Source organism: Carcharodon carcharias, chromosome 2, assembly GCF_017639515.1.
Source record: "Carcharodon carcharias isolate sCarCar2 chromosome 2, sCarCar2.pri, whole genome shotgun sequence".
In the NCBI taxonomy this organism is placed as follows: Eukaryota; Metazoa; Chordata; class Chondrichthyes; order Lamniformes; family Lamnidae; genus Carcharodon; species Carcharodon carcharias.
The window spans coordinates 185,950,759-186,239,116 of NC_054468.1; the positions used below are offsets into that span (position 1 = coordinate 185,950,759).

At 42.7% G+C, this 288,358-nt stretch overlaps 1 protein-coding gene across 4 annotated transcripts; it reads left to right on the forward strand.

Annotated features, from left to right (window-relative positions):
• Positions 1 to 103,947: 103,947 nt before the first annotated feature.
• prox1a (prospero homeobox 1a) lies at positions 103,948 to 226,628 on the forward strand. 4 transcript variants are annotated; one of them, XM_041214766.1, is made up of 6 exons: positions 103,948 to 104,155; positions 109,168 to 110,947; positions 121,627 to 121,734; positions 135,739 to 135,933; positions 169,574 to 169,645; positions 219,285 to 226,628. In XM_041214766.1, the coding sequence occupies exons 2-6, from the start codon at positions 109,235 to 109,237 to the stop codon at positions 219,471 to 219,473; spliced, it is 2,277 nt and encodes a 758-aa protein (XP_041070700.1). In that variant the 5' UTR covers positions 103,948 to 104,155; positions 109,168 to 109,234; the 3' UTR covers positions 219,474 to 226,628. The 4 variants fall into 4 exon arrangements, with proteins under 4 accessions (XP_041070700.1, XP_041070707.1, XP_041070715.1 ...); XM_041214773.1 differs by having other exon boundaries at positions 219,288 to 226,628; XM_041214781.1 differs by lacking the exon at positions 169,574 to 169,645.
• Positions 226,629 to 288,358: the final 61,730 nt, after the last annotated feature.

Below are 288,358 nucleotides of genomic sequence, written 5' to 3' on the forward strand. Positions count from 1 at the left end.
TTGGCTCCATATGAACAGGGAGGTGGGAAAGGTGCAGGGGAGCCTGGTACCAAACAAAGAACCCAGCAAGGCAATGGATGTGAATGTATGAAGCAAGTTTAAAATACATTTTTTGCTTGAGTGTCATGGTTCATCTTTTTCCCCATGGGCAAGCAACAACAGTACAATATTACAGTGTGGCATGATTTCCAGAAGGCTGAAGGTTATCAATTGTACCCAAAGGGCCCTTTGTGCTCCATTTGAGTTCTATGACCCATACGAACAGTAAAGAATTACGCTCTCTTGATATTCAGCACATTTATGGTTATCGGCTATCAGGTAAGTAAAGGTTCATTTTTCCTTGCGGCTATCACAATGGCTTCATTTTAAGGCACTAATATTTGCCCCTTAGAAGCAAGTCAGAGTAACTTCTTGTACATCAGGACTATCTTTTGCAGCCATGGCTCATGATACAACTGCAGTTTCTCACAGGTGAGCTAAATGCAAATATGATGAAATTTATACCTTCACCAGAGTTACTGTACACACCTTTCGCATGTGCAGCACTTCAGGTGCCAGATTGGTCTGGGGGCATCCTGGAACACAGTTTGTTGAGGGTGTCTAAGATTGCTGCTTTCTACAACATGTTGCAGGACTTTACCATTCAATGAGGCATATGTTGAGGACATCAAGGTCCCAAGTTTACTAGGAGGAGCCAGAGCAATAAGATGAGTTGGCCAGCAATGAGAAAAACTCATACAGCTCTCATACAGGAGATCATTTCCTGACTTTCAAATGGACCTCCTGCATCAGCAGTCATGTCTACGATCTTCCCTATCCACTCTGCACATTTATCTTTAGATATAATTCCTTCTTTTTATGTGCAACTCTGTAAATACCTTGATGGCCTGCTCCTAAATCTAGTCAAGAATATCCTCAGCACAAACAACTGTGGTGCAATCATACTTTTAATATCCATACATTATGTTTGCACTTATTGTTTCTTACCACTGTGCTTCCCCTTGGTATTAATATATGAAACATGTCTTCTTAATTTGTATCTGGAGCCTAATCTATATTGTACCTCAGTGCAAAAATGTATGAAGTTACATTGCTGCTGCATATAAATAGGGGTCTCGTAGGATTAAGGTGGCTTTCACTTCATGACAGCTAAGCCCTGACATTGAACTACTGCAGGCTGCAGCACTTCCACTACTGAAATGGGCCTGTTTGCCTTTCAACATTTGTGCTGGCAACAGACAATACTAGCAGGGAAGTCTGCCCTAATAGACAGCAAAATCCTTTGTTATAATTCAGCCAGGCCCTTGCTGCTTGTCACTGCTTTACGACCACTGATCAGTACTAAAGCACACCTAATGTTCAAATGAGATAGTACAACTTTACCTCAGCATTCTGTTCACCAAGACTGTTGAAATCAGAATGGAAGGATGAGGATTGACACGTGGAATTGTGATATAGTAGCCGTCATTGAGATGTGGTTGAGGGGCAGGATTGGCAGCTCAACATTCCGGGATATAGAATCTTCAGGCGAGACAGAAGAGGGGGTAAAAGAGGAGGAGGCATTGCATTATTAATTAAGGAGTCAGTTACTGCAGTAAGGAGAGATGATATCTTGGAGGGGGCATCAAATGAAGCTTTGTGGGTAGAGCTTAGGAATAAAAAAGGGGCAGCCACTTATTAGGTGTTTATTATAGACCCCCAGATAGTCAGCAGGAAATTGAGGAGCAAATATGTGCACAATTCGTGGAGGTGTGTAAAACAACAACAATAGCGTAATTACATTAGGCAATTTCAACTTTCCCAACATTAATTGGGATAGACATATATAGTGTTAAGGGCTTGGATAGAGTGGATTTCTTGAAATGTGTACAGGACAACTTTTTAGGTAAATATGTGGAGGGTCCAACAAGGGATGGCACAGTGCTGGACCTAATTCTGAGGAATGAAGCCGGACAGGTGGCTGAGGTGGTGGTAGGGGAGTACTTTAGTGATAGCGACCACAACATGGTACAATTTAAGCTTGTTATGGACAAAGAAATAGACAAGTTGCAAAAAAATGTTTTGGATTGGGGAGAGCGGAAATGTAGTAAAATCAGACTGGATCTGGCAAAGGTAGACTGAGAACAGTTACTTGTGGGGAAATCTACAGAGGAGCAGTGTGGTGGGTGTTCAAAAAGGAAATGGGGAGGGTACGGGCTCAACATGTTCCCTCTAGAGTGATAGGAAAGAGTAACAAGCCCAGAGAACCATGGATTACCAGAGATATTCAGGATACAATGAGAAGGAAAAGAGAGGCTTTTAGCAGGTACAAGGGAAGCAAATCAGCAGAGGCATTAGTGGAGTACAGAAAGTGCAGGGTGGGGCTTAGGAAAGCAATTAGGAGAGCAAAGAGGGGATATGAGAAAGCTCTGGCTGGTAAAAGTAGGGAAAATCCCAAGATATTCTATAAGTATACCAATGGGAAGAGGATAACCAGGGAAAGAGTAGGGCCTATAAGGGACCAAGGGGGCAATCTATTGGTGGAGCCAGAGGACATTGCTAGAGTGTTGAACGAGTACTTCACATCCATCTTCACCCAAGAGAATGAGGATGAAGGTACGAACTCGGGGAGAGAGACTGCGAGGTTCTTGAGCAAATTGATATAGGGAGTGACAAGGTATTGGAGGTGTTAGCAGGCTTAAAAGTGGACAAACCTCCAGCTCTGGATGATTTGTGCCCCAGACTGCTGAGGGAGACAAGGGTGGAGATCGCAGGGGCTCTGACCCAAATTTTTAATTCCTCTCTGGCCATGGGGGAGGTTCCAGAGGACTGGAGAACAGTGGTTCTGCTATTTAAGAAGGGTTGTAGAGATAAGCCAGGGAACTACAGGTCAGTGAGTCTCATGTCAGTGGTAGGGAAACTCTTGAAGAAAGTTCTGAAGGAGAGAATCTATCTTCACTTGGAGTGGCAAGATTTGATCAGAGATAGTCAGCATGGCTTTTTCAGAGGGAGGTCATGCCTAACAAATTTGATTGAATTTTTTGAGGAGGTGACCAGGTGTGTAGATGAAGGTAACTTGAGTTGTTTTCGTTGGAGCAGAGAAGACTGAGGGGTGACCTGATCGAGGTGTACAAGATTATGAGGGGCATGGACAGGGTGGATAGGAAGCAGCTGTTCCCCTTCGTTTAAGGGTCAGTCACGAGGGGACATAAGTTCAAGGTGAGGGGCAGGAGGTTTAGGGGGGATGTGAGGAATAACCTTTTTACCCAGAGGGTGGTGACGGTCTAGAATGCACTGCTCGGGAGGGTGGAGTAGGCGGGTTGCCTCACATCCTTTAAAAAGTACGTGGATGAGCACTTGGCACGTCATAAAATTCAAGGCTATGGGTCAAGTGCTGGTGAATGGGATTAGGTAGGTAGGTCAGCTGTTTCTCACGTGCTGGTGCAGACTCGATGGGCCGAAGGGCCTCTTCTGCTCTGTGTGATTCTGTGATTCTGATTCTGTGAAAGCTTATTCCGCTCAGACACCTCCAGTCTCTCTGCAGTAGTCTGAGCATCCAAAGAAACCCTAATTACCGTTAAGATCTCCGGCACATGAGGGCACTTCAATTAATGGCCCTGAGGAACTACATGCTCCATGTTGGTGTGCAGCATTGCAAAGCTATTAAATTGGTAGTGATGCAAATCCAGATTGTGGATTTCTTCAGCCAAGTTATCATCTCTGGCACAACTTAATGCAACTGCCACCAAGGTTTGCTTCTCAGGAAATATCCTTCTTTTAAAAGCAGAAACTGAGATCTATATTCAACACATCCCCACCACCCAACACACCCCCTAAAAAGGGCCTGTGAAATCCACTTCCATAGGCAGGTCAACCAAAACACAATACTAGGTGGCCCTCAGGACAGCTCAGCCACCACTAGCTGCTCCTGCTAATTCAGGCTGCATCTCACACATGGCACATTCCTCTTTAGCTCCTTAGCTAAAGCCACTCAATGAATCTATGTAAATACATCAATGTGTATAGCTGGGCCAAATATAACGGGGTTTAGCTCCTCTTCCTATGCAAATCTAAAGAAAGAGAAAGGGAAGAAAGGTTACAATAGTATATTAATGAGCAGACTTTGCACCTAAGTTACAGTAGAAGAAGCAGCATTACACAATTGCCCTAGATCTTTTTAAATGAATAGCTCAAGTCTAGTTTTAAAAGTGAGTGAGCTAGTTGCTTGAAAAGATGGCCAGTAAAGGGTAATGGGCAGTGAGGAAAAGAAGGTGATTAAATCAGGTGGCTGGAGAAAAACAACAGTCGAGATTTCATGGACTGAATGGGTCCTTTTCTGTTTGGTAACATTTTGTTCTAGGCATTCCATTGCATAATGTCTGTTTTTCAGACACTGGCAAAAACCTTAACCTTGCAATATGATGTTCATGCAGTATACACTCATTATGAAGATGAGCCACCTGGCATATTTGTAAAATAACAAAAACCAGCTCAGATCTGGTGCCTGAAACAGGTGTTAGACCGTTTGCATGTGCTAATAAGGAAACTTAGGCCTGGACTCTCCATCGTGGCGAAAATGGCGGAAGAGGCCCGAATCTGGAAGTCCTGCTCTCCCACCCCCCCCCCCCCCACCCCCTCCAAAACATGGTATCTATCATTTTTGCCCAGGTGTGAATGGGCTAGGTCAGGATTCATGCATGCGCATTTCATTGTGGCAGCTGCCCATAGAAATCAGCAGCTGCCTCTATTCATGTGTGATTTTGATGTGAGAGGTATCTGAAAGGCGATGTCCACAAATTAGATGTAGTAGGAGCAGGTCTGAATTTTGTGAATTCATTTGGATAGCTAGGATACACTTTTGGAGAGGTAAGGTACCCCTTTTTATATGGTCCCAGAACACCTTTGGGGAGGTCAGGTGCCTTTTGGGGAGGTCAGGTGCCCTTTGGGAAAGGTCAGATGCCCTTTAGGATTGCTAAAGGTAGGGATGAATCAGTGTAAAATGCGCATAAACTCACTGGGACTGTCAACCTCATGGAAACTGTCAAAAACCATCATCAAAAATGTCAACAGGAGCTGTTAAAAAAACTGTCAAACATGTGAAGATGAACTGTAAGAGGGAGCTGTCAAGGCATTTAAAACTCCTACCCTTTAAATCTTTGAAAAAAAACCTGTCTTGAGTATTAAAAAAGATTGCTTGCTATTTCACTCTGTCTGTTGACATAAGCCTTGGGGCTATCATCACTGGGTTAGTGCTGCATGACTAATTAAACAATCATCCATTCTCATAGTAAGGTACCTGTCATTTCACTGTTTGATTGTCAGCTCCAAGTGGTTATGGACTCTTTGAAGTGGTACTATAAATTCCAGTGCTTGTTTTTATCAGAGATTATGCAAGTGAATGAGCTGTTTGTTGTTATAAGGAATAATGTAGTTGAAGGAATGTAAATAAAGTAAATAATTTTTAATGAATTAGAGGTTTTTTAAAAATTAAATCTGTACTGGACACTTAGAACTTTAGACTTTCTCTTGTTGGAGATGATCATTGCTTGGCACTTGTGTGGTGCAAATGTTGCTTACCATGTCTACCCAAACCTGGATATTATCCATGTCTTGCTGCATTGGACATGGATGCTTCAGTATCTGAGGAGTCGCAAATGGTGCTGAACATGGTGAAATCATCAGCAAACATCTCCGCTTCTGACTTTATGATGGGAGGAAGGTCATTGATGAAGCAGCTAAAAGATGATTGGGCCTAAAACACCTCCCTGAGGAATGCCTGCAGTAATGTCCTGGAACTGAGATGATTGGCCTCCAATAACCACAACCAACTTCCTTTGTTCTAGGTATGAAGCCAATCAACAGAGAGTTTTTCCCCTATTCTCATTGAACCCAATTTTGCTAGGGCTCCTTGATGCCATACTCAGTCAAGTACTGTCTTGATGTCAAGGGGAGTCACACTCACCTCACCTCTGGAGTTCAGCAGAGTTCATGTTTGAACCAAGGCTGTAACAAGGTCAGGAGCTGAATGACCCTTGTAGAACCCAAACTGAGCATCAGTGAGCAGGTTATTGCTGAGCAAGTGCCACTTGATAACACTGTCGATGACCCCTTCCATCAGTTTACTGATGATCAAGAGTAGACTGATAGTCTGGTGATGGGCTGGGTTGGATTTGTCCTGATTTTTGTGTACAGGACATACCTGGGCACTTTCCCTCATTGCCGGGTAGATGCCAGTGTTGTAGTTGTACTGGAACAGCTTGGCTAGGAGCACAGCAAGTTCTGAAACACCAGTTTTCAGTGCTATTGCCGGAATTTGTCAGGGCGCATAGCCTTTGCAGCATCCAGTGCCTTCAGCCCTTTCTTGATATCATGTGGATGAATCAAATTGGCTGAAGATTGGCATTCGTGATGCTGGGGACCTCCAGAGGAGGCAGAGATGGATCATCCACCTGGTACTTCTGGCTGAAGATTGTTGCATTGATGTGCTGGGCTCCCCCATCATTGAGGATGAGGATATTTGTGGACCCTCCTCCTCCAATGAATTGTTTAATTGTCTAACACCATTCACAACTGGACGTGGCAGGACTTCAGAGCTTAGATCTAATCCATTGTTTGTGGGATCACTTAGCTCTGTCTATCGCTTGCTGCTTATGCTGTTTGGTATACAAGTAGTCTTGTGTTATAGCTTCACCAGGTTGACCCCTCATTTTTATGTACACCTGGTGCTGCTCCTGGCATGCCTTGTGCACTCTTCATTGAACCAGGGTTGATTGCCTGGCTTGGTAGTAATGGTAGAGAGGGAGATAAGCCGAGCCATGAGGTTACATATTGTGGTTGAGTACAATTCTGCTGCTGATGATGATGGCCCAAAGCACCTCATGGTTGCCCAGTCTTGAGTTTCTAGATCTGTTCAAAATCTGTCCCATTTAGTAGTGGGGATGTTCGCCTCAACATGAAGTGGGGTATCCTCAATGTGCAGATGGGACTTCGTCTCGCACCAAGTCCTCTCCATTCATCATTCCATTACTAATTACTGGTTACCAAAGCTTCAATTTTAAGATGATCATTCTTGCATTCAAATCCATCCATGGCTGTCACCCTCCCAATCTATGTAACATTCTCCTGCCCTACAACCCTCCAAGAACTCTGTTTCCTCTAACTCTGGCTTTATAAATCCATCACTTCCTTTGCCCACTATTGGAGGCTATGCCTTCAGTCATTTAGGCCCTGAGCTCTTGAATTCCCTCTCTAAGCTTCCCGGACTTTCATCTGCCTCCTTCCTTTAAGACACACCTAAATACCTTCCCCCTTTGATAAAGCTTTTGGTCATCTTTCCTAATACCTCTTATATGTAGCTCGGTGTCAAATCTGATAACACGCCTGTAGAGCACCTTTTCTAAGTTAAAGGTGTTGTATGAACGCAAGGTGAGTAGCATGCTGCATTACTTTTGATTAGACACACTAATATTATATTAATATATTTTATATTTATTATTGCTAGACTTTTCCTATTATTGACAGAACTAAATTGTAGAATTAATCTGTTTTCACTCAAAGGAGCAAAGGAAGTTAGAAATAGCAATAATATGCGTACCATGTTTCTATGCATTCTCTCAATAAAATTTAGTTTACTTATGACGACTCCACCTGATAAGGCACGATTCGACACAGAATGGTTGTCAAAATAGTCAAAACAAAATTATGAGCAGGCACACAGTTATATGATGCTGGAAAGAGGTTGAATGGTTCAAGCAGATGAATGGCATATCCAGCCCATTCATCTGTTAATTTCCTATTCCTCTGCCCTTTCCACATTAGCAGGGAGTAGTCAGAATGGAAAACGTTATCCTTAAAGACCTCATTTATCAAAAGTCTAGAGCTGTTACTTGTTACAAACAAAAACTTGGAAGCAAGACACACTTATAATTTGGCCACCATTTGGAACTACTTATTCATCCTTACCAACATTACTATTAACAGGATGTTATGATTTATTTAACAGTTAAAGCGGGTGGGAAGGCAAGGTGGATAGTGCCCTAATGGTGGTCCTCCCCTGATTTATTACAGCAGTGCCTTAATTTCTCCCCAGGGATATGAACAGAAATTCCTGCAATACTAATGTACAGTGTGAAAAAGTATAGAAGTGGATAGCAAGAATTTTTTAAGCTCTTCAGTTGTTTCTAGACATTCCTGTCACACTGAAAATTGTAATAAACACTCAATTGTCAAATTTGTTCAGTTGTAATCAACCTGTGATAGACCAATGCAACAAAACAAGAAGAAATTTATTCCATTTTTTTTCATGTTAATTAGTCACAGCACTGTTTTGTGGCAGAATCCATGTTTAGTCTATTGTTGATGAATCTTATCTTGTTTTTACCATGAAATACAGGCCTAGGACCTTTTTTTTTTGCTTGACACTAAGGCAAATCAGAAGTATGTAGTATACACACCATAGATGGCATATCACTAACTATCTAATCCTGGGGTTTTTGTTGCACAGAATGATTTGATCGGGTTACCTTCCCTCATAAAACTCCCACTAAACACACATGTAAAATCTGTAATTTAGCATACCATTCCTTGATTTAAGGATAAACCAATGATACTTAGGGACTATTTTCTGCCCACATCCCTCTTAATCTATAATCCTATGATTCTAATTAGGACCTCAGGAGTCCCACTGTTCTGCTTTAGACCTCTGTTTTACAATCCATTCTAGGGTACAAAAAAAGGAATAATCAAGGCTAACCTGTGAGGGCACAGCACATTAAAGCCAAGTGACACACAGATATTTCATTATCCGTAACAACTAAAGCACACTGGATCACAAGGCCTGGTATGTACTGTAGGAAGGGATGCAGTTGCAGTGCCTAGAGGCACTATAAACTTCTTAAACAGATCTGATGGTTAAGGATATAAGCTATGGCTCAGTGTTAGCAATCTCACCTCTGAGTTAGAAAATTGTCTGACACCACCATGCAATAGTGAGAGAGGATTGCACTGTCAGAGGTGCCCTCTTTTGGATTGGAGGTTAAACTGAGGCCCTGTCTGCCCTCCTAGGTGGATGTAAAACATTCCATTGCACTATTTCAAAGAACAGGGAGGTTATCTTCAGTGCCCTGGACAAAAATATCCCACAACCAATATCACAACAGGTCATCCAATACCACATTGGTGTTTGTGGGACTTTGATGTGTGGAAATTGGATGTCATGTTTTCTACATTACAACAGTACTGAACTTCAAAAGTACTTCATTGGCTGTAAAGAGCTTTTAGAGATTCTGAGACTGTGAAAGTCATTATATAAATGCAAGTTCTCTTTCTATAATTATATGTTTAGATTCAGGTGCTACATAATCAATACAATAGAAGTCCAATGATTCCTTCCCATGCCAGTGATGGTGACCATATTAGCGACTTGTGTTCAATTCTTTTAGACAACCTCCTGAGTCACTGAATTTAGCCAGTTAATCTGTATTTCACATGTTCTCACTGACATTTTCACTTCAATCTGAAAAATGACTTGATTTACTTTGTTTTTCCTACTTTTGGCAATCCTTTCCATTTGCTTTATTAATATGGCTTTCCCTTAGATTTGTGTGTCATGTTATTAGATGGAGCTCAGAAAACGCCAACAGAATAAAATGGCTGCTTTGAAGTTTACCACCAGGCAGAACTTAGTGAAACCACAGTGGTGCTACAAACAGTAAGAACAATATTTCATCCACATTAAAAACACTGCATAAAACTCCACAGAATGGCAAGATAAGGCTTCATCTGGTGTAACTTCAAAAGAAGAAATGGGGAAAAATGAATTACAAAATATTTACCAATAAAATGTTAATTTTTTTGTTTAAAATACTCGAAGGGCAGGATTTTCCACTCAGCATGCGGGCGTGCGCCCGACACACCCGAGCATAAAATAGCGCATGTTGACATCGGGTGAGCGTCCCATCAACATCGCACACGCATGCAATATTTCAGTCAGCAGGCACATGCGAGAGTCGGCAGCGCCCGCCACCCCCCCCCCACCACACCCCCCCACCACACCCCCCTCGATAAATAAGGGGCCGTTTAAGAACATTAAAGTATTAATTAACTGTCATTTTTCGCTGCCCATCCAACCTTAGGGTTGGCGAGCGGGCAAATCGGCCTGGCGGCCTTTGGATTTTTTAGGAAACCTCATCCACGGGCGGGATGAAGTTTCCAACATTAATTTTAAAAATAAAAATGTTTTGACATAATTTTTATTATGGGCAGAATTTCAGATTCGGCATGCGGGCCCAGGCCCATCACGCCAGAACGTAAAATGACACGCAATGACACAGGGCATGCATCCCAACATCACTGCACACCCTTGCGATATTTCGGTAGACAAGCATGCTATGAGGATGGAGGTGTGCCCGCCATTAATTAACAGGCCAGTTAAGGCCCTTGAGGCTCCAATTGTCTTTGATTTTACGCAGCCCATGGGATTTTCAGGGCATTGCACAAGTGCAGTAGGCAGGTGCGTAGGCCACATTTTCAAAAACCTCATCCACAGGTGGGATAAGAGGGGTGAGTGGGCTCGCTAATGCGAGTTGTGAGTATTTTGGATTATAACTTACTGCTGCTTGCTTGTGTGAATAGGACAACTTCATTTTGCTTCAGAGCTCCTTTGACAGAAATAAGAGGCTTCAGTTCAGGACTCCAGAGGAGTCATAACACTTGGAGCCTTCCAGGTATCAGACAGCCATTACCCTGGGAATAGGGATTGTGGTCTCCGCTGGAGGCACTTCCTCTGAGGAGGAAGAGAGGGCCAGAAGCTGGAGGGAGGCCAGGTGTCCCTATTCAGCCTCCTATGGGAGGACAGGTGCAGGCACAAGGGGCGCGTGGCAAACAGGAAGTCCAGGGCTGCAGAAAATGCCACTACCCTGTGTGGGTGGACACCCCATGCCAGTGGCACTGAGGGTCACAGTGGCCCTCAACTTCTATGCCTCCAGCTCTTTCCAGGGGTCGGTAGGTGACATTTGTAGAGTCTCCCAATCAGCTGTCCACACTTGTGTCAAGCTAGTGACAGACGCTCTGTTCAGGCGTGCATTGACTTTCACTCACTCCCACATAGCTGAGGCCAGCCAGACAGAGTGAGCCAGAGGCTTTGCCACAACTGGTGGCTTCCCCCACATCTAGGGGGCAATCAACTGTACACATGTGGCCATCAAGGCGCCAGTGGGTCAGTCGGGTGCTTTCATCAACAGGAAGGGATTCCACTCTATGAATGTACAAATAGTGTGTGAGCTTAGGATGCAGATTCTGAAAGTCTGTGCAAGGCACTCAGGCAGCTCCCACGACACTTACATCTTCAGCCACGCCCAGGTGCTGAGGCTCTTCAGCGCTCCAGCCCAGCTGGATGGATGGCTGCTGGGCGAAAAGGGCTATCCTCTCAAAAGATGGCTCATGACGCCTCTCCGCCATCCAAGAACATAGGCCGAGCAGTGGTACAATCGGAGCTATGCCTCCACAAGAGCTGTAGCAGAGGAAGCTATCGCTCTTCTCAAGATGTACTTCCGATGCCTGGACCATTCAGGGGGCGCACTGCAATACCCCCCAGATTGTGTGTCACTGATAGTGGTTGCATGTTGCGCTTTCCACAATCTGGCACTGGAGAGGGGGTACACAGTTAAGGAAAAAGCTGTTGACACAGATGCCCTGGCAGCAGATGATGAGTCCAGTAGTGAGTCCGAGGACGAGTACATTCAGGAGATTGCTGAAGGGATAGACGCTGACCTGGGCAACCTCCAGGGAGGCAGAGACAGCGGGAGGCTTTGATCCAATGCTTGGTCAGTTAGCCTGCCAAAGATGAACCACCACCACTTGCGAGGGCTGCAGGCTCCATACTCGATACTGGATAGAAACATTTGCTTGGTGAACAACATGCACTATGTGCCATTTCAATAAAGCTCATTGACAAACAAGTCACTCATAACATCATGGGTTACCCTGCACCTGCAGAACTAATGAAACACCCAGAGGCTTGTACAACACAAACACATTTAAAGGCGTGGTGCCTGGCATACATAAAACAAATTAAACGGAAAGGTGTTCTCCATCACACCTACTAATAACTTACTTAAAAGAGGGGGAAAAAAATATCACCAGTGATAAGCCCGTGTTGTGCTTAAGGTGCTTTAAGTTTTCACTTGCAGGTGCTGCGTCTAGGTGCTCCCCCATCACTGGCACCGGCATTGGAGACAGCCTGCTCACTCTGCTGTCTTGTTGGCCTTGATGACTTTGGCGGGCATCCTCTAGCCCATGGAGCTTGTGCTGGCCCCGTCTGGGAGGGAGTGGCCAGTGGCACAGCTGGCATCTCCCCAGTTACCGTAGCGTCATCGGATGCCACGGTCACTGGCAGAGGAGCGGAGGTGCTGCCATCATCTGGAGCACCCTGAGAGGAGCCCGCAGAGACGCCAGTCAGCTCATGTGCCAACGTGAGGTCGCTTTGGACCTCCCTGCTCACCATTTATGGATGGGCACCTAGCTGGGATACTGGGTACCCAATCCATCTCCCACTCTGTCACTGACCACCCTGAGGTCAATGCTGCTGTGAGGGCTTGCAGGTCCAAGCGCATCCCCAGGAAACCCTGATTATTCTCCTGGAGGAGCCTCTCCATGAGAGTCGCCACTCTCTCCATGGAGGTGGCAGTGCGCTCGATCATGAGGATCATCGCATTGCTCATGTTCCGCATGGACTCCTCCATCACGGAGACCATGGCACACATTCCCTCATATGCACACCCTGCTCAACCTCTGCTGCCTCAGGGATGACTCCAGAGGCACATCATCAGCCGTCAACTGAGCATGTTCCTGGTCCCCACCAGTCCTCCGACTGCCAGTGTCCTGGGCACTCTCTGCCTCTGCCTGCACCTCAAGCGAGTGTGAAGTGCTCTCACCACTGTGCACCAAGATACTATTTGCCGATCTGATGCCCACTGAGGTGCTGGTATCTGCGTTGGTGCATGCCTGGCTGAGAAGGTGTGACACTGGTGCGATTATATCATCTGTGTCCTCTGGGATGAGCAGCGGGCCTTGGGACTCCTGACCCCGACAGGCTTCTGGTGAGCCTGAAAGGAAGAACAAGGACATGTCATTATTTGAAGTTGTTACACTGTTCCTGAGCATGCCTGGCACCCGGATCAGGGAGCCCTCCTTTTTCCATTATCAATGGGGATTCCTTGTTCGAGACTCACATCAATATAAATACAACAGTGGAATTGTTGCTATGACTGACATTCTGACCTCAGTGCACTGCACTCTTACCTCCCTGTGGCACCCCAACCTCACCACGGCCGGTTGAGCATGGCGCCTCTCCTGCTCGTATCTGGACAAGATTAGAAGGTGGGCTGGTCCTCCGCCCGTCCGCAACCTCACTGTATTGTTGTGGGATGTCTTCTCCTGAGAGGAAAGAGGAGCATTGATTCGTCCACCCTGTACCTGCATTGCCATTGCAGCCTGGTCACCCTCACCTGAGGAAAATCTCTCAGGGCTCAGCCGATTCGTGATCCTGGAGCTGCAAGACACTCATTCCAAGCATTCAGAGCTCAATCCCTTGCCCAGATGCTGCCTCGTTGACATTTGCCACTCACTCACACTCTAAAAACTCTGAGGTTCAGGTGCAGGGGGGGTGGTGGTTGTGCTCCTAACTGCTGTCTCCTAACTGCTGTGCCAAGTGACCCATGCCAACATGGTACTCACCCTTCCCGATCACAGGAGGTCATTGAACTGCTTATGACACTACACCATGTGTGCCGCACCACATCATGGGAGCTCACCCTGGATGCCATCAATTCCCAGGCATGTTTGGTGAGGTGGGGGGGCCTCCTCCTCTCGCCCCTGGGGGCAAATACATCCTGGCATGCTGCCACCTCCTCCAGGAGGGCAGCGAGACACTCGTTGGAAAACCGCTGGGCCAACTTTCCCTCCCGCCTGCCGTGTTCAGCACTGACGTTCTCCATACTGAGTCAATGGGAGCCCTCGCATGGCTGCCACAGCCGCTTTTGAATCAGCTGCCGGATCACCATTGGACCAGCCGACATTGAACTCCCGCCCCCACCCACGTCTACTCGCTGATGCCGGAGTCGCATATTATGCTGGGAGGGCCTTCATTGACCCGCCCGTGTAAAATGACGGTGCGGAGCCAATCGCAGGCAGTGGTCGGGTTCCCAGCCACCCTTGCCCGCTCCCGCCATGCCCACCCGACCAATGTAAAATCCTGGCCTATGTTTCTGTTCTTTTGAGTGAGCCCTATGTGCGGACATTTTTTTCCAATTTTCAAAATCTTTCATTTTGAATTTTAAATTCTTCAGCTACTGCCATCAGGTAGCTTTCGGGGAGAACTCTCCCGCACATGTGCAGACTTTTGCGCTCACCCTCCTCCTGCCCCACCCCAGAGGTGCCGAGCTTCTCAGCGCGCCTTTCACGTTGGCTGACCATTAATTAGCCAGCCAGGGTGAGATCGCGGTTGGGGGCCAATTGGGGGCGGCGAGCTACTTCCCGGTTGTACCCAGGCCCGCCTGCCGTGCTCGCCCAATGACCCGAAAATCCTGCCCACAGTGTATTCCATCTCAAAGTTCAAAAATGAATGAGTTTTACCTTTCAAGTGCTAAATTACTCCTGAACAGCAAGTTTAAAACTGTTTTGTTAATCAATCAACCTAGAGAAATAAAGGAGCAGATATTTCTCTAACAACTTGTGCCTGAGTAAACCACCTATTTTCTCATTGCAAGCCCAACTGTGTCTAAGGGCGGAATTTTCCATGCCCCCTGGCATCGGGCGTGCTTGGTGGCATGAGCGGACAATATGGCGAGAAGGCCAGAAATCGGTTTCACGATGTCGTGAAACCAGTTTGTGATCATTCGCTCAGTTCGTCAATGGCGGGCCACGTTTCCCACCATTGGACATCGGGAACTTCATTATAGTATATCTGCATAGCTCGTCGGTCTCACCCCCGCACCTGGATCGTCCGCCCACGTGCTTCACAACTGCATGAGTGACGTGCATCTGGTGAGCTGCACTTCGCTAGGTACTTCGAGGTTTGTTTGCCTATCTTGCTTCGGGCAATGCTCGCAGCCATTAGTGCCAGGCTTTGCAGGCAGCAACACATCACTTTTAGAGGGGCTCATGAGCAGGTGTCTACCTACCAGACCAGCCATAAGGCGGGGGTGGCTTTCAACAGCTGCAGGGCTAGGACTTGCTTGGGGAAGGCGAAGAAGCGATCTCAGGCAAGGGAAGAGGCTGTACTGAGGAAGGGGGACACAAGCTGATCTGTGGAAGTGGTCTCAAGATGGTGAGGGCTGAGGAGGCAGTCTCCAGAGCAGATAAGGCCAGATGGAGATGTGAGGGTGTGTGTGAGAGAGTGAGCGGTGATGTCCCTTGAGCTGGCAGTGAGTGAGATGCCAGTGAATGTGTGATGGGCTTGAATGTGTGAGTTTAGAGTGATGGGATGGTTGCCTTACCCTGGCAGCACGGATGGGATCATTCATCCTCTTTCTGCAATGGATGGCCAACCTCTTCTGTGTACTGATCGCCACTGCCATCGCCTACCAAGCCAGAGTGGTAATGTTACTGCCCCTTCTGCAGCCAGAGGAGTAGAGGACATCACAATGGGCTTCCACGGCATCCAAAAAGTGCTCGAGGGATGGGTCACTAAACCTGGGGGCTGCAGTCTTCTTGCCCTTCAGAGCCTTGTCTTATTGCAGCAGTCCTGGGCTGGAAGCACTGAGAGATGTGCACGCGGCTGTTCTTTAAATGTGATGCCTGGTGTGATGAAGCGGGATCCCCCCTGCCATGGAAACGGCGCAGTTCCAGGGAATGCATAATTAATGCAGCAGCCTGGGACAATCCAGCATGAGAAGCTGCCATTGCAGCCAATGGGTAAAACGTCATTTTGCCCGCCCACTACTGCACTTAGTGCAAATCTTCGACGATTCCACCCTTTTTTTTGGCTCCTTGCATTATAATGGATCTTAAGTACACTTTTGTATGCAAGAATGCACTCTGCATGTTTAACTCTACCTGGAAAGAACAAATGCAGGATACAGGCCCCACACATTTCCATTTATTCCTCACAAGTTTTTATAACAAACTAAAAAACAGAGTTGTATAGGTTCTAAGTCTGCTATTACTGATGTCCAATTTGAAGTAAACCTGTTTAACAAAAATACTGTCCACACACATTCCATGATTACAATGTCTCATAAAGCACAACTTATTTGGTTTTCTACCAAAAGCAGTTATGAAACTAAAATCTGTCCAGGACTGAAGAAAGGTCCTCAGCCTTTGACCTAATTTCATGGAGTTACAGGAGGAATTCTGTGCCAAAAGCTGTCACAGCCACAAGCCTTCTGTTAGTGCCTGCAACAGAAGAATTTGTTCAAGCCCAAAACACCTATGCTTTGGAGGGACAACATTGAGGAAAATCTGAACTGATAGCTATAGATATGTTCAATTTTTTAATAATGTTATACAACAAATAAAGTGATTTTTAAGTATAACATAAAAATACCAAATTAAATGTGCACATTTGTAGGCTTGAATTATATATCGCCACTCATAAATATCTAAGCCAGCTGTCTCATTTTTACCACTGCAATTGAAAATTGCTCTTCTTTTAACCTGTACCAAATACACTAAAGCCCATGATAATATGTATTGTGTAAAAAATACCTAAATATAGCTGTGGATCATCGTGGGTGTGAATGGAAAAGAAAAGGAGTTATGAGCTGAGCTCCTGCTGCTGCGTCATTTTATTACCCATAATTATGTTATTATGTGTACTGCCCACTTAAGCTATATCTGGAAATCCCTCAAAAAGACAGTAGATGATTAATGGCATGTCATCTTTAATTTGCACAAAAATATAAAAACAAGTAACTTTCTTGCAAACATACTCAGGATGTAAAAAGTGTAAGCTTTTTTTCAAAAAGTTTAAGAAACCGTTAGAAAGAGAGGACAAAAGAAACGTTTGTATTCTGAGATTGTAAAGCCATTGTAGCACCGAACTTTCCCCATTTCAATGTAGCAAATAATGAAAATCTAAATATTTCCACAATTTGAATCCTCAGTAGTCCAATTGTCAAATTGTCACACAGAGCTCATGGTCAACTTTCGCAATTACATGCGAACATTTCTGAGCTGTTTCCATCCCTGGAACATACTAAAGACAGTCTGATCTTTTATAGTAGTCAGATGGAAAATGTAATAAAACTAAACTATATGGTAAATGATTCTATGATAGTGGGCTCAGACAGTTCCTTCAAATCTTGACTTTAAACACAACATCAACTGATGAGATGAAAATTCCTCCTTAATGGCCATCAAGGATCCTAAATGAAGTGAGTGTTGGAAAATTTAACTTAGTTTGACAGTGGTGCAATTGAGCATGAGCAAGCTTTACTATCTTGATCACAACACTCTTGGATTAGGAGAAAGAATTTGCATAGGCATGCATAAAATACTTGCAGAGAGCTTATGCATTCAAATGCTGATTATATCTTTAATGTTAGGGAAGAGGGAACAGTCCCATCGCCTCTTTACTAAGCACTTTTACACTTGGGGCTTCTGGAGTACGTATCTCAGAACAGTGACATCCATACGGCAGCTCCCCACGTTTACATTGTGAAAACTGGCTCCTTTATTTTAATGGCAGAACTGTAGATCAGCACTTTCACCAGTCTATAATTATGCAATCAGTTTAAGGGAACCAGTTTTAGTCATGTAAATTTGAGCAGCTGGCTCCTGGATATTGAGCCAACCGACAGAAGCACAAAATGTGAATCAGTTTACTAAGATAAAATTCTGAGTGGCATCCTTCAGGGATAAATTTTAGGGCCCCTAACACTTCTAATTTACATGAACAGCTTGTATCCAGAAGATCATGCAAACTGGTTGAATTTAGAGGTAATACTAAGCTAGCAGGTAATTAAATTTAAAGAGCCGCCAAAGATATTGAAAATGGGTTGGGCAGGATTCGTAAACAAACAGACCAGTGTTAAATAAAAATTTGATGTGCACAAGCATAAAGCTTTGCATGTGCAAAGAAACAAATAGGAGTCGATTTTAATTTTTTAGCAGCCAACTGCCTACCCATTCCGTGGGCAAATAAACTGGAGATATTCTGAAGCCCAGGCCTTATTTAAATAGAACTGGTGAGCTGTGTTGTATGTTGTATGCCTGCTTAGTAGGGCTCACAAAGAGGTTCCAAGTCTTGTATGGCTGAACATTAAGTGTTTATTAATAACACATAACTATTGTAATGACCGGGATGAGAAGAGTGTACGAATTATCAAGCACCACTATTCCGCAGGTCATATCATTAATTTAAATGCTTAATTTTCATTCTCACCAAAATGGCCAATTGTGTACCTATACTTTAGTGCCCCTAAGAAAAGAGACTTGGAACAGGTTCTTTCAAAAAACTCTGAATGATTAACTTATTTTAAAACAAAACTTCTTTTAACAAGTTGCAATTACTGGTTAACACACAATTGTAATTGGAAAGTCTAACTATCTATTTCTTCCTAAAGAATTCCCTCAGCACATGCAAAGACACACACACAGACAACGAAAGGACAAACAGATAGAGTCTCTCTGCAAAGATGGGCTTTAGAGGGTGGGTGCTTTAAAATAAAGGATAAAGTTCACAGGGTCTCAACGCTGTCGACCTGGAGTTTTCTCATGTGCAGAAAGGCCGCTGGTCCCGACGGATGTCTGAAAGTTCAGGTCCAAGTGCAGACTAGTTACATTCAGATGAAAGTTCTCTGGCTACAGGTTGATAGCCATACACAATTATAGGCAAGGTAGAGAGGGGGAGCCAGCTCAATTGGCCTTCCTTCCTCAGCTTGCTCCCCAACAAGACTGCCTTCAAAACAAGCAGGTTCACAACTTAAGTTTTTTTTCCCTCTCGCTCATGTAATTTCCAGCATGTTACCAATCTTCCTTTTCAGTTTTTTTCTGCATCAATTAAAGTCATTGCAGTTCAAAACAAATAACCAGATCTTCCTCAAGTACCATATAGGTCAGGTGATTTCTTAGAAGAGGCCTGCTTGCTGGCAATTCCAAGATGAACTTATGGCCTTCTTTTAAAAAAAATCCCAAGTTAGCATTCAGATCATGCCAAGTCCTTCCATTTTGTAAAAGGAAAATTCAGGCTTGAGAGATATGATTCTAACATGCCTCCGCCCTTAAATATACGGAAAAAGACATACAACAAGTAAACAGAATTCAAACATGCACTCACTCAGCCATTCACTCTTTCTACATGATCTGTACAGTTTTCTGGCCTTCTTGCTTTCTAGACAATTATAAAAAAAATTACATTCTTGATAATGCTTCAGCAATTATATTATCTTTTCCAGCAATATGAAAAAATTTTAAGTTATAAGGTTGTATTAGCAAGCTCCATCGGAACAGTCTGTCATTCTGAGTCTTAAATTTTCCCACAAAGGCCAAAGGGTTGTGGTCAGTATATACTAATGCTTCTTTACAGCCATGATGGATATATACCTCAAAATCTTTAAGAGCCAGTAACAATCCCAGGGTTTCCTCTTCTACCATAGAGTATCTTTTTTGACGTTGATTTAATTTTTTAGAAAAGTTCCCTATTGGCTTCTCTATGCCCAATTCATCTTCTTGCAATAAGACTGCACCCACCCCCAAGTCACTAGCATCAATTAGTAGCTCGAAGGGTTTAGCAAAATTAGAGGTGGCTAATACTGGTTCATTAGTCAGAATTGCCTTCAGCTTCTCAAAAGCTGTCAGGCACTCTCTTGACCACAGCATCTTTGCTTTCTTTTGCAATAAATCCATTAGTGGAGCCACTATTGTGCTGAAGTTTGGCACAAATTTACAGTAGAAATCGCACATCCCTGAAAATTTCATGATTTCCTGTTTCACTTCAGGAACAGCGAATTCCATCAAAGCCTGTACCTTCGCTCTCCTTGGCAAGACTTGTCCCTGCCCTACGAAATGCTCCAAATAAGTTACTTGCACTTTTGCAAAATAACTTTCTACAAGGTTCATTACTAGATCTGCCGACTGTAATTGTTTGAATAAGGATTCCAGTTATTTTAAATGGTCTTTCCACGTGTTGCTATAAACCAAAACATCATCCAAATAAACAACACAATTAGGAACATTAGTGATCACCTGATTTATTAGTCTTTGGAAAATGACTGGAACGTTTTTTAGTCTGATTGGCATTACTCGGCATTGGTATCGCCTATTTGGCATGACAAAAGCCAATATCTCCTAAGCTTGCTATGTTAAAGGTACTTGCCAATATTCTTTCAACAAATCTACCTTAGTTAGGAACATGGCACTGCCAACCTTGTCAATGCAATCTTCTAAACCAGGGATTGGATAGGAATCCATTTTAGTTACCGCATTAACCTTTCTATAGTCTATGCAGAATCTGGTTGACCCGTCAAGCTTAGGCACTAACACTACTGGAGAACACTAACTGCTTTGACTAGGCTCAATTAGGATAACATATACTGAATTTCTGCTTTCACTTATTTTTCTGAACTTAAGTGATAAGGATGTTGTTTTATTGGAGAAAATTCCTCTACATCCATGTCATGTGTGGTTAAAGTTGTAGACCCTGGTTTGTCTCTCTAGATCCCTTAAAATTCTGCAAGTAGCTTCACTGGATCCCCTTGTTGTCTTACCTCTAAGTATGAAAATATGGAACCTAACTGTCCTAACATTTCAGTGCTCACTAACTGGATAGTAGGAGGTTCAATTTGTGGTCTAAGTCTCCTTCTATCTTACTCTCACTGTCTCTTTCATCATCCACTATGCTTACAACCTGATATACCCGCTCTTGCCTATCTTCCTCCGTTTGATGGTATCATTTTAACATATTGATATGACACAGGCAATTCCATTTCCTACAATCTGATGTATTTATCAAATAATTTACTTTACTAACCCTCTTAATTATTGTGTATGGACCACTGAACCATGCTTTCAGAGGTTGCCCCTCTAATGACAATAATACTAACACTTCCCCTGGTTGTAATGTTTGGGTCACAGCTTGCTTACCTGTCCATTCTTTCATCTTTGTTTGAGAAACTTTAAGATGTTCTTGAGCCACTTTGCAGGTTCCCATGAGCCATTCCTGGGACACGGATACATAATCTGACATAGAGGATTCATCCTTCTCTCCTTAAAATCTTTCTTTGATTAATTTCAGAGGATCTTTTATCTCATGGCTATAAATTAATTCAAAAGAGCTAAAACCAGGAGGTTCATTTGGTGAACCTCAGGTAGCAAATAAAAGAAAATCCAGTCCTTTGTCCCAATCATGGGCATATTCATGACAATATGCTTTAATCTTTGTTTTGAGTTGGATGGTGCCTCTCTAAAGCTCCCTGTGTTTGTGAATGATGTGCTGTGGACTTTAACTGTTTTATACCCAAGCTACTCATTTATGTTCTGAAAAATTTTAGGCATAAAATTGGAATCTTGTTCCAACTAGATCTCTACCAGTAATCCATATCAAGTGAAAAATTGGGTTAGCTTCTCTACCACTTCTTTAGCTGTAATTGTCCTTAAAGGAATGGTATGATTGCGTGCTGTGGTTTTCCTACCATCTGGCATGTTTTACAAAACTGCACCACGTCCTTATGAAGACCTGGCCTGTAAAACTGCCGGTTTATCCGAGCTTCAGTTTTCCATATCCCTACATGTCATGCCATAGGAATTTCATGTGCTATCCATAATATCTCTATACAATATTTGGGCATTACCATTACCTGATGAACAAGCATCAACTCCTCATCTGCAGGTCTATGAGGAGATTACCACTTCCTCATTAGAATTCCATTTTTAATGTAATAACATTCTGGAACTTCCTCAGCTTCAGCTGCAACCTTCTGGTATTCAACATGGGTTCTATCTAATGGAGGAAGTAACTTCTAAAATTCTTCCAGGAGAATTATTTCCCTAAGAGCTTCATATGTTGTCTCTGCCTTTAATGCCTGTATTCAATGGTCAAAATTACTCTGCTTTACCCTCTCCAATTCATATAAGTCTGTCCAGGCTGTTTCCTTATATTCTGAAATTTCTGCCTTATGCCTCAGGGAATAACTCATATGCACTCAGAATAGCCTTTTTTGCTGCATCATAATCCACAGAAACCTCTTCTGACAGCAATGCATAAACCTCATGTGCTCTACCCACCAACCCACTCTGTAAAAACAATGTCCAGGTTCCTTTTGGCCATTTCATTTGTTTAGCTACCTTTTCAAACAACATAAAGAATGCTTCTACACCCCTTTCCTCAAGCTTTGGTGGTGGGGGGGCGCCTGCACAAATTTAAATATCTCTCCACTTGGCCTTGGGCCAGAATATAGCTGTCGGCATGCAGGGGCGAGCCTGACACACCGACAGTAAAATGATGCAAGATAATGTCAGGCGTGCATCCCGACATCAACTCACATCATTCTGATATTGCGTTTGGCGGGCTCGGGCCGGAAGTGGCTGCGCGCCTGCCGAACTGTCAAAGACCTTAAGGATGTTATTAATATCATTAAAACCACTGCCTGGGAGGGCAGGCGAAGAGCCCAAGTGGCTTTCGTGTTTCTCAGGAAATCTCATCCACAGGCGGAATGAGGTTTCCTGAAGGCTTAATTAAATCAATAAATATATTTTGCTAAATTGACAAATATGTCCCAGCTCATGTGACACTGTAACATGAGGGGGCATGCCTAAATAATTTCTCTATTTATTATTAAAAAGTTTCAATATGTACTTAATCTCCCTGAGGCAGCTCTGTGCCTCAGGGAGATTGCTGCACTCTTTCATGCTCATGCTCGGAAGAGCGCAGGCCCTGACTCTCCCTCCTCCCCCCGCCCACACAGGTAGCACTGAGCACTACGGAACGTGTTTTATGGTGGGCGGGCCTTAATTGGCCCACCCACGTAAAATGGCAGCGCGCAGCTGATCGCGGGCAGTGATTGACTCCGCGCCCACCCTACCTGCTCCCATCTGGTCCGCCCGACATAGATAAGATGCAGCCCTTGGGTTGGAGGTTTTTTTTTTATCATCAGAACCTTCCTCAGCATCTGAGGCCTCTTTTTTAAAGTCCAGCCTTTTAAGCTGGTATTGCCTTTCTGTTCTTTCTCTCTCTCCTCCATTGCTAACTTTTCCCTCTGGAGGTCAAGTTCACTTATCTTAATCTCGCTCCATTCCTCTCTCCTGCCTTTCTGCTTGCTCCCTTTGAAATGCTCTTTCTTTTTCCTTTTCCTCTCTTTTCCCTTTTCCTCTCCTTATTTTTCCTTGCTTTTTTCTTTTGCTTCCAATTCAAGTTTTTTTCAGTTTGTTTTCATGTTTAAGTTGTTTCATTCACAACTGGATCTTAGCTAACTCAATTGACTTACTCCCTGGAGAATGTGGTCTCTCTGGTATCCCTTCTAATTTCAAATGCTGCACTATTACCTCAACTATTCTGCTTTCCTCGCCCCATGGGTAATTCTAATTCCAACTTATCTGAGTCTTGGTTACTTTTTGTAAACCAGTCAGGATTACATTTTCCATCTGTAGAAAAGCCAAATTCCAACACCATTTTAATTCAACAGTGTACAAGAAGCCTCATCTCCATCCTTTTATCCCTTACCAATTATTATTTTGTGTCCAATCACCCGCTGTCTGCGTTTCAAAACCCGGACAAGCCCCCAGTTTATGTTATGATCAAAATGGGAGGAGTGCACAAATTATCAAGCCCCACTACTCCACAGGCTGCACCATTAACTTAAATGCTTAATTTTCTCACTGAAATGGTCTATTGTGTATCAATAACTCTAGTACCCAGAAGAAGAGACCAGGCTTCTTTCAAAAAACTCAGAATGATTAATTTATTTTAAAAACAAAATTTTTCTTTTAACAAGCTGCAAATACTGGTTAAGAAACAGTTGTAATCGGGAAGTCTAAGTATCTATGTCTTCCTAAAGAACACCCCTAGTACACACCCAGTGACTCTCACACATACAATCAAAGGACAAACAGATAGAGTCTCTCTGCAGAGATGGGCTTTGGAAGATGGGTGCTCTAAAATAAAGGATAAAGTCTACAGGGTCTCGATGCTGTCGACCTGATGTTCCCTCGTGTGAAGACAGGCCACTGATCCCGCTAGATGTCTGGAAGTTCTCTCCAGCTGGTCTCAGCTTTGCAGGTCCAAATACAGGCTAGTTACACTCAAATAAGGGTTCTTTAGCTACAGGTTGATAGCTACACACAAATTTCGGCAAGGTAGAGAGAGGGAGCCAGCTCAGTTGGCCTTCCTTCCTCAGCTTGTTCCCTAATAAGATTGCCTTCCAAGCAAGCAGATTCACAACTTAAGTTTATTTTCCTCTCAGCCATGTGATTTACAGCAAGTTTCCGATCTTCCTTTTCAGTTTTTTCTCTATCAATTAAAGTGACAGCAGTTCAAAACAAACAACCAGATCTTCCTCAAGTTCCATAAAGGTCAGATGATTTCTTAGAAGAGGTCTGCTTGCTGACAGTTCCAAGGTGAACTTATGACCTTTTAAAAATGTCGCAAGTCAGCATCTAAATGTCCAGATAATGCCAAATGCCATGTTCTTCCATTTTGTAAAAGAAATGTTCAGTCTTGAGAGATGTGATTCTAACACTATGTAAATATATACAGGATATAGCCCAAGCTATGAGCTAACTCCATGCTTGCTTTTACATAGGTCTCTGTCCAGCCCACTACTCTCTCTCTCTCTCTCTAGTCTCAGGTCATGCGGCTCTTGACATCACACTGTGGGCAGTACTGTTTCGCAGTCCCACATTAATCCTTGCTGTGCCAGATACCCTTATACTACGCCTCCCCTAAGTCTTTACCCAACATATTTACATTACAATTATACTACTCCTTCTCCCCCCCCACCCCCTCAAGTGTCTGACTTTATAAATTCAGATGGTCTGTGGGCTTGACGATTCTTTTAGATCTTATTCTGGTCACATTTGAAAGAGTGGTAGACTCCGTTGATTTGGGCAACCTTTGTTGATTTGAGGTTTGATTTATAGTTAGTGTTTCTGGCAATTGGTTGTCTTCTTCTGATATGCCTTTTCGACTCCTTGGATTTGAACTTCTCCTTGTCAGCTTGGGGATTACTGGCTTGTCCTGTTCTTTTTGGAGAGAATGTTCACTCCGTTCATTTCTGGTACAAGCTCATTTTTTTCTTTTTCTGTGTGTTCCACTGTGAGCTTTGTGGGAGCTAAAGTGTCTCTCCCTGTTGTTTGGATGTTCCTCATCAGTGAGCTCACCTTGTAGTCTGGTTTTTATCATGACACTGTGTTCTTCCATGTGTCTCCATGCCTCATCGAGGTGTGCTCTGATGAGTTGATGGTCATTAGTTGCTTAATCCAGCATCATCTTGCAGCTTTGTGCGTCACCTGGAGATTGCAGTGTCTGTGCAGTGCTGTTTACAGCTAGCATGACAGCAACCGTTGCAGCCTGAGGTGGGCTCATTCTTCTATTGCTGGGCATTTCCCATGTGTCTTCCACTCAAGGTACAGTGGAAATTATCTGAGGGTTTGGCTGGTCTGACCAAAGAGGAGCTTCTGATATCCACAAATAAATGAGACAATCCGAATCTGTGAAGAGTGAAAACAATTCAGAGCTGAAGTCCCAGGCAAGAGTCTCTTTACTGGTGGGCCTCTCGGGAACCTGCAGTTCCGTGTAGTTGGTGACAGAGGTTGTCTTGACATCTTCTGCCATTTTAAGAAGATTAAGGGCAACACAGGCATCTTTGCTCAAGAGAAAAAAAGATTGGTTTGAGATGATGTACAGAACTTCAAATATCTGCTTGTCACCATGCCTTAGTTGTTCTAGGATCTTGCCTATGACCAGAAATTGGATTCCTCCAGGCCCATAGAGTGGTGTGTATGTCAATTGTGGCCAGAGATCTCTCGGTCATGGTTCCTTATCTGAGAGGACTGCAACACTGGCTCCTTTGCTCCATTTGAAGTTGGTGAGGTGACCATTTACTGAGATGTTGACATTCTAAAAAGAGAATCCAGGATCCTTGACCTGACCCAAGAAGCATGGTTGGGCCCCTTCCTGGTGTGGTCCCTCAATCTCATGGATTGTCTTACGATCCTCTGCCCATCTGGGTGTTTTAGCTTTGCATAGCTGTCCAAAGTATCCTAAGTGGTTGCAGTTGAAATGCACTGAGATTGCCAGACATTACTCTTGCTTGTGAGGTTGTTTGGCTCACAGCTCTGACGTAGTTGTCCACCCTTTTGTGGTCCATTTGAGTATTGCCTTCCTTGGCCTGGAGTCTCTCTGCCTCTTTCGTTGCTTTACTAGCCAACAATTGGGGTTGCTTTGTACCATGGCTTGCTTTCACCACATAAAATGAATTGGTGCTGTTGGCAGATTTCAGACTGTCTATTTGGATGATCTTTACTAGAGTCAGATCTTCCTTGGCTTTTAGTATGTATGAAAGGGCATCATCAGCCACTCTGACAACAATTCTGCCCCTTATGAGTTCTGACTTAAGGTCACCATAGTCACAGCCTTCAGCTAATCTGTATAATTTGTTTATAGAAGGGTCAATCAGTTCTCCAGGCTGTTGGGCACGTTTGTTGGATTTTGCTCTCTCTAAAATGTTGTTGCTTCTTAGATTAAAATATGTATCAAATAATTTTAGAACTTCATAAAATTTATCTGAGGATTTGTCTTCTCCTTACTAAATAGTGTACTCACTTTTTCACATCCTGTCTTTCTATCTAATCCTGAGCTATCATATATCTTTTCATGAATCTTTTCTGCCAAATTCCCCAATTTTGTGTTTGGTATGGCCCTTGGATCAGTCCAAATTGGTCGGATAATGTTGGTTTGTTGTCCATGATTGCTTTGAATTTCAGGTGAGTACAGGTTTGAATGCTGTGCAGGTTTTAAAGAAGGCACCACAGTAACTGTTTTTTCAAAGAGTCTTCCCATACTGATCACATTTTGGCAGGCTGCCATGGTGATGGTGGTCCCAACCTCTTCTGCTTGGTCCTTCGACTCTGCACACTGTGGGCGCTTACATTGATCTCTCCACGAGATCTTGTGGAATCACCAGCTGAACAGTGGAGTTTTTACTTCTGCCTTTCTGCTTCCAATTCTACAATGGAGCTTCTTTCAGGTGACCTCCCTCTGTGTCTTCCCTTCAGGCCTTCAGGCAGGTCAGAATGCTGCTGCCTTAGTTTTCCAGCTTTTGAATTTTTGCTCCAGTTTCTCTGAGGTTCTGAGTTTTTCCAGGAGCTGCCATCATATTGCATGTTATATGCCTGTTCCATAGGTCTCATAAAGAGGTTTAGAGTCCTGTATGGTTGAACATTAAGGTCGGGATTTTCCAGCCCCATCATGGCGGGACCTGCCACAAGAGATTTGACAGCCCAGTTGATCCCAGCGGCAGGCAGACCAGAAAATCCACCTGTGTTTATTGTACATATGTACATATGTACATATGCACAGGGTATAGCCCAAGCTATGAGCTAGCTCCATGCTTGCTTCTACACAGGTCTCTGTCCAGCCCACCACTCTCTCTAGTCTCAGGTCATGTGTCCCTTTACATCACACTTTAGGCTGTATTGTTTCCCAGTCCTCGCTTTGCCAGATACCCTTATACTACAAATGTCCACTCCAACACAGATATGATGCTACAGCTTGCTGAAAATGGGAAGGTGCAATATTGGCCAGCATGAAGGCTCACCTTCCAGCAGCAGGCTAAAGTGCTGGGGGTGGGGTTGGTGGTGGCATCCTAATTGCCCTGGGTGTCAGTGGCCCAGGCTATTTTGGTGCTCATCCTGAATGAAGTATGGAGCTCAGTTTCATGCCATTCTAGGTCAAACTTTGGCTTGATATCAAGGGCAATCTCTCTCACTTCATATCTTGAATTCAGCCCTGTTCATATTTTACCCAAGGTTGTAATGAGGTCTGGAACCAAGTATTCTTACCAAAACCCAAACTGCACTTCAGTGAGCAGGTTACTGGAATATGTTCTTTTCCCTTGAGAGAAATTAAGGTAACTGAGGAGAAGCTATGACTTATTTATGAAGGTGATACTTTCTTCAATGAGATTATTGGGCATATGGCCAAATGAATTTTGTACATTGGTTGTTTTAGGATGTGCCCTCTGCATGGCCTTCTTCACAACTGCTAATTCCATGAGTGCTAATTCTTTATGCAGAAAGGTTTTGTGGTTCTGGTCATTGTTGCCTTCCTTCTCTGACTGTTCCATGGCAAAGCTTTTTTTCAGGATAAATCTGGTCACAGATTAGCTGCGCATTCATTGATTGGAATTTCTTTCTTTTCATGAGAAGATAGGGCCCCTGAAGATCACTTAGGTACCATGAATATTATCAAGCAGTTTGGGGAATTCAGAAATACAACTTAAGTTTAGGACTCTTTCTATTGTTTTTCATGGGAAATAGATGAATTGACTGGCCTGTCAAATAAGGCATTTAAATCTTTGTAATAACTTCAGTTCTGCAAGTTGAGTGATCTGGCAATATACTTCCTCCTGTTTCTTGGTTGGAGACAGTGGTATAAAAGTATTACTTTGACAGTTACCAATAGAGGAATTCCTGCCTTGGAAGTGGTTTCCAGGCCTGGCTTTTGGGGTGTGCACACTTCTGTGTTGGCCTCTCTCTGACATTGTAACTTCTACTTTGTAGGTTTCTCCAGACATATCCAGGTGCACTCATCTGACTCCTTTAAAATGCACTTTTAAACTTCCTCCTCCTACACAACTCCCAGACACAAAGGGATGCTCTGTGAGCTATCACATGTACCCAAATTGACAATACAATTTAATTTTGTTGTATTATTAAAAGCACGAAAGATACTTCAATCTTATGTCACATAAGGTCATTTTAACTTTGGGTAATTTTCAGAAATGTTAGTGCATAAAGAACCAGAAATTGCATAGGACCATTTAGGTGCAGAGTAACTGTTCTTTTGCATGTAAATGTATTCTACACAAAATAATTTCTTTTACATGGTAGTGTATTGTGAATGCTATTTTTTAAATACATTTACAATGTCACTGCACATAATAACCAGAGCAATTCTTTCCCCTGAGTGTCAGGTTTGGTGGAATCTTAATAGAGGCATCTTGGTTATTACTGCAATTTTACACAAAGGTCATAACCGTGACAATTGTACGGATAGGTCGAGGAATACATCAGATTTATGGTAATAATCAGCAAAGTGAAAGTATTTCCAATCACATAATCACACTGCAATAAAAACTAGATATCACATGGTCACATTTATCTGCTTTATCTCAAAAATTAGATTTTAGATGAATAAATTTAGACCATTTAATCTGGTTTATTTAATTATATGAAGTAAAATGCAATCACATCTCTTCACTCTTATTTCAACCATTGCTTCTGCTTTAAAGCCAATGGCTCAGTGGGGTTAGTCCTGACCGTTACATAAATTGTATCAGGGAATGTGTGTACGCATACATTGAGAATAGTTTAAGCATACCCCCTTGTTTACAAAGATGTAGTTAATAGCAATTCAATTTTAAAAAGCTGCATTTAAGTGTATTATCTGAACAAATTAGATCAGCTTTGTACTTCTATTAAACATCGGATGGCAAAGCATATAGTATGGTACAACAGAAGACCAGAGTGGGGGTTAAGATGGTACTATTCATCTTGCAGTTCATCAATGCTAGTGCAACTCGCTCACTTTTATTGTTTTACAGCGTTATCTAGAGAAATGATTGGTGACCAATAAAATATGTCACAAAATTTGGTTACATAATACGCATATTTTCAGTGTTGCAGTTGCCATTTCAGGTCCAAGATGGCATCTGCACAGTGCACATGCACATCTGGTGCAAGCCACGTCCGCAGACACCATTTTGGGTAGTTCTTCAGTACAGGGCTGGGAGTGTACACCAAGAGTATGCAGAATAATTAGATCATGATGCCAGTTACCATTTAATGTTGAATTTTCTGTGACTGTAAAGGTGACATTGGCTATGAATATTTTACATCAGACTGGAGCAGGTGACACCTCTGGCATCTCCCAGTTCACTATCCATTATTGTATAAGGAAAGTCACTGACACTCTGTATGCAAAGAGAGGGGCATGCATTGCATTGTCTCTTTCCAAAGAGAAGCGGGCAGATAAGCACAAGGTACTGCCCAAATGCCAGGCCTCCCCATGGTGCAGGAGGGTTTCATTGGCTATACACATGTTGCTTTAAATATATAAATTCAGAGATATACCGCAACCACAAAAGGTTCCACTCCCTGACGGACTGCTGGTGTGCAACCAAACTTAGTGCATCATGCAGGTCAGTGCCCGGTATCCTGGTTGCAGTCTTAACCAGCATTTGAGCTACCATGAGAAACCAGAAGATAGTTACTTGGGTGACAAGAACTATTTGCTGACCACTTGGCTCATGACTCTGGTGAGCAACCCACATACATGTGGGTGACATGCACATAACATGAGCTAAGCTGTCACGTGAAATGCCATCGAGAAGACCAATGGGTGCTTAAGTATTGCTCCCACTGTCTGGGCGGCCCTGAAGCAGCCCTGCAGTATTCTGCAGCTCTGCAGCGTGTGTCATGATTGGTTGTGGTTTGCTGCATCCTATACAACCTCACCATCCTGAATGCGCCATGAGGTATACCATGAGCAGCTGAGTAGGAGAGACAAGAGGAAGAGCATAAAAACAAAATACTGTGGATGCTGGAAATCTGAAACCAGAGTTAACATTTTGCTTCCATATGACTCTGTGAACATCTATAGCTCTGAAGAAGAGTCATACGAACTCGAAACGTTAACTCTGTTTTTCTCTCCACAGATGCTGTTAGGCCTGCTGAGTTTTTCCAGCATTTTCTGTTTTTGTTGAAGAGGAAGAGCATAATGGGAAGAAAAGGCTAAAGGCAAAATACTGCAGATGCTGGAAATCTGAAACAAAAACAAAAAGCACTGGAAAGACTCAACACTTCAGAACTGTTCTGAAGAAGAGTCATACGGACTCAAATCCCATGAAACCATTCTCGGTTGTCGTAAAAACCCATCTGCTTCACTAATTTCCTTTAGGGAAGGGAATCTGCTGTGCTTACCTGGTCTGGCCTACATGTGACTTCAGACCCACAGCAATGTGGTTGACTCTTAAATACCCTCTGAACAAGGGCAATTAGGGATGGGCAATCAATGCTGGTCAGTGGCGCCCCCACATCCCATGAATGAATTAAAAAAAAGCAAGATGATGCTCACAGAGCTAATGGTATCAAAATCTCTGTACTTTACAAAGCCTAGAGAAATATAGAAATTGCAGGGATAAAATTAGAAAAGTAAAGAGAGGGCATGGAAAATGTTGGCAAGTAAAACCCAAAGATGTTTTACAAATAAAGAGCCAACTAAAGACCAAAAAGGTAACATGCATAGAGGCAGAAGGTATGGACATGTTTCTTAATCAATACTTTGAGTCTGTATTCTATAAACTGAGAGGGACATTAAGGAAGGAAGAAGAAGAGTGCAAAATGTTGGATGAGATGAACATAGTGGGCAAGGCAATGTTAAGGTGTTTGGCATCTTTGAAAGTGGATGAATCATTAGGCCTGGATGAAATGCATCCCAAGCTGCCAAGAGAATTGAGCGAAGAAATAATGGAAGCTCGACCATCATTTTCCAATCCTCTCTGGCTACAGGGGTGGTGCCAGAGGATTGGAACACTGCTAATAATGTACCGTTGTTTAGAAAGGAAGGAAGAGGTAACTCAAGTAATTACTGGCCAGCCAACCTTAGATTGATGGCAAATTATTGGCAAAAATTCTGAGAAACAATATGAAATCATCATTAGATTAATCAAGGACAATCATCATGGATTTGTTAAGGGAAGGCCATGTCTGACTAAATTTTTGAGGAAGTAACAAGGAGGATCCAAAATTGATTCAGTGGCAGGAAGCAAAGGGTTATTGTCAACAAGTGTTTTTATGACAGAAAGTCTACTTGCAGTGGGGTTCCACAGGACTCAGCCCTGGATTCCTTGCTGTTCATGGCATATAGCAATAATTTAGACATGATTGAGAAGTTTGCAGGTGATATGGAAATTAGCCATATGATTGATAGAGAGGATGAAAAGCTATAAATTGCAGGAAGATATCAATGGAGTTCTCAGATAGGCAGAAAAGCAAATGGAATTCAAGCTGAAAAGTGTCAGGTAAAGGCTTTTGGGCAGGACAAACAAGGCAAGGGAATACACATTAACTGTTAAGATACTAAATGTAGAGGAACAGGGAAACCTTGTAGTGTGTGTCCATAGATCCCTGAAAGTAGTAGGACAGGTAGATGAGGTGGTCAAGAAGACATACAGAATAATTTCCTCTATTGGCTGAGTCCTAGAATATAAGGGTGGGGAGGGTATGTTAGAGCAGTAAAAAACACTAGTTAGACTAGATAGAGTACTGGGTACAGTTCTGGTCACTGCATTGCAGGAAGGATGTGATCATACTGGAGATGGTACAGAGATGATTTACAAGGATGTTGCCAGGAATGGAGAACTTTAGCTATGAGAAAAAATTGGATAGGCTGGGATTGTTTTCTTTTCAGAGAGGTCTGAAGGGAGATTTAAATGACGTACATAAAATTATGATGAGCCTAGACAGAGTGGATAGGAAGGATCCATTTCCATTAGCCAAGAGGTCAATAACCAGGGGACATAGGTTTATAGTAATTGTTAAAAAGATCAGTGAGCAGTTGAGTAATTTTTTCACTAAGAAGGTAGTGGGGATCGGGAACTCATTGCCTGAAAGGTTGGTAGATGCAGAAACCTTCATCGCATTTTAAAAAATATATGGATATTCACTCGAGATGCTGTAACATACAGTGCTATGGACCATGACTTGGAAAATGGGATTAGACTGGATAGCTTTTTTTTAGCCATATGGGCATAATAAGTGGAATGTTTCTATGTTTGTAACCTTGGAGCCTGGTCCCTGCCATGTTGTAACTGTTATGACAGCTGAGAAGGGGTGAACTGGCTCTCCTCTATTCAACCTCTTCAGTTGGCCACAACAAAGGTTTAAGTTTCTTTTTCACAAGAATATGCCTTTTTCAACTGTCATGACCATGGATTACAGCACCAAATTACTTATGGGCATGTTGAAGTTTTAATGAAGACATGAATTTTTAAAGAACATATAAGCAAAGACACTGAGCAAAAGATGGCTGAGAATGTAAAATAACTGCTTTCTGGAAAATTCTTATGCGGATTATACTTGACCAACTAGTCCTAAGAGAACATGGAATGTTACACCCATAAAGGTGTCAAGGTCTACTTCAGATGGAGACACTTGAAAGGAAGAGAGACGAATGGCAAAAGACTGAACTTTAATCACCTATGGTGGCGGAGACAATGAAGACTGATTGCCACATCTCAGCAAATAACTAAAAACATCCCCTGAAGTTATATCTCAGAATGTGGAAATGGTCTGAGTTGAAATAAAACAGATTTTGGGTGAAAGACATGTTTGTTTTTCTCTTCCAGGAACACACAAGGAAATGGGTTAAAAAACTAGTTGCAGACTGATCTGTGTGTGCTAGTGTGTCAGTGTGCTGTGAGAGTGACAGCAAAAGTAGATCAACTAGGCACCCCGGCAGCTTGCAGGCAAACGTTCCTTTTCTCTCTCTCTCTGTTGCTGGAAGCAAGTCAGCAAAGCCACAATCAAAAAGGAAATAGGACAGCATCTTCAGCCAACCTGCAGAACCATTTGTCTCCAAACCAACTGCTAAATTGCCAAAGTCAGCTCTGCTGGAATCACCAACTTAACAGCAGCAACTTTTCACCATCTACATCTCACAGACAAGCCAAAGACTGATTCGTATATCTTCTTTTAACTTTTATTTAGACTCAACTTCTCACTTCTGATCTGTGTGTATGTGTGTTGCATTTTAATTATGTTTTTCTCAGGTTTTTAGTGATTAATAAACTTACTCTTTCTTTGACTCAAGAAAGCCTGGTTAAATTGGCTCCTTCTAAAACATAAATACATTTGGGCTGGGAAAATGTACCCATGGGGGAAGGAGTCCCTCTTAAATTATCCTTGTTATAACCAACCAAGGCGGTTGAATAAAGAACCGGAGCCAGCTCATTCCCCCTCACCCAGAAGCATAACAAAATTGGGGTCCCATTCAGGAATTTAACAAATTGGGGAACCCCACCCAGGGACTGGTTGTAACAAAAAGCAGAATGTAATAAAATTATTTAAGCCGTGTGCAATAAGGAGCCAATCAAACAAGGTTTTCTAAAAGAGCAAATTTATTAACTGCTAAACCTGAGAAAAATAATAAAAACATATCAAGCGTCTGGCCCTCATGCAGCTAATCGGGCACATGCGTGTGCACACACACACACACACACACAAACACACACACACACACACACACATATCAGAAATGAGGGGAGTTGGAGTCCTGGTGGCGTAGATTTTTAAAATGCTGCAGCAGATTTGGGTTAGCCGGTTTCTTGGATGCAGTCAGATGTAAAAGGCGTGGCAATTATTATGAGAACTCAGTTTGTCGGTAGGTTTCTGGCATAGTTGGCTTCCTGAACCAGGCAACACATTTATTGCCAAAGAGAGAGAGAGACCAAGAGTAGCCTTCAGCCTGTTCCCTCAGCTGAAGGCTTTCTTGACACCATCCATGTCAATTGCAATCTCTCTCTCTAGCAACCTTGTCTTGAAATATTTCATCCATTGTGTATTTCCAAGAGATTTTGGGTGTGTCTGTCTGTGGCAGCCATTGTTTCAATATCCACACTTTGCACTTTTAATATCCCTTCCTTGGACAGTTACGAGTTTCGATGAGTATCTGAATTATAGGAAATGTCTCTCTCTTTACATTCCCCTGAGGGTGGCTTGTTTCTCACCTTCACCTTGGAATGTGGCCTTGCATTTTTAAGCAGTTGGCTCTGTCTTAAGTCAAATTGTAAAATTTCCAGTCAGTTGAAATCTGAAAAATCATATTTTCAAAAATAAAGGGATATGGTCTCGTGACATGCCACTCTCCCCAGGGTAAATTCACTTTTACAGTGGCTTCCAGAATCTAGCTTTAGTTAAAATGCAGCGCTCCTTTAAGAGGGGCTGTCTCTAAGTAGTGCAGGCTACCTTGAACTTGTGCTTACCTCTCAAAGATTTTGTGCCCCTTTCTCAGGTGTGCAGCCACTCAACAGTGCACTTGGTGCTGACTTCACACTGCAGTTATGCAAGTTCATGGAAAATCATATAAAGCTGGAGCCTAAACAAGCAGTAAGAAGCGCAGCAGGGAGAAAGCTCACCTTTGAAGTCAATGGGAAGCGAAAGAATAGGAATGGGGAGGAAGGAAGAAAATGCCTCCAGTGATTGGGTATGTCTGCTTCTGAAAGGATGAGAAAGGAAGAAGTCCGCCTTTGTGAATGTTTAAGAGGGAGGAAAGAGTACTTCCATGGAGGTAATGATTCTTGTATGATATGATTAGCATAGTTTTGAAACCCTAAGACGAAAGGAATTTAAGTAGGAGATGGCACAATGAGTCAAGATTAACAAAGAGGATACAGGGAGAAGACATAGTGTACTATAAGGCTTTCTTAGAGCTTTGGAGGAATAAGGAAGGAAAAGGTAATAAGGTTAGTGACCCTAATAGTAGTGATAGACAAGAAGATTATGATGGAGTAGTATTTTTTTTTCACCTGTCTAGTAATGCAAAAGAGATGCCAATAAATCCTCTCAGATGTGGAAACAATTTTTTAGTGTTGGGTGAACTTGGTCTATGTAGGAAGTTAGGAGTCACTTAGAAGAAACGTTTGGCACAAAAGGAGGAAACTATACTGATTAGAAGCAGCTTCAGTATTAGGGAAGATGTTAGAGTTTCATTTGTGATTCAAGGAGATGGATACAACAAGAATATCAGTAATTAAAAATACCAAAAATGGATAAATCACTTATTTTGCATTGCCTCTATTCAATGTAATAACCTCCTTAATATGCAAGATTTTCAGCATTATCACAAACAATACATTGAAACATTCAAATTTGTTTTTATATTCACTCTTGGGCTACTGATATCACTACAAAAGCCAGCATTTATTGCTCATCCCAGATTGCCCTTGAGAAGTTGGTGGTGAGCCTTTTCCTTGAACCATTGTATTCCATGTGGAACATGTTACATACCTAAACTGGGAACTGCCACACAATCTGGGAGGTACCACAACATACACTTGAGATGGTGCAGTTGGCATATGAGGAACTGCAAACAGACGGTGAGACATCCAGGATGAGGTACTCTTCTGCTGTTTCAGATTTTGTCAATGAGTTGGCAGTCATAATTATTCTAACAATGATCCACCCAATGTTTTCTTTCAGGTAATGTGTTCACTGTGGATTAGCACACAATGAAGAAATCATGACTGCTTCATGAATAATAACTAACGCTTTGCATCATGATGGCTCTGTGGTCAGATATCATGTGGATAGTAACAGAATGAAAACATTTCCTCCCATTATTGCCATATGTGGATATGAAGAATTGTGATGCCCACATGTTCCCCATGTATATGCCCTTATTTCACATTGACAGGTGACATTGATCATGATAAGGTTTAGCTTAGCTATGGAAAAGGACAATAGCAATCAAGGGTAAAAAATGTTTAATTGGGAGAGGGACAATTTAAATGGGGTGACATTGGACCTGGCCCAGGGAAAATGGAATCAAAGACTGACAGGCAAAATGAAACAATGGGCTGCCTTTAAGGAGGAGATGGTTTGGGTATAGTTAAGGTATATTCCCACAAGTGGGAAAGATAGGGAAAAAAAAGTTACTGCTCCCTGAATGGTGAAAGAGATGGAAAGTAAGAAGAAGCAGAGATTGGATGCATATGACAGATATCCGGTTGTTAACACAAGTCAGAAACAAGCTGAATATAAGAAGTTCAGAAGGCAAATGAAAAAAATGAAATAAGAGCAGCAAAGAGAGAGTACGGGAAGAGACTGGCAAGAGAGTCAACATAAAATAACCAAAGGTGTCATGAGGAAAATCCGTTTTACACCATGAATAATTAGGATCTGGAATGCACTGCATGAGGTTATGGCGGTGGCAGATTCAACTGCGGCTTTTGAAAGGGATTTGAATATTTATCTGAAGAGAAAAGACTTGCAGGGAAAAGGCAGGCAAGCTGAGTTTCTCTGATAGAGATGGCAAAGATACAACGGGCTGAGTGGCCTTCTTTCATGCTGCAACTATTCCATGGGCAGAATTTTTCATCCTGCAGGTGGACACGCGCCTGATCTGAACGGGAGTGAAATAGTGTGCGATGACATCGGGCAAGTGTCCTGATGTCACCGCGCACTCGCGATCTTTCGGTTGTCGGGCGCGCGTGAGAGGCAGCAGTGAGTCTACCAACAATTAAGAAGCCTTTAAGGACCTTAAGCACTTAATTAACTTGTATTTTTCGCTGCTCACTCAACTGTTCGGTTGGCGTGCAGGCGCATAGGCCAGGCGGCCTTTGCATTTTTTACGAAACATCATCCATGGGCAGGGTGAGGTTTGCAACAGTCATTAAAAAAAACAATTAAAATTTTTTTACATGTCCCTTTTCATGTGACTGAGTCGCATGTGGGGACATGTTTATATCACTTGTGAAATGTTTATTTTTGTATCTAAAATTCTTCAGCTCGCTGAGGCCACTTTGTGCCTTCAGGGAACTTTCAGTGCACGCTCCCCCGCAGATGCACAAACTTCAGCGCTCGTGCTCCTCCCGCCCCCACCCTGGCAGTATTGGGGCCCCTAGCGTGCATTTCACACTGGCTGGCCGTTAATTGGCCAGCCAGCGTGAAATCGCGGTCGGAGCCCAATCGCGAGTGGTGGTCCGTCTTGCAGCCGTTCCTGGGCTCGCCAGATGCCCCCGCCCAACGAGGGGGAATTCCTGCCCTATGACGGTATGATTTTATGAAAAATTATTGTGTGCTATATCAGTCATGTTCAGAAGCATTTCAAGTCATTGTATACGTTCTTTCATTCAAACCAATTCATTCTGTGAGAGACGTTAAGAAATCTATATCTTACAAAAAAAGAAAGAACTGCATTTATATAGCACCTTTCATGACTACTGAACATCTAAAAGCACTCTACAGCCAATTAAATACTTTTGAAGTGTAGACCGTGTAAAGCAAGAAAAGCAGCTATCAATTTGGACACAGCAATCTCCCACATAAACAGCTATGTGATAATGATCAGATAATCTGTCTTTGTGATGCTGATTGAGGGATAAATATTATCCAATGCATCAGGGGTAATCCCTCTGTTCTTCTTTGAAATACTGTCATGGAGATCATTTATATTCACCCAACAGGATAGACAGGGTCTCAGTTTAACATCTCCTCTGAAGGACAGCACCTTCAACAGCACAGCACTCCCTCAGCACTGCACAGGGGTGTCAGTCTAAATTCTTGTGTTCAAATTCTGATGGGTGGGTTTCAACCCAGCACTTTCTAACCCAGAAGCAAGAGCTCTACTAACTGAGCCACAGATCTATGCATAGGCGTTGCACCAGGGACGTTACCCACTCCATTTAGTTTGTAAGTGAACTATGTTTCCTGGTATTTTGTTTTGATTTGGTTCAGTTCCCCTCTCCATTAAAATGTGGAAATACTGGAATCACTACAATAAAGTACATGACTATTTCTAACACTGCCATATGAAATGTGGTTTGAACTTAATTTAACTCCACACCCAAATAGGAACTCACTCACATGATTACAAATTTTGAGATTATATCCTGCACAAGTCAAAGATCCCTGGTTATCAGTGAAAGGAAGTCTGCACAAACACATTAACAAAAATCCATTTTTTTCTTTGCCTCTCTCCAAAATTGGAGGCATTGCAATTGTTTTGTTCTTGCTCAGAGCTATATGCTGTAATAATCGCTTCCTATAGCAATCAGAGCAATTGACGCCACCATGCAGACAGCCAATTTACTGTGTACATAGAAGAGATCTAAAATTATTGCTAATTCTCTTTCCTCTGAATGTATCTTCTTTCATAATATAATAAGCTGTGAATATTGTACTCTGTGTAGGTTTAAATTCAACCTTCGTAAGTTCATTTATTGAAACTTTATTTAGAAAAATTGCAATAAAGTGCAAATAAAACACATCACCATATAAGTATTGAACAGAATCTTACTAAATGCTAGCAAGTTTGTTGCCCTTAAATCACTGTAAAATTGCACCTGCAGTATCATATATCATAGCTTTGAAAGAATCATACATATACTGATCAAAGGATGAAAGTCCAATTAAAATAACAGAAGCCGTGTCATGTGCTGGAATGATTGGAATACACACACACACTCACAAACACACAAACTCACACACATATATAAAGTGGAGAATTTTCTCTCCATGTTGGGCGGGCCGGTTGGGAGCAGGCGCAGAGCCGATCGTGCCCGTGATCGATTGCGCGCTACCATTTTACGTGGGCCACCATGTTATTTGGCCCACCCAGCATGACACGCACCCAGTAGCTCTCAGAGCTACCTGTGCGGGCGGGAGGAGGAGGGAGACTCAGGGCCTGCGCTCTTTCAGGCATGCACGCGAAAGAGTGCAGAAATCTCCCTGAGGCATGGAGCTACCTCAAGGAGGTTAAAGTTGAATTTTAAAGTTCAGTATAAAAAAAGTTAAAAATCATTTACACATGTCCCCTCAAGTGACAGCGTCACATGAGCTGGGACATGTTTATCAAATGTTCAATAAATATTTATTAATTTAATAAACCATTCATGAAACCTCATCCCGCCCGTGGATGAGGTTTCATGAAAAATGCGAAGGCCGCCTGGGCTCTTCACCTGCCCGCCAACCTTAAGGTTGGAAGGGCAGCCCTGTCAAATTGTTTAATTATTTTATTAATGGTCTTAATGGGCCTTTGACAGTTCGGCAGGCACACAGCCGACTCCAGTGCGCACCAGCCGAACGAAAGATCGGAATGACACATGGAGACGTCGGGACACATGCCCAACGTCACTGCGCATCATTTTACACATCGGCGTGCAGGGCCCACTCCCACATATTGAACAGAAAATGCTGGCCGTAGAATTTGAGACATCTTAAATAGGTCAGGCCATTGGTCAGAAAATGTTATCTGCATGCCTGTTAAATTTATGTCAAACAAAAACAACCAGTAAAATGCTTTATTTGAGAGGGCTATAATTTTTTCATAAAACAAATTATGCACTAATTTTCTCACAGATGCAGAAAAAACACAATAGGCTGAATTTTCTGGCTGGCAGGGGAGTGGAGCGGGAGCGGGAGCGGGCAGGTGCAGAATATCTAAGCAAGAATTTTCTGGCTGGCGGGGGGCCGGATCAGGAGTCAATTAAGGCCTGCCCAGCGTGAATTGCAGCTCCCGAGGGCAGCGGGAGTAGGTGGGCGGTGGCAGGACTGCTATGACCATCGGGTCCAATGGCGACCCGGCGGCCTGTTTTAAAAAGTTGCTGCAGCCTTTCCAAGGCTGTGAATCACGGCCAGTGGAAGGGCTCCCCAGAGCGCTGCTGGTGAGCAGGCCAGGCAGGAGGGTAGGGCAGGGGGGCACTGTGCCCCTCGTTTTTCTGATTATTGCCTTGTTGCCCTCCTCGAGGAGGTGGCAGCATGGCGGGAGGTCCTCATTCTGAGGGACAGGAGGAGGAGGCCCCCCCCACATGACCAAATGTGTCTGGGAGGAGGTGGCGGAGGTGGTGAGCTCTCGCGATGTGGTGCGGTGCACCTGGATCCAGTGTCGCAAGCACTTCAATGACCTATTGTGCTCAGGAAGGGTGAATACCATGTTGGCATTGGTCACTTAACCCAATAAGTAGACTCCCCAACCCCTCCAACCCTGGTCACCCACCCCCCCAAGCCAAATCTGAGTGTAGTGACTGCATTGAATCATTGACAGTTTGCGTCTTTCGCTGGGTGGGCCAGCAGATATTGCCCATGCCGAGGTTACCCTGAGAGGGTGGTGAAGAGATGGGTTCTGCACCCGCAGCAAGTGGCACATTGTGACCCATGTTACAGATTTAGGGGCAACCTGGAGGAGCTGCACCTAGGCGCTGCATTTGAACTCCAGGACATGTCCAAGTCAGGGTGATGACATGCTGGGAGGGGAGCTTCAAGGTGGCATGGCAACAAACCATCTGCTATCCTCTGTGCTCCACACGCTTGCGCCTCCTTGCTTTGGAAGGTTAGACCGTGTGGTGCCTGATGTGATGTAGGCAGCAATTGGCCAAGGGGATGGGAGATGTGGGGACAGGTCTAGCATCTTTGTGTGAGTGTTCGGCAGCAGCGGGGTGAGGAGACACTGGAGCCCTGCAATGTACCACTCTGGCTGGAGTGGGCTGTCCGCAAAGAGAGTCCAGGTACAAGTAGCACTAATCAATACTTTTCTCTCCTTTTCAGGAGAAGAATGCACATAATGCCACCGAGCGGGTGAGGAATGGCAGCGACCTGGCACAGTTAACGATTCTCAGCCATTTCGAGCAGGAAGCCCTAGATTTGGAGAGGTACCATGCACGCAGGTCCACCGGTGTCGATGAGGCTGGGGTGCCACGGGCAGGTATGTTTGCCCAGCAGTGAGGTTGCCATTGTTCTCCCAACAGCCATGGCAGTGCTGAATGTTCAGTGATTGAAGTTTGCAAAACAAAAACAAAAATACCTGGAAAAACTCAGCAGGTCTGGCAGCATCTGCAGAGAGGAACACAGTTAACGTTAACAGAAGTCTGTTGAAGGGTCATACGGACTTGAAACGTTAACTGTATTCCTCTCCGCAGATGCTGCCAGACCTGCTGAGTTTTTCCAGGTATTTTTGTTTTTGTTTTGGATTTCCAGCATCGGCAGTTTTTTGCTTTTATCTTATTGAAGTTTGCAACATGGCTTGACCATTGCTTATGGAAGGATGAGCGTATAATGATCCAGGGGACAGGGATACGCATTAACATGGTCTCCACGTTAACTGATCCAATGTCCTTGTACTTCCTTTCAGCATCAGTGGAGCAGAGCTAGGAGGAGGAGCAGCAGAAGCCCCCTCTCACACCTGAGGGCCCAGAAGTCTCACCAGTGTTATACCATCTCAGCCAAGCAGGCGCCAGCGCAGATACAAGCACCTTGGTGGGAATTAGAACATAAGCTAGTGTCCCGGGGCACAGCGGTGAGGGCACGTCACACTTGCTTGAGGAGCTGGCAGAGACAGAGAGTGCCCATAGCACCAGTAGTTGGAGGACTGCAGGGGACCAGGCACATGCTCAGTCAATGTCTGATGATGTGACTCTGGAGTTGTCCATGATGCAGTAAGTGCTGCAGGATCATCTGGGAGAGATACATGAGGCTATGCTTGGCTCAGTGTCCGTGGTGGAGGAGCCTACACAGACTATCGCTGAAGCAATGAGCCTCATGTCCGAATGCCATGCGTCCTCCGTGGAAAAAGTGGTGACTCTCATGGGGAGCCTCCTCCAGGAGACCCATCAGGGCTTCCTGGGGATGTGCTCAGACCAGCAAGCCCACAAATCGGCATTGAACTCAGCTGGCCAGTGCCAGTGTGGGAGATGGTCTGGGCACCAAGTTTCCCAGCTCGGTGCCCATCCATCCATGGTGAGCAGGGAGGTCTGAAGCGACCTCATGTCGGTGCAGCAGCTGCCTATTGTCTCTGTGGGCTCCTCTCAGGGTGCTCTGGATGAGGACGGCAGCTCCTCCGCCCCTCTGCCAGTGACCATTGCATCCGGTGAAGCTGCAACAACTGGAGAGATGCCAACTGTGGAACTGGCAGCACCCTCCCAGGTGGGGCCAGCACAAGCTCCACATGCAAGAGGACAACCGCCCAGGTCATCGAGACCAACATGACAGCAGAGTCAGCAGGCTAACTCAGATGCCACTCCAAGAGAGGGGTCAGCACCAAGACATAGCATTTAAAAACATAAACATAAGGCACCTTAGACACACCACGGGTTTATCACTGGTGCTTTTGTGTTGGCCCGCAATGAGGTTTTTATGAGTTGGTGTGATTTTTAACACCTTTCTCATTTTATTTCATTAACTTGCTTTAGTTGCAAAAATAAATTCAGATGTGTCACCATGGCTGAGGTTGCCTCTTTTGCTCTGCAAGTGGATGGTTTCCAGAAAAGTAGTGAGTGTTTTGTGGGACATTCAGCTTTATTAATGAGGACCTTAGTTAATGTTCCTAACCAGGCAGATTTTGCACTTAGGTCTCGAGTATGAAGCATACAGCCCAGGCTTGTCCTGGAGGTCCATATGTGGTGTGCTAGCTGAAGGTTCATTAGATTAAAGCCTCCCAGGTGTCCCTGCCTCCCTGGAGTATGCCCGGGTCAGTGTCTACCCCCTCAGCATTTCCCTGTGCATGCTCATCCTCGGACTCACTGCTGGACTCATCGTGTGCAGCCGCAGCCACTGCTTCGACGTCTTTATCGTCCACAGCGTTCCTCCTTTCCAAGATTGTGGAGAGCGCAGCATGCAACCACTATCACCGAGACACAATCTGGGGGGTATTACAGTGCACCCCCTGAACAGTCCAGGCATCAGAAGCGCATCTTGAGAAGACCAATGGCTCTCTCCACCACAGCCTTTTGTGGAGGTGTGGCTCCTATTGTACCACTGCTCAGCTTCTAATATTGGATGGAGGAAAGGCGTCATGAGCCACCTTCTGAGTTCTTGTCACCCAGCAGCCATCCATCCAGCTGGGCTGGAGCACTGAAGGGCCCTGGTACCTGGGAGTATCTGAGGATGTAGGGGCATGGGAGCTGCCTAGGTACCTTGCACAGACTTGTAGAATCAGCATCCTGTGATCACACACTATCTGCACGTTCATGGAGTGGAAGCCCTTCCTGTTGACGAAGGCACCAGGCTCACCTGCTGGCGCCTTGATGGCCACGTGTGCAGTCTATTGCACCCTGGACGCGGGGGAAGGCAGCAATGGCCACAAAGCCTCTGGTTCACTGCATCTGGTTTACCTGATCCCAACAGTAGTGGATGAAGGTCAATGCACAACTGAACAGAGCATCTGTAACCTGCTTGTCACAAGTGTGGACAGCTGATTGGGAGACACCGCAAAGATCACCCACCGAGCCCTGGAAGGAGCCAGAGGCTTAGAAGCTGAGGGCAACTGTGACCTTCAGAGCCACTGGCATGGGGTGTCCACCCACACTGATAAGAGAGATCTCAGGCCCAATCATCTGACAGATATAGTTGACTGTGTTCCTTGAGAGACAGATCCTCCTTCGGCACTGCACCTCAGTCATATTGAGGTAGCTGCTTCACCACCTGTATACCCTGGCAGCGTCTTCTGTGGCCCCTTCCGCCTTGGACTACCTCATGGCCCTGAACCCCTTGTGCCTGGGCCTGACCTCCCAAAGGTGGCTCCCCTGGAGGCTGCATGTGCACTCCTGGCCTCCTCCCCCTTCTAGCCCTCCCTTCCTCCTCAGAGGAGGTGCCTCCAGTGGAGAGTTCAGCTCCCATTCCCAGGCCAAGGGAAGCTTCCTGAAACATGCAGGCCCCAAAAAAGATTCCTCACTGCAGAGTGCTGACCTAAAGGTTGTGAGTCCAGGCCAAGCAGCTGGTATGCGTTTTGAAGTATTGCAGATCACACAGGCAAGTATCAGTAACTTTGAAACATCAATATTTGACAGAGCACACTCGCCACCCCACTGAGCCCTCTTATCCTGCCCGTGGATGAGGTTTATACAAATGTATCCTACCCGCCTGCTCGTTGCACCCGTGCGCTGACCTGAAGATTGCCCGGGCAGCGAAAAATCGAGGTCGATTGGAGCATCAAGGGTCTTAAATGGCCCGTTAATTATTGGCGGGCGCACATCGGAGATCATCGTGCACCCGCCCAATGAAATATTGCAATGGCGGCGGTGACTTCGGGATGCTTGCCGACGTCACCACGCGTCATTTTAGGCACGTGTGTGCGGGGCCCGCCCCAGCATATCAATGGGAAAATTCTTCTCAATGTGATTACAAATTAATATCAAACTATTTTCAATGATTCATTGATTTTAAACACTAGGTACCTTTAAAGCAATTGAATAATGATTTGACATTAAAGATAAAGGAATTATGGAAAAGTGAATACCACACTTTCTGCATACTAAGACTCATGACTATTATTAGTACAAGTTTCGCTAAGCAGGTTTTGTTTTCCTTTACCTTTCAAGCACATTGGGTGGAATTTAGTTATCCCGACATGGGTCCCAACAGTGGACCTGGAAGTTGGAGGCAAGTCCGCACACAGTGGAATGGCTGACTGATAAATGCAGAGGGGGCGGCGCCTGCTAATTATGCAGCAGGGTGGGTAGGAAGTTATCTAACCCACTGTCAGCTGATGGTATCGAGGGGTGGGCACCATTTTTAAGTGGCATCCAGACATGCCTGCAGCATCGGCATTTCAGAGGCTGGCAGGAATCCTACTTCTGACCAACCTCTGACCTGCAAAGGTGGAGCAATTAAAATTGGGGATGCATGCCCAAGAGGCCTGAATTGGAGTGCAGATACCTCAGAGGGTTGTAGAGCTGGAGAAGAGTGCAGAGACAGAGAAGCATGAGGGCATGGTACATTCTGAAAACAATGAAAATTTTAAAATTGAATCATTGCTTAACTGGGAGCCACTGTAGATCACTGAACACAAGAGTGATGGCTGCATGGGATTTGGTACAAATTAGGACACAGACAGGAGAGTTTTGAATAACTCTGTTTGCTATGTGTAGAACATGAGTGGCTGGCCAGAGATCCATTGCAATAGTCAAGTCTAGAGGTAACAAAGGCATGGATGAGGATTTCAGCAACAAATGAGCTAAGGTAGGGGCAAAGTCAAGTGATGTTACGGAGATGTTAATGGACAATCTTAATAATGGCACTGCTATGTTGGAAGTTCATCTTGGGGTCAAATATTACACCAAGGTTGCAAACAATTTGGTTCAGTCCCAAGACAGTTGCCAGGGAAAGGAATGGAGTCAGTTGGAACGGAGTTTGTGATGAGGACCAAAGGCAATGGCTTTGGTCTTCCCAATATTTAGTCGGAAGAAATTTATACTTATTTAGTGTTGGATGTCAGAAGAGCAGTCTGAACATTTAGAGACAGTGAAGTGGTCAAGAGAGGTGGTAGTGAGGTAGAGCTGGGACTCATCAGCATACATGTGAAAACTAATGCATTGTTTTAGATGATGGCACCAATTTCACATTTAGCTGAGAAATGCGAAGGGGCCAAGGATAAATCCTTGGGGGAACACCAGAGGTAATTGTGTGGATGTTGGAAAAAAAACCACTGCAGGTAATTCTTTAGCCACACCTGGATAAACAACAATGAAACCAAGCGACGAGATGCCATCCAGCTGGATGACGGTGGAGAGGAGGAAGATCTGGTCAACCTGTTGCAAACAGGCACCAAAGCATCCAATATTGCAAGGCATGAGAAGTCCGTGATATTGATAAGGACAAAAAAAGGTGACCTGGACCCATACCTGAAATAAACATTAAACCCTTTGCATACTCAAATAAGGGGGCCAAAAGATAGCTTAAATCTTTCTTCACAAAATTGAAGGCAGCCAGCTGATTTCAAGAAAACATGGTCTACATGAGCTACTGTCAAAAAAGATAAGTTCATTAAGAAATATTTACCTGGATGTGCCAAAGACCATTGATGACTTTCATCTGGTCTCCTCTTAATCACCTCACCCCTTCACAGAACCCACCTGAAATGTATTGGCAGTGAAGCAACCATTTGAAATCAGATGCTAGTTCATTGACAAACTGCCTGGGACACCCAGCATGCAGCTGCAGCTATCTGGTCTATTTAAAAGAAGGCCAAACCCCAATGTTGGCTGTACCTTGGGACTTGCCATTTTAGCAGTGATTGCGACCAGCGTCCAGTTCATGCCAGCTTGCCGCATGAACCAATTTCTAGGCCACTGGCTCTGTCTACCACAAACTCCATACCAAAATCACATTTTATCTATCACCTTCTGACTCACCAGGTCAACGATTTGATTAGCTGGTATCAATGTGCTTCATATTCAACAATAACCCCAAACAGGGTAGTGTATCAAAGGTAACAAAGGCATGGATGAGGGTTTCAGCAACAAATGAGCTAAGGTAGGGGCAAAGTCAAGTGATGTTACGGAGACGTTAATGGACAATCTTAGTAATGGCACTGCTATGTTGGAAGTTCATCTTGGGATCAAATATTACACTAAGGTTGCAAACAATTTGGTTCAGTCCCAAGACAGTTTCCAGGGAAAGGAATTTGTGTTAATTTGTAGTTCATGGAGGATAATAGATTTGATTCCCCACCTATTCAACCCCACCTCATGCAAAAGAGAATCAGGGTATCATCGATGGTCAGGAGTTGAAAGAGCCAGGAGTTTAAAGCGCACAAGAAGGGGCGAGACTGAGAGCAGAGTCGGAGAGTTAAAAGAGCATGAGTAGTTGTAGCATACATAGGAATTATTCAAAATTAAGATAATAATTAAAATAAATTAGTAAATACTGTAGTAAACACTTTATATAAAGTATAAGGTACGTCAGTGCAGCTCGGCCATGTGAAATGTGCATCTTGCAACATGGGGGAAATCATGCAAGCACAAAGTGCCCTCAATGACTACAAATGCAGGAAGTGTTACCAGCTGCAAAAACTTGAGCTCCAAGTTGCGGAGCTTGAGTGGCAGCTAGAGTCATTGTCGTGCATCCACAAGGCTAAGGATTATGTGGGTAGTACGTTTAGAGAGGTGGGCACACTGCAGCTAAGAAGTACATGGGCAGAGAGGGACCACTAGAGTATTTAAGAGAAACAGGCAGGTAGTGCAGGAATTCCGTGCAGGAATCCCCTGAGGCTATCTCGTTCTCTAACTGCTTTTCCATTTTGGATCTGGTGAGCGGGGTGGTTCCTCAGAGGACTGTAGCAAAAGCCTGATATATATTTATGACCTAGACTGTAGTTTGCAGGGCATGATTTCAAAATTTGCAGATGATGTGAAGATTGGAAAAATTATCACCTGTGATGGGGATAGTCTTGAACTTCAAAAGGGCATAGACATGTTGGTGGGTTGGGTAGACAACTGGCAGATGAAGTTTAGTGCATATAAGTGACAGGTGATTCATTTTGGCAGGAAAGGTATGATGAGACAATACAAAATAAAGGGAGAGCTTCTAAAGGAGGTGCACGAACAGAGGGACCTTGGTGTATATGTACATAGGTCATTGAAGATGGCAGGGCATGTTGAGAGAGCATTTAATAAAGCATATAGTAACTTAGGCTTTATTAATAGGGGCATTGAGTACAAGAGTAAGGAGGTCATGTTGAACTTGTATAAGACACTAGTTAGGCCTCACCTGGAGTACTGTGTCCAGTTCTGGGTGCCATACTTGAGGAAGGATGTGAAGATATTGGAGATATTATAGAAGAAATTCACAAGAATGATTCCTGGGATGAAGAACTATAATTATGAGGGTGGATTGGAGAAGTTGGGACTGTTTTCTTTGGAGAAAAGAAGGATGAAAGGAGACTTGATATAGGTATTCAAGATCCTGAGGGGTATGGACAGGGTAAATAGTGAGAAACAGTTCTCCCTCAAGAGAACATCAAGAATGAAAGGGCACAGATTCAAAATAATTGACAAAGGAATAAATGTGATGTGAGAAAAAGCTTTTTCACCAAGAGGGTGGTTGGAATCTGGAACAAATTTCCTGAAAGGGTGGTGGAGGCAGGTTCGATTGAGGTATTCAAAAGGGAATTGGATTATTACTGAAAAGAGAGAATATGTAAGGTTACGTGGATAAGGCAAGAGAGTGGGATTAGGTGGAATGCTCTTTCAGAGAGCCAGTGCAGACTCGATAGGCCAAATGGCCTCCTTCTCCACTGTAAAGATATTGTGAGCCATGCTTGCCAGCATTTAGTCAACAAAGACAGTAGTGAAGGTCTAGAAAGAGGATGTCCACTCTATGATGTTACAATCCTGTCAATTTAAAGATCCTATCAGTTTAAAGAAGAAATCTGAACACCCAGTAACTGACTGGGAAGAAATATACCACAAGATTTCAGTTTTTAACGAAATGTATAAAGAGAAATTAAACAAAATAAACATGAATAACTAAACACTAAAGCTTATAAAGACTTGTGCTATAAACTCAGTTCTATTTCTATTCCCTCCAAGAGTTCCCTTATCTTACAAAATCTTTAAGGGTCTTTCACTTTTCCTGAGGCCAAATCAAAAGGTATATCATCACTCTGTAATTCACTCTGATTCTGCTTCAGTATTTCACTATTCTCTAAGATACAAGATTTCATGAGGTCCTTCCATTAGCTTTTGGTTAAGCAACCCTCGAATTGCTTTACTGACCTCATGACTCTGGATTCCTCTGGACCTCTCTGCGACTCCTACGCAGTGGTTTAAAACATCAGAAAACACCTCAGTTTCAAATAAACCACTGCTTTGGTTTCAAAATGCAACCAAGCTGATTACTTCCAAAACTCCAGCTGCAACAAGGTTAACTGCCTTTCACTGAGAGGATTACTGTAGATTTCTTCCTTTAGCTTCCAACTAAATACAGCTTCCAAGTCATTTTTCCCCTTTGCAACTTTATCTTATAATGAATACCAGTTCCCAACTGCAAAGTAAGTCATGAACAATGTATCTAGCATTTACTTTACTTCAGCTGTAGGTCTGACTTTATCACTCGACTTTCAAGCAGCTACAAGCTATATAAGACCCAAAGCTGACAGTCTCTTAGCTGTTTCTCTCAAGTAGTCTTGCCTGCTGGCTATGCCCTAACTGAATTTGCAGAGATAACAAAAGATCTTAATAATTCCACCCATCTCCAGGCAATATGACACACACAGCCTGTTCCCAGTGGCACAGTGACAGCAGTGTGTACCATCTACAGGATGCACTGCAGGAACTCACCAAGCTTCCTTAAGCAGCACCTTCCAAACCCACAACCACTATCATCTAGAAGAACAAGGGCAGCCGACACATGGGAACACCACCACCTGGAAGTTTCCCTCCAAGACACTCACCATCCTGACTTGGAAATATATTGCTGTTCCTTCAATGTTCACTCCCTCCCTAACAGCACTGTGGGTGTAGCTACACTGCATGGACTGCAGCGATTCAACAAGCTCACCACCACCTTCTCAAGAGCAATTAGGGATGGGCAATAAATGCTGGCCTAGCCAGTGACGCCAACATCCCATGAATGAATAAAAAAAAACTACCTTTTAATTCCAAAGCTCTCCTTAATTCTGAGAAACCACATGAATAATTTACCCTTTACTGGAATAACTGCAAATATGCCTCCTTTAGCTAAGTAAGCCCACCTGGCATTTTATTATCTTACCTTCCTAGATGTTAAGTCAACATGACCCAAACCTTTTAAGAGTAATAAACTCCAAACTTGTTTGAATTGCATTTGCTCCAGATTATTATCAGTTTCTCAATCAGAATTTTCATTTTATCTTAAATTTAATAATTTAACCTCCAAACCAAAAGTTATATTCTAAAACATATGACAATAACAATCAACACCAGAGCTGAGCGACCTAGCAGACGCAGATTATAAAGAAAACAGAGGTGTACAACTTTCATTAAGACAGGTGGGGTAAATACCCTTGGCAAAAAAAAACAAAAAGCCTGGGGTTACTCATCCCATTACCATTCTTCATGCCACATACTAATGTTTTTCAAACATTTTTCCTCTCCAAACTCATCTTCTCAATTTCCTTGTTCCTATTAAGCGCTCTCCACAGTGATTGGTATTCTAGAAGCTAAAGTACCAATTCCCCCCTTCTGTTCGCAATATACCATATATAAATTATGATAAAGGCAAACTAAAGTGTAGATTAATAACCTGAAAGAGCTTCAAATACCACTGGCAAAGTTGAAGAGTGCAAACACTAGTTACCTACTAGGACCATTAGGCAAATATTAAGCCCTCTCCTATCAAATTTGTTTAAAACAGATCTCAGCTGGCAAAATGCAATTGTGTACCAGAACAATTGAATCACAATTTTAAATAGAATTTCTACTCTCAACTTCCTGTATTTTTTTTATTGCAATCTTAACCTGGTTAATGCTGAAAGTGCCAAATAGAGTGGAAGAGGTAAATCCAAAGGCAAGCCAACCCGTTCTGCTTTCATACACTCATTAACAACTGGTTAAAGAATGGTACTGCCTGGAATAAAATTGTTTAGCTACTCAGTATGTCTTGGAATAGTACATGATCTTTATACCTAAATAAAAATACAGAATGAACAAAGAAAAAACTAGTTATTAATAATTTTTGCCCAGTAATGAGGATTTTCTGGTCCTTATTTCTTGATAAAACAGGATTGCTTTCCTTCATTAATACATCTCTGAAAACAAAATCCAAGTTACATCTCTGCCACTGCTGACTACCTTCTGCGTAAATAAGATAACAAATATAAGAACATAAGAATTAGAGTAAGCCAGATAGCCCTTCAAGCCTGCTCCATCTTTCAATATGATCATGGTTGATCAACTCCACTGTCCCGCATGTACCCCATAGCCCTTAATTTCCCCTATTGTTTAAAAATATGTCTATCTCAGTCTTGAATGACACAGCTTCCACAGCTCTCTGGAGTACAGAATTCTAAAGATTCATGACCTTCTGAGAGAAAAAAATCATCCTCATCTAAATCTTAAATTGACAATCCATTATTCTGAAACTATTCCCCAAGTTCTAGATTCCCCCACAAGGAGAAATATTCACTCTGCATCTACCTTGTGAAGTCCCATCAGAATTTTATGTGTTTCAATAAGACCACCTCTCAATCTTCTAAACTCCAATGGGTATAGACCCAACCTACTTAGCTTTTCATCATGAAGCAAGACATTCATCCCAGCAATCAACCTAGTGAAGTTTCTCTGAACTGTCTCCAAAATAATTATACCTCCCCTTAAATAAGTAGACTAAAACTGAACACAGTACCCTAGGTGTGCTCTCACCAAAGCCCTGTACAGTTGTAGCAAGATTTCCATATTTTTATACCCCATCCTCCTTTGCAATAAAGGCCAATATTCCATTTGTCTTCCTAATTAATAGTATTAAACTGCATTTTGTGTTTAATCTATGAGGACACCTAGATCCCTTTGTGCTCTAGTATTCTGTAGTCCCTCTCTTTAAATCTTTTGCTTTTCTACTCTTTCTACCAAAGTAGATAACCTCACATTTCCTTACAATATAATCCATCTGCCAAATTTTTTGCCCACTCACTTAACCACACAACTAACCTCTCCACCATCTTTGAATCATCAACAAATTTGGCTACAATAGACTTGGGCCAAAATTTTTCCTTTGATGAGTGGGCGGGCCCACTGCCTCAGAGGCGGGCGGGTGGGCGGTGGGGGGGGGGGGGGGGTGCGGGGGGGCGGGGGGTGGATTCCCCATCTGTCAAAGTGCGCTCTTTCCCGCACGCACGCGAAAGAGCACACTGCTCCCTGAGACCAAGTGCTGTCTCAGGGAGATTATTGACAGTCCAAAAAACCTTAAAAATAGAAAAATATAAAAATTATTAACATGTCCCCCTCATGTGACAATGTCACACAAGATGGGACATGTTAATAAGGAGCACATGAACTTTATTAAGGTTTCTAAAACGGACATGAAACCTTATCTCACCAGTGGATGAGGTTTCATATATTATCAGAAGCCTGCTGGGGCTCCTGGCCTGTCCACCAACCTTAAGGTTGGACGGGCAGGGTCCTTAATTATCTTAACATGGAAGAAGACTACTGAACAGAGTCACAGGAGTCAGCTGATGAACTTTCAATGAAAGAATAAAACATTTGTCAGACAAGAAAAGATCAACTATATTACAATACTCCTTTGCCCACAACCATGCCTTTACAGATATACACAAATTTGTAAGGATAACACAAGCTACAAAAGCAATCTTGTACTCTCATGTTCATCATAAGTTCACAGTGCAAATAAACCATGTGGTCAGGCACACCACACTCTGAAAAAAGTGACAGATGCCACCCCAAATAGATGCTATGGGTCCCTCATCAACTCACCTCAGATCCTTGTCATACTGTGAGCCAACCAGTCTCACTGAATTTCATCTTTCACATGAGGATTTCCAATCACCACTCTCAAAGAACCCGCTTTGGAATCTTCTCCCAAACGATGCTTTCTCTCAGATGCCTTCCACAAGGTTCCACCTCCAGGGTTTCGAACTCCCCTTCTGATGTTCCTCTTCCCTAGATTGCCATGTGCATTCAAGCTTCACATTCCACGGACTCTCTCAGAAACTCAGCTGTGCCAACAGAATACCACTGCTTCACATGCCCATAGTAAAGACGTACAGACTTTCAGCTATCTCCTTGGATCTTCTGGTTTCTCACAAGCCTATTTTGCTTTAAGTCTATGTCCTGTAGCTCTCTCTCACTAAATTTGAAGCCTTCCTCTCTGCTCTTTGCTTTCACTTCCACTGAACAGGGTCTTGTTCCAGATTCCTGACTTTCTTCTTTGATTTAACTTAAAGGGCTTCTTGGGGTCATTCTGTTTTTCACTTAGGACCTGCTCGCTGCAGTTCCCTCTCCCAGAAGACTGCTGACAACTTGGTATCACCCTTGAGATCCAGAACTCACTCAACATTCACTGCTACTTTAACTTTAGAGCAACTCATCTAGTATCCTTAGACTTACTTTTCTCAGCAATCTGCTAGCATGTCCAGCTAGAGTGAGATTTAAACTGCTTCCTTCATCTTACAGCATAATGACCAAAGGACCTCAAACTGTTTTTCTATTTCTCTCTGTCTCTGTGGGTCCTTATCTCTGGACCCCTGTTGCTAAGCAACAGCACATTTTTTCCTACTTTATGTTTGTTTAAAATTCCCTTCAAGAGTCATAAAACTTCATTAGAATGCTGGCATCTTTTGGAGTGAAACCAAAACTCAAGTTTCTACCTTTCTCAACACGTCAATATAGAAACACAAGTTAAACTTATTTAAAGCTAAAACTCATCCCTAACACCCGCAGATACAAATTTAATTTACTTAAACTATCTCTAGTTCTTAACACTCATTAGATAAATGCACTGTGTGGTGTGATAATGAAACATAACAACTAGAATAATCCCAAAATCAAGCTTTGGGCCATGCATAAATTTTATATCAGCAAAAGTAATGGGCCTGTAATATTAGTCTCAGTGTGCACGGACTAAGAAGGGGGTGGAAAATAAATTCTTTTGTTGGTGTCTTTTCCGGGGACTCTTCTGAAATATATCTGGGTATAGATAGCAAACAAAGGCAATAATGTGCTCAGCTGCAATACACCACCATATCTGAATAGCACAATGACACTCAATTGTTATAAACTTTGGTTGAAGGCATACCTGGAGGGTTGACGATGTTCTAACATATGACATCCAACCATATGACTGGGTCATGTGATATCAGATCACATGATATCTGATCACAGGACTTCTACAAAACTACTTGGAATTACCAAATAAGGCAAACTGAGGGTAGGGAAAAGAGAAAACAATTTTCTCCATCTCTACCCACCCCTACCCACAAGCCGGCAGCCAACATCTCTTTCCTCAACTAAAATTTCATAGAATCCGTCTCTGCCTGAGCCCCCAGCATCCATCTATCCTCTCCGCTTCTGTTCCACACTCCATCTCTCCCTCAAATACCCACACTTCATCTCTCTCCAGCAGGTACCCATTGTCCATTCTCCTTCTTCTAATGTTCCATCTCTTCCCTGAGTCCCCATTGTTCATCTCTCTCCCGAAGCCTCTATTCCCTAGTCTTTATCTCTCCCCTAAAGCCACATTCCCCATCTCTCTTTCCAAGACCATATTCCCCACTCTCCATTGCTCCCCCCAAAGCTCCCATTCTACAGCATCCATCTCTTTCCCAGAGCTCCCATTCCCCAGTCTCCATCACTTTCCCTGAGCTCCCACTCCCCAATCTCCAACCGTGTCTCTGAGCTCCCATTCCCCAATCTCCATCTCTCTGCTTGAGCCCCCATTCCCCAGTCTCCATCACTCACCCTGAGCCCCCATTCCCCAGTCTCCATCACTCACCCTGAGCCCCCATTCCCCAGTCTCCATCACTTTCCCTGAGCTCCCACTCCCCAATCTCCAACCGTGTCTCTGAGCTCCCATTCCCCAATCTCCATCTCTCTGCTTGAGCCCCCATTCCCCAATCTCCATCTCTCTGCTTGAGCCCCCATTCCCCAATCTCCATCTCTCTGCTTGAGCCCCCATTCCCCAGTCTCCATCTCTCTTCCTGAGCTCCCATTCCCCAGTCTCCATCGCTCGTCCTGTGCTCCCATTCCCCAGTGTCCATCACTCACCCTGATCTCCCATTCCCCAGTGTCCATCACTCACCCTGAGCTCCCATTCCCCAGTGTCCATCACTCACCCTGAGCTCCCATTCCCCAGTGTCCATCACTTTCCCTGATCTCCCATTCCCCAGTCTCCATCACTCACCCTGATCTCCCATTCCCCAGTCTCCATCTCTCTCCCTGAGCCCCCATTCCCCAGTCTCCATCACTTTCCCTGAGCTCCCACTCCCCAATCTCCAACCGTGTCTCTGAGCTCCCATTCCCCAATCTCCATCTCTCTGCTTGAGCCCCCATTCCCCAATCTCCATCTCTCTGCTTGAGCCCCCATTCCCCAATCTCCATCTCTCTGCTTGAGCCCCCATTCCCCAGTCTCCATCTCTCTTCCTGAGCTCCCATTCCCCAGTCTCCATCGCTCGTCCTGTGCTCCCATTCCCCAGTGTCCATCACTCACCCTGATCTCCCATTCCCCAGTGTCCATCACTCACCCTGAGCTCCCATTCCCCAGTGTCCATCACTTTCCCTGATCTCCCATTCCCCAGTCTCCATCACTCACCCTGATCTCCCATTCCCCAGTCTCCATCTCTCTCCCTGAGCTCCCATTCCCCAGTGTCCATCACTCACCCTGAGCTCCCATTCCCCAGTGTCCATCACTCACCCTGAGCTCCCATTCCCCAGTCTCCATCTCTCTCCCTAAGCCCCCATTCCCCAGTCTCCAGCTTTCTTCCTGATCTCTCATTCCCCAGTCTCCATCACTCGCCATGAGCTACAATTCCCCAGGCTCCATCATTCGCCCTGAGCTCCCATTCCCCAGTCTCCATCACTCACCCTGATCTCCCATTCCCCAGTCTCCATCTCTCTCCCTGAGTCCCCATTCCCCTGTCTCCATCACTCACCCTGAGCTCCCATTCCCCAGGCTCTATCTCTCTGTTTGAGCTCCCATAGCCCAGTCTCCATCACTCATCCTGAGCCCCCGTTCCCCAATCTCCATCCTTCTTCCTGAGCTCCCATTCCAGTTTCCATCTCTCTGCCTGAGCGCCCATTCCCCAGTCTCCATCTCTCTCCCTGAACTCCCATTCCCCAGTCTCCATCTTTCTTCCTGAGCTCCCTTTCTCCAGTCTCCATCTCTTGTCCTGAGCTCATGTTCCCCAGTCTCCATCTCTCCCCCTGAACTCCCATTCCCCAGTCTACATCTTTCTTCCTGAGCTCCCTTTCTCCAGTCTACATCTCTCCCCCTGAGCTCATGTTCCCCAGTCTCCATCTCTCTCCCTGAACTCCCATTCCCCAGTCTCCATCTCTCTCCCTGAACTCCCATTCCCCAGTGTCCATCTCTCTCCCTGAACTCCCATTCCCCAGTCTCCATCTCTCTCCCTGAACTCCCATTCCCCAGTCTCCATCACTTTCCCTGAGCTCCCAATCCCCAATCTCCAACCGTGTCTCTGAGCTCCCATTCCCCAATCTCCATCTCTCTGCTTGAGCCCCCCTTCCCCAGTCTCCATCTCCCTGCCTGAGCCCCCATTCCCCAGTCTCCATCACTCGCCCTGAGCTCCCATTCCCCAGTCTCCATCACTTTCCCTGAGCTCCCATTCCCCAGTCTCCATCTCTCTCCCTGAGATCCCATTCTCCAGTCTCCATCTCTCTTCCTGAGATCCCATTCCCCAGTCTCCATCACTCATCCTGAGCTCCCATTCCCCAGTCTCCATCTCTCCTCCCTGAGCCCCCATTCCCCAGTCTTCATCACTCGCCCTGAACTCCCATTCCCCAGTCTCCTGCGGTCTGTCCGCAAGAATGACCCAAACCTCCCTGTCGCTTGCCATTTTAACACTCCACCCTGCTCTCTTGCCCACATGTCTGTCCTTGGCTTGCTGCATTGTTCCAGTGAAGCCCAACGCAAACTGGAGGAACAACACCTCATCTTCCGACTAGGCACTTTACAGCCACCCGGACTGAATATCGAATTCAACAACTTTAGGTCGTGAGCTCCCTCCCCCATCCCCACCCCCTTTCTGTTTCCCCCTTCCTTTTTTTTCCAATAAATTATAAAGATTTTCCTTTTCCCACCTATTTCCATTATTTAAAAAAAAAACCCCACTAGAGCTATACCTTGAGTGCCCTACTATCCATTCTTAATTAGCACATTCGTTTAGATAATATCACCAACTTTAACTTTAACACCTATGTGTTCTATTGTACTATTGTCGTTGACATCTTTTGATGATCTGCTTCTATCACTGCTTGTTTGTCCCTACAACCACACCCCCCCCCCCACCCCCACCTCTCTCTCTCTCTATCTCTCCGCCCCCCCACACACACACATCTTAAACCAGCTTATATTTCAACTCTTTCTTGGACTCAAACTCAAGTTCTGTCGAAGGGTCATGAGGACTCGAAGCGTCAACTCTTTTCTTCTCCGCCGATGCTGCCAGACCTGCTGAGTTTTTCCAGGTAATTCTGTTTTTGTTTTGGATTTCCAGCATCCGCAGTTTTGTTTTTACCCCAGTCTCCATCACTCGCCTTGAGCTCCCATTCCCCAGTCTCCATCTCTCTCCCTGAGATCCCATTCCCCAGTTTCCATCACCCGTCCTGTACTCCCATTCCCCAGTCTCCATCTCTCTGCCCAAGCCCCCATTCCCCAGTCTCCATCTCTCTTCCTGAGATCCCATTCCCCAGTCCCCACCACTCGCCCTGAACTCCCATTCCCCAGTGTCCATCACTCACCCTAAGCTCCCATTCCCCATTCTCCATCTCTCTGCCTGAGCCCCCATTCACCAGTGTCAATCACTCGCCCTGAGCTCCCATTCCCCAGTGTCCATCACTCACCCTAAGCTCCCATTCCCCAGTCTCCATCTCTCTACCTGAGCCCCCATTCCCCAGTCTTCATCTCTCTACCTGAGCCCCCATTCACCAGTGTCCATCACTCGCCCTGAGCTCCCATTCCCCAGTGTCCATCACTCACCCTGAGCCCCCATTCCCCAGTCTCCATCTCTCTGCCTGAGCCCCCATTCACCAGTGTCAATCACTCGCCCTGAGCTCCCATTCCCCAGTGTCCATCACTCACCCTGAGCTCCCATTCCCCAGTCTCCATCTCTCTACCTGAGCTCCCATTCCCCAGTCTCCATCTCTCTACCTGAGCCCCCATTCCCCAGTCTTCATCTCTCTACCTGAGCCCCCATTCCCCAGTCTTCATCTCTCTACCTGAGCCCCCATTTCCCAGTCTTCATCACTCGTCCTGAGCTCCCATTCCCCAGTCTTCATCTCTCTACCTGAGCCCCCATTCCCCAGTCTTCATCTCTCTACCTGAGCCCCCATTCCCCAGTCTTCATCTCTCTACCTGAGCCCCCATTCCCCAGTCTTCATCACTCGTCCTGAGCTCCCATTCTCCAGTCTCCATCACTCGTCCTGAACTCCCATTCTCCAGTCTTCATCACTCGTCCTGAACTCCCATTCCGTAGTCTCCATCTCTCTCCCTGAGCTCCAATTCCCCAGTCTACATCTCTCTTCCTGAGCCCCTATTCCCTAGTCTCCATCACTCTCCCTGAGCTCCCATTCCAAGTCTTCATCTATTTCCAAATATTGTAATGTCAGCCTCCCACTATGTGATTAATGAGGTTTCACTTTGTTCTGACTCCTGGTGCTAGGTTAAAATTAAGTCAGATTTTTTGTGCCTCATCTGAGTGTCTGTTTTGCATGTGGGCACACTGCAGTGGGATGTTTTACTTGTTCATTTCCTGAGTTGCTGGCGGTAGCACTCATGATAGCGATTCCAGGAAACTCCCAGCCATTCCAAGAAGGTTGAAAAACAGACACTTGGTCAAGACACAGGGCACCAGGGGATTGCCATTAGCTATGGAATCATACTCCAGCATTAGTCACCACTTCATGTCAAGAATTGTGAAAAAAGTGAAAATGTCACATCAAAGTGTACTAGAGCACCACTTCCGTTGCATCTGAATCACTCTGCACATCAGTATCACCCAACTTACAATGTTGCACATGTAAGTTCAATTTTTAAAAATATACCTGGTGGTTCATTTCTTCAAATGCCTTATTAAATAAAATGATGCATTGTAATTAGATGGATGGAATTTCACTTCTTCTGATTGTTATTTTTGTCTCATCACACTGTTCCCTTAGAGAATAGAGTGAAATAGTAGAAGGATTCAGACTGATTAACAGTCTGACAGGTTGTGATATGAAAGCTCCTTCCAGGGTGACTTCTATTGGTCAGCTGACCTTTTAACTGACTCAAAAGCTGTTACTTGTGATCAGTTTCTCTTGGGGAAAAGAACAGTTTCAATCATTTACCATTCAGAATTTTATGCACATCACACACCCAAATTGTAATTCCACCCTTCTTCTTCCTCTGGATCTTCGACATCTAACTAGAATGAGCCTGGTCAATAACATTAAGACACTGTCAGTACTGTTTGTTCAGTGATTAAATATCCCAAAGAAACCCAAAGCAAAAAATTGCACATGTACGCCAACCAATCCTGAAAAAGTGCTGTATTAGTAGAGCCAAAGGCCCAAATTTTCACGAAGATGGAAGAGCTCCAGGCCTTGGCCAAAATGGCACCAGAGCCTCCAATTCAGAAATCTAGCCCTCTCATTCAGCACCCACCATTTTCACCAGGGAGGAACAGGGGGCGAGATGTATTTTGCATGTGCACAGTTCACAGAGCCAGCAGCATATTTAAAAGTGCCGCTGCCTTCATTCAGAAACAATTTTCATCACTGAGGTTTGTGAAACTTGACTCGTGGGATTTATGAATTTGAGGAAAGGGTCTAAACCTACCGGAGTTCTTTGGAGAAGTCAGGTACCCTCTTGGAGTGCTTTAAAAATTTTTATCAAGTGCCACAAAACTTTAACAAGTTCAAATGCATTTGGCTGACACCCAATGGAATTGGAGGGTGTGGCCTATGGCCTTGGAAGGGCAGATATTTTTGTCCTTTTTGACTTGAGCACCCAGGTGGGAGGAAGGGAAGAGTGTGCCACTGAAGGGAAGATATGTGCATCATGACAAAGAAGCTGCAAAATCGGATGGCACCTTCACACATTTGTGCCATAGAGGTGCATGAGCAGAAGCAACATGCGGCCAGAGGGATGGGACAAGACCAGGGGTTAGAGGCAATGCAAGAGGCAGGTGAGGGAGGAGGAGGAGGAAAAAGCCAACCAGGTTTTAGCCCAGAGGTCATATGTCAAAATGACAGAAGGCCGATTCAGAAGGCTCAGGTTCACCCAGGAATTGGTTACTGACATATGTGCCATGGTGCAGCAAGATCAGCTATCAATCCACATGCCTGTTGGTAGTACTCAGGATCACAGTGGCTCTGAATTTTTATGCTGCCAGATTTTTCCAGGGGTCAGCCGGAGACCTCTGCCACATCTCACAATCAGTTGCACACAGTGCATCAAGGCATTCACAAATGCCCTCTTTGCTCGGGTTGGTCGTGGGGGGGGGGGGCATGTACACTTCCCAATGAATGTGCAGGCTTCCCTCAAGTACAGGGCGCTCTTGACTGCACTCAGATCGCCATAAGGGCACCAAGTCATCAACGTGAAACCTTCATAGTCAGGAAATCCTTCCACTCCCTGAATGCGCAGGTGGTGTGTGTCCACACTAAGATGACCCCGCACTAATATGCATGGTACCCTGGAAGCTGCCACAACTCATTTATCAGCTTTTTAATACATGGACATTGGTCCATAGTTGGCTTCTGGGGGACAAGGAGCCACCATTAAGGAGATGGCTAATGAACTCCTTTAGGTGCCTGTAAATAGAGCCCGAAAAGCACAACAGCAACAGCCACATGCTGATCTGCAATACAATACAGCAGGTTATTAGCATTTTGAAGATACGCTTTAGGTGCCTTGACGATTCTGGAGGAGCTCTACAGTATTCCCCTACAAGTGTCTCCAGAATAGTCAACGCGTGCTGCAGGCTACACACTATGGCACAACGGAGGGGCCTACAACCAGATGGGGGAGAAATTAGGCCTATAGCACTAACATCTGAGGATGAAGATGATGAGGTAGGTGAGGAACAGGAGGAGGAGGCCCCTGTCCTGGTTCATGGATCTGGCACAGAGGAGGAGGAAGAAGGCAGCAATGGGAGACCAGCTGAGGGGCAGGCACATGTAGCCATGGCTGATTCTTTACAGGAGAGGGTCATCTCTGGAAACCTGCTAATCCAGAGTATGCTCATCTGGGCTCTTGAAAGGTCACAAATTACATCAGCCAGTCCCTGGTGAGCAGCTTCCACGTAATAAACTTTTAACATGGAAGCCACACCCTCAGGGAAATGCCTATCCCCAACATGAGAGAAAATCAACAGCACATATAGTGCCTAAACATGGCTGGAAACATAACCCTGACTTCAACATAGTGCACTAATACACCTTGAGAAGTTCGTCACAATCTATTCATATATATGTTAGAGGCTATCAGTGAGCTACTAAGAATGCCACCCTGTGCGTACTCAGACCATGCCCAATATGCCAAGTGTGCCAGTAGGAAGCAGGACTTCACACCTACAACCTTCAGATATGATTGTATCTGCTAACAGTACTGCAGCTATTGCATATTGTGCAGGGTGATGCCACACAGGTGTTAGAATAATTCCTTCTACTACCTTCCACATTATCCATCTACCAGCGGCAAGCAGTGTCGGGAGGGCGTGACATCTGCAATATGCAATGCTACCAAACACCTCCACTCCCCGTGAAACCACAGCCTCTGCCATCTCAAAGACAAAGGCTTCAAATGTAGCGAGGAAACCACAGAAGCATTCTTCCCTGGGGCATACATGGCACCTTGACATACAGTATATCCACTTAAGAGACTGTGTAACACTCATGTACGGATGACAGCCTTCAACACAGCACTCATGCTTGAAGAGCACCTAATAAACTGGATTTGATATTTGAGTCTGACCATTGATCCTCTCTTAAAGACAAGAAATGCTGCAAGGAAGATCTCCAATTCGCAACCCTTGGTGCACGGCTACCTTATCTGAAGGTCTGGAAAAAGACTGCTGGACATGCATAGGCACACCATTGCTCCTGATGGCATCAATGAGAGATAGATTTCAGCAAGCAGTCTTTAGTGTCCTGGTAAGAACTGCCTTCATTCTATAAACATTCTCATTAAGGGTGAGTGTCCAAAATAAGACTGAATCATTTTTTGTAATAGTGATTTATATCTACAATGGGCTGAATAATAGTCACATGTCAATGGAGGCTTCTGCACTCAGAATTCAGCGGCAGCCTGACTTCCAGGCCACCGTCACAGCCAGTGACTCCAGACCCACAGCAATGTAGTTGACTCTTAAATGTCCTCTGAAATGGCCTAGCAAGCCGCTCAGTTGTAACAAACTGCTACAAAGTCACAAAAAGGGAATGAAACCGGACGGACCACCCGGCATCGACCTAGGCACTGGAAACGACACGGCAAGCTCAGCCCTGTCGACCCCGTAGAGTCCCCCTTATTAACATCTGGGGGCTAGTGCCTAAATTGGGAGAGCTGTCTCACAGACTGGTCAAGCAACAGCCTGACATAGGGATCCTCACGGAATCATATCTAACAGGTAATGTCCCAGACACCACCATCACTATCCCTGGGTATGTCCTGTCCCACCGACATGACAGGCCCAGCAGAGATGGCATCACAGGGGTGTACAGTTGGGAGGGAGTTGTCCTGGCAGTCCTCAACGTCGACTCCGGACTCCATGAGGTCTCATGGCATCAGGTCAAACATGGGCAAGGAAACCTCCTGCTGATTACTGCATACCATCCTCCCTCTGCTGATGAATCAGTATTCCTTCATGTTGAACACCACTTGGAGGAAGCACTGAGGGTGGCAAGGGCACAGAATGTATTCTGTGTGGAGGACTTCAATGTCCATCACCAAGAGTGGGCTCAGTAGCACCACTACTGACCTAGTGGTCAGTCCTAAGTCCTGACCAAGTCCTAAATGACACAGTTGCTAGACTGGGTCTGTGGCAGGTAGTGAGGGAACCAACAAGAGGGAGAAACATACTTGACCTCATCCTCACAAAACTGCCTGCTGCAGATGCATCCATCCATGACAATATATGTATGAGTGCCCACCGCACAGTCACTGTGGGGATTAAGTCCCGCCTTCACATTGCAGATATTCTCCATCGTGTTGTGTGGCAATACCACTGTGCTAAGTGGGATAGATCTGGAACAGATTTAGCAACTCAAGACTGGGCATCCATGTTGCGCTGTGGGACATCAGCAGCAGCAGAATTGTACTCAAACACAATCTGTAATGTCATGAGATAAAAACAAAAAAACTGCGGATGCTGGAAATCCAAAACAAAAACAGAATTACCTGGAAAAACTCAGCAGGTCTGGCAGCATCGGCGGAGAAGAAAAGAGTTGACGTTTCGAGTCCTCATGACCCTTCGACAAGTTCTGTCGAAGGGTCATGAGGACTCGAAACGTCAACTCTTTTCTTCTCCGCCGATGCTGCCAGACCTGCTGAGTTTTTCCAGGTAATTCTGTTTTTGTTCTGTAATGTCATGGCCTAGCATATCCCCCAGTCTACCATGACAAGCCAGGAGATCAACCCTGATTCAATGGAGAGTGCAGGAGGGCATGTCAGGAGCAACACCAGGCATACCTAAAAATGGGGTACCAACCTGGTGTAGCCATAACACAAGACAGCTTGTGTGTCAAACAGCATAAGCAGCAAGTGATAGACAGGGCTAAGCGATTCCACAACCAACGGATCAGATCTAAGCTCTGCAGTCTTGCCACATCCAGTCATGAATGGCAGTAGACAATTAAACTGGAGGAGGAGGCTCTACAAATATCCCCATCATCAATGATGGAAGAGCCCAGCACATCAGTGCAAAAGATAAGGCTGAAGCATTTGCAACAATGTTCAGCCAGAAGTGCCGAGTGGGTAATCCATCTCGGCCTCCTCCGGAGGTTCCCAGCATCACAGATGCCAGTCTTCAGCCAATTTGATCTACTCAATGTGATATCAAGAAACGGCTGAAGGCACTGGATAACGCAAAGGCTATGGGCTTTGACAACATTCCGGCAATAGTACTGAATTGTGCTCCAGAGCTTGCAGCACCCCTAACCAAGCAGTTCCAAAGCAGCTACGACATTGGCATCTACCCGGCTATGTGGAAAATTGCTCAGGTGTATCCTGTACACAAAAAGCAGGACAAATCCAACCCAGCCAAATACTGCCCCATCAGTCTACTCTCGATCATCAGTAAAGTAATGAAAGAGGTCATCAACAGTGCTATCAAGCAGCAAAAATGGAAATGGAAGTTGCGATTAGAATAGTTAGGTACTTGTTTGACCGGTGCAGACTCAATGGGCCTCGAAGGGCTTTTTTCTGTGCTGTAGACCTCTATGACTCTATGACTCTATGGCACTTGTTTAGCAATAACCTGCTCACTACCACCCAGTTTGGGTTCCGCCAGGGCCACTCAGCTCATGACCTCATTACAGCCTTGGACAAAAGAGCTGAACTCCCGAGGTGAGTTGAGATTAACTACCTTTGACATCAAGGCAGCATTTGACTGAGTATAGCATCAAGGAGCCCTAGCAAAACTGGAGTCAATGGTAATCAGGGGGAAAACTCTCTGCTGGTTGGAGTCATACCTAACACAAAGGGAGGTGGTTATAGGAGGTCAGTCATCTCAGCTCCAGGCCATCACTGCATGAGTTCCTCAGGGTAGTGTCCTCAGCCCAACTATCTTCAGCTGCTTCATCAATGCCCTTCATTCCATCATAAGGTCAGAAGTGGGGATGTTCATTGATGATTGTACCACTCGCGACTGCTCAGATACTGAAGCAGTCCATGTCCAAATGTAGCAAGACCTGGACAATATCCAGGCTTGGGCTGACAAGTGGCAAGTAACATTCGCGCCACATAAGTGCCAGGCAATGATCATCTCCAACAAGAGAGAATCCAACCATTGTCCCTTGATGTTCAATGGCATTACCATCACTGAATTGCCCACTATCAACACTCTGGGTGTCACCATTGACCAGAAACTAAACTGGACTTGCCATATAAATACTGTGGCTACAAGAGGAGATTAGAGGTTAGGAATCCTGCAACAAGCAACTCACCTCCTAATTCCCCAAAGCCCATCCATCATCTACAAGGCACAAGTCAGGAGTGTGATGGCATACTCCCCACTTGCCTGGACAAATGCAGCTCCAACAACGCTCAAGAAGCTTGACAGCACCCAGGGCTAAGCAGCCTGCATGATTGGTACCACATCCAAAAACATTTAATCCCTCCACCACCAACGCACAGTAGCAGCAGTGTGTACCATTTATAAGATGCACTATAGTAATTCACTAAGGCTCCTTTGACAGCACCTTCCAAACCCACAACCACTACCATCTAGAAAGTCAAGGGCAGCAAATAGATGGGAACACTACCACCTGGAAGTTTCCTTCCAAGTCACTCACCATCCTGACTTGGAAATATATCATTGTTCCTTCACTGTCACAGGATCAAAATCCTGGTACTCCCTCCCTAACAGAGCTGTACCTACACCACATGGACTGCAGTGGATCAAGAAGGCAGCTCACCACTATCTTTTCAAGGGCAACTAGGGATGGGAAATAAATGCTGACCCAGCCAGAGAAGCCCACATCTGATGAATGAAAAAAAGGGTGGAATATCTGATCTCGGAGGCTGCAGGCATTGACCTGGAACAAGGTCACGGCCAGCACTTTAAAGGGCCCCCTGGCAGGGGACAGTGTCGGGGACCCATTGGATTGGCAATCTAGTTGATTTATGCATTTTCCATCTTGTAAGGCAAGCACATTTAAAGTCTCTCACCTTTTGGCATTGAGGAGTTGAGCATTTGTTACATGTTTCCATACATAGATGGTTGCAACATCAGAGCAAAGGGAGAAGCATACTAGAAGGGCCAAACCAGCCTCTAGATTCAGTGAGGCCTCCCATGGAGCCCTCCAACATAACTGCCATGAGCAGCTCATGCCAACCGTTGGCAAGAGGAGGAGGCCCAGTCAGACATGTGCTGCATGGGAGGAGGTTGCCAAGGAGGTCAATAGTGTTGGTTTAGCAATAAGGACTTGGTCCAAGTGCCAGAAAAAGCTTAATGGCCTTATGAGGTCAGCAAGGATGAGTATGGCCTCAGTCTGAGCAATCTCGTCCCAATGTGCTACAGGTCTCACCAGCGAATGCTTTTTCAGGAGAAACAAGCCTACAACACCCGCGAGAAAGCCCATACCGACAGGGGTCTTTTCTTTTATTCACTCATGGGACGTACGCGTTGCTGGCTAGGCCAGCATTTATTGCCCATTCCTAAGTGCCCTTGAGAAGGCAGTGATGAGCTGCCTTCTTGAACCGCTGCATTCCCTGTGGTGTAGTTGCATCCACAGTACTGTTAGGGAGGGAGTTCCAGGATTTTGAGCCAGCGAAAGTGAAGGAACAGCAATATATTTCCAAGTCAGGATGGTGAGTGGCTTGGTGGGGAGCTTCCAGGTGGTAGTGTACCCATGTGTCTGCTGCCCTTGTCTTTCCAGATGGTAGTGGTCATGGGTTTGGAAGGTGCTGTCTAAGGAGGCTTGGTGAGTTCCTGCAGTGCATCCTGTAGATAGTACACACTGCTACCGCTGTGCGTCAGTGGTGGAGGGAGTAAATATTTGTGGATAGGGTGCCAATCAAATGGGTTGTTTTATCTGTGTGGTGTCAAGCTTCTTGAGTGTTGTTGGAGCTGCACTCATCCAGGCAAATGGAAAGTATTCCATCACACTCCTGACTTGTGCCTTGTAGATGGTGGACAGGCTTTGTGGAGTCAGGAGGTGAGTTACTCACCACAAGATTTCTAACCTCTGACCTGCTCTTATAGCCACAGTATTTATATGGCAAGTCCAGTTCAGTTTCTGGTCAATGGTAACCCTCAGGATATTGATAGTGGGGGATTCAGCGATGGCAATGCCATTGAATGTCAAGGTACAATGGTTATTTTCTCTCTTGTTGGAGATGGTCATTACCTGGTACTTGTGTGGCGCAAATTTTACTTGCTATTTGTCAGCCCAAGCCTGGATGTTGTCCAGGTCTTGTTGCAATTGGACATAGGCTGTTTCAGTATCTGAGGAGTAGTGAATGGTGCTGAATACTGAAGTCCTGACTCCTTTTGAAGGGCAAGTGCTGGCCATGGTGTCATGGCCATCCATTCAGCCATAGCCAGGGCCATCTGCAGGAGCTTCACCTTGGTCCCTCAACTCTACAACTCTTTCATCCTCAGAGGATTAGCTCCCATCTGGCATTCCCTCAGCTGCCAGGGCATCTCCTTTTTGGATGGCGATGTTATAGAGTGTACAGCAAACCATGAGCATCAGGGACAGACATGAGGGGGAGTGCTGTAATGCTCCTCCAGATCTGTCTAGGCATTGGTATTTCATCTTTAGGAGACCAATGGTCTGCTCCACTTTAGCCCTGGTGCTGCCATGTCTCTCTTTGTACCTCCTCTCTGCGTCAGACCTGGGCACCCTCACAGGCGTCATTAGACTTCTTTTCAGTGGATAGCCCTTGTCACCTGTTAGCCAGTGAAAAGGTCTGGAATCTGTGAGTTCCTAAGGATATATGAGTCGTGATTGCTGCCCAGGTACCTGGCACACACCTGCATGATCTGCCGATTATGGTCGCACACCAGCTGGACACAGCGAGTGGAACCCCTTTCTGTTTATGAAGGTGCATGGCTGTCCAGCAGGAGCCTTGATGGCAATGTGCATGCATTCCCCTCTGGGGAAACATGCAATTGCTGCAAATCCTTGGGTTCTATCCATTTGACTCATGGTATCCTGCGTGAAGAAGGTGTAATTCCCAGCCCATCAGAACACGGCATCTGTATAGACCTTCATGCAATCATGTGCAGCAGGCTATGTAATACCACAAAGGTCTCCACAGGCTGCCTGGAATGAACCTGTTGCGAAGAGGTTCAGTGCAACTGTCACCTTCAATGAGACAGGTATCGGGCGGCCCCCTACGCAGTTGGATAAGATCTCCCCTGCAAACATCTCACAAAGTGATGCTACTGTGGCTCTTGAAAGCTTGAGGCTTCTCCTGCATTGAGTTTCAGTCAATTGCAGGTAGCTAAATCTCTGCCTTTATACTCTTGGGCAGCATAAGATCGACTGTGCCTCTGCTGAGGGTTTCTGAATTCCTCCTGGCGCTGCTCTGTCCCCTTCCTGAAAAACCAAAGCATTCTAAGCCTTCCTGTGTTCCCTTCATCCTCTCACTCTTCTCCTCCTCCTCATCCTTCTAGACTCTTCACAGGAGATTGCCTCTCCAACTGAGACCATAATATCTATTTGTCTTCGAGACGTTACACCGTTGGGAAATGAGCAGGGAAAAAATCACTCCGAAGAGCCCTCTGAATCAGAGGAGAGTCCTCCAACACAAACAATTACCAAATAGATAGTCTGCTTATTCACATGAGCAGTCCCTGCAGTCACTGAAGTGTTAACTGCAAAGCTGAGACTCTGGTCTCAGCTGCACTTCTAAATCCCACCCAAACAAGCTTGGCCATTAAAAAAGATTCCCCACATGGCATGATTCTCACCCTGAAGGCGTATTATTGCCTTCAGAGCACATTATTGCTGTCAGTTGTGTCGTTAACGATCTTAATTAGTTTTTCAATTGACATTTAAATAACGCAGGTGGGTTTCTGACTTTTTGCCCTGCCCACATAACGTATTATCACAAGCTGGTGTGATGACATTGGAAACACTGTCCAACGTCATCACTCCCCATACTACACTCATACTGCGGGGAACGATCCTGATATGGAAGCATATTATTCAGGCCAAAGCATGTAATTGTGATATGTACAAAGTGATATCAGGTTAAACCATAGTGAACCCATCAGTGATCAAGGTGACACAGCACCCTGCACTCACGAACTTTCCAACAAAGTGCCCCCTATGTTGCCTCAGAGGTGGAGGCAGGGTCCTCAATTCCTGTGCTATATGGCATTGAGGAGTGTGGTGGCTGGCCTTGTCATGCAGCGGACCTGCTTCAGACTGTGGCTTCTGCATTCCTGCAGGAACAGCTGTTGTCTGGAATTTTCCTGCCCCGGCAAGACAGCTCCCACCACAGTGGATGCTGCAAGCCATTCAAAATCCATTGGCTTCAGTGGGATCAAACAATCCTGCCAATGGAAGTGGCTGGAAAATTCCAGCTGTTGTCACTGGGACAAGTAGAGCAGGCCTGGGCTGTGGCGGAGGGGTTAGGTAGTTTGAAGGAGATGTGGGTGTTGAGGTGTTCTCAGAACCTTCACCCTCCTCACTTACCTCCACAGCTCTATGCTGGCCTTCAGGTGGGTGAGCTGGAGCTGGCTGCTGAGGTGCAGCAGTTGTCTATTCCAGCAACCGTTGTGCCACCAGTGCAAATATCCTGGTAAGGAAACAGCTCCTCATATATTCCATGGATATCAGTGCTCATAATTTAAGCAGACTGCTCCACGCTACTGAGTCAGCCTTGTATGTTTGCAGAGGGCCACACTGTTCTTGCATCCACTCCAAGTGATGCTGCATGCGTCTCTCCATGAGATTAGCTATTTTCTCGTGGTTGGAGTGGTTAAGCCCCTGAGACAAGGTGGAGCTCATCACCACCGTGGACTCCTCCACTCGCAGTGCATGAACTTGCATTGTCCCAGGGAATTTCGTGAATTGTTCACACATCAGAAGCTGATTGTCCAAATCCTGTGCCCCATAAGGTGACTCCTGAGGCCCTATTTCCTTGCCTACTGGAGCATCTTTGTGACTTTTCTTCCTCCTATAACGGCACTGTGCACAAATGTCTTTGACTTAGACACCTCCTCCTGCACACTGGCATAGTACCCTTCACCACATGTCACCGATTCTAAATGTGCATTCAATCCCTCCAATATATTAGTTTTTGCATTGGCAGGGAGTGGGCTAGTCAGATGTGATGCTGCCTTCTTGGGCAACTTTTCCTCCTCCTGATGCCTGAGGGGGTGAGGTGACCCAGGATAAGCAAGGGGTGCTGGGGCCTATGTAAGACACAAAACGAGGTAATGGGATGTAGCCCTTTACATTGTGAGAGCATACTCTGACGCACACCATTGCCTTTAGCCTCTAAAATAATTGCGGTGCCCTTATCATGCAAACCCAACCTTCGCACCCCCTCTCAAACCAACATCCCCTTCTGTTCAGTGAACTAACAAGATCACCTCCCCATTAGCACATGTTCCAAGTGTGCCTCTACCATCGCCTTTAGCACCTGGTATAGGCGATTCTCCATCCCTGACAACAAGCCAGGTGGATACCCTGACTACCTCAATGGCTGCCTCCTCCACATTCCTGCTCGTCCGTAGTTTTATGGCCATGCTCCTAGTCTTGACCATCTCCCTGGTATTATGGGCCTTCTTGTCCTGCAGATACAACATAAAGAGTGATGTTAGCCTAATTTATAGTGCAATCAGAGACAAACCTCTTAAATGTATCAGTGCACCACAGTGTACATTCACATCTCTACTGTGTGCACCCACAGGAGCGGCTTGGTCTCCATGCTATAGGAGAGGCATATGTCAGATCTCCCACCATAGGTGCAGCATTCAAACGTGAACTATCACTTGGGCCTCTGTGTGCTTGTGCCGAACAACTCACCCTTCCGGAGCACAGTAGATCATGGAATCCCTTCCTACATTGAATCATGATCAGCCATGGTTCCCGCTGCACTCATAGCAGAGGCTATCTCCTGCCATATCCTCTTGGCCGCTGTGGGCAGGTTCCACCAGCTACCGGAATATAAAATGCTGTGCTGTCTCTGGGCTTCCTTGACCAGAATCTGCAGGTCTTGGTCACTGAAGCCCTCCTGCTTCTGGACCCGCTTGGTCTTCTTTGTGACATTCTGCTATTAGGAATGGAAAAAGAAATGGCACTAAAGGCTTCCAGTTTCGAATGGTCTCATACACATATATCTGTTTACATACATGAACCATGTCCTCTATCTCATCAATGCCTAAAGTTGGGTGGGGGTTGCTACAAAAAGGGTAGAGATAAGCCACCTCTGACTGACCTAGTGGGGAGCACGGGGCAGTGGGAACAGGGCTGGACAAATGCAAGGTAGCCCGGCTTTTGTTCCTTTCACTCCCAGATAGCATGTTGGCCTGTTGGCCTGCTTCCTCAGAGTCACACTCTTCTGCCACGATATGTGCAGCTGTGAGGGTCCTCGTCAAGGCATAATTGCATAGCCGCACCCTGCAAATTGGGTGGAAAGGGGGTAGGTGGAAGAGCAAACGATTGTGACAAATGTGGTGTGTTTGTTATAGCAACTTGAGTCAATACAGAATATAATGAACAGCTGATGCTGCCATCTCCATGGCTGTGTCTTGTGAAGCTTTTCTCGCCTTAACTTGGAAGAATATGAAGAGACAGCAATAACGACTATATTTTCCTATGGAAAGCCCATTATGGGCCATCTCTTCCAGTGTCAGCAAGCAGCTGCACAACTATTACAGTTAGAACTCACCTGACTTGATTGACATCTCCAAGCTACGCCTACACTTGCATCCACTTCCTGCTTCACAGCTGGAACTCCTTACTGACCCTCCTTTTAAATCCTGACCAACTCGGTAACACACGCTGGGCCCGCCTCCACAGTTCCACTATTTCCGGGATCAGCGAGCATGACACCATCATGCCCCCAGCCCACTGATGCAAAAATCCAGCCATTCGGGGAAGTTTCTCCTGAGTCAGTTTTGGGGAGTTGGGAATTTTCCCGAATCTGCACATTTGACTCAGGAGCAAAATTTCAGGCCTAACTGACAAAGACGTTAACAGTACTATCTCTGAGGATGCCATTTTGATTTACTTCTGGCAACATAAAGCATCAGTTTGTGCCTTTAAATGAATATTAGTTACTGAATTTGAACCAATTTTCAACTTTCACATCAATTGCCAGAATTTGGATCAAAGGCAAGACAAATTGACACGATTCTGTATAAATGCTGAGCCTGTTTCCTCTGCAGACTCTGCAGACCACAAATAAATTATTTAATAAAAACAAAAATATATTTTTCAACACACAACTCAAATGAAAAGTAACTTCCATACCTGTCATTGACCATCCACTGCTCCACTGATAACCATCTTAAAAGCGTAGAAAACTGTAGGGATAGATGATCAATGTAATAGCAATACTGGACCTGCCCTCACAGTCTGAGATATGGTAAAAGGCACAGAACGTGGTTCCCAAACTCATTCCCCATGTAATATGTATCCCAGCAACAATTGTCGAGTTGTTCAGCTAATCTAGAGACAGGGCGAAAGAAATTCAAATCTGTTGGATTGGCAAATTTGATTCCCCAATTTAAGCTATTTTTTTCAACTAAGAAAAATATCCCTGGAGGAATAACTGCACATGAAAGTTACATTTTGAATAAAATAGGATCTAAAGACCCAGTAACGATTTCTTGGTGAAAGTTTAATTCAATTTAGCAACAAATTCATACCACTTTATGAAAAAAAGAATCATCCTCTTCAGATTTTTAGAAGATAAGTAAAATTACTTTTGGAATTATTATTCTAGCCAGATTCTATCTTACTACAAATAGCAATTATAATCAAGCTACTTTTAAATGACTATTGAAGCATTGTTTAACAATAGAAGAACTAGAAAACAGGACTTTCTCTGATAAAGCAGAATTTCATTATGAAGTTAAAGTAAAAAAGAAAAGAAAACATGCTCACAAAGTAATTCTAACATGAAGCTTCACACTAGCAGTTTTTCATTTTCTTTCAACGCTAATGCATTCAAGTTTAGAGTTTAGATAAGGCAAAATAAAAGCATGTAGGACATGAGTATCTCACAGTTCCAGGTGTATACAAAAGCTGTAAGCTACTCCTTCCCTATTTAAGCAAATTTTCTAATCCTATGAAAATTCTCTTCACACCATCTTTAGGAATCCTTTTATATGGGGGAGGCGATGGTGTAGTGATAATGTCATTGGACTAGTAATCCAGAGGTCCAGGTTAATATTCTGTGATATAGGCTTAAATCCCACCATAGCAGCTTGTGGAATATGCTTTCAATTATAAAAGTGGGCCAGGAGTTTTAGGACGGTGGGGTTTCCCTTCCTGCTATCTGAGGAGTTGGCAGTGAACACATCCATGCCGACACTGCCTGCCCTGCAGTCATTTAATGCTCCAACAAGGGTAAGTTAGCTGGAGGCAGCATTTCTGCCCCTCACTTGGGAGGAAGTCTTGCCTCAGAGAGTTGACGAGTAACTTGACTAACCAGCAGCTCTCAAGTCATTGCAGTAGACAGGACTGGGACTGCACGCAATCCCCAGAGTCTAAGTCCAGGGCCAGGTAAATGTGGGCGTCTCAGTACGGGATGGGAGGTGAGGCCTAGGGAGGTGGGGTGTTGGTGGAGGGGTCAGACCTTATGGGGGGGTACCTGATGTTAAAAGGAGGCTGTTGATGGAGGCACCCCACCCTTCCACCCCAGGCCTGAACAGCGTCACTTTTCAAACTTGCCTCCTTCCCCTGAACTCCTCCGCCAGCCTGAAAATTGAGGCTGGATGGAAACAGCCTTCAAGTGGTCAATAATTGGCCACTTAAGGGCCTCAATAGGGGCGTGGGTGAGTAGGCTGGCCTAGGCCTTGCCCGTCCCAGGGTAAAATTGCTGAGAGGTTGGGGCGGGCAGAAGCCTGTTGGGAAGGCTATCCAAAAAATGTTACGGCCATCCACCACCTACAAACCTGCCAGCAGGAGAGTGTAAAATTCTGTCCTTGGAATTAAAAGCTAATCTATTAATGACCATAAATCAATTGTCATAAAAACCCATCTGGTTCACTAATGTCCTTTAGGGAAGGAAATCTACTGTTCTTACCTGGTCTGGCCTACATGTGACTCCAGACCCACAGCAACGCGGTTGATTCTTAAATGCCCTCTGAAATGGCCTAGCAAGTCACTCAGTTGTATCAAACTGCTACAAAGCCTTACAAAAAAAGGAATGAAATCATATAGACAACAAACCACATCAGCCTAACACCGGAAACGACAAAAGCAAACACAGCTCTGTTGACCCTGCAAAGTCCTCCTTACTAACATTTGGGGGCTTATGCCAAAATTGGGAGAGCTTTCCCACAGGCTAGTCAAGTAATGGCCTGATATGGTTGTACTCACCAAATCATACACTACAATGTCCCAGATACCACCATCACCGTCCCTGGGTATGTCATGCCCAGCAGGACAGATCCATCGGAGGTGATGGCACAGTGGTATACAGTCATGAGGGAGCTGCCCTGGGAATCCTCAACATTCACTCTGGATCCCATGACGACTCATGGCATCAGGTCAAACATAAGCAAGGAAACCACCTACTGCACCTGGTTCCCACCTGATAAAGCAGTGCTCCATGTTGAACAATACTTAGAAGAAGCACTGAGGGTGGCTAGGACACAGAATGTACTCTGGGTGGGGACTCAATGTCTATCACAAGAGTAGCTCAGTAGCATCACTACTGATCAAGCTAGCCAAGTCCTAAAGGACGTAGCTGCAAGACTGGGTCTGCAGCAGTGGTGAGGGAACCAATAAGAAGGAAAAATCTACTTGACCTCATCCTCATCGATTTACAGATGCAGATGCATCTGTCCATAACAGTATTGGTAAGAGTGACCACAACACAGTTCTTGTGGAGGTGAAGTCCTGTCTTCACATTGGAGATACCCTTTATTGTGTTGTGTGGCACTACCACTGTGCTAAATGGGATAGATTTCGAATGGATCTAGCAATTCAAAACTGGGCATCCAAGAGCTGCTGTGGGCCATCAGCAGCAGCAGAACTGTAAACAACCACAATCTGCAACCTCATAGCCCGCCATTTCCCCACTCTACCTTTACCAGCAATCCAGGGGATCAACCTTGGTTCAATGAAAACTGCAGGAGGGCATGCCAGGAGCAGCAGGAGGTGTCAAACTGATGAAGCTTCAACACAGGACTACTTGCATGCCAAATAGTGGAAGCTGCATATAATAGAGAGAGCTAAGTGATTCTGCAACCATTGGATCAGATCTAAGGTCTGCAGTCCTGCCACATCCAGTCATAAATGACTCTCGTCTTGAATGACCTCCATCACAAGGTCAGAAATGGGGAAATATTCATTAATGATTGCACAATGTTCAGCATCATTTGCAACTTTGCAGATACTGAAGCAGTCCACGTCCATACACAGCAAGACCTGGGCAACATTCAGGCTTAGGCTGATAAGTAGCAAGTAACATTCGTACCACAAATGTGCCAGGCAATGACCATCTCCAACAAGCAAGAATCTAACCATCACCCCTTGACATTCAATGGCATAATCATCACTGAATTCCCCACTATCAACATCCCGGGAGTTACCATTGACCAGAAACTGAACTGGATCAGCCATTTAAACACTATGGCTACAAGAGCAGGTCAAAGGCTGGAAATTCTGCAGAGAGCAACTCACTTTCTGACTCCCCAGACCTGTCCACCATCTGCAAGACACAAGTCAGGAGTGTGATAGAATGCTTTCTATTTGCCTGGAAGAGGTTTGACACCAGCCAGGACAAAACAGTCCACGTGATTGGCACCCCATCCACCACCAACACGTACTGCCAATAGTGTGTACCATCTACAAGAGGCAGTGGAACAACTCACCAAGGATCCTTGGACAGCATCTGCCAAACCAGTGACCCCCTACCACCTAGAAGGACAAGGGCATAAGATGCATGGGAACACCACCACCTGCAAGTTCCCCTCCGAGCCACACAGTTCCTGATTTGGAACTATATCACAGTTCCTTCACTGTCATTGGGTCATAATCCTGGAACTTCCTCCCTAATGGTGTTATAAATACCTAGTTCTTGGTTCATAGTAATATTTTAGAGGTAATTTTTGGTTCTGGGAAGGTTAAAGTTAACTATAGAAAATGGGGTATATGTAAGACTATTGTAAGTCTTGTAGACTATTACACTTTAAAGAAAGATAATGTCTTAAAACAGCAGGTGGGCTTACTTAGCTGGAGAATTGGAGGCAGGGTGTCTACGCTGCGTGCAAAGAAATGCAGCCCAGAGATTTGGAAGTTGAAGCTGCGATTAATTTTAAACTGCACAGTAAGCCTTGGAAGGCTATGTCTTCATGGAGATGAGTAGAGCTTAAGAAAGTTTGAGGGTTTCCGTTCATTTGTGTGTTTGCTGGAGGAGCAAGCATTCTGCAGCAGGGGAAAAGGCCATACTGAAAAGGTATTGCTGTTAGCAGGCTCCAGGCAACAAAAGTAGCTGGCTCTTTATAGTTGGGTCTCAGGAGGGGTCTTAGTAGCTGTTTGATAGCTCTGTGCAGTTAGGGCTCAGGGAAAGTCCTGGGAAACTGAGAAGGTGACAGAAAATCACTTGCTCCATGCTGGAAGGGGATAGGGCTCAGAAGAAGCCTTGGGAGCCATTTATAGCTTGGTGTAGCTTGGGAGATTGGAGTTCGGTGAAATCCAGGGGCTGCCAGCTGTGAAACTGGCCTGCTATTAAAGAGCTGAAATTTCACCAGTAAGTAGAGGCTGGAGTGCAGACTCTGAAATTCAAAGGAATGAGTCTCAGGTGATGAGATTGAAACCCTGAGAGATGTGCAATCATTGAGGCAGTCTGAGTTGGGGCAGCTTTGAGGTAATTCAGAGGCAGATCTTCGAAAGTGAAAAGTTTTGGAGTCCCTCGTGAGGGGGACAAAGTTTCAAAGAGATTGGTTGACTCAGTGTTTTCTGATGTCTGGGTAGGCTGCTGAGAAATCCATGGAATCTGCCTTGGTCACGTTTGCTATTTATTGTACAATGTGGTGTGTTTGACCATAATTTAGCTGTTAATTCACATGTACCTCATATTAGCCCTGAATAAAAAAGATATTGTAAATTGGTTTATCTGTTTGAACATGTATAGTAAAGCTTATATTAATTTGTTCAAACCCATGGAATCTTGTGACTTTATCCTCTTAGCAAGTGTCTTGAATCTCAAACTTTGTCTACATTAAACAAAACGCTATTGGTCCCTGATCTTACCAAAGACTTTGGAGTCTAGTCTCGGATCAATACAACAGCATGGAGAGGCAGCTCCAGGAACAGAATCAGAGGTTCCTGGGGTTGCGCTCAGACCTGCAAACCCTCACACAGGCATTGACCTCAGGTGATCGGTGTCAGTGGGAGGTGGATGAGGCACCTAGTGTCCCAGGTAGGTGCCCGTCAGTCAATGGTGAGTAGGGAGGTCCAGAGTGACCTCAGATTGGTGCACGAGCTGCTTGTCATCTCTGCAAGCTCCTCTCAGGGCGCTCTGGATGACGGCAGCAGCTCCTCCACCCCTCGCATCTGATGAGGCTGCAATGACTGAGGAGATGCCAGCCGTGGCACTGGCTACTCCCTCCCAGGGAGGGTCCAGCACAGGCTCCACTGGCCAGAGGACGACCGCCAAGGTCATCAAAGTCAACAAGACAGCAGAGTCAGCAGGCTGCTTCCAATGCCAGTGCCAGCGAGAGGGGAGCACCTAGATGTAGCAGTCGCAAGTGCATTTTAAAGGCACCACGAGCACAAGAGAGACAGATCACGGGTGATTTTATTTTCATTTACGTGCACTTTAGCTATACTGGCCTGGGCATGAAGACCAGGGGAGTTTATGTAAATAGTTTGGAATTATCAAAATGAGATAAAATTTTGCTTTTGTGGTCATGGCCTGAGTATGCTTCACATTTTTATTTAATTGATGCAGGGTACGCCAGTATGTAATGCTGGCCATAAGTGGCTCTGAACTTTATCGCACGGGCACTGAGTGTCCTTTGTGTTCAAATGAAAGGGTCCTTTCAGACATCCGGGATGGAGGCGGCAGGCCTGGCATGAGGTTGAACCTAATCTTTGGTAGCCTAGCTGAAGAGGCTTTAGATCAAGGCGTCCCTGGTGCCCCTGCTTCCCTATAGGTTACCGAGGTCTGACTCCATGTCCTCAGTGTTCTCCTCACCATGCTCCTCTTCTAACTCACTACTGGACTCATCATCCTGTGGCCTGTGCAGCTGTGTCAAGATCCTCTTCCTCCAGTGGGTCCCCTCTTGCCAGTGCCAGATTGTGGAGAGCGCAGCATGCAACCACTATCAGTGACACTCCGTCTGGAGGGTATTGTAGTACTCTCCCTGAACGGTGCAGGCATCGGAAGCACATCTTGAGAAGACCTATGATCCTCTCTACCACCGCCCTTGTGGAGGCATGGCTCATATTGTAACGCTGCTCTGCCTCTGTTCTTGGGTGATAGAGAGGCATCATGAGCGACCTCTTCACCGGACAGCCCTTGTCACCCATCCAGTCGGGCTAGAGCACTGAAGAGTTTCAGCACCTGGGAGTGTCTGAGGATGTAAGTGTCATGAGAGCTGCCAAGGTACCTTGCACAGACTTGCAGAATCTGCATCATGTGGTCACACATTATCTGCATGTTCATGGAGTGGAATCCCTTCCTGTTGATGAAGTCACCCGGCTAACCCACTAGCACCTTGATGGCCACGTGTGTGGAGTCGATAGCACCCTGGATACGGGGGAACCCAGCATCACTGCAAAGCCTCTGGCTCGCTCAGACTGGCTGGCCTCGTCCATACGGTAAAGAATAAAGGTCAGTACCCACCTGAACAGAGCTTTTGCCAGCTTGGTGCAACTGTGGAAAGCTGATTGGGACACTTCGCACAGATCCCCCACTGAGCCTTGGAAAGAGCTGGGGGCATAGAAGTTAGGGTCACTGTGACCTTCAGAGCCACTGGCATGGGATGTCCACCCATACAGTTGGAGCTGATCTCAGGACCGACCATCTGACAAATGGAGGCCACGGTCCCCCTTGAGAGGCAGAGCCTCTTTTGGCATTGCACCTCAGACATATTGAGGTGGTTGTATCGCTGCCTTAAATTCTGGCAGCAGGATAGTGGCGTCTTCTGCGGCCCCTTCCACCTTGGACAACCTGCTAGCCCTGTGCCCTTTGTGCCTGCGCCTCTCCTCCCACAGGTCCTTCTCCTGGAAGCTGCACAGGGTCACCTGGCTTCTTCTCCCTTCTGTCCCTCTCTTCCTCCTCAGAGGTTGTGCCTCCAGCAGAGGCCACAACTCACATTACCCGAAAGGGCCCACAATGTCTGAATCCTCCAGAAGCCTAGCAGATAGCAATGAGTCCTAAAATGAAGGCTGGATTTATAATGCATTCTTTGGGGTCAAAAACATATGAAACAGCCTACTGAAGAGCTCTCCCACAGCAGATTTAATGCACTTGATAGTCAGAACAATATATCCACTTTGTCTTGAAATCTACCCAAAACCATTATATCAATACAAAAGTGGTAGCATAAAGGAATAAGTGAGACGTGATGTAGAGTTGTTGAAGGGTGGTGAGAAAGGTCGATGAGAAAGATAAAATGAATTTTAAAATAAAATATACAGTAATGAAAATATTCAAAATTTTGAAAATGATTGGGCAAAATACATTATAGTGTAACTGACAGAAAATGAGCATTTTTTTATTTAAGGTCATAACTCCACCTTAAATGTTTTCTTTCTTCCCCTTGACTCTACATGTATGATTCACCATGCACAAAATGGCACATAATAAGCTCCCAGGGCCTTCACATTTGATGTTTTGAAACCAGTCATGAGGAGGCGCTTTCTGATTTTCTCTTTTGCTCCTGCACTTAGTACACTCTAAAGCCATTCAAATGGATAAAATTGATGGACTACTCCATGGCAGTCTGAACTTGCCTACACTGGAGTGATATATATAAGCTAAAGGTCTGCTTACACTTGACTCAAACCACAGTATTATTTTTCTGACCAAGCAATTCTACATCTCAGCAGTCTTTATCTATTCCAGATCCCAGCACAGGATGCCAGCAATGAAGCTTCATGCACTATTTATCCTGTCTATAGAACTTAATCCCCTGTAGTGTTCTCACCTGGAACTCTGCTGCTTATAAACATAAATCCAAATAGAGATTTAAGCATAATTTGTTGAAACAGAGCTGCTGGAGTGTATACTGGACAATGGAAATCTGTTGCCCCATTGATATCTCCATGTGCCAATCTTTGTCTCCAGTTGTACTCCATTATTTTATCTCTCACACACACACTCCACAGCAGAAAAATAAAAATTAGGAATTCAGTGCGTGGGGCATACAAAGGTACATCCTACCACTTCATGGATCAGAACATTAAGAGTTTATCAAATTTCACCACTACACTGCAAAAGGTTTTCTATTTTGTTTCAATTTTAAGTCCAAGGTTATAGTAAAATAAACACTAGCTGTTGTTTTTGGACTACGAAGCTACCTTTTGGAATTCTGTTGCAGAAATGGCCTTGGGAGTGCAATAATGCCCTTGTTGTTTGCTCTTGAGAAATATAATGCATTTCTGGAACCTCCTGTTCAAGAGTTTACTATAATGGGCCTAAAATAATCAATGTTTTTGCACTGAGAAAGCAAAATTCATTCTGACAGTGTTCAGACACAGCTTTAATAGGACAGAATGATAGAATCAAACTGTGTAAAACAAAATACTGTTAGTATTTATTACTTCTGATTAATATAGATGAAACAGTTCTAGTGTTGTAAGGCAGATTAGCCTGGAAAATAAAAATCCACTACCCGTTGCAGTAGAGTGTACAATTTCAATAGATGACCACCACCATTCTTCCAGCCACACATTTCTCCCTTACACTTCCAAGGGTCTAGTGAATGCGAACATATCCTGTTCCACTAGGTTAACAGGATTGACAGAATATAGTGCTAGGAATTGGCGCTTTCCTCCAAAAGATCGCCAATGATGCTTTAAAAATCACTTGCTTTTCTAGCTTAACAGAATAGACTCTTCACTATCTGCTGTACACCCACGTGAGAGACATTGACAGCATTTACAGAGAAAGCAAGAACAGATTTACATTTTGTAGCACTTTTGCAACCTCAGGACAATCCAAGGTGGAACAACGCAGCCAATTAAATCTTTTTGGCAGCATCCATTTTGTGCACAAAGTGACACAAATATCAAATGAGATAACTGACTTGTTAATCCATATTGGTGGTATTAATTGAACTGATGTGGGCAGGTTACCAGAAGAACTTCCTGCTGTGCTTTGAATAGTGCTATTGGACATTTTCTGCCCACAAGAACATAGCTGACTGGGGCCTGGTTTTATATTTGACCCAAAACTCTGTACCTCAAAACTTGCAATATTCCCTCAGTGCTCCCATGAAGCATCAATCTAGATCATGCAATCAAGTCAATAATGGACATGGACACTAAGCTATGAAAGGACATCAAAGCAGCATTTGACTGAGTATGACACTGAGTGTCCCAAGTAAAACTGAGGTCAATGTGGTTCAAAAGGAAAACCTTCAAAGGTAGCAATCATGCATGACACAAAGGAAGATGGTTGTGGTTATTGGAGACCAATGATTACAGCCTGAGGGTATAACTCCAGGAGTGCATCATTGAAGCATCCTTGAACCAACCATCCTCACCTATTTCATGACTTTCATAATGTGAAGTGTGGGGCTATTCACCAATGATTCTTTAGTGTTAATTTTCATTCACAATTCTAATAATGAAGCAGCACATGTCAATCCACAACAGAACCTGGACAATATCTAGGCATGGTTTGAAAAGTAGCAGATAATATTCCTGCCACATTTGTGCCAGGTGATGACAATATCCAACAAGAGAAAATCAAGTTATTTTTCCTTGACTTTGAATAGCACTGAGTCCCTCACCATCTCACCATCAATATCTTGGAATTTGATACTGACCAGAAGCTTAACTGGGCCAGCCATTTAATACTGGCTACAACAACAGCAGTGCAGATTAGGGGGAACATTACTCCACATTCTTCAAAGCCTATTCACCATCTATGAGGTTCATGAGAGTGTTAGAATATTTACATTTCACTTTGATGGACACCCTGCAGCAATACTCAAAAAGCTCAACATCAGGACAGCGCGGTGTGTTTGATTGGCCCATATGCCATTGAACTCAATATTTACCCCTTCAACACCAGCACATTATGGCTGCAGCATGTACAATCCACAGGATACATGCAGCAATTCACTAAGCTTACTTCAAAAGCATCTTCATGCAATTTCTACTACAGGGAATGATAAGAACAACAATGATGTGGGACTAAGGCATATATTGCTTCTTCATCACTTGGTAAATTTACAGAAATTCCTATCTATAATTGTCATGTGAACATCAAGCCCATAAAGCAGCTCACCCTCACACTCTCAAGGCAACTAAGTGGGAAATAAATGTGCCTGCACCACAAGTAATAATCCTCCACAATCTTTTGATTCAATGACGAGAATGCTGTCACTTAACCAAATTAAAATTTCATTGCAAATTGAAATAAAATAATTATTATATGTTCCCAAAAATGCCTGTACTATTTCATGATAATTAGTGGGCTATATTAAATACTCACACTAACATTCAACTTCTCTGCTCCACAGAACATTTTTTTTTCATTTGTCATAACCAGTGCCTGGGTGAGGTCCCTCACTTTTTTAACTTCCTGAACAGGACCCCAATTTTGCTAAGCTCCTGGGTGAGGAGGAATGAGCTGGCTCCCTTTCTTTATACAACCCCCTCGGTTGGTCGCAACCAGGTTAAGGGGCCCCTGTCCCCCTCTTGGATAACTTTTCCCAGTTCAAATGCATTTATGTTTTAGAAGGAGCCATATTTTGTCAGCCATATTTTTCTCAGTGCCTTCACTTGTATTTCTTTTTAAAAATCCTTAAAAAGTTCAAATTGGCACCGTTAGTCCGCTGTCGTAACACTTACCCCACACCATGAATGAAATGAGATTCATTCTCATTTCATTATAAAGGGAAAGAAACAAACACACACGCATTCACACACACACACACACACACACACACACATGCATGCACACACACTCACACCTGCACACACACACACACACACATGCACACACTTGCACACACAAAAAACACACGCACACACACTCATTCTCCTAGCCGTGGTCAATATTATCTCTTCAGTTCTAACCAGTCTCTTTAAGTCTTGGACAGGTCGTCCGCAAACACATCTGATTTCCCGGCAATGTGTATTGTTTTTAGGTGGTATGGTTGGAAAAACAAACTCCGACCGAATAACCTGACACTTGGTGACCATAAACTAAATTAAATCGGGTAAAGCCGATGGGTTCATTTGATGAGTCCTGATAGTGAACAGAAGAATATCTCGTCCTTTATCCCAGTCATGGGGGTACTTGCGGGAGTACGCCCTGATCATTGTTTTTAGGATCTGGTGGTACCATTCCAGCAGCCCCTGCGACTGTGGATGATCCGCTGAAGACTTCAGCTGAGTCACACCCAAGTAACCCAGGATTGCCTGGAATATTTTGTACATGAAATCTGAGCCCTGGTCAGACTGGATCTCAGTGGGCAGACCATGCCTGGTGAAGAATTGGGTTAATTGCCCCACCACTGTTTTGGCAGGTGTAGTTCTCAGGGGAACAGCCTCTGGGAATTGGGCAGCCGCATCCATGATGGTGAGGATATATTGGTACCCATTTGGTTTTGCTGAATGGTTCCCCAAAAGCCACCACGGGAACCATTGGTGCAGGTTGTATTGCAGGTTGGGGTTTTCCCACAACCTGGCAGGTGTGGCAGGTTCTGCAAAACCTACTATATCCCTGTGGTGGCCAGTAAAAAAAATCGGCTGATGTGGGCTCCGGTTTTGCGTAAACCGACATGACCAGCCATTGGAATTTCACAAGCTCACCGTGATATTTACCTACAATACCTCGGCAGCACCACTACCTGGTGGATCACTGTCCACTCCTTGCTTACAGGTCCGTGAGGGGGGCCTCCATTTCCTCATCAGCATCTTATTTTTAATGTAACAGCATTCAGGAACTGCTTCTGCTTCTGCTTCAGTGTGGGCAGTCTCAGCTAATGTGTTTAACAGTGGGTCAGCTTTCTGGGCCACTATCATGGAAGATCTATTTATTACCTCATTAGGATCTTCCAGACTCCCAAAAAAATGGTTTTAGATAACCAGAACATAGGGTCTTCTGTCTGCAGTGCCACTTCAGCCTCCACTGACAGAGCTTGTCTGGCCGTAGACCACGTTACCACACAGTCAGGGAAAATGCCAGGCGCTTTCTCCTGTGGCTGTTCTGTTTCCCTGACTTCAGTCAGCTTCTCTGAGATGACTTGGAATGCTATTACCTTTGATCCCGTCAGGTCGTTGCTGAGGAGCAGGTCAACCCCTTCCACAGGCAAACTGGGAACAACTCCCACGGTCACGGGTCCTGGTACATCACACTCCAGATGCACTTAGTATAAAGGGATGGGCATGTACCCTCCTTCAATCCCCTTTACCAACACCTTGGCAATTACTGCATTCTTTGGTGGAAAGATCATGACTTTTCCCAGCAGTAGAGTTTGACTGACCCCTGTATCCCTCAGTATCACCATAGGCTTACTCACCTCACCCTGGGGAAATGTGGCCACCCTTCCTTTGGACATAAACCTCCATAACTCTCAGGGATTCATTTAACCTCACCTGCGCTCTCAGGAGTGCATCCACAGGGAATCGCAGCTACAGTCAGAGGCATGGCCTGGTCTGCTATGCTCTCTGACTGACTCCCATTCCCTGCATGGGGTGTATGTGCCACAATAAATTCCACTGTTTTTTCCCATAACCTCCAGCAGTTGGCATGGAGGTGCCCTATCTTTCGGCAGTTAAAACACACATGCTTTCATCTCAACACCACCATTTCCATCCTGAGGAGGGCCCCCAGCATTTCCTTCTCTCCCATGGGTTCTCAGTTTTCTAGCACTCTCTCCACCTCTATCCTTTCCAGTTGGTTGGGTTGACTAGGGGAGGGTCTCTTCTGGGACAATGATTTTTGGATCAGCTCATAATCATCAGCCTGACCCCTGTAACTCTCTGGCTTCTGTTCTAAGTGCTGTAACCACTGTTCAAAAACAAGTTACTTAACCCTTTCAAATTCCAGGTACATCTGGTCAGGCAATTTCCTGAGGGTACAGAATTTCTGACAGTACACCTCCAGCACTAACTGGCATGCACTTAAAATAGCCATTTTTTCTGCCTCACAGTCAGTGGCACTTTCCTCAGGCAAGAGGGAGTAAACCTTGTGAGCTTTTCCTGAAAGCTTACTTTGCAGTAGTAGGGGCCAATGTTGGACTGGCCACTTTAACAGGTGTGCTAACTGCTCAAAAGGGATAAGGAAGGCTTTCACCTCTGCTCTATCAAACATTGGGATTAAATGAGCAAACCGGATTGCCTCAGTCCTCAAGTCTGAGCTAGTTTTGTCTTCAAGGGGTAGGACTCCTGCCCCTCAGCTCGTGCTGTTTTAGTTGAAATTCCCTTTCCCTCTCTCTGACTTGAAATTCTCTCTTCTCTCCATGCCCTTTCTTATCTTTCCTCTTTCTCTCTTTCCCTTTCCTGTTTCCCTCTTTCCCTTTCCTTTTCCTTTTCTCTTTCCTGAAATTCTAATTTCCACTGCTCCCATTTTAATCTCTCTACGATTACTCTTTCCATTTCATCGTCCTCAATTTCCACTTGTAGACCTTTGGCCACCACTTTTAAAATTTTGGGTTTTCGGGCTTTAGGGCAAAATTATAACCCTAAGTGCCTCGATAGCTCTTTTAACTGTTCGAAGTATAGGACTGTTAAATTTTCATAACAAGCATCCCATTTGTCTGTAAAAATATTGGCATCAAATGTGAACATTTTTACACTTTAGTAGGGCAGAAAAAGAAAAACCTTTTTGCACTTTACTTTTTTAATTGGTTTCGAAGTAACAATTTAATTTCCCCATTGTAATTCTTTCATTTTGCCTGTGGGAACCATCTCAGCAAGAGCCTCCGATTTGTCATGACCAGACACAAGGCAAGGTCCCCCAATTTGTTAACTTCCTGAATCGGACCCCAATTTTGCTATGCTCCTGGGTGATGAGGAATGAGCTGGCTCCCTTTCTTTATTCAACCCCCTTGGTTGGTCAGCCAGATTAAAGGGCACCTTCCCCCTTCTTGGATAACTTTTCCCAGTCCAAATGTATTTATGTTTTAGAAGGAGCCACTTTAACCAGGCACTTTTGAAGCAAAGAAAGAGTAACTTTAATAGTTACTACAACCCGAGAAAAATAATAAAAACGCAGCACACATACACACAAGTCAGAAATGAGAAGGTAAGAGTCCAAGACAAAAATGAAAAAAATACAAATCAATCTTTGGCTTGTCCTTGAGATGTAGATGGCGGTACGTTGTGGCCATTAATTTGGGTGATTTTGGCAGTTTCGCAGTTAGTTTGGAGACATTTGGTTGTGCAGGGTGCTGAAAGGCTGCCCTACTTCCTTTAGCTTGTGGCTCCTGCTGTGCCTTGCCACCAGGAACAGAGAGAGAGAGAGAGAGAGATATCTTTCACCTGCAAGCTGCAGGGGGAGGTGACTAGCTTGTCCTTCTGCTTGTTGTCACACACAGTCACATGTCAGCACACCAGCTTTTTAACTGATTTTCCCTGTGTATTCTAAAAGGGAAAAAGCTATGACTCGCACCCAGAGTCCATGTTCTTTTCATCTCAGACCACTTACACATTCTGAGATATCAATCAACAGGAGATGGATTTTGGTTGTCTGCTGTGGCATGCAAATCAGTCTTTTGTCTCCGCAGCCACAGCCAAATTTCTGTCTTTTGTATCTTTCCTAGCTCCCTTTCCAGCGTCTCTGCTTGAAGAAGACCATGACACCTTTTCAGATGTGACATTCCATGTTCTCTCAGGGCAGGTCTGTCAGTATGATCCACATAGAAATTTTCCAAAAACTGGTCACTTTACATTATCAGCTACCTTTTGCTTAGTATCTTTGTTTGTATTAAATTTTTATTTTATTAAAAAAAAACACAGGTCCTCCTTAAAAAGTTCGAACTGCTCATATGTAATTGGTGCCATTAGTTCGATGTCATAACACATTTTTGGGATGTAGGTACCCTCACAGTGCTATTTTGGAGGATGTTCCAGGATTTTGACACAGTAACAATGAAGAAACAACCAAATAGTTCCAAGTCAAGGTGGTGAGGACTTGGTGAGGAACTTGCAGTTGGTGTTGTTCCCCTACGTCTACTGCTCTTGTCTTTCTAGGTGATAGAGGCCATGTGTTTCAAAGGTGTTGTTGGAGAAGTCTTGGCGAGATGCTATGGTGCATCTTGCAGATGGTATGCAGTTTTGCCACTATGTACCATTGGTGGAGGGTGTTAAGGTGGTGGATGGGGTGTCAATCAAGCGGGCTGCTTTGTCTTGGATGGTGTCGAGCCTAATATAACTAGCTTCAGTGACAGCAATCCCAAGAGCTCACTGGATAAATACGTTGCATGGTTTTCTGCTGAGTCATATAGAATTAGAAGGCTCCAGTTTTGAGGTAAAGTCTGTGCTGAGTTAGTAGATTTCAGCCAGAGTATTTCAATTGTCTTCAGTGACTCAAAAATAAGGAGTGCAGAAAAAAAGAACTGCCTCAGTTCTGATCAGTATGCTCTAAGACTTTCTAGAAAATGAGATTTTGATAAGGATAGAATTGTACTTGCCTGCAATGCAATCAATGACATTCATGACATGGGCTCACAAATAAAGAAAGGACCTTTGGCTGACATCTTGGACGTTTGCCATCACTTACAGAATTGCACTCCAGAATGAGCTAGTGCCTTCAGGTAAATATGAGAAATTAATTTGTCACCCAGGATACAAAAATATCACACCAGGGTAATGTCAATTTTTGCCCCCAAAATTCAAACAAAATGCAAATTTTAACGCTACCTATATTCATATAGGGCTGTTAGCATAGTAAAACATCCCAAAGCATTTCACAGAAATGCACTCAGTCTCATGTTGGCACAAGCCAAAGAAGGAGACATTAGGATGGGTGACTATAAGCTTGGTCAAAGAGGCAGGTCAAAAGAAGTAATTTAAAGGAGCAGAGAGATAGAAGGAGAGGTTTAGGGACAGAATTCTAGAGTTTGGGCTTAGATGGCTGAAAGTGAGAGCAATAGCAATGGAAATGCAGGATACATAAAAGACTTGAGTTGGAGCAACACTGCAGAACTGGAGGAGGTTACATAGATAGGGAGGGGCAAAGCCAAGTTTGAAGAGGGAGATAGGAGTTTTAAAATCAAGGTGTTGGTGGACAGATATCCAATATAGGTCATTAAGCACAGAGTTGATGGGTGAAGCATACATTTAGTGCATACGCAGCAGAGTTTTGGATGAGCTCATGTTCATGGAAGGTGTAAGGGTGTAAGGAGAGCATTAAAATAATCAAGTCTAGAGATAACAAAAGCATGGATGATAATTTCCAGCAGCAGATGGGCTGAGAGAGGAGCAGTGATGGACGCTATTACGGAAGTAGAAGTAGGCGCTCTTTGTGATGGAGAGAAAATGGGGCTACATAAGTTCAAACCTGCCTTTCTTTCACTTTTTGTGAAATCTGTTCCTTTTCATTTAATTTTAAGGTGTGAATTCTTTTGCTTGGAAGCACAAGGTAGCACGAATGGTGTGCACTCTGAGGGATGCATGGTGATTACTGAGTTGCAGAATTCAGCATACTTATTACACTTGATAGCTTGTCCTTGTGACTTTCTTAAACTTCTCTTACAGCTTTATCTGCCTGGCAAACAATTAGGAAAAGCTGGACTACAATTTTTAAAATCCTCTCCAATACAAAAACCACCTACCGCCACCTTCGTAACAACACCCACCTCTGTCCTTGTCTCAGCACATCTGCTACTGAAACCCTTTTTATGCATCATTTCCTCCCTCCATTAATGGTGATCATACCTTCAAGTATGAAGTTCCTGCAGTCTAGGGTTCTTTCCCTGAAGCAACACCCTATCATCCTGTTCACCTTTAAGACTCTCTTTAAAACCCAACTTCAACTAAGCTTTTGGTTACACATCCCTATAGCTCCTTCTTTGACTCAACATTTAACTTTTCCTCTTTGAATTTTTTCTTCATTAAAGATAGTACACTTAAATGCAAGTTGTTGTTTCATGACATGTTTGAATTGCAGCTCTATTTGAGCTTATGAGATGCATGTTTAAATTTCCATTGTCTCAGTCAAATTTTAAAATATATTTCAGTTAATCTTGTTCTCATTTAGTCATCCATCTGAAGCCATAAACCCTTTGGATGGTCTGCAGAAAGCACCGTATTGGGTTTAAAGACTTTGGGCAAAATTTTACCATCCCCCGGGTGGCAGGAATGGAGGGAGGGGGGGCCAGTAAAATAGCAGGGAGGCACGTCAAGACAGCTCCTTGATGCAGTCCCACTGTTGGGGAAGTTTCCCAGTGGTTGACTGCAAAAGGAGGAAGGCAGCAGATTTGCATAATTAAAGGGCCAATTAAGGGCTATTTACAGTGCTGCTGGCATTTGCTGATGGCAGGACAGCCAGCCCTGACCAAAAGTGAATGCCGCCAGCTTCATGGACGCAGTCTCCCTGAGACAATCTGGGATCCATCAGAGCCTGAAGCTCCATGCCCCACAGAGGGGTCTGCAAGCAGGCAAGGGAACTCCAGCAACCTCAACGACTCCCCCCAGAGGGGCTTTTTCTCTGATCAGTCGGACCTGCCACCCTCGCACCCCTAAATTTCATTAGTACTTACCTCTCTTGAGGGCACCTGCATTTTGTGGCATCCTGAGGTCTCAACCTACCTCAGCAGTGCCCAACCTTCCCAGTGGTGCTACTGAAGCTTCAGGGCTGCTGGTCCTCTGATTGGGCTGGCAGCATCAGGGGTTTACCCAACATCCTTAATTGGATGGTGGACATGCAGATGGCCAATTAGGAGACTGCCTGGAGTAAAATTACCAAGCAGCTTCCACTGTCTGGAAATGTGGGTTAGGACCCACTTTTCAGCCTGACATCAGAGTCCCAAAGTCTGTGGTAAAATGATAATCTAGTGCAGTACTGAAGAAAAAAAATGCTTGCATTTAGATCGCACCTTTCATGAACTCAGAATGTTCCAAAGTACCATACCGGCAATGAAGTACTTTTTGAAGTGTAGTCACTGTTTTAACATAGGAACAGAGAGGCAGTTTGCATACAGCAAACTCCCACAAACAGCAATGTGATAATCAGCACATAAGCTGTTTTTGTGATTGAGCCATTTGTGATTGGCCACAATAACTCCCCTCCTCTTCTTCAAAATGGTGCCATGGGAATCTTTTACATCCACTTGAGAGTGCAGATAGGATTTCAGTTTAATAACTCAACTGAAAGGCAGCACCTCCAACAGTGTAGCACTCCCACAGTCCTGCACTGAAGTGCCAACCTTGATTTTTGTGCTCAAGTCCTGGGGCTGAATTTTACTGTCCATGGTGGCAGGTGGGAGTCGGACCCAAAGTGAGTGGCTCACTGACTCCCATCCCCGCCGTTCCAGGATGCTGGATAATATGGCAGTCCACTAATTAGCAGCCGCCGGGTGAGTTTCCAACCCACAACCTTTCTAGAAGGTGGGCTGTCCACTCAATGGGGCTTAGAGGGCAGGATGTCAGGGCGCAGAGCTGTCAGGCTCTGACAAGGAAGGAGGTCACAGCCACTAATTTAAAAGGACACCTGGCATGGGACTGTGTCAAGTGCACCAGGGGTAGGGGTTTTCCTGAAGGAAGATTTTAGTGCTGTGTATAAATATTTGGAAGCATTGACACAGGTGAGTGTGAATTCTTAAATCTTTTTGACTATTTTCACAGAGGGACAAAATTAAGGACCTTTGGCAGGGAAGACATGGCCATGGGATGCATTCTAAGTATAATGTTACACTCAGGTGAGAAGGGCTGTACTGGCTCCCCTTTAATCAACCTCCTCAGCTGGCCACAACAAAGGTTTAAGTTTCTTTTTCACAAGGATTTGCCTTTTCCAAATCAGAGTGCATTTAACTATTTAAGCTATGAGCAATGAGGATCCAATCAAACAAGATTTCGTGAGTCAAAGAACCCCTATACACACACACACACACACACACACACACACACACACATACACACACACACACACACACACACACACACACACACACACACACACACACACACACACACACCACAGTTAAATGCCCTTTGGTTGCTCTTGAGGTGTAGATTTTAAATGCTGCAGCCAAATTAGGTTAGCTGGTTTCTTGGATGTGATCAGATGTGGAAGATGTTGCAATTGTTACAAGATCCAGTTCACTGGTAGGCTTCTGGTAGAGTTGGTTTCGTGAACCGGGTGACACACTTACTCGAAAAGGAAGAGAGAGGCAGAGAGAGCAGCCTTTACGCAAGTGAAACCAATGCACAAGTGAACCATCAATTGCTGCTGCCACAAGCCCTGACGGTCCCACACTAACCTCTGAGGAGGAAGAGGAAGCCTCAGAGGCACAGCAGCACATCCTCTTTCTGCATCAAACACCCCTCAAAACAAGCGGAAGCACAACCACTTCACAATCACCCATGCAGCTGGTGGCTCCTCTTCTTCCAGGGCATCCCCTCTCTGCAGCATTAGGTAATGCAGACCGCAGCACACACCGACCATCAGCGGTATCTGGATGGAATGTATTGCAGTGCTCCTCCTGATCTATCCAGGCATCAGAACTTCATCTTTAGGAGTCCAGTTGCCTGCTCTATGATGGCCCTGGTGGTCCCGTGGCTGTTGCTATAGCCCCTCTCTGCATCTGTTCTAGGTGCCCTCACTGGCAAGATGAGCCAATTCTTCAAAGGGTAGCCCCTGAAACCAAGAAGCCATCCATCCAAGGCATCAGGTCTAGTAGATAGGTCTGCCACCTCAGAGTTCCTGAGAATGTAGGAGTTGTGGCTGCTACCTGGGTGCCTTGCACAGACTGACATAATTCTCTGGTAACATACTAATTGCAAATTCAGAGAGCAATAGCCCTTTCTGTTTATAAATGTGTAGGGCTGGCTTGCTGGAGCCTTTATGGTGACATGCGTGCAGTCTATCATTCCTTGAACCCTGGGGAAATCTGCCATCGCTGGGAACCCTCTGTCTCATTCAAATTGACTGTGCCAGTCCATTGTGAATGCTATGTATTAATTTGCCCTTATGAACATTGCAACAGTGAAGTCCTCTATGCAGTGGTCAGCAGCAGGCTGCATTATTCCACTGAGGCCCCCACACGCAGCCTGAAATGATCCAAATGCAAAAAAATTCAGCGTGACAGTGACCTTCAGGGCAAATGGCATTGGATGGCCCCCCACGCAGTTGGAAGTGATCTCCCCAGACAGCATCTCACGTAGAAAAGATACTGTGGCTCTTGATAACCTGAGGTCTCCTCTGGCACTGTGTCTCAGGCATTTGAAGGTATGTCATTCTCACCCTGTATACATGACTGGGAGGATAAGGCCTCCTATCACGCCTCTGTGGTTGCAGCATCCTGCACTCAGCAGCCCCTTGCTCCTGTGCAGGTTGGCACAGTCATGTGCCTCCTGCTGCACAGCATCTGGCTTTCTCACGCTCCTTATTCTCCTCCTCTCCTCCTCACTGGAGGATGTCTCTCCCACGGGGACCACTATCCCTATGTTGCTCAAAGCACACAGGCCAAAGTGCAGATGAGGCACTAAGTACACAAGTCTGCAGACAACTTTCAGGATTAAAACACCTATAGACGACACTGAATACATACTTTCCAAGAATAACTACTCACACAATTACAGCAGGCTGGACTGCTGAAGTTAAACGCTGAACTCAACTGCAGCCTTTAAACCTACCCTGACAAGCAACCATGGGAAAAAATGAGTTACCCACCTGGCGTTTTTCCCACACTCAGCGTGCATTATTGCATTCAGCACGTATTATTGCAGTCGGCTGGACTACTAATGAGCTCAAGTACCTATTAATTGACAATTTGAATATGGTGGGCAGGCTCCCGATTCCTAGGGCCACCTGCCCACCGTATGATTGCTCTCCAGCATGAAGATGTTGGGAACATGACCCGATGCCATCACACTGGATATTATGCTGCTGTGGTCATGGAGCAATCCCATTTTCAGAACTTATTATTCAGCCCCTAGAGTGAGGCTGGAATCCACAACTTTCCTAACTCAGAGATGAGAGTGTTATGGCAGGTCTAGCTCATATTGAAGTTTAGTGCATCTTCTGGATTGGAATAGTTAGGTGCACAATTACTGTAAATCTGCAATATGCCATTACTATTGCTCACATACCCATTTACTGGTTAATAAATTGGTTTGGCGGCTTACAGCCTAAACAAATCATCTAGTGGAAATTTTATTTCATCACCTTCTTAAATTAAGGAAAAGCATTTTAGGTCATGTGGTATAACCAATGGCCAAAATACAGTGACAAGAGTTTCTGGTTGACCCCTATGAATGACCTAGACATTGGGCAAGCAAATGTAGCAGATGTAGGGAATGAGTATAGAGTACTCTGAAATGCTGAACTGAAGAGAAATATTTGGAGTAAAAATCCAAAATGTTTAAGGCATCTTAATTTAACTCTGGATGGCAGAGTTGTATCACTGTGGTTCAGTTGGAAGCAATCTCACCTCTGAATCAGGAAAGTGTTGTTTGTGGGAGTTTGCTGTATGCAAACTGGCTGCTGTGTTCCTATATTAAAACAGTGACTACACTTCAAAAGTACTTAATTGGCTGTATAGTGGTTTCAAAAGTCCTGAGTTCATGAAAGGTGTTATCTAAATGCAGTTTTTTTCAGTACTACACTAGCTGAAGTATTATCAAGTAACAGTAGTACTTAACAGCAACATTCGTTCTGATGAAGGGTCATCATCGAGCTGAAACATTACCCAAGTTTCTCCCACACGTCTCCTGGCCTGCTGAGTATTTTCTGTTTTTATTTCAGATTTCCAGCATCTGCAATATTTTTCTTTGGTAGCATTTAACACTTGAGCAAGGTGAGCTCTATCGCTTGCCAGTGACCAAGTAATGGGTAAACACTGTATATATCACCCCTTCCTACTAAGTTGTATAGATTGCAAATAAAAATATAATTCGATCAAATGTCAAATTAACTAATAAAACGCCGTTAGTTATATTCATAGTAGGCCAACAAGATTTAGGTAGAATTATAAAAAAAATCTTCAAACATTTCAGAAAAATAATTATGGACCCTGTAATGTCATTGCGGGGAAATAAACTCTGCACTTGCAGACAAGGTACTGAATTAATGAAATAAATAATTGGTGGCTTTCGCGATATACTGAAATCCACGAGTGCGGAAAAAAAGATTATTTATTAATACACACGTTTTTCCCCGATCCGCGCTTCGGCACGAAAGGTCGCCTGAACTTGGAGCTGTAGAACGTCAGAATCCAATGTTTTGATAACGAGCTCCTGCCAAAAGCAGCACGTGTTTCCCAACTCCCTCTGGAGTTTCAAATAAAGTAGCGTTCCCTGTCAGATTATAGTGTGGGCAAACAACAAACGTAATCTGTAACCTCAGAATCGTGCTGCTAGTAATCTGAAATCCACATGAAGGGGTGGCACTGCACAATATTGTTACAAAAATATGAATTATTGTACGGGTTATCCATCTGGAACGTCCTGTGTGCAGTCGGTGATAAGAGGTGTCCAATGTTAATAAACAGGTTTCCTCTACACCTCATCAGCGCCTTCCTTTCCTAAGCAATTGTTCCTTTAATGTTTTGGTGTGTTTTTCCATTTACTCAGAATTGCGCCTCTGGGGTTGATGCAAGATTATTCGTCGCGTTTCAAAAATAAGTGCCAAGAATGGAGACACCTGTTTTGGAAAGAGTTTAGCGCTAAAAATGAATATAAAAGAATCATTACAGCCCGGAGTGACCGCAGGGAGAATTGTTATTTACTTCCATCTTGGAAACTGTTGCAATCGCCTTCTAATCAACATCGTATTTACTTTGGCAATTTATAGCCGAATAGGAAAATCCATGTAGGAAAGTTAGAGAGAAAAAACATGGCCAGAGTGGAGCAATAAGACCCCGAAAGTTAATCTTATTTGAAAAGTGAGTTAAAAAAGACCAATTGAAAGTTTAAATAATGAAAATGGTGGAAGAAAGGAAATTATTCTGGCAAAGCAGAATGTGAATAACCCCTCAGATAATAATCGAATTTGTGAGATGAAATGAAAATTCAATCTATTTTTTCCTTTTGCATTTCTATATATGCGTGCAAACCGTAAACACGTTATCAGAGGTAACTGGATTCGATTACCTCATTTATCTGCTCGGCAACACATTGTACTCTGGCACAATAACCAGGATTTTTCATCGAAACCCCTGAAGTTACGTGTTTCGCAATCTACTTACTCGCAATATCCTCAATTTGGAAGAAAGGGGGAGACTACTTGAGTATTTTGATTACATTATCCACTCGATAACATTCACTTTCGAAAGGTCACGTTCCCCAATACCGATAAAAACTTTGTGTTGTACAACATTAAGAACAACTAGGCTTGCAGCTTCAGAGCAAGAGGAGCTGTCTAATTTTATTTAATGACGTAATTGAACAGCCTTACTAGTTATCTCCAAGTGGATTACTAAAGCAGTTGTGCTAATCCTCTAACTATATTTCTTCAAATATTCCAGCTAACTGTGGTGACGGGGGCTAAAAGAAAATCAAGTGATCGTATCTTTAAAAAAAACTTCTAATTTAAAGTCATGTGAAATAACTTCATTATTTGTTGTATAATTCAAAACTTGTTTATATCTACATGAAGTCATTGTAAGGCAATTTTTAAAATCTGCAAATGGGCTAGAGCTCTTAGAAATGCGACAATGTTGTTCAAAAACGTTTATTCTGAATCACACGAGGAGAAGATAGATTACATTTCCATTCTTTAAAAACAAATCTACTCACATTCATACGTGCGAGTAATGAACAAAAACCAACTGCTAATAAAGACAAAATGATAAAATATTCCCTGACAGCACTACAGCTCTGCATTGAAGTTAGTTAAAATATGAACATTCTAGTGTGTATGTATTTTACTTATAGATACTTCATATGCACATAATGCTCATTATCTAACTGAAGCATTTAAGATGATTAAAAAAGTTTGAAAGAAGAGATAGAAAAAAGGTGAAAAAAGAACGACCTGTGTTTATATATCATTTTTGACCACCGCTGTCCATCTCAAAAACACTTTACAGCCAATGAAGTACTTATGAAGGGTTGTCACTGTTGTAATGTAGGAAACTAGGAAGCCAATTTGTGCACAGCAAGCTCTCACAAACAGCAATGACCAGTGAAAATGACCAGATAATATGTTGCTTGTGATGTTGATTAAAGAATGAACATTGACCAGGACACAATGGAAAACTCAACTGCTACTTTCCAAAAGAGGGCCAAGGGACCTATTATGCCCAGCCAAGCAAGTAGATGGGGGTCTTGGTTAAACATCTCATCTGATAGACAGCACAGCACTCCCTCAGTTCTGCACCTGGGAATCAGCCTTGATTTTTGTGCTTAAGCCCTGGAGTGGGGCTTAAACCCAGGACCTTGTGCCTCAGAGGCAAGAGTGCCATCATCTGCGCCACAGCTGACACATAGAGGGAAGTAATTTCCTCTGGTGGGTGAGTCCTGAACAAACGGGCTTAACCTTAAAATTCAATCTAGACCATTCATAGGTGGTGCCAGAATGTGCTTCTTCATCAAAAGGGTATATGAAATCTGGAACTCACTCAGCCAAAAAGCTGTGAGGCTCGGTCAATTGAAAATTTCTAAACTGAGACTGATAGAACATTGTTGGCAAGTTATCAAGGGTTATGGAACCAAGGCAGGTCGATGGAGCTAAGATTTTACAAAGTGTTCAGACAGTCTACTACATGTCCTGAGTGTTTTTTAGACCAACTGATTTGATTTAAATGCTAACAGTAGAGTATTGTCTGTAATCTTTCAATGCTTTCCATGTTGATGTTTAGGTGAGGAATAGTACCTATGCATTGTTAGATCCTGCGAAGCTTTCTCACTGGACAGGAAACATGGAGTTTCTGAAAGGCAATGTTAATGGAGGGGTGCCTAACTGGAACCCATTTCACAACTACCTGTCCAAGACTGGTATCTACAATACAAAGGAACAGTTCTTAGAGTGAACGATATCATAGAATCATAGATCAGTACAGAAGTGAAGCCCATTGAGTCCGTGGCAGTGCTTTCAAATAAAATCCTGCTTCTGTTCTTTCCCCATATCCTGGAATGCTTTCTCCTTTGAGTAATTATCCAATTCTCTCTTGTAGGCTACTTTTGAATCTGTATCCACCAACCTACTAAGCAGCATATTCTAAATCCTAAATACTTGTATAAAAAGGATTTTCCATCAATCTCTGGTTCTTTTGCTAATTACCTTAAATCTGTGTTCTTCTGGTTATTGACTCTTCACCATTGGAAACAGTTTCTCCTTATTTACTCTGTCTAAATCTTTTATGATTTTAATCACCTCTATCACATCTCCTTTGCTCTGTTCTAAGCAATATGACCAACCTGACAACAGAGTGACCAATATGGAAACATAGTAAGTGTATAAAAGAGGAACATAGGAATAGTAGTAGATTAGATGATTAAATAATGGCTGATCTGCTACAAATCCATATCTGCACTCTTGCTCCATATCCCTTAATATCCTTACCTAACAAAAGTATATGAATCTCAATTTTGAAAGCTGCAATTGTCCCAGCATTCACAACCTTTTAGGGAGAGAGTCCCAGATTCCTAGTGCCCTTTGTGTGAAAAAGTGTTTTCTGATCTCACTATTGAATGGCCTAACACTAATTTTAAGATAATGTCCCATTATTCTTGATTCCCCATCAGAGCAAAAAGTCTATCCTTTCAAATTCTTTCATCATGTTAAATACTTTGCAGAGAATATCCCTCAGCCTTCTATACTCAAGGGAGTATAAAAAGTCTTGCATTTATATAGTGCCTATCACAATATTGGGATGTCCCAAAGCATTTTACAAACAACAAAGGACTATTATATTATAGGTAATGTGGCAGCACATTTGTCCAAAGCAAGATCCCACGACCAGCAATAAGGATCAAATCCTCTGTTTTAGTGATAACATTGACCAGGACACTGGGGAAAACTCCCCTGCTCTTCTTAAAAATACTGCAATAAAGAAAAGAAAGACTTGCATTGATATAAGTCCTTCCATGGTCTTGGAACATTTCCAAGCACTTTACAAGCAACAAAGTACTTTTGAAGTACAGTCACTATTGTAATGTAGGAAATGTGCACAGCAAGCTCCCACAAACAGCATTGTGATCATGACCAGATAATCTGTTTTTATATTGTTGATTGGGGATAAGTATTGGATTTTTTACCTCCACCTAAGCGGGCCTCAATTGAACACTATCAGGAAAACACCACTTCCAATATTGCAGCACTCCCCCAGTACTGCACTGGAATGTCACTCTATATCTTGTGCTCATATTTCAAGTTTATGTAACATTTTTGAATAATTTAATCCCTAAAGCCTTGGTAGCATCCCGGTGAATTTGTGCTGCACCCTCACAAAGGCTAATATATCCTTCCTGAGGTGCAGTACTCCACAAAACACAGTACTCCACAAAACACAGTATCCTACAAAAGATTTTGTGAATAATCTAATGATACGGATAACAAAGTAATAAATAATTCAAACAGAGATACTGCAGCAAGTGGGAAAAAAACACAACTTATGTGCAACTGTAAAAATGTTGGTAATAAATAGAATCTGTGCAGATGTGAAACTGGGATTCTCAATGCCAAACAAAGAAGACTGGTGGTTATTTAAGTTATGATGTTACTAACATATGCTAAAAATTAGTTGCACAGAAGAATGACTAATGAAAAGATCTTTGAAGCAACACAAGAAAAAGAGAAATGTTGGGGCTGACCTTGATGAGAAAAGATGGTAGAGTGTGGGCACATTATTCAGAAGTCATAATGAAGGCAGGTGCCTCAGACCAGAGACATGAGGTAAACTGCATGCCTTGACAGTCCATTACCTTAAATTCATCAAAGCATTATCAGAGCAACTGCTCACTGTACTGCACCACATATTGCTGGCAATGGCCCAGAAATGCTGCATGTGTCCCTAGGGTCCAATAGTCTCTATACATACTATTACAGGGATGCCAGTAAGAAACTTTATGCATAGTACAGATGAGAACCAAGAATGGAGTTCCACATGAAAAAAAAACTTTTCCTTGTTTTAAAAAGTTCATTCAATATTCTCAGTATTTTCAAGAACTCTATTCTTGTTCATCCACTTCCAAAATGCACCAGAAAATTATATCTCTGTGTTTATATATTGAAACATATAAAATTAGTTGCACTGCCTTACTAGTTTCATATTATGCTTTTTTTCTCATTTCCCAATTTTTTTCCATTATCATTCTTGCCCATTCTCATGCATGGACAGGAGTGAGAAAAGCATGTCAAACTATTCAGTATTTATTTCTTTAACGTTTTTATGGAGGGGAGAGAAATATTACACTTATCAATCCTAGAAGTGTAATTCTCGAGGAACATTTAAGTGCTTCTACTTTATACATCCATTGTCACAAGGTGGTGCAGTCAAACTAGGATAGCGTGGGTTAAATGGGTTAGAGCAATTTATCAATTTCAGAAGATACCTCCCTGCTTCACTAATGATATTTACTATCAGCCATCTTGATTACATTTACAACATTGAGAACCACAAGAGGCGATCGTGGATAATGACAAGAGAAGCATCTGTAGGTGGGAAAGGATGCACAAATTAAAGTATTACTTTAGTTTGAGTAGATCATTTTATGATAGAATAGATCACCGCATCTCAAACCTGCAACAACCAAGAATCTAAACGTTCCTTACCTCAAAATCAAAATAAGTATCTTTTGGCTTTGTAAAGTTGCTGTGTTGGGAGGACAAACGCGTCTTTACACGGGATTCCGTAAGAAGTTGCGTGGTAGTCAGGTATTCCACGTCCGCTGGCTGAGTTCGATCTTGGAGTCACTTTCTAGTCATTGCATATCGGTAGAAGCAGATGGCCTACAAACTAAGACCATGCAAGATCTGATTGTAATCGTTTCCTGATTCATGTCCCATGCACAAGCTCCATGCAACATGTTTTTTTTAAGTTCATGTGAAAGTGAAAAATGTTTTCTTTTGATTGAGTAAAGTAACCTTCAACGTAACCAGCGAAAATCCTTTAAGTACATGGTATGTGGTGTTGGGGTGTTTTCAACATCTAGAGTACAACTGGCCATTTCATAACCGATTACCGAGTGAGGTACAGCAAACAATCAGAAGAAAGAAAAGCTGCTGAGTTGCTTCTGTTTGATAAATCAATTACCGGGAAGGAATATAACGTATGTTCTCAATTTGAAAAACATGGCTACAAAACGCAGTGTGCGGCTTTCAAAGGACACCTGTAGAGTACTATAAAATCCCAAGTGAATAAAGCTGCGTCTCTAAACCGAAAGATGCTGAATATAATAGGCAAAGTCATTGAATATTGTTCCTATTATAAATGCCTGGACACAGAATTCCTAAAACGCCAGGCTGGCAGTAACCGACCATGAACATGTGAGGGACATAACCTTAATTACGACAAGACTTTTATACTCGTGAAATGGTTTCGCAATTAACAATCAGCAATAGAATTTATATTAAATTCATACTATTATGTACCCAAACATTTCGGAGCTAATAGCTGGGTACAATTCTAAAATGTGCCGCTTAAAGAATGCCAACGTTGAACTGTCTTGTAATTTTTGATTAGCAATCTACTTATAATGTTTGTTCTCTAAACGTATATTTTAATAATAGTCATATTTAGCGCCACTTCTTTTGCAATAAGTCCAGGTTGAAAGATGACCGCTCTCCCTAATAAGCCCATTACCTAGCAACTGTTCATAAACCTTACCTTCAAGGTTGCTTACCTCCACATCTTCCGCTTGGACAACGTGGAGTTCATGCTTATGAATTTAAAGTATCATTTGTAACTTCCTTTTTAATTTATATAATAATAATGTAGCCATCCACATATATAGGCTTTTACGTTTTTAACCAGTTAAACTGTGTGTAGCCATAACCTGGATTTCAATTAAAGTGAAAAGCTGTTCCATTATAATTTTGAACAATACGTGTAACTAGTGTCAAACTAATCCCGAAATGCATTAATCGCTAATATTTTTGCCTGATTGACATAACTGCAATATGATCTCTATGATCATCTAACATAAAAAGATGAAATGTTCTAACTAAATGTGATGAGGCGCCCACATACTAAAAAGGCAGAATCATTTTAACATATCACTATTTTAAGCAATTAGAGTCTCAATATCCTTAACGTATCCAAAAATGTATTCAACATGAAAACCATTTTAAAGCAAAAAAGTTGTTTAGTTAGATTTATTCCATGTTATTCTTTTCTTCATTATTTCAAATTGGTAAATGGTTATTCGATCAGATTAGTGTTTTTGGACGGCGTGACACAATAGACAGAGCCAACCGGATTTGAAAATCCATCACTTTTGCGGTGTACAAAAGTTGGGGTTGACATCAGTAACTGTCATTTCCCTTCCTTACGTTGAAGTCAAGTCATAGTAAACGCAAAAGTGTCCAAATAGCCTGACGAACGGAACAGCTACAATTATCAGTGGAGTCTGGTAAAGTTACTTTCCACCACTTTATAAGTTGGCACGACTTTTGCTTACAGGGCTTCTAAGTAGATTTTTAAAAATTCAGTAATTAGAAACTATGTTAATTTCTAATAACCTTTATTTCATTGGTCTGTATCCCAGCATTAGGCAGATCGACCAAAAAACAACATTCAGGTTTATCCTGCGCAGAAAAATACATCATAAACCATTGACAGGCATGTCTTAGTCATTAAAAGTTGAATACCGATATGCACTCGCACCATTTAAGATCAATAGAATAGGCACACATCGAAATCTACCTCATACTTGGAGCTGTGTTCTTTTTTGACAGCGCCATTTGTCAAAATAGAATAAATAATTGTCACTCCTAATGATTGATATTTGGCAGGTCTGGAAGAAGGAGTGGCAGAAAAACCTATCCCACTTGCGTTTATAAAGGCTATGATTGAAAATATTTCTGTGTGAAAGTGTGGCACTCGCAGTGTCAGGAGATAATTTTAATTAGTTTTAGACTTAAAAGGGCTTTAAGCAAAATAAAACATTTATGATGAGATGTTTCGTGATTTTTAGTAAAATATTTTAAGGGTTAAACACTCTACGCAAGTTGTTATTACAACTTCAAATAACATGGCAAGTACTTCCCTAGAAGTAATCTCGCTTGGCAGGTGCGAAATAACCTATTTCCTGTTTATTTTTTTTCTCTCCATCACCACATTCTATTACATCCACGGGCCAAATATATATCCATCTGGTAGAAATTCTGCTAAGTCTTAGATTTTTTCTGAAGATATGTCGCATATTATAGTCACGACAGTGAATGTTTTAAAATTACGTTAAATAACAGATTCGTGGGTTTAATCATAACAATGACTAATGTACAAGCGAGGCAGAAAGTAACTTGTGGTTAACGTAATTGCCAGCCAGAACCATAGAAGTACCAATATTAAGGGCTTACGACGAGAAGTGTCATCGCGCCTTGCCAAATAACTAACATATGAACATTTTTGTGTGCTTTGTGGAATCCTTGATTTTTAATTTGGAAAATTAACAACCAGAACTAAGACAATGATCAAACAGGGCGATATCACTCTAAATCCAGAACTATTTTGGTTCGTATGCATAGATTTCATAACGCAAAAAGTTACCCAACCTTTCTGTTATTTTCACTGGTCCTACAGCATACCTCCAGCTTCGGTGTTACCGTCCCATAAAACTCACTTGTAGCTTTTAAGCGCCTAATTTAAGATTTCGTATTGGAAATAGGACACATCCTATATCGGGTGTTAACCCCTTGCAGCACTTTGTTTATCTTCAGTTCCAACTTTCCCTACCACAGATCAGAGTTCCCGAGAGTCCGGAAGCTGGCCGAATATTGATTGCGCATCTTTTCCAACGCTACTTTGGCTTTTCCGTCAACAGTCCCCTCTAACGCCTATTATCGACACGCAAACTGATGTGTTTTCTGTAATTTTGTGAGCAGGGTTTTTTTTCAAGCCTAAAGTACGCTTGGGGGTGGGGGTGGGGGAATTAGATAAACCTCCATGTTCTTTTCATCTGAAGTTGGCAATAGTGCGAGTCAAACACGGACAAGAAATATGACAATCGAAAACCCTTTTTTAATTCAATGAGATCAGTTTTATTGTGATGCGCGGCTCAACGTCTCGAACCAAAGTTGGCAAATGCTGAACGAAAGGCGGGAGTCGCGCAGCCGGGTGGGAGGGGGGGAGCCCAATCCAACCCCTACCCGCCCCCCACGCGCACGTGACACCCTCTTCCCCAGGCCCCCTCGCCGATTGGCTGCAAGGGAATATTTTTGAAGCCGACCGCCAAGTCTCTTCTCATTGGATAGCAGCGATGGCGACGGCGATTGGTTCGGTGGAGTGACGTCACAAAGACTATGACGCGCGTTCTTCCTGTTTCCTTCCTCGCGTCTTGAAGTGTATCTTCAGCGGCTCGCGCAGAATTAACAATCAGAGAGAAGAGAGCGGCGCGAAGCCCTGCCTCCTGGAGGTCTCCAATATCCTCACCAGCCCTTCTCTCTCTCTCTCTCTCTCCCTACTGCAAGCAGCAAGCTTTCCTCCTCGCTGGCTACTAATACTACAAACACAGTAAGTAACCTTGTCCCTTACTTACCTTTCTCTGCGTCCTTCATAAACTTTAAACGCTTGCTGGCAGCTAGTTCCTGTACCTTCAGAGGGGATTTATTTTTTGTTTTAAAACCATATGGATTTTTGGAAAGAGAGGAGGGACAGGAAAAAAAGTATTTCTAACCCCTTTTTTGTTTTGTACACAATGCGCTGCTTGCTTTCCAAATATTGCATTGTACTCTTTTGTCCCATCATCTGCTGCCTCTTTGTCTTCTGTCAAGTGTTGTATCCTAGGTATTTCGTGTCTCGTCGTGCAACGGATTTGCTTTTGATTTGCATGGATACTTCCTTCCACCCCCCCCAGACCTGGTGCAGTTGTGTTAGTTTCGGTTTGCTTTCTTTAGGGATATCATTTATTTTGCAAATGAGCTATTGTGTCGTTGGATTCGCTGTTCATAGTGTTCACGCTTGGGTTTTATTAAAACTTTGATGGGGCAGTGATTAAATTAACGCGTTTTAAAGTGCACAGAGGGTCACACTGGTTCCAGTCTTTGCGCCCCCCCCCCCCCCCCTCACTTTGGCTGCATTCATGGTCAGATATGGACAAAGAATTGTCGTCACAAGGTGTCCTTTGTCACATCCCCCCCCCCCCCCTTTGTACCCATTTCCAATTCTGCTCTTAATATTCACCGAATCTCAATGTGTTCGTCTTGTTCGGTGTGCGATCATAGCAATAACGTCGGAAACTCCGGCACTGCTCAGTGTGTTAAGCGTGGAGGTGTGCTGTCAGATCGAATAGACGGGTTTGCGTTGACAAGGAGTGATTAACAGAAAGCAACATTGCAACTGCTGCGTTCGAACAGTTGGGAGCAATAGTATTTGTGGGAAAGACGCATTTTGATTTCATGCAAGGGTGTTGTAGATTACTTCGAGACGAGTCGGGGGGAAGAAGTGGCCCTACCAAGAAAGTATAATCAACTTTCAGAAGGTGGATTCTGCAGCATCACCAATATTGGACATGTGGCCTGATTAAATGAAACCCACCACCCACCCCCCCCCCCCCCCCCCCAAAACAGTTCTTGCTAATTCTGTAACTAAGCCAAAAGGAACTGCTACTTGTCACCTCCTCATATTTGCGTATTGCCGCCTTTAGTTTGACGTTGGAAAAGATCTGGATTCTTTTCTGCTCGCCTGTGACCTCTTTAGAATTGCCTTTAATTGTTTACAGACAATTCAAAGAGGCTGGCATCCCTGCTAGTCTTGTACATTGTTCCCAATATTGATGTTTATCCAGCCAGCTGCTGGATGCCCCGTAACTCAGACACACCAGCGAAAGGGTCGCTTTGGTAATGTTTTGCTTAAGCATCCCCTTACTCCCCGCCCCCAACCCCGGCTCCGGCTGAAAGTGAGCTGGTAAGCACTTAAACACAGATTGTTTTGAAAAGGCGAACGTTCCTGCTGGTGAAAGGTGTTGAATGGTGTTGGCTTTGGGCAGAAACTGCGCATGGGCACTGTCAGACAGGTGCGCTGTGTCAAAACGGCAGGTGCAGTTTCATGTTAGGTGGGAGCAGCAACTCTGTGTGTCTTTAAAAAAAGAGTTCAGTCTGCGATCAAGTCTGAAGCAAACTCGCAGATCAAATTAAGATCCCGGCGAGTAAACTTTAAAGACGCTATTACCTTTTGTTGGCTAAATATCTGTCTGCATTTTAAAAAACTGTATGATGGAACAATATGCAACCTACATAACGCTCATTTTCAACCGATCATTTGACGAAGCACCCGTTTAAACGTATTGAGATAATGTGACAATTGTACTATGTACACAGGGTAAGGTGACCACAAGTCTGCAGAAACAGGTTTTATTGCTTTTCAACTGCTCACAAAAAATCCCACAAAGAACTTAAGGAAAATTGTTGACTGGAAATATTTTGAAAATACATTGGTTCTCCTGAAATGGTTCAAAGTAGCAGCTGTGTTGTAACAATGGAGTTCTAGGTAACAGCATCTTCACATCAATCAGTCTCCATAAAGTGTTGCTTTAATTTGTTTAAATGTTCCGTTGTATCAACTAGACTTTTGAAAATGCTTCAAAGTGAATGGCATTTACTTAATCCTTCCCATATTTATAGCCCATGTATGCATCAGCAAAAGCAGAATTGGGTTGTTATTGGCATAGATGAGGAACCTACATTTATTGTAGCCGTAATGTTTTTAAAAGATAATGCTGTAAAACATCTGTGATCTATTTAAATTATTTTTTAATCAAACACAACATCTTTTGCGCAGAATTGTGTATCCTTGATTAGATACCTTGCTGTTGACGTTATAAGGCAGGTGTGCAGAATATTGTGTACTTAGTTCAGCTTTCCAGAGGAAAACCATAAGGCCAACACATCCCTCCCATCACAGATTTAGCTTCAGTAAGCCTGTTTTGATTTGTGATGTTCTAGTGGAAAGGTCTTAAGAATAATTGGGTACCTAATTGTCCAGATATTAACAATGTGTGTTTCATATCATAAACTCACAGACAGGTCTCAGAAAATTATCAAATTGGGAATGGTTTCATATTTTTAACCCGAAGCTACACTTTTAGAAAGTGCCTGTATATTTCCATGATTAAATCGAAATCTTGTAGAGTCATAAAGTTACAGTTCTTTTAAGAAAGCTGTCATTCTTCAATTATTTTTGCACCCACAAACAGTCTTGTTAATCAATTTAAAGCCTACAACAGCCTACAATTAGTTTCTTCATTCTTCCTCTCCAGGAGAAAGCTGAACAACTGTATTTTTTTAGAACTGAAGCTTAAACACATAACTGATTTATTATATGTTATATCTTTTAACCTATAAGTGAACAAGAAGAATGTACTGGAATTCTGAGCTTGTTTCATGTAATCACTTTATTCCCAAGGAGTAGAATTGTTGAAGTTATATCTTCTACCAGGTGCTAAAGACTGTGCATCAAATTTTGTTTACCAAGAGAATAATTAAAAGCCATTCATGTTTAAATGCATACAGCAGATCAGCTCTGTGCCTCTCCTGCCAGACCACCCTCCATCCCTGCTCTCCACATAAAGCAATGACTTTAAAAAAGGGGTTACTATATTGTTTAATACTCTTGGAGAATGAGGTAAATATCTTCTATATTGGCCTAACTGAAATATTTCAGATCTAAAATTTATTCTGCATCTTTAACTACTAAAGGAGTTTTCATATGTTTAAAAAAACTGATGGAATCAGAAAACTGTTTTGAAGAAAATTTACTGTTGAGGTCTTTAAAATTTGGAAAACAGTCCATTTAAGCAATGTGAAACATTACTATTTTTGATATTGTAACACTGGAGAGTTGCTTAGCTGGTTAAATGTTTAACACTTTCAGCGTTCAGCAACTTTCACCAGATGCAAATTAACCAGCATTGGTAAGTTCTGATGGCTGTTTTGTTCTGGTTTTATATAATTATGTACAATGCACTCAGGAGATGGAAATTACAAGCTTAAATAGCAAATTTTTTGAAAGGTAAGTGGGCTGATTTTTAAAAATCTTGAGATAGGCCTATTACAAATGTATTTTGTATTGAAAGCAAACAGTTGCTTAGGTAGACTGTGATTCTCCAATGATTATCACTGATGCGATCTTGGGGAACATGTAGATGTTTTTACAGGTGAACTGAAAGGGATGGGAGCAATTCCAAAATGTCTGCATGCTGTCTTTGGCAAGCAGTTATGCTATTGTGGAGATGTCATCTGTTCAGCTGATGTAAAAGTTTCACATAGGATAAATCTAGCATGATAAATATATTTTGATTTGCTGTTTATATAGGTTATAAACCTAAACCATATATTCAATAGAACCAGCACTTGAAACTTCCATGGGGTTATTTCTGTGCTTGTTAACCAGACATGGATTGTATCTAGATTGTCTTTATTGTGAGAAATACTGCAAACATATTAGCTGTGTTGCTGTTCTTGGGAAATCAGGGGATCTGACATAAAAGACATTCATTCCCTTCCTTTCCCACGCTTTTTGACATTTTCTTGCTCTGCCGCTGAACATTTTATATCATTTTCTGAAGAGGTTTGAGGATATATAGGAATTCTCACATAATGGCACCCAAAAAGTATTTTTCACTAAAGTATAAAACAAATGAATGTCTTTGATCAGTACATAAATCTCCTTTTTTTTGTATATATCTTTTACTAAGCTGTGCCCTTTGATAAGATAACTATTACCGTAAGATTTGCAAATTGATTTAAATGTTTAGTCACACCATTGTCACTTCTGTTTTTTGTAGGGCATGAAACAGGAAGCTATATCTTACTACCCCAGCATTGATAACCTTTCACCAGCAGTTACCTATATATAGGTTTAAAAAAGAACAAATGGATGGCCTAAACCTATATATAGGTTTGTTCTGCTGTCTTTCATTTTGTACAGTCAGTAATGCCATATCATCTTGGCATTCTTGGAATGAAGTGTGAAAGAAATAGATGTAATTTAGCAACTTCATTAGTTAAGAGTCCATAGAAAAGACATTTCAAAATATTAAATCTGAACAAAAGAAACTTACAGTTTATTGAAAAGCATAAAATTTATTTTTCAATGAAAGATGGAAAAGGCTGTGATAATGCCATATATAACAGCACCGAGATATGATATAATACACCAGTGTTTTTGTAATCAGACCTATTTATTTGACTTGAATCTTTTTCAGATTTTGAAGTCTGATTTAACTAAAACCTGCTGATTATTTTCTTCTGAGATAAGCAGTATCATTTTAAGCATTTGTACAGGTGAATCATATTACTGGTACTTAAGCAATTTTTTGCTTTTTAAAATCTTAATCCATCTTAAAGTATTAGAGCAGAAATATTTAAAAATGTTTCATTTCAAATGGAATTCATAGTGAATTGTAATAAATGTAATGTGCCATATATCCCGCTATCAGCACATTTCTACTTTATGCAGAATTGAGGTCAGGAAATTTGGAGAAATTAAAGAAAATGATTCATCAGTCCTTTTGTTCTATTGGCTAGGGTCCCGGGATTCTCGAGCTGTGCCCAGCTGACAAGCTTTTGAAGATGGCACAATAACAGTCCAGTGATGCCTGACCATGACAGCATAGCCCTCTTAACTAGACATACGAAAAGACGCAGGGTCGACATTGGAGTGAAGAGAACTGTAGGGACATCTACGGTGTTTACTAAAGCGAAAGTGAAGCTATTCAGTGCCATGAATCCCCACGGTTCAGATCAGGACATTGAGTGCTCAGTGGTTCAACATACAGATGGGGACAAATCAAATGTGCTCCGCAAGCTGTTGAAGAGGGCAAACTCATATGAAGATGCCATGATGCCTTTTCCTGGAGCTACCATAATTTCCCAGCTGTTAAAAAATAATGCTACCAAGAATGGAAGCTCAGAGCTCAATTTGCAAGCCAGTGGTCTCTCCAGCACAGGCTCAGAAGCAAATCAGGAGGATGCCTGTAGCAATTCTTCAAGGGAAAGTGCCCAAGAATGCGTGTCGCCATTTAGCAGACCTAGCATGAGCCAGTTTGATGTAGACCGGCTTTGTGATGAACATCTGCGGGCTAAACGTGCCCGAGTTGAGAACATAATTCGAGGCATGAGTCATTCACCAAATGTGGCATTGCGGGGTGGAGAGAATGATCGAGATGGGGTGCAGCAGCCTGTGAGTCCTAGAGAAAGCTATAGGGAAAACAAACGTAAGCAGAAGCTTCCCCAACAACAGCAACAGAGTTTTCAACAATTGGTTACAGCCCGGAAAGAGCAAAAGAGAGAAGAACGACGTCAATTGAAGCAACAGCTGGAAGACATGCAGAAGCAACTGCGGCAGCTCCAGGAAAAATTCTACCAAATATATGACAGTACAGATTCTGAGAATGATGAAGATGGCAACATGTCTGAAGACAGCATGCAATCAGAAACTGCTGATACTAGGGCACATGACAGGTCTGACAATGAGATGTCGGATCTAGATCCAGGACACTTCCTTGATCGTGCTCGTGCTCTTATTAGGGAACAGGAAATGGCAGCAGAAAATGAAAAATTAAAGAGAGATGGCCACTCAAGAAAAAGCCAAGGCCCAACAAATTTGCATGCTGAAGGGAAACAGCTAGCTGAGACTCTTAAACAGGAACTTAATTCCACCATGTCACAAGTAGTGGACTCTGTAGTCAAAATGTTCTCTAAATCCTCCCACCAGCTTCCTCAGGTCTTCCCACCTATCCAGATTCCACAGGCAAGATTTGCTGTGAATGGAGAGAACCACAACTTCCATACTACTAATCAGCGGCTTCAGTGCTTTGGTGATGTCATCATTTCCAACCCATTGAACACTTTTGCCAACATGCATGTATCTAACCCTTCAGACCAGACAGAAGCACTGCCTCTAGTAGTACGCAAAAACTCATCGGAGCAATCTGCTTCCACTCCTTCTATGGGTGGCCATCACAGCTCTCTTCATCAGTCCCCACTCTCAGCTGCAGCAGGATTTTCATCCCCTGCTTTCCGCCACCCACTGCCTCTCCCTCTTATGGCATATTCCTTTCAGAGCTCTATAGGTAATGCCTCCAGCACAGTTTCTGGGAAAGACAGGTCATCTCCTGAGTCCTTGGACTTGACCAGGGAAACTGCCTGTCTGCGGACCAAAGTGTCATCACACCACATGAACCATCGTCCGTGCTCACCAATGCATCCATCCAGCACAGCTGAAGGTCTCTCTTTGTCTCTCATTAAATCTGAGTGTGGTGACTTGCAGGATATGGCAGACATTTCACCATATTCTGGAAATACAATATCCTTTTCTGATAATGTCTTAGTGTTTAATATAGGTGTTTAATAAAGGTGTATACAGTCAAAGTACAATTGTTCACCTAATTAGTGTCCTCGGTATCCTATTAGAACAATAAGTTGAACTTTCAGAAGGGAATCCACATTTTCTAGGGCATTCATTTTACGCACCATCATTACCTGCTTTTGCATAACCCAAACATGTTGAAGATGCAACAAGTGCATCACCCCCACCCTCTAATGTTCTGCAAGTTCAGTGCAGCTGCCTGCTATGCATGATTAACCTCTGTTCAGCTGTACACAGAAATCTTTTGTTCTTGTATATACAAAGCAAATGATTTTAAAAGCTTGTGAGCACAATCAGAGTGGGCTCAGCTAAACTGAACTTCTTTCACAAGATTTACTTGTTTTTTTTCTATATTTTAGGTAAATGAGTATACTATTTCTTTTCAACAGAATTTTTGTAATGATAAAAATGGTGCTGGATTATCTGCTGCAAATCGCCCTCTGTCAAAGTGCCAGTTCTCTGTATAGCTTTTCATTTTTCCTTTATCATATCACTTAGTCAAAGTAATAGAGCTTCTATTTTTGTTCTTACAAAGATTTATTGACAGGAGTCAGTAACATACCACACCATTTGTTTTACTTTGCGGCACACTGTGATATTTTGTGATTGAATAGCTAGTTCCATATTTCACAGGTAGTAAAATGTATATTTTATGATTGTTATATTATCTTATTTTGAACTACATATTATGGATTTTGGATGTCACTTTTTGTTTATTAATGACTTTTTTTAATTACCCAATCCCATAAGTTGTTGTAGGTGATCAGCCTATTTAGATAATTCGGAGGATGTGCAACCATTTTACCTTCCTATAATAATTATCGTATTATTCTCTTATGTAGCAAGCAAATGTTTTGAACAGCTTTCAAAAGCTAAATATTGTGGATGCTGGAAACCTGAAATGAAACAGAAACTGCTAGAAACGCTCAGCAGGTCAGGCAGCATCTATGCTGGAAATCTGAAATAAAACAGAAAATGCTAGAAACACTCAGCAGGTCAGGCAGCATCTGTGGAGAGAATAACAGAGTTATTATTTCAGGTCAGTGACCTTTCGTTAATTGACCTGATATACAAGTTCTGTTTTTCTCTCAAAAGATGCTTCCTGACCTGCTGAGTATTTACAGCATTTTCTGGTTTTATTAATGGCAACCTCTTCTTTGGTAAAAAATGGACTCAGTCCTTTAATGAAACAGAAGGAAAGAATGTGAACCTGGAACAGAAATGTACTTTCAATGCAACTATGTTAGACTGTGAGCCATAGAGTAAATTTAGATTTTATTGTGAATATACCCTACAGGATTGTGGTTAAAACTATATTAATTGGGAGCAAGTTTTATCCAATGATAAAGGAAACAGCTGAACTGTTCTCAAGATTCCAGGCATGTTTTTGCATCTCACAAACACGCTTTGCATCTTAAGAAAATTGCCTTGTAGAATACAAAATTTGCATGTAGCAAATTGGAACAGAGCAACAGCATTATGCGGGTTAAGATAGCTGAAGTGTCAATCTCCGTGGATCTATCTTAGAATAAGATGCCGTTTAGAGATTGAAAATTTGAGTTATGGTAACTAATAAAAGAGGATTGGCAGAAAAGAACAGATTTGTAATGGGGTTCTAATGTTGTTAATAATTGCTGCAATGCCAATGTATTTAATTGAGAGCAATCTAGTAACTAAGGTTAAGTTGCATATAACTTTAACTGACACAAACTAGAAAAAACCCAGATTTAGAAATTATACCTCCAATGTAGCAATTATCTTTTTTGATCACAAATTTGGAATACTAATTCCCTGGCAGCAAGAATCATAATAAACATACCTATAGTAACATTTGTAAAACATATGCAGCTTTTGATTTTTTAAAAAAATGCTTTATTATACCTGGTAAAGTACGATTTAAAACGTCTTTAATTTCCTATACTGATTTGAAAATTGTAATTGGTATTCTAGTTGCAATGCTGCAGTCTTTGATTTAACTGTACAGTTCTATATTGTACTCCACTGACATAACGACTCATCTGCCTCTCAGGTAATACTACATATTTGCCTTGTAAAAACTCTGTATGCAGACTACACACAAACTCATGTGGTGTTTGAATACTGCTTTAGGTTCAGCTGCAGCACAGTATTTCTCTGATCTTTTATTTTCCTGAGCAGATGTCTTTCATTAATTTATGGATTTATCATCTTTTCTTTTTTTACACCTGGCAGCTGGCTCAAGTTTCAGCAGTTATTGTCTATTTTGCATGACATGTAGAATTGAATGTCATCTGTCTTAACAAAGCTGAAGCTGAAAGAATGAGGTGAGCCACATGAGCTGCTGGGACAGAGCTGTACGTTTTCTTACCTCCTTAATATTTATTTGTGCTCATTTCTTCTGGCCTTGAATGGGCTGTGCTTGCGTTCTGTGCAGCTGTATGTTTACCAAATCTATTCCAACATGAGTCATTGTGCGTGTGTAAGTATCCTAGAAACAGCTAGCGCTTTCTTGGGAGAACAGTTGCTTTCAACGTAAGCTTAAAAGGGAAATTAGCCAATTGGTCAGTTCTGGTTTAGAATATTTTGAGAAGCAGTGGCATCTATTAGCTGTACTTTGAATTTAGGATGATTTTTGTGGTCACTGGTAGATCAGTTGCATAATGTATATGTTACCTAACATTGTTTGAGTGACGTACTTGATTTTTAACAGTGTATTAATGAAAGGGCTTTTAATAACAGCCAAGAAAGGATGCTATGATAGAATTTTCTTTAGAGTTGCAGTTGGCTTAATATGATTGGAGCTGCATCTAGCTTTATATTGGTGAAATATGCAGTTAAATATAAATACAAACTTCCAAAATGACTAAAGAATGAACCCATCTATTTTTTTGTAGTCTTTAACTTTATAAACTAAATTATTTTATGCCTGACCTTTTTAAGTATTTTTAAAAATATGCTAAACAAATTAGAACTAATGCATGCAAGTAACACTTCAACAACTGTTCATACTTTTACTTTCAAGACCTTGTACCTTTTTCCCAATTTTTCCTGTTTTCACCTTCCTTTTCTAAATGTAACGAATAATACTGAGGTACAGTGCTGTGGGCACCGACAGCCATTTGATAAATTACCTTCTTGTGGAAGCTTAGGTGGTGAGCTTTGGCAGGTTGCTTGACAATAAAGTGAAGGAATCATTGCAGAGCCCAAGCTTGTCTTCACTGAATAGTCATACATGTACTTTCTAGCAGGAGTCATTGTGTGGTGATCAGGAGTGGGACACATAAGTGATTTTTATTTTTACCCTTTCTTAGCCTATGGCACAAAAATAAAGACGTGTATTTATATAGTGCTTTTCATGACCACCAGATGTCTCAAAGTGCTTTACAGCCAATGAAGTACTTTTGAAATGTAGTCATTGTGCTGCCAATTTGTGCACAGAAAACTCCCACAAACAGTAATGTGGTAATAACCAGATAAACAATGTTGATGGAGGGATAACTCCCTTGCTGTTGTTCAAAATAGTGCCATGGGATCTTTTACATCCACCTGGACAGGCACATGGGGCCTCTGTAATGCCTTATCTGAAATTCCAACTTCCATTATGATGATGATCAGTTAATTTAGGAGACGCTCTAGATTAAATATGACGCCTTCCCACCCCCTCTGCCCCAAACCCCTCCAACTGTATGGCTCAGCACCAGACTCAAGTACACTTACCAACAGAGTCATTGGAAGCTCTCACTTGGCATTGCTAGGTTTAGTCTTTGTAAGGTGATCTTACTGATTCACATAGACTCATAGACGTTTACAGCTCAGAAGGAGGCCATTTGGCCCATGCTGTCTGCGCTGGTCAACAAAGGTCTGACTACACTAATCCCATTTTCCAGCGCTTGGCCCATCGCCCTGGTGGCTATGGCAAACATAATCTGATGTAGCCAGTTAGTGTTAACCTTAATGCAGTGTTAAGGCATGGTTAGGGTTAAAGTGTAGAATCATCTTGTGTTGCTTTCTGCTGCAATATTTTACATAGTATATAAATTACGGTATAGCTAGACTTCCTCTAAAAACAAGCACCAATTATGCATAGGATGGACCGCTCCTCTATACCGGAAGTAATAATTCAACACATTTTCTCCACTCCAGATTTAATTATTAAAATAATGTATTTTGAAAATGTTTATGCAAAGTAAATATTAAATTATGGAGTGGGGCAATGTTTACAAGTGCTCATAATAGGAGTTAGCAGGATTTATTATTGCAAGGATGGACTGCTTTATTTCAAGGTTTTTTCTACTTTCTGCCCTTTCAAAATGAAAGACTTTTAAGTTTCAAATGTCTGCACTGTGGGGTGGTTGCATCCTCCCAGCAAGGAAGCAGTGCTCCCAGGGAATGCAGGTTGAAGACAGGCCTAAAACTGTGTATCCCTGATTCTGCAACTGCACTTCCAGCAAGCCCAGTGCCCATTGGGAATGAGCAGTCACAGAATCACCCCTTAAATTATTTGGTGCAACTGTTAATTGACCACATCAATGAAAAATTGGCACGCAGAGTACATGCTATTGTTTAGTTTTTCTTATAATACACTTTTTCTAAATGACTAGAGAAGTGAGGTGTAGCAATATAGTTAAAAGATAATTTAAGTATAGCAGAAAATTACACTCGATACAGTTTTGCAAAAAGATACTGGAATGGGGCAAGGGGACACACTTCCATTGAAAGAATTTGCAGAGAAGTTTGTAAGAAATCTGTTCAGCAATGGTACTGCTTTTTATTTAATCTTGTTCTGGAAAATAATTTATTGCATTTTCCTTACCTATGGCAAGTAGATATAAAAGTGTTACCCGCTCACAGCAGGGTTACATAAATTAGCCTATGTATATCTTATAGGAGAGAGTAGTTTTCCTAGGATAGCAAATGGATATGCTAATCTATCTAAAGCAGGCTTTCCCAAACTGTGAGTTGCGACCCCCATTCCAGTTGGGTCGTTAAATGGGATTTTGGGGAACACAAGCTTCAAGGCAGCAATTGCTGGCATGGAGCTTGAAGTGATTCCTGACAGCTGCGAGGCCCCTTTTAAATGCTTGCATTTTTTTTATTGGTGGGTGTGGCTTAATTGACTGCTCTCTGAGGCTGGATTTGATGCTGCAAAAAAAGCCTGTGAATAGGTAGGTGTTCGGCTTTTTTTTGGACAACGCCTGCCTCTTCATGAACCACCCACCCCCCCACCGCCGGCCAAGAACTAAAATGATCCTTGAGGCCTCCTTCTAAACCCCACTCAACAACTGAAAGCTTCCCCCCACCCCACTCCACAGCTCTCGGACCCCCCCCCCCCCCAATCTCTGTCTCTGTCTCGCTCTCTCTCTACCAGTGTGCCATAAGACACTTCAAAATGGGTCATATAAGGAAAAAGTTTGCGAAGCTCTGGCTTAAAGTGAGGGGTAAGAAATATGAAACTTAGTTGAATATTTTCAATGTTACTGAATATACCTGCACAGTACTTAACCTTATTCAAGCATAATCTATTAATAAGACTATTTAAACTCATTACTTTTATTTAGAACCATCCATCAGAATTGAATAACAGCGCAGTCTTTTCTTTCGTATATTATCCTCTCAGAACCTCTAATTAAGATAAGTGCAGTTGTTCTATCTGGTTTTGATGCATTCCAAATCATACATATAAAAATTGAACAATGACAAACTTTCCAAAGCACTGTTTGACTTGTCACACTGTAATATGATATTTGCTAAATAAGCAATGCATTGAACAGAATAAGAATTAAGTTCTTATAAAAGTAATTTCGAATGGAACTTCAGTGTTCACTCTTAGTTATTTTGATGTTTTTATGCAAATTCTTTTGTGTAATTATTGTCTTCCCTCGGGGCTTTGCATCCTCAGTCAACATAAAATTTTTGAACAATGTGTAGTAGAGCAGGATGGGTCAGTGATTACAAACAAGCAAATGTTAGCCATTTCTGTGAATGTCAGGCTATCTGTTATTAGCTGTCAGTCATTTAAAAAATTCTGAGCATAGCATACACAGGAACATGCAGGTTGTCTGCTACCTTTGTTATTTCTTTTGCTAAGGATGATAGCATTTAGAGGCCCCATGAACTTAAGTTATTAGTTTTTGAGATACACAGACATTTGACATTTGTCATATACTTTAAGCACAACATGTTGCCATTGAGGTAAAGTGAATCACTTTCTCATGGTTTTATTATACCAAACTCTGGCTGTGTGGCACATGGGAAAACCCACAGGAATAGTTTTAGGTGTGACACCAACGTTTGTGGGGAGCAAAAAAGCGTGTTGGAAAGCTATGAAATCCAGAGACTCAAAGTAACAATCCCTAGCATGAAAATAGCATTGGGCAATGACTGGGACACTGGTGCTGGGAAGGAGAAACAAATCCTGGACTGTGGCCGAGGAGAAATTGTAGGGCCTGTGTGAGCACTCCTCCTCTTCGCCCATAAGGATTCCACAGGTAAGTGATTTTTCTAAACTTATCTCCGTCTCTTCCGACCACCCCATGTCTCCTGCTATTGTTCTGCTGTAAGGGTTGACCCCATGCAGTTGTCCCTAATTCAGAAGTTATAATGCAGTTGTAGCAACCATAATATCATCAGAATGTGACTCTCCAAATAAAGTAGGACCCAACTCTCTCATGGCTGAATTAAGGTGGTGGGGGGTGGTGGTGGAGGGTTGCAGCAGGAAATCTACGCAACAACTTGAAAACTTGTTACCCACCCACTATCATATTAAACCCCTGTCTGCATTATTCCCACCAATATGTGGGGAGAGGTTGAAATGAACTCAACTATCTCCTGCATTATTTCTCATCTAAGTGAGAATCCCACAAGGCCCTCCTCTTGGTGCCACTTTGGCAGTTCTTGTTTTCATATTTCTGAACTCGGTGACATAGTGCACAAAAAAGTGCTTAGCCCTTTTTAATGACTGATTTAATGGGGACCTTCATATGAAAATATTTGGAAGCACCTAATTTGTTGACGTCTGTGATTTTCATCAACAAATATCAGATTTGCACATATATAGCAGGTTGAAATAGATTTACTGAATTTCATAACAAATTTTACCACGGTATAATGTTGAATTGCTAGAAACTTTGAAGGTTTGCACAATGTATCCATCAAAAATAGATAATGCCTCTTGACTCCATGCAGAGTAAATTTATTTGATATTGCTTTATTTCAAACCAGTGCATTATGAAGCCTCAGATGACATCTTATATTTACATAAATACCATAATAGAAGTTGCTGACATACAATTTGCCTAGTTCATAATGACTTGTACCAAGTTAGTTAAAAAATATCCTTATACTATCAAATCATGATATTTAGATATTAAAGTTATCACTCTGGCCACTGGCAGATTAGTCACCATGGGAATTCACTATATCAAAATAATATACATTATTTGCATGAAATTTCAATTTATAAATAAACCAAATTTATTCATCTCAACATTTGATATGGCTTAAATATAAATTAACTATCCCGTCATAGCAAATAGGGGTGAGCAATAAATACTGCTTTGTCAGTGTTGCTTATATCCAAAGTACAAAATTTTAAAAAGTGTATGCCAGGAAAGTATTATAGTTATTGCATGATTCTTTACAAAGAAGCAAAGTCAATTCTGAACTTAAAAATACTCCTTTCCTTACAATCACATTTTCAAATGGATTAACTTAAATTTTCATAAATTGTTTATAATTTCATGCTTGGACAGTAACTTTATTTTTCATGATAACCTCTAATAGCAATAATGCTCCATTTAAAGCACCTGAATCATAATATTATATAAAGTGTGCCCTCCTGTACCAATAGACAAAGTGCATTACTTGATGGAAACCAAAGTATTTGTTGAAAGATACTCCGTGAGTTTGAGGTGATTAATCATTTCTAACTTGTGTTTTAATGGTAGCACATTCCATTTGAACATATTTAAAGATCTTTTTAGAATATTGTTATTGAATCATGTGAAAACTATAAGTTTTTTTTGGTGCATCTACTGAGACTTGGGTTTATTTTTAGAATAAAAGTACAGTAGTTTTCTTTACCTGGTTATTGTTTTTAAAATTTCCATCATTTGCATCTTCAAGGGTTTTCAACATGATAAATTCAATATAATCTTGTATGCCAAAGTGCCTCTGGCATAACAGATGCAAGCCTGTAAGATTGCTTTGTGTAACTCATGATCTTATGGGATTTTACCATTTTGGCAAATCTGAAATAATCATCTCAATGTTAATGATGTTGAAGTTATTTTCCACCAGTAGAGATTTGTGAGCTTCTGTTTTACCAGTTACTGTCTTTTGTTTTAGGATACATGATATTTGATTTTGAATAAAATAATCTATGTAACCTGATAACATCAATAGAACATTGGACTCACAACCAGAAAGTCAGACATTATGTCCTGAAATTGCTTGGCGTAGTGGGGTATGGCAAGTTTACTAACAAATCAGAGTGCGACCTTATTCAGATTTTTGCGTAGCTTGGTGAGTTAACCAAGAATATCATTGGTATAGATGGAAATCTTTTGACTAGAAATGTTACACCTTTCCAATCCAAAGGGAATAATAAAAGTAAAACAGGCAGAAAGAATGACAAATTACAACTAAGTGAATTCTTATGCTTTTTCAAAATGGAGCATATATAAACAATTATTGTATTCTGCTAACCGTGTTCTAAATCTGATTGTGCTCTGAACCTTATACTGTGTAATTTTTGAAATTTTTTGAATTAAATTAACAGTGTTCCATATTGGACTTGGCCTGCACATTCCATGCATAATATGCTGAAATCAACCTTCCACTGAATCTCCATGCTTATCATAAAATTTGAAATTACTTCAATAGTTTAGTATTTCTATATTTACAAACTAATATTGTCAATTCAGTTGGACCCTAATCTGTTTTGTTCCCATGGTTTTGCTTCAGTCATCTGGACTGAGCACAGCAGAAATCACAAGCAGGTTTATGAATTTCAACTGAAATTGACAAATAGATTGTAAGAGAGTGCAATCCCAAGCAGAAATTTAAGTTGTGATATAGTTCAAAATTCCCAAGATGAAATCCCATGAGATCAACAGTTTTCCTCATGGAAATGTCAACCTTGCGATACTTGGTTCACACATCTTTAACCATTTTTGAGGGTCTGTTTGTTTCTAGTCTTTCCGTTATTCCCTGCAATGCAAGCAGGCATTGATTTTTTTAATACTCTGCATTTCATGTGCCATTGCAGAACAGCTTGCTGCACTTCCTTTCATTTGCCATCGTTATTTCACTTATGCATTATGACAGATGGCAGTGGAGAATGTAATGCTCTTTTAGTCTTCCCTATCAGTCTAATGGAGGTCACAGAAGGTTTTTCAACTCTTTCCCTCTTGGTACAAGAAGCATGTCAATCATGAGTTATCAACTCTGCCATCATTAAGCTTCAGAAACACAAAGGACCAGCTTGATCGAGTTGCTAAAGAGTTTGTTCAGTCAGATAAGATCTCCTTTTACAATGGTTTCACCTTTGAAATAAATTTGTAGACCCTTTCATAATAACTTGCATAGCTATGGAAGTTAGCAGCATTTTTGCTCTTAAACATACTCTTCGAAAAAACACCCCTTGGAATAACTTCTGGAAAGGACCCCTTAATTGACCTTCCGGGGCCCAGATTGATTTTCTCCACATGCATCTTCATTCCTGATGAATTATAAAGCCATTAATTTGTGGAGGAAATGGTAGGCGATCTGCAGCACAGATGTGTCAACAACATACTAACGCACAAAACACAAAAGAGTGCCAAGGAAGCTGAATGAAAATCAGAATTGCTAGATTGTTACGCTTAGCCTCACATTAAACTTTCTCCTGGGAACTATTTTAGGAAGCTTCTGTCTACAGAGCTGAAGGGTAATAATATTTGCAGATAAATAGGATTCTTTATCATTGTAAGAAAGAATTTATTGATCAGCTGCCCCCTGGGGACTTTTTGACTGTCAGAAAATGAACCTTTGATACATCTTGGTTCAGTACCCTTGTGCAGGTCAGATATCTCCAGATCTACCCAGTGACCTCTCTGTGTAAGATTTCTAGGCATACAATGTTCTCTGCTATGAGTCAAGATGTTTAATTTTTAACTTTATAATAATACCCTTTTTGTTTTGTGAATTTCTTTTGCATCTCAATCTTTCTTGTTAAATTTTAATGCAGATTGTGAATTATTCTGATACAACACAATAGTTGTTTTCATTTTATGTTGGAGCTGATGAATAGCTTTATTGGTGGAGTAATAACAATTTACGGCTCTTGATTGTAAATATTCTTATGTTCATCATTACAATTCACTGGGTAGTACAATATTACTGTTCGACTTAATGCTGAAGAAGTGCATTTCTTAAAAGCATTTTGTTTTTTTTTAAAAAGGAGCACCTTTTGCAAATAAACTCAACATTAAACAAGTGCACATTCTCCGACCATTGAATATCGGCAGCTGATGTTCTTTTTGGTTTGTTCACTCATTTGCCTAGTCACTAAGGGGTTGCTCTGAAGCTCTGTCCTCTCCAAACAGCCTTGTTTCCATAATTGCTTTGTATATTTTCCTTGACAAACAGCATCTCACATACAGGAAGGACTGTCACCTAATCACTTGAAAAAGGCCAAGCTGATGTTCTTCTACACCCGGTACCCTAGTTCTAACATGCTGAAGATGTTCTTCTCTGATGTGAAGGTAAGAAAGAGAAGACGGATTGTGGCCTCTTTTTTGCCACAGCCATTGCAACAAATAAAACAATGGTGGTTATTGTTTTCTATTTACTACTTAATTTGTTTTTGATGTAGCATAGACTGAGCATAAGGAGGATGAATAAACTGACAGATTCAGGCCACATTATTCAAATGAGGACATGAAGGCTGTCCAGTCACAGCTGCACCCTCCCTCTGCTAGTATATTTAACCCTAATTTGTAATTTTACTTTCTTGATTTGAATTGTTTGTCTTTTTCCTACAAAGGTTTTTAAGATTGTTGTAGAAACTTAAGATTTTTTCACATAGTAGATAAAAATAGTAACATTTTAACAAAAACATTCTAAAGCAACTTGTGTTATTGCTTTTGGTATTTAACAAATGCTTTTCTCATTTAGGCATAATACCGCTCATCAGAGTTTGAATTTGATTTTGTTACTTGTCAATCCAATCAAACCATAGTCTAATACAGTACTTTTTCCCTTTAAGAAATATCAGCAAAATTATTGTTATGTTCCTAGTAAAGTGCATTGATGACATTAGTCCATGTGATATGTTTGCTTTTTCACTTACAGTAAAACTGAACCCTTTTCTAATTTTAAAATGCTGCAAAGTTAACAGAGAAGCAATATTGAATTATTGCAGTAATTCCTGGGCACTTGCTGACTGCCTCGTCAACTTTCTCCTGCTGCCAGTAATTTCCTATCTCTTAGTATATTGTGGGATGTAAAATGATATTTGGTAACACCCCTCTATTTTGCATAAAAATTAGGGAAAAAAAGCTAAGCTAGAACTTACTAGGAAAACAAACCTATCACAAAAGAGTGATATCCTAATTCTGGCAGTACTGCACTTTCTTAGGAGTGCAATAGTAATACAATCACTTTGCTGGTTGAAATAATTACATTTTTGGACTTGTGGAATTGCAAATCAATCTGCTGACCTTTTGAGATCAAAATACAATGTGCCAAAAATTATAATTATTAATGCTTTATTCTTAATAATGATCATTAGCAAATGATCGCTAACACTTCCCTTATCTCATCTCATTTCTGGGGTTTCTCACTTAGGATAGGAAATTCCTATTATGTTTTTGTAGATGTTCCAAACTTTGAAAGTTGCCAAAATGTTACCAAATGATTAATATCACTTCAGGTTTACAGAGAAAATAATTCTTAGTCTCCATGCTGAATATTAATGCAATTAAATGTTTTCCGACAACATAATTATTGAGCAGCTTCAATATCATGAGGTTTAGAATCTTCATTGTTCAAAAGAAAATTTGTAATAATTGACTAAGTTCTTGTTCAATTTTAAGAGATTCATTAGTATACTGTGTATATATTTTCCTTCCCATAACAATTAACTGCTAATTGATTTAAAGGATGTCCCTTTTTGACAGTTTACCCACAAGGACTCCCTAAGCAATGAGATTAAATGGATAGGTTAGGTTAAACAATGCTTATACAGCAGATAAACATCACACATGTACTCCAGAAGACAGGATTATCTGTGGGATTAACTGGAAAGAAAGTACTTACATTTATATAGTGCCTTTCACATCCTCGGGACATCCCAAAGCACTTTGTAACTAGTCAATTACTTTTGAAGTGACATTTCCAACAATCCAGCACTCCCTTTTACTGCATTGAAGTGTCAGTCTAGATTATGTAATCAAGTCCAAGAAAGGGGCTTGAACCCAGATCTGCTGACTCTGAGGCAGTACTGCTACTACTGAGCCAAGCTGACTTTTTACAAGTATACCCTGTCGTTTCCCTAAAATCTCATATGTATTGCCTTGGTCATTTATGTTTCCATTTCTAAAGAAAGCGGCATAATTTTCCTCAAATTTTCAACCAATTTGGAACTGGATTTTCCAGCAGGTAGCACTTTTATTATCCTATTTTTTTAATGGCTTTGTCTGCTGATAGTGTCTGCAAATTGAGAACATTTTCACATAAGGTGCCAATACAGATGGAATGGATTATTAGCCCATATAGGTGGTACTATGTAATTCAGGTAGTGGAATTGCTGCTCTGAAATTTTTTTTTGTAAATAAAAGAATTTCTGCTCACTTAAGGTTGCAATTGTGCTCCAATTTGCCGTTGACAGTTATGAAAAAAAAAAGTTCCTCTTGTTCATACTTGGCCACCGCACCTGAACTTTTTAATTCCTCTTCTATGAGCTTTAGTTTCTCTATGTTAATGACTGAATATGACCAGTAAAATAGTTACATGTTTAAAATACAGGCTTGCCAGCAGTAGTGAAAAATATTGTATTGGGTTGCAAGAACAAACCTTAAAAATTTCACATACTGACTTGTAGCCCTACTTGTAGTAGCAATTTTTCTTATCCTTTCATGGGATGTGGGCGTCACTGGCTAAGTCAACATTTATTGCCTATCCTTAATTGCCCTTGAGAAGGTGGTCATGCGTTTCCATATGGTGTAGGAACACCCACAGTGCTGTTAGTGGCGGGGGAGTTCCAGAATTTTGACTCAGCGACAATGAAAAAATGGCGATTATAGTTCCAAGTCAGGATGGTGTGTAGCTTGGAGGGGAACATGCAGGTGGTGGTGTTCCCATGTATCTGCTGCCCTTGTCCTTCAAGGTTGTAGAGTTTGCTGGTTTGGAAGGTGCTTTCGAAGTAGCCTTGGTGAGTTCCTGCAGTGCATCTTATTGATGATATACACTGCTTTCACTGTGCACCTGTGGTGGAGGAAGTGGATGTTGTAGATGATGTGATGCCAGTCAAGTGGGCTGCTTTATCCTGGATGGTGCCAAGCTCCTTGAGCGTTGTTGGAGCTGCACTCATCCAGGCAAGTAGAAAGTATTCCTTCACAGTCCTGACATGTGCCTTCCTTGTGGTGGGCAGGCTTTGGGGAGTCAGGAGGTGAGTTACTCTCCACAGAATTCCCAGTCTCTTGTAGCAAAAATATTTATATGGCTGGCCCAGTTCAGTTTCTGATCAATAGTAACCCTCCCCAGGATGTTGATAGTGGGGGATTCAGTGATGGTAATGCCATTGAATGTCAAGGGGTGATAGTTAGATTCTCTCTTGTTGGAGATGGTCATTGTGTGGTGCGAACGTTACTTCCACCTTATCAGCCTAAGCCTGAATGTTGTCCAGTTCTTGCTGCATGTGGACACAGCCTGCCAAATTAAAATATTACTTCAACTTCAGTTTGTCAGCATAAGTGGACAAGTTTGCACTTTTAGCTAAACAATGAAGATGCAAATCAAAGTCCTGCCTTTGGGTTGATACCAGTGTAACTTCAATACCATTGAACCTGCATGGTGACGGGATTAAAATCCATGACCTTCACCAGTTTAAGTGGGTAAACTTCTTCAACTCCTCTCTATATGACTAGCAAAACAGTTTCACCGTTATCTATACTATTCTTCTCTAGAAATTGAGAAAATTATAACCCAAAAAGAACCATGGTGGGCTGAATTTAGGCTTGCAAGGATGGGTGGTTGGAATCTTGTCAGAGGTGGCAAAAAATCTGGAACAAGAACCCACTAACTTCCAGTTTTAATGAAGGAGGAAACAAAGGGTGGATGACCATCCAGCTTGTGAGGAATAAGTTGCTCATTTAAAAATAATGAGGCTGTATGTCTTCATTTTAACAATTGTTCTATATTTAACCATAGGTAGGTGGGATACTCGGGCCTCTGGGAAATCTGCAGCTTAAAGGAAGTGAGAGGGCCCAAATGCATTTATAGCACTGCTTGTAAGCCAAGAAGAGTAGAAGTGTTTCCTTCCAAGTCCAACCGGGTAACCCTGTAAGATTGCTGCCCCACCCTCCCCCACCCTCCAACACTCTCACTCCCAGAATATGGCTACCTATGCTCATAACTTTGGTGCTGTGAAGCAGTCTTCTTGACTGAAAGGCCTCCAGTCCGCCAACCGGGCTGTCTGCGGGTGCAAACCCCACTTAAAGGGTCCCTGCTGTTAAATTCTTCAGCACGTTCAGGAAATTACTCCTCCAGATTTCCCAACCTTACAACAGCCTCCCTGCACAGAATGTGCTTTCAGGCTAAAGTCCAAGCCTTAAATATGCCAGCAAGTCTGATTTTGCCCTGTTACTGGGGAAGTTCTATATTCAGATTGGTGGCAAGAATGACCTTTGGTTTTGCCATCAAAGGAAGCATTCCCACTCTGGGCTGGGTGTTCATTCCAGGATCCCAAGCCTGTTGCCAGGATGAATTCTGAGTTTGGAACCTAGGGATGGTGGCAGGACCCTGGAAGTGATTTTTGGAGGAGGTGACCAATTAAGTGGGAAGTAATCAAGTAAAGACAATGGGAAGACCCCTGAGGCTGGATGGCCAACAGGATGCCCTCCAGCACTGAAAGATGGCCAACCCCACCATCAGGTTGCATTTATTGATGTAGGTGGGAGAAAGAGAGGGCGCCTAATCTTGATTTTTTACAAACTTGTAAATACAAAGAGGTCACAGATGTAAGGCTGTCATCATGGAAGGGCAACCACTCCACTGGATGGCAAGTAGCCTGAACTATGGCCCTCTGCCTACAGCAGATGTGGGGATTTGTGGGAGCGGATGGTATTTCCTTGCACAATGGAACACTAGCCCCTTGGCCTGACACTGGGAGGTCGCCTCCTTCCCTCAACCATGTTTCAGCCTGAGCAGGGGATTTGCATGTCAACTAGAAAATCCCAGTCTGCACCTGCAGAGTGGCCATTCACACTCTCGATCCAGCTTGTTCCAAACTAGCCCGGAGACTGGAACACGCCAAAAAATTGGCATGGTGTTTGGTACGTGAATTGTGGCCTCACCCCCCACTCCGGTTCTGCTGCCTCAGCCAAATGAAAATTTAACCCTGTCAATGGGCTGGTGTTACCGGAACAGTGAAATCAAGTTACTTCTAGCAGTGGCCATGTAGTATTACAAAAAATCAATTTAAACACTTTTATATTGATGAAAGGTGGTGTCCCTTTCTTCTTTACTGCATACCTGTTCACTGCTGCTCCCTCTTAAAAAGCAAATAAGAACATCTGTTTGTTTTCTGTACTTTCAACAGGCACTCTCGAGACCCGTGGAAGTGCGATACACTAAGTTCACTTCATTTATATTCTATGTGCACCATCAGTGGTGACAGGCACACGGGACTGCCAGCAATAGAACATTATTAATATAAAAATGCCTTTTGATTGTATGGTTTAAGCTCTATTAAATGTGCCTGAGGTCATTTTTTATTGAAAACAACTTTTTTTCAGTTATAAAATGCAACTAAGGCCTATTTATGGAAGCTTTTGATGATGTTTTGCCCTTTTATCAGCTAGTGGAAATGTGTCCCATGATTCATGAGAAAACTTAATATCTATGAACACTATATATTATACGGTGCTCCTGTCATTGAACATTTAGTGACACAGAATATTAACAGTAATTATAAAAGTAAGATTTTGCCAAAATGTTTTTAAGAAGGGAGGGCAAAGACATTTAATGTTAGGCACATAATAGTGGAGCAAATCTTTGGGCAGGATTTTCCCCCCATTGGGGACGAAGTTGAAAGGTGGGTGCGCATAGGCGCGCCTCCGATTGGCACCTCCAATTGGGGGTGCAGCGCCATTTTACATGGGTGGGCCAATTAAGGCCCGCACAACATGACATCCGCACAGAAATACTATGCATTTCCTGTGCGGGTGGCGAATCCCTAAATCAAGAGTGCGCTCTTTCATGCATGCGCACGAAAAAGCACACTCATCTCCCTGAGGCTAAGTGCTGCCTCGGGGGATCGGCTCTACTCTCAAAAATACTAAAAATGGAGAAAAAAAATACCCTGACATGTCTCCTCATGTGGCACTGTCACATGAGTTGGGACTTGTCCATAATTTTTACAAAAACTTTAATTAAATTTTTAAAAACCTACATGAAACCCCATCCCGCCCATGGATGAGGTTTCATGTTTTTTCTAATTCCCGCCGAGGCTCCTGGCCTGGTCGCCAACCTTAAGGTTAGACAGCAGGTCCATTAATTAGCTAAATGACTCTGTCAATGGCCTCAATTGGCCATTGACAGGTCGGCGGGCACACAGCTGCCCGAAGTCCCCATGCGTCATTTTACGTGTCGACAAGCGGACCCCACCCCCTGCTCGCCGACAGGAAAACCCTGCCCTTTGTTATTTTCAGTAGTTACGGTAGAATATATTTTGTAGTAATTGAAATTGGCCTGATACACTGAAGCAATTTTGATAAAAGGTAGAAGTAATTTGAGAAAACCAACATTTGAGTCTTGGGAATGAGTTCTGTGCAAATATATGATGCAGTAAAATAACTGATGAGTCTTATGCAATAGACCTCATTGCAAAATGTATTTACTCAGTAATTCCTGAAATGTATTTTTGCTTTATTTTTCACTGGATCATTTAGCACCTCTTCCTTTTCCTCCCTCCTTAAACTTGATTCAAACTGCTTTTATCTTTGGATGTAGTAAAATGCAACATAATGGATGGGGGTGAAACTTTACATTTATGCCCTGCGAGTGGTATTTATTCGTCCGTTAATATGCTTGATATAATCATCATATTGTGCAATACGTTGCATAGAAATTGACTAAGCAGATCATTTTTTTAATGATAAGTAAGCTTATTATACTTAGATCCCAACAGTTTTAAGGTTCAAAGGTCTTCTGGCCTGAATTTCACACACGGCGTTTGTGCCAAGTAGGTTGGCCCGGAAGCGAACGCGAAATGTGTCCATGATCGGCCCCCAACCGCAATTTTATACTGGCTAGCCAAGTAACAGCCAGCCGACGTGAAACATGCACTGAGCAAGCCTCAGCACTGCCCAGGGAGGGTGGGGGGGGGGGGGGGGCTGCGGAAGAGGGTGGGCACTAACAAAAATGAGGATGCGAGTGGGCACTTCTAGTGAGCTCCCTGAAGGCAGACAGCTGTGGCGGAACTGCAGACCTGTATACATTAAAAAAAAGAAACAAATGCACCAGACTGTGTCCGTGCAACACATTCAAGCACCTGTCAGCAGAACTCAAAAAAAAAATCAGACCCCAGATATTATTTTTTATTATATTTCACCCCAGACATTTCATCCCGCCCTTGGGTGATTTTTCGTTAAAATTGGGCTGCCTGCCCGCCCGTTTTGCCTGTGCAATGAGTGCGAAATTGCATGGGCAACATAAAATCATAGATAATAGGGTTTTTCTTGGCCTTAATTGGCACTTTAGTTGTTGGCAGGCATAGCTCCAACTCCCGCGCTCACCCACCGACTTCAATATTGCTCGCGTGCGTGATGACGCCGTCATTTCATGCAATTCCATGTGCGTTCGGCCTGGGCGATCAACGTAAGATTCCAGCCTATGTCTTAATTAATGAAATTTTGCCATTACACAGATATTTGATGCAATGCCAAAAATCCTTTCAGCATTGTTAAGGTCAGAAGTTTTGCTGCAAGAGGAATTTTAAAGTAGCCCATAAATTTTCTGGCTGTATGGAAACTTTGTAAGTTGCTGCATTCAAGATGGTTTACGGCACCCAATAGTTCTTTGACTACCTGAAGATCACCTCCAAATAAAAAGAAAATTCTGAGCTACAACAGCTGTGGGTCTAATATTAAATGACTTTGTTCCTCGAGTTTAGGTGCTATTATGGCGTCTGTGCTTTGCTAATGACTAGCAATGCACACAATTATACACAACATTCTACAAGATGACTTTTTAAGCCTAATATTGTAGAGGAGAGGCAATATGATTGATGTAGTGCATGAAGCACAGTTGACATTTTTTAGGATATGTCATGATCACTGAGGACAGGGATTTCATCTGTTTAAAAAAAAATTATCTAATTTTCTGTTCTGTCAACTTCTTCTAAACCCCACCCCATCGACTTGAGTTGATCACTGCTGAGCTAGATTAAGGTGTCAAATTGATTTGTTTTATGTGTATTTTGACTGTGCTCATTGAATATTTAGGAAGTTTCTTCAGCAAACACGGATTGTCCTATGTCCCATGGGAAGTATTAATCCATCATAGGGACAACTAGGCTGCAGAAAGAAGAGGCCTTCTCTAGTGGTATTCACTTGTTTGTGATGCACCAGTGAGGACCTTAAAGATCAAGATTATTATGTTTGTTTAAAAAAAACTGTAATTCAGGAACTGTTGATGTTTGATAAGCAAAAAGTGACACAAGTCTTAAATGCTGAGCCCTCATGTTTGAGTGGCTCTGTTGTTGTGGCCAGTACATCTCTGGTATTTCAATTCTGTAACAATAGATTTTAAATCTCCCTTTATACCCTTCTGCCAAACACTGTCATGTGGACTTACTTTTTTTTTGTAGTCCCATTAGGTCATCTACAGGCCATTCTAGAAAAAAATACCCTTTCTTTTTCTCTATTCTTGTATGTAGGAGACAATGTCTTGTAACAATACTGAAGCTTAATCTCCATGTCAAAGCAATTTTCATTCCCGGGTGCGCAGGCTGCTATCGTTTTGTTATGTTTTGTTTCTTATACTAAAAGAATTAAAAAGGAACAGTAGTCGTCATGGGGCCTGTAGTTCTTATCTCAGTGTCTGGAAATTTGGACAGTGTATTTTGCTGCAGAGATAACATGGAAAGAACTCTGAGTTCAGCAAATAGTAATGGGTTTAAGTTCTATTGAAATCAGCAGCAAATCAGATAACGGGGTCCTTCAGTTGTCTTTTTAATCAGGTCCCCGCAAGGCTGAATGGAGACAGAGCAGACACACAGAGTGAAAATATAATTCTTGGATAGGTTAAGTACATGTTTGAACTCTTGCAGTCAGAGTGATTTGATGATGACTTAATCATTTTCTGGTCAATTATCTGTGAGGACCCTTGCAACTGGAAGGCAATTATAATGCAAGCTGGCCTTTGGGAGCTGCAACAGCCTCCTCTCCTGTTTCCGTGTTCCTTAGCCTTCACTGCCATGAATTTTCATTCACTTCATTATCTTAAATTCACTGGAATAGAAACAACTTTCTGCATTGTAATTACACACCCATTAGCTGTCAGCTTGATAGAAGCAGGCAGCCCTCTTCATGGCCAGAGCAAATGCTTGATAAGTGCTCACTGTGATTTTTGATTAATGCACACCCCTTGCTGTAAAGGGGAAAAATGATAGATGCCTATGATGAGAAAAGGCAGTGGATCAGGCTTTCTCATGTACAGGCGATTTAAATTTATTGGTTTTAACTTGACTAATAAAGATTTAGCTGACCTTGTGCACATATGACCCTGTCGGAGACAAGGACAACATTTGTTGTAGACAAGTAGGTCCCCATAAAAGTTCAGGGTCAGCAAGCTACCACGTCTGAAGCCAGCTACCTCAAGCAATCTAACTTCCAAATAGCTTGACAATAGATATGTCTGGAAGACTGTCTATGACCTTAACAGCTTTTATGAAGAGGGAGGGGATAGAAGAACTACCCTGAAATCATCCTCTTTGGTCATTTCAGTTCCCAGCTGTGGCCAGTGTAGACTATAATTCTGAAGCCTTGAACTATGACTTTTCCACTAGCTCTGGATGTGTTGGTGGTGGGGGATGGTGGTAGGAGCAGGATGGCAGGGAATGAGAGGAGAGGAGAGCCTGTATACAACATTTGCCAGCTTATTTTTTTTAGCAAATGATTTACTTCTTTAATGGGCAAAATTTTCCCCCCATTGGTGGGGGGAAGTTCAGGAGCAGGCGCGTGTGGGTACGCCTCCAATTGGTGCCCCTGATTGGGGGCATGCTGCCATTTTACATGGGCAGACCAATTAAGGCCCGCCCAGCGTGACGTCTGCCAGGAAGCACTATGCACTCCCTGTGCAGGCGGTGGGGGGGGATTTCCCTCAGCTGAGAGTGTACTCTCTTGCGCATGTGCGCGAAAGAGCGCACTCATCTTCTTGAGGCTAAGTGCTGCTTCAGCGAGATCAGCACCAAATTCAAAAATGGTAAATGTAGAATAATAAAATTTGCCTGACATGTCCCCTCATGTGACACTGTCAGATGAGTTGGGACGTGTCCATCACTTTTAATTAAACTTTTATTAAATTATTAAAAACCTACATGAAACCTCACCCTGCCTGTGGATGATGTTTCATGCTTTTTCTGAAGCCCGCCAGAGCTCCCAGCCTGCCCACCAACTTTAAGGTCCTTTTAACTAGTTCAATTAGTTTTTAAATGGCCTCAATAGGCCGTTGACAGGTCGGTGGGCACACAGCTGATTCGGCTGCGCCCCCGCTTACCAGAAAATTAAAATGACGTGGGGTCATGTCGGGAGTTCCGCCCGACGTCATTCTGCGTCAGCAAGCGAGCCCCACCCTTGCTCGTCGACCTCAATATGCAGCCACTGTTTTGAACATTTAAAATTTTTCGTGTCGGGCATGTTAGGTGGCATGAGCAATATGTCAAGAAGGCCAAAAATCGGTTTCACGACATAGGGAAACCAGTTTGCAATCGTCCGCACTGGCCTTCGATGGCGGGCTGTGTTCCCCGCCATTGGACGTTGGGAACCTCATTGTAATACATAAGCATATTATTATAAGGCCAGCCCGCCGAACTGATACCCTCCTCCCTCCCCCCACTAGATTGTCTGCCCACGTCGGTGGGAAAACATGCCGATGTATTTCACAACAGCATAGAAAAGGCCTACACTTCGTGGGCTGCACCGCTCAGGAGTTCAAGGTTTGTTTGCCCACCTTGTTTCGGTCAGCACTCGCGTCATCAGAGCCAGGCTTCACAGACAGCACCACATCATTTTTAGGGAGGCTCACATGTAGGTCTCTACCTACCGGATCAGCCATTTGTGGGTGGCTTTTCATTGCATGCAGGGCATGTTCTTGCTTGGGGAAGGGGGAAGAAGTGGCCTCAGGTAAGGGAAGAGGCTGCAAGATGAGAGCTGTACAGGGAAAGGGGTATCCCAGGGTATGTGGAGGGGCACATGTTGATCTGTGCAAGTGGCCTCAAGATGGTGAGGGCTGAGGATGCAGCCTCCAGAGGAGATAAGGCCAGGTAGACATGTGAGGGTATGTGTGTGAAAATGGATGGTGATGTCCCTTGAGCTGGCAGTGAGTGAGATGCCAGTGAATGTGTAATGGGCTTGAGTGTGTGAGTTTAGAGTGATGAGGTGGCTGCCGTACCCTGGCTGCATGGATGAGATCATTCGTCCGCTATCTGTCTTGGGTTGCCAAACTCTTCTGTACAACATCGGCACTGATCACCACTGCCATCACCTACCAAACCGGAGTGGTAATGTAGCTGCCTCTCCTGTGGCCAGAGCGTGTGTGGAAGACATCACAGCGGGCCTCCACGGCATCCAAAAGGTGCTTGAGGATTGCAGTCATCTTGCCTTTCAGGGCTATGTCTTTGCTGTAGTCCTGGGCCGGAAGCACTGAGCACAACTCTACTTTAAATGTGGTGGCTGGCGTGTTTCCCGGGAATGCATAAGTAATGTAGCGGGTTTGGGATGATACAGTGTCAAAACCTGCCATAGCGGCTGGCGGGTAAAACATCAGTTTACCCGCCCGCTACCACACTTGGTGCAAATCTGGGATGATTCTGCCCTTAGTTTGGATGGTATAATAAATGAGGTGGAAAATAGCCTGATCCTAAATTTACATGGGCAGTTAGCCCAGCACTTAGTGAGATCGTGCCCTCCAGTGCAAGAGCATTGTCATGGGGGCCAGCAAGTCTTCATCACTACGGCCAAGATCTTTAGTTTGGTGAGTGGGGGGGCGGGGCCCGCTCGCCAACGTGTAAAATGATGCTGGATGGCGTCAGGCGGAACTCACGATGTCACTCCACATCATTTCAATTTTCAGGTCGGTGGGAGGAGCAGCCAAATCAGCTGTGTGCCCACCGACCTGTCAACGGCCAATTGAGGCCATTTAAAAAGTAATTGAGATAATTAATGGACCGGCCCGTCCAACCTTAAGGTTGGTGGGCAGGCTGGGAGCCCTGGCGGGCTTCAGAAAAAGCATGAAACCTCATCCACGGGCAGGATGAGGTTTCATGAGGGTTTTTAAAATTTTAATAAATGTATGCTCTAAAGTGATGGACATGTCCCAACTCATGTGACAGTGTCACATGAGGGGACATATCAGGGAAATTTTATTTTTGCACCTTCACCATTTTTAAATTTGGTGCTGATCTGCCTGAGGCAGCGCTTAGTCTCAGCGAGATGAAGGCGCTCTTTCGCACGCATGCGCGAGAGACCACACTCCCGGCTGAGGGAATTCTCCCCCCCCCCCCCCCCCCCCCACCACCCACACAGGGAGCGCAGAGCGCTTCCTGGCAGACGTCACGTTGGGCGGGCATTAATTGGCCGGCCCACGTAAAAGGCCATGCCCCCCCGATTGAGGGCGCCGATCGGAAGCACGCCTGCTCCTGCACTTCCAGACGGGGGGAAGGGAAAGTTCTTTCCTACGGGTACATTTTTGTTGTCTGCCAGGGTGATGGAGCAGTTTCCCCGCCCCAGACCCACAACTACAGAGAAATTACTTTTACGGCCCTTAGTCCCCTTTATAATGATGCTGATAATTAAACAAAAATGACATGAATCCTATAGGAACCCAGGCCATTTCTCTGGCTTAACCCCAAAGGCTTTCCCTTGTGCTCTTCTGAAAACCAGTGCACTTCATCTCACTGAACATATTGGCCTCGGACCTTATATTGGGCCTGACTGAGGTCAGTGAAGCAAAGACTTTCAATGTATGGAGTCCCCTGAAACTCTAACATGGAGGACCATGTTTAATGCAGTTGAAGGTTCCACCCAAGTCAAGGCCCTCTATTAAAGCCTGGGTCCTAGCCATTTTCTGCAGGCTTCCATTGCTCTCTTACAGAAGTTAAAAGGGGTCCATGCAAATTTGGGTTAATATCTTGATGGGCCGGGTAGCCTCTCCCTGTGCTGCAATGACTGAATGGCTTAAAACATAAATATTAGTGTTTGACCATATCATTTAACCAAAAAGATTTCTTCAAATGGTGCATGCTACTTAGTGTATTGTTTGCAAATACAGAGCTGCAGTTATTGAGAATATTTAGATTGAAAGATTCTGTTAAAGTAAGATTCTCAAAGTGTGTACTCAGCAATCACACATGAACAATTCCGATTTGACCAAATGGCCTTCCTCATCTGTAATTATTTTGCGATCATGACAATACAGGATATTATTGAACCATAATATCTGTAAATTGCTTTTTAAATACAATATTTGCCCCCCCCCCCCCCCCCCCCCCCCCACCCCTTCCCACCCCCTCGAATGGTTGCCTGTTTCATGCGTTGACCAAAGGGTGATCAGGCAATCTACTTCCAGGCCTTTACCTATGTAGGCCAGGTGGAGGAGGTGCAAGAAAACAGCCCTGGTGAGATAATGCCCCATGCCCCATCCTTCTGGAGATGCACCTAGTCCCTTCTCCATGTTTCATGTTGCTGTTTTTTTTACTTCTCCTGAACAGATGTTTGGGAATGGGAAAGGGAAAATAGAATACACAAATGTAGAAATCCAACCTAAACTGTTTCATAGATCACAAAATGTGATAAACCTGGAAAATGCTGAAATTTGCCTTAGCTACTTGAACTAATCTTGCTACAATGAAGCAGTCTTGCACTGTTGAATTGTGTGGCATACATGCAAATTTAGGAGAACAAATATGCCTGTGATTTTTCAAAAATATACTTCGATGATGGGTTCAGTTCATAGACTGAATAAGATTTCAATTGAATGATCTCTCAAGTTTTTTTTTAATGATTTAGTTGTGTGTTTGCAATGACCTGTTTATTGAGCTAACTGTGTGTACAGGTAAACTGCTTCATTAGGAATTCTGAACAGAATACTGTTCTTATTTTACAAAATATCTCAAATGATATATTGCATACATTTTATGTAATATCATCTAAAATACTTTTAAAATATTTTTAAATATATCATTTGATTTTATTTAGAATTTTAGTGAATAAAGTATATTGCGGAAGATTGGAATTTAAACTGCTGTTGTGTTTTCCTATTGACAGTTTAATAGGTGCATCACCTCACAGCTTATCAAGTGGTTCAGCAATTTCCGAGAATTTTACTACATCCAGATGGAGAAGTTCGCTCGTCAGTCGATTAATGATGGAGTAACAAGCACCGAGGAGTTAACTGTCTCCCGTGACTCCGAGCTCTTCAGAGCCTTGAATATGCACTATAACAAAGCAAATGATTTTGAGGTACAGACTAATTTGTTTCCTTTTTAAGTGGTTGATCAGGGGCAAGAGTGAAAGCTGATTTTAATTGTATTTGTGAATATTCCTCCACTTTATGCCACCAATTTGACTTTTTCTTAGAAAATAGTAGGACCATGAGCATGGACTTTGTTTGCTTATAGATTGGCAATTGCTGTAAATATGTGTTGATGAAAGCTTAATTGTAATAATATTGAATATGAAAGCAATACATTCTAATAATTTGTGCCTGCTAAAATAAATAATTTTAGTTCACCAAGCGAGAGGAATTAAAATCATAGCTTGAGGCCCTAATGTTGAAATGTTATAGATCTCTCTTTGTTGTCTGCTAATTTTGTGTTTTGACCTTGGGTGTTCGCAGCAGTTAGTCTTTGATGTCAGTGAAATTTAAATTCCACTGTGTCACAAAACTCTTGAAATTATGCAATCTGCTTTATAGAGGTCACCCAGAAGAAGCCACCACCAAAATATTTAAAAATAGGTAGTGACCATGGTCATAGGAAAGAAGGAAGCAGAACTGCTTTCTAAAAGCAACACAACATATTGACCAAATTTTTACAACAGATTATATTTTCTTGCTCCATTCATATGCATTTTCTAAGTCTTCCCATGGACTATAATGGTTGATGTAAGGTTAGGTAGTGAAGTAGGATTAAACGTTACTCATTTTACTTCTGTATCTGTTTCTTAGAAGAAATATACTTTAAAAAGGAAGTAAGAGAATATATTTCCACTAAAGGGTGAGAATGGATCTCGTACAGCTGGGTCTAAAATGTTTAGAAAAGGTACAGGAAGTTTTTGAAAGAGGAAATTTAACTCTAGAAGACCCAACATAGTTTGGATAGAAATTTGGCACACAAGTGGTAAAGGAAGGACACCAAGAGGACATTGATGGTTTATTTTAACAAATAAAAATTGCATTAGGAAAAGAAGGGAGTGTTGGGTTTTGAGGAGTTGTGTGTAACTTAAAATAGAATAGAGAGGGAAACATCCAAAATGTCAGTTTGAGGATCAAATGTAGGTCTGCCATTTGGCCCTGTTTGATCCTGATCTTGCTTACGTCAGGGACTATATACTCAATATTAGATTAATTAATGAGCCAGAGATGGTGGAAACTTATAAGCTAGAGAAAGTAACATTAAATTTAATACTGTGGTGCACTTTTGAGCCAGCAGATCAATAAAATGCAGGATAGTTCAGGAAAGTTAATTTTAGGGTTAACACGGTTACAATAAATTAAGGCGAAAAGTAGTCTGTTCCCAATGAGAAATGAAATGGTTTTAAGTATGTTTAATAGTGAAAAATAATAAGCCTAGAGTTTCAGCTTGCCCACACCCATTTTGATTTTAATTTATAATTAGGATATGGGTAACACTGGGAATGCTGTATTTTATTGCCTGTATTAAGTTGTTAAGGGGAGAAGGCAGGAGAATGAGGTTGAGAAACTTATCAGCCATGATTGAATGGCGGAGCAGACTCGATGGGCCGAATGGCCTTATTTCTGCTCCTATATCTTATGGTCTTATGGTCTTGTCCTGAGGGCATTGAGTAAATCACAGATTGTGAGATTGGAGTCCATATGTAGCCAAACCAGATAGGAGGGGTGGCAGATTTCCTTCCTCAAAAGACTGTTGAGTTGAGTTTTTATAACAAGAAATTATGGTGCTAATGCACACATTACTAGATTTGTTGAACTCAAATTCATAATTTTTCATGTTGGACTTTGAATTCAGAACTTCTGAATTGCTTATACATAAGTACCAGCCTATTGCCTCAGTAATAGTTGTACAACCACGTTGGTCGGCAGCAGCAGGTAAAAGGACTGAGAACCACAATGTTAGAACTCTACCTGCTTTAACACCCGTCTTGTGTTCTGCTTGATTTTTGATTGCCAGTGGAAGTGTCCATCTATATTTGGTTGCACAAATGGAACTGAGATAGTGACAACCCATTTTCCATTTCATATAAGTGCATTCATAATCCCACCAATACAAAATAGATATCTAGAGTTCCTAGTTACCACAGAAGAAAAGTGAGCAGTTCTGTATTCACCACAAACAGATGCAATTAAAAGTAATTTGTTTTTATTGTTGCCAACTTTTTTTTTCATCTACCTTCTATACCATTTACTGTTGGCTGCTCTTCTGGTTGGTTGTTTTTCCCCTCCTTCACCCCTCAACTCTCATTTCTCATTGGAGGAAAAGGAGATGCAACAGAAGGAGACCAGGCTAGCGAAACTACACTGGAAATGCATGTCACCCATATGCTTATACTCCCCACATCAAAATATACTTACAACAATAATATTAAGGTCACCACATTTAATTTCAGTTGTCACTCAGCAAAATCTTTAATATTAGCTAAATAGCTGTGCACAAATGCATTAGGCAAGTCGTGGATTCATTGTTCTCTAAAGTTGCCAATTGTATCTTCTCTATAGACAGTCAGTGAGAAAATGACAGGAAGCAACAATTTTATAAAATGACCAAATTCCCTCATGCCCAAGGGGATAGATTTCACCCATATGTTCATCATTGTTTCTTGCTTAAGCCCTATACCTACATCAACAAGAACTGATTCCATTTTCTGAATGTGTAGTTTGGGATGTGCAGCACAACATAATACAAGTCAATTTTGCTTCCTTGGGATTGTGACAATTCCTTCATTTTAAAGCAGCCCACTGTTAAAGTACTCTTTGACCCTTAAAGGCAAGATACTGCATAGCTCCTGGGAGATCAAGGTTATCCTCTGCACCCATGATTAATGGTGCATGTACTGTCCCAGGACATCAGATGAGAACCACTTTAATGAGTTTCATTCATTCTATCATTGAGCACATCACTAGTATATTGAAGGTGCACTATAAGTGCTGAATCAGCCTACAAAGGAGCAGGGAAATGGGGGAGAGGTGGAAGGAGATAGGGAGAAATGGTGAGGTAAAGGAGTTGTGACTGAAATTTCTGCAGCTTATTTTCTAAAACCTTCTAAAAGAAATCAAGGAATCCCAGAAATCAAGGATCTGCTGGTTTGACATCTATAGCAGAAAAAAATTGAGCCTACATCTGATATTGCAGGTCTTCTAATGTTTGCCATTAAATTCCTACTGCACCCTTCAACTCAAAAATTTAGGCTAGGTTAATGATATGCCAAATCAGGGACAGAAAGAGAAATGGAGAGGGAAAGAAAGATTGAAATGAGAGGGAAAAGAGACAGAAAGGAAAGGTATTTTTAAAAGATGTTTATATTTAAAAACAATTAAAACCTGAAGGAATGAGACTCCACATAAAATAGTAGTTAATGTTGAGTGTCAGAGGGGTTGGTTGGCAGACATTAGTATTTACCATGTCTTCGAAAGGATACTTCGAAAGGGATATCAGGACCTAACTTTTAATGTACTTCAATCCATCCCTCTTTTAATAGACAAATTTCTACCAAAATGGAGCCTAAGGGTGAGATGTTATTTATCATGAAGCTAACAGTGGAGTGGTGCAACTAGGACAGCAACTTTTGGACATGCACATTTAACTGCACATCTGTTCCCAACCTGAAGTTACTGTGCCATTTTCCCATCAATAATAACAAACACCTGCTATTTTTTGACAGCAAATTCTCACTTGCTGTATCTTATTTAAAAGGAGCAGCTAATAAGAAAAAAGATAGTAATTCTCCATCAGTGAATTTAGGAATAGCAAATCATACCTAGTACATTTATTATTGAAGCATGTCACACAACTGGTGAATAAATGCAATGTGATAGACGTTGTTTTGCTTGATGTTCAGATTTACAAATTATCTAACATAAAATTTGTAGCTAAACTGAAAGCATTTGAAATAAAGGACGGTGTTTCTAATTGGTTATTATTAGGAGACAAATTATTACTTCAGCCAATGGCAGGAGTTCAAATTGGTCAGCTATGGGTAATGGAACACTGCAGGGATCAGTTAGGAATAGCCAAATCTCTGATTTTGTTGCTTGTGGCAGCTCAATCTTAATCCCAATTGCCCTTTGCTTCATTATCCCTTAGAAACTTTACTTTCCATACATTTAATTTTGGCTGCCAATCTCTATCAGGGGTTGAAGAATAAACATCTGAAGATGTCCTAAAAAATAAAAATTGTGAGCTATTTTTTGTTCATCAGTCTGTCCCCAGGATTCCCACCCACCATATGGTCAGCAAGGGCTCGAGAAGGCCACAGCACTAGCTTTTCTATGTGCCTTAGTGCTGAGGTATCCAGCAAATGAAAGAACACAAGCCAGAAAGCCAAGAACTGCTCAATTTTCCCCTCCCCCAGCACATTTAAATGATGGTGTCTGTCCTGTGCATTCTGCAGACTCAGGCTAGGTACATCAACCACCATTCACCACCCCAGAATGTTCCAGAAATCCAAGGACAGCTTAAAGGGTAGAGAACCAATAATCTTGAATTTCAGCCCCTTTTCTGATTCTTGTGCCAAAGGATTGCTCAGTGCTCCCAGCTCAAGAAAAAATGGCCCTCATGTAGTTGAAATTTGGTGTCACTGTACTTATGAAAGTATTATGGAACTAAACGAGGAAAAATTATTCTAGCTTGGTGAATTATGAGGACAAAGGTAAATGTGGAAATAGATAATTGCAGAAAAGAGATTCGATCTTTTTAAAAAATGAACTATATTACTAATGTAGACAATTGTGCTGTGCAAAATATGGGTAGGAGTAAGGGCAACTTATGAAAAGCTGACAAATCAATGATCTGAATTTAAAACATTTTGGTGTCACTGTTGTTTTCTTTTCCCAATGCTAAGTTCCTACACATTACTTGCTTAATATACGAAATGAATGACATAGTGGTGTAAAGACTGACTCACTCAAAACATTTGAAAAAGAACTGTAATGAGAACACTGCAGTGGAGGTTATGAGTTTCCAGAGGGGGCAGAGAAAATTGGAAAGGGTATTATCACTGAAATATTCTCAGTTCTTCCATACCAGCAGCTCAAATTTTATTACTGGAGTTTTTCACTTTTGTTCTCTTTCCCACTTTTCTTTCTCAATAATCTTTGATAATATTCTGAGCCTTACTGTTGGACTGAAAACAGAACACTAATTGAAGATACAGCTTTCTTTTTCAATTTTTCTTTAATCTTCCATGCTTTTTCTCTCTTTCTATTTCTCTCACTGTTCCCCTCACTCTCACTATCTTTTTCCCATCATGCATTTGTGTACTTCAACTCCTCCCTCTTTTTCTCTGCGCTTTATTTCACCTGGCTCTTGTGCTATGATTCCTTCTGCTGAACTTTCAACAACTTGCTCTTGAACAATCTCTTGTATCAATGGGAGAATCATTTGTCACCTTGTGTCCTCGAGTTTGGAAGTCCTGAACCAGTTGAACCCATCTTGTGCCTGAACCATATCAGAAATACTTGGCCTACACTTTAAATGCATGATAGCATATGCTCCAGCTTCAAACCTGATGTTGCAGATGCACTCTGATACTTAAGAGATTTTTCTTTTCAGTTATTAGGAGATTCTTCACAATCCATTACCAAACATGTATGGTGGGGGTGGAGGAGAAAAAAAGATTGAATTATGATTGGATAGCTGACAAAGTGCAGCACCAAGCAGCACATAGGAAGAGCAGAACCTAATGCAAATGTTTCATTGATTTCTACAAGCAATGTTTGTTACATAACTATTGTTCATGAAATACAAAAATAACTACAGCTGTTTTTTTAATAAATGCGCTTCCCTTTTTGAGGGTAATGGGCTTAATTGAATTGAAATAAACTACTCGTGTAAATGACATTTAGTGAAATATTTTGAATATTCAATCTATAGAATCTTGTATTCAAATATACCTTCCAACGTTATGAAAATTATATTAGTTCATAACACAAGCCACCCATAGGGTAGTCAAATGCTATATTGACAGATTTGCAGTAATTTGGAGTACCAATGCCATGGATTGTTGGGACTCAAGTCAGTGCAGACAGACACCAAGTAGCGATCCCCTTACTCCCCATAGGAAGCAGGAGAAATTTGGATGAATTAATCTATGGGTTGCTATTCCATGCCATTTCAAAACTATATTGGCATCAGCCTGAGAACAGCTAACATACTAACCCTTCCTCGTTACCTATAAAAAGATGATTGAGTAGGGGGTGGAGTGCATGGAGGGAAGAATTTTGGAAATAGAGGTTAATACCTTCCAGCAGAGCTTCAGGATAATGAAAACCATACAAGTCTCAGTGGGATCTGGCCCTGTTCCTGCTTGCATGATTTCTTGGAAAATAATGAGTGATCAGGTGAATTGCAGGTAGCCTTGCATTTCAGTTACTTTGGGCTGGTATCTAACAGTTTAACTTATGCCATGGTAATAATTGCCTTCAAGTACAAAGTCAGCACCTTGCATGTAGTCCATTGTGGTTGTAAAGCTGCTTGCAAACATATGTGCAACCATGATTAAGATTGTTACGCGCTGTTGGTACAAAGAGATTCCAAGGAAAGCAGAACATCCAAGGTACATGGTCAATATTCACACTAATATTTAACCAGTATATCATTTCAGTTAACATGCAGCACTGACTTGTGTTGGTAAGTAAGTGGAAGCATTGATCTGTATTGAATCCTGAAGAATTATGTTGGGGTTATTCTCCTTTGAGATGAGAAAGTTGAGAGGAGATTTGATAGAGGTGTTCATGAGGGGTCTAGACAGAATTGTATTGAACTGGAGCTGGACAAGGCTATTCTGCAAGTCATGTTGCTGTCCATTTTGTCTTGTGTTTACAAATCAAGAGTCATCTGAATGTTGCACAACAATTTGAGTGTACCGCCAAAATAATTCCATACAAATCTATTAGGGTGTTATTTTTCAATTTGTTTTACACAACCTAGCAGTTTCCACTTGCAGACAATACTCCTTGTGTTCTGAAGTCCTCAGCTTTTGCTTTCCAGTCTTGCTCGAATTGGGCCTGAATTTTCGCTTACTCGGGAGAAAGTGCCCCGGATAGTCTGATTTTCATTCTTGGTGGTGGTGGGGGCGGGGGGTGGGGGGGGTTGGGTGGGCGGGGGTTGTTGTGGTGTTGTGCTGGTGGGGTGTTACCGAGAGTCAGCCTGCTGCCCAGGAAAAGGTTCAGAGCCAGCCACTGGGGCTGCCGGGTGTGGAGGTGGACTGTCTGAAAGGCCAGCCTCGGTGCTCCAGCATTTTGTCACAGCTGTGAATAAAAAGCAAGAAAACAAAAAACAGCCCTCACCACCCCCCCAACGCCCCAAACGCTCCCCTTGCCTATCCATGCCACCTCATGCCCCCCATCCACCCCCATGGCCTCTGATAGTCTCCATGCCGACCTGTGCCTCTCTGCCCACCTCCATGGTCCCTCATACTGTCTATGCTAACTCTATGCCACTTTACCCACATACTATGGCCCCCTCATACCCCTGTGTCAAACTATGCCCTTCTACCCATCCCATGGCACTTACGAACATGTGAAATAGGAGCAGCAGCAGGCCATTCAGCCCCTCGAGCCTGCTCCACCATTCAATTAGATCATGGCTGATCTGTTTGTATTGTGAGTTCTACATTCTCATCTGCCCTGATAACTTTTGATTCGTCTGTATAACAAGATTTGATCTACTTCTGCCTTAAAAATATTCAGTCACCTCACTTCCATTGCCTTTTGAGGCAGAGTTCCAAAGTTACACAACCCTCTGAGAGAAAAAAAATCTCCTCATTTCTATACTTTATGCCAAATTAGTGCAACTCATGCAACCCATGCCCCACCAACCTTTGCCCTTACACCTTCCTTGACAACTTATCCGTTATTCACAATGGGCAAACCTCAAGACCTATGCTGAGATGAAATAAAAGAAAGTTCTAAGTATTGATGACTTCATTATTTTAAAAAACCTACTCTCATTGATAAAAGCCCATTCACTATATTTAAATTCCTTCAATTACTTAATCCCTTATAAAAAACAAGCATTTATATTCATAGTCCCACATCAAAGACTTTACAGCCAGTTGGAGCTGCCAATCCAAATGTGAACTAACAAGTCAACCCACTATGATGATAGTTTGTGGAATCAGTCATGCAGAACAAATCCTATAATAATAGCTCTCAAGCTTATGTCAACAGACAGAGTGAAAGACCAAGCACCTTTTTTTTTAAACTACAGACATTTTTTTAAGTTAAAGGGCAGGAGATTTAAATACATTGACAGTTCCAAGGGGATTTAAATGCCTTGACAGCCTGACAGGTCCAATGAATTTACCTGCTTTTTACACACATTCATGTCCACTTTTAACTTTCCCAAAGGCACCTGACCACTCCCAAAGGTGTCCCTGGACCTGCTCCAAAAGAGTACTACTCTCCAAATAATTCCAGTAAGTTTTTAGAACTTGTCTTGATACGTGTAAAGCCCACAAATCATGTTTTGGACATCCATTAATGAAAATTGGATCTTTTCGAAGGCAGCTGCACTTTGACATGTACAGCTGCCTCCATGGACCATAGATGCACAAACTACAACCTGCCCCTGTTCCATTCCTGTGAAAATTGTGGGTGCCAGGTTTGGGGACGGGTCATCCATAATCTGGGCTCTGGTGCCACTTTGACTAAGCTGGAGGTCCTTTCCATTATTGCAAAAATTCAGGTCTTGGAGTTCATCAATTAGATTGCAGAGGTACTGGCCATAACCTTCCAATCGTAGTGATTTGGAGGATTGCAAATGTTACACCCTGGTTCACAGAAGGGTATAAGGATAAAGTAGGCAAGTACAGGCCAGTAAGTTTAACCTCAGTGGTGGGAAAGCTTTTAGAAAAGGACAAAATTAACAGTCACTTGGACAAGGATGGATTAAGGAAATCCAGAACGGATTTGTTAAAGGTTAATCATGCTTAACTAACTTGATTGAATTTTTTTTATGTAACAGAGATTGAGGATTATGCTTTTGGTGCGATGCATATGGACTTCCAATAGACGTTTGACAATGTGCCACATGATAGGCTTGCCAACAAAGTTGAAGCCCGTAAAATAAAAGGGACAGTAGCTGCATGGATATGAAGTTGGCTAGAGAGTAGTGGTATACAGTTTTGTTTTTAACCAGAGGAACATACACAGTGGTGTTCCCCAGGGGGTGGTATGAGGGTCACTGTTTTTCTGATCTATTTTAATGACCTTATCTTGGGTGTAAGGACACAATTTTAAAATTTGCAGATGACACGAGACTTGGAAGTATTATGAACTGTAAGGAGGATAGTGATATCCCTTCAAGGGAATGTAGACAGGCAGATGGAATGGATGGACACTAGGCAGATAAAATTTAATGCAAAGAAATGTAAAATGATTCATTTTGGTAGGAAAGATGAGGAGAGGCAATATAAAATAAAGGATAGGATTCTATCCTTACCAGTGTAAGTCTAGGGCAAACTGCCCAAGCCTCCGTTGTTCAGGCCATCTAATCCACTGTTAAAGTGAATCATGCATCAATCCAGACAGGGTAAACCAGAAATCGGAAGCTTATACATCCTGTGTCCCCGTGTACTGTGCATATGCACGCGTTAGGACTTCCTCAGGGTTCCCAGATGCATCAGTGACTTAAATTGTGTCATTTGCTGCTCCCCATCCTGGAAATCTCAGGCCATTATGTTAAACTAGCTTCATAGAAGAGTTACACTCCAATTTGAATTCATATACTAAAGTTTACAGCTGCTCTCCTTTAACTAAGATGTGTCACATGTAATATAGCACAGCTTTTTATGCAGAATTCTTGTAGCTAATTTGTTCTAATTTTGTATAGACACCAACAAATCAAATGAGTTGGCGATGTGTGAACCAGCAAATTACAAGCAAGAAATGCACCAACTATGAAATTCAAAATCTATAAATTAAAATGACAGTCCACAAACAGCTGCCAATTATAAAATAATTTTAAAATTTATGATGAGCACCATCTTGATTGCACCATTTTATGTGAGCAGTTACTATTGGAGAGTTAGGGCTGAATTTTTAGGTGACACGTGGGGCGGGGACAAAAGTGCCAGCACCAGCCGGCATGCCGGTTTCACAGAGCTGTTCACGGAGCCAGTTTCACCAAAGTGTGGGAGGGCGACCTCAACCACCTGCCCGATCCATTAAGAACACCAATTAACATTGTTAGGGAATAAAAGCAAAACACTGAGGATGCTGGAGATCTGAAATCAAAACTAAGTGTTGGAAATACTCAACAGGTCTGGCAGCATCTGTGGAGAGAGAGAAAAACAGTTAAAGTTTTTCAGTCGAATATGACTTCGTCAGGACTGGCAGTTCTGAAGAAGTCATATTCAACTCAACCTTAACATTGTTAAGGTGCTCACAGTGAACTCGTTAAGGGGCACGTTCTGATTTTGACCTGGTGCCTACAGGTGGATACACAGCCAGGAGCTAGCCCGGAGAATGGTGTGGAGTGGGACTCTGCCATTGGCACACAAGTGCCATTGGGTCAGTGCAGATCACATGGAGAGTGACAGTAAGCCCTCGGGCAGTGCAGGGGTTTGTGCGGAGGGCCATAAGAAGAGGGGACAAGGTTGCCAAGCACAATCAGGAGGCTGCCTGACCACAAAGAAGACAGTCAGGCTTCTGCCTCTCTTGAGACATGTTTCCAAAAGCAGGTAATGCAGTAAAACAGCAGCCACAGTATTGGCTGTCGTAGTCTGCTTAAATTGGGCCCGCACTTGCAGAGTCCCGCCTTCATTCCCACCCCATGGCTACTAATTGGCTGCCAAATCCATCTTTAACCATGTGAAAATCAGGGCCGGTGGCTGCTTTTCCTCCTGGGGACAGGTTTAGGACCCAGAAGCAGTCTGACTTTGACTTCCCTCCTCCAACTCAAATTCAGCCCATTGTCTATGACATTAAAACACTATACATTTTATGAAATTGATTAAATATATCTATACACTAGCATGTTCTGATTTTGATCCTTGAGTTCATTCAAGTTTTCAGATCCATGACTACTAACTGAGGAGGTGCAAGCTGTCAGGCTACGGATTCCAGCATACGCATGTACATACAATGTAAAGACATTTAGTGATTGATAGTAAGACAGGTCATTCATGGATCATTATACGCTGAATTTCCGGGCCCTTCCAAGGGCATGAATGGAGGCAAATGGGGTCCGGAATTACTGGCGCCAACCAGCATTCCAGGATCCCAACCCCATTCTCAGTGCCGATCATTTTTGATGAATTAAGTTTGGGGCCAGCAGGGCTACCTGTACCCACAAGGTGGATAGCCATGAGATTTGTCAGGTGCACTTAAAAAAGGCAGAGGCAATTTTCCAGTTGATCCCAAGTTTCTCAAACCTACGGCGGACTGTTTAACTGCCTAGAGGTGGGCATCAAGCGGCAGTCCTGGTTGGGTGGGGGCGGGGTGGGGGGGAGATTGGCACGCATAAAAGCCCACCCTGCCGGCCTGGTGTTGGTACAGCCAATGGCCACCCTGTACAATGATCCCTACCCTACAGAGGTGGTCTGGCTGCTATATCTGTTCTTTATTTAAAGCTTGATTAAAAAATAGGTGAGAAGGCCCCTCCATGTTGAAATACTCTCTCAGTTACTTTCCATGCAATGTAGGCTGCTGCTCCTTTCAAGCTGGAAGGTCTCTGGCCCCCAGCTTGGAAGGCCAATCCACTACCCTTAGTTAGACAGGGAACCTGTCTTCATTCCAGTTAAGGGGATGACTCAGTAAAAATTCCGAAGAGTGACTGTTTTTCTCTGGAGGATGGTTCGGGACCTGGAAACAGTCCCGACTCCTGTTGCTTGCTGCCCCAAACCTGCCCAAGGGAAAATTTGGCCCCATGTTATGATATGGCAGGTTGTAATTGCCAGGCAGACCAAATCCCAAAAGGAAACTTGGTCAAGCTATCACAACAATCTGCGATTTGTAATTTTATTACGAGAGGGTATGTGTACTGGAGTCAGAAGTAAAGATTCCACTACCACTTTTGGAGATTTTAAATATTAAATTAAAATATTTATTAACAAAAGAAAATTTTAACTGTGTAACTGTAATCTTGTAGATTTAATTTAGTCTTACAACATTTCCCAAAAGATTTCTACTTAGCTATACTTACAAATAAACAACCTTTTCCAGGCAACAATCCCTATAGATTCTTAATCTATAAAAAAACCCAGTAATATTATTGCAAGGTATCCACTGTTGCTATAGGGGAGGTATTTCACAGGGCTTCCCTCTCCCTTGACAATGGAAATCCAAGACTTGTAACAAAACCTTGCTTTCTGGAACAAACAATTGTCTGGGGTGACTAGAGGCTGTTAATTTCACAGGTCTGTCCTCGCACAACACACTCTTCAGGGTACCATATGGCTACACCTCTCATACAGCTTTCAATCTTTCCTTAAATATTTTTTCCCTTTCACCTTTAAACCCATTGTTCTTAACTTTCTTTGGAAGTTACCTTTTCCAGAATATAAGAATCTTTCATGTTGTCTTTATGGCCACTACTTTAGGGGGAAAATAAAATTAGTAACTTTGCTTTATTTATTTATGATCTTTGCCCATTGTAAAACTTCCTCTTATTTCTCTTTGAAATGCAGCAGCTAAAAATTCAACTCCTGATTTATCTCCTCATGCAAATTCCTATTCATGTTATATTTACATGTATGCCATGTAAGCTTGTTCATCTCCACTTCAAAATGCCTGCTTTTACACCTAACTCTGATTATTTAAACCTTGCAGTCTGACTGTCTTCAAATTAATTAAAGCACTCACATACAAACAAGCATACACACAGCCCCCACAAGCCTGCTTCACAGCATCCCGCAGTAATATTGGATATTTTTCTTTACAATGTGTCAAGCCCTTGAGGAGAACAGAAACTTTTAGGAAAGAACTAAAATTTGTTTTTTTTTTGTACAAACATCAGAACACAAAGCATGATCATCGCTATTTCTGAGGTACTGGTAACTTTTGAAAGCAAAAATGAGGCATGCTATGTTCTAATTTGTGTCTCACAGCTGGAGGCAAGAATTGCAATAAGAAAGCCAAACACAGATTTGAGGGGAAGGAATCAGTACAGATCTTTAGATTTTGTAGCATTCTAAATATTTTTAGTACTTAAGTGAACAATGACATCTTTTGAGTTCCGAGTATTATACCGATTTGCAGGCATGTTCTGGGGCAGAATATTACGCTCGGTGTGCGGGCGCACGCCCGACACGCCCGAGCATAAAATGACGCGCGATGACGTCAGGCGAGTGTCCCGACTTCATTGCACAGTCTCGCGATATTTCGTTCAGCAGGCGCGTGCTGGTGTCGGCTGCACGCCTGCTGACAATTAAAAAGCCTATTAAAGCCATTAAGAAGCTAATTAACTTCAAATTTATGCTGCCCATCCAACCTAATGCTTGGTGGGCAGGCGAAAAGGCCCAGTGGCCTTTACATTTTTTTAGGAAACCTCATCCACGGGTGGGATGAGGTTTCCTAATGCAAATAAACATCAAATTAAAAAAATATTTTTGAATTAAAAACATGTCTCAGCTCATGTGACAGGGTCACATGAAGGGACATGTTTTATGACAATTTTATTTCCTTGATTTTTTTTTTAAACAGCACTTCATCTCCCTGAGGTCTGTGCCTCATGGAGATCGAAGCGCTCTCGTGCAAAGATCTCTTGGCCCACTCGCCCTCCCCTCCCCACTGTCCACACAGGCAGTGCTGAGCGCTGCCCCTCACGTTCCACGCTGGGCAGGCCTTAATTGGCCCGCTTGCATAAAATCACAGTGCGACTGGCTTCCTGACCAACCCCGCTGAACACCCCCGGCAAGGGCAAAATTCTGCCCTTGGATTTGCATAGTAATTGTCACAAAAAGCTATGTCTTGTAATTAACAGCATAAGAACATTTTCAATGCAATGCCAAACAACCTCCTGGCCCAGAAATGGAATAATTTAAAGCATTCAGTCTCATTCCTGCATGCACTAAATCTTTAACTGAGGTATTTTTTCTTACTGTTTCTTTCTATCTTTTTTGTCTCTCCTTATCCAGTTTTTCTTTTCCTCTCTATTTCTAGACCTGACTTGACTCATATTTCCTTCTCTGTTGTTCTTCTGTTTATTTCTCAATCCTTAAATTTCATTGCTTAAGGAGATACACTGTTGACGCCAGATGCCCTGCTGCCCTCGCTCATCATTATCAGCTCTCACTTCCAGCAAGTTAGGAAACCAAAAAACATTTGAGCTGAAGGATGCAGAAAAATGACTTAATGGTGCATGTCGTCAGCTGCCCAGCTCATTAACTGATCATTTATCTACTTTTCCATTTCTGGGGCTACTGTGTACTCCATTTCCTTTCCAATATCTTTAACTGGAGAATTCTGAACTTTTGCACTCTCAAGAATATTTCCCCCCATACATTCTCTGGTATTACATTGTGTTGAATAAACATCTAGGCCAATAACCTTTTAGTTAAAAATCATCTTTTAATGTAGAAAACTGTTCCAAAGAGCTGCTTCAGAGATGTGATCACAAATGGATGTGAAGCCAAAGAAGTAGGCATCAAGATGGGTTACTATAAGCTTGATCAAAATGTGATTTTAAGGAGGGTCTTAAAGGAGTGGAGGGAGATAAAGATAATGGAAGGAGTTCTCGAGCAAGGGAGCTAGGTGGCTGACGGGACAGTCATTAATGGTAGGATGAAGTGGGGCAATGCATAAGGAGCCAGAGTCAGAGGAACGAAGAATTCCAGGGGGTTCATAAGAGTGGAAGGAAATTAGAGAGGGCAAGCAGCAAGATGTGAAAAGGTATAAACACAGAGATGAGATTTTTAAAATTTGAAGCTTTCGGTGTCTAGGAACCAGTAAGTGGGAATTGTTGTGAAATTCAACATGAGCCAGGACATTCAGGTCAGTGAGCGGGGGGGGGGGGGGGCCTACTCGCCGACGCGTAAAATGACGCGGGATGATGTTGGGCGGAACTCGTGACATCACTCCGCGTCATTCTAACTTTCAGGTCAGCAGGGGCTAAATCAGCTGTGCGCCCGCCGCTCTGTCGACAGCCAACTGAGGTCATTTAAAAACTAATTCAAGTAATTAACGCACCTGCCCGTCCAACCTTAAGGTTGGTGGGCAGGCCAGGAGCCCTGGCGGGCTTTAGAAAAAGCATGAAACCTCATCCATGGGCGAATGAGGTTTCACGAGGGTTTTTAAAAATTTAATAAATGTTTGATTTAAAGTGATGGATGTGTCCCAACTCATGTGACAGTGTCACATGAGGGGACATGTCAAGGAAATTTTATTTTTGTACATTTACCATTTTTAAATTTGGCGCTGATCTCCCTGAGGCAGCGCTTAGCCTCAGGAGATGAATGCATTCTTTTGCACGCATGCGCAAAAGAGTGCATTCTCGGCTGAGCGGTTCCACCCCCCCTGCCCGCACAGGGAGCGCATAGCACTTCCTGGCAGATGTCACAGTGAGCGGACTTTAATTGACCCGCCCACGTAGAATGGCAGCACGCCCCCGATTGGGGGTGCCGATCAGAGGCACGCCAGCACGCGCCTGCTCCTGCACTTACTCCCTGTCAGGGAGAAAATTCTTCCCGTGGACAGCAGAGTTTGAATGATCTAAATTTTACAGAAGTTATAGAATGGGACATCTGCCAAGAAAGCATTGGAATAATTGAGTCGGGAGACAACAATGACATGAATGAGGGCTTCCTTGGCAGATGAGTGAAGACACACAATGTTCTGGGGTGAAATCACCATCATTGGGAATTTTATTCATGACTACAGTACTTTGGCAGAAGCAGAAGATTGATTGGAAAGATTCAAACGGAGTTGTGGGCAAGATGGGTGCAAATTAGGAAGCACATCAAAGAATTTGGAGAGCAAAGGGAGTTTGGAAATGGGACAGTATTTGCAAGAATACAGAGGTCAAGCATGGTATTGTTTTTGAAGAGAGGATGATGGCTGCAGTTCTTAAAGGGAAGGGGACAGTACTCAGTGAGAGAGCCATTTACAATACCAGCCAAGAAGGGAAGGTAAGCAGTTTATTGAAAATAGAGGCAAAGGAGCATGTGTTAGATCTTCTGGCCAGGATCGGCTTGAAGAGGGCATTTGGGGAAATAGCAATGAAGCTAGAGACTTATAGGTTCACTCCCAGAGAAATGGGAGTCTGGTGGGTGGTTCAGCTCAGTTGGTAAAGGGTATGGAGGAAACAGCAAGGGAGCTGCTGAAATTGCCACCACAACAGAGACTAAGAAGTCCATAAGCTAGGGCCTGCTTTTGCTCTCCAAGATTAAACTAATGAATTTAGTGTCATACTTTGGAAACAATGCTATAATCCAGCTGAAAATATCCTAAAGACTGAATAGGCCTAAGGCCACTCAATTGACCACCCATAGGCCTAAGGGTTAATAAAGCATACCGTATCTTGGGCTTTTTTAATAAGGACTTAGATTACAAGAGCAAGGAGGTTATGATGAGCTTATATAAAACACTAGTTGGACCTTGACTGGAGTATTGTGTACAGTTCTGGCTGCCGCACTATAGGAAGGATTTGAACACAATGGAGACAGTGCAGAAGAGGTTTACAAGAATGGTTCCAGGGATGAGGAACTTGAGTTACTAAAATAAATTGGAGAGGTTGGGACTGTTCTCCTTGGAGAAGAAAAGGCTAAAGGGCGATTTGATAGAGGTGTTCAAAATCATGAGGGGGCTGGATAGATTAGATAGGGAGAAACTGTTCCCGCTTGTAAAATGATTGAGAATGAGAGGGCATACATATAAAGTGATTTGCAAAAGAAGCAAATGTGATGTGAGAAAAAACTTCTTCACACATGAGTGGGTCTGAAATGCACTGTCTGGAAGTGTGTCAGAGGCAGGTTCAATCAAGACATTCAAGAGGGCATTAGATGATTGTTTTTTATTTAAACAATGTGTAGGTTTACGGGAAAAGGCAGGAGAATGACACTAAGTCATAATGCTCATTTGGAGAGCTGGTGCAGACACGATGGGCCAAATCGCCTCCTTCTGTGCCGTAACAGTTCTGTGAGATTATATAATGATAAAGTTTGATTTTAAGAAGTTACCTAAATTGAAAGATGAAAATTACAACCTTCCCTTCATACGTTAGAAGTTTTAAGTGTGTGTATTTTTTGTGTACACATGTAAAGTATTTTATATAAAATAACTGGAGTAATTGCATTCAGCATTTTTTGTTGGTACATGGTCCTTTGGGGGACATTTAGTCTTAGTACTCTATTACCTACCTCCATTGAAGAATTCATGGTTGTGATCCCACTGCAAGCTTATTGAGTGATAATCAATATTTAGCAAAATGAGGTAGCAGTCTGCATATACATTATGACCACCCTTTCACCACAAGCTAGGAACTCCATTCTAAAAATGCTTACTTTGCAATTCTATGAATAAATATAATAAATATATCAAATATTAGCAATGGTTTGTACTGTAGCAATTATTAGATTATGCCATTTCTCATTTGATCTACTCAGATGTCTAAATGAAATGAAATTTCATTCATCTCTTGATGGCTGATATGCAAAAATATGATGATATCCGGGTCCATGACCTGCCTGCCCTGGTAAAGGGTTTAAGGAGGAGAAAACAAGTGTGTTTTTAAAATTTCAAAACTTTGTGTATTGCATTTTTAAAAGTATAGAAGCCTATTTTATGGGAATTCCTTTTATAAAGATGTTTTGCTCGAAAAAATCCCTCACTTAAGTCAACTTCTATATATTGTAAAATCTTAAAGCTTGCAACCCTGGGCAGAACTTTCCCCCCGTCAGGGGGGAAGTTTAAGAGCGGGCGGGCGGAGGTGTGCCTCCGATCCTTGCCCCCGATTGGAGGCGCGCCGCCATTTTATGTGGGCGGGCCAATTAAGGCTGGATAGAGTGGACGTGGGGAAGATTTTTCCATTAGTAGGAGAGACTAGGACCCGAGGGCACAGCCTCAGAGTAAAGGGAAGACCTTTTAGAACAGAGATGAGGAGAAACTTCTTTAGCTAGAGAGTGGTGAATCTACTGAATTCATTGCCACAGAAGGCTATGGAGGCCAGGTCATTGAGTGTATTTAAGACCGAGATAGATAGGTTCTTGATTGGTAAGGGGATCAAAGGCTATGGGGAGAAGGTGGGAGAATGGAGTTGAGAAACCTAGCAGCCATGATTGAATGGCAGAGCAGACTCGATGGGCCGAATGGCCTAATTTCTGCTCCTATGTCTTATGGTCTTATGGACGTCCGCAAGGAAGCGCTATGCGGGCAGAGGGGGGAATTCACTGAGCTGAGAGTGCGCTCTTTCGCGCATGCGCATGAAGAGGCACACTCATCTTCCTGAGGCTAAGCACTGCCTCAGGGAGATCGGCTCGACAATAAAAAATCTGAAAAATAAGAAGAAAAAAATTTCCCCGACATGTCCCCTCGTGTGATACTGTCACATGAGTTGGGACATGTCCATAACTTTTACATACACTTTAATTACATTTTTAAAACCTACATGAAACCTCATCCCGCCTGTGGATGAGGTTTCATGCTTTTTCTAATGCCCGCCAGGGCTCCTGGCCTGACGGCCAACCTTCAGGTTGAATAGGCAGGTTCATGAATTAGTTTAATGACTCTGTCAATGGCCAGTCAGTAGGCGCACAGCTGATTCTGCTGAGCCCCCGCCTACCTGAAAATTTAATGAGGCGGGGTGACATCGCGAGTTCTGCCTGATGTGATCCCGCATAATTTTACGACTGGAAAATCCTGGCCCTTGACTCTTTAGCCAGCTAGAAAATCTTTACCTGAGTTTTTTTGTCGTTTCTTGGATACCACTTCTGCCACTTTAACCACCTGTTTTCGGTAAACACATTTTACAAGCCATTATATTTCTTATCCTGTGTGTGTAATTGTACTGTTTCATTTTCCCTTCCAACTTTTCTTTGCTACATGCTATTCACCTATCATGTTCTCCCAGTTTTGAAGAAGATCCACTTTTGTCCTCTTCACAGAAGTTTCCTGATCTGAACATCTCTAGCATTTTTTGTTTCTCTCAGATTTCCAGCATCTGCAGTATTTTATTACCTTTTGTTCAGAACATTTCTAGATTTTAGCCTAGTTTTACTGTTCAAAAAATCTCCAAAGCTAGAATGTCACAGCAAAGCAAAGAAAAACCTTATTCTTGCCAAAGTCAATGAAGATAATAGTTTTGAAACATGAGACATCTATGATGAAGTAGAATTCTGAATTCCCAATTTTTTTTGAGTGATTACATTTTTACAAATGATATTCCTGAAATAGCTTGAAAGACTAGAGTTCCATCCACCTTTGTGCCCAGTTATATCTGTAATCTTGGTGTAAACAAATTATGCACATCTTATATGTGGGTGAATTATATCTTACCTACAACACAGCCGAGTCTCCTCTATCTTCTAAGTCCATCCATCAAACACAGTATCCCAATATGTCTCCACTTCCAAAACAGGCCCTATCTCCAACCCCCAATATTAGTATTGTCCAAATGCACTTGTTTGGGTTGAGGGAAGTCTCTCAACGATGTGTTTAGCTCTTTTTCTGCTCTTAATTTTTGAGAATGTTAAAACATTTCTTCTTTGGAAATATGGAGCAGAACTCAGATCTGCTCTGGACTTCGTTTCTTTTTAAAAATATATTTATGGCGTAAGTACGTCACATTAAAATCAAAGCATCCTTGATTGCATGTCCTTATGCATATTGTGCCTGATCTGAATGAACAATGGTTACACAAGTTAAAATCTAAATTTTAAGATGCCTTTGGCCTAGTTTACTGATAGCAATTCCTACCGATTTTATGGCCACTTACATTAATTTACATTTGGGCATGTTCTGATAGAGATTGGGAAGACACTTGAATGCAACATTGGGTGCATTTTAGGTCTAACTTCCATATTGTGTCCAAGGAGAAATTAAGGTATCTATATCACAGTCATTAAACTTTCAGATTCAGCAACATTGAATGCATTGATAGTCGATGCTGGCACGAACCACTACTGCCAGCAGAAAATAGAATAAAGCTCCACTTAAAATTAAAACTGTATATATTTTAAAAAGTGATTACAGGGCTGTAATCTAATCTAGGGATTCAGATGCCTGTTATAAACCACTCAGGCTTTGTTCGCGCAGTTTATGATGCCATGTCAAGCCTTCGATCAAATTACTGCCTTGTAATCATTGCCAGGTATCCATTATTCTCTATAAAAAAGTGACTCTTGTAGAGTTGTCTGGTTTGTGTAACTTATTCATATAATATTTTTCAATTTTAACAAGATGTTAGAGGGGAAGGATTTTTTTAAACAAGGGAAGAATAAGAAAAGCTGGGGTCTTTTTTGATATTGCCATTATTTATATCATAATTGGCAGGTTTAGAAGGACTCAAATGGAAGTATACAGTTTACAATTAATTTTCTGAGGTCAGCATAGTTACAGGTGCAGATGCAGCTTGTATATTAATGGTTGAAGTAAAAAACTAAGTGAAATTTAAAGGATTATGACAATAAAAGGACAGTAACACAACAGGAAGACACAAGTCCTTAAAAACTTTGAGAAGGCCCAAAATGCATCTAAATCCTTTAACAGCCTTTACCAAGGCTGAAGGACAGGAAACTAAGAAGAATAAGCAAACATGAAAGAAAAGGAAACACAAGCTGAGCACCTGACCCTTCATTTAATGTCTGCTATAGTAGAAGTGGTGCTATATGAAATGATTGCGAGAAGGGTTGTCCTCTGTGTTACTCCATGGCACTCTTTCCATATGCCAACATTGCAACTCACCTACTCGTGTTAGCCCTGTGCTGTATGGAGGGCACAGGTGTCCAAGGAGCAGATGATACAGCCCTGCATCTGCCCCTGTTCCAACCCATAAATTGCCAGGTAGATATGCCAAGACCTGCAGAAAGGCTGGCATCATGTTGGATGTGGCAAGTCAGGCTAACTAGGCTCTTGATTATCCTGGCATACCTTCTTCAATGCAGTGCTACTGAAAGTGTGACATACTATGATTCGGATGCTTCTGAGGATGCATTCAACATTGCAATTTGTGTAGCTTTCACATATCTTAGTGTTGCCACTGTTTCTGCTGTCCAGTTTCTTTTGGAAAAAGGAGCCTCCACCTGCAGTTAACATCTCCGAAGTGAGATATTTTCACTATATCTACAGGCACAAGTATCATGGAGCATGCACAGATCATCTCTCATGCTTGGTATCTCTACAAGTCTTCCTCTTCCAAATATATCAGATAGGAATTCCCACTGCCGGTAATGATGCTGAGGAAAACTGCAAATAGGTTCATAAGCTAAGCAGCAGTTAGCAAAAAAAAACAAAACAGTTAAGCAGTTAGCAAAAAAAAACAAAACAGTTAAGATGCCTAAAATCAATGTGACCTTTTATAGTTATTTCCATGACTTCCAGCAAATTAGTGCCACAAAGGAAATACAGATGGCATTTCAGATGGACATTCTTTGCATCTGGCAGTCTGCAACATCAGAATGGAGGTAAATGCTGTGCATCCACAAATTAATATTAAAGTTAGCATTGACCTGGTTAACACTTCCACTGGCTGATGGCCCTGCCTGTCAGAAACTGTGCGACTGCAAGGTTGCCATGTTTGAAAGCTGGGACTGTCACCCACCCAATTTCCACTGCAGCAATGGCAACTGACAACTGAAAGTTCAGTCGAAAAATTCTATTTACTCAAACTCTCCCCTCCCATAAAGTATCAACCTATTGTAATTTGAACAGCTAAAAATATTTTGTCTCCGTTAAGCTACAAGGCAGGTAATTCCAAATACGTACTACTCTTTGAACTAGTTCCTCTTAAGTAAATTTAAATCTTTATAAGTATATATTAACAGGGAAAATGAAGTTCAAGTTGTTTGACTCCCACTTCCTTATTCTATCTGAAAGAGGTAGGTAACAAATAATGTATCAATCAGTCTCAAAAATCTGTCATTTTGGATCTTTATCTTTGTGCATGAGTCATTTCAGGACTTGTGTTACAATGTATTCTAAAGAAGTTTAATTCACTGTAATGGGGAAATACCTATGAGTATTATATTTCACCATCAATGTCGGGCACCAAGGGTGTTGCAAACATATAAACAAGGAGCAGGAGTAGGCCATTTAGCTCCTTGAGCCTGTTCCACCATTTAATAAAGACCATGGCTGATCTGATAGTAACCTGTAATCTGCATCCTGCCTATCCCTCTCAACAGTTCCTTGATGTCATGTGGAATGAACTGAAATGGCTGAAGATTGACTCCTGTGATGGTGGGGACCTAAAGAGGGGTCCAAGATGCATCATCCACTTGCTTATCAAGAATCTATCCACCTCTGCCTTAAAAATATTCAAAAACTCTGCTCCCACCTCCTTTTCAGGAAGAGAATTCCAAAGACTCATGACCCTCTGGGTGAAAAAACTTCACCTCATCTCTGTTTTAAATGTGCGACCCCTTATTTTTAAACAATGACCCCTAGTTCTAGATTTTTCCATAAGAGGAAACATCCTCTCCACGTGCACTTGGTCAAGACCCCTCAGGATCGTCCATGTTTCAATCAAGTCGCCTCTTACTCTTATAAACTCCAGCGGATACAATCCTAGTCTGTCCAACCTTTCCTCATAAGACAACCCATCCATTCCAGGTTACATTTGGTTCCCAAGCCTACTCATTGTGCTGTTCCCCAGCAAGTTCCACAATCTCCTGCCAACGCACCCCCCCCCCCCCCCCCCCCACCCCCCACCCATCCCCGAGATCCACCAAAGGTAATGAAAAGAGCCTCTCTGGATCTCAGCACTTGAATGTAAAAGACAAGGCTGAAACCCTTTCGCTATCTTCAGCCAGAAGTGTCAAGTGGATGATGCATCCTGGCCTCCTCTTTAGGTCCCCACCATCACAGGAGTCAATCTTCAGCCTTTTCAGTTAATTCCACATGACATCAAGGAACCGTTGAGTGTACTGGATATAGCAAAGCCTATGGGCCTGAACAGCATCCTGGCTGCTGTGCTGAAGATTTGTGCTCCAGAACTAGCTGTGCCTTAATTGCCTATAGCCAAGCTTTTCTAGTACAACTACAATATTGACATCTACCCAACAAAGTGGAAAATTGCACAGTTATGATATGTCCACACAAAAAAAGTAGGAAAAAACCAATCTGGCCAATTACCACCAAATCAGTCTACCATCAATCATCAGCAAAATAATGGAAGGACCGTTGACCATTCTACCGAGCAACGCATGCTCCTTGATGTTTAGTATGGGTTCTGCCAGAACCACTGGGCTTCAAACCTCATTACAGCCTTGGTCCAAACATAGAATTGTAGGATAGAAACATAGAATGGTTACAGCACAGAAAGAGGTTATTCGATTGTCATGTCTGCCCTGGCCCTCTGAAGGAGTAATTCACTTGGTGCTGCTCCTCTGCCTTTTCTTCGTAGCCCTGGAGTTTTTTCCCTTTTCAGATAATGATTCAATTCCCTTTTGAAAGACTCAATTGACCCTGCCTCCACCACACTCTAGGCAGTGGACTCAAGATCCTTACCACTCGCTGTGTGAAAAGTTTTTCCTCATGTCGCCATTACCTCTTTTGCCAACTACTTTAAATCTGTGACCTCTGATTCTCGTTCCTTACATCAATCAGAACAGTCTCTCCCTTTCTCCCTGGCTAGACCTGTCATGGGGCAGGATTTTTACCTGGTCAGGCGGGCGCAGTGGACAGGCCCAGGGGTAGTCATGAAACTGACCGCGATTGGGCCCCAACCGTAATTTCATGCTGGCTGGCAAATTAATGGCTAGCCAGCGTGAAAGGCGTGTTCAGAGCCTCAGTGCTGCCGGGTAGGGGCGGGAGGAGTGCGAGTGCGGATGCGTGGGGGTGCACTCGGTGAAAGCTCCCTGAAGGCACAGAGCTGTCTCAAGGAGCTGAAGGTTTTTAACATTACAAATAAAGAACTGAAAAATAAGGAAAACATGTCCCCTCATGTGACTGTCACATGAGTAGGATCGTGTTAAAAATTAGTTTTAAAAGTTTTTATTTTTTTAAATCACTGGTCGAAACCTCATCCCATCCCTGGATGAGGTTTCGCAAAAAATGCAAAGGCCGCTTGGCTCTTGGACGTCAGGGAAAAATTCTATTTAATTCATTAATTAATGGGCTTAACAACCCTCTTAATTGTCGGCGACTCCTTTGCATGCCTGCCGACTGAAGTATTACATAAGTGTGCAATGATGTTGGGACGCTCGCCCACCGTCATCACGCGCTATTTCACGTTTGTGTGCGTTGGGCATACACCCACACGCTGAGCAAAAAATCCTGGCCATGATTTTGAATACTTCTATCAAAATTCCTCTCAACCTTCTCTTCAAGGAGAACAATCCCAACTTCTCCAACCTATCCACGTAAGTGAAGTTCCTCATCCTTGGAAACATTCTGAAGAATCTTCTCTACACCCTCTCTAATGCCTTCACACCCTTCCTCAACTGTGTCGCCCAGAACTGGATGCAGTACTCCAGTTGAGGTCCTGTGTTTTTTTTACAGATTTAGCATAACCTCCTTGCTTTTGTACTCTACGCCTCTTAATAAAGTACAGGATGATGTATGCTTTTTTAACTGCTCCCTCAACCTATCCTGCCACCTTCAATGACTTATACACATAGATCCCTCTGCTCCTGCGCCCTCTTTAGAATTGTACCCTTTATTTTGTAATGTTTCTCTACATTCTTACTACCAACATGAATCACTTCACACTTCTCTGCATTAAACTTCATCTGCCATGTGTCCACCCATTTCACCAACCTGACTATGTCCTTTTGAAGTTCTACACTATCCTCCTTATGTTTCACCATACTTCCATGTTTTGTGTAATCTAGGAATTTTGAAATTGTGCCCTTTACATCAAGTTCTAGGTGAATAATGTATGTCAGGAAGGACAAAAGAGCTGAATGTCAGAGGTGAGGTGAGAGTAACTGCCTTGGACATCAAGGCAGCATTTGACCAAGTGTGGCATCAAGGCCCCTAGTAAAATTGAAGTCAATGGGAATCAGCTGTCCACTGGCTGGAGCCATACCTCATGCACAGGAAGATGGTTGTGGTTGTGGAAACCAATCATCTTAGTCCCAGGATATCACTACAGGAGTTCCTCATGGCAATGTCCTAGGACCAACAGTCTTTAGCTGCTTTATCAATGACCATCCCTCCAGAACTGGGGATGTTTGCTGATGATTACACAGTTTTCAGTTCCATTCACAGTCCTTAGACAATGAAGCAGACTGTGCCTGCATGTAACAAGTAAAGCTTGGACTGGTAAGTGACAAGTGGCATTCATGTCACACAAGTGCCAGGCAATGACTATCTCCATCAAGAGAAAGTCTTAACACCTCCCCTTGACATTCACTGGCAATGTCAGATTCCCTATCATCAATATCCTGAGAATTGCCGTGGAAGAAACACTTAACTGGAAAGACACTGTGGCTGCAAGAACAGGTCAGAAGGTGGGTATTTTGTGGCAAGAGACTCACCTCCTTAGTCCCCAAAGCCCTTCCATCATCTAGAAATCACAAGTCAGGAAAGTGATGGAATACTCTCCACTTGCCTAGATGAGTGCAGCCTCAATTGTGCCTCAAGAAGCTCGATGCAATCCAAGACAAAGTAGCCTGCTTGATTAGCACTTCAACCAACACGTAAAACAATTAATTCCTTCCAACACCGCTCACTGTGGATGCAGAGTGTACCATCTACAAGATGCACCACATCAACTCACCAAGGCTTCTTGACAGTACCTCCAAAACTGCAACTTCTACCACCTAGAAGGACAAGGACAGCAGGCGCATGGGAACACAGGAATGTTCAAGTCGCCCTCCAAGTCACACACCATCCTGAATTGGAACCATCTTGATGTTTTTTTCATTATTTTTGTGTCATAACTCTGAAACTCCCTCCCTAACAACAATTTGAGTGTACCTTCACACAATGAACTATAGCTGTTCAAGAAGCCAGCTCACCATTACCTTCTCTGGGGCAGTTAGGAATGGGCATTAAATGTTGGTCTTGCCACCAATGCCCACATCTAAGAATGAATAATAAAAAATATTCTTCTTCTTAATGGGAGGGATTTTTGCAGACAAAGGGATGTGCGCATGGGTGCATGCAGGGAGTTAAATTCTGTGTAAGTCAGGATCTTGACATCAACCCAGGTTTTATCCAGGTGTGTTTGAAGATGAGCGGGAAGGCAGTTAAATATTCGGGCCTGTAATTGAGTACAGTTTTAACCAAGCATTCTGGCTTTAACAGCCAGCTCATCTATTCCTGAACTGTCGGCAACCAGATGAGTGAGTGTACGGTGAGGAGTGCTTCTTCAGTGAAATTTACAGGCTGGGAAGCCTTTGAACAGTGAAAAACTAAGAGCTGCAGCCATGGCCAGGTGAGATGCTGCTGCTCATTACATACCTTCTCAGAGAGTACTTTCAGTGCTTGACAGGTCATTGCTAACTCAATTTCACCTGCACTTCCCTGCTACCAGCCTTCATCACAGCTTACTTAGCTCTACCTTGCAACTCTAATGCGAAACAAGAGGAGCAACAGCATTGTCAGCAGAAGCACCAACTGCTTTATCCTCAGCTACGTAATGCTCTACAGGGCAGATGGGATGGACACAGAGAACAGAATCCTAGTAGGCGAGACCCCAACACAGGATCTACAAGCAGAGGATCAGCTAAATCAATGTGTCTGAGCACCAGTGCCTCAGGGATTTCAGGCTTTCACGGCAGGTCATTGCTGCAGCATCCTGGAACAGGACCGCCTTTCCAGTGGACCTGGTGGGTACGCATTGCCAGTGCCTATCAAGATGCTTGTTATTTCCTGCCTTCCAACTGCATTCCTTCATACCTCTCAGCAGAAGTTCCAGGTAAGGGTTAGAGATCCGGGGAGCAGCCGTCCCAAGTCCCTTTTCCAATCATGTCATTGCTGCAATATAAAAACTCCATGTGCAGATGAGCAATTCTGACTCTGCTGTGGTCCCTGTTTAATTAGAAATTCTTACTTTTATAGATGTGGCCCATGATCCCACCCATCTTCCCTGGTCAGAAGAGTGATGCTAATGCCCTAGCTCTGGTAAAGAGCCAAGGCAAAACCCGCTGGTGATTCTAGCGGGTTCCTGATCTGCTAATTGTCCAATTTTTTGGCAGCAACTAAGTTTTTAAAAAATCAGCCCAATTTGTGCCCTGTGGAGCAGAGGAGAGCAAATGACCCAGGATGATTTGATTCTTCAGGGATATTTCTAGTACCATTTACAACTTCTTTCTCTTATTCAGATATTGGAGGATGGAGCTCTTCAAATAGAAAACACATAAGCCAGAATGCACTTTGTTTAGAACAAAACACAACTTTATAATTGAATGAGTGAACTACCATTTGTAACGGGATCATGCCAAACAGCTACCACCCACAGTGAAATATGTGGGAAATCAGAAATATAAATGACTTATTTATTCTTGCACGTAAATATATTTGCTTGTCATTAAACAGATGACGATGGGGCAGTCTTCTGTTCGAAAAGCCTTAAGAAAAATAATCTCGCAAAGAGCAGTGTAACCTGGGAAGAAAGTTCCAGCTTATTAATATTCTGTGCCCTGAATATTTTTTCACTTCAAAAACCGGTGTTTGTTTCCAACTTTTCCAAAGTTTATCTAAGGCTAATTTAATAATTGTTCATGAGCAATCAGCACAGCCTCCCACAGCTACAGTGGTACAGTGAATATTGAGTTCCAAATTACGAATGCAAAGAGTTGTAAGCAACAGAAATAGTGTCACAGTTTTTCTTTTGTAGTGACTATGAGTGAAAGAGGTGAAGGACATCTAGGAGAATGAATTGCATTGGGGATCCCTAACTCATCAGGTGCTATCCAGACAGTGACTCAACCTGGGAACCTAAGAAGTACTACCCAATGAGTTTCAGGCTTTTCGACAGATAGGGCTGGATTTTTGTGGAGTCAGGGAGACTACATGGACCTTACATGGACCCTTAAAAATGACAACCAGAACCTGATTCTGGGATTTCCAACCCATTTCCAGGGTTTCTGATTTTTAACTGTGCCTTTTAAGGGCGGGGGTTGGTTCAGCTTACGAGCCTGCACCCTGCCTTTCCGACCTGGCCAGTTCCATTGTGGGAATAGGCATATCCTAGTCCTCCCCAATTTTCATGGAGTTGGGCCAGCTTTTCAAAGAGTCGTGGTTCACAGTACCTAAGAGGTGTGTGAACCATAGTCTCCATGAGGGAACATTTTGAAAGGTAAGTTCAAAAGGGTCCCCCTCATGGCCTACATGTCGAGGCATGCATCCCACCCACCCCAATGGCTCCTCATGCCCACCCCATGTCAAGTTATGGCACTTCCGGGCCCATTCACCCACTAAACACTATATAGAATCAGTGAAACCTATAGTGACAGTAAGATGTGTATAAACAACTTTTTTTTTTAAAAAAAGTCATTCATTGATGATTTTCCACTTTCTTAAAAAAAAAAATCCTTTTTAACTGTAGGCCAATAAAAGTGTCAATCATCAAGATCCTTTAAAGTGTCAATTACAGAAACTGCAAGCACTTGAAACCTCTTTGTCTTGTGTCAATAAACATTGTGCAATTGACATCATAGATCAGAGAGCCAGAATTGTCAATCAAGCAGTGTTTTCTCTGGAGCTCAGGTGATTGTGTTCTACTGAATTCCTCAGCTCTCGGCCAAGCCTTATTATGCATTCTTGGCTGAGAACCCAGGCATCTGTTAGAGTACTGAAACACCTGAGCCCCAGGGGAAAAAATTAATCGACAGCTCTGGCTGTCAGGTCTTTGCTATCAATTTCACAATGTTTATTTACAGAAGGTCAAGAGGTTGCAAGTGCTTGCAGTTTCAGCTGTTGACACTTTAAAGGATTTGGATGATTGACACTTCTATTTGGCTGTAGTAAAGATTTTTTTAAAAAACAAAGTGGAAAGTTATCAGTCAATGACTTTTTAAAAATTTTTTTTACACATCCTATTTGCCACTATATGGTTCATAGGTTCTGTATAGTGTGTGATGGTCATAAGCTTGGTGTGGGAACATAAGGGGCAATGGGGGTGGGTGGGTGGGGTGTACCTTGGCAAGAGGGACCCTAGGATGTGGATGGGGGCACAAAGCTTAGCTTGGAGCGTATGAAAGGTCATGGATGAGGGGGTAGAGAGCTTGAGATGGCATGGAAGGTGGCATGGGAGTGTGTAAGGGCTGGAGGGCCTGTCTGTTTTTGTTATAACTGGGACAAAGTCCCACAACACCGAAAGAGGCCTTTTGAACAGCCTGCCTTGGCACCTAGCAGCCCTATGGCTGTCTCTGAACTTGTGTCCAGGTCGGCTAGTCTGACTGCAATTGCACACGCCCCTGCCCCCTGGAATGAAAATCCCTTCTTTGCGAGCACTTCCTCCAAAGGCAGGCAGGCCAAGTCGGGAATTTCCCCTTCTCCCAGACCATGGTGACTAATATACCACTAAGACCTTTGCTGGAGTAATTTGCTCTGTGGTGCCAGTGGCTATATGGAATTACTGCTTTCAAATTTAATGAAACAAGCAGCCTTCCTGACATCCATTGGCTATGTTTCAACTGTGTGCCACTTTGCCATGTATTACTATACTGACTGCAGCTCTATATCACCAGGTACCAGAAAAAAATTAGTAGCGGTGAATTAATCTCCTTAAGTTGTGCAAAACTATCTTGCACACCATGATCTTCTCCATATTATTTTGATGTCTTTTTATACTTAGTACTTGCCCAGTTAACAAAGTAATGTTGATGTCTGGTTACGTAGCCAGCTGCAGAGGGTAGAAAAGATCTGCTGCCTATACAGGTGGCCAACCCTAATACAATCACAGGGGTCAGTGATCTCTGGAGCTGTAGTTGCTCTTGGCTCAGTGTTTTTAGAGTTAGTGCCTATTGTCATTTGTGCAGGGTTATGTGATGGCACTAACCAACTGTTAACATGAGTTCCAATGAGTTGCTGCTGTGCTTCTCCATGCATGAGGTGGAGGGCATCTGCTCACAATGTCTATTAATCTGTTTCAGTGTAGGAAATTGGCCACCTGTAATGTTTCAGAATGTTCCTTTCTCCTCTTTACCTGACCCTCGTTGTGATTTGCTTTACCAGTCTCCAAGTCAACTGAAGCGATCCATGCCTTCACCTTGGAAATTTGGCCACAATTCCTCTTTATTACCATTAGGAAAATCTCTTTTGTGTGTGGAGCTGTGATCTTTGCGACTTAACTCTCTATTGCAGATGCTGCCAGGTGCTTAATGGAGATGCAAAAGAAATTGCTTATGGCATCACATGCAGGAGCTGGCTAATGTAACTAGGTGCTGGGTTCCTTTGGACTGTCCAGCCATCTTCTGATGTAGGCAGCAAGGAACAATTGTCTCTTCTGTGTCCTCAGTACAGTGTTGCTGCTTTAATAGCAGATCCATTTGTGCCTCAATATATTACCATTGGAACATAGCACATTGAAGTTTATTCTTGCTGCTTCCTCCACTAGCACCACTACATCAATCGTTACCCCCTATAGCTTTCCTTACTAATAGTTGGTGCCTCACTTTATACTTCCTAATCTACATCAATGTCACCATTTTCTGCACTATGTATATATCTGCTAGTGTGTGAATCCCTTCTGTAGGTACTTTGCCACTTTGATGTTATATATCATGTCATGAGTGGTATTCCAGTCTCTGTCAAACAAATCCACCATTCTTCAGACATGAGAACCTATCTCCGATACTTGCTATCCACTGCTGTCCTATTATATGAGAGTTGTGTGCACCAAGGTAAGAGTAACTGGATTTGGCATACAATAATTTTGTCATGGTAGTTCCTTCCTGCAGTACATGCCATCTCTCCCATAAAGGCATGTCAAACGTAATGTATTTCATCACTTCTGAGACCTTACTTGGTACAACCTCGTTAACATTTCTTGTGTATGCTGGTAACATTCTTTGTGGATATATCTTTACACAAACTTTACTTTGTGCATGCATTTCTCCTGCTTCAACATTACAATATGTTGATGTTTTATTTACGTGATGTTCTTTAAATGCCTTTTCCAGGCAGTAAGAGGAGTCTGTTGCCTGTACCAATGACATGCTGCAGTTTTTATCACTTTCCTGAATATTATATAAAGGAGGATAAATTCCATCCTCCACCCAATGTGATTCACTTCTCTATGTTCATCATGCTCCTAGGCCCGGATTTTCACTGTCAAGGTAGATGCGCAGAGTCGAGGAAATCCCAGGCTCAGCATATCTGCCTCAGGAGAAACAGCCCCACATTGCTGGATTTTCATTCCAGGGGTCCAGTGCATGCTGGAGTTGGGCACTGGAAATAGTTCAGAGACAAGCACAGGGGCTGCTGAGTGCCGAGGCAAGCTGTTTAAAAGCTCCACCTCAGTGCTTTGGGATTTAGTCCCTGTTATAATAAAAGTAGTTAGGCCCTCTAGTCCCCACGCCTCGCACCTCTTCACCACCCCCCACACACTCCCCATATGCCATCCATGCCAACTTATGCCTCTGCCTTGGCCACTATATGCTCCATACTAACCTATGCCCCTATACTCACCCCTTTGCCTCCTAAAGCTCAATACCAACTCATGCCAACCCATGACACCCCACTCATCCTTATGGCCCCTTATCACCCCTATGCCAACTTATGCCAACCCATGCCCCCCACCACCACCCTTTGCCCTCATGCCCTCCATACCAATCCACCCAGTAACCACCATGGGTAGACCTCAGGAGCTATGCTGAGATGAAATAAAATAAAGTGCTAAGTATCTATTACAAACTTCACTATATAAAATAATGCTCCCATTGATAAAAGGCTATTCAATACATGTAAATCCCTTCCAGTACTTAATCCACTCTAAAAACAAACATTGTTTTTCATAACCCCACATTAAATATAGCTAATCCTTTAATAACCTCTTGGAACTGTCAATCAAACTCTAAACTTAAAAGGCCCCCATTATCATAGATTGTGAAAACAATCAAGCAGTGATAATATTATAATGAGAGCTCTGAGGCCCATGTCAACAAACAGTTGTTGAAATTACAAGCACCAATTTCTATTTTCAACTCAGAGACAGAGCAAGCTATTCCTTTTCAAAATCTAAAGAGCAGGTGATTTAAATAACTTCACAGCTTGATAGTTCCACAGACCTTATGCAACTTTAATGCACATTGATATTTACTCTGAAAAATTGAAAAGCACACTGCTGGAAACTGACCTCGCTCCAGCAAAAAATTGAACCTATTTGAGCTCAGCACTGAGTTCAAAAGTCCCTGATGGGTTTGGGTTTCCCATATGTGTGAACCATGTCCCGCCCCTTCCCCCACCATCCCAGCGAAAATAGGATCTGTATGAAATGGGGCAGGACTTCCAGACCTGGGGACCCAGCGCCATACTTCTCGAAAATTCAGGCCCTAGACTCTCTTGCTGAAACAGATTTTCTCCTACTTTTTGTTGTTTTATTTTGTTGTCAACCATTACCTTGCACTGCATAGCCAGAGGTTCAGACTTGTTGAAATAAAAAGGGATCAAGTATCTCATAAGCTTTTTCAAAAGCAGGAAAAACCCATTATTACCAGTGTATTGATTGACTATTACTACTTTGTTACTAGTCATGACTTTACTTCACACACTTGATATTTAAGAAACAGTGATTTTGTTTGCAGATCCTTTCAGTGCATCAAAAATATTTCATGCCAGTTTTTAATAAATTGAGGAATGTCTCTGTATTAATAGCCATTCTGTATTTTAATGACAGAAGAAGCTTAAGAGAGAAACTTCCAAATTTCAGTTACTACTGCCAGGAATAAACTAGCTAGTAATAAAAGATTATATATATTCTCCAAAGCTGTTAATGATTACTAAAAGTGGAAAGCATCCAAATTGAAACTGGCTTTGTATCCATATATGTTAAATCAAAAATTTTACGTTCACACACATTTCCTGTTAACACAACTTGGTCTGGAAACTGGGCTGCATAAAGTGTCCAGTTTTCAGGTGCTGTGCAGCTTCCCAAGCCCACAAAATGCCATACAGGAAGCAGGCGCACAATTCTGGCCATTTTAGATAAACTCTACAAGAGATCCTTTATCAAAGTTTAACCCTCACTTGAGACCCCCACTACAGGGATTGTGGTGCAGCTGAAGCAGCTCTGCAATATGCCAGGCTGTACTCAGAAACCAACCTTGCAAATGCCTGCAACAAAAAGTGGAGTTGGGATACTCTTAATCGCACATTAAACCACCATTTCTCCTCCTCTCCAGCCCTAAGATCCCCAACATTTGGGCTCCCCAATCTTAGGATTCTCAGCCTCCAAGTCCCAATCTTGTGGGTTGCTGCTGCTGCCTTCTGCCCACCCAGGCTGCCAATCGTCCCAACTAACGATCACTTGCACTTCCTCCCCCCACCCCCAAAGTCCACTATCCCAATGCCAAGGTCCACTATCTCCATCCCATGAGTCTGTGATCTTCCTCTGAGAACGTAAATTAACTGTGGTCCACTATGATGCTAACAGTGATCCAATCTTCCTCAACTCACCTTCTTGGACTCCTCCCACAGAGCTGTTCCTATTCGAATGAGGCCCAAGGCTCAATACCTGAAGTTCCTCGAACCTCTCCCATGCATGTGCAGGTAAGTACCCTGTGTGGATGGAGCAGCCAAAAATTAATTCTCTGAAATTTCTAGGCTCTTGGTGTATCGTCACACTGTCAACTTTTTCCTGTTATAAATTGCTGGTCCACATTTGTAGTGGACTTAATACATGTGAAAGCTATCCCCATGTCTTCAGTATAAGTATTTGAAATGGGAGAATATAAAAAGTTATTATAAAACTTATAACGGAGAATGGGATTAGAGTAGGTAGAATAGAACTGGCACAGGCATGGAAAAGATGGCCTAAATGATTTCTTTCTATCGTGTTATAACACCAGTGTTATGGAACACTAACTCTAACAGATGCCCCTGTTTATGTAACCACAGTGTATCTCCTCTTCTATTTACATAATGAAATGAAAAATGTACAGGACTCCAGACAGGAACTAGGATTTAGTTATCTTGGTCTCTGAGGAGCTCTGGGCTTTTCATTCCCCAGTTGTTTAGTGTGCATCTCTGGAGGGCAGGACTTCTGTCCACAAATTCGACTTCTCAGCCTCAGTGATAATCGCATACTGGAGGCGGTTTCTCTAGCTTCTGCCAGAGGATAGAATTCTTGCACAGGAGGTCTTGAACATTTTTTAAAAAACCATTTTGATTCCTGTCTTGGGCCCATTGTTCATGCAGAACTCGAGTCACAAGCTTGCACAAATGTTTCATCTCCCTTCCACCAATCTTTTAGTGCCAACTGCCTGGGTCAAACTGGTAGACCTTGCCTCCAGCAACAGTGGAAATGGTAAGAACCATGAATGGTGGTGATGTTTCCATCATTTGCATAAAGTTTACATAAACCTGCATCATTATATTCTCTGGCAATGAGATTAACTCCTGGAAAAAAAGTAGTGAGATTGTGTCAGAGTATGTTCCTGATCACCTTTCCCCCCTGTTGCCCCAGGTATGCCAATAAATATGGCCAGCGATGGAAAGCCAAAACCACTTTGTTTACAAATCCTTACTATGGGTTGAATGTGACTTCACTGAGCAGCTTCTGACTGAAGAAGGGGCTGATCTGGTGGGAATTAAAGTAACAAGACAAACAGTAGCTACTCTCTCTCTCACAATGAGAATGCAGTGGACTAACATTCAATGTCCCACTTCTGGCAGTGCTGCTTTGCCATTTCCATCTTGGATTGCAGATCTGGAATTCCTGAGGCAGTCCTAAACTGGGGTAGGAGAAAAATTTCCTGGGAATGCAGGATGCATGTCAGGCTGCAACACTGCTAAGAACCAGCAGCACTACTGTCTGAATTATTTTTGTTTCTCACTGGCAAGTCAGTTTTTGCTGTTGAGTTTTTCCAAAGATGAGGGTTTTACATAGGTGACCTCATAAATTCCTTCTTCTAATTTGCACACAAACTCATTGCAGATACAGAGGGAAAGAGAAAGACAAGAAAGAGGGAATGAAAAGTGGAGAGAGAGAAATGTAAATGAGCACATAGAACAAAATAAAAATAGAGCGAAGAACTTGGAAGCTAGATGTTGCAATGACTCCAAAAAGTGCAAAAAAGATTGGAGGTTGGGGATGGCATTTAATCATGACGATTCTTGAAAAACATGGCCGACTCACTAGCTATTATTCATAGATCTGGTCCACTGTTTCTTAGGCTGGGTCGCTGTCTTGAAGTAAGCGAAGTTTAAGATGGGGAAACTTGGAATCTTGGCAGGATTGATGAGATTAATATATTTACAGTAAATGGATGTCAGATTTGGCAGAATTAGCATGCAGGTATAACCTCTGTTTGCTACGCTGAATCAGAATTTTTTTCTGATATTCGGATAAGGTGAAGTTGGATCAAAATTTGATTGTGGAACTTGTTTTGTTGCCTGAATATAGATTTCTTGTCCTGGCTCTTCCTAGAAATGGTACAAGGTGTCAGAAGAGGTAGAATCAACAAAATTGGTAGCACAAATCATGGTACTGTCTAATTACTGACACAAATGTAATAAAATGTGTCCTCTACTTATTATAGTACTGACCATACTTATTATAGTACTGACCAAGGGTAGAGACTAAGTCCCGTAGGAATAGTCATTTACCCTTTTCATGAGTGTTTCATTTTGCTTCATATGCTGTATGCTTAACCTTGATACATGGACCAAAGTTTTATGCCCCCCTCCCCTCCTGGGGGTGGGATAAGAGACAGAGGAGGCATAAAATTGGGCACCATGGCAGTAACACAGCACCTGTTGCCTACTTGCCACCATGCACTCACGAGTGGTCCAATGGAGGCCCCTGAGTGGCTAATTAATAGCCTTCCACTGCCAATGATTTTACCTGTGACAGGGGAGGCTATCGCCCGCCAGGTGAACCCTGGTTACTGGACAAGGGTGGGGGTGCCTCCTTTTCAGCGACCCTGTGCCCATTGGAGCCCCCCACCCCAAGGTAATTCCACCCTCACAAACTGCACCCACACCCCAGCACTGCTTTGATAATCCCTGCCCCCATCTCCAGATTTACCTTTAAATCCATCAACATCTCTCTCCTCTTTGGGACTGCAGTGGCTACAGCTCTTGGTGGTGGTGCTGCTGGGACAAAAGAATTGCTGGCCCTCTGATAGGCCAGCAGCTCTTAGAGGTGGGTCTTGCTCTTGGAAGGGGCAGAAGGGCTGCCTCGAGACATGCGTCGAGCCAATTAAGGCCCAAGAGCCATTAAGTGGTTGGTAGGCAAGCCAACCAAGCTGAGGCGGGCTCACCACCAACTTTCACATCAGTTGGGGGAGAGCGGGGAACCACCCCCAGCATAAAATTCAGCCGATAGTTTAGCAATGGTTAACTTGCTATTCAACCTGATAGTGGTCATTTAACAGCATCAGAAAACTGCATTTATAGAGCATTCCTCACATCAGCCTTTGAACAGATAAGGATTTGTGTAACAGCATTCTGAATGGGCTGCAATTTATGGGGACTGAAAACAGAAAGACTGACCAGAAGAGCATTTGAGAAGTTGACCCTCAAGGTGATAAAGACATGAATTTAGAATCTCTGCCATAGTGGTAGAAACATGGGGAAGGAAAGTTGTTTTTATGTTGGTCTCAGTGACCAGAGAGAAAAAAATCAACTTGGGATCAAACCACAGTCTCCAATCCATCTCCATTGACCTGAAGTGGCGGTAAGGAAAGTTGATAGAGTTAAGCAGAGGCACTTGGAAGCAAAAGGATGGCTTATGTTTTGCTTGCATTGTTAGAAATCTTGATTTGCTCAAGACGTAAACTGAAATTTAATGATCCCTCCCACCGGCAGGATTTTCCAGTTCCAGCAAAGTCAATGGACTTTTGAATGGCTCGCCGCGTTTTACAGCCCCAACCCCACCATGCCGGGGCCGTAAAATTCCACTCACGATGTTGGACAGGTGATTTGGGAATCAAGCCCTGAAGTGGCACGGGTATCTCTACATTTCAAGCACCTGAAATGAAAGAGAGGAGTAAAGATGAACTATTAGACTGAAGACAGATCAATGAAAGATGAATGGCTGCTGAAAGCAGCTACAGTTTGTCATACAGTCAGTGTAGAGTGAGATAGAAAAGTAAGAAGGGAAAAAGAAGATAAAGCATGAAGAAATCCTGTGCACTGTCTCCTCCATTGTTGTCACTCGCCATGGTCATGTCTCTTCGAGCTACCCAGCAGCCAGTGAATAGCGCAGTCTATGTTGACTGCATGCCTAAGCCATCTTAATGAGGTCCCAGCAAGAATTTAAATGCTGCGTGGGATCACATGTACAAGTGCGTGTATTACTCACCCAACCTCTTGCCTGCCCGTGTTTGGGCGTGGTTGAATTTTTGGGCCGTAACATCTGGCATTTTGTTTAGAAAATGAAATATTAACTCACATTGTCATTTGCATTAGTTGCAGAATAGTTTTTTGAAAGCTGACCATCTGTTTTTACTGTGAAGGGGTTAAAGTGCGGATTGACTACAGCTAGATTCTAATCCTAATTGCAGGTTAGTGGTTTTAAATTGGTGTATCTCATTCACTTTCAGGGGCTCTGCCAGCTTAAGACAGCTGAGCACTGAGCATAATCGAGCTCCAGGACATCAGTTTTATTTAAAGCGGCAATACAAATAAAGCTTTAGTCAATAAAACCATACAATCAATAGCAAGTTTAATTTTGACCAAAGCACACAAAAGTATTGCAATATTTCAGAATGTAAAGGTACTTTTGAAATATTTTCCTTACAGTGATCACCATTGCTGCCTTTTGTAGATTTTATGCAATATTTCGAACTTGGCACCCACATAGATCAAGAACTTATATACCACCACCTTTCAAAGGAACAAAAACCCACGTAACCATTAGTAATCTGGTAGCTAGTTCAGTTTTGAGATAACTTTGCAGTCTACTTGTGTTTTCTACATACTCTCTCTTCATATTTCATTGTGGATGTATACCGATAAATGAGAAGTGAATGCACCATAGAGAAACTGGCCAAGGGATATTGTGGCTTTGCTGTGGCCAATATTAGATGCACTATATTACTGATGAGCTTTTTTTCTGGTACATACTTAACTCTTTATCTGCATCATCCTGAATTGCTGCTGCACAAAATAACATAAAGTGATGTCATTGTAATCCAGTAAAGAGAAATTATTTCACTACTTTTAAAGAAACTTGCAGGATTGCATCAATTTATGTGCAGCTTTCAATTGGTTGAGTTGTGTTTAAATTAGTATTTGCTTATTATTGATAAAAGCAAAAGTGCTGGGAAAACTCAGCAGGTCAGGCAGCATCTGTGGAGAGAAACAGAGTTAATGTTTCAGGTTGAATTACCTTTCAACAGAACTGAAGAATAAAAGAAATGTACATTTCTCTTTGGCTGTTGCATCATGAAATCTTTTGTTATTTAATCTCCCCTGCCCTCCACCCTATAACAGAGCTTCCCTTTTATTCTTCCTGTCCCCTCCCCCTTCGACTGGCTTAAAAACTCTTACATTTCTATCATTCTTTAGTTCTAATGAAAGATCACTCAACCTGAAATGTTAACTCTGTTTCTCTCCACTGATGCTGTCTAACCTGCTCAGTTTCTCCAGCATTCTTTGTTTTTATTTCCAGCATCTGCAGTATTTTACTTTTGTATTTTTACTTATTATTATATTTAGCAGACATTTGAGGTACTTCAGAATCTTGCTGCATAGCAATCAATTGAATGAAATAAAAATAACACTTTCCAGAAAAAAAATCAGCTCCATAGTACCCCTCGAGCTGGCGCTATGGAAATCAGAGTTGCCGAAAATGGCAGACGCACAGCTTCCGGCCACTTGCGGCATAGCCCATGTGGTGTGCCATGCATGTAAGAGCGCTAGCACGGTCTGGACACTTTCACACTGGACAGATTGTGATACCAAACAGCCTCTTGGACTGATTTGACGCATGTTCTGCCAATTTGCACCCTACAGGTCCAATTAACGCCATGTCCTGAACATTCCCAGCTGAACATGTTTTCAGCTTCACGAGGGCTCCCTTACTAGTGTTATTTAAAGGGCCAACTATCCAACCTGCAGGTGAGGTGCTTCTGACTTAGTGCTTCCACAAATTTTGCAAAAAATAAATATGTGATGTTCTCTTGGAGAAGTTTTGGTGACTTGCTCAATTTTGAAGCAAGTGTTGCTGCATTCTGAAAGGGAGGTCAGAGCAAGTTTATGTCTCATACACAGAAAGCCTACTGGAGTTATGAGGAGGGCCCTCCAGAGAGGTTTTCAGGTAGCACTTCCCTACCTCCACCTCAGCCAGGAACAATGTTAGAGGTGCCTATGATTCAACAAGGAAGTGGGCTTTCTTGAAGGAATGTTCTCCTTCAACAGAACACTGAGCTGTACAGTAGGGCAAGGATGTCACTGTTAGTGATCATCAAGGGCCCCTTTGTGCTGAATTTCTGTGGAAGCAGATCCTTCCAGCTGGGAACAGGTGACATAGTCAACGTTTGCCAGTGTGCTGTATGCTGCTGCATAGGGAGGTGACAGACGCTCTGTATGCCAGAAGAGAAGACTTCATGACCTTTTCTCGTACCATAGAGAAGTAAGAGGAGTGACCACTTGATTTTACCAGGGTAGCAAGATTTCCAATAGTGCAGGGTTCCATTCACTGCAAGGGTTACCACACCATCAATGTGCAGTTGGCGAGCAACCATTTCTTTGAATGCATACTATGATATCAGCAGCCACACCATTAGCCATTCCTGGCATCTTTGGGCCACTAAGACGATCCAGAGGCTGACTGCTTAGGGGCAAAGGATACCTCTGCACACATGCTTACAACTCCCCCCTGCCACATGACCATGGGAGGACAATCATATCAAAGGATATGCAACCACAGGAAACATGGTGGAGCAAACAATCAGTGTTTTTGAGCAATGGTTATGCTGCCTGGGCTGCTGGGAGTCGGGAGCCCTCCAGTACTCACCAGAATGGATGTCCAAGTTTGTGGTAGTTTGTTGCGTTCTCTACAATCTTGCTATCATGCCACCATGTAGAGGCTACCTGAGGAGGAGGGAGTAGGGAGGATGCAGCTGGGATGCCATTGCTTAGGACAGGTTGCAGGTGAATGGCCACTAAGACTGTTTTCTCTAAGACATCATCCCATCATCACCATTGCTGCATAATTCGCTATCGTTCAAGCTTTTTGCTACGTCTCATCACAGTTTCCTTTTGCCCATAATCCTGAAATACCAAAAAAATACCTTTCCATGACAACTTTACTGGATGTGTTGTTGGATAACATATAGGGCAGGATTTTCAGCTCGGCGTGCAGGCGTGTGCCCGACACATATGAGCGTGAAGCAGTGCGCAATATTACGTTCGGCAGACACACGTGAGAGTTGGCAGCGCATCTGCCAACAATTAAGAGGGCTATTTAAGCCCATTAATCAATTCATTAAATTGAATTTTTTACTGCCCGTCCAACCTTATGGTTGGTTGGCAGGCAAATAGGTCAGGCCGCCTTTGCATTGTTCGCAAAATCTCATCCACAGGCAGGATGAGGTTTCCAACAATGAGTGAAAAAATAATAAAACATTTTTAAACTCATTTTTTACATATCCCTGTTCATGTGATAGAGTCACATGTTTTCCTTATTTTTCGAATCTTTATTTTTCATTTTAAAAATCTTCAGCTCCCTGAGGCAGCTCTGTGCCTTCAGGGAGCTTTTCAGTGAGCAGGCCAGTATGCATGCGCACATTTCAGAGCTCGCGCTCCTCCTGCTCCCACCCCGGCAGCTCTGAGGCTCCCAGCGCACATTTCATGCTGGCTGGCTATTAATTGGCCAGCCCAGTGTGAAATCGCAGTCAGGGCCCGATCACGGGTGACAGACTGTTTCACAGCCGCTCCCTGGCCTGCCCGGCGCACCCGTCCAACAAGGGGAAAATCCTCCCCATAGAAAAGTGAACTATTCACCCTTGTGCAAGCCTTTAGTACCTTTGCCTATCCTTGTGCTTCCAGCAGTGTTCTCACAGACGCTGCAGATTGGCTGATGGAAGGCTGCTGACTTTTACTGGGGGAGACTGCAGACAGCCTTGCACGATTCCTTCAAGTAGTTCTCAGCCTTAAAGACCTGCACCACCTTTGCATGGGTGACAGCGGTGTGGGCTGGTTGGCTGAAAGGTAGTGGCAGTGGTGGGAACACAAATGCTGTCATTGTGAGAGAGGAAGTAGACTTGTGCTCCACAGAGCCACTGACACAGATCTGGGGTGGAGACGCAATAATCCTGGTAATCTGTTGGAGAACAGATTGCTGGACTGATGTGAGAAGCCGTGTATCTTTTTGAGCACTGAGATCTGCAGTTGTGATGGCAGCAGTCTGAGGTAGCCCAGCAGCAAATCTGGACCTCATGACCACTGCCTGAGCTTCTATTGCACATTGAGATGTTTGGTGCCTTTTTGCCTGTGCTGCAATAGAAGCTGAGATAGCAGCTACTAGACACTGAATCATGACTGGGTCCTCGGGTGCTGTCTTGAAGTCGGCCACATTGAAAAGGATGGTTCAAAACACAGTATAAATCTCTGTGTCAAGTTGAAGCAAAGTTCCTCCAATGCTCCTTGACAGAAACAAGAGACTGCTGGCAGGCCTGCCAAAGCACCAAGCATCTGGATGCACGTGCCGTTCAGTACTCTCCTGTACGCTGCCCCATCAAGGTCCTCATATGAGTCCCCGTAAGCAGAATTCATCTGTGGCCTAATCTTCTGGTACACACACTGTCATTTCTCCCTGGTCTGGCTGCATCTCACTCGTGCCTGGTTCTCAGTGATGCTGAGCTCTGCCACAGCCATCACAACGATGCAGACCACTGCTTCTTCTAGAGGGCTTGGGTGATGCAGGCATGTCTGTCCCCCTCCGGTCCTGTCTGTTCTTTTCTGTTATGGATCATCATGTTCTATAAGAGAAAAGGAAGAATGTCAGAGATTGTGTTTGGATCATGTTCCTGTCATGGCTGAAGAGCTGGAAGTATTTAGAAGCAGTGAGAAGGTGGTTGTGAGGCTGGCAGTATTGGACGGTGTTGAGGGTGAGGTGGAGATTCTGGATAAGTGATGGGATGTAGTGCATTGAGCAGTGTGAGAGGTTGATGGTACAGTGAATAGGAACAGTCCTTTGAAGATGCATTCAATGATCTTGTCCACCTGTGTGAGGTCATTGAATTTCTTATGGCACTGTTACCAGGTTCTCAGGGCAGGACTCCAAGAATTGACTGACCTGGCCAGCTGCTCCCATTCCCTTCTCAGGGTTTGCCTTCTGATCCTCTGCGAAAACATTGCTTCTGTCTTCCTTTAGACCTCTTGTAGTAATGTCTCCAGCACGGCATCAATCTGGGAGTCCTCTGCCTTGTCTGTTGTTTCATTTGGGGGCCTTCTCCTTGCAGGCAATTCCTGTACAGTCAACAGCAACTTTCTTATAATGAATGCAGCTCTACATTAAAGTGGTGCAGGCGAGCTGAAACACATGCTAGCCATCTACACAGCTTGACCTGTGTTGAACGTTCAATCAACCATCAACGTGCATCGTGCTCGGCTGAATGTTATAATTATTCAAATGAGGAGGCACACGAAATTTGCACACTGCCTGCCTCAAAGTGGCCAGGCATGGGCTAATTACAAATAACAATACCAAAGCCCAAAAAGAGAAGCAATTGAGTTTACCCCTCTTGAGGTAGTAGACAAAGCAATGGGTAGTGTCATCAGGTGAATGGCACCTAACGTCGGATTTGCAGAAAGGGTTTAATCCTAAACTTTTATGCTTCCTTTATGTGTTGGAATGATATTGCCACTCTCACAGATTAATGAATATGCATGTCTGAAAATTAGATTATATTGTCTGTCCATGTTGTTCATCACTTCACACTTGCCTGCATTAAATTGCATCTGCTATGTATCTTCCCATTTCATTAGTTTATCTAAATCCTCCTGAGGTCTGCTACTATCCTCCTCACTATTACAGTGTCAAGTTTTTTGTATCATCCACAAACTTACAAATTATTCTCCCTGTACCCAAATGCAGGTAATTTTATGTTTAACAAGAAAATCAGTGGTTCTAATATCGATCCTTAGGGGATCCCACTGCATACTTCTCTTCAGTTAGAAAAACACATTTTCCTTCAATTTATTTTTAACATATGTTATTGTGATTCTAGAAGTGACGGGTCAAATCTTCCAAGGAGCGGCAATCCATGCTGACTCCTATTTTTTTACTCTAAGATGGAGCTCCACATTTCTGCTTTGGAATTCCGAACCAGGTCTCTTCAGAATGTTCTGGGAGGCCCCCTTCATAGTGCAGGATCGTCAGGGGAAGCCAAGCCACAACCTCCTTTTTATGGCACTTGCTGCCGTGTTTTGGTAAATCTTCATTCACACAGGGAAAAGTTTTGGGACATTTAAATAGCTTTTCAGTGCATTAGTGAATGAGTGTGAGCGACGTAAGTGGGCAAGTGGACAGGGTGGGTAGGGTGGCGAGGTCAAGGAAAATGAGTCGGAGGATCGGGAAAGCGGGTCAGAGGGTCAGGGGAGGGTTGCAGGGGTGAGTCAGAGGCTTGGGGGGGTGGGTGGGTGGTGTGCCAAAGGGACAGGGGTTGAGTTGGAGGGTCGGGGGGTAGTCATGGAGGTCACTGGGGAGTCGGAGAGTCAGTTGTAAAGTTATCCAGGAGTTAGACATGGTTTTTTCCTGTCCAATATTTCCTGGGTAACTATCCAGATAATTAAGTCAGAACCCCCCGAAACTTCCAAACCTGACTCAAGCTCAGAGGTCGGAGACTTTTGCAGAGGTTTTCGGACACACAGGAATTGCCCATCGGAATTTGAAACCTCCCACACAATTCCTGCGGAGTCCGTGCATTGAGAGTGCAACGTCCAGAGCATGTCCAGTCTCCGAACATCTGGAGACCGGAAGATCTGGGCCTATGTGTTGATCAAAGCTGAGGTCCATTTTGAATAACTATGAATGCATCATTGCAAAAGATATTAATTTTGTATTTGTAGCTGATGTCTACAATAACTTGATTTTGGATATTCAGTTTCTAAAATCTGTTGACATAGCTCTAGACTGGATTTAAAAATGTTGATAAATCCTAGAACTGTGGCTAAATCAATGTGCACATGTTAAGGAGGTTGTACAAGGATAAATAATTTGTAATTCTTACTCAGTTACTTTGTCATTTAGTTATAATGCAAAATGAAGTACAGGGGGAGGGGAGGGACTGAATCAAAAATTAGGGCATAATGCGACATTCTCCCGTCTAAAAGCAGATACCTAATTGCAAAGTGATTGCAAATATAAGTTTGTATTTATTTCAGACATTTAATTATTGGGCTTTGGCTCACTTTTTCTTGTGATCCTTCCCTGGACTTGGTGGTGGTGTACTTGAATGTAAACCTATTGCAGTCAGCAATCCAAACCTGTACCCTATTCAGGGTGATTTGAAAAATTAGGGTTTTTTTCAGTTTAACAAAATCTCGTGTTTAATTGTTGTTAAACCATGTTCAGAAGAACGTTTTCCTTTAACTGGCTTCAACATTTGAGAATTTGGAAATGTAATGCAATTTTCTAATAATATTTCTTATTTGAACAGTAAACTTAAATAAAGTTGGCAGAAAATCACCATGGCCGTTTAGCCTTGTCAGTGCTATATTTAAGTAAATGATTGGTTGCTATGGGAGCATAGAGCACCTGTTTTGACTTATTAATCTTAGGGTGTATCAGGCTAACCTATGTGTTATGTTTATGTGTTATGAAAGCATTCTACTTGGGAAGGGAAAAATGTACAAGACAAGAAAAGCTGCTGTTGCTGTCTTTCCTTACTATAAATGTTGCTACTTTCAGACAACTGCAAAGAAACATGAGAGATTGGGAGGTGCATTGCCCCAGCTCATAGATTTGACTTTGAGTTGTCAGTTCATAAGAAGCTTTTGCCATTTTCTAAGGTTGGCTTGTATGTTGATTCTTGCTGTGGATTCCAGCAACCGTCCAGGACTTAAACCAAGTTGCAATTCATCATATGTGAGCACAGTCAAGTGTTGGCAGATTGATCAACGGTTACATTTTCCTCATCTGGCAGGCACAAACATGCACTTTTGTCGGATGGATTGCTCAATAACAATCAGGAGTAGGACAATGGCTGAGTTTTTAAATGAGTGAGAAATTTATGTTTCCACAATCGAGATGCTAAGGATGTAGCAAGCTCCCCAATCCTCAAAAACCCCCTTTTGATCCCTCTGTCCCCACAAACTGCTTTCCAACCTCCCTTTGTTTAGGCCAGAATTTCAGGCTCCACCACTGATTGGTTTTTAGGCAGGGCGTTGCATGAAATTGAAGCAATGGGATTCCCTCCAAGTTCCCACCCACTCTGGCCATGCAGCGATTTTACGCTGGAGCATGCAAGGCCTCGGATAGGAATCCTGCCCTTTCCCCAGTTGAGGCCCTTAAGTGGCCAATAATTGGCTGCTTGAGGGCCGTTTACCACCCAGCCATAACCTTTAGGGTGGCGGGAAGATTTATCTGCCTTGGAGGAAGCCTGAAAAAGAACGGGCCTAGATCTTGGGCAGGAAGAGAGGGGGGGTAGGGGTGCCTCCATCAGAAGCCCCCGTCTGACTGCAGGTACCATCCCACCTCCCCCTTAAGATCCAGTGGCCTCTGGATCTCACCTGACATCCCATTTGCCCCCTTTGCTTCCCTTAAACTTACCCTGCCCTCTGACCCTGGGACTTAGGCTCAGGCAAGTTGGTGCTTTTCCCTTTCTGTCCACTGCAGCTCTTGTTGCTGAAGGGACTGGAGAGCTGCCAGCAAATCACATTCACTGGCAGCTCTCTAAGGCAAGACTTCCTCCCCAGTGAAGGGCGGAAGTCCCATCTGAAGCCAATTAACATTCATTTGAGTGTGAAATGGCTGTGGAGCACTCATCCCCACCGACTTTTCGGATGGCAGGAAGGGAGATCCTGCCATCAGAAAATTCAGGCTTTAAGCTCCAAAGTCCTTGAATGTGCTCCGTGTCAATCTCTCCTGCAACTCTGCTTGAATCCCTGCAATCTGGTTTCTGCCATTCCCACAGCAGTGAAATAAATGGTCATAACCAAATTCATCAGTGGCTGTAGCCATGGTGTATTATTCTTCCTTGCCCTTCTTGACCGCTGCGACCTTCAGTACAGTTGATGACTACAGCCTCCTGCAATACACCTTATTCATTGCCCAACCTGTTGGGATTGCCCTCTGTTTCTACTTTTGTTTGTATTTGACATTGCGATGTGGGCCCCACATGTGAGGTTAGCTTTTCCTGATGATTACCTCATTACTGATCTTTCAAACTTTTCCACTTCCTCTGAGCTATCTGTTGCTAGCCTGGTGACTATTCTTCATTGAGCCTTATTTCCTACAGCTAAGCTTTGGAAAACCAAAGCCATCATCTGCAGCCCCACCTCTAACTCCATACCACGTCACCAACTCCATTCCCTTCCCAGACAGTTCCAACCAGACAGTTCAAGCTGTTTGACCCTAAATTTAGTTTCCATACTAATACCCTCCATTACAGAAACTACCTGCTTCCACCCCTACACCCAAGCCTATCTGGTGCTGAGACCCTCATTCATGCCTTTGTCGCCTCCAGTTTTAATCACTTCAGTGCTCTTCTGGCCAGCTTCCCATCCTCCATACTCTGTAGACTTTAGCTCAGCCAAAACCTGCCACTCCAAATCGCATTCTTATTTCTCCCTACAACCCAAATTTTAAATTCTTACCTCAATTACTCCTCCTAATAAAGAGAAGCATCTGTATATCCTTGTCTCTCTGTGAAGCGCTCAAGATTTTTACCTGTATTAAAAGTGCTTTATAAATGCAAGATTTTGGTGATGTGTTGATTGTTGTGCAACATTTCTTTGTAGTTTGAAAATACCCAACCAGATACTTTGAATAATGAAAATTCATGTCTGTTAAGTATCTTATCACTGCCACACTACCTGTACTATTTCCTGTGCAATAATAGAATCAGCAGGCAAACTTACCTATCATTAAAATCTGAAGCAGCTTTGCCATGTGTATCTATTTTCAATGCACCATTCACTGTTGCTGTTCAGTTCAAAATGGGCTAGCTACACTTTATACCTTCATTGGGCATGTTGCCCTGATCCAGAGAATGATGGCTTAAACCCTTTTATGTTTTACCATGAGTTGGAGATAATATTGCATTCCTTTCACCACATCCCCAATTTTATTTTTTTGCAATCCTGAATAACCCCATTTTTGGTAAATGCCCAATTTTGTGGATGCCTTTGTTGGATTTGTGTATGGACCAAAACTGATTAATTGCATCCTCTTGTTTTTAAACATTTATGATGTGCAGAAAGATGTACTAATTTTAATTGACTATTTGGAATGTATTTTTTTTAGTTATTCTGACATTAGGATTTAAAGAAATTGCTGATGCCGTTGAAATGAATGTACGTGTAACAAAATGTGCTTTTGTGACTGACAAGTAATAGTCGCACAAAGAACATATGAAATATTAAACGTAGCAGATTCAGCAAATTGTACATTTGCCAAATTTAGAAACATCAAAGATTTTTTTTTCACCTTGTACTGTATTCTGGAAATGAATAAGATTTCCCTTATGATCTTTCTGATGTTGATTTGTTCTGTCAGTGCTTTCCTAAAATTTTTCATTCACTGATGTGCACACTCTCTCACACTGGCACGCTCCACGCTCCCACATCCCGCATTTCTCCTTTCCTCCTCTCCCCCTTTCCTCCTCTCCCCCTTTCCACCTCTCCCCCCAGCCCCTCACTTACCTCCTTGTGCTCCCCCTGCACGTCCCCGCTCCACGCCCCTCACCCTCTCGCTTCCCCCACTCCGCCGCTTTCCCCCTATCTACCCCCTCTCCCCTCCTCTCGTCCCACCTCTCTTCCCCTCCCCGCCCCTCTCTATCCCGCTCTCTTTTCTCCCCCTCTTCTCTCCCCTCCTGTTTTCCCCTTCCTCTTCCGCCCTTCCCCGTCTCCTCCCTTCCGAACCCCTCTCTCTGCCTTTCCCCCTCACTGCGCCTTCCTCTACCTGTCCACTCACCCCATGACAACCACTCTCTACCCACCTCTCGCCCCCCCCACTCTCGCTCTCCCTTGCCCCCCACTCTCGCTCTCCCTCGCCCCCCACTCTCGTTCTCCCTCGCCCCCCACTCTCGTTCTCCCTCGCCCCCACTCTCGATCTCCCTCGCCCCCACTCTCGATCTCCCTCGCCCCCACTTTCGATCTCCCTCGCCCCCACTACTCTCTCTCTCCCTCGTCCCCCCCACTCTCGCTCTCCCTCGTCCCCCCCCACTCTCGCTCTCCCTCGTCCCCCCCGCTCTCGCTCTCCCTCGTCCCCCCCGCTCTCGCTCTCCCTCGTCCCCCCCGCTCTCGCTCTCCCTCGGCCCCCCCGCTCTCGCTCTCCCTCGCCGCCCCCGCTCTCGCTCTCCCTCGCCGCCCCCGCTCTCGCTCTCCCTCGCCGCCCCCACTCTCGCTCTCCCTCGCCGCCCCCCCACTTTCTTTCTCCCTCCCTCCCCACCCTTGCCCTTCGGGGCCACTCTCCCGCCACGCAATCTGCCCCCCCATCGCACCCTCAATCCCCTCCCACGCACTCTCTCTTCCCCCCCCCGCACCCTCACTCTCTCACCCCACTATCTCTCCTGCCCCGACCCCCCTTTCCCCATCTACCCTCCCCCATCTCTCTTCCTCTTCCTCCTCCCCCTCACCTGTGCTCCCCCTCTGCCCCACTGCGGTCCCTCCATGCCCCCCACTCTCCCTCTCTCCTCACTTTCTCTCCTTCCCCCCAACTCTTCCCACCCCCCCACCCCGCTTACCACCTCTACCCCTTGCTCTCAGTCTCCTTCGGAGCAGAATTTTTTGTGAAGGGTTTAGTGGAGGTGGGGCATTTGATCTGGCAGGTGGGGACCCTGCCGCCTTCTCACCTCTATTCCAATTAAGTCCTGTGCAAAAAGGCCCGTGGATGCCTTTCCCGTGTTGTTGCAAATTGAGGCCCTTAAGTGGGCAACTAATTCCACTTAAGGGCCTCATCCTGTCACTGCTGGTATTAACCTAGCAACAGCTGGGATCTTCACCATGCAGGGAGCAAGACCATCAAACTGGTGCAGAGTTTCTTGCAGGCTTCTCGGGAGGTCCCTCATTCAAAGGCACCCACTGCTTGATTGAGGGATCCGGCATCAGGAAGCCCATTGGGAGCCACCCCCCTGCCTTTCCTGCCAACCTTCCACCCCCCTTTCCCTGTGACACCCACCCCCCCGCCTTCCACCATCACTAACCTCTAATGAGGATCCTATGTCTCAAGTGGTTATTGTACCAGCTGCAGCCACCAGCTCCCCAGTGGTGCTGCCATTCAGAAGAGCTGCTGGCCTCTGATTGGCTGGCAGCTCTCAGCAGGCAGGACATCCGACCCCTGGGTCTTTGACCCCCGGGGAAAGCCCGCTGCTTGCCTGTTAGTTGTCTGAGTGGAACAAGATGCCTTCCCAGATGTTGCGATGCGGGACTCTGGACCAGTGTTCAGCCAGTGTCTGGAACCCCTGTCACCTGCACAAGATTCCAGCTACTGACTTGCTTGATTTCTACGTCTTGCTGTGCTAAAGCTGAACATAATTTATAATGGCGTCTTTTCTGTACATGATTCACTGTTCATGCTTCTGCCCTTTTCTCCCTTCTGTATGAGATTTGATGACTTGCAGGTGTTTACCAGGACCAGTGATTTATAGTTGTGAGCATAAGACTTAAAGTAAGATGTTGCTTTCTTTTTGGTGTATAGTCTTTGTGGGGATGTGTACTGCTTTACTGCTTCAGTATAGCACATAATTGTTCTTGCTCTCAATAGCTATGTCTTCGAATGTATCAGAGTTCAGAGGAACCTCTGGGAAATACGTTTTTTGTTGGCTTGGAAGAGTCTCATCTTTCCTTCAGAATAGTTGAAGGCTCTTCTGTCATGCTTTACTACTTGCAGCATTTTTCTCCTACTTCATAAAGTTTGAGAGGCCTGTTTGGAATGCTATGATCTTTGTGCTTTGAAAGATTCTCCCTGTGCAGTATTAGCATAGAAGCGTCCTTTGAATTGAAAGTTTGGGATTTGTGTCTTAGGGTATCGTGTGTCTGACCTTATCAGTTACTCCATTTACTCTTTGAGAAAAAGTCTCAAGTCTTTGTGTTTATCTGTTTTACCTCCCTCAATTGCTGTGGTGAAAAGAGTGTCCCTTTTAGTACACTGCTGAGAGGCCATCTCCACTCTGACCTACCCTGTGGCTCTTCTGAAAATTGTTCTCGAGTGAGTGGATGATTTCACAGTGAGAATGGAATTACACAGGGGCAGTCACATATCAAAAAAAATTCTTTCACTTCCTTTTAAATGATCTATCGGTTATTTTGGTTGCTGCTGCTGTTGCTGTCCCCCGAAAGGCACAGCCATTTAACAAACATGAATACCAGCAGGAGAGCTCAACCAGCAGTAGCTTCTCCCTTGCTTTGACCTACCCCAAAGGCCTTCATAATTAATCGTCCTTCAGAGATGGGGAGAAGTTCAAAGACTGAATGTGGTGATATCTATTGTCTGACATTCAGTTCTCCTTACCCACAGCTCTGTCAGCTCAGTTCTTTCTTCATTCCGGAGAGGATTATCAATTGGAGCAAAGACTTGGTTCTTCAAACAGCTGCTGGGGGTCACAGCCTACAGTGAAGCATGTATTTCTAGTAACAAAAAGTTAAAATGCAGGAGCCAGTAGTTCAAAAGCAAAGGTGTGAGGGATTTCAGTGAGCAAACTGAGTAAAAAGGAAGACTACACTGACAAAGCACAAATTATTCTGTGAATAACCTTTTGCGTTTTTATGCTTGCTTACCTTGTAATAGAGCTTTCAAATTCTACATGACATTGATTATTTTTGTGACATTTAGAAAGCAATAGTCCATCAAAGAGAACTTCATAAGGTATTTTCAATATTCTTTTATATATTTTACGTAAGGTTACCAGAATTATTTTGGGTTGCAGTTATACTGCAGCTACTGACCTGAGACTGCTATCTGTCAGCTGCAGTGCGCAGTCAGCAGACCTAGTTGTATCGGACTTAATGCAGTGTGACCAGGATCAAGGTGCAGCAATAACAGAGAGCTCTGTGCAGGAAGCAGACTTTACCTTTTTGTCACAAACGTTTAATGTTAAGAAAGTGCAACAGTACTGGCTGCTAATTCCTGCCTCTCTTTAGCCTTTCAAAAGGGAATTGGATTAATACTTGAAGGGGGGAAAATGCAGGGCTATGGAGAAAGAGCAGCAGAATAGGACTAATTGGGTAGCTCTTTCAAAGGGTCGACACAGGTACTTTGGGCTAAATTACCTCCTTCTGTTCTGTATGATTATCTGATACTATTACCACCACTACTATTAATGCTATAAAAACAACATATGAAACATTCAATCTGAAGAAGTATCACAACTAGAACTGTAATATATCTTTTCAAGATCATTCACACTTTAAAAACTTGTCTATGCAGTATTCATCTTTTTGTGCCCTCAGGTTACAAACATTTTGACCCTCCTCTGAACTGCTCTTTCCATTTTCAAAATGAACATTTTAATACTTATAATGAATTCTAGAAATATAGAGATCATATTTCTATTTTTAAGATTTCTATTTTCTATAAGAAATTCTATTTTTGCCTTGTGTCTCTGTGAAACACCTTGGAACTTTCTTTCTATGTTAAAGGGCACTGTAAATGTAAATTGATTTGCTTGCTTTTACCCCTCATATTAAGTCCCCAGGCCTTTATGGTCCTGCTCAGGCCACTATGAAAATGCAGCTTTGTGTTGGGTGAGAGGTGAATTGCAGCCAGCATAAACTCTTGGAGGCATGAAATAGCCTCTTGGAGATGCCTACACTGCTTGCATTCAGTATGCCCGGGTATCATTTTGGACGTCACACCTGAGTTATGTTGCCATCTTTTTCAGTGGTGCACACCCAAAACCACTTTATACTGGCACAAAAATGGGAGTATAACTACAACTTTAGAAATGTCCTTTGTTCTATTAATTAATACAATCAATAACCATTTCTGTTTATTTAAATAAAAAAACACTTAATTCCACATGTTTGAAGTCAAAGCATTTCTAAATTTCTTAAGTTGCATATCAAAATTATGCATCACCCTAATTAACTTCTCTGGATTATATATGGCAAATAATTCAGTGATGGGTTTCTGATTTCATAAAAGTGAGATCAAGGCTGGAACTCATGAACGCTACCAAAGTCTCAAATGGCATCACAACCAAAAACGAACTGCAGCAATGTATTATGCAGAAAACATTTATTGAATCATTTATTTAAATAAAAATGCTAGCATATTGATGCTGTAAGGTACTGTGCCAGATATGTTCATACCCAAGATTTGCATTTGTGCATTCAAGAGGCATTGAGCAAAGGGAAAAGAAATGAATAAATGAGTTACCCTGGTCTATCATAGTATTGTGAAAGGCCTGGGAACAAGTTACCTCCCTACTATGTTTTATGGGGATTTGTGCATGTTGTCAAAATGTGTCAAGATTGGTTTTATAATAAATGAAGAAAGCGTATGTTACTTACATTGCTATAGTGGGTGCACTGAGTGCATTTGCACTATAAAGTTAGCTTGATATAGATCTACAAGGTAATAAAAGTGAAGTGGAACATCTCAACCCAAAGGAATAAGGCATCACTTAACCAGAACTTTATTACAACTTTTCAACACAATTCTGGATTTTATAACTTGTCTATGACTTGCAGACACAAAAAAAAATCTAGATAGCGGTTTCATTAACATATTGACCCTATTGAAATTGCCCTCACTTTTCAAATATCTATATTTTGGCATGTAATATCAAATTATAATAAACTATAGATGTATTTAAATTACTTCTCCATTGTGTTCTCTGAATGAACTTTACAAAATATTTCTAAATTGCTCCTGAAGTAATTCTAAAAATATTTAGACATGTGATATTTTCTCTGGCCTTTGCATTTCTAGATTTTATTGGGTGTCTCTTGGGTGTGAAGTATAAAATTTATGTTTGTATTGTTCATTGATGAAAATTCCCTTTGGGAATATTGCCCACATTAGGCACAAAATCCGAATAACTGATCTGTAGCAATGTCCACCTAAAATACAGCAGTTAGTGCTGTACTATTTTGTGGTGAACCTATGTGTGTACTGAAACTTTATTGTGCTCTCTTTAATAATGAGCCCACAGCTGGTAAATGCAATATTTCATTTTGGTCAATACATAAAACACTTGTTGTGCTAGATTTCCTGAGGTTGTCTACATAGAATAAATAAAAAGTTATCATTCAAGTGGCATATTTTTCATTTTGGGTTTATTCATATATTCATACGTGTGTGTGTATTTAGTATATATGCACAAAACTTAGGGTGAAATTAGAAGTAGATGCTGTTGATATGGTAATGCAAAAGGACTCATAAAAAATTGAAACTGTTCTTATGAATCTTTAATTAGAAGCAATGAAAGGGGCACTACTGGAGCCAAATGCTTTGTTACAATCTTTTCTCATTGGTTACTTGCTACTATTCTCCCATCTTCACAAGCAGACATTCACTTAAAGCTGACAAAAGTCACTTGAAGCCCAGACAGCTGTAGTCACACAAACACCTCCACCACACAGAAAGCCTGTTCGTACTTAATTAGCGTCACATAAAAGAAGCTACTTTAATTTTTATGTGTTTAGTCCACAGGTTAACACTTGAACCTGAAGTTCCATCTTAATTTTTCTTGTACATAAGTACCTTTGGTATCTCTAGTTGGGAGAGAATAGAGAATAGGGAGGTTGAATCAATCTGCAGTATATATTCTGAGCCTCTGAAGGATTCACTTTCATTTTTCTGTCTCCCATGTCACCTTGTGTGCAGTCTGGTCTGTGACACTGATGGTGATTATGTCATTATTTTGCTCTAGGGGGCTTTGACACATCTGCAAAGCTGATGCACATCTTCTTCCAGTGCTGGCATACGGCCCACATCCCCAATGCTTCATTAGTCACCACTGCCTGGCCCTCGCCAGACAAAACACCCAGCTTCGAGCTGCCTCCCCACTGCATTGTCCGTGCTGTGCTCCTTGTCAGTGTTTGTGATTGGTTTATTCAGGCACCTCCTTTTCTTGTTCTCATTCCATGCTCCAGATGTCCTGATTTCTGCCTGTATAAGCAGAAAGCTACATAATAAAAACAAGGTGACTTTTTAACCCTTTCATTCTGCTGTGGCCAAATAATACCTTGCATTTCCTGAACAAGGACCTAAAAATCTTCCAAATTCAGTGACTGTGTTATGCACAAATTTGCGTGGCTGTGGAGATCAATAAACCTCTTCAGTATCCCAGTCAGAAAAACCTTGCTAGTTTATGAAATGCAGGTTATTGTGTGCGTGTGAACCTGTATATATTGGTGTGTGTACATATGTATGTGTCTGCCTGTGTGTGCCTATCTGTGCATGTGTGTCTGTGCATGCCCCTACCCCAACATTCAATATTCCTTTGGACATTGATGAAATACGTATGCACGTTGGTGCAGTAGTTATGAGAACACATGTAAATGAAATAACATGGGGAAATGTTGCTATCTGTTTGAGTTATGTACCATAAATTCAGTTTCTGTTGTTACATGTATACATTCAAAGCTTTTCTGGACCAAATGCTTTTGTACTATAATTGAAAATTATTCCCTTCCCCTCTCCTTGCTAGAAGTGTTTCTTCGACATGCTCTGATAACCCAGGTAGAAGAAGACTACTCAATCAGCATTTCATAAACTTGCAAGGTTTTTCTGACTGGGATACTGAAGAGGCTTACTGACCTCCACAGCCACGCAAATTTGTGCATAACACAGTCACTGAATTTGGAAGATTTTTTGGTCCTTGTTCAGAAAACGCAAGGTATTATTTGGCAGAATGAAAGGTTTAATATTTTGGTATAAGATAAATGTTCAGTTCGGTACTGGCTTACAAATACCGAGTGCTGAGCTAGGTCCAATTACTGTGACAGTCAATTCTTATAAACAAAACTTTGTCTCAACACTAAATGTCTTGGCATTTTACTTTTGGGTTGATTGCTAACTACTGGCAATATAGAATTCTATATTTCATTTCACAAGAAATCCAAGCACGACTAGGATTGTTTCACAATTAGGAATGCAGAGCTGAAATTCCAACGGGACTTTTTTGAGAGTAGATGTCAAAGTTATTTGAATGTTTTTTTTTAAGTAAAGCCTGACACCCAAAAATTGATTTAAATGCTGGCACTATTTCAGTGTGAGAAATTTCCCTTTTAATTTTAAAACTTTGTTAATATATTTTAGTTTTCATTGATGGAGTTGTACTGAGTCAAGCATGTGTGTGGCTCATCTAATGTAAGGCTGATATTTTCCGGGGTTTAGTGCAAGGGTGGGCAACCAATATATGGTGAATCAGGAAGCTAAGTTATGAGGAAGGCTAACAAGGCTAAAAATGTTATTCTTTGGGAAACAGCCTGCAAAATTATGGAGGTATTGGTAAAGTTTATCTACCCATCACCATGCTTAAAATTGTAATATAAACTTTTCTATTTTTGTATCAAGTATTATATGTAAGAATGAGTATGAAGTTGGGTACCACGGGGAACTTTCCTAGTGGACATAATCAAATCTACCTATTATAGTCAATCGAGTTCTGGTCTGTTAAGAAATGGCTGAAATAATACTTAATAACATGAGTTTTCTCTACATAAAAAATAGAATTTTTTTGGTTTAGCCTTGTGTTGGCAAATCGATTGATTATCTCCGAGGCTACTGGTGTCCAACATATTAATCAATTACCTCCTCCTAGCATCAGTAATTTATTTATTTTCCTTGAAAGATATTCTGCAAAGAAAGATCTCATATAATTGTCTTACTTAGTGTTGTGAAAAATTATTTGTTACACAGCAATTGGTCTGTTTTATCTGAAAAAATCCTCTCCATATCGAATTCATCAAAAAATGGCTGCTTTCCCATACAGCATATGGAAATTTCTGGGTGGGAAAAGATTGTATGTAAAAGATCCGTTCCAGTTCTTTTTGAATAATCATTGCTGCCAAAAGAAAGTATTTGAAGATTTTTCTTTTGGTGAATTTCCTACCACTTAGGCTCATTAATGGAACAATTGGTAAAATGCAGACATAAAGAGATCACTTTCTCACCTAATGACATTTAAATAAATGGCATATAATTTTGTAGAGATGTTGGTACTCAGAATCAAATGAAAACATTGCTGGATTTGCATTACATAAGCTTGTTTTTTTTTCTGAAAGACAGTCAGTCATTTCTCAGACTTCCAAGGTGGTGCAACACAGTTGTGGAACTCCACAGGATTCTTCCAATCAGATTAAGAAACCGGTTTTACAAAAAAAATCTATACAGCACAGTAGATTAATTGCTAGATTTTAAATTACTTCAATACGGAGTCAAAATGGAGGCTATAGGATTTAAATATAATATATATTTTACCCACTTTGGATAACCAATACGCTTGGGCAGAATTTTGCCCTTGGCGTGCAAGATCGGTGGGGGTGGACGGGAAGCCGACTGCCGCCCGCGATCAACAGCGCACCGCGATTTCATGCTGGTGAGTCAATTAATGCCTGCCCAGCATGGAACGCGAGTGGCAGCCTGTGCGGGCGGGTGGGGGGAGGAGGGCAAGCATGCGCGCGAGAGAGCGCTGAATAATCCCCCTGAGGCACGGAGCTGCCTCAGGGAGATGAAGAGATATTTTTTCAAAAGTAAAGAGCAGAAAAGTATAATAAAACATGTTCCCTCATGTGACTCTTGTCACATGAGCAGGGAATGTTTTCAATTAAAAATAAAGTTTTTATTTTATTTGTATTTGCTTTTGGAAACCTCATCCTGCTGGTGGATGAGATTTCCAAAAAAAGTGCAAAGGCCACTTGGCCTTCTCGCCTGCCAGCCAACCATTAGATTGAACGGGCAGTGAAAAATTACTATCAATTGATAACTTAATGGCCTTAATAGGCCTATTAATTGCCAGCGGACGCGCTGCCGGCTCCGGTGCGCACCTGCCGACCAAACTACTGCGCGACTGCACATTGACATCGGCACCCTTGGCCAACATCATCACGTGTCATTTCACACTCGGCCGGGTCAGGTGCGTGCCCAACAACCGAGCTAAAAATTCTGGCCAAGGTACCTAATAATTGTGGAAAAGCAGAAAGGGAGAGGTATAAATACCAAAAATGACTTAAAAAGAATTCCCCCTCTCTTCTAATAGAAGAAATCAATTGAGATCCAAGTGACATTTCAGTCAACTGTTGCACATAGCTTGTTTTCATAATACAATTTTAATCAAAATCACATGGGATTTCCATCTCCTGAACATACCTACATAATTGCATATCAGCAGCTCCAGAGACACCAATGCTATTAAACAGATTATGCAATTAAGCAGTCCCACATGAAGATCCTTTAGTAACAAACATTTCAAACAAGTTGTGTTGAAGCTCAGTTGACTTTAATAATCGTTTGGCATATTGCTAACTGTCCACGGTCCTACCTGTATCATTAGGGGTTTTAGTTTGTGCTGGTTAGACCAAGAGACAGAATTGTAAGGAAAATACATAGTTAATTGGGCAGATCTCCATGTAAAAGCTGAAAACCCAGGCAAGTAAACAGGTTCTTCATATGTTTCTGTACTGAATTACGTTGAATATATTCTCATTGAAGGAAATAGGAAAATCTTTTTGTACCCTAAATGCTCATCTTATTAAACACCTTATGAAATTAACTGGAAGGTAATGATGATGAAGGAAATGCTTGAAAACCCTTTAAATGTGCAGAATTTGTTGCAGAAAGGCATGTTTATTTCTGCAGTTCATACGAATACAATAATGCAATTCTGTGTACTATGGCCAAAAAAATCTGTTTGGCAGACTTGTGCATGGTTTCATACTGCCAAGTTAATTAATCTTCATTAGCTACTTTTAAATGTCCTTTCACATTGCAGTGGTGGAATTGCATCTGCGTAACAGGAAGGAAATAGCTTCCCTTGGCACAGGAAGTTTAAAGGGTCTACTTCCTCCTTGATCACAAAGCAGCTGCTTTAAGGCTGCTGGGAACTCCCAGCTACATAAATTGGTACAATATCACTTTGACTCCACCTTTTTAATGTGATGGTATGGACACCATTAAGGTGAAACAGTGTAACTACCTAAAGATATAAGTAAAAAAAATGCACTTGTGTCACCTTAATAATGTTCTGTGCTTTTCATGCAGATGTGCCAAATGATCTCCAGTACCGAGAATAAGTGTAACTTGTGGTTTAGTTGGCACATATTTGTATTCATGTCACTGGCCTCAAGATAAATAATATCTTATAATGGCACAGTGGAGTTGCTTATATTATAAATTATTTGCTAATGCTCTTTTATCTCCATCCTTTTCCTTTTCCCTAACAAATTCAATTTGTAAATTTGCATGAGCAAAGAGTGAACATTGACGTATTGTCTCACTCATAATTTGTATTTGGGTGGAAGGAATAGAATTAAGCCAGCTTAAATAATGTACTCCTTGAGAACTCTGGGGGAAATTTTCACCGAAAACTTTGGGCATTAAAGAGTTAGAGGTGGCAAGTTGGCACCTTTAGCTGAAATGTCCCTTTAACCTACTTTTAGTCCAAAACTTCATTTTGGAGAATGAGTTGAAACAAACCCTAAGAATGGCTGTCCAGAGGCTTGTTAAACAGCTGATTTCCACTTAAAATGTCTGCTAGTGCTTATCAAAGAGATTGCATGGCATTTTGGTGGCTAGTGCTTCAACTAAGGCCCTGTCTTAACAGCAACCAGCTGTTTGGGACTAAATGCAGTATTAATGCCGATTTCAAGCACTGCTTAAAGGGATACTCATCATTTCATGCCCATTACTGCTGGAGCTGTGAAACATGACCTCTGAAACAACCAGGTTATTTTCTGGGTCACTTTGTCAACATTTCACCAATACTCAAGCAACATGTATTGTGAAAATTCTCTGAGGACATTACCTGAAAAGAGTAGGTGCTGTGCTACTTCACCTTATTGGACACCTTTAAAGGAATCACCAGGTGGAAGGGAGTGCTTCGTCATGGGTACCTTGTTAGGGGTCTCCCTTGGTCTGAACAAGGAATGGGAAGAGGATAAGAGGCCAAGCAAAGCAGCACCAGGTTCTGCAGGAAAGAGTGATGTCCCTCCCCGCTGCAGGTACAGGATATACCTCCTCCTCTGCTCCTCCTCCAACAGGCCCCCTAGTGCTACATTTGAGAACCAGTGCGCCCTCTCTCTCAGTCCCTGTGCTGTTATGTGCTAGCCGGAGAACTCCACACATGGTGTCCTAATGAGCAATTGAGTGCTCAAGCTACGGGTGTCTGTTTATGACATCTGGGGAAGTTCAAATTATGGTAATTGGCAATTAGGCTAATCTTGTTAATGCTGCACCAATTTAGGGCCTATTTCCAACCATTAGCCAAAATAACCCAATCCATGTTTACACCTATTCACTTCTAATAAAGTGACCCGGGTTTCATGCAAACATGGTGGTCCTTTTAGCACCTGATGTTCCATTTCTTTTGGGCACAACTATCCCTCAGTATCAGGTTAGAGAAATTGATAAGATGCACTGGGACCACACACAGCCCCCGCCCCCACCCCCACCAGAAGTCCCCATGCAAGGACTGCACTGAAATTGCCAGGAAATTTCAACTTCCATTGAGCAATTACCCTGCGCCTAGAACCATCTGAAACTCCAGTTTAAATTGGGGACTTTGTATGGTTCTGACCCTCTTAGCAGAATGGTTACCCAGGAAAAGCAGTAAAGCCACCCCTAACTCTTAGGTAACCAGGAAACTGACCCACCCCACCCCATCTCCCCCCACTCAACCTCCACTGAACCCCTGACCCACACCCACTGATTACCCAACTACCCTCTTCATGTCCCTGACTAGCCCCACGGCATCCCCCTGCGCTGATCATCCTACCCCCCACCCCGACCCTACCAACTTAGCTTACACACTTAACCTTCTTAACACACTTAAACTTATCAGTTTATAGATAGTGCTGGAAAAAGGGAGCGTGGTTTCACACACACACACACACACACACACACCTCCCCCCCCACCCAACGCTGCTGCCCTACACGGAAGGGATTCCACGAGCAGCTATTCTTAGCAGGCCCGGGTTGGAAGTCTGGTTGAGAAATGTGCAGCTCCAGTCTAGGAGCGGAGTGGCGATCTGAAGATGATTGCTGCTCCAGGGAAGGTTCAGCCCAAAGTGTGAGAAGGTTGACTCTTTTGTTTGTATTTTATGGGATTAAGATTTATAAATGCCTGGTGTGAGAGTGATAGCTCACTAGTTTACAATAAGAGATTGACCGTCATCAGGCCAGAATCTATTTCACCAAGAAAAGTATTGTTAACTTCAAACATGTGATCTTCCAAGACACTTGAGTAACCTTTAGTGCAATATTTGCCTGCTAAGAACAAGCAGTTCTGCAAAGACGCCTTTGTGGTGCTTGGAGTCTATGATAGATCCTCCTTGAGTGGTGCTACTTGAGGAGAGATCGAAAAGATAAGCAGAGAATTCCGAATGGAGTAAATTATTTACTCTTTATGTACAATAACCCTCTGTCCTCAAAGTAAGATTTTTTTGCAATTGTCATGCTTCCAGCTGACCACCCTTTAACTGCCAGGACCTTGGAGAAGTTATAAGAACAGGTGTATGCCATTCAGTCCCTCAAATCTCTTCCTTATCAGATCACTTTTTCATTTTAAATACATCAATTAGATCACCTCTCAAACATTCTAATTGCAAGGGAAAGTGAGCCAAACTTATGCAACCTATCCTCTTAATTTAAGCTCCTGTATTATTTTGGTGAATCAGCGCCATACACCCTCCAAGGCCAATATTCTTTCCTGAGGCACATTGTCCAAAATTAATTACAGTACACCAGATGGGTCAGACTAAGGAAGCACCACTTCCTCATTTTTCCTATTGGTAGCACTGATCTTTTTTTTCATTGCTTTCTGTATCTGTCCCCCAGCTTTTTATGATTTATGTACATAAATATCTGAATCCCTCTCTCACTGTTCCTAGTCTCTCACTATTAAAAACATATTCCAATATGTTTTTCTCAGATCCAAAGTGGATGAACTTGGACTTCACCACATCGAAGGCCATCTGCCAGAGTTTTGCCCAGTTAATCTGTTTATGTCCCTTTGTAACATCTTTTCCAACCTACAGAGCTTACTATGCTTCCTAACTTAGTATCAGCTGCGTACTTGGATGTATACCTCGCTATTCCTTCTTTCACATTCCTAATATACATTACATATATATTATTTGGTAGCCAAGGCAACTGTACAGATTACTGGGGAATTCCACTTGTCGCATCCCATCAACCAAAGAATGTTCCCTTTTTCCTCACCGACTGTCTCTTTGTCTCTTACTTTTCATCCAATTACCAACCCATATCACAAAATTATATCCAATTCTACGTGCATTAATTTTTGCTAATCTTTTGAGTGACACCTTATCAAATGCCTTCTGGAAGTCCGTATAGACAATGTGCATAGACACTGTCTTATCCACCATGCTAGTGGCTTCCTCAAAATATTCAACAAGATTAGACAGATGTAGCCTATCTTCACAAATCCATGCTGACTCTCTTTGATCAGCAGGTAAGTGCTCAGTCACTCCTGTCCCTGATGATAGATTTCAGTGACTTTCCCATAGGTGATGTTAGACTAACATTTATAGCTTTGTATCTCTCTGATTCTCTTCTTAAATAATTGGATGACATTTACAGTTTTTCAATGTATAGGCACAATTCCTAAGTCTAGAGAGCTTTGGAAAATTATGACTAACTCACGTGGAATGTTCTCACCTATTTCTTTTAATATCCTGGGAGTCTGATTCCTCACTCCCTGGTATAGGGAAGGCATCAGACTTAATGGTATTGATCAATCATTATCCAAAATTGGCTTACTGAGAATCATGTTTCACAAACTTGTTCCCCTCACTATTGCTAATTATAATTGACTTTGTTAACGCTAACAAATTTGGCAACAGCTTGCCTACTTTAAGATAAAAAGAAAATACTCCCTTATATGTAGGATGAACTGGTTCATAGCTTTATACTGCTCTACTTGAAGATCACAATGGTTGCATGGTGGAGAGTTTTTTTTTAATAAGGTGCTTACAGGAAGGAGAAATCACAGATTTCAACCAGCAATGTCTCTTAAACAGATGTACCTCTTTGATTTATTAATTGCATATGGTACTCTATGGATGAAGGCCTAACTTCATTTGAAGAATAAGATGAAACCTCAAAGGAAATAATCTACCTTTCCTGTGTGAACCATTGTTGTAAAAAATTGATGATATAATATGCAGGGAAAGGCGATAACACATAATACAAGATGCAGTTGTGATTTATTATATAGCCAACACTTTATTAGTCCATTTTCTCCTGTTTGTCAGTGTTGTAAATTAACATTGTCCATAAGGTTCACCATTCCTTTAACTTGTCTGTTGAGTGATTGACTTAAAAGCGTATGAATCAAATTTTGTTTTAAAAGTGCTAGAAAGAGATCAATGCACCAGCTATCTTATCATTTTTAAGTATGTTTATCCAGCTTTGTGCTTGAAGACTGGTGGCTGCTTCAAGGCCAAATAACATTTGAACCTTGGTTGCGACACGTCAGCCCATTTTGAAACCATCTTTATCTAACTGAGAAACCTGAAATCTGTTTGACAAAGTGACACTAGAGCCAGCTTATCTTGGAACAGAGTTGTATCTCACATAGGTCATTGATTCTGTGAAATTAATGTTTACATGTTGGTCTGATTTTGTAAGCAAATTTTGCTTTGAGATTGTATATCAGTTTTGGAAACATGGCTTAAGACTAACGGGAATAGTTTTTTATTTGAAGTTTTTGCCTCTTGCTTAGCTTTTTTCCCAAACCCATTTATGTTCTTAAATAAAATTGTTTTATTGGGAAAATCAAGTTGCCAATTAAAACTTCTTGTCAGTAGAGGCTGATTTTCTCTTTTAATCTTTCTATTGCAGTAAGTAGAACTGTATCGATAGGCTCTAAGCCCATAACATATAAATCTACTTGCAATGTTCCTTTTCCTGGGCCCTTGTAGATTTTCCTTGATATCTCATAGAATTGTAGAATATAACCATAGAGTGGTTAGAGCAACAAAGGCCATTTGGCCCATCAAGCAGGCTCTCTCCTGCCCATTCCCTGTAGGCCTACAAACTTTTTTCCCTTCAGGTGCCTATCCATTCCCATTTTGAAAGCTACGATTCAGTTTGCTTCACTGCTCTCTCTGGCTGTGCATTCCAGGTTCTAGCCACTGACTGCATAAGTTTTTCCTTGCGTCACCTTTGGTGCTTTTGCCAATTGCTTGCACCAGTGTGTTGATCAGTTGCCCCACTTTGGCATACAGTTAGGGAAAAGATCAACAATCCAAACATTTTGCATTGGAAAAGATGGAGCAGAAACTTCTGTTTAACATGCGCGCCAACGTGTAAAATGATGCGCGGTGATGTCAGGTGTGCATCCCAACGTCACCGCGCATCATTTCAACCTTTAGTTCGGCGGGTGCACACCAGAGTTGGCTGCGCACCCGCCGAACTGTCAAAGGCCTATTAAGGCCATTAATAAACTAATTAAAGTGATTGTCAAGGCTGCCCATCCAACCTTAAGATTGGTGGGCAAGCGAAGAGCCCAGGCGGCCTTCGCATTTTTCATGAAACCTCATCCATGGGTGGGATGAGGTTTCATGAAGGATTTATTAATGAAAGAAAACGTTTTAACAAAATTTATAAACCTGTCCCAGCTCATGTGACACTGTTACATGAGGAGACATGTCTGAATAATTTTCTTTTTTATTTTTTTTTATTGTTTCATTCTGAAATTAATCACCCTGAGGCAACTCTGTGCCTCAGGGAGATTCCTGCACTCTTTCACGCGCATGCACAAAAGAGCACAGGCCCCAACCCCCCCCCCCCCCCCCCCCGCCCACATGTCAGTGCTACCAAGCGCACGTCATGCTGGGCAGGCCTTAACTGACCTGCCCATGTAAAATGGCGTTGTGCAACTGATCACTGGCAACAACCGGCTCCATGCCCGCCCACGCCCGCTCCCAACCGGCCCGCTCGACAGGGAGAAAATTCTCCCCATATGGAGTTTATTGAAATGGTTTTATTCAATGTTTTTTCCAAGTTTTCAACTATTCATTACAAACCCAAATAACACAATATTTACTTGAGAATAGAAAAATGTATATTGATGAGTTAGTTAAAAGCTTTACAGTTGAACTGTCAAACAAACGCAACAATTATATTGTAAAGTTGTTCCCTGTAATTTATTTTAAACTTCATGCCTTTCTTTGTCCCTTTTTACATTTAGGTATATTTTTGACCTTTGTATCTCAATTTTGGTTGTTACGGTTACTCCATACATCATTGATATCTAGATAATTCTTATAGTGTGCCCTGGATAACAAATGAAAAACTTTTCTTTAAATTTGCTTCAGCTATTGGATGCATCTTAGTTCTCTACAGGATTTTCCTCACATCTTTAAGAAGGGGCAGAACGTCCCAGTACCAAACTTAATTTTCGGCATTAGCTGACAAATGAATTGATCAGACAGTAAATAGCAAAAGCCAATGAATAACTAAACCAAAGTACTTATACATGTTATAATAGATGTCATATTATCATAACTTTTCCAATAATAAAATAAATGATTTGCTGAAAAAGAGACAGGCTGTCTAAGTTTTTCATCTTGCACTCATTAGGACAGGCACAAGAATGACAGATTTAAAAGGGAGTAACAATTTATACTGCATGAGAAAAGGGGGCTGAGTGATTGGCAAGTCGACTATGATTGGCCAAGGCATTGTCATGGAGAGTGCACCAAGGAACGATTGTCCTCCATGCTTTTGTGTCATTCAAAAAAGGTGTAATGTCTGGACGTGTTCTTTCTGCTTGCAGAGGACAGCTCCCTCAATATGAAAGTATGTACCTCCTAGCAAACAAAAGTGAGCCACATTGCGAGCCGGACTGATGATCTTAAATTGGTTGTTAGTGTAACTCTTAGCATGTTCAGGATTGTTCAGCAAGTGCTGTCCAATTGGGAAATCATATCTAGCGTTAGGCTTTATGGCTGGAACCTTCTCCTCTGGAGTCTAGGTTTGGTGGGAGTGATTTCTGCTAGGAGGCGGGATGGCTGACCACACGTGATCTTGCACTATTCAGCTCATCAAATATGCATCCGCAAGGAGCTTGCCACTGCCACAGGGAGCTTGCCACTTCCATGGCAGGGGCAAGCAGGAAGTCACTATCCCTACCATTACCTAATGGGGTCGAAAGTCCAAACACTATATTTAAAGGGCACCCGGACAGCCTGCTTTTTCCCTTCCACCTTTGCCCAGCCACTGCTCCACTTTTCCCCTCTAATCCTTCCTCCCTTCCTTGATCATCCTCTATGCAACTTGCACTGCCATGACCGGGTCTCAAGCACGGATTGGCATTTACTGATGCTCCCCAAAGGGGATAGTGCAGCAGCAATTCACCATTAATCATAGAAGAAGCCTACCTCACCAGGTGCACACCACTTATGTGCACATGTAAAAGTGAACACTCTAATTTCTCGCTGGTGCAGATCTTAATTTGGAGGGTGAACTTAATTCTAGTGAGCTTTTAGTGAGCATGCATGACATGCTAACATATGCAAAAGGGTATCCCAACATTGTTTGTCGGGCAGTTCAGCCCACCTTTAACCTGCCTTTAAAATCCCTAGAACACAATTGCTAGAGTTCATCCCACCATCAGGAAACTGATTTTCGGTCTTAAGCCAAATTAAATTCCCCCGCCCGCCAAGCTTCCCACTGCTGGCAGGACAAGGAGATTCCACCCTATGTTTTAAGTTTTGCATGCATAGGCTGATTGAGTACAATCAGTACTCTGACCATTATGAACAACCTATGTACCTGGCATCACACCGGCATAGGCCCTACGTCCCAATGACTGGCAGATCGTATCAAAAAACAATGCTGTGCTAACAATTTTCTCCCCTTATGTGTTTAACAAGTTGTCTGACAACACAGCCAGTGGAGAGGTCACAAAAAGTGGGGGAAATATAGAGCTGGGTGCCATTGGTGTCAACGTGGAAGAAGCTGAGTCCATGTCAACAATGGCAGCATATGGGTGAGAAAACAAATGGCCTAAAGGGTGGGACGAGAAGCCATTGTTGAAGACATCTAGCTATGATCATGTGGTAAAATAAGCAGAGGAATAAGTGACCTGTCCACACAAAGGCTGAAACAGGTATGGGAGCATCTGAGTCTGGAGCATGGCGGATGTAGAGACTGCGGAGAGGGCCGTTCCTGGAATCCTTCATGCTCCTTAACAGTGGCAGGAGGTTATCTGGCAGGGCAACATCTCGATGTGCATGCCCTGTATACTGCTCCATCTGGGTCCTTTGCAGCCGCGTTCTTCTGCCACCTTGTCTTCTGCTGAGTTGGCAAATAACTGTGCTTTGCCCCGGTCTGGCTGCAGGCCACTTGTACCTGGATGACTGACTGTGTGCTGATCCCAGCTATATACTTGCCTCCAAGGTATGTGTATCATCAGCCTCTGAGCTGATCGCTAAGAGTGTGAAACCAAGTAATGGGATTTGTTCATTAGTGCTATGCTGTTGCTTTCTTCCATCCACCTGGGTGTGTTGTGGCTGAGTGGGTTGCAGTTCTTGGGTGTCTGAAAGCAGGAACTCAGAAGGGCAAGATTGGTGTGACAGAAGGGGTTAGGGTAGAAAGCAAAAGGTCCATGGTGACACCATCAGCAGCTTGCTCATCATGTCGGAGAGCTGGATGAGGATGTGCTGCAAGTTGAGAAGGGGCATAAAGCAGGAACATTCTTCAATGTTCTCAATGATTTTGATTACCGTGGGTCCCATTACAACTAGCCCCACACAGAGAGCCATCTCTTCTGTAGGGTTCAAGAGGTGCAGGTGTCTGTCCCCTGCTGATTCTGCTCTGCTCCCTTCTGTTGTGTCCCACTTCCTTCTTGGAAGAGTAAGAATGTCAGCAATTATGTAGGACTCTGGTTGATATGCCTGACATAGCTGAATAGCTAGAGGTATGCAGAGGCAATAAGAGGTGGGAGTGAGGTTGGCAGCTTTGGTGGGTGTATCTGGATGGTAGACATGAGTCCTGAGTGCTAGGAATGCCGCACCCTTGGGGGTGAATGATGAGGAGCATTGAACAGCATGAGAAATTGGTGTTGTGGTGGGCAGGAGATGTGAAGATACATTGACCACCTGCATGAGGTCATTAGACTTCTTTTGGCACTGCTGCCCGGTCCTTGGGTCCAGACTCTGGGAGTTTTGATCTTCCTGCCCATCTACTCACTCTCTTTTCAGAGGGTGGCTCCTGAGGACTTTCTGATCCCCTGTGGATCCATGCCATCTCTCCTCCTGCCCACTTGCACCACTATGCCCCCAGTGTAGCATAGAGCCATAGAAAAGTTATGGTACAAAAAGAGGCCATTTAGCCCATCATGTCTGTGCCGGCCAGAAAAAGATGAAAAAGAAACTAGCCTCATTTTAATCCCACTTTCTAGCACCTGGTCCGTAGCCATGTAGGTTACAGCGCAGATCCAAGTAGCTTTTAAATGAGTTGAGCATTTCAGCCTCGCCACAGCCACCAATTTAGAAAGTGAATTCTGGGTGAAAACGTTTTCCCTCACGTGGCCTCTAACCCTTCCACCAATCATCTTAAATCTATACCCCCTAGTAATTGACCCCTCACCTAGGGGAAACAAGTCTTTACTGTCTACCCCTCATAATTTTGTACACCTCAGTTAGGTCACCCCTCAGGCTCCTCTGTTCTAAGGAAAACAACCCTAGCCTATCTAATCTTTCCTCATAGCTTTAAATTTCAAGCCCTGGCAGCAATTATGTCCTTCCTGTAAAGTGGTGACCAGAACTGTACACAAAATTCTAGCTGTGGCCTAACCAGCATTTTTAATGTACAACCTGCCTTTAAGGATAGTAGGCTATTTTAGCATGGCTATGTGGTCTGTAAAGAATGCTGCTGGCCCCTTCTGCTGAACGTAGAGGTCACAGGCAGCTTGGAAGTGCAGGCATCAGCATGGGGCCTTCTCACCCCTATGCTGCATTGTGTAAATGAGTGGGTACACTATCTGCAGCTTGCTCATCATGCCAGATAGCTGGGTGAAGGTGTCCCTTAAGTTGAGAGGAGGCATAAGGCAGGAAAATACTGTCATCCTCACTAACCTGGCACTGAAAAATAAATGAGGCCATCCAATTTCAAACCCAATACATCTTAAAATTCAAATTAAAATATTTTGTACAGTGATACTGTAGAAGTTAAAACCAGCTTCTAGTTTCCTGATCTCAGTCCTATTACTATGATGAGGCTCTAAATAGGTTCTCAACAGAGAGGAATGAAATATCATAGGAGAAGTTGACTCAAGGCACTCTTGAGCAGGCCCTAAAAGTAAACATTAGGAAACATTTGGAAGCCTGGTATTCAGATCTTCAGCTGACTCTCTTGACTTCATAACATGTCCTAAAAAGAAATATTACTGAAAAGAAATCAAGGATTAATACATTCAAACTAGGTTTAACCCATTTGGATAACTACATTTCCACATTGTGTTAGTAAAAATTTGAGGAGCCATTGATTCCTTGTACTTTCTGTATACATACACATTTTGTTCATTATTGCCCAACTCATGGCATGTGCTTGGCTCAATTGCTTTGTGGGATTCAGCTAGAGTGAATCATTACTTACAGTTCAAATTCCATGTCATAGTTTCATCTGGAGGTCTGAGTAAAGTTTTTTATTTGTATAATTTGCAGGGGTAGCATGTCCTGGTTTGGCACTGATGGAGTCCTCATCTTCAATGGTAGATGAATGGATGAATTTATTAGGGTAATGGTTACAATTTAAAGTTGAACCTCAAATTCTGCATTATGAAATGACATCTCAGATGGCTAGGCAGTAGATTCTGTGTTAAATATTGTGTTGAGCATGAACTTGTGCAGCAAAGATTTGATCAAAGTTTTATTTAGAGATCTTACAATAGGATTGTCTGTCAAGGCACATAATCATGTATAAAGAAATGAAATCCCAGTTTTGTGGAATGCCAATATAATCCTGTCATTTGCTTTGGAAATACAACCTTTTGGATAAATAAAGCTTGGTAGTGGTAGTTTTAATCCATTTTCTATTTATTTCTGTTCTGGTTGTGTACAATTGCATAAAATATAGCTGCACTTAATACCTTAGGATTGTGGCATTTATCATGTTCATTGCTAAAAATTAAATTATTGAATTCAAGACAAGGCTTTAAATAAATTGAAGTGGGGGAGAAGGCTGGTTGAGTAAAATCACTGTGGAAAAAGTTAATATCTGACAAGCGTTCCTTGCTAAATAACAGAAAAAGTTGCAATCGTGCTATCATTTGAACCATTTACTGAATCAAATTATTTCCAATAACACCTGATGTTTACATTGTTATACTATGATTTATGTTGGTGAATACAATTCTATAATCACTTGGTTCATTTAAAAATTCATGTTGAGATCCATGACCTGCTTCAAAGCAGAGAGAGATGCTGTGGAACAACAGCTCAGTACTAAACAGAAGTGTTGCATCTTCCCCATCCCCAGCTGTTCTCTATCCTGCCCCAATGTTTTATGTGAATAGGATTATAAAAGCCTATCTTAAATTTACCTATAAATGACTTTAGGAGCTTGCTTGTCAAAGCATGTATGAAGACAGAAGTGGGCAGAAGTGCTGTCAGCCAAGCCATAAGGTTCACTGAGGTTGATATTGTGGTGGTGCAATGATCCATGAAAATGCTGGGATGAAATATTTTGAGTAATGCACTGAACCCTTATGCCCTGTTCCACACTATTCAATATACATATTTGTTCTGCATTCATATCATTCTGATCATAAAAGCAGCCCTAAAATTGAAGTATGATGTTGGAATTGGAGGGTGTAATATTCTTCACAGCCCCAGCAGGAGCAAGACCCTCCAAGAAGTGGTGGGTTTTCAGGGTTTAAGTGCTGCATGTGCTAATTTAGAAGTAGGAGCTCACTGAACAGCTCAAAATCTATTGATGTGAAGTAACTTGACAATACTGCTGTAATTAGTAACCTACATTGAAAATCTGATTCTCTGAATGGATATTTGACTAATGAGAAAATAGTATTTATAGCAAACTGACGCTATGAACTATGTACCCTGCATCATGTAATTTCCTTAAATCTTATGACATGCCGTACATATAACCACTTAGATCATGCTTGTGTCTCAGAAAGAATTGGGATGTAGTCTGCTGGTCAGGATCTTTGACAGTTCACTTAAACCTGTATTATGATAGCATTGCCACGTACAGTATCAAAGTAGAAAATCACATTAAGCACATCTTATTCTAAAGTTTACAGGCTCATACCATGCCATAAATCTGACTGTTTAAGTACCTTAGTGGGAAGGCATTAAGTTCTGTATGAAGGAGCCTTTTCTCTTAGCACCTGTTTATTCCACTAACCTCATTTTAACTGCTCTGAATTGCCTTTTTCCAAATTAGGTAAATAATCTTAATCACTAATCATCAATTAATCTAATAATCTCTTTTTTTAATATTTTAATACAGTTTCTTTGTTGAACTCTGAGCTCGGTTTCTATCTGCGTCTCAAATTGAGGCCAAGAGGGTTTCTCAGTGTTTTTTAAACAGCTGACCAAACAAGAATGTTTTCACTCAGAGCTACGATTAGCGATATGTATGTGTCTGTTCGTTACCTAACGGGATCACCCTCTACCAAGAGGTATTAAGAATTGATTATTATATGTAAAGTGGTCAGACCAAGCTGTTAGCCTACTCAAGGGATCAAGACCTGCATATTTAATCTACTGACTACTGAGGGAGAGTTTTAAACCTGGAATTACTATGCTCTGTCCCCCCGATTCTACTCGAAAATGTTGAAAATAAGAGAACCGTAGTTCATGTTTCTTCATTTCATTGAAAACCTCTTCTAGTCCTCCCAAATAAGCTTTGCTTATTCACTTGATACTTTTTTTAGCTATTTCTCAACAACATTGGTTTTAAATTTATGACCATTTTCTTAATATTAAAATTCATTTTTCCAAATGCGTGCTTTTTTAGTAATAAACCTCTCAGTCTACAGAAATATTTAACATAATGTTGTAGTTACACTAACCATCCACAATTAAAACTATGCAAGATAGGTAAAATGTCTTTAGTTCTTTAGACGCGGAATTGACTCTGCAGAACAGAACAAGTCCCCAGCTTATGTCACTGCTATCAGGAGATGCAACTCTCCTTGATCAATATTTGCTTAACAAACAGCAGGGAACGGAGAGTTTGTTCAGAGAAGTCATGTGCATGCAAGGGTGAATGAATGTTCGGTGAAGTACTTTGACTATTTGCCTCCTGCTGTTTTTTTTGCCCCCTCTTGTGTTGCGCCTTGTTCCTAACCGGGGGGACATACATTTACAGACATTCCCCAAGCAAAATAACAATTGGAATGTCTGCAGAATAAAGTACTGATGACAAATAAGAGTCATCCAGGTTCCTTTATTAGAATCAGCAATTCCTAGAACTTAAGAACATAATAACACACTCCACCTCTTCAGCATCAGGTGGCAGCAGTCAATCAAGTCGTTGTGAGCTTGTCAGGACAAAAGAGCGCGTAGTCTGCACAATGTAAATGTAGTCACTTTGTGCCATAGAATCACCTCATTTCTGAGTTGCTTTGCCTTCAGGGGTCATTTGTTTGATCTTCTGACTGTCCCTAGATTCAGCAGCACACAATAAAAGCCTGACATAGCAGCCTGCCTGCCTTCTGTGTCCTGCGGATACTCATCATAAGTGTCAGTACATACCAAGGTTAGCGGTCACTGAAACTGTGCTCGTTTGCCTGCCTTCACAAAACACTTGCAAGTGAACCGATGTCACTTGTACCAGAGGGGAGAATTTTACAAAGGTGAAAGAGACAAGAGCCTGGGTTTTGCTATTTCGCAAAAACTGATTTGCAAAACATTTCAAAAAGGCAAATTAATCACACCCAGTAGGTCTCTTAAGGTATCTAGTTTCCCAAAAAGTTCAATTTCTGTCATTTAATTGCTTTAATGGTTAGTAAATGCTGCAGCGGTACTGTCTCATTTTTTGACTGTAAAAGGGAATCGTGCACTTACTATTATAAGAAGATAACAGTAGGGAGGGCAAGGAGAAAAGGGTTATTGGTATTTTGGATTCTCAACTCCTCGCCTTGGAGAGAGGGTTATTCTTGTCACTGCCTTTTGTCTACATCTGCTGACTGCTTGCCTGCAGCCAGCAGCATGCTTTAACTGTTCAGTCACCTCCTAACATCACATGCATCAGCTGTTGTTCTTTTGTTAGAGGTTTTGTACGTCTAATCCACTGTGACCGTACTGCTGCACAGTAAATCAAATGTAGATTGTTCCTGGGATGACTTCCTCATAAATATTTTAGACAACCTTTACTGCCTTTATTCTTAAAAATTGAAGAACAGATTAAACTTAAATGCTTATCTGCTGAGTATATAGCTGATCTCTAGATATTTCCTGCTTCTAATTGTAATTTGGAATGGGTAAGGGCATGGCATTAACCCTTTGGTGACTGAAAGACTTTTTTATAGGTCTTAGCACTTACACCTTTTAACCTTGACATCTAAGACATGAAGAACAAAGTAAACTTTGAGAAACCTGTCTCAACACAATTGAAATTTAAGTGAATGCTCTTTTAACACAGGCATTTTTAAAATTCCTATTTACTACCCATTTATTTCAAACAGATTGGAATGTAATTATAATAGTACACAGAGTAATTTTACATGAGCACATTAACCAGTGTCTTAAAAATAGCACTCGAGAATTTTAAACCAAATTTGTTGCATTCTTGGAACTAAAACTGAATCTTTGTGTGTTCAAGCTGATTACAAATAGATATTTACGATCACGTGGTTGATTCCTGCAAAATACTTTACCCAACGCCACGTAGGAAACTTGGAGTTTGATCATATTTCCAGTACCAAAACAGAACCAAAACCAAGAGCATGACTGGGCTAGAACTCTATCGGGCAGATGCTGCTAATTAGTAGCAGTTTCTGACAGTGCAAATGATATTAAATTTACAGAAAGCTGTTGTAGAGACACCTACCAGGAGCACTGGTGAAAAGTGGTAAAACACACAGCCCATATTAAAGCCAACTTTGTTCCAGCTCCTCAGTGGTAACAAAGCATAGAAATCTTCTGCTGCAACGAATAAGGATTCAAAAGTGTACTTTGCATGACACTAAAAGTTATTGGCGCCACAAATTATATCTGTAGCAATATTGATTGGGTTAGAAGGGAAGACAAGGACTAACATGTAGCCTTTTGTTTCTAAAATATTATTGTGTATATAAAGGATATGCATGTGCAATAAAGAAATATATGTTCTATTTCCTTGACTTCATAATTAAGCTTGGTATCTTGTAAACTGGACTTTGATCTTTTACTTGACTTGTTTGTTGATAAGGAGTCACCCCTAACTTATTATTGTGAATCCTGCTTATGTCACACATTGAGTTGTTAAAATAAGTTAGATGTAATTTTAAATGGGAAGTTGATCAATGCACAGGTTGCTGAGTAATTCTGCTGATATCACTGAGAATTTTTCCCCAATGTACCAGCTGTTATCAGTTGTAATAGAATCTCCATGAGACCAAAATATTCTATGATGATATGGCCACATGCGTACAGTGTCTCAAAAAATGGCAACCTCGAGACCAAGGCCGTGTCAGATTTCGGATCTTCCCGGATTTTGGGTAGGTGGTTTGGACAGTGGGCGGCTTGGGCCAAGCCATGCCAGGTGGGGTCATGGGTCGGGCGGAGCATGGGAATAGACTGGCACAGAAACGGCAATGCAGGTAACTACTCCAATGCCACACCATGCCAATGTAGTGCTGAGCCAAGTTTTCCAAGGTGTTTCTTTTTATTTCATTCAATTAAAATTGATGCATGGCACATTCTAAAAATGTCCATATCTGGACAACTCTGGTTTTTGAGCAGCCAGATTTGGGACACTGTATGTATAACTATTACTGACTTAGAAATGCTGAATATGGCCATCACAGATTTGTAATCAGTGGCATTTTTCTTCCCTAATTTTGGGAGCAAATGCATCATTAGTTTTGTTTAAGTTTAATTTTAGAAATGTTATTAAAATTATTTTGGCAGTTTTAAATTCACTTGATATTGCTAATGATGTGGATTGAATTGAGTTGACTAGAAAGTCAGGGAATACATCATGTTGCTGAACTGGAATTATCCTAAAATGGAACCAACTCAATCAGTCTTCTTTCTTTTCTTTTTATTTTTAGCTTTCTGTCTTATTCTAGCCACACCTTGCACAGGTAGACTGTATCAGCTCCTGATGTTACCAATACCCATGTCATTAGCTCATCCATTAACTTTCCCTGTCAGGCCTATTGACATTAAACTTTCCCAACCGTAACAGCCCTAACAATGTTTCTTATAACTCGTAAATAACATGCTCATACTATTCAATTTTCTCATCATGATCAATTCCTGTAACTTCTCTCTCAAGCGTATTCCGGGATCCTCTCATTAAGCGTTCTTCTCTTCAAGCTTGTTTTCAGCATATATCTCTGACACCTTCCTTTAGGGTTTCACTTCAAATTATTTGGCATTCTAATAAGTATTTCAAAAATGGAAACGCCAACATTTTCCGAAAGCAAAGGAGATGCTTCAAAAACCTTAAATTGGCCCTGGAATTTAGAAGAATGAGAGGTGACCTCATTGAAACATGTAAAATTCTTAAGGGCCTTGATAGAGTGGATGCTGGTAGAATGTTTCCCCTGGCTGGGGAGTCTGGATCTAAAGGTCACGGTCTCAGAATAAAAAGGTGGCCATCTAGGACTGAGATGAGGAGAAATTCCTTTATTCAAAGATTTGCGAACCTTGATCATTCTGTACCCCAGAGACTTTTGGATGTTCAGTCGTGGAGTATATTCAAGTCAGAGATCAGTAGACTGGGAATTAAGGAAGATGGGGATAGTGTGGGAAGGTGGAGTTGAGGTAGAAGATCAGCCATCTATTCCTGCTCCTACTTCTTATGTTCTTAGGATATTTTGATTAAGTAAACTGGGACATACTCAGAGTTACTCTGCAAAATGATGTGATCCTTGATGAGATTGTTTTTCCCTCCCAGAACATCAGCCTCATTTGTAAATAGCTGTCAGGATTTAATTAACAGCAACTGGTAGTTGTATAGGCCAGAATTTTATGTCCCACGGGCAGGGGCGCGCCTGATCCGTCTGGCCATGAAATAGCGCAAGATGACGTCGGGCGAGCATCCTGATGTCGTCTCGCACTTGCGTGGCACCTCGCTTGGCAAGCGTGCGCGGCAGTCGGAAGTGCACCCGCCAACAATTAAGTGGACAATTAAGCCCATTAAGGAAACAATTAAAAGCAATTTTTAGTGGCCCGTCCACTTTTACGGTTGGTGGACAGGCCAATCAGCCAGGCGGTCTTTACAGTTTTGCTCAAACCTCGATCCAGAGCGGGATGAACTCTCCGTGGGAAAATAAAATAAAAAGAAATATCTGGGCAATATCTTTTTAATGAGGTATTCTTTCAGGTGCTTGATTTTGCTGCATGGACATATTTTTTTGTTTTGTTTATTCTATGGCGGTCTGCAGCTCCCTGAGGCATCTGTCTGCCTTCAGGGAACTCACTGGAAGCACTCACCAGTGCCTGCGGTGATGTTAGCGCCCGCCCTCTTCCCGCCACCACTGGCAGTGCTGAGCCTTTCTCAAGGCGCGTTTCATGCTGCCTGGCCGTTAATTGGCCAGCATGAAATCCCGGTTGGAGGCCAATCGCAGTCAGGGACCAGTTTCCCGTCCACTCCCAGGTCTGCCGATCGCACGCGCCCAATGAGTAAAACATTGAGGCTATAGCGTCTTTAACATAATGAAACATCCCAAGGTACTTCACAGCAGCATTATAAAATGAATTATGACACCAAGCCACATTAGAAGACATTAGGCCAGATGACCAAAAACTTCTAATGAGCGTCTTAAAGGAGGAAAGCAAAGTAGAAAAATGGAAAGGTGTAGGAATTGGATTCCAGAGCTTGGGTCCTAGGAAACTGAGGGTACAGTCACCAATGGCGAAGTTATTATAATTTGAAAAGCGTAAGAGCCGTAATTAGAGGAGCTCAGATATCTCAGAGGGTTGTAGGATAGGAGGAGATTACAGAGGTGGGGAGGGGCAAGGCAACGGAGAGATTTGAAAACAAGGGGCAGAATTTTTCACTTGGTGAGCAGGCTCAGCGGGGGCGGATGGGAAGCTGAGCACCTCGGGCGATGGGTACCGCACCGCAACTTCACGCTGGCGGACCAATTCAGGCCCACCCAGCGTGAAACGCGAGCGGCAGCGCTGAGCACTGCCTGTGCCGGGCAGTGAGGGGGGGGTGGGGAGTGCGAGCGGGCCGAGGGCAAACTTCACGCATGCGCGTGAGTGAGCGCTGCATAATCTCGCTGAGGCATGGAGCTTCCTCAGGGAGATGAAGAAATATAATAAAAAATAAAGGAAACAAAAAAATCTAATAAAACATGTCCCTTCGTGTGACTCTGTCACATGAGCAGGGACATGTTATTAATGAAAAATTAAAGTTTTTATTTTCTTTTGGAAACCTCATCCTGCCAGTGGATGAGTTTTCCAAAAAACGCAAAGGCCGCTTGGCCTTTTCGCCTGCCCATTAGGTTGGACAGACAGTGAAAATGTTAATTTAATTGATTACTTAATGGCCTTAACAGGCCTTTTAATTGTTGGCGGACACGCTCGGCTGACGTCAACGCGTGTCACTTGAGTGGATCAGGCACGTGCCTGCCCGCTGAGCGAAAATTTGTGCCCAAGGATGAGAATTATAAAGTCAAAACATTGCTTGATCAGGAGCCAATATAAATCAGCAAGTAAAGGGTGACAGGGGATTGGGATTTGCTGCAAGTTAAGATAAGGGCAACAGTTTTATATAACCTCAAATTTACAGAGGGTAGAATAATCTCAGGTTATTGGCAGGAAGGGGAATTGAGTTGGTAGCTTGGAAATGGAGTTTGGAGCAAGTACCAAAACCAATGGCTTCAGTCTTCCCAATATTTAATTGGAGTAAATTTCTACTCATCCACCACTGGATGTCGGACAAGCAGTCAGACAATTCAGCAACACTGAAGGAATCGAGAGAGGTGATGGTGAAGTAGAGCTGGGTGTCATCAGCATACATGTGAAAACTAACACTGTGCCTTCTGATGATTTCATGAAGGGGCAGCATGTAGATGATTATTAAGAGAGGGCCAAGCATAGATCCTTGGGAGACACCAGAAGCAATGGTGCAGGAGCGTGAAGAGAAGCCATTGCAGGAGATTCTCTGGCTGTAATTAGATAAAATTGGAACCACATAAGAGCCATCCCACCTAGTTGGGTGACAATAGAGACGCGTTGGAGGAGAATGGTGTGGTCAATTGTGAAAGAGGATGCAGGCAGGTTGAGGAGGATGAGGAGGGAAAGTTTACCTTTGTCACTGTCTAATTCAGGGAAATCTTGTATTTGTAAGAAATTCCCTCTTCTGTCAAGTCACACGCAAGTATATATTGTTCTGTAAAGAGTTGAAGGAACAAGCAGAAGTTTAAAATAATGGAGATTATGACTGGGATTTTCAGTTCACTTGCTAACTAGCAAGAACAACAATGAATTGTATTTATATAGCACCTTTAATGTAATAAAGCATCCCAAGGTGCTTTATAGAGGCATTATAAAATAAAATGTGACACTGAAGGACATGAGATATTAAGGCAGATAACCAAAAAAATGAAGTGCCTTAGAGGAGGAAGGGGCAATGAAAAGGTTTAGTGAGGGAGTTCCAGAGCTTGGGGCCTAGGCAACTTAAAGCATGGCCACCAACATCTGGGAGGCTGGAATTAGAGGAGCACACAAATCTCAGAATGTTGTAGGTCTGGAAGAGATTACAGTGCTAGGGAGGGGTCAAGCCTTTGAGGAATTTGAAAACAAGGATGAGAATTTTAAAATCGAAGTGTTTAACCAAGAACCAGGGTAGATCAACAAGTGCAGGGGTGAAAGGAGTTTACTGTAAGTTAGACCACAGGCAGCAGAACTTTGGATAACCTCGTTTACAGAGGATAGAGTGTGGGAGACCAGCCAAAAGTGCATTAGAACAGTCAGGTTTGGAAATAAGAAAGGCATAGATGAGGATCAGCAGCAAAAGAGCTCAGGCAGGAGTGAATTTGGGCAATGTAACGGAGGTGAAAATAGTAACCGTGTGAATCTGTGATTGGAAGCTCATCTCGGGGTCATATTCGAGGTTGTGAACAGTCTGGTTCAGCCTCAGGTAGTTGAGAGGGATGGAGTGGCAGCAAGTAAGCAGAGTTTGTCGCAGAGGCTGAAGACAAGAGGTTCAGTCTTCCCAACATTTAAATGAAGGAAATTTGTGCTCTAATATTGGATATTGGACAAGCAGTCTGACAATTTGGAGACAGCAGAGGGGTCAAGAGAGATGGGGCGGAATTTCACCCTTGTCGGATGGGCTCGGCGGGGGCGGCCGGGAAGCCAACCACGAGCTAGGCCAGAAGGCGATTTCATGGGCCTTAATTGGCCCACCTAGTGTGAAACATGAGTGGCAGCGCTCAGCACTGCCTGTGCGGGCAGGGGAGGAGGGCGGGTGGGATGAGCATGACCTTTGTGCATCTGCGCAAGTGCGCTCTTCATAATCTCCCTGAGGCACAGAGCTGCCGCAGGGAGGTGAAGCATTTTCAGAAAAGTTAATAAAGAAATAAATAATTAATAGAACATGTCCCTGCTCATGTGACTCAGCAGGGACATATTAATTTAATTTCATATTTTTTATTTTGTTTTTATTTGTTTTAGGAAACCTTATCCCTCCCATGGACGAGGTTTCCTAAAAAGTTGCTTGGCCTTTTCGCCTGCCCGCCAGCTGTAAGGTTGGAGAGGCAGCAAAAAATTCTGTTCATTTATAGGCCTTTATAGGCCTTTTAATTGTTGGCAGGCGCGCTGCTGACTCTGGCACGTCCACCAAATGAAATATCACGTGACTGTTCATTGATGTCGGGATGCTCACCCGACGTCAAGACGCATCATTTTACGTTTGAGCGGGTCAAGAGCACGCGTGCCCACCAATCTAAAAGTTTTGCCCATGATGGAGTGGTTGCTAGCATACCTATGGAAACTGTCATGTTTTTGGATGATGCCTTTGAGGGGCAGCATGTAGATGAGAAATAGGATATGGCACAAGGATAGATCCTTGGAGGACACCACAGGTGACTGTGTGGGAATGAGAAGAGAAGCCATTGATGGTGATTCTCCAGCTAGGATTTGGTGGTTAAGAATGGAACCAACGAGTGCACTCCCACCCAGCTGAACAATGGTGGAGAAGAGTCGGAAGAGGACCAGTCCACAGTCTATCTCTCCATTAAAATCAAAAGGGAGGAAAATCACGGGCTAGCAAATGTGCAAGCTGAAAGCCCAGCCTCTGTTTCTCTTTTCTAATACTATGGGATCTGTGGGTAACTCTCCCCCGTAGCACACACTGTTACAATTTGAGCGGGTGAAGCAATGTTTTTTACCAGGTTTTCTGTCCATGGTACAGAGTTACACTATCTTAGATGTGTAAGAATCAACCTTGGCGACTGTGTCACCAAATATTTCCCTTCTTCCATATTAGAAAGTACCTGACTATCATTCAACATTGCTTTATAACTCAATAAAGATTGGAAATTTTCTAAATGAGAATTTGCATGTATGCCCTATGTCCTCCCACTCAAAGGTCTGTATTTTACGTGCCCCTGCTGGGTATGTTTTGGGCAGGGGCAACATGTAAAATAGGGCAGATGCCCACCTCACCACCTTCCCACCCACCCCCAACATCCCCCCACCCACCAAATTGGCAGCCCACCCACTATATTCAAATAAGTAATCAAGGGTCAATCATGCTTGTTATCAAGCCAATTGATCCTGATAATACGCTGCCCATGAATTAAAATGTTTGGCCTGGGCAGGAATGAGCAGTCCAATTTTTAAAAAATACTTCTTCGAAGGGGTGAAAGGAAGGGGGGGTGTCACTCTTCAGGGGCTGCCCCCCTAAGATTTAACCCTCCCTTCCTTCCTACCCACCCGTAGCCTTAAACCCACCCCCTCTCCCCACCCCGGCCCCCTCCATGACCTACCCGAACCCTCCCTGCCCCAGATCCCAGACTTACCTTCTCCGGGGATCGATGGACCTTCTTCCTTCTTCTCCTGCAGTCTTGGCAGCTGTCACTGAATCACTCTTGGCACTGCTGGGACTGATAGAGCTGCCAGCCAAAATGATTGGCCAGCAGCTCCAGAGAGCATGACTTCTTCCCAGTGTGGGCGGAAGTCCCACTTAGCCCTTGTTTAGTCGCTATGCAGTGCGTTATGGCTGTGGGGTGGGTTGGTGTGGAGCATGTTGGCTGACTTTTTTTTCGGGGGGTGGTGAGCCATCTGCCACTACCAATGCCCACCCACCACCAGCCCCCCACCCACCCATCCCCAGCCATCTTATTCAGCCCTAAAACAGCACCTTGGTAATCCAATTCTTAACACTCTATATTTAAATAACATATATTTGCTAAACAGTATTAAGTAAATTATGCCAGAAGGGACAAACTGAGATCTTGTCTACATTTATAGATCTTTGCATACCTAATTCTGTTAGATGCTTCTTATTAATCAACATTATCCCAACAAATCAGCAATCGACAAAGAGCCATATCAAGATGCTATAACTTACAATTAACATGTTATATCCTACAATCCTAGGTTCAACATTCTAATATCTATGGTTCCAAGCACTTGGATAGTTCCACCTATCCATTTTTATCCATCCAATACCAGGTTGTGAGGACAAATTCATTTCATAGGTAACAAAAATATGAATAGGAGTTTTAGCCCTGGTGGAATGAGATGGGGATGTAGAAAAGTAAATCCCTGACCAACCCTCACTTTCTTGATCCTGGGTCTACTAGGGCTGGGTCTTATTGCATTATTAGCAGCAGCCACTGCTCCCATTGGCACTGCCTGCAATGGAGAGCTGCCGGCCTCTGATTGGCCAGCGTCTCTCACGGATGGGGTTTCCACCTTAATCACAAGGGAGGCCCGACGCTGTCTAGTTAATTGTCTGATGGGCACTTAATTGCACTTCAGGAGCGGCACAGGGTTCCCACCAGTTCTCCAACTGGTGGGGAGGATCCGTGTTGCCGGACAAAATACAGTGCATTGCCTTTCAGAAAATTGATACTCCGCTTTCAAAACTGACAAACCAGTTTGCATTTGTTAGAAATATCATCTGAGTGAGTGATGCAATTGCTGAATGTACAACCAAGAAGTCCATGAACACTAACTGAAGTAAATGACTGTACAACATCATTCAAGGGCATTTCTATCCATGGATTGTGTGCTGCTCTTAATGGCTTGTATTTTGTGGTCAGTGGTGATGTGATGTTGCATGACCTTGATGAAAACTGTCCGCAAAGATCTATCAATCTCAAGTGGCTTAGATGCCCCCTTTCCCAACTTTAGTTTGAATCTGGCGCCGAGCCTAGGGATCTCCAAGTATCTAGCAACAGTGATGTTATACAGCAAGGTAAGTAGCCAGTCACATTAGAACATTCTCAGAGACAACAAACCAGGAAGTAAAATGTATTGATTATCCTTCACTTTTAATTAAATTGTACAGAGAGCAAAATAAATGCTTGTGACAAACACAAGAAACTGAAATATCAGAAAATCTTTTTTAAAAAATGTTAATAAAATGTTTTTTATCAGAATGGAAAAATGTGACATTACTCAAATGTAAAATTAGTTTTCCAGGGCTAGAGAGGTTCTTCAGCAGTACTTATGAATTAATAGATCACTAAAAACTCAATTAAATTTCATTAACAAGGCCTAACTTTTTTAAGGCAATTTATTGATGATATTATTGCTTTAGAGTGCAGGTTTTTGTCAGTCTAGTGATTCTTAATTGTTTACAGTCTGTGGGGACTTCAATGGTGGAGAAGCTTAGAATTATTGACAGCAACTTCTGAATTTCTGCATTTAGCTGCACATGTACAGATCACAAAGGTTGCTGTTGGATTCAGGGAAGGACTGAGATGAACTCTGGCAGTTTCACTGTTACTAATACTGTTAAATCCAGGCCAATATGCTGCAAGTAGGTTAAATGAAAACATTAGTATTTGTGATAAAACATCGCTTCATGCTGTCAAGCTTAATAGGGAAAACGATATTTCTAGGCTTTATGATGAACACAAGTACAATAATGTTCATATAATGCACTAAAGCTAATGGAATTCAGTCTTACATTCCTTTTGAAACTAAGTACTCTCTGAAGTGTCCTTATTCTCCCTATATACTTCCATGAAATGAGATGTCACCTTAACTTAATTCGTAATTTATTCCAAAATATTGAAATTAAATATCTGGGAAATATCCCTGATAAATGATAAAAATATGGTTGTAGAGTTAAGTACGGAATTAAAATAAAATGCCTTCTAAAGGTAATTGCCTTTACATTCTTATCTCATTGCTATATATTGAGTCAAGTTGTTGACCTATTGCATCTGCAAATTGCAGAAACAGAGCTTCTGTGCATCAAAAATGAAATTATGGAAGATGTTGAAAGCTTGTACAATGCATTTGAGCATTCGAGTGTGGAGGTAGATAAGTCTGATTGCTGGAATGAAAGAGGATAAAATGTAAAGATCATCTTTCTAGAAATAGCCTTCCTGGAATAAACTGGAAACTGTTAACTTTGCCATATATAGGGGCTGGCTGCACAGAGCTGCTGCAGAACCTCAGGGAGGTTGATGAAAGCTCAGCCTTCCTCCCCTCCCCTTTTAATGTATCAGAGACTTTGAATTGAAATTGAAAACTCTACTAATGTCATTGTCTCCTTCTGTATCAGCAGGTTCCGGAGAGGTTCTTGGAAGTGGCTCAGATCACATTACGAGAGTTTTTCAATGCCATTGTTGCAGGCAAAGACGTTGATCCTTCCTGGAAGAAGGCCATCTACAAGGTCATTTGCAAGCTGGACAGCGAGGTCCCGGAGGTTTTCAAATCTCCAAACTGCCTACAAGAGCTACTACATGAGTAAAGATGCCGAGAGCCATCTGAATGTATCAGATGTAATATACCCCTTCTGTTCTGATGTCCAATCCTAGTATTGTTGCTTTTCTCAGCTGATTTGTTAATTTTCCCTAATGTTTTACCCTTTTACATTTGACCTTGTAAGAAGATTATTCACCACAGCCTTGAACCCACAAAAACTGATACCTGAACCCTTCTGTTTTGAAGATTAGATTTGATTTGATTTGGTTTACTGAAGGAAAAAACTGAAGTGTGAGAGTGTACTTGATTTTTTTATTTCAAGGTAGGGTATTACACCTAAAGTAATCTGCTCTGTCAGACCGAAGGATTTGTTAATGATTACTTGTGGCAAATGGCAAATAACTATGACATCATTTGGACAATAAAGTAGCTGTCATGGGATACAACACTACACACTAGGAGGTTTCACCCAGCTATATCATTATAAGAAATATCTAAGCCTGCTATTGTTTTGATCTCAGGCATGATACCAATTGATCTTTGCCCCCAGACTAGAATACATTATATAGTCAGACCTTACCTAGTGTCATTCTAAATCTACATAACCACCACCTTGCAAATGACATGTTTGATTCTTCAGTCTTTAGCTAATATCGGTCGTGTTGTGCTGATCCCTATCTTACAATTATCTTTTGCTTTCCTACTAAAATTAACTATTTCTGCCAAGATTCATTATTTTTTCACCAAAAATGACCACTTCATGTGAAAACAGGCTTTCTGAGACTGAACAATTCCACTTCCTCTCAGTGATCGAGAATCAGGTTTCAGTGCACTTCTAATGATTCCAAATTAATTCTGTAAAGGTTCATAGCTCTCCAGAGATTGGTTTTACCACCGCCCCCCCCCCCTCACCCAGGGAGAATGGGAAAAAATGCTGTTAGTTTTTACTGAATTCTGATAAAAATAACAAAGCTCTTAAGTATTTAAATTCAAAGTGTGATTTAAATTCAAAGTGTGGCTGTCCAGTCAGCCTGGTGTTCATTAGCAGCAGTTTGCATTGAACCTACAGCTGAGATTTATTTTTTGGAGTTGTTGATGTACTCCATTAATATCACTTTTATTTACTGAAACAATTGTACTGTATTCAGTTCTTTAATACCATGTAAACTGACAGATTTTCAAACCAAGAAATGTGCTGTGAACTTTATTGGAGACTTTTTTTCTGGCTCTGCTGCTTAAAGTAATACTAATGTAACGGTTTGCATTGCATGGTATCACTGAAGGAAAGGGAACTTGAAAATTGAATTGAATTAATGAGAATGTGTCAGTTTACCACTTTTGAAACCATGAAAAGACATCAGATTGTCATTGTTTAAATTAGAGGGAATCCATTCAGGTACAAAAGAAAAAAAACTCAAATGCAAAAAACAAATGTGCTTTAAAGTGCAAAACATTATAAGAGTACTGTTGAGTGCATTATTGTAATTAGAACACAGATTATTTGTGAAAATGGTTGCTTCTACATAGTGTGCAAACATTCTATTGACACGGAAAATCGCATGTGCATAAACATGCCACACTGTTAGCATCGGTTTTAAACTAAATTGCTCACCATAGGGAATTTGAGGCTGTGACCAGATTGAATCTGATTTCTTGTTAACTGCAACTACATGAAAGAAATTACATTTTGTTTTAAATCATTTGCAAGGACACCTATTGTATTAAATCTGATTTGATGCCACTTCACAAACAGCAAGATTTCTCCCCCTCATCCCATTATCTTCTGTAGCAATTTGGTTTTTATATTGACAGTGACTGCTGAAAGCGTCTTGAGTCACTAGATGAAGAGAACATGCTGAACCGTGTACAATCTTTAAAATTTATATATAATATATATACATATTTACGCAGTTGTACTGCAAATGCCCTCATTAGCCTGATTTACTTGTTATTGGAGTGTGACCTTTAATAGTAGTGTATTTATTTTATTTGCCAACATAATTACTACTGAGAGCAAACTTATATATATGACATTGTGATCTATAGCTGTATCTGTGCCAGTTTATTTGACTTTAAACCAGTCCATTTTGATCGCACACATTTTGAATCAATCAGATCCACCGGCCAGCACATTGACAAGATATATTAAAATGACTATATTGAGGTATTATGAACTGTTAGAACTGGATTTGAATATAGCCATTCTGCCTTTAATTGCAGTTTCTGACGAAATGAAGAAGCATGCAAGTGTGCACTTTCCGAAAACACAATTTAAGATATTATATTAAAGAAGGATTGGCATAATTATTGCACCTTTTTGTAATGTTTCTAGATAGAATGATTTTTCAACTTGCTGGCTCACCACAGTTCAGTGATTCATTTAGTACAAAAGACAACTGTGCTGATCTCTTGTTATAATGCTAGATCCCTGTAACCAGAGGGTAAAAATGGGTCTGTTTTGGTTTCTGCCTTAGTTAAAACTAATTCATGTCAAACTTATTGGTTTACGGTGTGTTACAGATTCCTTTTTGCCTAATTGGGAAATCAAACCGACACAACTAGATGTTAAATGGGTTGTGTCATCAGGAATTTCTGGTGTGCAAGCTGGAAATTCCTGATTGTAAGCAGTGATTCACTCAACAATTTCCAGGCTGCAGAAAGGCTGATACTGCATTATAATTTTGTTCAATAAGTATTATTGGAAAAGATTCCAGTAGGTTCCTAGTCCACTACCTTAGACAATACTAAACTGAAGTATAGTTAGTTAGAATGGCTGAGACCATTCTAAGCTGTTAACCACAATTGGTCACCACCTGACTCTTTTTAGCAAAATGACCTTGTCACTTTATAATGCATCCATAATTGTTTTTATCCTTTCACTGGCATTGATCTATATTTAGGGTTGAAATAAAACCACTCCAAGATATACAATGCTAAATTTAGGATTCCTGTGTTATTTTTCCCTCTATTTTACATAAATCATACATGAATTCATTATGCAGTTCAACAATACTGAATTTTATTTTCAACTTGTGGATCTGTTGGTTAAATGGCATCTGCAGGACTGTAGTTTCACTGTAAACACCTGCACTGAGTATTCCAGATTAGAATTGGACAAACGTGCATCACTGCAGAATTTACTTTTGAGTATAATCTGAATAAATTAAGACTGAGTTAATTGTAACTGGGTGCAAAAACTGTTCAGGCTATGGAACCTTTGTATGTTGGATTTTAGCATTACAAACTTAGGTGCCTACAGAATGTACAAATACATCAACACTTTATGAAACATTTTTGGAAAAAAATGTACAATACATTTTCAAAATTTAAAACAAAAAGCAATCCCAATTTTGATGTAATTTTTAACAACCCTATCAGGCAGAGATTATATTGTTCAGAAAACTACTGTACTTTGAGTAGATGAATAATAAGGATCAAAACCTCTGATTTATATAGTAAAAGTTTAACGTTTGTTTGAAGCCGAGGTGAGAATGTGGTACAATAGAGTAAATTAACCATTCATATTGATAATGGTGTAGCACTAGAGCATTAGTGGAATTCATTATTTTTGGTTTCTTTTGCACAGAAGTGTTGCTTATAGCCTCAAGAGGTTATAAAATTATAATTTGTCACAAAAAAGAAAATTTCAACTTTACAACAGCAGAAACACAGTGAGCCAATGCAAGGTTTAAATGTTTTCTTTTAGAATTCTATACTAAATTGACCATCACATAGAGCAGATAATAACTGGCATCGAGAGGCCTACTGTCAACTTAATAATTCAAGCAGCATGAGAATTACAAAATTGTGTTTTTGCTTTATGTAGTATTTTCATGATTCAACTCAATCTGAAAAATAGTTACCTGAAGATGATCAGAGCACTTAAAATCTAGAATATACAAAATTTTACATATTTTCTACATTTACAATTTAAAAATTATGAAGAGTGAGATTTGTAACGATGTGACTACCCCCAGTGCTACAGTTGAACTAGTTGTAAGTGTAGTTGATGGATAGAAATGCAGGGAAGCAATTAATGTCAGCACATAGCCTTAAAACCTGCTGACTTCAAATTAACAGCACAATGCCTGCAATGCCCTGTCATTATTATAAAGCACTTGCAGTATCTGCAGACTTTAGGCAATGCAGACAATAGCAATGGAGTGCCAATGTATTCACTATGCATCTAAACCAAGTCTGTCTTTTTAATTTTGGTATGCCCCAAAGTGCTGATTGTTTTATTTTGGTTGTGTTCTACACTATTCCTCAGCCCTGCCTGACAAAATTATGTACCAGTCACTCAGTCTCAATTAGTACTGACATGTTGTGACTATGAAATTTGAAATCAAACTTGTCTAATGAAATTAGTCATGAGTATTGGTGGTCCTATTATAAGACTGACCTTGAAGAATACAAGCTAACAGTTCTGTGCTGACATTACAATGTGGTCTCAATTAGAGGAGCAATGATTATCATAAACAGAGTAAAGGGTCCTACTACCTTGTTTAATTATTTGGAGATTAGAGGATAATGTGTGTAAGATTTGTCAAATAATTAAATTGTGCACACAATTACAAAGTTTATCATATACCCTGGCATTTTGTAAAAATCAAAACAATTGGATTCTAAAGAATTTCAGTACCTCTATTCTGTAATGATTGCACCGCTGGTCTAATAGGAGAGTTTTGTAATATGATTTTAATAAAGACGCGTTCAACAGTCTAGTTGTAATTCCATTTAAACTAATTTCTCTTTGTGCAGTATATAAAGAATGTTCTGGAAATTTTATTTGAACTGGAATGCTTTTATGAGAGCCATAATGCCTTTGTGCCTCCAGCTACATTTTCCTTACAAACCTGAGATTATCTCGATTGCTTCACAAGGTTTTCTGTCATTATACTGGCATACACTTTATGTATTCATGATGTAACAGCTACAAGAGGCAGGAGATCAGATGTTTTAGAGTGGAAATTTATATAGTTTATTATGAGCTCATGATGGATGCTATATCTGTAAATTAATTCCCATTTTCTGTACTCTTATTGCTAATAGAAATTTAACATTGCATATAAACTTGAGGTGATATCCTGTGCCTAGACCTTAAATGCACCAGCTTGAAGGATACAGACACCTTCAATTTACCAATTTCCCACATATACAATTGTTCTTGTGCCTTCTGTGGCTGAACATTTCTTGTTTTGGAATTCTTGAGGTTTTCCTTTTTATTCATAACCCACTGCAATAAATGCCAGATTTTTTTTTCCTGCAGTTTACCATGATGGTAATAGCTATGCACATATTGTATCTTTATAAAAATTAAACAGCTGGAAAAAATTTTTGAAGAGAATTTTTAGAACAGTTTGATAAAGCAAATTATTTTTTCCTCTTCGACTGTTTGCTCAGCATTCGAGTTTGGGAAATCTTGTAGAAGCCAATTTTTTGTAACTGTGGTGCAGATTTTGTGTTTTCATAGATTATAAAAAGTAGTATAGAAGCAATATTTCATATGATGTGTTTTACGTGTGAAGTGAAAGCTGATTTTTCCCTTTAGATGGACAACTTTTCTATTTTAGACATGCTGAAAATATGTTTTGTGAAGAGAATGTTTTATTGTGACCTCTGCGACACTTATATTTATGACTATTGCAGGATTTGTCGCAGAGAATGTTCACAGTAGTGAAAATTTACATGGCAGACATTGAGTTGTAGTATTTAAATAGTATGAGGTATTTACTCACATATTTTGTTGCAGTTAGATTGTGCCTCAGAATATCAAAAGCTGGTAATCGCTTTAAGTTTCTGAATTAATATTTTTGATTTTTTAAACATGCTGTTGTAAAGTAATTGCATGAAAAATATGTGGGTAAATACAAAGAAGTTTAAAAAGGGAGCCCTCGAGAAATGCTAACCTTAAATTACCATTTTTCACTCAATTTGTTTTGCATACTCTTCTTCTTCCTCCTTTTATATTTTTCAACTAATCACCTTTCACATCCGATTTATGTTGCGAAACATATTGCTATCACAAGAAATACAATGCATGATGTGATACTGATCAAAAAGTATGTATTTAATTTCCTTTGAAAAATACCTATTGCCGTTTTCCCCACAAATGTAAGCTCATTACCCCTTGGAACTCATTATATTTATAAAAATTCTTTGACGTTCACTTCATGGTTTGTTGTATTCAAAATCCACAAATTCTGCGCTCATTACTCATTATGACTTCTGTATCTTGTAAAATATTTACAGAATGTATATTGCATCTACCCAGTAAATAAATGAGTAAATGGATGAATCCTGAGACCTTGTGGTGATGTCAGTGGCACAGAAATCAACAGCTACAGCAAAAGCACATGCACTTGTAAATTATGTAATTTACCCAAATCCTGACCACGTATAATTTTTTTTAAGTGGTAGTTTAATGTTGACCTGTTTTTTGAGAACTCCCTTCAAATTGAATGAAAAGGGAGACGGCTATTTTGGAAATGGTTACTGCGTATTGCACTTCTATTGCAGAATGTGAAGTTGAATGAAACACGCTCATCTTGTCATAGAGAACTGTGGGATATGAACTGCCTGCGATGAAAACGCTTGTATGTATATGGTTGCAGAAAAGTGACAAAAACACTGCCTTTATATTATTTAGCAATATGTTGTACATAACATTATGCTCCTTTTTGTATTAAATACCTGTTAATTTGAAAATAGTGCAGTAATTGAAACTGACCTAGTCAGTGTTTTTGATTTTTTTCTAGCTAGAAACCATTTTGATTGTGGAATTTTGTTGTTGTTGTCAATTGTTCTGAAACTTTGCATAATTTATTGGTTTAATTTATCCTAATTTATTTGAAGGTGTACAATTTTGTATTACCAGGGATGTACTGTAATAATTGATCATATAATGAAATGATAATCCCTGTCCATGTTATAGGGGTGCAGTAGCCAACTGACTTAAACAATCCTTATTAAATTCTGCTTGGCAGCTACTAAATTTTGAAGATAAAACCTTTTGTTGAATAACTGATTTTATTTTGTGTGTTTTAAGCTTTTTTGTATGGTATCCAGACTTTTACCTTTGCTTTGTACCACCTACAGACTACAGTAGTTCAATTGCCTTGTGTGCCTTCCATTCTTCTCTAAACTGAATGTATGTGCAGTATATATGCAAGCTTGTGCAGAATAAATATAATTCCAAATACACGTTTGCACTTATTTTGTGTTTGCTTTCCACATGTTTTTAGTTTTTGTGATTGGAAGCTTTCATTCACACCTAGAGAGCAAATGAAATGAATTCGTACAGAAGCTGAACTTGAGCAATAGATGTATTAACGTCCTTGCACTTCTGAGCCTTTATCTGTGCCTTTATTTTCTTATTTGTACAACTGGATGTTAATGTGGAGAAAACGATCAGGGAATAAATAACAACTTTTTTTTTAAATTAAATGGTCTAGGCTGGGAATTTCTTTGGAGCTGCTCTTGCTCTAATGCTGCAACTTCATTGGAAGTGCAGGAGAAACCCCTTTTTTGAATGCATAAATTGCAGAGAAGGAGAGGGCCTGCTCCCAGGAAATCCCAGTGACTGTGTTTCAAAGTTATTTTATTTAACCTGGAAGCACCAGACATTGATATGTAGTGGATATGGACAATTGATGAAAACTTCAGATCTCCCACAGCGTTGCTCAGGGTAAAATGGAGGAGCATTGTTCCATGTAACGTAATTATTCTGCCTCTGAGGTGAACTGATGTTTAAGATAGTCTGTACCTTTAAGGCCACAAAATCTAATTGTGTGGATAGGCACATCCTGAGGTCAATTGAAGCTAATTGTTATTGTTTTTTCATTACAATCTTTAGGACACTTCATTGATAAGCCCCTTTTCAACTGTGATTTGTTGATGCCTTCTATATTTTGAAGTATACCACCTTGAAATATGACACTTTTTTCAAATGTGACACATTGAGCCATGCCATATGTGTGCTCAGTTCAAAACTTGAGAAATAGAAAGCAGGTGTGACATTTTACAATTTTTTGATCATCTCTTCAGTAAGGATTGGAAATGGGTTCCATGCGTTTCAACTTTACATAGACTTAAAATTCTCTTTACGCACATATGTGTGCTGCAGCAGCTGAGACAAAGTGGAGATTGTGTTAATCAGGCATTGGATGTGTTTACAAAATAACTGGGATAATAGCTCGAACTCCCATAACGTCTACTCCCATCATTTGGTACACCTAATTAATTGAACCTTGTCTGAGATGTTGGTTGAGAAACCATTCTAGTTGGGGCAAAGCACATGTTTTGAAGAATAACTAAACATGGAAACAGTTGGGAGACAGCCCACCCCTTCCTGTGGTCAGAAATAACAAAGAGAAAAAATAATGTTTAAGGTCAGTTACTGTGGTTTAAGTGTGGGATGTTTGCTCAACCTAGCAAGGAAAAATTCAAAGCTGATTAAAACCAGAGGTTGACTAAGAGAAGGTTCAATGATGTGGGAATCCCAAGAGGCTGGCTAAGAAGAGAAAAGTGGCTATTATTTGTCTTATTTATCAGGGGTTTGGAGTTAGGTGAATTGAATGAGTTTTGATTAGAGCCGTTACTCTGTTCCTGTTGTCTGTAAAATTAGTTTAATGATTCATAATTGGCTTTGTCCTCCCAAAATATTTTCAATCCACCTACTGAAAGATTGGAAGGGCAGAAGTGAGAACATGAATAAAAGAAACAACGGGCTGGATTTTAAACAGCACCAAGTCCCCATTCCTGCCCCCCCCCCCTCCCCTCCGGCTAGAAAGTCAGAAGGGAGTCCACCAACACACGGGATGGCTGACCAACATCAGTTAAACAGCCAGCCGGGGATTAAGTGAATTGAGCCGGGTTTTGAGAACAGGAAGCCCCACCTTACAGTTGTCAGCCAATCAGAGGCTGGCAGCTCTCCAGTATTCGCAGCACCACCAGAAGCAATGGCCCCTGCTGGTACTACACTCTAATCTTAATGTAGCAGTCAGGATTTGGCATTTGGGGGTCATGGTGAAGTGGGTGGGGTAGTTGGGACTTGGGGGAGCTAACACCTTGAGAGGCACGCTGATGTTTCAAGGGGGTCCATTAAGGAGGGAACCGCCTGCCACCAGCCTGCGCAGGGAAACAAGCCGGGCTGCGCACTTGGCATAGGCCTCTCCCTCCGCTAGTTAAATTCCAGCAGCAGGCTTAAGCCCTTAAGTGGGCATTAATTGCCCCTCTTCCCTTGATCAGGCACTGAGTCCCTTTGAATGAGAGTCCCCTCACAGGAGTCAGCAAGCAACCCTGCATGGGTTTGCTCATCATGCTCCCATCATGGTGAGCTTCCAGTCCGCCACTGGGTTAATACCAGTGGCAGAGGGTTGAGTTCTTAAATGGGCATTAATTGCCCATTTAAGGGCAGCAAGGCAGGAAGGCTGTCCACAGGCCTCATCTGGGTGGAGGCAAGAAGTGCCACCATCCCCACCTACCAACTTCCCTCCCAATTAATTGCACCCACTGTCATCAAATTCACCACAGGAGAGGACACAAGATTCCACCCATAGGACAGAATCTTTCATTTCCGGCGGATGTCACATGCGCTGCCTAAATAAGCGGTGAGACACCTGCACTGACTCTTACGAGGAAAGCTTGCTGTATCTTTATCCAACAGGCACTTAAGAGGGCAGCGACAGGCCTTCCTTCTGACTGAGGACCCTGGGATACGACGTCCCAATCATCTAGAATTGCTGGCCAATCAGGGGCTGGCAGCTCCTGCATTTGGTAGTGCCATAAAGGAGGCCATGGCTGCTGCCAGAACAACACACACACACACACACCAACCCCCCCCCCCCCCCCTTGCCGGAGTCCCAGATAAGTGCTGTTGGGAGCCTCGCAGGGCAAGGGGAGACCATGGGGATCAGTAGCAAGGGCAGGAGGGTGACAGTTAATGGCTACCCCTCTGCCCCATGTGAATGCACTCAATCATGCACAGATTAGTGCGGATCGAGAGCCAGTTTAACCAGTCATGCAGGCTGTATTTTGGCAGGCCCACCTGGAGCTGCGAAAATTGAGCAGAAACAGGAGGAGGTCATTAAGTGGTCATTAATTGGCCACTTAAGGGTCTCAAGTGGAGGCGAAGCAGGAAGGTCAACCGTGGGCCTTCCCGCCCAGAATGTACTCCTGGTGGAGCCGGAAAGGTGCCGTGTATCAGTCCTGACGCCAATCCACCTAATTTTCAGGCCCTCCCCCCACCTCCTCCAACTCCTGCGAGGGTAGAAAATTCTACACATAGTGTGGAGCTTGGTCGCAAGAGGCATTTACAAACAAGAACAAGAATTTTATGTGTGGTGACCCAGAAATGACCCAATATGAGCCACAAGTTGGATTTCTTTCCCTCATCCTTCATCCCACTAATTTTTGCATTGCAAATTGCTGCAAGTGCGAATTGATAATAATGTGGCAAAGACAACAGGCCATCTGGAACCTTAGTGAACAACAAGACGAACAATCCATCTCCTTATCCAATATAATTTAAGGATAGGGAAAGAAACTGAGGGAACAGCAGAGAAAGAATTAGGGGTGAATGAAAGTCACAATACATACAGAACCAGAAATAGAGGACTAAAAGATTGGATTAAGAAAGACAGAAAGGAAAAATAAGAAAATTTAAGGAATCTCTAAGAACAATTTACTACCTGTGCAAATCAGATTTTACAGTTTCAATAGCTTCCTTTCCAAGCTGGAATAGCATTGCAGTACCATTAATTGCCCAATAAACAATGTTCTTATGCCCTGAAATAGCAACCCTGTGAGTTCTGTGGGGAGTTCAGTTTGTGTTTGCACCACAAATCTAGCAATTTCCTGAAACTCACAAGGAGGTTGATGGGGAAATCTCATGAACTGTGAATCACCGCAGATTGCAAATCATCTGACAATTTATGGTGATTCGCAATTCACAGTATATCTCTTTGCCACAAATTGCTGTTTACGCATTACTAGCGGTGTGCACTGTGAACTCACTTACTTTTCTAGCAAAGCCTGGGCTGATATGTTGGAAGACCAGAAGCCATTGCAGATCTGGTCTGATGGAGAGCAAGATGTAGTACATTACATGATGGATGCAGCTGTGTATTGAACCAGTTATAAAAGTCCTTGGACTTTATTTGCAGGATTTCAGATGATCAGTTTTAAAAAAAGTTTATACTGATGCTCTAAATTTTAATGGTTACATTTTCACCAAAATATTTCTATTTTTCAATTAATTGTTTGAAATAAAAACCTATTTAGTGATCCTTACGTTTACTTTGGTAATTGTGAAGATGATAGGAATGGGTGCTTGATGATCTCACGCTTTCTTGTGATAAATATACAGGTGCTTGTTACTCAGCAGAAACCAAAATAGCTTGCTGAAGACATCATGGTCAGGTCAAGAAGATACAAGTTCTTCTCTTGAGTTCAGGGACTTGGGAGTGTTTTATTAGCTGATTTAAAATACACAATACAATATGTGCTAATTTTATTTTGGAATTATGTATTGCATAGCTTAAATCAATATTTACCTGTTTAACATCCAAAATATCTAATAGAAAACCTTCCCTCCTTACTCGGTCTGACCTACATGTGACTCCAGACCCACAACAATGTGGCTTATTTTTAACCCCCTTTGAAAGTGCCCAGCAAACTACACTTGTATCAATTCACTACAGCAAAGTTGAATGAGAATTTTTTTAAAAGGCGGACTACCTGGCATGATCTAAGCATCGGATACAACAAAGACACACTCAGCCCAGTCAACCCTCCTCACTAACGTTTGGGGACTTGTGCCACAATTGAGAGAGCTGCCCCACACACTAGTCAAGCAACAGCCTGACATGATCATACTCACCAAATCATACCTTACAGGCAATGTCCCAGACTCTTCCATCACCATCCCTGGGTATCTCCCGTACCACCAGCAGAACAGACCCACCAGAGTTGGCAGCACAGCAATATACCATCAGGAGGAAGTGCCCTGGGAGTCCTCAAGGTTGACTCTGGACCCCATGAAGCATCAGGTCAAACGTGGATATGGGAACCTCCTGCTGATTACCACCTATTGCCGTCCCTTAAATGATAATAAATACATCTCCAAGTTGAACAGCACCTGAAGAAGTAGTGAGGGCAGTAAAGGCACCAAATGTATTCCTGGGCAGGGTCTTCAATGCCCATCGCCAAGAGTTGCCCAGTAGCACCATTACTGACTGAGCTGGCTGAACCCTAAAGGACATACCTGCCAGCTTGGGCCTGCAGCAGCAGGTGAGAGAACAATGCAAGGGAAAAACCTACTTGACCTTATCCTCATTAATCTACTAGTTGCAGATGCATCAGTCCATAATGGTATTGGCAGTCCCATCTTTACACTAAGGACACACTCCATCATGTTGTGTGGCACGACCACCACCCTTAAAGGGATAGATTCAGAACAGATTAGTAGCTCAAAACTGGGCATCCATAAGGTGCTGCAGGCCTTCAGCAGCAGCAGAATTGTACTCCACCGCAATCTGTAACCCCATAGTCTGTCATATCCCTCCCTCTACCACTACTATGAAGCCAAGGAGCCAACCATGGTTCAATGAGGAGTGCAGGAGAGCTTGCTAGGAACAGAAAGAGACATACCTAAAATGAGGCATCAGTTTGGTGAAGCTATAATACAGGATTACAAACATGCCAAACGATGGAAGCAGCATTTTGTAGATAATGCTAAACAATCCCACAAGCAACCAATTAGGTCAAAGCTCTGCAGCCCTGCCACATCCAGTTATGAATGCTGGTGGACGATTTTGTCACTAACAAGAGGAGGAGTTTCACAAATACTAATTTCTGAATGATGGTAGAGCTCAGCATGCCAGTGCAAAAGACAAGGCTGAAGTTTTTGCAACCACTTTCATCCAAAAGTGCTAAGTTGATGATCCATCTCGGCCTCTCCACAAGGTTGCCAGCATCACAGATGCCAATCTTCAACGAATTTCATTTACTCCACATGATATCAGGAAACAGCTAAACTTATTGGATGCAGTAATGACTATGAGAACATCCTGGCTGTGGTGCTGAAGACTTGTGCTCCAGAACTAGCTGCACCCCTAGACAAGCTGTTACAGTACATCGACAACACTGGCATCTACTTACAATGTGGAAAACTGTCCACAAAGAGCAGGACAAATACAATACAGGCTATTACTGGCCCATCAGTCTACTCTCAGCCATCAACAAAATGATGGAAGGTGTTGTCGACAGTGCTGTTATGTGGCACTTACTCAGCAATAACATGCTCACCCATGATCAGTTTGAGTTCCACCAGGACCATTTGTCTCCCAGACCTCATTAAGGCCTTGGTCCAAGCCTGGTAAAAAGTGCTGATTTCATGAGGTGAGAATGACTGCCCTTGACATCAAGGCAGCACAAGACTGAGTGTAGCATCAAGGAATGCAAAATAAGTCCATGCCCAAATACAGCAAGACCTGGACAACATTTATGCTTGGACAGATGATTGGTAAGTATTATTCCTGCCACACAAGTACCAGGCAACTGCCATCTCCAACAAGAGAGAATCTAACCATATCTTTTTTGCATTCAATGATGTTACCATTGCTGAAATCTCACCATCAACGTTCTGGAGATTACTGTTGACCAGAAACTGAACTGTACCAGCCCCATAAATATTGTGGCTGCAAGACCAGGTTAGAATCTGGAAATTCTGTGGTAACTCTCTCCCTGATACCCGAAAGTCTTTCCACCATCTACAAGGCACCAAGTCAGGAGTGTGATGGAATACACCCCATTTGCCTGGAAGAGTGCAGCTCCTACAACAGTCAAGAAGCTTGACGCTATCCAAGACAAAACAGCCTGTTTGATTGGCACCCCATCCACCACCTTAGACATTCACTCTCTCCACCACCGATGCAGAGTAGCAGCAGTGTGTACCATCTACAAGATTCACCACAACAATTTGCCAAGGCTCCTTCAACAGCACCTTCTAAACCCCAAACCCCCACCACCCGAAGGACAAGAGCAGCAGATGCATGGAAACACCACCACTTGCAAGTTCCCCTCCAAGTCACACAACATCCTGACTTGGAAATATATCACCAGTCTTTCAATCATGCTGGGTCAAAAACCTGGTACTCCCTCCCTAACAGCATTTTCAGTGTATCTACACTGCAAGGACTGCAGTGCTTCAAGTAGGCGCCTCATCACCACCTTCTTCAAGAGCAATTATGGATAGGCAATAAACACTGACCTGGTCAGCGATGCCCGCATCCCATGACCAAATAATAAAAAAAGCATTTGTCTTGACTTAAGTTCAATCATTAGTAGGAAGGAAAAATATTTCTGTAATCAGTAGCATAACTGAAAATTCTCAGTAAATTTATGATAGTGTTTTTCTTCAGATGGTTGTGCTTGAACAAGTGATAAAAATTAAGAGTTCAGAGGCGGAGAAACTAAAGTGTTCAAAGCAATAATACAAAAACTTATGAAAATGTTATGCATGTATAATGAGGTTACAGTTCATTATCTATTTTAGAGGAAAATCTGATTTGAAATTTTGGCAAATTGTAAGGCAAGATTGAGATTATTAGTAATGCCTGAGCTGGTGCACAGTGTATCTATTGTTACAAACAAAGGCCCTGACCTAAGGAGAAAAGGCACAAAGATTTGTAAAGCTTGCGACCTATGGTAGATTTCTTTATGATCTCAACAACAATAAATATCAAACAGCATCTGAAGGAAGACCTTCACCAGAACTCATTAGTATGATCTTGATATGTAGGTATTTTATTTTAAACAGATTCCTTCTTACAGATGATGATGTCTGAGGTTTATGTTTTTTCCTTGCTCATAGCCTATGTATAGTTCTGTTGATGAATGGTCACTATATAAGAAAAAATACATGCTAATTGATAAGTAAATATAACTCCATCCAAGGTGTCCTAAGCTTAAATTGACACTTTATTATTATGTATACTGATGTTCAACCATATGAGGTAAATGTTCCTTCAAAACAAAATATTATTCATGTGATTAAGGAAACTATTTTCAAAAATGTTATTTTTATTTTGCATATATTAAAAATTCATTACATGAAAATTAAGAAACAAGATAATGTTCTTTTACTTAGAAATGTGTGTGCAGGTATTTATGGTGATGTACAATTCAACATTTAAATTAAAAATACACTGCAAATAATGTAGAATGGAATAAAAATTAAGCACATATAAAGCTGTAATAATTCAATTTGTTCAAAATAAAAACTGTGAGGTTTAACTAGTGACTACCACAGACTGGTTGGAAACTATTGCTGAGGACGTGTTAGACAAATTTAAATGATTACTATTGTAGAATCTCAGAAATGCATTTCAAATATAAACGTAATACAGCTGCTGTCAAAGGCATGGAAATTCTACAGTGCTCAAAAGCAGAGCCAAGCACCTCCTATTTCCAAAATACTCTAACTCCAATATCTGTTTTTAGAAGACGATGGCCAAGGAATAATTTTGACTGACAGTTTAATAACCAGACAGAGTGCGTATCTGACAATAAAACAGGAGAGTTATCACATTTCCATTTGCGCCCAATGAAAACCATCCACAAAGCATGCTTTCAAAAGATACTTTTATCAACAGTAGTGTTTTGGTCTTTTTTGGGAGCCAGATGGAGTAAATTTTTCAAACAATTGCAATTCAAAGAGCATGGCTAATTATTTCATTTAAGCAATTTTTTTTTACAATGAGAGAAATTCACTTTTTGCTTTGCTAAAGAACAAAATACTAATCTGTGTTTTGTTATTTAAAATACAAATGACAGCAAAATAAATACTGGTAAAATTCCAAATATGTTAAAAATGCCAATATGAAAGTTACAAATAAAATAAAAAAGCTGCTGAATGAGATTCAGTGTACGAACCTTTATATTGTCTGTGTGATAATTGTGTTGCAATTCAGTAATATGCCAGATTTCTGTCATGATGTAGAGCAGTCATGTGGCACTATTCCTCCTGTTTCATTTGTCTACTGATATAAAAAACAGTTACATAAACCAAACGACATAAAAACAGGCATGTATCAATGATGGGACCTTGTTCTTATATTGAAATGAAAGGTTATATATTGTAGTATATTTAAATTTAGGAGCGCTGAAGTTGAGGAAATAGAAAGATTTATTTTTTATAATAACAAGCACTGTTTAAAACTCACTCCAATTAAAACTTTAATCTGCTGCTATAATAATGCCAGCACAATTAATATAATATCTGAATCCAGTCCAGTCCTGTTATTCAAGGATTATGAGATCTTCTTGTTCCCTGGAGAAGATCAGCATCCCACTGCTGCCTAACAGATAGAAAATATATATAATAGATTTCTATCTGTATGAATACACATTATGATAATGTATGATTGAAATCTGAAGAAAGGCCATTCTGGATTTCTATCCAACCTGCTGCCATCTCAATTACCAATAGTCCCTTTCACTCCAAATTCAAATTTAAATCTAAATTGGAAACGTACCTTGTAAACAGGGCTATTGACGCCATGGGTGAATTTAGTGTCACTGTCAAACACGACAGCCAGAAGCAGACAGTTTGAAACGACACCACCACTGGAACCACCTGCTTTCTAAATTTCCCTGAAATCTTTTCCACTACCACTATCTGCAGCGCCTCATGTATGGCTGAAGCGGCATCTTTGTATTATACGAACAGTCTGCTCCATAATCAAATACCATCTGTCGCTACATCTGAACCTAGTTTTAACATCTGTGCTTTCTGGTTTTAACAAAGCTTTAAAAACCAATTCACAAGTTTCACAGTCCACTGCCTGGATACAAAATTACAAACTCAAATGTGTGTTTTCAAAAATTTGTTAATGTATTCTTACACTAGAGTTTGCAAATTGTCGAGGTGTTCCCTCTCTGAGGTATTTGTGAGATTAAATACTATTCGCCTCAGCTTGGGCAGCCAAGTGTAAAGGAACAACACTTGTTCCTGGGAGCTGCAGCAACCTTTGCCTGTGCCAATGGAATCTGCACATGCCAATTGAGAAACGGCAAGTTGATCAGCACTGCAACCCTCTCATTTTGAATGAGACTATAAATGCAATCATGATTGAACAGTACTAATTGGTGCAACTATTATATAGGACTGTACCATAGAAGAAATGGTATCATAAAATCTACAGAAAATTCTCCAGAAGTTGTTGCAATTGAAAACCATTGGCTTTTGTAACTAGCACTTTCTTTATTCCCTTGTGCTCACTGATCTCTGAATCAGGGACATGGATTGACAGATTTCTGTGCAGTTTTCAGCCGATTTGTCAGTTGACCAGCAGGACACAGAGACAAATAAGATGGAAGATAATAGAAAAAACATTGGCTGCAAAATTTGATTGCGTAGTGTTCGTGTGCTACAGGTGCCGTTTCAGGGCCAAAATGGTGTCCACATCGCACATGCACACTTCTGTTGTGAGTGACACTTGATAGGAGTTTAGATAGGGCATGAACGCGTACTCTGGAACTATGCAGAATGGACAGATCATGTCAGTGTGCAATACTGAATTAACCCTAGGAGGTGAGATTTTACCTTTCAAAATCCACCCACTTGCACAGAGATAAAATCAGGTTCTAGCAGCGTAATTTTTGACCTCAACACTCCAACTAATGGGGGTTCTCTGATAATCTCGCACAGGTAAGCATGCATTCAGCAGCAGGAAGAATTCCTCCACCAGCACTATTTAAAGGAATCATCAGCTTAGGTGATGCTAGGTTTCTACTGGCACTTGCTCAGTTAGCAGGTGTTTGGAGGCTTGTACTGCCACTCCAAGTTGCTGAAGACTACATGGAATGGTGTGGCACCTGGTTCTCAGTTCAAAGATGCTGCTCAGACCACATGGTCCCAGGTAGGGTGCAGTAGTTTCTATCCCCCTTGGCTTACAATATGACAGGGACAATGAGCAGAGGTGACACAGGAGGACAAGCTGCTCAAAGAGGGAGGAGTGGTGGGGGGTGGCGGCGGTGAAGAAGGGATCTCAGCAGGAGGCCACCCAGGGTCTTCAGGGAGTAATTCTCCAAACTCAAAATGTATGTGACATTTCCATTTCACGAATGAGGTTCTCACTGAAGTCTGCCACATGTTGCAGGCAACACTACAGCCTCAGTACTACATTGTCAGTAGCTGTGACTGTGGCCATGATTCTTTTCCACATCGGGCTCCTTTCAGACTGGAGCAGGTGGTATTTTCAACATCTCACTATCCAATGTCACATAAGTGATGTCACTGAAGTTGTGTACACAAGGAAAATGAAATACAATTAATTTCCTCATGCTAGAGGGTAGCAGGGAGAGTAAGCATTTAGCTTTACTGGGATAGCAGGCTTCCCTATGGTATGGGGTACCACTGACTGTACAAACATTGCTTTGTGGGCACCACATGTAAATTCAAAGAAGTAGCACAACGTTTCCACAATCTCATTGTATATCTCATGTATGACACTACTCAGTGGATCATACTTGTCAATGTCCAGTATCCTGACAGCAATCATGATGCCTTTGTTCTGCAGCAGTCCACCATAACACCAATATTTGAGCTACCATGAGAAAACAGAGGGTGCTTACTGGGTGACAAGGGCTGCCCTGGCTTATGAGTCCAGAGTGTTACCCACAAACAAGTATGCAGTATACATATGATAAAAACCATGCTGCCACACAAAATGTTATTGACCTGACTATTGGCATGCTTCTAATGCCTGGACCACTCTTGGAGGAGCCCTGCACTACTCTTCAGAGTACCTCTCACAATTTGTCATGGCCTGCTGTATCCTGCACTACATCTCTATCCTGAGGGCACAGCCCTTGCCATCAAGTATATGATGAGCGCTGAGAAGGAGGAGCAGGAAGCGAAGGAGGAAGAGAAATAGGAGGAGGAGGGAGGGAGATAGGAGGCAACCAACATAGCTCCTTTCTGGTTGGCCTGTCTATGCTTGGTTCAGCTAACTGCGGTACCAGTGGATGCAACCCTAATTCCCCATTCACCAACAGCCCCATATCTTACCTTCCCTCTGTCACTGACCATGACAACATCCTGTAAGACACAATGTAGAAATAAAAACCTTTGCAAAATAAACATTCCCAAGCAACTTTATATATTAAACCATTCAATATTCCATGCAGCACTCATCTAATCATCTTGTGAATTAATAATTATCTGTCTTCCGTATGCCTCTGTCTGACCCAGTGCTCCTATGCAGTGCTACCCCAGTGCCTGCAGCATGACCAGCTGACTTCCAGGAAAATTGCAGATGGCCTGAGAGGAGGATTTCAAGCAGTTCTGGTGCAGGAAGTCCCAGCATCAGACTGCACCATATGGGCATGGGGGTAGGTAGCAGTCTGGGCTCAGGCGTATAGCCACTCAACAATGCACTTAACTGCTGGCCACACACTACAATCATACAGTAAAATCTCACTTAAAGTTTGGTTGTATTCCTGAAAATCACGACTTTAAGTCAAAAAACTTTAAGTGAATCATGTGTTCCCATAGGAATCAATGGTAAAACTGGAGTTAGGTTTCTTCGGACATTCCTTGCCCAGAAAAACCAATGTACAAGTTGAAATACTGTACTGTACATGTGCAGCACTGTGCATTCCTAGCTGGAATAACTTGCAAAACAAAATAAGTCACTAAATATAACAGAAGTACTAAAGACATTCAAATTGGTTAACAGTAAATCATCCAAACAAGCTCTGAGATTCTCAACCACAGCAGTCCTGAAATTCAGCTCAACTTTTTCCTGCTTTCCTTTCCCACACTGTCTTTGTCTCTGACTCTCTTATTCTCTCCTTTCCCACTCTATCTCTGTCCCTCTCTTTCCTTTTCCACTCTATTTTTCTCCCTTCCCATGCTGCCTCAGTCACTCTCTTTCTCTCTTTTCCCACTCTGTCTCTCTCCCTCTCCGGGACTGGTTCCATTTCTGACAGTCTGCAGAGGCAGGGACCCTGTCCCACAGAATGCTGCGGATGGAGCTGGGGGTGTTGGTGGGGACCACGGAAGAAGCTGTTGTTGGGGGGGGGTGGGGGGTGGGGAGCGGGGGGGAGGCACAGAACAAACTGGGGAGAATGCAAAAGATTTCAAACAGATCTAGCAACTCCAGACTGGGCAAACATGAGGCACTGTGAGCCATCGGCAGCAGCAGAATTATACTCAACCACAATCTGTAACCTCCTGACCCGGCATATCCCCCACTCTACCATTACCACCAAGCCAGAGGATCAACCCTGGTTCAATGAAGAGTGCAGGAGGGCATGCCAGAAGCAGTACCAGGCATACCTAAAACTGAGGTGTCAAACTGGTGAAGCTATAACATAGGATTGATTGCGTACAAAACAGCATAAGCAGCAAGCGATAGACAGAGCTAAGCAATTCCACAACCAATGGATCAGATCTAAGCTCTGCAGTCCTGCCACATCCAGTCATGAATGGTGGTGGACAATTAAACAATTGGAGGAGGAGGCACCAAAAATATCCCCATCCTCCATGATTGAGGAGCCCAGCACAGCAGTGCAAAAGATAAGGCTGAAGCATTTGCTACAATCTTCAGCCAGAAGTGCCAAGTGGATGAACCATCCCGGCCTCCTCTGGAGGTCCCCAGCATCACAGATGCCAGTCTTCAGCCAATCTGATACACTCCACATGATTTCAAGAAATGTCTGAAGGCACTGGATACTAAAAGAACCTATGGGCCCTGACAACATTCTGGCAAAAGCACTGAAGATTTGTTCTCCAGAACTTGCCACACCCCTAGCCAATCTGTTCCTGGACAGCTACAATACCGGCATCTACCTGGCTATGTAGAAAATTGCCCAGGTATGTGCTGTACACAAAAAGCAGGAGAAATCCAATCCAGCCAAATGCAATCTACTCTCTATCATTAGTAAAGTAATGGAAGAGGTCATCAAGAGTGCTATCAAGCAGCACTTGCTTAGCAATGACCTGCTCACTGATGCTCAGTTTGGGTTGCACCAGGGTCACTCAGCTCCTGACCTCATTACAGCCTTAGTTCAAAAACAGACAAAACAGCTAAACTCCTGAGGTGAGGTGAGAGTGTTGCCCTTGACATCAAGGCAGCATTTGACTGAGTGTAGCATCAAGCAGCCCTAGCAAAGCGGGTGTCAATGAGAATCAGGGAGAAAACTCTCCATTGGTTGGAGTCATACCTAGCACAAAGGAGGATGGTTGTGGTTGTTGGTGGTCGATCATCACAGTTCCAGGACATCACCGCAGGAGTTCCTCAGGGTAGTGTCCTAGGCCCAACCATCCTCAGATGCTTCATCAATGACCTCCCTTCCATCATAATGTCAGAAGTAGAGATGTTTGCTGATGATTACACAATGTTCAGCACGATTCGCAACTCCTCAGATACTGAAGTAGTCCATGTCCAAATGCAGCTGGACCTGGGCAGGCTTGGGTTGAAAAGTGACAAGTAACATTTGCGCCATACAAATGCCAGGCAATGACCATCTCCAACAAGAGAGAACCTAACCATCACTCCTTGACACTCAATGGCATTACCATCGCTGAATCCCCCATGATCAACATATTGAGGGTTATCGTTGACCAAAAACTGAACTGGACTAGCTATATAATTACTGTGGCTACAAAAGCAGGATAGAGGCTAGGAATCCTGCGGTGTGTAACTCACCTCCTAACTCCCCAAAGACTGTCCACCATCTACAAGGTACAAGTGTGTTGGAATACTCTCCACTTGCCTGGACGCGTGCAGCTCCAATGACACCCAAGAAGCTTGACACCATCCAGGACAAAGCAGCCTGTTTGATTGGCATCCCATCCTTAAAAATTCACTCCCTCCACCATCGACGCACATTGGAAGCAGTGTGTACCATCTACAAGATGCACTGAAGGAATTCACCAAGGTTCCTTGGACAATATCTTCCAAACCCATGACTGCAACCATCTAGAAGGAGAAGGGTAGCAGATAGATGGGAACACTACCACCTGGAAGTTCCCCTCCAAGCCATTCACCATCCTGAGTCATAGAGTCATAGAGGTCTATAGCACAGAAAAAGGCCCTTTGGCCCATCCAGTCTGCACCAGTCAAACAAGTACCTAACTAGTCTAATCCCATTTTCCAGCACTAGGCCCATAGCCTTGTAAGCCATGGCATCACAAGTGCACATCCAAATACTTCTTAAATGTTATGAGGGTTTCTGCCTCTACCACTCTTTCAGGCAGTGGGTTCCAGATTCCCACCACCCTCTGGGTGAAAAAAATCTTCCTCACATCCCCTCTAAACCTCCTACCCCTTACCTTAAATCTATGCCCCCTGGTTGTTGATCCCTCCACTAAGGGGAAAAGTTCCTTCCTGTCTAACGTATCTATGCCCCTCACAATTTTATACACCTCATTCATGTCCCCCTTCAATCTCCTCTGCTCCAGGGAAAATAACCCCAGTCTATCCAATCTCTCCTCGTAACTAAAACTCTCCAGCCCAGGCAACATCCTGGTAAATCTCCTCTGCACTCTCTCTAGTACAATCACATCCTTCCTATAATGTGGATTCCAGAACTGCACATAGTACTCTAGTTGTGGCCTGACCAGCATTTTATACAGGGCAGAATTTTGCCCTTGGATGGCGTGCGGGCCTCACTGGCTCGGCGGCGGGCGGGCAGCCGACCCCCTCCACTGAAACAGGGCCTGCCGCCATTTTAAGTGGGTGGGCCAATTAAAGCCCGCCCAGCAGCCTGCCCGACAGGAAGTGCTATGCACTTCCTGTGTGTGGGGGGGTGGAATCCCCAGCTGTCAAAGTGCGCTCTTTCACACATGCGCACGAAAAAGCGCACTTGTCCCTGAAGCAAATTCCTGTCTCAGGGAGAATAGTGACAGTGTCAAAAACATTAAAAATAGAAACATTAAAAAATTATTAACATGTCCCATCTCATGTGACAATGTCACATGAGATGGGACCTGTTAATAAAGAACACATACACTATTAATTTTTTATAATACATTGACAGGTCGGCGGGCGGACAGCTGATTTCGCTGTCCACCCGTCTTCCTAAAAATTTAAATGGCCCGGGATGACGCCGGGGATTTCTCCCAACATCATACCGCATCATTTTCCCCTTGGTGAGCAGGCTCCGCCTCCAAATCGCCGAGGGGAAAATCCTGGCCACAGTTCCAGTATAACCTCCCTGCTCTTATATGTAAAAGAAGCTGGGGGGGACTGTAGGAGAAGCTGGGGGGAGCTGTAGAAGAAGCTGGGGGGGACTGTAGGAGAAGTTGGGGGGAGCTGTAGAAGAAGCTGGGGGGAGCTGTAGAAGAAGCTGGGGGGGGCTGTGGAAGAAGCTGGGGGGCTGTGAAAGAAGGTGGGGGAGTGGTTGCTGCGGAAGAAGCCACTGGCCCGCTCCCTCCCCCAGCACCGCCCCAGGTTTCTCATAGCTCATCACCTGATTGAAGGCTGACAGGTTCCTGTCCATGCTTTCCTGCTCCCAGAGCTCGGACCTCACTCTCTCCCTGCAGCCTGAGCCTCTGGTGTCTGGCGGCTCTAGAATCAGAATATGGCAGAGGCTGGCCCAAAGCTCAGCACGCAATGTGGGGCCAGAGTCCAGACAACGTAAAACCAAAAAATGGCTACGCAAATCAAAATTAAACGTCCTAAGGAGTAGACAACATTAAAGCAAAATGTCTTTAAGAGTGGCGACTTATAGTGATGCCTAACTGTATCAATGAGCAGGCAGCACACAAACTTAGTGTGCTGCCTGCATGGGAAGAAACAAGCACAAGTTAATCATGCCCTGTGATCCTCAAGCCCATTTTCAAGTAGTATCCAACATTTTCTCCATTGTTAAGTGGCAAGTACCAAGATTAAACCTCAACTACCATAAGGTCCAAGATGAGACAAGTTCAGCAACTCCCCTGGGCTACAGCTAAAGGAAACTTTGCCCTTCGCTTCTGACCAGCTTCTTGTCAGTTACTTTGCTATTAGTTGTATACTATGAAACCTGCCCTTGGTTTCAGGTCACCCTGATTAAATAGAAGCAGAAGGATTTCTAATTTGATTAAATGAAATCTATACAAGGATTAAGCAGCCATATGCTAACGCAGAAACAGTCGCTGGTAAAATTTAACAGTTATAAGTAAATTGAATACGCAACTAAATTCAAGTTGTTCTGCTTAAATGAAGTTAAGCCAATTATTTAATTTACCCTTGTTAGATTTAAGTCATAATTTCAATATTTTTAGTTTGGAATGCGCAAAAACCTATCTTATTGTACCAATTCAATTCAGTTGGAATGCTGACCGTCTTTCAGTTGCATGTTCACAACATAGTTTGGATGGAGGAACTCTTTTGCCCTTTCAATCTCATGCTTTGAGGATGCCAGTCCTACCCATTTTCTAGTTACTGTATCTAGCTGTTGTTTAGATGAATCTAGCCTCCTGGCCTCTGTTGTAATATACCTTTGAGGGATAGCAGCATGCCATCACTAGAAGGGAAGTGTGTCATGTGATCCAGTCTCAGTTTCACTTTGGCCTGTGAGCAGAACACAGCACAGATGTCTTCAAGCTTTCCATCCATGTAAAAATGTTCCCTTGTACCTAGTCTTAATATAGGAACTCACAACAAGTTTAGATAATCCTTTATGAGTAATTGGTATCTATATCATTATAAAAACACGACACGGTGTTCAGCAGTGGTCAAACAGCATGGCAGCAAGATTAAGTACAGGTTCGACATGATGAACAGCCTTAGATCATGCTACATGGCATTAGGCAACCCTCAATGTATTGATCAGACTGCAACAAAGGTGTACCATCAGAGAGTGTTGAAATTGCAGCATGGTGACTGCACAGAAAAGCTTTAAGACATCGGCAGCAGAGCTGTGTGTGCTGTGTGTTGCTCACAGGCCAAAGTGAAACTGAGACAGGATCACATGACACAATTCCCTTCTAGTGACGGCATGCTGCTATCCCTTAAAGGCATATTACAATAGTCTCAACCTCCCCTGGTGACCCATTCTAGTTGTTGATCATCCTGTGTAAAGACATATTTCCTAACAAGTGTCCTAAACTTGCTCTTCACAACAACAGAACAGGTGCTCTATTAATTAACTGCCTTGGTATGCCTGAAACTTTCACTCCATATCTGCTTTATCTATCCTATTAAGTATCTTATATTCACCTACACATCCTTTATAAGACATCACTTTTTGAGGTGGGGAGCTTTAACTTATCAAATCATTTCTCATGTCAGATCTTTTTACACACAAACAATTAACTTCATTGCTTCTGCATTGCCTCTAGGTAATAGGTGGGCCCTTGTGTTAAGGTGCCTGGAGCAGTGCACAGTCATCCAAGTGCAACCCTAACATGACTTCTGATTTGAAATCAGTTCAATTGATAATATAACCAGGTATCTTCTTAAATTTATATATTAACAACACAAACAATTTCGATATGGTGAACAAGTCAACTAGCTTCCCTAGGTCTGGTTTTCCTTTGAGAAATTTTATCTCACCATGGAATTTCCTAATTTTACTGTCATTGTGCAGCATCTTGTATTTCGCGCCATTGAATTTCAGTTCCACTGATAGCCTACGGTCCTTCTCTTACAAAGATACAATAAGACCAAAAGGTTAGGAAGGGGGAAATTCCGCCTGGGATTCTGCTCCTGATTACTATCCAATGATCCTGCTGGGAAGTGTGTGGTTGTACACATCATGAATGGGCATGGCTGGACTGTGCTATGATATCCCAGTAGCTGACCCATGAAGAATGAACACTCTGGCAGGCTGTTCCAGCATTGGATACATTCCAGCCAAACATGTTCGTCTTCTCAACTGATGGTCAGACATGTACACTTTAAAATGGTGATAATGGACAATGATCAGAAGTGAAAATGGTGCTGGTTTATTAACCCTCCATAGTTCAGAACCTGAGATCAGATGAGCTAACCTGGCACAGAACACCAATTGAGCCTGGCATTGTCTGATCTGTAGGGTGACAATAATCAATACCTGGTTTAGTCAGCCAAAATTCGACACTTTGATGCACCCATGAGGGTGAGTCATTTCATCGTTCATGGTACCAGTAGGGTCACTAATACTCAGGATCTATACTCTGACAAGTAATCAAGGAAGAGCAAAAAATTGATTAAACTAAAAGAGGAAAAGAGGTTTGCACAACATCTGCTGGTGGTACTGCACTATATCCAAGGCCAAACATTCCTGGAAATGGATTTGCTCCTGATGCCCAAACACTATTAGCTGCAGTTATTCTGCACTGTTCTGCATCACTAGAAAGTTAAGGCCACTCTGTTTTAAGGCAAGAATTGAAATACAACAGCATCTGTGATAAAAGCTATTAACAATCACTCCAACATAGTGAATGGCTAAAATAATTCAAATGGTCATATCCTCTTTTGTATAATTAAAGGAATTTGTGCAAGAAAATATGTGTTCCCAAAGAATGTTTTTCCTATTAAATACGTTGTCTAAAGTCCAGTTTTCCTTTAGTTTAGTGGCACATGGTTTTAAAAGATGCAACAGCTGCTTCAGAATTGAATCAGACTTGTGAACATCCATTGAATGAGACCATGGAAGGCGGGGGAGGAATTGATAGACAAGGATCTTTTTAAAAAAACATTCTTCAAACTTGACAGCAAGAGGACAGACTAACTGACAGTTAGAAAAAGAACAGATTGAGAGCCAAGGAAAACAAAGAGCAATGAGTCACAAAAGGAAATGCAAGATTAAATATCTGATAAAATTTGGAACAATGTTATTTTAAGACTGAAAGAAAAGTATACCTACAAATAGAGGGTATATTACAAAATAAACAAGTGACAAAGGTTCCATCACTAAATTTTCCCTTTGTGCTGACTGTTGCTAATGTCTGATTATTCTTAAAACAATAGCAGCAATTTGACTTTCACTTGTTCCAGTTATCATAATTAGATTCATTTGAAAAACCACATGCAGATAAATGCAACACCGTCTTTAGATCTTAAGCTCACTTGTTTTAGATGACAGTGCATAAGGGAGTATGTGTGACATGTCACTCAGGACTTCAACATTTTAGTTTATAGCTACAAGTGCAATTCTTAATTGTGTTGTTCTTCCTCTGTTTACCTCCCTTAACACTGGAGTGTTTGAGGCCTCATTGTAACCTAAAAAAATTATTTACAAGTTAGTCTGATCTTGTATTTCTACCTCCAGTGGGGAGGTATGACCTGGGAGTGAAAGAACAGTATTTTCTATGAAATAGATCCTTTTAGCTGTTCTTGATTTCTGTTTAAAGTACAAGTATGATAGTTCTTGTATTCTTCAAAAGATAGCCAGAACCATATCATTTAATAGTGTTAAATGTGTTAATACATCCATAATTTCAGTGTGATTTAAAATGCTTTGCAACTTACTACCTTCAATATTTGCATATGAAAACAACACGCTCATGTGATAATAGTGTCTATTCTAAACCAGCTAGTGCCTCCATTAAAGTAGTGGATATGCAAATGTCAAACAATACGCTAATGACACAAACATTAATTTCCAGGCTAAAAAACTACAGGAAAGAAATTGCGATCATTTGCATCCATTTTTAGGTGTTACAAGTGCCTATAGAGTTCCAAAATTTATCAGCAGCTTATGCACATAATTGTGGAGCAAATCGTGCCAGACACCATAGCGGTGCGGGTGTTAGTACACACAGTGAATGTCCATCGGAACTGTACAGATCATGGCATCAATCAGTATTGCTGATTTGACACTAGCGGTGTCATTTTAGAACTCAATGCTTCAACTAATGCCTTCTATTAACCGTATGTGACAAGCATATGTTCAAAAGCAAGAACACCCCTTCCCAATTTAAAGAGATCAGCAACTACTTAAAGATTAGTTACTGCTTGATTTCTTCTGGCTGTTGCTTCAATTTTACAACTCTGTTGTGCTTTCTAGAGTTGTTTAAAGTTGCAAAATCTACGGAGAGGTGAGGCAGGTGCTGAAGGGGTTTTGCTGACTATAGGGCACACAGACCAGTTGCTCCCAAACATGGGTGCAATACCAGGCATTTCCCTTGGAATATTGCATGACTTGGAGAATCAATAGGGTTCACTGACACCCTCTATTCATTGAGAACCAAATGCCTTTCATTCTCTTGCCAAAGAGAATAAGGCAAAGTGAACACATGGCTTCACTAGGATTGCAGGCTTCCCCATGGTGCAGAATGCCATTGACTGCACAGACACTGCTTTGTGGGCACAACCTGACAGTTCTGCCCTGCACTGGAACCAAAAGAGATTCCATTTCCTCATGTCCAACTGGTGTGTGACCATACACAGAGAATTATAGATGTCGGTGGCCAATATCCTGGCAGTAATCAATGGTTCACTTACTGAGTAAGATATCAGTAAATGCAACCCCAACTTCCCATTCCCCAGCAGACCCACATCTTAACATCACTCTGTCAATGATCATCACAATGACTGCTTGGCCACAATGCAAAGATAGAAACCACCACAAAAACATTTCAAACCAAATATATAAATCAAACATTTCAATGTTACATACACAAGTTAACTAATCACCCTTAGCGCCTGCCTTCCATGTGCACCTTCACTATCCCTGCCCACTGCCCTGGGTGCGAGCCACTCATACCTGGTGTCTCACCATGTGCAGATTCCACATGAATGCTATCTAAATTATGTGCAATGTCAGTATCTGATCTGGTTGCTGTGAGTGTGAAATCGTGCGGTGTTGTGTCTTCTTCATCGTTATCTTCCTTGCTGTTTCTCCACTGCCTGGTCAGGCTGCAGTTCTTGAGAATCTGAAAGGGGAAAGAAGGGCTGTGGCACAGGGTAGGGGGAAGCAAGAGGTGCATGCTTACACCATCTTCAGTTTGTGAGTCAGATGAGTGTGTGGGAAGAGGGGCAGGTGCGATGTTGGATTAATTATAAGTATATCATTACCCTCAACAACCACTGCCTCAGCAATGGCCAACCCAATGATGGTCAGAATTGTCTCCTCCATAATGTTTAGGACATTTAGGCACCCCTATCCTCCTCCAGTTAGCTCCTGCTTCCTCCATTTGTGCACCACTTCAATCTTAAAGTGAGAGCGAAGGGTGTCATTGAGTGTCATACAAACTTTGGTTGATGTGGCTGCCATGATTGAATAGCTGGTAATGTGTGCAAGCTGTGAAATGTGGGTATGAAATTTGCAGCAAACTTGCTAATTGTGTAATGCAGCAGTGAGCATATGAATGTCAGGTATGAGCCCTGATTGATAGGGATTGCTAGGAGGTGAGTGATGTAGGTATGGTGAATAGAACAGTGTCTGAGGCTAGTAGTGCAGTTGTCAGCTTATGGCATTTGAAGATTCATTCGCTGATGTTGACTATTCCTGAGAAGCCATTGAACATCTTGCGGTACTACATCCATGTCCTCAGGTTGGACTCCTCACATTGACTCTATGTCTATCTGCTGCCACTGCCTTCTGTGCATTTGCCTGAAGGGCCTCCTGTCCTTCTGTAAATCTCTCCTCCTTTCCATCACCTCCACCATGTCCAACAGCACAGTGTCTGAAAGCCTGGGAGCCTGCCCTCCCCGTGTTAAGCCATTTTTCAATGTTTCCCAGGTCAAGTCACATCTTGCATGACTACCTGTGCCTGCTCCAGCCACTATTACCCCCATTCCCATTTAGGAGGTATAGACCAGCTTTAAGCAGTGTGAGCGAGCTTAAATTTGTGCGAGCCACTCATGGTATCGCCCTGTCTGCTGGTGCCTTCAGCCAACCAACAGTGAGTTATTGCTGGTCAGATGATGAAATAATTCAAATGAGCAGGCAGAACAAAGTTGATATGCTGTCTGCATTGCAATCAATGGACATGACTTAATCACGCATCACGATGCCCGTGTTGTTTACATGGGCTATGCAATTTTACCATTTCAGTGTTAACAGTCATTGCAAGACATGTTGTAGTTTCCTCATTATCATGAATCTATAAATAGTGTATGTGTATGTTATATGTCAAGTTTTTAACAGCATGTGGGTATTATTAGCATTGTTGTGAATGTAGAATTCTTATCATGGGTGATAAAAGAAACTTTTTGAATTCTTAATGAGTTGGCCATCATTTCCAAAGAGCTGGACTAAGGGTGAAAAACAGCTATGGCTTCAATCATTTCAAAATCTCCTAGCTAAGCTCAGAGGCCGACTATCAAAGGGCAACCCCTTGTGCCATGTGTTAATGTCCTGAAGTAAATTGTTTTATGTGTTTAATTTGCATTGGAAGTTGAAACTCAAATTAATATTTTATGATAATTTAGTAAAACAAACTGGGATTTTAGCTAAACCAAAGTGTGGTTTTCAGGAAAATAATTAAACCAAGAGCACGGGAGTAAGTGTGGGAATGGACAATATTGAGAAGGTCTTATTCTTCATTCGTAAATTGCAACTTTCTCAAATGAAGGACTGAAAAGAAATGGGATGGAAAATGACAAAAAAATTCCATATAATTCAATGCTAAAATGGGACCATCTCAAAACCTCAAAACAAGACAATTCTAGAGCTCAGTTTTCACCTTATAAATTATAGCCAATATTGAAATCAGCTGACAGGATGTTAATGGACAAGGCAAAATATCCCAGCATCTATTCTTCAATTGTGGAATGATTTCACAGGTTACATTAGCTAATTTCACAGTGTGCTACAGAACACCATTATCTAAGCTATTTAGGGAAAGGGATCGTTCAACAATTTGTACTAATCATGAGTCTCCATTATGATGAGAATGCTTTCTGTTTACTGCTCAGTACCTTTCACCGTCTTTACTTGCAGTGCACTGCTGAGGGCAATAATAAAATCCAATCTGGTGTATTAAGCAGAGCCACAATGAATGTGGAAAGCAACCTTTTTTGTTTTTATAGGTCAGGAAACACAGATAGTGCCACATCTTGCATGAATTACAATTAGAGACAGATGTTGATTGCTTAAAGATATATAGGTGACAATGTGACAGTGCTGGTAGAGTGAGCATGTTGTTAGTCAGACAACAGATGTTTCTCAGTTTCTGCATCAGAGCCATAGACCTGACTTTGTCACAACCTTATGCCTGGGAATAAAAGTCTAGTGTTATGTCAAACCTGTTAAATTGCTACCCTAATTCCACATCATGCAGTTTTAAATGTAGAAAATAAGAAGTTTCCCTTTCAAATAAACTTGGAGTGTAGGACAGGTTTCTTGTAAGAAGCAGTAAACTTTATTTACAGACTCCAGATGAGGTTATGTGCTTGTTCCAAGGCCAAGGCTAAGAAGCTCCACCCCTAAGATTCCCCACGCTTAGGGCTGATTTGTCTGTACAGCCCTTGATCCCCATAATAGTAAGAAATGGTTTAACTTACGACTATTACATTCTTCCCCCTTTAAATTTGTTTTACCCTCTTATTTATAAAAACACCTTAACCCGTATTATATACAATTATGTATAGATCATGTCCTTATAAATTTAATCTTCGAGGAGGTTTTTGGATTTAGGTAAAGCGATGCAACTCTACAACTGGAGGTTCTTCCACTGGATCAACTTGGCCAGGAACTGCAGGATCATGGACCTCCTTAGACAATGGCAGTTCAGAATTATTTACTTCAACAGAGACATCTGGTATGTTTATTCTTTGTTGATTTGGCACCTCAGGGATCAAAGTTTCGACTTCAATTTCAGGTGGATTAACTGGTTGTTGGAGGGTTTCTCGACTTCAAAGTTGATCACATGTTTCTTAACAATCCTGTTTTCCAATTCTGCTTGATACGGTAAAAGTCCTGTTTCAGAGACGATTGTACCAAGGACCCATCTTGGTCTAGTTGCAAAATTTCGTACAAAAACTGCCTTTCCCATAGTAAACTCTTGAGTTTAGTGTAAATGTCATGATTTACCTGGCTTCTCTCCACCTTCCGCTCTAAATTAGGGAATACTATACTCAATCATACATGAAGTTGGGAATCATTAATTCTGAAGGTGTTAAACCAGTGGGCGCATGAGGAATTGTGCGATAGCTGAACAGAAGTCTTGCAATTCATGTTTCTAATGTTCCCTTTGATAGTTTCTTCATGCCTGCTTTAAAGGTTTGTACTGCACGTTCTGCTAACCCATTGGACGAGGGATGATAAGGTGCTGTTCTGGAATGTTTAATTCCATTTAGGTTCACAAATCTTTGGAATTCAGTGCTACTGAAAGCAGTACCATTGCCTGACACAATAACTTCAGTTAGACTATGAACACTAAAACTCTGTCACAGTTTTCCAATGGTTGCATACGATGTAGGTGACCTCACTTCAAACACGTCCATCCACTTTGAATCAATAATCACAACAATCATGGTACCTAGAAATGGACCTACATAGTCTATATGTAGTCTAACCCAGAGTTGACCAGGCAACTCCCACAGATGCAATGGAGCTGAAACAAGCAACTTCTTCTGCTGCTGGCACTGGAGGCAGTGTTTAACCATGTTTTCTATATCACTATCTATACCTGGCCACCATTATAACTTTGCGTGAGTGAAATACCAGGATGCCCACTACAAAACTCTTCTAATAATGGTTCTCTTCCTTGCACAGGGATAATGACTCTTGCTCCCCACAATAAGATACCATCTCGACAGCTCAGTTCGGATCTATGTACAAGGAATGGTTTTAATTCTTCAGGGACTTGTGCTCTTGACCAACCTTGTAATACTTCTTCACGGATTCCTGCTAAAATTGGATCCTGATTTGTCCAACTCTTTATCTGTCTCATGCAGGCCGATGGAGAGTCCAGGAAATTCAATGCAAGTGCTACCTCTTGAGGTACTGGAACATGTGTAATGCTATCTGGCAAAGGGTGTCTGCATTTGCCATATGCACCCCCGGATGGTGCATAAAAGTGTACTCATAGGCCAACAAAATTAAAGCCCATCTTTGAATTCTAGAAGATGCTATCGGTGGGGTTGCGTAATCTTCACTAAACAATCCTAACAGTGGTTCACTATAATGAAGTATCAACAGTGCAAATATTGATGGAACTTCTTTACTCCAAATACGATAGATAAGCCTTCTTATTCAATTTGAGAGTAACCCTCCTCGGCTGCAGAAAGTGTCTGGATACATATCCTATTGGCTTTTAAGCTTTGATTCCTGTTTTTTACTATTTGTGTTTGCCACGGGGTTTTATCTCATCCGTCATTTTGATTTCACAGTCATCCAAGTTTCTCTCTGATGAAATCTTAATTTGGTTCAGTTCGCCGGTTGAGTTACCCATTTGCATCTTGGAAAGTTCCATGGCTTTCCCTTCTAATGCCCCTTTTAGCTCCACCAACTGATTCTTCAGTTCTTCTGTCTCTTGTTTGTATCTTTTTGCTTCATCTTGGAACATAGTACATTGTCGTTTTTCTTCTTCCAGCTGTTTCTTCAGTTGATTCAGGGTGGCATTGCATTCATATAGCTTCTTTTAATGATTTCCCCACGGAACCAGCTCTGACCTGAGGGATCCTTGCTTCCTGTGAAGTCCTTTGGTTCTTCTACCTCATTCCAAAAAACACCATCATATTCCCTTGACAACTCAGGATTTCTTGTCCTGACCTGAAAAATTTCTGACCAATTCAGTCCGATTTCTTTCAACTAATCACATCCCAGAAGGTTAGGTCCTTCTCTTGTTACAACAGTTATTGGCAACTGAGCTGTCTGTTGCCTGTATGATACAAGTACAGAGATGATGTCTTTCACCTATATTTCTTCTCCTGTATATGTTTTTAACTGAGCAGCAGTTTTCTCCAAACTCAATGGCTGGCTTCCTTCTCTGAGGTATTTAAAGGTGTGTTCTCCCACCACTGTGGTCGATGCTCCTGTGTCAACCTCCATGAGCAGAGGCTTTCCATTTACTTGAAGGGTAACAGTGATTGTTTCAGTTTTCCTGGTCTTCAGATTATGTAGGGAATAAATGACAGCCTCAGTAACTTCTGACTCATCCATATTGTGCACTTTATTTAACTTGACCTGCTGAATGAATGGCTGCCTTGATTGAGTCCTGCATTGTTTTATATCATGCCCCTTTTTTTGTGGCAGTAGGGGCATTCTGCCTCTTTAAATCCACAGAATTCGGGTGCATGATTTCCCCCAAACAGTAACACTTTAACTTCTGTGTTACTGGTTACTGAGTTGCTTCCAGTATTTCTTTTTGTTTTCCTCACAGTGGGGACCGTGTCCCATTTTGCTGTAGGCTCCTTGATCTTCACGCCGCACCCGGCAGCAGGTTCCTGCCCTAGCTTCAAAACAGTGCCATGTTGTATACTCTGCAAAGCCTGCGGATCTCTCTCAGCACTCTGCATTGCTAGCGCTTCAGCTCTATCTCAACTTCTGCAAACAAACGGTGCTGAATGGTGTAGTCGTTTATGCCACAAACCAAACTATGTCATTTAAAGTATCACCGACGTCAGAGTGCTCCATTAACCATTTTAAGTTCACAAACCACATTGCGATTGACTCACTGGGGACCCTTACTCGAGAGTTAAACTTGAATCTTTGCATGACCACTTAGGATTTAGGCTGAAACTGTCCTTTCACAAGGTCTACTAGCTTGGTAAAGGATTTGGAATTTGGTGCATTTGGAGCTGTCAAACCTCAGATTAGGTTATATGTTTTGCTCTTGCAGACAATTAGGAGAACGGTCTTCTGTTTCTCCTCCGCTGTTATTTCGATAGTAGAAACCTAATCGCTCAATGTATTGACTCCAGTCCTCGATGGATGAATCGTATGGGTCAAATCTGCCAAAGAGAGGCATTACTGGTGAATATAATACTTTTCTTTCTTCCCTCAAAATATCAAAATATTCATAGTCGTGAGGCGAGTTGCTGCGTAGGTGCTATTTATCCTTGTAATAAATTGTAATAAACTTTTCCTTGTAAGAAACAGTAAAATTTATTTACAGACTCCAGATGAGGCTATATGCTTGCTCCAAGACAAAGGCTAAAAAACTCCACCCTTAAGATTCCTCGAAATTAGGGCTGATTCATCTGTACAGTCACATGATCCCCATAACAGTAAGAAATGGTTTAACTTGCAATTACTACACCCTTACAGTTCAATTTACTTTGCAGCACATGTCTAAAGTATAGGTCTGCTCATTTTTGACAGTAAAGTAAGAACATCCATTTATGTAAAGACTTCCCTGACTCTCGGATGCCCCAAAACGCAATCACGTAGATGAAAAGTATTAAATACAATTTAAATAAGCCTCAGTAACTTAAATATAGGCAGGTACTTGCTTGCCCCAGAGTTCTGACACAACAGCTGAGCTGTCAGAGGATGACTTTTAGGACCTTCTATTTGTATGATGGTTCCCCTACATTACAACATTGACTAGATTACAAAAGTATTCAACTGATCACACCTATATAGTCAGAACTCTGCTGCAAAGTAAACTGGACTGCAACAGAAACTCTTGTATGTTCAAGATACCAGCTTCTGTAAAGGGCATTTAAGCAGTCTCAGTAACTATCTGCTATGATAATTCTAACACTTTTCATTTGGGTGATATCACTTTGGGTCATCTTGAAGTCATGGAAGTCTTTCTATAAATGCTAGTTCTTTCTTTAGTAATCAATAATGAACACCTCTACTTCAAACATGTGCAGTAAAGTAAATTGATTGGTTAAAAACTGACCTCACAACAAATCATTTGGGTAGCAATGGCTGAATGGCAGCATTCAGTTTCAAGTAATGAACTGGTAACATTTCATAAAGTAATTCAAAATTTGTAGATCTACATTTAAATTAACACTAAAATTCAACAATGTGTTTTTATGAAAACAAAACAGTTTTCTGCAGGTTAATCAGGGGTGGAATGGCCCCAGATTTGCGCTAAGTGCTGTAGCGAGCAGGAAAATGGATGTTTTGCCTGCTGGCCGCAATGGCTGGTTTTCACGCCATCTCATCCCATTCCCGCCTCATTAATTATGCATTCCTGGGAAACATGCCGAGTCGCTGGTGGGGGGGCTCCTCTGATTCACCTGCCCAACCGTTACCTCAGACTTTCAGTAATCCGGGTGCCATATTTAAAGGTTGCCCCTGCGCAGAACTGATGGCTGCCAAAGGGAGGAAACATGCTGCCCCCAGATTTAGCGACACCTCCCTGAAGTGCCTACTGGATGCAGTGGAGGCTCGCCGCAATGTCCTCTACTCCAGCTCTGGGCAAAGGCCAGCAAGCAAGGTCACCAATCCAGCACGGGAGGCGGTGGCAGCGGTGGTCAGTGACAATACCCTGTAAAAGAGGACAGCCATTCAGTGCAGGAAGAAGATGAATGGTCTCATCCGTTGCGCCAGGGTAAGTCATTCTTCTCATCATTCTCAACTCACACACTCACAAGCCCATCACACATCCACCTCAAGGGACAACACCACTAACTCTCACACACACCCTCACATCTCCATTAGGCTCATATCCTCTGGAGCTCACGTCCTCATTCCTTCCATAGCTCCGGTCTCCACACAAACGTTCCACGTGGTGACATGTGTCCTGCTCACACTCTCTCCATCTGCTTTCATGCAGGAGAAGTTGGTTCACAACAGCAGGGAGAGGTCACAGACTGCGAGTGGAGTGGCCCACTTTAGGCCCCTCACTCACTTTGAGGAGTGTGCCATCGCGCTGACTGGTGAGGATGTGGACTGCACCAGTGGCAACGGTGAGGTCACCAAAGATCCACGTGAGGATCCTGCACAAGATCATCACTCTCTCAACGTAACTATAAGTGCTCCCTCTCCTGCTTTTGACTCTGCTGCCATGCACTAATTATCTCTTCTTTGGTTCACAAGCTCAGCCAGGTGACCAACACCCTCAGCCAGCCAATCCCTCAGCTCCATCCAGACCCTCACCTTCAGCCATGAGGATACCTCCTCCATTGACGAACTGGAAATAAACAGCCTGGAAGATCCATCACGGCGCTTACCCACACCCTCCACCAGAACAGAGACACACACCTTGTGGGACTTAGATCTAGAGCAGGCTCAGGTTCGCAACCTGGTGGTCACCACATGGGTACGTGTCTGCAGCATTACGAGGCAGGTTCAGTGGAGCTTCCCTGCACTCAGGGGGCTGCTGGGGAAGTGGCATCTGTGAGGTCCAAGTCAGATGATGAGCCTCTGGAATTGGCCTTCCAGCTCATCGAGGAGAGTCAGCAGAGGGCGGGGGATCATCACACAGAGCTGTTGGGAGCCGTCAGCAGAGTGCTACATGAGCCAGAAGAGTACATCTGCTTGCTCGCTGATGAAGTGGTGCCCACATGTACACATATGGAGGTCTCCATGGGAAGGATGACGGACACCATGGAGCCCCTGTCCAACAGAACGTGGTGATGTGCGCAGATCTACGCCGTATTATGGTAGGCATGGATGAGTTCCTGCAGTGGCAATACGTGAGGGAAACGGGGCACCTCCACATCCCTCCAGGTGCTCCTTCTGGGGCCCTCGGGCACCCGAAGGGAGGAGGAGCAACAGCTGGACACCCCTCAGTCATCCACTCAGGAATATCGGAGGCTGTCCTTTCCCTCCAAGTGCCCTTTGCCTGTGACCCCCCTCAACCTCGTCCTCTGTCACCGCAGAGGGAGCTGCTGGCCCATAGGAGGACAGCCAGTGCAAGCTGGGGCCCTCAAGGCTTCAGCTGTCCAGAGGACCCATGCCAAAGTCATCAGAGGCAACAGGGCCAAACATTGCACAGTCTGTCTCCATCCCTGCTGCGGATGTCAGGGCAGCACCTAGCAGAAGTGGTTGGCCTAGAAAAGTTAAGAATTTCTGATCACAAGTGGTTGCATGGGTGAACATATTGTCACTTTATAATCTGAAAATATACTCACTTTCTCTGAATAATGTGCAATGTTGTCTTTCAGTTTTACATATAGGCTTCATGAGTCCTCCACCTGCATCCAACCGCCCCCCCCTGCCCCCAAAGACTAGCAATTCAGCTGCAAGCAGCCGGACCACGAGTGATTCTGGAGGGAGAAGCATGTGTGTGGCAGGGTCTATCGGAGACTCGTGCAAGCACCCTCCCACACACACACAGAGCTTTCCTCCATCACACTCATCTCAATGTCCTGAGCATTTTCAGTGCTGCCTGCTGGAGTTCTCTTTCAGTTGTCCATCTGACCCGACCTGCCTCTCCACCCACCCACTGATCACACTCCCATGCAACACTTATGCCTGTCCAGCACAAGACTCCACTCACTTTCGATTTTAGAAGCATAGTAGTAGTTAAGTATGTCTTCAGCTCTCCCAATCCATTTTCCCTCCCCCAGTCACCCATGTCCTTTCCCCCATCACTGTTGACCCTCCACCTTCCAGCTCCCCACCATCACCTACCAGCCAGAACCCTTTTCTCTCCGGGAAGTCCAGGTGAACATGCACGTTCCCTATTTTCCTGGGAATCCCACCCCAATCCACATTGACTTCCCCCTTCTCACTCCATGTCTGCCTCCAAGTCCCCACCAACCACCCTTGCCATCCCTTCTACCACTATCGTCACACCCTCATCCTCCCAGCGGGCTCCCTCTGCTCTCTCTCTCATTCTCACCATTCCCTCCATCCATGCCCACCCTCATTTCACTCCCCAGGAGGCAGTCATCGACTCCCCAAACCTGTCCCTTACACATTCACTTGGACATCCGCCCCTTACTCCTTCCTCCCCCTGGATTCTTTCCTCCATCCGAACTCTTTCTTACCCCTGGACTCCTTCCCCCGTTCCAAATTCCTTCCTCCCCCAACAAAGTGCTGCTTCCTTCCAAACGCCTTCCTCCTCCCAAAGCCCTACAACCCTCTGAACTCTCCCCCCACCCCGCAAAGTCCTTCCTCCCCTCCAAACTCCTTTCCACCTGAACTTCTTCCCGTTACACCTACCTACCTTTGTCACATTCTTCCCATTATACCCTCCTCCCCCAGTACTCCCTCCTCCCACCAACCTCACACCCCCCGACACCATCGTTTCCCCCCTTCCAACCTCAGCCCCCCAGTACACCTTCCTTGCCCAGCAAACCAAGACTTTCCTCTCTCCCCCACCCCCGGTACACCGTCCTCTCCCACACACAGCGGGACCTTCCTTTCCATCCCCTTGACAACCATCCATAGCAGACCATGGCCAAGACACTGATGTCCTGAAGCATGCCACAGGCATCAACAGAGACCTTCAGCCTTCCATGAGCTGCTTCACAGCAAAGCCATGTCCTTGAGAATCCACCCATATGATGCATGTTCCTCCAGGGTCCAGGAGCTGTAGAGCTCCAGCATCTTCTGTTCCTCGGATGTCCACGATGTGAGCAAGGCCCTAGTGGTAAGTCCCGACTTCTGCACATCACACTTGTCAAGACGTGTTCTCGGCCATGTGTTTTTCCAGTGACATGAGCAATAGATTTGACCCGGGGAGAAGATTTCGGTGAGCAGGGCTTATAATGGCATGCAAACGTATTAAAATGATGTTCCTGGCATCCGGCGGTGGGAAACGCAGCCCGCCATTGAAGGGAGGAGCAGACAATCACAAATCACAAACAACTGCGTGAAACCAATTTTTGGCCTTCCCACCAGATTGTCCACTCACTCCCACCATGATCCCCAACACCAACAGGGATGGAAAATTCCAGTCCATGAATAGAATATCCAGCACAATGGCATTGAGACCGTATTAACTCATTGGTCTTGTTCAAAACAAAATTCCAAACCCTATTAATTGATCACCAGTTTTTCCATTGATTATCTTATGGAGAGTCAATATTTCAACTGTTTGTAAGGATGCCCTCTATACTTGGGTTCAAACCTTTTCATTCTACTGCTTCAGCTCATACCTGTTCTGTGCCACATGCTGAGTCAATTGTCAATAAATAAGGAATGTGCTGTAGTTGTTTTGCAGACTGACCTCTACCTAGCAGAGGCTGACGGCTACTCACTGAAATCCCCTATCTTCTCCCGAACCATGACCCCACCATCAAATAGCAAGCCAATGTATTCAAAACTGCCACTGACTTAATCTCCTCTGGCGATCTTTCCACCATGACCTCCAACCTCCTGGTTCCCAAATCCACATAGCTTCTACCTCCTTCCCAAGACTCACCATTTCAGTCTGTTAGTGGCTCACATAATTGATTTCTTCCCACCTCAACTCTATTTTATCTCCCCTTGTCCAGTCACTTCCCGTCTACATTCACGACTCCTCCAGTGCCTTTTGCCATGTCACAGAATCACAGAATTTTAACAGCACAGAAGGAGGCCATTCGGCCCTTCGTGTCCACACCGGCTCTCCTAATGCATTATGATCTAGTGCCATTGCCTTGCCTTTTCCCCGTACCCCTGCACATTGTTTCGATTCATATAATTATCTAATGCCCTCTTGAATGCCTCGTTTGAATCTGCCTCCACCACACTTCCACGCAGTGCATTCCAGAACCGAACCTCTCGTTGTCTGAAAAAATTTTTTCTCACGTCTCATTTGCTTCTTTTGCAAATCACTTTATGTCTCTGCCCTCTTGTTCTTGGTTCTTTTACGAGTGGGAACAGCTTCTCCCTATCTACTCTGTCCAGCCCCCTCATGATTTTGAACATCTCTATCAAATTTCCTCTTAGCCTTCTTCTCTCCAAGGAGAACAGTCCCAACCTGTCCAATCTATCTGCGTAACTGAAGCCTCTCATCCCTGGAACCATTCTTGTAAACCTCTTCTGCACTCTCTCCAATGTGTTCACATCCTTCCTATAATGCGGCGCCCGCAACTGTACACAATACTCCAACTGAGTTCTAATGAGTGTCTTATATAAATTCAGCATAATCTCCCCGCTCTTGTACTCTATGCCCCTATTAATAAAGCCCAGAATACTACATGCTTTATTAACTGCTCTCTTCATCTGTCCAGCCACTTTCAAAGATTTATGCACATATACACCCAGGTCTCTCTGCTCCTGCACCCCCTCCAAAATTTCACCCCTTATTTTATACTGTCTGTCTGTGTCCTTCCTACCAAAATGCATCACCTCACACTTATCTGCATTGAACTTCATCTGCCACCAATCTTCCCACTTCACCATGTCTATGTCACTTTATGTCATTCTAATTTTCCATCCTTCCCTCACCTTCACATAGTCCATCTGTGACTCTTCCCTTCCCTTCCACAACATCTCCATATCTGATTGTGGGGATAAACTATCAACAAATAGCTGCTAGAAGTCCACTTGCTCCACTTTAACAATGTCGCTTCCTGGCCCTCAATGTCTTCTTTTCAACATGAACATCCAATCCATCTAAAACTTCATTCCCCAGAAGGACGGTCTGAGAGCTTTCTGTTTCTTTCTTGAATGGAGGCCTACCTAGCCCCTACCCACCACTGCCCTCCTCACATAGAACAACTTCTCCTCTGATCGTACACCAAAGAAGATGTTGCTTTGGTAAAATGTATGGGTCCTAGTTCTTCCTGCCACTTCATGGCACATTCCTTGTGAAACATTCCTTGTTCCAATCCTACTTAGGGCCCCACCCTTACTTCTTTTTCCAACACATTGATGACTGTATCGTGCCTTTCTTGTTTTCATCCAGAAATAGAAAATTTCATCCACTTTGCTTCTAATTTTCCATCCTTCCCTCACCTTCACATTGTCCATCTGCGACTCCTCCCTTCTCTTCCACAACATCTCCATATCTGATTCTGTGGATAGACTATCAACAAATATTCGCTATAAACCCCTGACTCCCACAGCTACCTTGATTACAATTCTTCTATTCCTGCTTCCTGAAAGGACTCTATTCCTTTCTCCCAGTTTCTCTCTCTCTGTCATGTCTATTTCTACAATACCACCTTCCTGAGCACTGCTTTCAATAGGTCTTACTTTTTCCCCAACCGAGGAATCATTCCCAATGGGGTTGACCAGCCCCTTGACTCGTTTCATTTCCAACATGTCTGGTCTCACCCTTCTCCTCGTTTCCAGAATCACAAGTGGGTTCCCTTTGTCCTCCCCTTCCACCCTAAATCTATCTAATCAAACTAATCCCAGCAGCAGTGACAGCTCTGTATCCTCCAGTACTGCATCCAAGTATTATACAGTGTCCTGCTGAGAAGGTGTGAGGAAAAAAAATCTGAAAAATTAGTTTATCTTCCATATTCTCTTGTTTAGATTCTGTTTTTAAAAATGGACAAAGGCGAACTAATCAACTTCCTGGAATGTGACACCCCTTGCATTGTATGAACATTCCAGCCAAGCCAATACAAAGGACTTGTAAATGAGATGTCTGCACCATCCATCTCTGGACAAAGGCAGAGGTACTGTGACTCCTCACCTCCAATGTTGTGCTAATGGTTCCACAGTTACCTGCTCAGAAATACAATGGGTTTAATGAGGCTCCTTAAAGTTCATTGTTAGCTGAATGGCTCAACCTGAAACCTCCCTGTCATATGACTGAGACTTAAGCTGTTTGAACTGCTTTAATTATACTGCTTTTGGATTCTGTCTTTAGTTGTGGTTTAACCTCAGAAGAGAAAAACAGACTCCAGGGCCTGAATTTTCAACTTGGCAGACGGACGCAATCGGCAAGCCCAGGATCAGCCAGGAAATGGACCGCTGACTGCGGTCAGCCCCCAACTGCAGTTTCATGCTGGCCAGCCAATTAACAGCCAGCCAGCGTGAAAAGCGCGCTGAAAAGCTCAGCACTGCCAGGGTGGGGATGGGAAGAGGGCAGGCGATGACATCAATGGGGGCGTACGGGTCAGCACTGACAGAAGCTCCTCAAAGGCAGAGATATGTCTCAGGGAGCTGAAGACCTGAAAAAGCAAAACTAAAGGTTTCTAAAGCTAAAAAAAGTGTCCTTGGATCATAATCAATCAGCTGAAAATTTAGCTAATGAAAATGCTATCCACAGAAATTTATTTATATTTTATATCATCACAGAAATCTCATCCCGTCCGTGGATGAGGTTTGATGAAAAACGCAAAGGCCACCTGACCAATTCGCCTGTACACCAACAGTAAAGTTGGAAGGGCAACGCAATGCAAAATTGGAGTTAATTGCGCCATTTTGCCCTCTTAATTGTCGGCAGGCGTGTGTGCCCGCTGACTGAAATATCGCGCAAGTGCAGGATGACATTGGGACGCATGCCCGAGGTCATCTCGCTCTATTTTAAGTCCAATCGGGTTGGGCGCGCACCCACCTGAGAGGCGTAAACTTCAGCCTGCCTCTGACCTCCACCTCTCTCAAAGTCGGATCTCCAGAAAGAATCCTATATTTCGCCTACAGAGTGAACTAATTCCCAGAACACAACTTTGTTGCATCTTCAACCACTTCAACCGAGTTCCTAGGACAAAGACCAGGAATTCTGCCAGATAAAGCCACCTGGAAGAACTTTCATTGGACATAGGCTTACTGGACTCTACTCATGTGAATTAATGCCAATACATTTTTGATGCTTTTTAAGTAACTCGCAATATGTAACTTCTCCCCTTTTCTTTCCCTGCCTTTCCACCATGTATGCTGATCAGTGTGACTGTGTTTAATGATCCATCCCTCAGGTAGGATAGGGTGTGGGCAGCAGAATGATTATGTTTTACCTGACTAGTAAACCAGGGACCTACGTTAATGATCTGGAGACATGAGTTCAACTCAAATCATGGCAGCTGGGGAATTTAAATTCCGTTAATTAAATTCATCTGGAATTTAAAAATTAGCATTAGTTATGGTGACCATCAAACTACTGGATTGAAAACCCATATTTTGTATCACCATAAAGAATTTGCTGTGGGGTTATTTTTAACATTGGACCTCATAAACTGGGGTTTGGGAAACACATCACGGCCCATTTCATCCAGGGAAAGGATCCTCAGAGAAACAAATTAAATTAGAAATTAAAACAGCCGCTGTCATGGTCAGAAGAGAGGAAACAGTAATAATAGTTCAGTCCACCTCGACCTCATGTTTGTAACAGAATTGGGAGTTTATGTCCAAGACTGGTCCATTTATGTGAGCCAGAAATTTGACCAAAGTGCAGGAAAATCTGACCAGAGTCCAAATGTTAAAGTGAGCCTGAATCAGATACTGAAAGAAACTGATAGGAAGCGAAAAACGGAACATTGAGTGGCTGAAATTATCTGTAAGACAAATACATGTACCGCAGCAAATTCTTTTAATCTCACGTTAGGGCAACATGATAAATTATACTACAAATATGGGTATAGAAAAGGAAAGACTAACCAGTGAGACCTTAGCCTCCTTAGGTCAGGGACAATTGAGAGTTGTAGCCTGGAAAAACCCAGATAAAATGGAGGTACTCCAGTTACTTATTGAGAATTTAGACCTCAGTCCCTACCCAGAACAGATAGAAGTCTCAGAACCAAAAACTGATTGGAGACCTGTAATCAAGACAGTTATCCTAGCCACAAAATGGCTGTTAGAGCTGAAAACGAGGAGACTAGAGAGAGTGCTCCAGGCAAGAGAACAAGAGGGAGAACGGGCTCACCAGCAAAAGATGCTGGAGATGAAATTTAAAGCTCAAGAAGCAGAGAAGAAATTCCAAAAGGAGACAAAGGGAATTAGCTATATTACAGGGAAATGACTTGATAAAGTCCTAAGAACTGTGCCCGGAGATGCCAGATCAGTCCAGAGAGGCTGGGCAAACTGAACGATTTCAGCAAATCTCTGCCGTGTGGCAGGAGGCTGGAAAAGGTTCAGAGGCTCTGCAGGGGATGAAAAAGCCCATCAGGGATAAGGTGGCTCAGGGAAAGCTACTTGGATTTAAAAAGGCTGAGATTAGGCTGGTAAAATTAAAAGGGGTCAGGAAAATGGATTCCCAAAGAGATGAAGGCTGAGTCAGAGACCGAATTGGCCAACACTTTTGCTAAATTAAACAGGGGACAGGGCCATTCCCAGGCAGAAAAACTGATAGTGAGGGAGCTACCTCACACAGTCAAAGAGCCACATGGCAGAGCAGTAGAAGCCAGCCAGCCCCATGCAAGCCAGGGTGTCCCAGAGGATCTGGGACCAAATAGGGATTAGCCTATCCCTACAGTAACTAAATTGGGGAAGTCATTACCCCATGAGCAAGTCCACACTAGCCACTGCCCAAAAGGCAGAGCAAGTGGTGCAGTGAACTCCCAGTCATCCAAAATGGGTAGGCAGTACTCAGCTGAGGAGCCAGGGGAAGCAAAATGGCTGGGATGGAAGTAGCAAAGGTTGGAGGAGATGCAGCCAAAGAGGAGCGAGCAGAATCCTTTTCCCCGGGGATAAATAGGGGCACAGAAAGTCTCCAGATCTGGCCAACAAATTTAGAAAGAAGGGAGTCCGTTGCCTTGCTGGATGAGCAGGTTGTCTGAAACCTTCTTTTCAATTTTAGAAGAGCGATGCCAGGGATGTCCCTGAATAGATATTCAGTTGGTGAGGAAACTACTTTGCCCGTACTTAAGACAGAAGGAGCCTGCACCCCTGCTAGGCAAGCAAGAGGTCCAGATACCCAAACCTGCCTTTCTGAATTTGGAGGCAGACCTGAGAGGTTCCCAAGCACCCCCAGAGCTGGTGACGAAACTGCCGCATCCAGTTGAAGAGCCGCAGGGTGCAGCAGCCGAAGCTAGCCCAACCCCCATGAGCGAAGATATCCCCAATGATATGGGACAGAACGGGGACACAGAGGTCCCAAAGCAGGCAGAACAATTCAAAAAGAAGGAAGCCTGCCCCTCTGCGGGATGAGCAGGAGGTCTGGCTTGCCCATACTGTCTTTCCAGCCTTAGAGGGGGAACAGGGAAGGTCCCAAGTAGACATGCAGGTGGTGAAGGAGATGCCTCACCTAGTTAATGAGCTACAGGGCAATGCAGCAGGAGTTGGGCAGCCACCTGAGGGCAGTAGTATTCCAAACAAATTGGGGCAAGTTGGGAACCAGCCCCTCCCCAAGCTAACAGGTCAGGGAAAGGCAGTAACCCTGAAACTCCACTGCCCTTGGAACTACCACAAGGGGAGTTCAAGTACAGTTAGAATCAAATTGAACCCAGAGCCCAGTGAACCAATGAGCGCCTACCAGGCGATGGACACATCTGAGCGTAGCCAGGAGGGGTCGAGTGCAAAGGAGGGACAGGAGGCTTCCCCAGTTGAATCCCTGGTTGGCAGGCTGGCAGATCCTGGAATCACAAATGCCCAATCAGTAACCCCGATCCAAGAGCAGTGGAAGGATGTGGCCAACCTGCTTGGGAAATTTAACGAAATTCACAGGGATTCGCTGGAGGGTACCCCATCCTGTCACAGGCCTTCCCTTTTGTTCTTCCCCCCTACATCTTTCCCTGCCCCTGTACTTGCTTAAAACTTGTTCCACCTCTAACTTTTTCCAGTTCTGATGGAAGATCATCAACCTGAAATGTGAACTCTGTTTCTCTCTCCACAGATGCTGTCAAACCTGCTGAGCTTTTCCCAGCATTTTCTGTTTTTATTTCAAATATCCAGTATCTGCAGTAGTTCACTTTTGTGCATGCTCAGTCAAAATTGATTTACTTCTTTCACCTCACCATATGTTGCTCTTGTGGTCTTTTAGCTGATATCATATTAATTTGTCTGACCCACATGCATCTTTCCAAATATTCAGTTGAGAATGTGGCACAAAACGGGCAAAAGTGGTTCCTGCTAGTCTGAACAGGGAGTGGGGGAATGACATCCATTTTAGCAGCCTTTTAATATAAAAGCAAAATACTGCAGATGCTAGAAATCTGAAATAAAAACAGAAAATGCTGGAAAAACTCAGCAGGTCTGACAGCAACTGTGGAGAGAAAAACAGAGTTAACATTTTGAAGCATTGATTCTGTTTCTCTCTCCATCAATGTTGTCCCGCTTGCTGAGTTTTTCCAGCATTTCCTGTTTTTATGCTAGCAGCATTTTAACTCTACTCTTGATTGCAGAGAGCAAACACCCAGCCAGAATCCTTAACATCTCAACTTTGAAGAAAAAACAATTGCAATAACAATTTAAAAAAGTAGTGGTAATGGTTGCTTATTTTTACCCCATGTCACATGTGTTTAATCCTGATCACCTGACCCCAGTTAGCATATTCTGCCCAAACCAGTGATGGAGAATTACTTCCACTTTGACCCCAAAATGCAAAACAGGGCAGTCACCTTGCAACAAAGTGGAAGTCCGTGCCTATGTGACAGCACTACACTCCTCCAGCCTCAGGCTCTATTCCAGCAAGAAAACTTTGGCATTATGCTATAATTTTAGGGGGAAAAAAAATCCAGAATAGGGAAAAGTTCTCATTATGAAGGAATCATACTAAACTCTGACAATATACTTCCTGGGTACAAAAAAATGGATCAGTTTGGTGAACTGGGCTTTGCTGATCTACAAAACTGAATTAAAACTTAAAGTCCCCTGGAAGGTGAGGAGATTTGGTTTTTGTTTTAATATCTGCAACCAGTGGTCGTCCTTTAATGGGATTACACCAGAATCCGTACTCCAGAATGGAAGGAACTTCAATTTCAGTCTGGATTTAAAAATGTACAACACATATACAAGACACAATACATATCAAACTACAAGCTAAATGAATAAATAATATTTGGAATCCAGGAATAAACAAAATAATATAATCCAATTGAGAGAGTCAGATAATTTCAAAGCTTCCCAATTACTCTCTCAAAGGAAATTCCATCCATAGGGATTGAATGCTGCGAACAATTTTTCTTGTAAAACTCACGATAATAGATTGATAAACAAGAATGGCAATTCTTCTAGAGATCTGAGATCTTCTAGAGGCTTGGTATGACAACAGTGACATCCTGCCTAGATATTGGCGCTATAATAAGTCCTAAATGTAACCACGCTGAATTCAAAGATCACTTTCAAATAGCCAAATCAAGACTCACCTAGTACTCAGCAGGTCTAGCGACATCTGTGAAAGGAGAAGCAGAGTTGGGCAGGATTTCTAGGTCGGTATGCGGGTGCACGCCCGACACGTCTGACTAAGAAATGAAGTGCGTTGATGTCAGCCGAGCATGCTGACATCAACGTGTGCCCTCACGATATTTCGCTAGGCGGGTGAGCGATGAATACGGAGGCATGCCCGCCATTAATTAACCAGCCAGTTAAGGCCCTTGAGACACGAATTTTCTCAGAGTTTATGTGGCCCATGCAATTTTCAGGCCATCACATGGACTAAATGGGCAGGCGGGCAGGCCACATATTCAAAAATCTCATCCATGTCTGGGATAAGAGGGGTGAATGTGCTGGTTAATGCGAGTAGTTTCTACTTTATCTTATAACTTGCTGCTGCTTGCTTGTGTGAACAGGGCATCTTCATTTCGCTTCAGAGCTGCTTTGACAGAAATAAGAGGCTTTAGTTCAAGACTCAATGTTGTTTTCCAGGCCCCCAGAGGATTCATAACACTTGGGGCCTTCCAGGTATTAGACAGCTTTCCCTTACCTTCGGAATTGGGATTGTGGTCTCCACTGGCGGCACGTCCTCTGAGGAGGAAGAGAGGGCCAGAAATGGGAGGAGGCCAGGTGTCCCTATCCAGCCTTCAGGGGAGTGACCTGTGGGAGGAGAGGCACAGGCACAAAGGGCGCAGGGCCAACAGGAAGTCTAAGGCGCAAGGGGCCGCAGGAGACGCCACTATCCTGCTGCCAGGGTTTACAGGTGGCAATGCAGCTACCTCAATATGTCTGAGGTGCAATGCCAAAGGATGCTCCCTCTCTCACGGGAGACAATGACCTCCATCTGTCAATGGATCAACCCTGAAATCAGCTCCGATTGTGTGGGTAGAAACCCCATGACAGTGGCACTGAAGATCACAGTGGCCCTCAATTTCTATGCCTCCGGCTTTGTTCAGGAGTCAGCAGGTGATCTTTGTAGAGTCTTCCAGTCAGCTGTCCACAGCTGTGTCAGGCTGGGGACAGGCGCTCTGTTCAGGCATGCATTGACTTTCATTCATAATCGCATGGACGAGGCCAGCCAGAGGCTTTGCAGTGTTTGTAGGGTTCCCCCGTGTCCCGGGTGCAATCGACAGCACACGTGTGGCCATCAAGGCACCAATGGGAGGGCCCGGTGCCTTCATCAACAGGAAGGGATTCCACTCCATGAACATGCGGATAGTGTGTGACCATAGGATGCAGATTCCGCAAGTCTTTGCAAGGTACCCTGGCAGCTCCCATGACGTCTACACCCTGAAACACTCCCAGGTGCCGAGGCTCCTCAGTGTTCCAGCCCAAATGGATGTATAGCTGCTGGGTGACAAGGGCTGTCCCCTCAAAAGGTGGCTCATGGCACCTCTCCGCCACCCAAGAACAGAGGCCAAGCAGTGGTTCAACAGGAGCCATGCCTCTAAGGGCAGTGGTAGAGAGAGCCATAGGTCTTCTCAGGATGCGCTTCCGATGCCTGGGCCTTTCAGGGGGCGCACTGCAATACCCTCCAGATCATGTGTCACTGACGGTGGTGACATGCTGCGCTCTCCACAATCTGGCACTAGAAAGGGGGATGCAGTAGAGGAACAAGATCTTAACGTAGCTGCTCAGGCAACAGACAATGAGTCTAGTAGTGAGTCAGAAGACAAGCACTGTCAGGGGAATGCTGAGGGAATAGAAGCTGACCTGGGCAACCCCAAGAGAGACAGGGACACCCGAAACGCTTTGATCCAACGCTCCTTCAGCTGGCCTATCAAATAACAACCACCACAACATGCCATACTTGACCCCTGACATGACCGTTTGCTTGGCCAACAACATGCATTATGTGCCACTTCAATAAAGTTTAATGAGAAACAAGTCACTCATAACATCATGGTTTACTCTGCACCTGCAGAACAAATGAAGCACCCAGAGGCTTGTTTTACAAAAACACATTTAATTATATGGTGCCTGCCATAAAGTTAACAAAATGAAATTCAGAGGTGTTCTCCATCACACCAATTAAGAATTAAATTAAAAGTGGGGAAAACAAATATCACCCATGCTTAGGCCATGTTGTGATTAAGGTACTTTAAGCTCGCACTTGCTGGTGCTCAGCAGGGGGTGCTCCCTCCTCGCTGGCAATGACATTGGAGACAGCCTTCTTACTCTGCTGTCCTGTTGGCCTTGATGACCTTGGCGGGCGTCCTCTGGTCAATGAAGCCTGTGCTGGCCCCGCCTGGGAGGGAGCAGTCAGTGCGACGGCTGGCATCTCCCCAGTCACCGCAGCCTCATCGGATGCCATGGTCACTGGTAGATGGGTGGAGGAGCTACTGCCCTCATCCGGCGCGCCCTGAGAGGAGTCCGCAAAGATGACAAGCAACTTGTGCACCAACATGAAGTCGCTCTGGACCTCCCTGCTCACCATTGATGGACGGGCGCCTAGCTGGGATACTGGGTGCCTCATCCATCTCCCACAGGCACTGATCACCTAAGGTCATTGCCGATGTGTGGACTTGCAGGTCCGAGTGCATCACCAGGAACCCTGATTGAGTCCCTGGAGGAGCCTCTCCATAAGAGTCGCCAGTCTCTCCATGGAGGAGGCATTGCGCTCGGCCACAAAGGTCATTGCATTGTTCACACTCCACAAGGACTCCTCCACAAGGACACCATGGCACGCATTCCCTCATGTATCCCCACCAGGTCCTCCCACGCACCCTGCTGAATGTCCAGCATCTGCTGCCTCAGGCTCTACTCCAGAGCCTCATCATCTGCCACCGACTAAGCATTGTCCTGGTCCCCAGCACTCCTCTGACTGCCAGCGCCCTGCGCACTCTCTCTCCTCCGCCTGCACCTCAAGCGAGTGTGAAATGCACTCACCAAAGTGCTCCAAGATACTAGCTGCCAACATTATGCCCACCAAGGTGCTGGTATCTGCGCTAGTGCCTGCTTGATGCGTTCTATTGGGTGCTGTCCTCTGGGTTCAGTGGTGGGCCTTCAGGCTCCTCACCCCGATGGGCTGCTGGTGAGCCTGAGAGGAAGAATAAGGACATGTCACTAGTTGAAGCCATTACACTGTTACTGTGCACGCCTGGAACCCGGATGAGACAAAGATGCATCAGGGAGCCCTCATCTTTCCATTATCAATGGGCATTACAGGTTCAAGGCTTACATCAATATGGAGACTACAGTGGAATGGTTGCTATGACAGACATTCTGACCTCAGTGCACTGCCCTCTTACCTCCCTGTGGCACCCCAATCGCACTGCTGCTGGTTGTCCTAGACGCATGGTGCCTCTCCAGCTGCATGGCTTCTTGCTCATATCGGGTCAAGATGAGTAGAAGTGGCGGTCCCCCGCTAGTCCACAACCTCTCTGCGTTGTTATGGGATGTTTTCTTCCAAAAGGACAGAGGAGCATTGATTAGTTCACCCTGTACCTGCATTGCCATTGCAGCCTGGCCAACCCCACCTGAGGAACACCTCGTAGCGCTCAGCCGATTCGTGACCCTGGAGCCACAAAACATTCAGTCCAAGCAGCCATGGCTCACCCCCTTGCCCAGATGCTTCCTCTTTGACATTTGCCACTCACACTGTAAGACCTGTGAGGTCCAAGGGGGGGATGGGCAGCTCTTAACCGCTGTGCTAGGTGACCCATGCCAACACAGTACTCACCCTTCCCAATCGCAGGAGATCATGGAAGTGCTTCCGGCATTGGACCCATGTGCGGGTCACCACATGGCGACTGCTGACCCTGGATGCCACCTCCTACCAGGCCCTTTTGGTGAGGTGGGGGGCCTCGTCCTCCTCCCGTCCCTGGGGACAAGGATTCCTCTCCGTGCTGCCACCTCCTCCAGGAGAGCAGTGAGGCACTCATCAGGGAAACACGGGACCGACTGCCCCACTGACCTGCCCTCCCACCTGCTGTGCCCACCAGCAGCCCAAACCATCATCACGACTTCGCATCCCTCCAGGCCGCCATTGGACCCAGCAGACATCGAGCTCCCACCCCCACCCGCCCCTTCTCACTGTTGCTGCTGCCATGTCTTACACTGGGCAGACCATAATTGGTCCGCCCGCATAAAACTGCGCTGCGAAGCTGATCGCGCGCCAGGTTCCCCACCGCCCCCCCACCACTCCCCAAGTCCGCCCGTCAAGCGAAAAATTCTGGCCATAATTTCAGCGCTGTGAAAGGTTTCTCTTTCCACAGATGTTACCAGACCTGCTGCAGATTTCTACTGTCTTCTGTTTTTATTTCAGATTTCCAGCATCCACAGTATTTTGGATTGTGTCAACTTGGTTCTCAATCAGTTTATAAATAAACAGAAATACATAGCATTTTTAGGTTTCAGTTTTACACAGCAGACTGTGTTCTCAGGAACCACCTCTGGAAATTCCTTTCTTTCAAAGGAGAAGTGGTAATTCCTAATATTTGACAGCACCTTCTCATCCAAATAGATTGCAGGCTTGTTATGACTCCTGAGAAACAGTTTTCCAATGGTTTATTAACTTAATTTGGTGACAGGCTGAGCTATACATACACAAAAGTTCCAGATTTGATCATGGCCTGTGCCAATTTTACTTATTTCAGCTGGGATGGGACGTAGGATGTCACTGTTGGTCTCATTTACTGGGCAAAAAACAATTGACTGGGGTTTCTGTTCCATATTCATTGACTCTTCTTGGATGTATGAGAGCATAATTGGACATGATGGTTTCCATGTTAGAATAGTCGGCCAACTTAGAATGTCAAGGTTCACGCATAAATAATGGTCACTTTGGAGAGAGACCAGAAGGCATCAGGCACCCCCATGGAATCATGTCCAAGAAAAATGTACCCTGAAGACAGGGAGGCAGGACATTGACAGAAAAATAACACAGTAGGTGAGACTCCCATAATTTACACTGTTTTTCATGGAATAGCTACCTGTGAGATTCCTGCTGAGGATTTAGTAAAGCAGCGTAAAGGGAATATTAGTAATTGTTATAAACAAGAGCCCACACTGGAAAACATTGAGATCAGAAATGCCATTTGTAAAGGGGTGTCATCTTCAAGATGAAAAGTTTGGCAAGCCATTTGTGGTTTGGATAGGGCAAGAGTAATACATCATTTTCTCCAAGATGGTGGCACAATGTTCAGCACCATTTGTGACTCCTCAGATATGGACTCTTCAGTCCATGTCCATATGCAGAAAGACCTGGACAACATTAGACTTGGGCTGATAAGTGGCAAGTAACATTCAGAACACCCAAGTGCCAGGCAATGACCATTTCTAACAAGGGAGAATCCAACCATCTCCCCTTGACATTCAATGGTATTACCATCACTGAATCCCCAACTATTAACATCCGGGGGGTTACCAATGACCAGAAACTGAACTGGACCAGCGATATAAATACTGTGGCTGCAATATCGGACCAGAAGCTGTGAATTCTGTGGCAAGTAACTCACCTCCTGACTCCCCAAAGCCTACCTGCTATCTATAAGGCACAAGTCAGGACTGTGATTAAATACTCTCCATTTAGCTGGTTGAGTGCAGTTCCAACAACACTCAAGAAGCACGACACCATCCAAGACAAAGTAGTCTGCTTGATCAGCATCCCATCCACCACAATAAACATCCACTCCCACCAACTCACAGTGGCAGCAGTGTTTACCTACATGGTGCACTGCAGCAACTCAACAAGGTTCCTTCAAGAGCACTCTTCGTTGACCGGCACGAACACAATGGGCTGAATGGCCTCCTTCTGGGCTGTAGACGTGTATGAGCACCTTCCAAACCCACGGCCTCTACCACCTAGGAGGACAAGGGCTTTAGCTGCATGGGAACACCACTACCTGCAAATTCCCTTCCAAGCCACACACCATCCTAACTTGGAATGATATCACCATTCCCTCACTGTGGCTGAGTCAAAATATTGGAACTCCCTCCCTAACAGCACATTGGGTGTTCCTACAACACATGGACTGCAGTGGTTCAAGAACGTGGCTCACAACCACCTTCTTAAGGGCAATTAGAAATGGACAATAAATACTAGCCTCACCAGTGACACCCACATCCCACAAAAGAATAAATAAAAAATTATATAGTTAGTGTTCAACCTCAACCAGGCTGTCATGGGAACAAGCCAAACAGAGGTGAAAGACTTGGTAAAAGTAGGTAAAAGGACAAGTCAATTGAGCTAGTTATTGTGAACTTTCAATTTTCTAAAGGGCTGAAGTGAGTTGGTTGGTTCAGTTGGCGGAGAAGAAAAGAGTTGATGTTTCGAATCCTCATGACCCTTCAACAGGGTTCTGTTGAAGGGTCATGAGGACTCGAAGCGTCAACTCTTTTCTTCTCCGCCGCTGCTGCCAGACCTGCTGAGTTTTTCCAGGTAATTCTGTTTTTGTTTTGGATTTCCAGCATCCGCAGTTTTTTGTTTTTATATCTATATTTTTATGGCTGGTTCAATCGTTGGATGTGAGTCCATATCAGAAAACCAGCCACAATTCAATATAATTTGTCATAAAATTTGCCCTCTCATACAAAAGAGATCACAAAATTTGCACTAGTACAGTAAGCGTAGCTCTTATGAAGTTGAGATTAGGGCAGAAGGAGATATAATTTGCATCCAGCCCACCCAACCTGAGAATATTTATTGCTGGCCTTAAATGCCCAACATAAGTATCAGTTAGGTTTGCATCAGCTGCAGTTTTAATCATGTAAGAAACATTTGGCACCCCTTCTTCAGTCAGTTCCAAGATACTTAGATTTACTCAGGGAGAATGTGATCTGGGAACACTCAAGTAAGTGAACTCAGTCTGGTACAGCTCAGCTCATTGCAAAGGCAGTCTGATCAATTTGAGGAGGAGGGGGTGAATCTCCTTGGGGTTTCTCCTGCTCCAGCTGCATAACTTCAGCAGAAATACAACAGAAAACTTATTTGATTGTGTAAATGGGATTTTGACCAGAATGATCAGCAGAGCTTGGGAAGATCAAAGAAAATTCACCCCCCTGGTCTCAGCCTGCTGCAATATACCAAAAATATCTGGAATAGGTTAGAAACATATCTTACCGTGTAAGGAAGAGAAACATTTCATTGCATTTTTAGTGAAGGTATATATGCTAAAAGAAAACTTCAGTCATGCTACTAATAGAGATGGAATTTCCTGTGTATTTGCACCCTCTCAGGGTCACATATAATCTGGACGTAAAAAAAATGCTTGGGTAAAAGATAGAGGAAACTTGGGCCTAGTATGTAATGCAGGTAATAATGCAACATCCAAATTTCCTTAATCTTTTATGCCTGACTATTGATCCCTACGCCTGAATGCACTTGAATTCATTAAAATGACTACTCCAGAGCTAAAGAGCCATACACGTCAATTTCCTGCAATTACACAGCTTCAAAACAGATGTAAAATCACACCCAGAATTTTAGACGCAGCAGGAAACAAAATGATTTTCCTGGTATCATGGTGTGATTTTTTTAAATGTTGTTTTAAAATTTCTTCACTGAGACCTCCACTGTATTTTCTGTTTCTTTGAATGCTTTTTTATGGCTTCAAAATGAGCCACATTAAAGCATTATAAGCTTCCATGATTGCATGTTCTTGAACACGCTGTGCTTAATGTGCATGAATGATGGTTAGCTGGCTTGAAACTTTACTTTCCGTACTTAAAAAATGAATATATGTTGAGAGTTCTGCATTTCCTCCAGCCCCAATTGTTTACATTAATTTCTACTAGTTTACACCAAATTTTACATTCCATTGTATGCTAACGAGATAGAGAAATTTAGGCACAAGTTGATATTGGCAAAATGAGCACAAGAATGGGTGTAATTTTGTGTGTAATTTCCCAATTGCACTCCCGCAGGAAATTCTATCGCTAGGGATTGAACTTCGCAAGCACTTTTCAAGGAAAGCTCCCAACAATGTATCAATAAACAAGTAGGGCAATGGGTCTTCTAGAGGCTTGGTTATGACAATAGTGACACCAGCCCAGATGTTGGCACTACAAGTCCTAGGGCTAATGATTACTGATGTAGGCAGCGACATTCCTTCTAAGGTATGTGGATGCGCAGCCGTGCGGCAATCCAGAATATGCTGTGCAGTACAATAAGCAGGGGGTGTGCAACAAAGAAAAATTAAAGGGATGTTGATAGGCGGGTGATAATACTACTTCAGGATATTACGGTCTCGCAGGATGTTGGTTCACGGTGCTATTCTCCAGACACTGAGTTCCTGATCTCAGCTGTGCTCTTGGGGGAGACACTACTCCAAGGGGAGAAGATTGAATCACTCTGGGGATGAGCTCTCCCAGCAGCTGACTCATAACCAGCAGCGGTCGAAGCCATGGGAAACATCACCTGCAGAACAAGTCACTCTGAATATGGGAGGTACATGCATAGAAAATTGGGCAAAACATTTTGTACCAGCCACTGACTGCATGTAAAATGCTTTAACTTGGAGATAGGAGAGTTCCATGTGCAGACCTCTACTATTTGCAGATTACCATGTTGGTTAGCAAAGAAGCTGATGCCTTGCATCATCCACCATTTCGGAATAAAGGAAACTGCAAGGTAACAGCAACCCTTGTGGCAAGACCATGGTGAGAAATACTATCACTATGATTAATATTCCACAATCTAAACAAAATGGAAATATTCACACTGACCTATACTTTCATTAACCTCCTTTATAGATTTGATAAGTTTAAATGTTAATTTTAAGTGATTTTCAAAAAGCTTTCACTTACAGTGAAAATGTTCTGCTTACAACAATGCAACATCCCCAATTCCCTCTCTGTATTATCAGACTCAATAACAAGCAAAACTCACTCTTAACTTTTTACTGCCATCATGTGGTTAGTAGGAGGAATTATAATGATTGTATCAAGAAGCTGTTAAAATGCAGCTTGTTTTCTGTCTCTTAAAGTTTTCTGTTTTTGTTTTGATCTGTGAAATGATCTCTGGCTGTCTGTATTAACAAGGTTTGGATTGCTATGAACATTTCCAGAGCTGTAGTTTCACAGCATTTCTTCTGCCTGTCCACTTTTTTCTGGTAGTGCAGTCAGTATTCTGTCAATCAGTCCAAGCAAGATCAAGAGAAAAGAAGCTGATCCTAATTGGATTAGACCGTCATGTCTTCCAAAATGATGTACAAGCAGAGTGTCAAGGGCAGTCAGAAAAATTATCAGTAACTTCTCAAGAGTGTTTTAGAAATCAAATCACAACATTTTTTTTAATGAAGTCACAGCCCAGGAGAGTCGAGTAAGGTGACCTTTAGTTTCAGCTGGTAGTCCATCTTCATGCTGATTAAGATTTGCCAACAAGAAAGCATTTACGTTAGAGAATGCCTATCAGCCTGAATCTTCCATAGTTCCACGAGCACCAATTGCTTCTAAACAGCACATTCCAAAGTAATAAGTCCCAGACTAAGAAGCAGTTTGAATGATTGCATTTTGCTAATCATCAGTAAATGCTCATTTATCTTCTGTGGTGTTGCTCACAGTGAGTTAGAAGAAGGGCTGATTTGTATCCCTTCCCCTCCCAAATGAGGCAGACTTCACTGGGGCAAAAAGGGTTTCTCCTAATCGCCCCTATCCACATCCCCCAATCCACCCTCTTCCCACTCAATCAGGTGTGTGCCTGTATGAGAGAGAGAGAGAAAGAGAGATTTTCACTCTCTCCATGCCGTCGAGTGTTTTCCTCCTCCACAGATTGTCTCTCTCAACTCCTACACAACCAAGTAATATGATTGATGATGTGCTGTGCTTTTGCTGTCAGCCAGCATGCTGCACCAATTCAACATGTTGCTACTGTCACTAATAATTCACAAATAGTTGAGCCACTTCAGTTTTGCTCAATACCATTGTTCCTTGCTGCTCTGCTAACATTTTAGCCTGATGTTGCACCTTGAGACTTTATCCTCTCTACAGATGTCATGAAATCCACATGGATAATGGTCATCTGAAGGCAGACTTAACACTGATCCTCTCCAGCTCCTCCCCACAGAGGAGGAGGCCACTGTGACAGCTGTGGCAGCGACAGCCTTTGCTAATGAATTAATTACCTTACTGTGGTCAGCAGCCCACTTTCTCTATCTGGTAACATGTTCACCACCCAAATTATTCCTTCCTCCACAGTACCAAATGCATATCGAAGCAATACCTGCTGGAGGTGCACCACAGACTTTTCGGAGAGCATGTCAGCACAGTTGGTGGTGAGCACAAGCTGTTGCTGTCCAAGAGTCTCCAAGCTGTTGGTGGCACTTTGCTCCCTACTAACTGTTCCTCCTTCTGCTCTCAAGCTGCTGTCCTCAGTTGGCATGTTGGCACTGGTGTTTTCATATAAGGAGGGTTCAATATGACAGATCCCAATTTCCTGATCAATTTTTCATGCCAAAGCTAGTAATCGGATTCAAAAACAAGAAAATAACAATTTAAGATATTTTAAAAAGTCAAAATGATGCAACAAAGTCTCCATAAAAAACACTATTATATAGATATCACAGATGTCAAAAATGTTACAGAAATCAGAGTAAGGATGACACCAAGATTTAAAAATAAAAAGTACAGATAACTTAGGCAACACCCTTGTCTGCTGTATGAGGTATTTGCAAAAAGCAGGCAGTGGCCTCGCTGTATATTGGAGCTAAACTTGTATAGTGGGTGTTGTAGGGGTAGTTTACATAATGTGAATCCTATGGTCACACCTATAATAACAACATATCATTCTCCAAATCTTGTTCAGCAAAAAAAAAAGCTTTATAAACTATCATCTTTGAAACAAACATAAACAGAAGATAATAACCATATGCAAGAACTGATTAGTATTGCTGAGAAAAGAGACTTCCTGTCAAAGCTTTTCATCTTGCATTCATCAGGACAAGTCACATGAAAATACCAATGTCAGGGGAAACAACATACTGTATAATGTATGAGAAAAGAATGCTGCTTGGTTGGCAAGCAGACTCTGATTGGTGGAGACATTGCCCAGGAGAATGCACCAGTTAATTGTGACTGACAGTTAACTGCCAAGCAGTGATTGAAATTTAAAATCAAACAATGCATGGCAGTTAACTGTCAGTCACCATCAACTGGTGCATTCTCCATGACAATGTGTCTACAAATCAGAGTGCACTTGCCAACAAATCAGCATTCTTTTCTCATACAGTATAAGTATGTTGTATCCCCTGTTATTGGTATTTTCTTACGAATTGTCCTGAGGAGTGCAAGACAAAAAGCTTCGGCAAAAAAATTACTTTTTTTCAGAAATACTCAAGCGCTGTACTAGCAAATGACTAACTGAAACTTTGGGAGTAATTTTAGCCATCTCCCAGCCAGCTGTCAGAAACCAAATGGGTGAATAGTTCAAATCACCCAGGCCACTTATACACATCCTGGAGCTACTAGGAGCTGACTGATTCCGTTGTTAACCACTCAGCTGAACATGCCCAAAGTAGGTGGTTAATTTCTTACAAATGCACATTGGGTCCTGATGACTGAGCAGAAAGCTGCATTGACGTTTTTGTTAGGTGAAGAGAGCATGAAAGAAGATTAAGGCCTGACAGACCCAAACTGACACCTTTTTACAACTTGTGGGGCCAGAAGGAACAACAACACTTCTCTGGGTCCCACCAGGCAAGCTTAGGCCTTTATTGCTGCAGATTTGCCCCCCAACTTCCTGTTCATGAGATGCTGGCGAGTTGGCCCAGACAGCCAATCCCAACCTGGTAGTTATGACAGGCTTGAAATACATAACAGTCGGAAGAAATGTTTCTGTAAACACACGTGATAAATTTCATCCTGATGTCTCTTTGAAGAAGGAAAATAAATGATGCAATAGTATGGTTGCTTTCATTGTTACATTTCTTGCCTTAGAATGACTGTGATATTGCCTGCATGACTGCAAGGGTAATAAAATTATTGCGAGACCCTGCCAAATGGTAGTTATTGAATGTAAACTAAATATTTAATAGGTCACACTATATTTCAATAGTCAAGAATGTCGACAATGTCAGTGGAAAACATATTCTGCAGCAATGAGCCTGACAGTGCACATATGTCAGGTTGTTTTTAACCATGTCAATGATTATCTTGGCAAGACCTGAAGCTCAGCACTAAATCAAACACTAGAATAATACAAATCCCATTCTATGCATCGTTCTAAATTTGCCTAGATAACGGCTTGTGCATTTCAAAGAAAGAATTGATAGAATAAAGCACTTTGAGAACGTTAAAAGCACTATGTTAGTGCAAGTATTATTAAATTCCATTTTGTTACTAAAGCCCCTCCATTTGCAATCTGTATATGAAAAAGTTATTATTTTATAATCAGAATTTTAATAACTGTCGACACCTAACTACACTTCAAAGGGTCTTCAAATGAATTTTAAACTAATGGCTCCTCACATTAGCCATGAGCAGAAGTCTGTATAAAGCTCGGCATAATTAGCATTTTCTTGTTGGAAGTTATTTTCTCCTTTTCATGCCCCACCACCCTACTTCCCCTGTTCCTCCTGAAGTGATCCAAGGATCTATCCTTTGCCCCTTCCTATTTCTCATCTACCTGCTGCCCCTCAGCAACATCAACCAAAAATGCTGCAACAATTTCCACATGTATGCTGGTAACACCCAGCTCTACCTTACCACCACCTCGCTCAACCCTCCACTGTCTCTATGCTGTCAGGCTGCTTGTCTGACATTCAACAAAAATTTTCTCCAACTAAATATTGGGAAAACCAAAGTCATTGTTTTTGGTTCCTGCCATAAGCTCTGCTCCCTAGCCACATGTTCCATTTCTCTGCCTGGAAACTATCTGAAGCTGAACCAAACTGTTCACAACCTTCATTTGGGTTTGAAACGCAATCAGTTCTACATGTCCTATCTGGCTTTCCGTAGTCAGGCGACCTCTGCCATGAGGCAATCTCTGTAAGCTGCCATCTTAAGAGCAATTCAATAAAGACCTACAATGAAAAAGCACTGCTGTCTTGAAACAGGAAACATGGGGGAGAATTTTCCCCCCATCGGGGGGGGGATTGTGCAGGGGCGGGTGGGAGTGGATGCAAACCTAATTGGCACCCCCGCTTGGATCCATGCTGCCATTTTACATGGGCCAATTAAGGCCCACCAAACATGATGTGCGCCCAGAAGTGCCGTGCGCTCCCTGTGCGGGCGGTGGGGCAGGGATCCCTGAGTCAGCGTATGCCTGCAAAAGAGCACAGAAATCTCCCTAAGGCACTTCTATGCCTCAGGGAGATTAGTTTAAAGTTTAAATAAAGAAAAAAAAAATATTTTAAGACATGTCCCCTCATGTGAGTGTCTGTTGAGCTGGGGCATGTCAAGGAACATTAACAAAAATTTTTGTTCAATTTATAAACTCGTTATGAAACCTCATCCCAACCATGGATGAGGTTCCATGAAAAAATGTGAAGGCCACCTGGACTCTTCGCCTGTCCGCCAACCTTAAGGTTGGATGGGCAGCTCAGTTTATTGGTTTAATTAGTTTTTAAATGGCCTCAATAGGCCTTTGACAGTTCGGCGGGTGCACAACCGAATTGGCTGGGCACCCGCTGAACTGAAAATCTAAATGACGTGCGGTGACGTCGGGAGGCATGCCTGATGTCACCCCGTGTCATTTTACGCCTCGGCAAGCGGGCCCCACCCCCAATCGCCAAGCCAAAAATTCTGGCCATGGTGTCAGGAAGTGACAATAAAACAGAGTTTTGGAATCCTGAACATGCTGCAGAGAAGACTCAACTCAGAAATGCACACAGAAATATTAAAATCTGCTAAAAGCTGCTAAAAAAAAGGGTAAGATAAAGCGAACACAAACGGAAGGCTTCAAGTAAAATACTGAGCAAATAACATGACTGCTACAAACTTTCCAATCCCAGCTCCTGTAAAAATGAAAGGTGATATGTTGAAGAATTGGCAGTTTTTCCACTTGCAATGGCAAAACTACAAGCTAGCAATAGAGTATATTAGCAAGTCAAAACCGATAAGAGCAGCCATACTGCTAACACTGCTGGGGAGGGGCTGCTACAAAGTGTATACCGTTCTAAATCTAAACAACAAACAGAAAAAGCAGACAACAGAGGTTTTGAAGGCCTTGAACAAATGCTTTGAACCCTGAGTGAATATTACTTATGAATGTTATGTATTCAACATTAGAGCTCAAGGTGAAAAGGAAAGCATAGATCAGTATGTGATGGCTGTAACACAGCTGCAGAATCATGTGAATTAGGACAGTTAAAAGATGATCTGATTAAAGATAGATTAGTCTTAGGCATACGAGACCCCTCCGTGAGAACAAATCTGCTGAAAGAAGAGAAACTTATGCTCAAGAAAGAAATAGATGTGTGTAAAAATGTTGAAGTTGTAAAACGTCAGCGACATCATATGTGCGGCAGAGCAGATCTGGAGATATCTTATGCTGAGAGACTTTCCAGGCCAAAAGAGCAGACCAGTCGCAGACAAAGGGCAGGAGTGAAATACTGCAGAGGACATCACACAAAGGAAAAGAAGGATTGCCCAGCATGGGGAAAGTTGTGTTTTAACTCCAAGAATCTGAATAATATAGCACACAAGTGTTTGGCCAGAAAGAAGCAAAGCAAGCCTATACAAATGGCCATTGGAGAGATATCAGCATAAGAGTCTGATGGAGAAGTATACATGATCCAACAGGTTGGTTCCATTAAGTCAATGTGACTGTTACAATGATGACTGCAGAAGGAGGATATCAAGCGAACAAGGAGTGTCAGATAGACACTGGTGCATCATGCAACATAATGACCTTCACAGACCTGTGAGAAGTAGCTCAACATGGCAATCTAAAACTGAAGCCCTTGAAAGTAAGGTTGAGGCTATCTAATGGCAAGATACTCATACCGAGAGGGAAAATTAGTCTGAGAGCCCAGTGCAGTGGCAGGAAGGAAGATCTAGAGTTCCAGACCATAGATGGGACACAACAGCCACTCATGTCAGCTGAAGCAAGACTAAAACTTGGACTGGTAACCCTGAACATGCCAACAGAGAAAGGGTGACAGAAAATCCCAGAGAGCGGGGAGCAAAAGTCTCCAGCGCAAGGAAGACAGAAGACCCTAGAGAGAAGGAGACAATATTCAAGTAAACCACAAGATGACGGAGGCAATATTCAAGTAAACCACAAGATAGTTGCTGGCCATGCTAGTGCAATGAAATGCACAAGCCAAAAGTAAATGAAGCAGTTCTACAGGAAAATGTTCACATCAGAGCTGAACTGGAAGATTTGAAGCGCAAGAATCCAGCTGAGTATATACCATTGAAAACACATGCTAAACTGAAGTCTTCAGTGAACTAAGCTGTGTGAGAACAGAACAAACAAATTTCAGACACTACACAAAGATACCAGAAGGAAATAAGGATCCTCAATTTTACAGTTGGCAAAACAAAGCGGGAGTTGGAAAAACTCAACTGGATGTACAGACAGGCAAAAGGGCAGGCAGAAGAGGCAAGCAAAGAAGTTGCAACTTTGAAAGACTCCTTGAAGAATCAATATTTAGCCATGAGAAAACATGAGGAGCTACTAGCAAGCTCTAAATGTCATCAACCCAGCAGAGACTGGCTAATAGAACAAACAGTTGTTAATGCATGAGAACAGTGGATATATAGTTGGTAACCTGGTAACTCAGTCTTACGTGATCATGCATGCAAATTTATCTTTTGTTCACTAGGAAAATAAAAACGTTTGTATCTTTGTTTGGTATGAAAAAGAGGATGTTTGGGTTTGAAATGCAATTAGTTCTACATGTCCTATCTGGCTTTCCATCATCAAGTGACCTCTGCCACGAAGCAATCTCTGTAAGCTGCCAACTTAACGGCAGTTCAATAAAGACCCACAATGAGAAAGCACTGAGAAGTTCTGCTGTTTTAAGCACTAAACAACCTTGGCTTTATATTTGACCCTAAGATGAGCTTCCAACCGCATATCCCCGCATTCACTAATGCTGCCTTTTTCCACCTCTGTAACATTGCCTGACTCTGCCACTGCCTCAGTTCATCTGCCACTGAAACCATCCCCGCCTCTGTTGCCTCTAGGCTTGATTATTCCAATGCATTCCTGGTCAGACTGCCACGTTCCACCCTGTTTAAACATAAGCTCATCCTAAACTCTGCTACTTGTTTCCTAATTCTGACAAAGTTCCATTCACCTATCACCCCTGCGCTCGCTGGCCCACATTGACTCCTGGTTAAGCAACACCTTGATTTCAAAATTCTCATCCTTGTTTTCATCCTTGTCCCTCCCTATCTCTGTAATCTCATACTCTGTGGCTTCATCAGATAATGAGGGCAGGGTAGGTGATCTGTTCTCAGAGTAGAATTCACAGCGAAGTTGACCCTGCCCCTGAGAGATCCATGAGAGAGACACAGCAGGTTGCTAGCTTCCTTGTTGTCCCTCCCTCCATCTAGGAAGATACCAAACCTCTTCTTAGTGGCTCCCTGTCACAATGTGAGATCCGACTACTGTTGGAAATGACTCAAATCTTACCATTCCATGGTAGAGCTATGTCACTGGACACAAGGGCATTGATTTTCTGTTTTACTGCCTGGGCATTAAGCCCCACCTGAACACATTGCAGAGAATAATATCATTCAAGGAGGATTGTACATCTATAATGAAGCACACCATCCTTCCAATATTTCTGCCCAGGACATGTTAAATGTCCAGCTGATATTTTGAATGGAATATTCTGAGTAAGCATAACGGTGTTTTACAAGCATAAAAGGCTGTGCTCTCTACTCACTCCATTGGCAACTCCGGCTAAACACTTTGATTTTGGTTTCATCTTGTTTCTCTGAGTTTTATATCACTAACACCTAGCTGAGCATTCTGAGCAGCTACATGGCATTTGAGGTATCCAAATATTTGCCTAAAAGATTTTATTTGTACATTCACATCCACATGATTTGAACACATATCCTGTTTTACATATCCTGCTTTACATCAAGTCAATAGGAAATGGAAACTTGGGAAATGGGACTTTTCTTTATGGTTTCACTTGGGGCATTAATACCACACTGAAGGAATGCCAGATTTCAGTTAGAGTACATTGAGAGTACCTATTTTCAGTTAAGACAAATTGTTGGTGTTAGGTCAGCAGTTTATTGTCTAATGTCCCCACATTACTGTTTTTGCAGAGTGGACCAAAATCGTACACTTCCAACATGAAGGGCAGCCATGTGTCCTGTTTGGTAACTGCGTCCACATGAGCTAGGAGTTCCTCTATGCACTCGAATGAAAATCCAAAATAAAAATTGTATTTTCCAATTACATCATCTCCTTGGGCCTGACCAGAATTGCAGTAATGCCTTAATCCACTATCTATCTTCCTTCAGGTTTGAAGTGGTGAATGGGCAGCCACAATTATTATTTTTTTAAAGTCATTTTTTGGATGTGGGCTTCACTGGCTGGGCCAGCATTTATTGCCCATCCCTAGGAGCCCATGAGAAGGTGGTGGCAGCTACCTCCTTGAACCGCTGCAGTCCTGTAATTCTGTAAGTCAGTAAATTATGGCAGGTATTGAAAAGATAGGAATATGTATGTGCCACCACATCGCATCGCCTCTTGAGATGGTATTTTCATTTAATGTTATTTCAAACAAAAATAATGGGTGGACTTTTCCCGGTCCTGCCGGGCATGCATGAAGGCAGGGGGGTTGGGGGAGAGGCTGTGGAGATTCACATATTGAGGCATTGGGTCAGAGGGTTGATACATTCCTGTGTCTGGGCAATCTTGCTTGAAATGGGTCATCACCAGCAACAGTTACCCACCTGGCAGTGGCGGTTAGCCAATTTGAATAATTAACTGCCCATTTATAGGCTGATGGGAGATGACGCTAGATCTTCCTGACAGTGGACAGATCTCCCCACTGAGGCCACAGCATGGCAGGTGCCCAAAGGTGGCTTGCCAGCAGCTGGCCAGGGGGGACCAGCTGAGCCTCATATACTTAACCGCACCTCCCCCAACCCCCCACCCCCCACCGCATGCCCCCCAACTGGAGCGGCATTGATCCACGGGAGTGGCCTGGCAGCTCAGGGTAGAGGTGTCCTTGCAGTCCCCATCTTGCAGTGGCCACTGATTGGGCCTACAGCCTCAGGAATCTGCCCACTGTCCTTAGCTGGGCAGCGGAGCTGGAGGTAGCCAATTAGGAGGCTGCCTCCTGGAAGATGGTCCTGGTGGTCACATTACCATCTAACGTGGGGTCAGGGCTTGAAAATAATCCTGCTCTGTGATTATTTTTAAAGGGGACAAGATTCCACCCACTGATTCCCTGGTACAACTGATACCCTTTACATCTCTTGACGTGAAGGCACCTACTGAAATGCAATATTAGCAAGGAGGTCCAGGTGTTAACCAGACCAATTCTGCGATCGGGCTAAATACAGCATGACGGTCTGAACAAATAATCAGATAAAATAGAGAACTGCAATTTCAGCTTCCATGAAATTTCTGATAAATGTGAAAGAATCTGCTCAGTCACCTGCCTTCCTAAATAGAAGAAAACCTGGCTGCAAAAAGCTATAATAATAAAGGCTAAAATGATAAGTTAAGGACAAAATTAGTTAATAAAACGAGTGTTGGCTCTGGTAACATAAGATCAATTTCAAGAAATACAGTCCAACTGAAACAGTCTGACCCCAAAACATCAGCAGAGCACATTCTAATCACAGGAGATGTACTCTGCTAAACCCAACCCTCATCAGCTGTGCAGACTCATTGTAATGAATATGAAAATTAAATCCTTTTCAGCTTTGAGACCAAGAATATTTTCATCTTTGCCCTGAAGGGAAAGCTTCATACAGTGGCAGGATTACGAGGTGAACCCACAGGTCACAAGGAAACCTTTCCTTTTCTCATCAAGGAAATCAATTTCAGAGCCCAAGTCTTTTTAAAATAATACATTCTTGCAACTCATGCACAGCTTTTATTCATATCTGGTATGGAAAAAAAAATAAGCTTGCAGAAGACGTAAAGAGGATCAGAGGTGGGGATGGAATATTATTATAATCTGCCACACTCACACATCAGCCTTTTACTGAGTAATCACAGATAAATTGAGGATTTACATATTTAAGAGGGGGAGAGAACTGCTGTATGAAAATTTTAATTCAAAGATCAGTTTCCAAGACTTTAACTCTTGCGATCCCCACTCATCTCCATTTCATTTTATTAATGTGACGATGGGCAGCTTCCCTTGTGTGCCTCGGTAAAATACCTAACTCCAGTTTTCAAGAAAAAATTGAATTCTGTTTTTTTTCAATTTTCTTAATTGATCCAATCATTTGACCTGCCATCATTGAACAATGATTGTCCTTTTGAGGTGCGGTATCCCGTATATTAAAATCGGCTTGTCAATTTCAGACCAATGTAATAAATTTAGGCTCAATTGAGCAGTAGCCTCTGTGCCCTCAGATGTTGCGTGGGACTAACAGCAGGTGGATTGCTGCTATAAAGTATCTACAAATGGAGAAAGGCAATTAGTTGGAATGCAATACTGATATGAATGATGATTCAAGGGATGCACATAATGAAAGGTGAATATGAAGAACATGATAGTCTGCCGACAGAGATAATACAATGGTCAAAAGTGATAGTGGATCAACAACTTATTTTTTTTTCTTTCATGATTGTAAAATACAGCTTGTTTTATGCACTCCTTGTTATACTACAACAATTAAAAGGTGTTTACATTGGTTTCTAAGGTAACATGGCCAACAGGAGCATACGCCCACATTTTCTGAAAATTTATCAGTGTGAAATAAGTGGAAATCGGGATAATTGATTGAGGCCTGAGGAAAGCACTAATCATAAACAATCTTCCTTCTTTCAGTCGCTACTAATAATGTTATGAAAATTAAAATTGGAAGCCATCAAACCATCATTTATGCACATTAAGCACGACATGTATAAGAAAATGCAACTGTGTAAGCTTTTCTTTTTTAAGCTAACAACCTATAATGGTATGAATAAGCATTCGAAGGTGTACAAAATACTGGCCGGAACTTTCTGCCCCGCCAGCGGCAGGGTTCATGGCAAACAGGGGTGGAGAATACGCCAGGATGAAAAATATTGGGTTCCCAATGGTGGGAAAAGCCAATGCGAACTTGTGCTCCCGGCCAACATGGTGGAGTGCCATTCCTGCCAAAGGACGTCGGGAACCCGATTAGCATGGGATTGATATGATTTAAATGAGCACCTGACCAGTATTCTCCACCCCCGGCAAAGATCTGCCCCTCCAGCAGAGTTTGTGCCAGTCTGAAACACAATCGGATCAATGTGGCATTCATATGGCAAGGATTTACCAGGTAGGCACAGGCTGCTTTACTTGGTGGAAGGTGCATGGCAAACGGGGTGGGGGGGGTGGTGGTACAGGGAAGAGAGAGCAGAAGGGATTCGAGAAGGCCAAAGGTGAAGGGGGCGACGAAACCAGGGAGCCTTGCAGGGGGTAGTGGGGGGGAAGTGATCGGGGACCAGTACAGGGGACTTGGGGAAAGAAGGCACAGTAAAGGGGGGAAAGTGGGGGGGGGCACGGGTTCAGAGGGAGGGATCTATGGTGTCGGTGGAGGAATCCTGGGGGACAAATCAAGGGCACTGGTGGTGGGAGGATACAGTTACAGTTAGAGGAGGCAGTGGGATGCGGTTGGGTGGGGGAGGTGGGGTGACCTGTGTGTGTCTGTGGTGGGTGACGGGTCTGTTTGGGTGGTTGAGGGGGACATGGAGGTGTAAACGGATCCAGGGTGGGCAGGAACAGAATGGAGATGGGGACAGCGACAGGCATGGGCTCAGCAGGCAGGCCAGGCATGTGAAGGATAATGGTGATGGGCTGAAGGGTGATGGGGGTAAGTTCAAGGGTAACAGACGGGAGGGTGAAGGTAACACTGTGGGCAGGGCGGTCAATGGTGGTGGGGGTGGAGGGTGTGGGTTACAGGAGGAGGGTAGAAGGTGTTGGAGATGGCCTGAAAGTTGACACGCACCATTCTGAT

What these genes read in the sequence shown, in the direction of transcription:
- prox1a (XM_041214766.1), top strand. Translation starts at nt 109,235, where the DNA reads ATGCCTGACCATGACAGCATAGCCCTCTTAACTAGACATACGAAAAGA. An exon ending in ACAAAGCAAATGATTTTGAG is followed by an intron (nt 135,934 to 169,573) that starts GTACAGACTAAT and finishes CTCCTCCCACAG; the next exon opens with AGCTGTTCCTATTCGAATGA. An exon ending in CCTCTCCCATGCATGTGCAG is followed by an intron (nt 169,646 to 219,284) that starts GTAAGTACCCTG and finishes CTTCTGTATCAG; the next exon opens with CAGGTTCCGGAGAGGTTCTT.